Here is a 288358-nt window from a genome sequence, read left to right as displayed (position 1 = left end):
AGTTAATCAATGAATTTGGTAAGGTATCAGGATACAATATTAATGCACAGAAATCCCTTTCATTCATATACACTAATGATGAAAGATCTAAAAGAGAAATTAAGGAAACAGTCCCATTTACCATTGCAACAAAAATAATAAAATACGTAAGAATAAACCCACCTAAGGAGACAAAAGACCTGTATGCAGAAAACTATAAGACACTGATGAAAGAAATTAAAGATGATACAAACAGATGGAGAGATATACCATGTTCTTGGATTGGAAGAATCAACAGTGTGAAAAAGACTATACTACCCAAAACAATCTACAGATTCAATGCATTCCCTATCAAAGTACCAATGGCATTTTTCACAGAACTAGAAATTTTTTTTTCACAATTTGTATTGAAACACAAAAGACCCCGAATAGCCAAATCAATCTTGAGAATGAAAAATGGAGCTGAAGGAATCAGGCTCCCTGACTTAAGACTATACTACAAAGCTACAGTAATCAAGACAGTATGGTACTGGCACAAAAACAGAAATATACATCAATGGAACAGGATAGAAAGCCCAGAGATAAACCCATGCACATATGGTGACCTTATCTTTGTTTAAGGATGCAAGAATATACAATGGAAAAAAGACAGCCTTTTCAATAAGTGCTGCTGGGAAAACTGGCAGCTACATGTAAAAGAATGGAACTGGAACACTCCCTAGCACCATACACAAGAATAAACTCAAAATGGATTAAAGACCTAAATGTAAGGCCATGCACTATAAAACTCTTAGAGGAAAACATAGGCAGAACACTCTTACATAAATCACAGTAAGATCCTTTCTGACCCACCTCCTAGAGACATGGAAATAAAAACAAAAATAAACAAATGGGACCTAATGAAACTTAAAAGCGTTTGCACACCAAAGGGAACCATAAACAAGACAAAAAGAAAATCCTCAGAATGGGAGAAAATATTTGCAAAGGAAGCAACTGACAAAGGATTAATCTCCAAAGTTTACAAGCAGCTCATGCAGCTCAATATCACAAAAACAAACAACCCAATCCAAAAATAGGCAGAAGACCTAAACAGACATTTCTCCAGAGAAGATATACAGATTGCCAACAAACACATGAAAGGATGCTCAACATCATTAATCATTAGAGAAATGCAAATCAAAACTACAATGAAGTATCATCTCACACCGGTCAGAATGGCCATCATGAAAAAATCTACAAACAATAAATACTGGAGAGGGTGTGGAGAAAAGTGAACCCTCTTGCACTGTTGTTGGGAATGTAAATTGATACAGCCACTATGGAGAACAGTATGGAGTTTCCTTAGAAAATTAAAAATAGAACTACTATATGACCCTGCAATCCCACTACTAGGTATATACCCTGAGAAAACCATAATTCAAAAAGAGTCCTGTACCACAATGTTCATTGCAGCACTATTTACAATAGCCAGGACGTAGAAGCAACCTAAGTGTCCATCGACAGATGAATGGATAAAGAAGATGTGGCACATATATACAATGGAATATTACTCAGCCATAAAAAACAAAATTGAGTTATTTGTAGTGAGGTGGATGTACATAGAGTCTGTCATACAGACTGAAGTAAGTCAGAAAGAGAAAAATAAATTCCATATGCTAACATATATATATATGGAATCTAAAAGAAAAATGGTTCTGAAGAACCTAGGGTTAGGGCCGGAATAAAGATGCAGACATAGAGAATGGACTTATGGACATGGGGAGGGGGAAGGATAAGCTGGGACGAAGTTAGAGAGTGGCATTGGCATATATACACTACCAAATGTAAAATAGATAGCTAGTGGGAAGCAGTCGCATAGCACAGGGAGATCAGCTCGGTGCTTTGTGACTACCTAAAGGGGTGGGATAGGGAGGGTGGAAGGAGACGTAAGAGGAAGGGGATATGGGGATATAAGTATATGTATAGCTGATTCACTTTGCTATACAGCAGAAAGTAACACAACAATGTAAAGCAATTATACTCCAATAAAAATGTTTTTTAAAAAATTAACCCAACCCCCCCCCAAAAAATTCAGTGGTGCATATGCCAGGATAAAAATGGACTGGTAATTGATAATGGAATAGAGCCCAAGATTAAAGCTTTATGTATATGGACCTTTGATGTAAGTGCACTGGCATGAGAAATCAACACTGAGAGGAGGAGCTTTTCAATAAAAGGTATTTGGAAAATTGATTATCCACAAGAAGAAAAATAAAATAAGAACTCTACTTCACACTTCATACAAAAATAAATATAAATGACAGAGAAAAGATTTAAAACTTTTAGTTTAAGTATGGATACGTTTCCAATAATGGCAAACAATGTAATATGATCTTCTCAATGAAGACAATTAAAAATTCATGACAAAACATAATACCTGTCTCCAAGATCTAGAGGTAAGTTAGGCATTCAAGGCTATTTCTGCCTCAGAAATGGCAGCTAAATGATTTTGTCACTTTTTTTTTTTTTTTTGCGGTACGTGGGCCTCTCACTGTTGTGGCCTCTCCCGTTGCGGAGCACAGGCTCCGGACACACAGGCTCAGCAGCCATGGCTCACGGGCCTAGCCACTCTGTGGCATGTGGGATCTTCCCAGACCGGGGCACGAACCTGTGTCCCCTGCATCGGCAGGCGGACTCTCAACCACTGCACCACCAGGGAAGACCCTTGTGTCACTTTTGACAGTCTTTTGGGATTACGGAAACAAAAGTAGGAGTCCAGCATTCACCAAGGGTGTGGACCATGATGAACTACACCTGCTTTGGTTTGAAACAAGTAAGGATTCACCCTAGGAATGAGTCAGCAGAGGGCCAGCAGCCTAGCCTTGAATCACACTGATGGCTTAGAAAATCTCAAAACTGAACTTGGTGTAAGGTAACTCCAGATTGCAAGTGCACCCTATGCCTAGCAAATATCCTCTTAGAAAAATGGTAATATCATCCTTAGCTTTAAATTATTCCCAAAAGTAACATTTAAATTCCTTTCCAGAACACAAATGGAGATGACCAGAAACTTGAGACAATATACCATGACTGAGAAACAGAAGAAAAACAGCCCTAAGGAGGAATCAGGATGGCAGAGTAAGAGGACATGGAACTCACCTCTCCCCATGAACACATCAAAAATACACCTACATGTGGAACAATTCTTACCGAAAACTAACTGGAGATAAACAGAAAGACTCCCATACAACCAAGGCTATAGGAAAGATCCACATAGAATTGTGGGAAGAGAAGAGGAAGGGAAGAAAAGCAATCAGGCCAGGACCTGTGACCCTGGGAGAGGACACAAGGAAAGGTGGAAGACCCTCCTTGGGGAGAGAGGAGTTCAAGCCACATATTGGGCACCTGAGCCCTGGGGTCCAACAAAGGGAAGATGAACCCCAGCAGTGGTTGGAGGGCTGGTAGGACTAACAGGAGGGCTGTAGGAAGCCTAGAATCCACTTGTGAGGAGTGTGGAGACACTTACTTGCTCCCAAGGCAAGGTGGAGGGAGCAGATTGAAATTAAAATTGCATGGGTAGCTGACTTGTTTCCTGTGACCAGCCCAGCACATGCCCCAGAATGAGCCAAGGGAATGCTCTAGCACCACTTGCCTCATGTCACAGCTCCACACTTGAGTGAGAGCTACTATGACTGAGGAAAGAGCTCAGCCAGTGGTGAGATGTTGAGGGGACTCTGAACAGGGAGAGGACAGCCATTACTGGCGATTGCACAGGTGGTGCATCAGAGGCTGTCTGGATTTCTGAGGGTGGCCAGACCACAACAGCCTGTGCCCTGACCCTTGTCAAATACCCACACTTGCTCCAGCACTGCTCCCCTCTGGGGCAAGGGTGTTGGGGTTGGTAGGGAGAAGAACACACACTTAAAGGAAACTGAGTCAGCTAGGACTTGACCCTCAGGCCTTCTGCTCCAGCAACATAAGACCCCACCCCCAATAGGGTGTTGACAGCCACTGAGCAGGGGAGGAGCCCCACCTCACACCTAGCTCTTGCCCTAACCCCTCCATCTCCAGTCCAACCTCCTACCAAGGTGATAGCTGCCAGCACACCTTGAGGAAAGACATGACTTGTGTTCGTGTCAAATCCAGCTCTCCCACCAAAGCCAGTGGACACACACAGACTGTATAGGGATCCTTCAAGACTACCATAGGTAAATGTGTCATCTAATTCATAGAGACAGAGGAAGATAAGCAAAATGAGAAGACTGAGGAATGAATTTGTCTCACTTGACAGAGAGAGGAAAAAAACCCTGAAAAAACAACTAATGAAACAGAAAAAAACAATTTACTAGATAAAGATTCAAAGCGTTAGTAATAAGAATTCTAACTGAATTAGGGAAAAGAATAGATGAACACAGTGAGAATTTTAACAAGGAACAAGAAAACTTAAAAAAGAAACAGGCAGAACTGAAGAATACAATAACTGAAATAAAAAAGCACATTGCAAGGAATGAACAGCAGACTAGGTGATAGAGAAGAATGCATAAGTGATCTGGAAAATAGAATAATGAAAATCACCTCAAAAGAAAAACAAATAAAAAATGAATGCAATTTAAGGGATCTTTGGGTTAACATGAGGTGTAACAATATTTGCATTATAGGGATCCCAGAAAGAGAAGAGAGAAATAAGGGGTTTGAAAATGTATTTAATGAAATTGTGGCTGAAAAATCCCCAAGGCTGCAGATGGAAACAAATATCCAGGTACAGGAAACACAGAGGGTCCTAAAGAAGATGAACCCAAAGAGAGCTACACCAAGACATATCATAACGGCAAGAGTTAGAGAATCTAAGGCAGAAAGAGAAAAACAGAGTTATATACAAAGGAACTCCCATAAGGGTAACAGGTGATCTTTCTGCAGAAACTTTGGAGGCCAGAAGGCATACACATAATACGCATATTTAAAGTGCTAAAAGGGAAAAACTTGCAACCTAGGATACTCTACCCAGCAAGCCTATCATTTCAATTGAAGGAGAGATAAAGAACTTCCCAGACAAGCAAATACTAAGAGTTCATTAATACTAAATAAACTCTAAAAGAAATGTTACATGTTTTTCTCTAATTGGAAAAGAAAAGGCTATAATAAGAAGTAAGTATATATAGGAAAGGAAAAATCCCACTAGTAAAGACAAATTTAGGTGGCATCAAGATGGTGGAGGAGTAGGAAGATGTGGAGTTCATCTCTCCCCACAAATACATCAAGAATACACCTACAGGGCTTCCCTGGTGGCGCAGTGGTTAAGAGTCCGCCTGCCGATGCAGGGGACACGGGTTCGTGCCCCGGTCCGGGAAGATCCCACATACCGCAGAGCGGCTGGGCCTGTGAGCCACGGCCGCTGAGCCTACGTGGCCGGAGCCTGTGCTCCGCAAGGGGAGAGGCCACAACAGTGAGAGGCCCGCGTACCACAAAAAAAAAAAAAAAAAAGAATACATCTACAAATGGAAAACTCTCATGGAGCATTGGCTGAACACTAGCAGAGGACCTCAGACACCTAAAAGGACAAGAAATATACCCATGTAAATGGGTAGGATGAAAGAAAAAAGAAAATAAAAAGAAGAGGAGAGGAAATGGGATAGGAACGGCACCCCTGGGAGAGAAGCTGTAGGTGAGGAGAGGTTCCCGCATCCAGGGAAGACCCCCTCACCTGTGGAGAGGACAGTTGGGATAAGAAGGGGAGCTTTGGGTGCTATCAGAAGAGAGTATAGCAACTGGTTTGTGGCAGGCAGGATAGAGTAAGACTTACACACATGGTCTGTGCCACAGCCCTGCTGCATGCCCCAGGCTGAGACGTGTGTCTCCGGTGCAGATGAGGGCTGGGTGTTGGAACATGGGGTTTCGAGAACAAACTAGGAAGAGGACTGCTGTTGGCTGTGAGGAGACAGCCTGAGGGGATGGGAGTGAGGAAATCTTCAACTGGGAATGCTTGTGGAGGAAACCCAGACTGCCATAGAATCAAAGCTCCATTGTTAAGTGACACATACGGGGCAGAACTGCCATTGCAGCCTCTCTCCCCATGCACCTGTCCCTGCCTCCCCTGGTATTAGGAAAGGCCCCCACCAGGGCTGGCTCTCTCACCCCACAGCTGCTGGCTTTCCCACATGCCTCATCACCACCAGGGCCGTCTCTCTTGAACCCACAGCCAGGCAATAGGAAGGGTCTCTGCTGGGGTTGGCTCTATCATGCCCACGACTTCTGGCTCCCCCATGTGCCTAGTCACTGCTGGGGCCGGCTCTCTCACATGTGTGGGAAGACAGTAGGAAGGGTCCCTGCCAGGGCCGACTCTTGTGCCCATGGCCTCTGGCTTCCCTACGCACCTGTTCCCACTGGGCCTCCTGCATCCCTGGCCACTGTGCCACCTCTGCACCTCCTCCACACTGGGGCAGACTTGTGTGCTCCAGGGAAGCCTCAGGAGCAGACCTGTGTGGGTGGTCCACATGCAGAGGTGGGGCCGAAACTACAGCTGAGCCCCTGGGGACATGCAACTAAGGGAGTAAAGCTGAAATCTCTCCTTGCAGCTGTGCAAACCATGAATTGATACCCCTACAACTGGCCTTGTCAACTTAGCACCTACAGAACATTTGAACGGACAACAAGTGCTCCCACAGCTAAGACAGGCCTAGCTTTAGCAGCTGTAGACTTTGTGGTCACATACACAGGAGGGTTGGGCCAGGCTAGAGTCAGAACTGCCCCCATAGCACCCACAGTGGGTCCAGATCCATGATTACTGCAATCCTGGAACCTAACTTCTGTGGATCTACACTGGTGGCCTGGTGAAAACAACATCTGAGAGACACCAGGGCCAATTGCCGGCATATCCATAGTTAAGGTGGGGCCATAGGCAGTGCCAACAACAGTGTAATCTGAGAGCTCACACAATGGATGAAAGGTGACACAACAGAGCACACCCACAGGTGAACAACTCCAGAGGAGGAATACTCAGTGGCTTCCCTCCCAGTGGGAGTGCTCCAATCCCACCTACCTCACACCGCAGATCAGAAACACAGCTAAGAAACAGAACTGGGGGCCTATACTTCAACATCTAAGGAGCAGATCCCTCCTCTGACAGGGCAGTGACAACCACAGAGCAAAGGGGAGGCCCTACTCAATATCCAGTGCAGGCTCTGGTCCTCACAACATCAGTCACACTTCCTATAAAGGGGATAATGGCCAGCATACACTGAGGAAAGAGGTGGCAGACATCTATAATAAAAACAACACTTGCACCAAAAAGTATTAAACCCACACAGGCTACACAAGGATGTTCTTACATAAAATAGTCCTCCAAGACAGTCTGAGGGGCTGGCATCAGGCAGAAGAACCACCAGAGCATTTAGGATTGAAGGCCAGCAAGGCTTAAGTTCAGGAGCTCCACAGGGCTGGATGAAAAGAGACTCCACTCTTGGAGGGCTCACACAAGGTCTCACTTGCACTGGGACCCAGCACAAAGCAGTACCTCCATAGAACCCTGGGCTACACCTACCTAGGGGTCTTAGAGTGTCTTCTGGGAAGGTGGAAGTTGACTATTTCTCACTGTGAGGTCAAGGACACTGGTAGTGAAAGCCCCAGGGAATAGTGATTGGAGTGAGATCTCCCAGAGGTCCACATTTTGGCATCAAGGCCCAGCCCCACCCAACAGCCTGCAGGATCCAGAGCTGGAAAGACTCAGGCCAAACAACCACCAAGATAGAAACACAGCCCCATCCACCAGAAGACAGGCTGCCTAAAGTTGTACTGAGCTCAAAGTCACGTCAAAACACACCCTTTGACACGGCACTGTCCATCAGAGGGACAAGACCCAACTCCACCCACAAGAGGGCAGGCACCAGTTCCTCACACCAGGAAGCGTACACAAGACCCTGGATCAACCTCACCCACCAGGGAGCAGACACCAGAAATAAGAGCAGTTATATCCTGCAGCCTGTGGAAAGGAGAACACAAACACAGAAAGTTAGACAAAATGAGATGACAGAGAAATATGTTGCAAAAGAAGGAGCAAGATAAAAACACACAAGAACAACTAAATGAAGAGGAGATAGGCAACCTACCTAAAAAAGAATTCAGAGTACTGATAGGAAAGATGATCCAAAATCTTGGAAAATGAGTGGAGGCACAGATCAAGAAGATATAAGAAATATTTAACAAGGGGCTAGAATATTTAAAGAACAAAAAAACAGAGGTGAATGCTACAATAACTGAACTGAAAAATACACTAGAAGGAATCAGTATCAGAAAAACAGAGGCAGAAGAACGAATAAGTGAGCTGGAAGACAGAGTGGCGGAAATCAATGCCACAGAGCAGAATAAATAAAAAAGAGTGAAAAGAAGTGAGGACAGTCTCAGAGACCTCTGGGACAATATTAAACACACCAACATTTGCATAATAGGGGTCACAGAAGAAGAAGAGAAAGAAACAGGGCCTGAGAAAACTTTTGAACATATTATAGCTGAAAACTTCCTTAACGTGAGAAAGGAAACACTTAATCAAGTCCAGGAAGTGCAGAGAATCCCATACAGAATGAACCAAAGGAGGAACATGTCAAGACACATTTTAATCAAACTGGCAAAAAATTTTGAGACAGAAAAAATATTAAAAGCACAAGGGAAAAGCAACAAATAACAAGCAAGGGAATGCCCATAAGGTATCAGCTGACTGTTCAGCAGAAACACAGCAGGCCAGAATGGAGTGGCAGGATATATTTCAAGTGATGAAAGAGAAAAATCTACAATGAAGAATACTCTACCCAGCAAGGCTCTCATTCAGATTTGATGGAAAATCAAAGGCTTTACCGATGAGAAACTCTAAGAGAATTCAGCACCACCAAATCAGCTTTACAACAAATGCTAAAGGAAATTCTTTAGATGGGAAAGAGAGCAGCAGCTTACAACAATCTTGTATATATAGAGACAGATGAATCAAAACCTCATGTGAACAGCAAACCCAAAAACTACAATAGATACACACACACACACACAAAAAGAAAAAGCAACCCAAACACAACACTGAAAGTGGTCATCAAACCAAAGAGAAGAGAACAAAAGAGGAAGGGAAGAAAAAAGACCTACAAAAACGAACCCAAAACAATTAAGAAAATGGTAATAGGAACATACATATTGATAATTACCTTAAATGTAAATGGATTAAATGTGCCAACCAAAAGACATAGACTGGCTGAATGGATACAAAAACAAGACCCGTATATATGCTGTCTACAACAGACCCACTTCAGATCTAGAGACACATACAGACTGAAAGTGAGGAGATGGAAAAAGATACTCCATGCGAATGGAAATCAAAAGAAAGCTGGAGTAGCAATACTTATATCAGACAAAATGGACTTTAAAATAAAGACTGTTACAAGACACAAGGAAGGACACTACATAATAAGCAATAGATTAATCCAAAAAGAAGATATAACAATTGTAAATATATATGCACCCAACATAGGAGCACCTCAATATATAAGGCAAATGCTAACAGCCATCAAAGGGGAAATTGAAAGTAACATAGTAAGAGTGGGGAACTTTAATGCCCCACTTACACCAATGGACAGATCATCCAGACAGAAAATTAATAAGGAAACACAAGCCTTAAATGACACATTAGATCAGATGGACTTAATTGATATCTACAGAACATTCTATCTGAAAGCAGCAGAGTAAACTTTCTTCTCAAGTACACATGGAACATTCTCCAGGATAGATCACATCTTGAACCACAAATCAAGCCTTGGTAAATTTAAGAAAACTGAAATCATATCAAACATCTTTTCCAACCACAAGGCTATAAGATCAGAAATCAATTACAGGGGGAAAAAAACTGTAAAAAAAAAAAAAACCCACAAACATATGGAGACTAAACAATATGTTACTAAACAAGCAATGGATCACTGAAGAAATAAAAAAGGAAATAAAAAAATCCCTAGAGACAAATGACAAAGAAAACAAAACCATCCAAAACCTATGGGATGCAGCAAAAGCAGTTCTAAGAGGGAAGTTTATAGCTTCAATCCTCTGTAATGACCTATATGAGAATAGAATCTAAAAAAAGAGTGGATATATGTGTATGTATAACTGAGTCACTTTGCCGTACAGAGAAACAAATGCAACATTTTAAATCAACAATACTCCAATAAATTTTTTTTAAAAAACAAATACATAGTAATGGCTGAGTATCAACCACTTAAATATGCTAGTACAAAGATTAATAGCCAAGAAATTGTAAAATCAAAAATAAATGAGGCCACCATTACCCTGATACCAAAACCAGACAAAGACAATGCAAAAAAAATTACCAGTATCTTTGATAAATGAAGAGGCAAAATCCTCAACAAAATATTAGCAAACCTTCACAGGTAAATGCTATCAAATATTTAGAGAAGAGTTAACACCTATCCTTTTGAAACTCTTCCTAAAAATTGCAGACAAAGAAACACTCCCAAAGTCATTCTATGAGGCCACCATCACCCTATACCAAAACCAAACAAAGATATCATAAAAAAAGAAATTTATGGGCCAATATCGCTGTTGAACATAGACAAAAAACCCTGAACAAAATACTAGCAAAGGGAACCCAACAACACATTAAAAGGATCATACACCATGATCAAGTTGGATTTATCCCAGGAATGCAAGGATTTTTCAATATCCAGAAATCAATCAGTTGCTACACCACATTAACAAATTGAAGAATAGAAACCATATGATCATCTCAATAGATGCAGAAAAAGATTTTGACAAAATTCAACACCGATTTATGATAAAAACTCTCAAGAAAGTGGCCATAGAGGGAACATACCTCAACATAACAAAGGTCATATATGGCAAACCCACAGCTAACACTGGTATCAGTGGGGGGAAAGCTGACAGCATTTCATCTAAGATCAGGAACAAGACAAGGATGTCTACTCTCACCACTTTTATTCAACATAGATTTGGAAGTCCTAGCCATGGCAATCAAAGAAGAAAAATAAATAAAAGGATACAATTTGGAAAGAAGTAAAACTGTCACTGTTTACAGATGACATGATACTATACATAGAAAATCCTAAAGATGCTACCAGAAAACTACTAGAGCTCATCAATGAATTTGGTAAAGTTGCAGGATACAAAATTAGCACACAGAAATCTCTTGCATTCCTATACACTAACAACAAAAGATCACAAAGGGAAATTAAGGAAACAATCCCATTTACCATCTCAACAAAAAGAATAAAATATCTAGATATAAATCTACCTAAGGATGTAAAAGACCTGTACTCTGAAAACTATATGATGCTGATGAAAGAAATCAAAGATGATACAAACAGATGGAGAGATATCATGTTCTGGGATTGGAATAATCAATATTGTCAAAATGACTATACTACCCAAAGCAATCAACAGATTCAATGCAATCCTTGTCAAAATACCAATGGAATGTTTTGCAGAACTAGAACAAACATTTTTTTAAATTTTTATGAAAACACAAAAGACCCTGAATAGCCAAGGCAATCTTGAGAAAGAAAAATGAAAATGGAGGAATCAGGCTCCCTGACTTCAGACTATACTACAAAGCTACAGTCATCAAAACAGTATGGTACTGGCACAAAAACAGAAATATACATTAATAGAATAGGATAGAAAGCCCAAAAATACACCCATGCACCTACTGTCTGTTAACCTATGACAAAGGGGGCAAGACTATATGATGGAGAGAAGACAGGTTCTTCGGTAAGTGGTGCTGGGAAAACTGGACAACTACATGTAAAGAATGAAATTAGAACATTCTCTAACACCATACACAAAAATAAACTCAAAATGGATTAAAGATCTAAATGTAAGACTGCAAACTGTAAAACACTTAAAGGAAAACATAGGCAGAACACGCTTTGACATAAATCTCAGCATATCTTTCTGGACCCACCTCCTAGAGTAATGAAAATAAAAACAAAAATAAACAAATGGGACCTAATTAAACTTAAAAGCTTTTGCACAGCAAAGGAAACTATAATCAAAGACAACCAACAGAATGGGAGAAAATAAATACAAACAAAGCAGTCAACAAGGGATTAATCTCCAAAATATACCAACAGCTCATGCAGCTCAATTAAAAAAAAAAAAGGCAACCCAATCAAAAAGTGGGCAGAAGATCTAAATATACATTTCTCCAAAAAAGGCAAATGCCCAAAAAGCACTTGAAAAGAAGTTCAACAACCCTAATTATTAGAGAAATGCAAATCAGAACTACAATGGGGTATCACCTCACACCAAACAGAATGGCCATCATGAAAAAGTCTGCGAACAATAAATGGTGGTGAGGGTGCAGAGAAAAGGGTACCCTCCTACACTGTTGGTGGGAATGTAAATTGATGTAGCCACTATGGAGAACAGTATGGAGGTTCATTAGAAAAACTAAACATAGAGTTACCATATGATCCAGCATTCCCACTTCTGGGCATATATCTGGAGAAAACCATAATTTGAAAAGATACATGCACCCCAGTGTTCACTGCAGCACTATTTACAATAGCCAGGACATAGAAGCAACCTAAATGTCCATCAACAGAGAAATGGATAAAGAAGATGTGGTACATATATACAATGGAATATTAGCCATAAAAAGAATGAAAAATACCATTTGCAACAACATGAATGGACATAGAGATTATCATACTAAGTGAAGTATGATAGACAGAGAAAGACAAATATCATATGATATCACTTATATGTGGAATCGAAAAAAATGATACAGATGAATTTATTTACAAAACAGAAACAGACACACAGAATTCGAAAACAAACTTATGGTTACCAAAGGGGAAACATCATTAGGGGGAGGGATAAATTAGGAGTTTGGGATTAACATATACACACTACTATATATAAAATAGATAACAAACAAGGACCTACTGTATGGCACAGGGAACACTACTTAATATTCTGTAATAACCTATATGGGGAAAAATATGAAAAATAATGGATATATGTATATGTGTAACAATCACTTTGCTGTACACCTGAAACTAACACAACATTGTAAATCAATTATACTGCAATATAAAATAAAAATCAAATTAAAAAATAATTTTCTTAAAGAAAATAAGAGATAAAGAGATAAATTATTTTCTTAAATATCTGGAAATTGAAGAAATGTTATAAATTTTTAAAATCCAAATTGAAATGTGAAATAAATCATTAACAACTGGATAATCTGTTATATATTGTTAACAGAAATAATAGTAAAAGCTATTTCATGTGCCTATAAATGTAAAAAAAAAATATTGAAACCAAATCCAACAATGTATAAAAAGGATTATATGTCATGATCAAGTGGGATTTATTCCAGGGATGCAAGGATGATTCAATATTCACAAGGTAAATTCAATCAATGTGATACATCACATTAACAAACAGAAGGATAAAAATCACATGATCATCTCAATAGATGCAGAAAATGCATTTGACAAAATGCAACATCAATTCATCATAAAAACTCTCATCAAAGTTGGTATAGAGGAAACATATCTGAATATAATAAAGGGCATTTATGACCAAATCTTACCTAACATCATTCTCGACTGTGAAAAACTGAAAGTCTTTCCTCTAAATTCAGAAACAAGACAAAGATGACCACTCTTGCCACTTCAGTTTAACATAGTATTGGAAGTCCTAGCCACAGCAATCATACAAGAAAAAGAAAAAGTCTCCACCAAAAAACGATTAGAACTAATAAGTGAATTCAATAAAATTGCAAGATACAAGATTAATATACAAAAACCTGTTGCTTTTCAACATAATAATAATGACTATCAGAAAGAGAAAGTAAAAAAACAATCCCGTTTAAAATAGCATCAAAAAAATACCTAGGGTAAACTTAACCAAGAAGGTGAAAAACCTATACTTTGAAAACTATAAAATATTGATGAAGGAAATTTAAAATGATCCAAAGAAATGGAAAGATATCCCATGTTCTTGGGTTGGAAGAATTAATATTGTTAAAATATCCATACTACCAAAGCAATCTACATATGTAATGCAATCCCTATCAAAATATTCATGACAGTTTTACAGAACTAGAACAAATAATCTTAAAATTTATATTGAACCACAGAAAGACCCTGAATTGCCAAAGCATTCTTGAGAAAAAAGAACACAGTTCGAAGTATCACACTCCCTGGCTTGAGACTATACTACAAAGCAACAGTAATCAAAACAGCATGGCACAGAAACAGACACATAGATGAATGGAACTGAATAGAGAGCTCAGATATAAACCCACACTTATGGTCAATTAATCGATGAAAAAGGAGGAAAGAATATACAATGGAGAAAAGACTGTCTCTTCAACACGTGGTGCTGTGAAAACTGGACAGCTACATGTAAAAGAATGAGATTAGAACATTTCCTTATCTCATAAACAAAAATAAATTCAAAGTGGATTAAGGACCTAAATGTAAGACCTGAAATTATAAAACTCCTAGAAGAGAACACAGGCAGAACCCTCTTTGGCATAAATAGTAGCAATATTTCTTGAAATCTGTCTCCTAAGGCAAAAGAAATAAAAGCAAAAATAAACAAATAGGACCTAATTAAACTTAAAATCTTTTGCACAGCAAAGGAAACCATCAGCAAAACAAAAAGACAACATACTGAATGGGAGAAAATATTTGCAAATGATATGACCAATGAGGGTTAATATCCAAAATATATAAAGAACTCATACAACTCAATATCAAGAAAACAAAGAATCTAATTTAAAAATTGGCAGAAGACTGAATAGAAATTTTTCCAAAGAAAATATACAGATGAACAGCAGGTACATGAAAAAAATGCTCAACATTACTGATGATCAGAGAAATGCAAAGCAAAACCTCCATGAGATATCACCTCACACCTATCAAAATGGCTATCACCAAAAGTCTACAAATAATAAATATTGTCAAGGCTGTGGAGAAATAGGAACTTTAGTACACTTGGTGGAATTGTAAATTGGTGCATCCACTATGGAAAACAGTATGGAGGTTTCTCAAAAAAACTAATTATAGAACTACCATATGATCCAGTAATTCCACTGCTGACTATATATGCAAAGAAAATAAAAACACTAATTTGAAAAGATACATGCACACCAATGGTCATAGCAGCATTATTTACAATATCCTAGATATGTAACCACACTAAGTATCCATCAACAGATGAATGGATAAAGAAGATGTGGACTATTGCTCAGCCATAAAAAAGAATGAAATTCTGCCACTTGCAACAACATGGATGGACCTAGAGTATATTATGCTTAGTGAAATAAGTCAGACAGACAAAGACAAATACTCCATGTTATCACTTGTATATGGAATCTAAAAAAATAAAAGTAATGAATATAACAAAACAGACTCACAGATATAGAGAACAAAATAGTTGTTATTAGTAGAGAGAGGGAAGGGGGGAGGGGTGAGATAGTTGTATAAGATTAAGCAACACAAACTACAATGTATAGAATAAATAAGCAACAAAGATATATTGTAAAGCTCGGGAAATTTAGTCATTAACCTGTAATAACCTTAAATGGAGTGTAATCTATAAAAATATTAAATTACTATGTTGTACACCAGAAACTAATATAATATTGTAATTCATCTATACTTCTATACAAAAAAGAAAAATCTGGGAAAGGAAGTAATCAGACTTCCACAATTAGTAAGATTTAGTGGACAGCAATCCTTTAAAGCAGGGGTCTCCAAACTTTTTCTGTGGAGGGCCAGATAAAAAAATATTTTACAATTTGTGTGTCACACTGTCTCTGTCACAACTGCTCAATTCTGCCATTATAGGGCAACAGCCTTAGGCAATATATAAAGAAATGAGCGCAGCTGTGTTTCAATAAAACTTTATTTATAAGTAAAAGGTGAAGGGCTAGATAAGACCCACAGGCCATACTGTCAAAATATTTTCCTCTGTTCTAAAGGAATCAAATAGGAATAATTAGGCAAATTTTTTTTGAATTGTAAGTTTTCCAAGTTTATAAATAGGTTGCACTCAACTAGATATAAACTATTTAGACAGATGAAGGCGAATAACATAGGAATAGAATAAACAGTATTCTTTAGTAGGTAATGAAGAAGATATTAATGCCCTCAAAGGGTGTAGATGCTTTGAAATAGAAGATAATAAATGTTATTTTCATTATATATAAACATTATTTCCCTTCTAAATGTCTGGATTGTAAAACAATGCTGATAAAACAGCATAGGTTTCATGCAGAAAACTCCAAAACACAAAAAGTATATTTGAAACAAACAAACAAAAGAAAAATTATTGAATATTCCATTCTAAAGGTTTCTTTTCCTTTTTTCCTTCCCTCCCTCCCTCCCTCCCTTGCTCCCTCCCTTCCATCCTCCTTCCTATCTTTCTCTCTTTTTCTTTGTTTTAATTTAGTCTGTCAGTCCTTCTAAAAAGAACTCATTTGGTATAGATAAACTAATTCTGAATCTCATTCCAGACTTTCAAAATACCTTCAAAATATAAAAAGTTATACCAGGGAAAGGTATAGAATTCCAGGTAGAATAGCAACTGAAAGCTAGTGTTCCCTCCAAAGGATTTTAAGCACTAAATGTTTTTTAAAAAAGAAAAACAGACCTGAAGAAATCCAAATACTTGGATTATCAGTAACACAAATGTAAACTATAAAACAAATGTCCTTATTATGTTCAAGGGGATAAAACCAAGCTTGTAAATTTCTGTAACAACTGGAAACTATAAATTTGACATAGAAGATTCAAAAAAGAACCAAAAATGAAAAACACAAAAATCAAAGTTCAGAATTCATTGAATGTCTTTAACAACAGTTTAGACCCAGTCTTAAAAATGAATGAAATTTTGATACATTCTAAAATATTGATGAGCCTTGAAAACATTATGCTGAGTGAAATAAGCAAGACACAAAAGAACAAATGGTGTATGATTCCACTTATATGAGATCCCTAGAACAGGCAAATTCATAGGGACAGTAAGTAGAGTGGTGGTAACCAAGGGCAGGGGGAGGTGGGAAATGGGGAGTTAGTTTAATGTGGACGGAGTTTCAGTTTGGGAAAATAGAAAATTCTGGAGATGGATGGTAGTGATGGCTGCACAATGCTATGAGTGTACTTAATGCCACTGAACTGTACACTATAAATGTTTTAAAAGAGATTTTATACTATGTATATTTCGTCACAATAAAAATTTTAATCTAATCTTTATGAAGGGAATAAAACTATATTTTCACCAAATGTTTATATGTCTAATATAAAAATCTATTTTCTTTCAAAATTAAATAATTGTCTTCCCTTCTACCCTCAGAGTATGGAAAATTGTCTGAACTTGAGGGGCAGGTGACAGAGGGGAAGCAAGAGAGATACATCTCAAAACAGCTCTCAAAAGGGCCCTGTGCCTTGTTGTTCTGGGAAGCCAGACCCCCACAAAAGTGTTGGACAGGAGAGCTGTAGTGGAAATACACTCCCTTTTCCTGAATAAGTAGGCATAAAGCAACAAAACCAGAGTTTCCCTATGGGTATAGGGAGCTTATTGGTGTTGAGCATATCAATGGTGGGCTTGAGAGCAGCTCAAATTTCCCAGGAGGATATATCTCTGAGGGGCTGAATGGAGCCCAGAGACCAGTGAAAGTGGGAGCCATGTGTTTTGGATCAGGAGGTCAATCCAGGAAGGGACAGGAGCCAATGACCAGAGTCCCATTAAAATCCATGCACATCTGCAAGATGAATGATGACCAAAGATGAGATATCCCCATGTCAATGCCTTGGCATAAACAAAGTCATCATCCTTCCCAGGATGGGGATAACTCCTGAACTAAGTGAGATCTAGTTTTACGTAACAAGCAGTTTGGGCTTGCAAAGTGGAATGTTCATTTACAGATAGATGAAGAAAAATACTATTCTTATTGTAATGTTGGATTAAGATTTATAACTGTGAACTCTGGAGAGAGAATACACATTCTTTTAAAACATAGGTAGAATGTCTTTCAAATAAAAGCCTATAATAGACTACAAGCAATATCTCAACAAGTCCCAAATTTTTATAATACAGGTCATGTCCACTGACTACAATGGCTTAAAGCTCAAAATCAGTAGTAAAATGTGGGGCTTTTCCAAAACATCTCTAAATCTAGAAAAAAAAAAACCCACAACTTCTAGAGGATTCTTGGGTGAAAGAGAAAGCCACCTACCACTCACATCACAGTTAAGGCTTTCCTCTTAAGATCAGAAAGAAGATAGGGATGTCCACTCTTACCACTCCTATTCAACATTGTCCTGGATTTCCTGGCCAGTGTAACAAAAGAAGAAAAAGAAATAAAAAGAGGTTTATAAAAAGAGAAAGTAAGGAGTGAATCCATTTCTATTCACATGATTGCCCATGTAGAAAATTCCAAATAATTTATCAAAAAGCTACTAGAGGCTGAGGGCGGGAACGCTGAGGTGGGACAGTTGCAAAGGCCGAGGACGCGGAAGCGTCAGAATGATGGAATTCTCGGAGAGAGGGGAGAGCGGTCCCTCTCTACACTCAGATAAGAGTGAGCTCTGTTCAAGAAATCTCTTAGTGAGCTTCGACATTCGAAGGCCAGATGCGGCCCTCAGTACCCCACCTCACAGTGTGGCATGGAGGTCGAACAAACACCTAGACTCCAGCATGCGGTTTTGCTCAGAGACAGTTTGAACAAACATCCCAACTCTGTGAACTTCGGCTTGGGCATAAATTTCAGGTTGGTCATATGTGCCATTGTCTTAGCAAATGGCACCACCAAGTCCAGTCAACAGTACCCCTAAGAGCAGCAGTGGGAGTACCTGTAAATGACCAGCTGAGTGAAATCAACTTCTATATCAGGGCATTGCAGCCAAGCACTACTGACCAGGACCTAGTGAAGTTGTGTCAGCCATACGGCAAGTTTGTCTCCACTAAGGCCATACTAGGCAAGACCACAAACAAGTGCAAAGCCTATGGCTTTGTGGACTTTGACAGCCCTTTAGCAGCACAGAAAGCTGTAAAAGCACTGAAAACCCGTGGTGTACAAGCACAGATGGCAAAGCAACCGGAGCAGAACCCCACAAATTTATACATCTCAAACCTCCCATTGTCAACGGATGAGCAAAAACTGGAAGGAATGCTAAAGTCCTTTGGTCAGGTTATCTCCACTCGAATCCTTCGAGATACCAGTGGAACCAGCAGAGGGGTTGGCTTTGCAAGGATGGAGCCCCCACAGAGAAGTGTAAAACTATCATCACTTTGGAAAATATATTAAGGCACCTCCTGGTGTACCAGCCCCATCTGATCCCTTGCTTTGCAAATTTGCTGATGGGGGTCCAAAGAAATGACAGAACCAAGGAAATTTTATGCAAAATGGAAAGCCTGGCCAAGGAATGCAGACATGCGTGGTATGGCCTTGACCTATGACCCCACCACAACTCTTCAGAATGGGTTTTACTCAGCTCCTTATAACATCACCCCCAACAAGATGCTTGCTCAGTCTGCACTGTCCCCATATCTTCCATCTCCTGTGTCTCCATATCAGAGAGTAACTCAGAAATCTCCTTTTATAAGTATCTAACCCATCTTGGATGCACTACCAGTCATATCTCATGTAGCCTTCAGGTTCAGTTCTGACACCAGGAATGTATCATCCCATTTCTCTCCAGCCTGCCTCCATGATGGGGTCTCTTACCCAGCAACTGGGCCACCTTTCCCTGAGCAGCAAGGGCATATATATGCCAACAGCTGCAGCTATGCAAGGAGCTTACATCTCCCAATACACCCCTGTGCCTTCCTCTTTTTCAGTTGAGGAGAGCAGCGGCCAGCAAAATCAAGTGACTGTGGATGCTCCCTCAGACCATGGGGTCTATTCTTTCCAGTTCAACAAGTAACAGTGGATTTCCCTCCCCATATTTTTTGAATATAAATGAATTCTTGGAGATGCTGATGCTCCAGACTCAAGAGGGCTGACTAGGAATACAGCCCCTCTGTGGGCCCTGCTGAGGACTAACTCTTGGCCATCGTTCTTCACAAGCCTAGGCCTGGAAAAAGAAATCTCTGCACTCTTGTCCTCTGTTCTTCCTCTATTCCTGGTGGAGCCTGGGAGAACTGTCACTTTTTGTGTGTGCTACAGTCAAGGAGATCGGAAAAACTTTTAAGAAAAAAAAAGCCACTAGAAATAATGAGTTTGCAAGGTTGCAGGATACAAGGTCAGTACACAAGTATCAGCTGTATTTCTACATAATAGCAATGAGCAATTGGAAACTGAACGTTTTAAAAATGCTACTTGTAATAATAACTAAAAATCATAAGGTACAGAGGCATAAATATAGAAAAGTGTGTAATATCTAAATGCTGAATGATGTGTATAATAAAGGAAGTCAAAGAAGACCTAAATAAATGTAGAGATATACCACATTCATGGACTAGAAGATTCAATATTGCTTAAGAATAGCTGCTTCCCCTAAATTGACCTATAGATTCAACACAATCTTCATAAAAATCCCAGTAAGCTTTTTTTTTCATAGAAATTGGCAAAATGATGAAAAGATGATCCATGAGGGTAGGGGTAATTGCAAAACACATGTTGGATAGGTGACATATCCAGAATATATAAAAATCTCAAAACTTAATATAAGAAAATAACAAAAATATTGGCAAAATATTTCAAGAAACTTCATCAAATATATGTATAGCAATTAAGCATGTGAAAAGATACTCAACATCATTAGTTATTAGGAAAATGCATATTAAAACAACAATGTGATACTGCTATACATACAACACCATTGATATTACCAAGTGCTGGCAAGGATGTGGAGCAACTGGAACTCTGAACCATTGCTGGTGGGAATGCAAAATGGTACTGCCACTTTGAAATCAGTTGATAATCTTCTGTAAAATTAGATGTGCATTTGCCATATGACCCAGCAACCCCACATCTAGTTATCTATGCAAAGGAAATGGAAGCTTGTGTTTGTTCAAAACCTGTACATAAATGTTTATAGCTTTATTTATAATTGCCAAAAGAGTAAACAATCCAAATGTCCTATAACTGACAGATGCATGAACAAATTGTGGTACACTGATAGGACAGAATATGACTGTGCAATGTAAAGGGAAAACTGCTGATAAAAGCAACAGCATGGATGAGAATTTTCAAAATCATCAAGCCCTGGTGTCTTTTTGTTTAACAGATCTTCCCTCAATTTATCTCTCCTTTTGCATTTTTCCTGTAGCAATAAGTAGAAACCAGGCCTCCTCTTGAAGTTTGGAAACAATTTTTGCTAAGCATTCTTCCACTGCATAACAAGGATCCTCCTTCTTCCAGTCACCTGCAGCATTCTCAACATCCACTTTGCTACTATCATTTTCTTCTATACAATCTAGTCTTTTCCCATTATACTTTACAAAATATTTCCAGCCACCACCCACTGCCAGATTTCAAACCCACCCCACATTTAGGTACTTATTAAGGCACCAGCTCATGCTTGGTACCAAAATCTGTATTTGTTTTCTATTGCTGCATAACAAATTATCACAAACCTATCAGCTTAAATAAAAGCATATATATATTATCTCAGTTTCATTAGGTCAGAAGTGCAGAATGCTGTGGCTGAATTCTCTGCACAAAGCCAAAATCAACTTGTCAGCCAGACTGAGTTCTCATGTGGAGGCTCTGGGCAAAAACTCACTTTCAAGCTTATTCTTGTTAGCAGTATTCAATTTCTTGAATCTGTATAACTGAGGTCCTTGTTTACCTGCTGGCTGTCAACCAAGGGCTACTTCCAGCTCCTAGAGGTCACCGACATTCCTCATCATATGGCTCCTCCATCTTCAAGTCAGCTGCAGTGCATCAAATCCTTCTTGTGTTTTGCATCTCTCTGACTTTTCCTTCTGCTATCAGCTGGGAAAAGCTCTCTGCTTTTCAAGGGTTCATGTGATTAGGTCAGACTCAGGATAATCTTCCTATCTTAAGGTCAACGGTGCCATATAACATAAATAATCATGGGAGTAAAATCCATAAAACCTAAGCCCCAGGGATTATTTTGGACATGATTTATAGATTTAACACCATTCTTATCAAAATACCAGAAAAAAAAATTTTTGTAGATCTAAATAAGCTTCTTCTAAAATTTATATGGAAAGGCAATGGTTCTTTTGTATACCAAAAAAAAATTTTAAAGAAGAATAAAGTGAGAGGAATTACTCTATCTGATGTTAAGGCCTGCTACAATATCTGCAATAATCAAGACAGTGTGATATTAGTGGAGGGAAGACACATAGATTACTAGAATAAAATAGACAAACAGAAATATACCAATGAAATAAGCCCAACTAATTTCTGACAAAGGCAGAAAAGCATTTAAATATGGGTAAATATAGTCTTTCAACAAATGATGCTGGAGCAATTAGACATACATAAGGTAAAAAAGTGTAAACCAAACTCTATACTTCATAAAAAATTATTTCAAAATTGACCATGGGTTTATGAATAAATTTTAAAAGCTAAAAAAAAATTAGGAGAAAAATCTCCAGGGCCTAAAGCTAGGTGAACAGTTCGTAGATGAGACACCAAAAGTATGATCCATAAAAGAAAAAATTAATAAATTATACATAATCAAAATTAAAAGCTTTTGCTCTATGACATACCATGCCAAGAGGATAAAGAGACAAGATAAAGAGTTGGAGAAAACATTTACAAATTATATATCTGACACAAGACTCACACCTAGACTATATGAAGAACACTCAAAACTCAACAGTAAACAAACAATCTGATTATAAATGGGCAGAAGACATGAACAGACATTTTATCAAAGGGATGGTAAAGTTGATGGTAAATAGCAAATGAAAAGATGTTCAACATCATTAGCTATTAGGGGAATAAGATATCACTACACACTTAATATAACAGGTAAAATTTTTAAAAATAGTGACAATACCAAATGTTGGTGAGGATATTGAGAATCTAGGCCTCTCAAAGATTGCTGGTGAGAATGTAAAATGGCACAGGCTCTCTGGCAAATAGTTTGGCAGTTTCTTCCCAAATTAAACAAGCACTTACCATACAAGCCAGCAATTGCACTCTTGCACATGTATTTCAGAGAAATGAGCATTTTTGTTCACACAAAAATCTATATGTGAATGTCTATAGCAGCTTTACTCATAATAGCAAAAAACTGGAAATAATCTAAATGTCCTTCAATGGGTGAATGATTATACAAATTCTAGTACATCCATACAAAAGAATACTACTCAGCCATAAAAAGAATGTGGTAAGATTTCCAGAATGGTGGTGTGAAGAGCTTAAGGAAACCTCTCCCCTGGAGAGACATCTATTAGCCTGGCCAAAATTTGCAGATATAAACATTTAAAGACTAGATATTGATCAAAGGGCTTACAACAAATTGAGAAATATTTATTTTAAAAAATCTATGGGGGCTTCCCTGGTGGTGCAGTGGTTGAGAATCCGCCTGCCGATGCCCCGGTCTGGGAAGATCCCACATGCCACAGAGCGGCTAGGCCTGTAAGCCATGGCCACTGAGCCTGCGCATCCGGAGCCTGTACTCCACAACAGGAGAGGCCACAACAGTGAGAGGCCCGCGTACTGAAAAAAAAAAAAATCTATAGAAACTCAATAAATGGGAGACTGTGGCATTCAAGCTAGGGACTGCATCCATTCCCTCACATCTCTGTCTTGCTCTTTCAGTTCAGTAGGCAGCCAGGTTGCATTTCCCATCTCTTCAATTTCCATGGTATAGAAGAGCTATTCAGGATGGGTCTGGCAGCCAGTGAACATCAGCAGATGTTATCTTCCATTGCTCAATGCTACAGAAGGCCTATCTTGAGTGGGTGGTGGCAGCCAGGCAACATCCATCTTCCCACCCTCACCTTCCACCATGTAGGGAGGATCTGGGTGGGTGCCTGGTGAAGAGTGCAGAAACTCTTTCCAAAACAGCTTTGTGTACTGGGGAAGCTACTTTGGTGTTCTTAGCAGCAGAGTTGCAACTCTCATCTCCACCAGCTTCTTGGGGCAGAAGAACTATTGTGGGTAGATTCAACAGCCAGTGAACATATGCAGATCCCCTCCTTCCTGGTTCTGAGCTGTGGAAGCTCCATAGTGGGTAGTGTCAGGAACTGGAAAGCAATACCTGCTCCTGCGCACTGCCCCTACACACAACTCCTATTCCATAGCACAAAAGTACTTCCTAGGGGATGGGTGGAGCAAGCCTCAAAGACTGACAACACCCTTGCCCCTACCAAGGAGTTTGACTTTAACTGGATCAGACTGTGAGGCAATTTATGTCACAGGGTTGTTATAAACATTGGAGGAGTCAGCTAGCAGTTAGTGGAGGCTAACAGCTGGGTGTGATACCAGTAGAGGCAGACCAGCCAAAAACTTGATGGGGAGACTGGACACAGAGACAAAGAGAGCCAGCTAAAACCACAGTCATCCTGGTGGACAGGGAGACTGCACACATTCCCAAGACTGTTAACTCTGTGGAGCAACACCAGAGGCTACATTGCAGGGGAAATGGATTTCACTGAACTAGACCAGCCAGGGCTCTAAACAACTGAACAAGGAAACAGTACAACAAGCCCCATTTCTGGGGGAGGGGGCAGTATTCAAAGTTACTACAATATATTATCTGAAATGTCCTGTTTTAACAAAATCTATATAAATAAACAGTAAAGTGTGACTGATACACAAGAAAAAAAAAACAGGTGATAGAAACTGCCTGTGAAAGAGCCTGTATATTTAAGCCACTAACATTCTGGTAAACAAAGATGTCAAAGAAGCTATTATAATATGTTCAAAGAACTGATGACAATGTCTGGCCAAACAGATAATATCAATAGAGATAAAAATCATGAAAAAGAATCAAATAAAGTTATGGACCTAAAAGGAACAATAACCAAAAAGAAACATTTACTAGAGAAGTCAACAGTAGATTTGAAGTAGAAGAATAATCATCAATCTTGAAGAGAGTTGTGCAATCTGAAGGAATAAAGAAAAAAGAGTGAAGAAAAACTGACAGAGCCTCCAAGAAATGTTAGACACCATTAAGGGCAACATATGCATAACATGAATACCAGAAGGTAAGGAGGAAGGAACAGAACAAATGTTAGAAGAAATCATTGTTGAACATTTTCCACATTAGGTGAAAAATAGTAATTGACATACCTGTTGTAAGCTGAAGAATGGCCTCCCCAACTATGTCCTCACCCTAATTCTCAGAGAACATTATCTTGTATGGCAAAGAGACTTTGCAGAAATGATTAAATTAAAGATCTTGAGAAAGGGAGACTTATCCTGGATAATTTGGGTGGGCCCAATGTAATGACAAGGGTTTTTATAAGAGGGAGACAGGAGGGTCAGAGTGAGTAGTAGGAGATATGACAGTAGCAAGAGATTGGATTACTGTGGCCATAAACCAGGGAATATCAGCAGCCCCCAGAAGTTAGAGGAGACAGGGAACAGATTCTTCCCAGGAGCATCCAGAAGGAACTAGCCCTGATGGTATCTTAATTTTAGCCCTGTAAGACTCATTTCAGACTTCTGACATCCAGAACAATAAGAGAATAAATTTGTATTGTTTTAAGCCCTAAATCTGTGGTAATTTGTTACAGCAGCAATAGGAAGCTAACACAACATCCAAGAAGCTCAAGAACTTCAAGTAGAAGAAATTCAAAGAGATACACACCCAGACACATTATAGTCGAAATATTGAAAGACAAAGACAAAGAGAAAAATCTTGAAACCAGAAAAAGAAAAATGAATCATCAAAAGGGAACTCCAAAATATTAACAACAGACTTCTCATCAGAAACAATGGTAACCAGACGGCAGTGGATAACATATTCAAAATGCTGAAAGCAAAAACCATCAACTAAGAATCTTATATAGTAAAACTATCTTTAAAAAATGAAGGCATATGGGGTTTCCCTGGTGGCGCAGTGGTTGAGAGTTCGCCTGCCGATGCAGGGGACATGGGTTCGTGCCCCGGTCCGGGAGGATCCCACATGCGGCGGAGCGGTTGGGCCCGTGAGCCATGGCCCCTGAGCCTGCACATCTGGAGCCTGTGCTCTGCAACGGGAAAGGTCACAACAGTGAGAGGCCTGCGTACCGAAAAAAAAAAAAAAAAATGAAGGCATAGTAAAAACATTCCCAGATAAGAGAATTTTCTGCTTGTAGACTTTCTTCACAAGATTTATTAAAGAAATTCTTTGGGCTGGAAGCAAGTGACCACAGATGGCAATTTGAATCCATATGAAAAAATGAAGAGTTCTGGTAAAGGTAATTATATAGGTAATTACAAAAGACAGTATAATGTATACACCCCCTCTTTTCTTCCTTTAACTTATTTTAAGAGCAATTTCATAAAGCTATATGTATATAATTGTATTTGGGGGTCATTAACATATAAATGTAATACATTTGATAATGATAATAAGAGCACAAAGGTGGTGGTTGGGTAAGGAAGTCACATTAGATGGCAACACAAATTCACAGGAAGACATGAAGATAGACAGAGATGACAAATGAGAAAGTTAACATAAACTCTATAACTGTATGCTTGCTCTTCTTTCTTCCCTCGGATTACTTAAAGAGACATAAAATTAGGTAAATTAATAATTATAGCAATGTATTATTGTGTTTGTAACACACACACACATACATGTAAAATATGTATAGTAATACAACAAAAGGGGGGAAAAGTAAAACTATAAAGGAGTAAAGTTTCTACATATCCTTGATTTAAGTTAATATAAATCTGGAGTCAACTTTGATAAGTTAAGATTTATACAGGCACATCTCATTTTACTGTGCTTCACTTTATTATGTTTTGCAAATACTGCACTTTTTTACAAATTGAAGGTTTGCAGCAACCCTGTATCAAGCAAATCTATTGGTGCCATTTTTCCAGCAGCATTTGCTCATTTCACCTCTCTGTGTCATGGTAATTTTTGCAATATTTCAACCCCTTCACCAGCAAAAAGATTATGACTTGCTGAAGGCTCAGATGATGCTTAGCATGTTTTAGCAATAAAATATTTTTAAATTAAGGTCTGTACATTGTATTTTTAGACATAATGCTATTGCACACTTAACAGACTACAATATAGTGTAAACATACCTTTCATACACACTAGGAAACAAAAAAAATTTATGTGACTTGCTTTATTGCAATATTTGTTTTATGGCAATGGTGTGGAACCAAATCTGCAATATCTTCAAGGTATGGCTGTATTGTAAGCGTTAGCAATCACTAAGAAAATCACACAAAACATACAGTTAAATATTATTAAATTAATTAAAATGTTACACCAGAAAATGTTAAAAATAATGCAAAAGAAAGCAGTAAGGGGGAACAAAATAAGTATGAGACATATAGAAAACAAAAAGCAGAACAAAATAGGTATGAGACATATAGAAAACAAAAATCAAAAGGTAGACATGTATGCAACAATAGCAACAATAACATTAACTATGAATGGATTAAAATATCCAATCAAAATGTAGAAAATATGAGACTGGATAAAACAAAATAAAACAAAGATCCTACTATTTGTTGTCCACAAATGACACAAAGATACAAATAGGCCAAAAGAAAAGGTTGTAAAAAAATATACCATGAACACCACAGAAGAACTGAAGTAGCTATACCAATACCAGACAAAATGGATGTTAAAATAAAAATATTACTAGAGATAAAGAAGGACATTTAAAAATTATAAAAGTACAAACAGATGGAAAGATATGCCATGTTCTTGGATTGGAAGAATCAACACTGTGAAAATGACTATACTACCCAAAGCATTCTACAGATTCAATGCAATCCCTATCAAATTTACCAATGGCATTTTTCACAGAACTAAAACAAACAATTTTAAAATTTGTATGGAAACACAAAAGACCTCGAATAACCAAAGCAATCTTGAGAAAGAAAAAGGGAGCTGGAGGAATCAGGTTCCCTGACTTCAGACTATACTACAAAGCTATGGTAATCAAGACAGTATGGAACTGGCACAAAAATAGAAATACAGATCAATGGAACAGGATAGAAAGCCCATAGATAAACCCAAACACATATGGTCACCTTATTTTTGACAAAGGAGGCAAGAATATACAATGGAGAAAAGATAGCCTCTTAAATAAGTGGTGCTGGGAAAACTGGACAGCCTCATGTAAAAGAATGAAATTAGAATACTTCCTAACACCATACACAAAAATAAACTCCAAATGGATCAAAGACCTAAATGTAAGGCCAGACACTATAAAACTCTTACAGGAAAATATAGGCAGAACACTCTATGACATAAATCACAGCAAGATCCTATTTGAACCACCTCCTAGAATAATGGAAATAAAATAAAAAATAAACAAATGGGACCTTATGAAACTTAAAAGCTTTTGCACAGCAAAGGAAACTCTAAATAAGACAAAAAAAACAATCCTCAGAATGGGAGAAAATATTTGCCAACAAAGCAACTGACAAAGGATTAATCTCCAAAATATACAAACAGATCATGCAGCTCAATATCAAAAAAACAAAGATCCCATTCCAAGAATGGGTGGAAGACCTAAATAGACATTTCTCCAAAGTAAACATACAGATTGCCAACAAACACATGAAAAGATGCTCAACATCACTAATCATCATAGAAATGCAAATCAAAACTACAATGAGGTATTACCTCACACCAGTCAGAATGGCCATCATCAAAAAAAAATCTACAAACAATAAATGCTGGAGAGGGTGTGGAGAAAAGGGAACCCTCTTGTACTGTTGTTGGGAATGTAAATTGATACAGCCACTATGGAGAACAGTATGGAGATTCCTTAAAAAACTAAAAATAGAACTACCAGATGACTCAGCAATTCCACTGCTGGATATATACCCTGAGAAAACCATAATTCAAAAAGTCATGTCCCACAATATTCATTGCAGTTCTATTTACAATAGCCAGGACATAGAAGCAACCTAAGTGTCCATTGACAGATGAATGCATAAAGAAGATGTGGCACATATATACAATGGAATATTACTCAGCCATAAAAAGAAACGAAATTGAGCTATTTGTAATGAGGTGGATAGACCTACAGTCTGTCATACAGAGTGAAGTAAGTCAGAAAGAGAAAGACAAATACCGTATGCTAACACATATGTATGGAATTTAAGAAAAAAAATGTCATGAAGAACGTAGGGGTAAGACAGGAATAAAGACACAGACCTACTAGAGAATGGACTTGAGGATATGGGGAGGGGGAAGGGTAAGCTGTGACAAAGCGAGAGAGAGGCATGGACATATATACACTACCAAATGTAAGGTAGATAGCTAGTAGGAAGCAGCCGCATAGCACAGGGAGATCAGCTCGGTGCTTTGTGACCGCCTGGAGGGGTGGGATAGGGAGAGTGGGAGGGAGGGAGATGCAAGAGGGAAGAGATATGGGAACATATGTATATGTATAACTGAATCACTTTGTTATAAAGCAAAAACTAACACACCATTGTAAAGCAATTATACTCCAATAAAGATGTAAAAAAAAAGAAAAGATGTGGCACATATATACAATGGAATATTACTCAGCCATAAAAAGAAATGAAATTGAGTTATTTGTAGTGAGGTGGATGGACCTAGAGTCTGTCATACAGAGTGAAGTAAGTCAGAAAGAGAAAAACAAATACTGTATGCTAACACATATATATGGAATCTAAAAAAAAAAGAAAATTGTCTGAAGAGCCTAGGGGCAGGACAGAAATAAAGATGCAGATGTAGATAATGGACTTGAGGACACAGGGAGGGGGAAGGGTAAGCTAGGACGAAATCAGGGAGTGGCATGGACATATATACACTACCAAATGTAAAATAGATAACTAGTGGGAAGCAGCCGCATAGCACAGGGAGATCAGCTCACTGCTTTGTGACCACCTTAAGGGGTGGGATAGGGAGGGTGGGAGGGAGATGCAAGAGGGAGGAGATATGGGGATATATGTATAGCTGACTCACTTTGTTATAAAGCAGAAACTAACACACCATTGTAAAGCAATTATACTCCAATAAAGATGTTAAAAAAACAAAAAGATACATGTACCACAGTGTTCATTGCAGGTCTACTTACAATAGCCAGGACATGGAAGCAACCTAAGTGTCCATCAACAGATGAGTGGATAAAGAAGATATGGCACATATATACAATGGAATATTACTCAGCCATAAAAAGGAATGAAATTGAGTTATTTGTAATGAGGTGGATGGACCTAGAGTCTGTCATACAGAGTGAAGTAAGTCAGAAAGAGAAAAACAAATACTGGGTGCTAATACACATATATGGAATCTAAAATAATGGTACTGATGAACCTAGTGGCAGGGCAGGAATAAAGTCGCAGATATAGAGAACAGACTTGAGGACACAGTGGGGGAAGGGGAAGCTGGGACTAAGTGAGAGAGTAGCACTGACATATATACACTACCAAATGTAAAATGGATGGCTAGTGGGAAGCTGCTAGAGATCAGCTCGATGCTTTGTGACGACCTAGAGGGGTGGGATAGGGAGGGTGGGGGGGAGACTCAAGAGCGAGGATATATGTGTACATATAGCTGATCCACTTTGTTATACAGCAGAAACTAACACAACATTGCAAAGCAATTATCCTTCAATAAAGATATAAAAAATTATAAAAGGGTCAATTCATCATGAAGATACCATAATTATAAACATATATGCATCTAAAACAGAGTCCAAAATTCATGTAGCAAGAATTGACAGAATTGAAGGGAGAAATAGACAATTAATGTCAAGATGAATACTTTAATAACACATTTCAATAATAGATAAAACAAAAGTTGAAGATAAACAATGATGAACAGTACTGGAACAATACCATAAACCAACTAGACCTAAGATCTATAGAATGCTTCACCCAACAACAGCAAGATACGAATTCTTCTCTGGAACACATGGGATGTTCTCTAGAATAGACTGCATGCGAGGTCAAAAAAAATAACCTCAATAAATTTAAAGGATTAAAATCATACCACTTATGTCCTTTAGCCAAAATGGAATTGTCTGAAATGAATAATAGAATAAAATCTGAGAAATTCACGAATATATGGGAAGTAAATAACACACCTCTAAATAACCAATGGGTCAAAGAAAATATGACAAGGTAAGTTAGAAAATACTATTAGATAAATGAAAATAAAGCACAGCATCATAACACATCAAAACATCAGATGTAGCTAAACCAAGTCTTAAGAGTAACTTTATAGCTTCAAATGCCTACATGAAGAAAAGAAAGTTCTCAAATCAATAACGACCTTAAGTAATAAGAAGGAGCAGAAACTAAACCCAAAGCAAACAAAAGGAAGGAGTTGATAAAGATTAGAGTGAATCAATGAAATAAAAAAATAGAATACAAAATAGAGAAAATCAACAAAACCAAAAATTTGTTCTTTGTAAAGAGCAACAAAATTGATCAACATCTTAATTAGACTGACAACGAAAAAAAGGACTCAAATTACTATAATCAGGAATGATTTACCAAAAAAAAAAGTTTTATGAGGGAATACTATGAACAACTGTATGCCAACAAATGAGATAATTTAGATGAAATGGAGAGGTTCCTAAAAAAGCACAAACAACCTAGACTCAAGTAGAAAGAGAGTATCTGAATAGAGCTATTACAAAGATCGGATTAGTAATTTTTAAGACTTTCCACAAAGAAAAGCCTTGGACTAGATGACTTCAATGGTGAATTCTACCAATAATTTAAAGAATTAATGTCATTCATTCACAAACTCCTCTGAAAATAGAAGAGGGAACACTTCTCAACTCATTCTCTGAAGCCAGTGTTTCCCTGATCCAAAGACAAACAACACCATCACAAGAAAACTACAGACTATTATCTCATATAATGTAGACATAAATATTCTCAGTAAAATACTATCAAACCGAATCTAGCAACAAATGAAAGGAATTATACACCATGACTAAGTGGGATTCATGCCAGAAATGCAAGGTTGGATTAACACCCCAAAATCAATTAATGTAATAAACTACATTAATAGATTAAGAACAAAGTCTACATATCTACATTATCTATTGATAATCTCAATAGATGCAGTAAAAGCATTTGAAAAAATTCAACACCCTTTCACAATAAAACACTCAACAAACTGGGAATATAAAGGACTTCCTTAATGTGATCAAGAGTGTCTGCAAAACCTCCACGGCTAACATCATACTTAATAGTGAATGACTGGATGCTTTCTCCATAAGATGAGGAACAAGACAAAGATGTCTGTTCTCACCACTTCTATTCAGCATTTTGCTGGAGCCAAGGAAATCAGACAAGAAAAGAAATAAAAAGTATCCAGATTGGAAAATAAGAAGTACTGAACAATTGAAATGAAATTAATAAAGCAATTCCATTTACAATAGCATCAAAAAGAATAAAATACTTAAATAGAAGTGGAAGCTATGTACACTGAAAACCATAAAGCCTTCTAGAAAGAGTTTAAAGAATATCTAAATAAACAGAAAGACATTCAATGTTCATGGATCAGAAGACTTAATATTGTTAAGATGGCAATATTCCCCAGATTGATCTACAGAGTCAATAAAACTCCTATCAAAATTCCAGGTGCCTAGTTTTTTCATAATTCAACAAACTGATCCTAAAATTTATATGAAAATTCAAGGATTCAGAATTGCCAAAACAATTTTGAAAAAAAAAAACAACCCAAAACCCAAAGTTGGAAGACTCATACTTCCTGATTTTAAAGCTGCAAAATTACACAAAGACAGTGTGGTGTTGGCATAAGGATATTACACATAAAAATTAGCTCAAAATGATCATAAAAACCTGAATGTAAGAGCTAAAACTTTTAGATGAGAACATAAAGTAAATCTTCATGACTTTGGGTTAGCCAATGTTTTCTTAAATGTGATATAAATCACACCTCGTCATGGTATATAATCCTTTTTATATATTTTTCTTTATTAAATGCTCCTCGGGTTGTGGCAAATTTTTGATTAGTTTCCAGAGTACTGAGAAAGTTGGTTTTGACAACTTTTGATGTTGCTTTATGGAGAAGTGGGTTTTCGGGGCAGTGTAAGTCTAAAGGGGCAGTATTAGAGCTCCTCTGTGGTGACAGAGCAGTTCTGTACCTTGATGGTGGTTATTAATGAGATCCAATTGCAAGGAACTAGACACATGCACACATGCATGCACACACACATGAACGTAGGTTTTTAAAAAGGTGAAAATTGACTAAGGTCTGTAGTCTAGTTCCCTGTATTGTATCAATGTCAATTTTCTGGTTTTGACATTATGCTACACTTGTAAAAGATGTCAGTCTTGGATGAAAGTTACCTGGGTCACTTTGTACTATAACTGCAGCTTCCTATAAATCTATAATCATTTCACAATAAAAAGTTAAGAAAAGAAACAAATATCTTTCCCAAAAGAAGCACTTTTAAAATGCCTGTATTATCAGAAAGCAAGAAAGTAAAAAAGTAAGTAAAAAGGGTAATTTTAAAATTTCCAAAATATTTAAAGCTCATAAAGTGGCGTAAATTAAAGCTCATACTATTCATGGGATTATAATAGGATTTGGATGGACTTCAGAGTAAAAAATAATCTGGGGCTTCCCTGGGGGCGCAGTGGTTGAGTCCGCCTGCCGGTGCAGTGGACACGGGTTCGTGACCCGGTCCGGGAGGGTCCCACGTGCCACGGAGCGGCTGGGCCCGTGAGCCATGGCTGCTGAGCCTGCACGTCCGGAGCCTGTGCTCCGCAACGGGAGAGGCCACAACAGTGAGTGGCCCGCGTACTGCAAAAAATAAAAATAAAAAACTAATTTGTCGTGCCATTACTCAAACCTGCATGTTACCTACATATGTGCAAGCAGTACATAAAATGAGCAGTTTTGACTTTGGTTCATAAACACATAGGGGGAAAAGATTAACCTGAAGTGTGTGTAAAAACTTGTGCTTAATTTCAAGAACTAAATTAATCCATAAAGTTGGAAAAAATGATTAGGACTGAAGTGCCAATAATAACAGAAATCGTGACATGTTGGGGTATAAAGAATGTTGAGCCATAAATGTCATCAGAGATGGCAAATGTTTTTAGCTTTCCTTCCTCTTTAATGTTCAATGTCCCACTGCATGTTTTTCCATAGTTTATTGATTGATATTTAGTTTACTATTTCGCTACTACAAATAATGTTTTAGTGAATTTTCTTATCATATGTCTTCTTATTATAGTAAAATATACATAACATAATATTTATCATTTTAACAATTTATGAGCGTACAATTCAGTGGCATTAAGTTGCACATTCGCAATGCTGTGCAACTATCACCATCATTTATTTCCAAAACTTTTTCATCACACCAAATAGAAACTGTGTACACATTAAATCATTTCCTGTTACCCTCCTCCTCCCAATCCCTGGTAACCTCTCTTCTCCTTTCATGTCTATGAATTTGCCTCTTCTAGAAACTTCATGTAAGTGGGATAATACAATATTTGTCCTTTTTGTCTGGCTTATTTCATTTAGCTTAATGTTTTCAAGGACTTTCCACGCTGTAGCATGTATCAGAATTTTATCTCTATTTAAGGCTGAATAATATTCCATCGTATGGATATACCACATTTTGTTTATCCATTCATCCATTGATGGGCACTTAGGTTGTTTCCACCTTTTGGCCTGATTGAGGCCGAGAGTTCTAGGATAGCTTGGGAGAGGCAGGGAGTCCTAGCACAGGCCTGGGGGTGGCAGGGAGCTCTGAACTTGCCTGGGAGGCAGCAAGGGCTTTTATTAGGCTCAAACTCAGAGCTAAGGTAAGAGGTGGGAGAAGTGCAGACCACCCAAGCTCACAGACTGGTAGGTCCTCCTTGTACCTGCCATGTGGGGACACCTCGTAAATATCCTTTTACTGGTGAGGGGACCATGTGTGAGCAGGACTGTGGAGGCCTGCACTCTGAACTTTAGGTTAGCACAGAGGTTATGGGAGAATCTGCTGAGAAGCTCTGAGAGCTCAGAGGCCCTAAATGTGGGTCAGCCAGGAGCTGAGTCAGTACAGAGCACCATGTACTGGCGACCAGCTGAGCCAGTGCTGCTCCAACCAGCCCAGCACCTAAATCAAGTCTGCTGCTGGGGCCCCAGTCAGAGGGCTCCTGCAGCACTTCTGTGGGTCAGAGGCCTTCAATCAGAGCAGAGCCCCTGCCTCCCCGGCTAATGCGACAAGACCTGGGAGCTGGAAGCAGCAGGGACAGACACACCCAGATCAGCCATCTGCCTTTGAACTTGGGAAAATGGGAGGCAGATTCCTACAGTCAGAAAAGCATCTGATGGTGGGATAGTGAGGGCTGGTGGCTGGCCACGCTGACCTCTTCCTGGCACTTTCACCACCAGTGTTTGGAGCTTCCATGAGCCCTGGGGGTTGGGACTGAGCTGCAGTGATGAAAAAAAACCATGACCACAGTGTGATTGCAAGGGCATCTCCTACTTTGGGGGCTGGCAGAGGGAGCCGAGAGGCTGTTGCACTTGCTAGGGCCTTAAGGTTGGGTTCTGCGCGCTGTGCTGGCCTGTGCCCTCACCCAGGACACCCGACAGCTGTTCAGGGAGCTGTCAGTGACCACTGTCCCCAGGGGCCGCACAGATATATGCTATCCAGCCGCCCGTGACCCGAAGAGGTTCCTCCCCCTCCCCTCTCTGACCCCTCACCTGGCAGGGTTCCCTCACCTGGCAGGGTTCCTCCCCGAAGGCGTTCAGAGATGAGCATCGCATCATGAGGAGGGGCCTGGCCAGGTGCACGTTGACAGGAACTTCAGGCTGCCTTCCGAGGAGGAGCCAGGAGCCGGGTCAGCCAGAGGCCTCAAAAGGCTGCCGCCAGGCAGGCGAGGAAGGCCCGGCAGCGGCATCTGCGGAATGTTCTCTAATCCGCCTCCCGCCCCAGCTAGGGCAGCCACGGGTGAGGCCCCCTCCCCTCTGCTGCTCCAGCTCCACCGCCTCTCAACGAAGACTGTCCCAGCTCCTCCGCGACCAGGGAGAGGCCCCAATCCTCACGACCATCACTAGGGGATAATGTGTAGACACAGGTGGAAATGGATGTGAACCCACTTAACATACAGAAGTATGTTCCATGTAACCAACACATCCTTTCACAGATGTTAACTATCTCAATAACCCCCTAGTAAAAATCACAGTTTTCCAGTCTTACAGATAATGCCACATTCTTGCACTCTCAACATGTATTCCTGTGGGATGGATTTTCTTTTCAATGCAATTGCTGGTTGGAAGGTCAGCATATTTAAAAGTTGGTGGGCACTGTCAAATTCCCCTGAAAAGACTGTACTAGCTTAAACTCCCACCAATACCCTGCCAAGGAGTTTCCTAGGAGAATCTGGGCTGCTTGACAGCATTTACCAGCAGTACACACAGTTGCCCATCTCCACGGCCAGCTGAGTATTGCATATTATTGTATTTTCATGTTATAATTCTTAAAAGCTTTGCCATTCTAGCTCAACTTAACACTCTGGTTTATACCTGCTTTGGGATTGCCTGCCATCTAAGAGTGATTTTATGTTTTTAAATGAATGGAAAAAAGAAGTAAAATATATCATAACGTGAAAATTATATGAAATTCAAATTTCAGTGTGCATGAATAAGGTCTTATTGAAACCTAGTCATGCTCAATCATTTATGGGTCATCCTGGCTGCTTTTCTGAGACAGCCACAGAGGTAAGGGATGTGACTGTAGGGCCCAGGCCTCTGGCCCTTCAGAGAAAAAGTTTGCTGACCCCTGACACAGCTCATGAAAACCATGGGAATTCACTGTTGTTTGTGAGTGTGGGTCGCCGTGTAAAGGCTGCTCCTGCCATCCCCCATGTCCCCTACTGCAGCTCCTGACTGTCCTTACCACAGGCCTGCTTTCCCACCCCTCATGTCTTCTCTTTCCCTTCCCACTAACTGTTCCCCACAGGCCTATTCCTCCCCACCATCCCAAGTCCCCTCCTGCATCCTTCATGTCTCCTTCTGTCCTCCTGGGCCTGTCCTCCCACAGACCTGCTCCTTCTACGCTCATGCCCCCCTCTATACCTCCGACTGTCCCCCACAGTCCTGCTCCTTCCATCCTCCATGTTCCCTCCTGCCCCACCCATGTGTCCCCCATAGACCTGCTCCCTCCACCCCAGGCTGTCCGCTACTAGTACTTCCCACCCCTGCGATATGGCTCTTCCTCTGTTCATCTTGACCCAGGAGTCCACTGTGGCCCCACAGACCCTCCTGACTGCGCTTTCCACTTCATGGGCCTGTTTCTGCAGAGCCATGCTGCCCTCCAGCTGGCATGGATGATGCCCCTGGGTGGGAGGACTCAGGCTATCCCTGGGAACCTGCCCTTGTGGGGGCTTTCTGCGGGGCAACCTCTCCCAGGATCGATTCTGAGGATTCCCCACCCCACATGTTGGGCCTCATGGGCCTTAGTCAGGGTCAGTGGGGTGGATGAGCTGCAAGATGGGCTCAGACCAGGCTGCCTCTGATTCCCTGGAGTCGCTATCTGAGGCCAGCATAGCAGGAAAATATCAGGAACAATACTGGGCTCCTGCCCGGGGACCAGCCCACCCACACCTTGGTTCATGCCCTCAGTGTTCTCTACCCACTCTTCACCCCCATGAACTCCATGCCAGACAGACCCAGGACATACCTAGGAGGCCAGGAAGGAGAGGCCTGGCCCTGCAATAGGTCCTGAGTGACTGCAAGTGGCATGGGGTCCTGGGTCCAGGCATCAACCCCAGGTGTGGTCATCATTTATCCTCAGGCCTGACATAGGTCTGATCCATGTCCCTCTGCTTAGAGCCTAGACCCAGGGGCTGGGCCAAGTAGCTCCCACCTGCCTCCTGCCTGGGAGCCTCTGCCAGGCCTAAACCAGGCCATGGGCATCCTCACTCTACCTCTCACCCCACTGCAGTTCCCCACCCCTGTCCCTAGCCCTTTCCAGGAGGGCTCAACCAAACTGGAAGCCCCAATGAGCTGTAACTCCAGTGCCATCCAGCCTCTGAACCCTGTGGCCCTCCAGACACCTGTGTGAAGACATCATAACACTCAGCTCCAGCCAGCCACTTGGGAAGCCCATAGAGTCATGAGAAATGAGACATATCTGTCGTCCTAAGCCATCAAGTTTGGGAATGGTCTGTTATGCAGCAAAAACTAACTGATACATAGTAAGAGGTAGTAAGAGCTGAATTTGAGGATGTCTAGGGCTGAAGATCATGTGGTGGGGTAAGATCAGGCAGCTGGGATAAGCCTGGATTCTCCTACTGCCAGTGGCAGGCTGCTGGGGTTACACTCCCCACACCATGGCTATTACCCTTCCCAGAAACAACCGTAAGCTGACGGATCTGTGAATTATTCCCAATGTACAAAGCCTGTGTGCCCCCAAGACCTGCTGTGGGAAGAAACGCTCCTCACTCCTGAGTGCCCTAACCTGAGGGGAAGCTGTGAGGGTACTAAAGGGAAGCAAAGCAAACAAGAGCAAGCCAGAACATGCAAGTCTCACCCTGGGGAGCATGGAAACCAGACAGGCAGGTTCTGGTCAAGGAGGGCTGGGTGGGAGGCACACAGACCAGGAGCTGGGCCAACCCTGTTGGGGAGCTTTGCCTGGGCCTGAGGACAGTCCCCCTGGGCAGTGACCTCAAGGAGAAGCCATATGGAGGCCTGGCTCGAGGATCGCCAGCTGCAGTCTGTGTGGAGGAGCCCTGGACATGGGTCTATTGTGGCCCACCTCCCTGGGCCTCAGTTTCCCCAGCTGCAAAAGAAGTGTTATACCAAGTCTTCCCTGGGAGATGACTTGAGCAGGGAGTACGTGGCCTGTGCTCCTTCCAGACACAGCTTCCCCCTCCCACAGCTGGTTCCCATTAGAACAGGGCTCAGATCCCACTGGTTAAGTGAACTTGTCAAGCAAATGAGGAAACCTGATCCTTCTCTCATTCCACATTCCAGCCTTGGGAGCAGGCGGAGCAGCATGCTCCTGTCTCCTCAACCCTGCCCTCCTGGACCTTTATTCTCAACTGGCTACAGAGGGCAGGCAGGGACTCCCAGGAAGAGGAGCCCTGGATGTGGCCCATTCCAACAAGAGAGCTATTTGGAGAGCCGCCTTCTTGTGGCCTAGCTTCCGGGGCCACTGGCTTTTGGCTTGAGTCCTGTTGACCTAAAACAAATAGACTGCCAGCTATTTCTCCAGCGAATATGGGTTTATTCGGGATCAGCAGAGAATTGAAATTCAGGGTCAGCCACCATGGCAAGCCATGTGCAAGCTCTTGCACAGCAAGGAAAGGAGAACTCTTTTATAGAGGGGAAAAGAAAGTTGGGAGGGCTACAGTAAACAAGGAGTCTATGGCTTTTCATTGGCTGAGTCCTTGCCAGAAAAAAAGAGGAGTCTTTCTTCTTCCTATTGGGCTATGTTATTGACACAGGGAGTGAGAGCTCCCCTTTCTAGTGTCCCAACTCTATTTAATTGAGGTTTCTGTTTATTAGTTTTTTACATTTCTCTCTTTTTGATCTCTGAAAGCATTGCAGATCAAGAGTCAGGTTTTCCGGTTTCAGCAGCTTTTTTTCTCTCAGAGCCAAGAAGGACCTTTCCTGGGTGTAGTGTCCTATGTTGGAGGGTAAGTACACAGATTGGAAACCTATTGAAGTTACATTTCAGTAACAAGGAGGGGTAGGAGGGAGAACTCTCAGGCACTTTTTATCTAAAGTCCATATGTTATCAAGATCATACCAAGGCTTGGTCTGGATATCTTAGGAAAGTTGTCTCATCAGATGTCATCTGCTTTAATTCTAGGAAATCTTTACTTTCAGGTCACCAGATGATGTGCAGGTCCTGTCAGAGTTTGGTGCTTTCTTTAGGTGTGTCATGTGAATTCAAAGGTTTATTCCCTGGAGATTGGTGGCACAACAGTTGGTTAGAAGTGTTTGATGGACACTTTTTAGTGAGGTTGAAGAGAGTCTTTCTGGAGGTACCTTTTCCAATAGACAAAGTATCCAGGTTTCAAGGTATGATGCTTAAGGTCTTCATCTCTTGAGAGTGCACTGTGAAAAGATTGTTCAACCAAAACATGGTAATTTTAAATAGAAGCAATTAGATCTTTGCAATATTGGAGTCTCTCTCCTTTTATCAGTAGTGGGTAAAAAGAGACAGGAGGTAAGTATGTTGGGCATCCTCTGACTATCTCAGTGGGTGAGAGTTTATGAGTTCTGAAATGCTTTTGGTCAAGGTATTTGGAGAGTCTCTATGAATTTTGCCAATTGAGTGTTAATAGTGCCATTAGTGCCTTCGACTAACCAGAGTATTGAGGGTGGTAAGTGCAATAAAAGAGTCGTAAAATCAGCCAACCTGTAGAGACGTGTTGAAGTACCTGACCAATAAAATGGGTTCCTTGATCACTATGAATTCAAGAGGAATTCTGCAGATAGGGATAATTTTTTCCAAAAGGGCTTTAGCCGCAAAAGAGGCAGTAGCCTGTCTGCAAGGGAAAGCTTCAGTCCAGTGTGAAAACATGCATACCATGACTAAAACATATTTATATCCACTAGACAGAGAAAGTTGTATGAAATCCATTTGCCAGAACTCAAATGGTCCATTAGGCAGTTTAAAATGTCCAGGAGCAGTACAAGTAGGCCTCCTTGGGCTGTGATTTGGACCAGCAGGGCAAGTGAGGTAGGAACTTTTTGTAGCCTTGTTAATGTTTCCCCATCAATATTGATTCATGAAGGCTATCTTTTTTCAGTGGACCACTGGATTGAGGCATGTACCGTGGTGAGGAGTGGGAATTTTAGAGTCTCCAGTAGGACTGGGCTGTTATTTGGTCTGAACCAAATTATTTGGTCTGAACCAGAGCTTTCTCTTTTTATGGAACCAACAATTCTTGGATTTCCGATCTTATTTTTCCTTTTCTGAGGCCAGTTGTTGGGCTTCTCTAGCCAGTTTTTCTAAGTTATCCTTTGGGGGAAATATTCCTTTGGACCACAACAGAGGTTTGGCTGCTGTTGGTTCCTTTAAAGGCAGCATTCCTTGCAGAAATTTCAGCAAGGTGATTTCCCTTAGCTTCCAGAAAGTCAAGTATAGGATACCCCAGAATCTTACTAATAGCTAAAGCATCAGGTAAAATATCGTATCCAATAATTCCTGAACATAGGGGTCATTTTAAACTTTATTTCTGCTGGAAGTAAGGAAGACACATTGCTTCCACCATATCCCAAAATCGTGGGCTATCTGAAAGAATATTTACTATCAACATAAATATTGTCCGTTTTGTCCTTGGCTAAAGGGTAAGCCTATGTAAGAATGTATCGGGCTGAGGTAGCCACAGGTAAAGATGCTGCCTCAACAGCATCAAAAGGGGTTGCAACATCATTCCCAGCACAATATTTACCATTGTTACCTTTTATTTATTTTCTTATAAATGGCTGCTACATTTTAATCCTGAATTATGTGATTATCCCTAGAAAGGTAAAAGAAAAATACATAAACATGATGACTATCTGGATTATAATATGGTGATATTACTTCTAAGATGATATTAAACCTCATTTTTTAATTTCTTTTTTTATTAATTTTTATTGGTGTATAGTTGCTTTACAATGTTGTGTTAGTTTCTGCTGTACAGCAAAGTGAATCAGCTATACATAAACATATATCCCCTCTTTTCTGAATTTCCTTCAATCTCACTCCTGGACATATACCAGGAGAAAACCATAATTCAGAAAGATACATGTACCCCAATGTTCATTGCAGCACTATTTACAATAGCCAGGACATGGAAGCAACCTAAGTGTCCAGAGGAATGGATAAAGAAGATGTGGTACATATATACAATGGTATATTACTCAGCCATATAAAGGAAAGAAATTGTGCCATTTGCAGAGATGCGGATGGACCTAGAGACTGTCATACAGAGTGAAGTAAATCAGAAAGAGAAAAGCAAATATTGTATAATATTGCTTATATGTGGAATCTAGAAAAATGGTACAGGTGAACTTATTTGCAAAGCAGAAATAGAGACACAGATGTAGAAAACAAACATATGTATACCAAGGGGAGAAGGGGGTGGTGGAATGAATTGGGCGATTGGGATTGGCATATATACACTACTATGTATAAAATAGATAACTAATGAGAACCTACTCTATAGCACAGGGAACTCTACTCAATGCTCTGTGGTGACCATTGTTACCTTTTAAATAAGAACCATCAGTGAACCATGAGACTCAGCATTACGCAGAGGAGCTTCATCACAAGGAGTCAGGAGGTGGTCCATCAGCATTAAGCAGTTGAAGAAGAGTAACAGAGTTAAAGTTACCACAATGCAAAAGCATTACATGAGGAACAGTTAACAAAAGGACTTCACAGGAGGTGAGGCAGCTGGCTGAGAAATATTGGGTGGGATGAAAATTCAGGAGAGCTTCTACTGTACAAGGTACAAAAATAGTTAAAGAAGATCCCACAGTGATTTTCTCGGTGACCTTCACCAAAAAGACAGTGGCAGTAATGGCCCTAAGGCAAAGTGAGTCATCCACATGCCACAGGGCCCAGCTTCTGGTTATAATACTCTGTGGGTTGATGTCGGTTCCCTTGTTTTTGGGTGAGTACCCCAAGGGCATTCCCTTTCTTTTCACATACAAAAAAGAAAAATGGAATCTGATAATTATGATGCCCAAGGGCAGGTGGGTTCCTCACACTCTCCTTTAAGGCCTTAAAAGTTATATTATTCGGTTCTGCCCATAAAATTGGGTTGGGGTTGTTATTCTTTAGTTAAAAAAAATAAATAAATACAGAGATTTGGCCATAAGAGATAAATTTGGAATCCAATTTCACCAATAACTGACTAACCTAAGAAAACCTTGCAGTTGGCACTTATTCTTGGGTTTGGGGAAACTTAGGTCACAATGAAGCATATCTGGATCTAGATATAGCCCTTGTTCTGATATCAGATGCCCTAAATATCAAACCTGGGTCTGGTCAAACTGCAGTTTTTCTTTAGTGACCTTATATTCCTTTAAGGCTAAAAGTTTTAGCAAGTGGAAGGTGCCTTTCCGTGAGGAGGCTTGAGAAGGAGAGCAAAGAAGCAAATTATCCACATACTGCAACAGAGTAGACCCTCTAGGGAACCTAATGTCATCCGTATCAGCCTTCAGGATTTGTGAGACTCCCAGTAAAACCCTGAGGCAATACTGTCCAGGTGAATTGTTTTTCTTCCCAAGTGAGGGCAAAAGGTATCAGCTAGCTCTATCAACTGGAGTATGAAGAATGCACTGCACAAAGCAATTCTGGTAGGAATGGATGTTAGTACAAGGGTTAGGAACAACAGGGTGTCGAGGGATAACAATGTTGTTTATTGCTTGGGGGTCCTGGACAAACCTCCACCCTTGGCCCTTAGGTTTTATCATTGATAAAATGGGAGTGCTACAGGGGCTAGTCCGAGGGATAATAAGATCTTGAACTTTGTAATCTTCTATTATGGGCCTTGTGCCTTAAAGGGCTTCTTTACTTATATTACTATATATATACATTCTGGGAAGAGGCTTTGAAGGATATATTTGAATCTTGATGAGAGGTACATGTGAATTTTGCCAAAATCAGTTGGAGATTTTGCCCAAAGGAGGATGGTAGCTAATTCAATATGGACAAATTATCAGTGTTTCCAGAATCAGCTCTGCTATCAGAGACAGAGCAAATAAAAGGTGTCAAAAGGTCATTTAATTCACCTGATTGGTTACTTTGATGACTACTGTCAAATTCTAGAATTATTTACTCTTTTTGGAGAAAATTCCAGCATAATACTTCTTTAAGAAATCTTGGCCTAATAAATGGATAGGGGCAGAGGAACTAAAGAGAAAAGGGTGTGGATCTCTCAGAGAGCCTAAGAAAAACAGAATAGGTTCAGAAACAGGAATCTGTTGAGATTCATTAGAGATCCCCACTATTTAAACATTCTGGTACTAGAGTATGGCTCTCTTGTCAGTTAGTACTGGAAGAGACCCAACCCTAATCTGGAGAAGTGTTTCTCCAAGATGATTAAGAGGGAATATTGGGAAGAGCCTCTGTTGTTCCTTTGAGCCTCATCATTGAGAACTGGATGGACATTGGAAAAGTTGGTCAAAGGGCTGCAAGTGCCTAAAGCACTTAAATTTGTAACAATCTCTTTTCCAATATCATTGTTTTGCAGTAACAGCAGAAACAAGAAGAGTTTTGGTTTCCCTTAGGGGTCCTCATTTGCTGGAGTTGAAGATTAAGCATTTTAGCAGTCTTCCTTTTAGGTGACTCATTTAGAAAGTTTGTTTGCCAGATTAACTAAATGTGGAGTAGACACAGTTTCCCATTCCATCCTGGTCCTTTTTACTAGAAAGGTAAGGCCCTGATTCAGTCCATTAATAAACATAGAGTTAAAAGTTACCTTGGTGGAATCAATATCTGAAGGAAGACAAGAATTTTCTTTAAAAATAATCCGAAGTCAATTATAATAGTGATGAACATGTTCTTCAGATTTTTGTGTGCAAGTCTGACTTTTGTCCCAATCAACAACCTTTGGAAAAGCCCTAGGAATTGTCCAATGAAGTTGTGTAGTGATTGCCTGAACCTAATCATATAATAAGTTAGCAGGCTGATCTCCTGGTTGTAATACTAGAGACCTTTCAAAGTTTTCCCAGTTATCGGTTTTCATCCAATGCTGGGCCTGGCCTTCAGTGACAAGCATATGAACTAGCTGATGTAAGTCAGAGAAACCAGGTTGATAAGTTTGAATGACTGTATTAAATTCCTCAGAAAATATCTGAGGATCTTTGGTTATTTTGGGAAATTCCTTGACTATGACTCACAGTTCAGCTTTAGTGTAGGACATATAAGAAATTAAAGATTTAGCCTCTGGATCCTTAGAAGACTTAATTTTAAAGGAACAGATTCTAACAAATTCAGAGGAAAGGGGAGTGGAGAGAGTTTCAGAGAAAAGGGAAATTTGGTGACAGAAATAAGATAGGGGAATTGAGAGTATAGCCTCAAAATACCAATCAAAATAGGCATTCCATTCAGTTTGGGAAATTTTAGAGCTATGGTAGTCTAATTTGGTTTTAAGAAAATTAAATTTGGGGATTTCAAACTTTCCCATAATGGTCATTAACTTTCTAAATTGCCTTTGGTTAGGTTGGTCCATTTAGTTAGAATTATGCATGAGGAAGGGCTGTGGTTTTTAAACATAAAGTCAGCGCAAAGTCCCTGTGTCGGGGGGTAACCTCAAAATATTTAGGTAACTAGGATCCCGTTTATCAGGGTTTCTTCTCTAGAGTGGAAGAATAATTTTCAAATGGCCTAAACAGCTTACAGCTCAAACAGTTTACAGTTTCAAACAGTTTAAAGAGCTCAGATAGCTCTGGAGGCTTGAAACTCAAACAGCCTGCAGGCCTAATACCAGCCAGTTCTAAGGAAACAGCTTGGTCCTGGAGGAGCCAGGCCGAAGGCTCAGCCCAGTTCCCATAGGACAACCCCTATTTCAAAGGAATGGGCCAAAGGCTGAACTGGCACAGCTCCAATAAACCAGCCTCCCCCTCACCCCCTACCCCATTTCCAAAGGAATGGGTTGAAGACTAGCCACTTCCAGGAGAAACAGCTCCTGTTCCAAAGGGAATTTGCTGAAGGTTAACACAGAATGCCAAATGAGTACTCACATACAAAACAAGGCCTTAACCAGAAAGGATGAAACTTTAAATTGATCCCAAGTAAAACCTGGAGAGTTTCAAAATGCAAAGAGAACATGAGCTCAGATCCAGGAGAAAGATGTACCTTCAAATCCCAGGGTCAGCAAGAAAAGCAGTGAGTGACAGTGGGGTCTCACACCTGTTTGATTACCAGCTCTGGAACCTTCTCTGACCCCCCATATGGGCCACCAAAATGTTGACCTAAAACAGACTGCCAGTTATTACTCCAGCAGAGAATTGTATTTTGGGGTCTGCAACCATGGTGAGCCACAGGCAAGTCCTTGTGTGGCTAGGGTAGGAGAACACTTTTATAGAGGGGAAAAGGAAGTTGGGAGGGCTACAGTAAACAAAGAGTCTATGACCTTTCATTGGCTGAGTCCTTGCCAGGAAAGAAGAGGAGTTGCAGGGTGTGAGAGCTCCCCCTTCTGGTCTCCTGACTCCATTTAATTGGGGTTTCTGTTCATTAATTTTTTTTTTACATCCCTGAGGGAGGCTGGGCTGCTTGCCCCACTTCCAGGACCAAACACCACCCTTGTCCTCTGATGTGAGAGAGATCCCCTTACCCTGCGAGGGCCTACCCAGTGAGAAGGAAGGAAAGAAGCTGCCCCAGGACCCCCAGAAGCCCACCCTGCTTGTGCCTGTGGAGTCAAAACTCTGAGCACTGCATAAGTTGTGCTGTGGGCCCACATCTCCACCTGCCCCAGCCTGTCTTCTTTCCCCATTCTGTCCGCCTGGCCTGTGTCTGCCCCCAGACAGGCCAAGCCATAGGGTATCGTCCCTTGTCCAGGAGACCCAAGCTGGAATGACCAGGGTCCAGTGTCCTTGCTTGCTGCTGAGCTCCCTGCCCCACCTGCCTGGAGGTTGCTACGTCCTCCCCACACCACTGTGGGGGCTCCTTGGCATTGTACAGATGAAGGTTAAAGGGATGGGGAAGGCCTGACCCCAGGGAAGCTGATCCTTAGGACATGCCATGCATGCATAGCAGGGATTGTGGCCTGGCTGTGCACATGTGTGGAGCTGTGTGTGGGTGCCATGTGTGGGTACAGGGGTTGTGTCCTGTGCACTTTTCTTGGGGGCATCATGACCCTGGTGACAGGGGAGATTCACACTGGCATGTCCCTCCGGAGAGCAGAGGCCTCAGCCACTGTCCCTGAGGCCCACGAGGGAAGCTGCCATGAGTCTTCATTCTCTAGAACAGGAAATGAGGCTTGCCCCTGGCCAAACATGCTGCCCTTCTTCTCAGACCTGGTCTTATTCCTGACCCTGTGGCCTCTTGGTGGGGCCTGCTGGGAGAAGGGCAGGTGGGGCAGGGGGCACTGAGCTCCTGTTCTAGGCTGGGTCTCATGCCCAGTGTCCACTTCTCCTTATACTTCTCTCTTCTCCACCTGCCCTGGGGCATGTTCCCCTAGGGCTTCTTGACCCCAGGGGCCTCCTGGGGTTTCACTGTGTCTCACTGAGGAGAAAGCTAGAGACTGTTCTAGGTCCTGGGACCCTTTGCCTTCAGGTACCAGGGCTCTCGCAGCTGTAGGGGAGGCCCTGGGGCAGCACAGGTTGGGTAGCTGGTGGCCCTGGGAGAACCTGGTCATGGGGCTCAGGACCCTGGGGACAAGTGCCAGCCAGGCTGTGCTGGAGGAGTGGTCCAAACTTTAGCTGAGACCAACAGGGACTCAGGAGGTGGAGCTGACCCTGCTCCACAGTCTGGGAGCCAGCCAGACCCGTCCTTGAGTGCGACCCTTCAGGCCCATGTCCAACCCGGCTATGGGGGTCTGTGATTCCAGATTACCTGGAATCTGGCAGGACAGGGTCTCTTGCTCCCAAGTCCTGAGACCTCTTTACTCTCAACTGAGGATCACCACTTCCCTTGGGTACCCACCTATCTGTCCATTTCACTTGTGCTCTGGGCTTGTCCCTCTTACTGTTTGGACCATAGCTCTCAGCCTCCATCTGACCCTGGTCCTCACCACCTGGGTTCTAGGAGCCTGTCTGCACCAATCTATAGCAATTCTGCTCCACACCCTAGGAGACCTCACTGATGCTGCAGGATGTCCACCTGGAGGGTGTTGCTGGAGCCCCTGCCCTTTATCAACCATCTAGGGCATTGGTCCATACTGGACACACAAACAGGTACTCTGGAATGCACACGTGCACACACATACTCGTACATATGCACTGTGCACACACACACACATTTGTACTCACATGGGCAAACATACAAATGAACACTTGCATATGCACACACATGCACTTGTAGGTGCACTTGCATAACACACTCACACACTTGTATTCACACATGCATACACTCACACTAGTATACTTGCATGCACGAGCACACTGGCATACATGCAGTCACATGAACACAATATACACGTACACACATGAGCAATTTCACACATGCATTCACATACATGAACACATTGCACACACTCTGGCATGCTTGCACACATGCAATCACATGTATACATTACACCCACACCCATGCAGTTACACACACAAACACTTGCATGTATGCACACTTGTACGTATATGCACACATTTGCACATGCACAGGTACACTTGCACACATGTGATGACACTCATAAGAACTCATAAGAATTCAGGTTCACATGTGCTCTGGTCACACCAGCTGTGCCCACCTTCACCCATACAAGCCATCCTCTTTTCTTCTCTGGACTTTGAGTTTCAGTTGCCCCCCACACCCTCCCTGTTCCCTCTATCTGGTCAGCTTGTGGTCCGCCCTCAGGGTCCAGTTCCTACAGGCTTCCACTCTGCAATGCCAAGCCTCTCAGATGGTTATCTATAATCCTATACCTGAGCAGTGGTAATCTGTTCCCACATGCTTCTTGAGGGCAGGACTGTTCCAGGAACATAACCCCACCCAGGAAATTCCTGCCTGGTTTAATCAGCAGTGACTCACCCTGGCTGCAGTCTTCCCAGGGGCTCTGAAGGCTCAGGCCCAAGCAGAGGTAGAAAAGATGGGCTCAGCCCCTCACGGCACTAGGTCACTGTCTACTACAGGGTGGGCAGCCAGTCCAGGTTCAGACCATGGACGTGGTCGAGCTGGGAGCTGAGCCCATGGGCGTGGGTGTCAGAACTGGGCCTTTACATGTACATACACAGGATCACCAACAAGTCCTGAATTCCCAGATCTGGGGCTTCCCCATAGCCCTAGGGTTTTGATGGGGCCACACTCCCGACCAGGATGGCTCATGGATGAGGGGTGCTGGACCTCTGCTCTGAGACTTGAACATGGAGCAGGGACCCAGGTCCAGCCCCGCTCAGGAAAGGGCCAACTGCATGGAGGTGGAAGGAGGGGAGGAGGGTGAGAATTGGGTGAGAAGGACCCACTGCCCTCCTCATTAGTGGGGCACTACCCAGGATGGACACAGGTAACAGTGGTGGAGAAGGGCCAGCACAGGTACCCACAGGCCACAGCTGGAGTAGACTTAGTGTGAAGCATGTCTAACCCCCCTTCAGGCAGGGACAGTAAATCAGAGGTAAAGCTGGGAAGAGGCTCAGGACCCAGGTACCCAGGAAGAATGTGAGTCCTGGTGAAGCTGAGGGAACAGTGATGGTTCAAATGCAAGGCAGGTTGTTGCGCAGGGATAGACATAGGACCAATGGGATGGAGCTGGGAGTACAGGGACACATCAAGCATCTATGGCCAGTGGATTTCACCAGGAGTACAAAGACCATTTGGGGAAAGAAGAATCTCATCAACAAATGATGCTGGGACAATTGGATAGCCACACACAAAAGATGGAGTTGGACCCCTAGCTCAAATTAACCCCCCACGTCAATTAATCAAAATGGGTCCTAAATGTAAAACTATAAAACTCATAGAAGAAAACACAGGGACAAATCATGATCTGGGATTTGGCAATGAATTCTTAGATATGACACTACAAGCAATAAAAGAAAAACGGACTTCATCAAAATTAAAAACTTTTGTGTATCAGAGGACATTATTAATAAAGTGAAAGACAATGTACAGGAGAAAAATTTTGCAAATCATATATCTGAAAAGAGTTTAGTATACAGAATATATAAGGAATTCTTTCAACTCACCAACAAAAGGACAAACAACCCAGTTAAAATGGGCAAAGGACTAATAGACATTTTAAAGACAATATACAAACGGTCAGCAAGCACATGATAAGATGTTCATTATTATCAGTCATTAGGGTCATGCAAATTAAAACCACAACAAAATACTACTTTACACATGCTGAGATACAAGAAAAAGGGTGTGTGTGGGGGGGATAACAACTGTCAGCAAGGATGTGTAGAAATTGGAATCTGTGTACACTGCTGGTGAGAATGTAAAGTGGTACATCCACTGTGGAAAACAGAATGATGGTTAATCAAATATAGAATTACCATATGACCCAGCAACTTCACTCCTAGGTAATGGAGTCCCTAGGACCGAAAACAGGGAGTCGAGCAAATACATGTACACCCATATTCACAGCAGCACTATTCACAATAGTCAAAAAAATGAAAACAGCCCAATATTCACCAATGGATCATTCAGCCATAAAAAGGAATGAAGTACTGACACATGCCACAACATGGATGAATCTCAAGAATATTGTGCTAAGTTAAAGAAGCCAGACACAAAAGGCCACATTTTATTTGATTCCATTTATATGAAATGTCCAGAGTAGGCAAATTCACAGAGACAGAAAGCAAGTTGGCGGTTGCTAGGGGTCAGGGGGAAAGGAATGGGGAGAAACTGTTTATTGGCATTTTATTTGGGGGTAACAAAATGTTCTGGAACTAGACAAAGATGGTGGCTTCACAACATTGTGAATGCACCAAATACCACTGAACTTAAAATGGTTACTTAGAGGGCTTCCCTGGTGGCGCACTGGTTGGGAGTCCGCCTGCCGATGCAGGGGACACGGGTTCGTGCCCCGGTCCGGGAAGATCCCACATGCTGTGGAGCGGCTGGGCCCGTGAGCCATGGCCGCTGAGCCTGTGCGACCGGAGCCTGTGCTCCTCAGCGGGAGAGGCCGCAGCAGTGAAAGGCCCGTGTATCACAAAAAAAAAAAAAAAAGGTTACTTAAAAATGGTTACTTGCATGTTATGCAAATTTCACCTCAATAAAAAGTATAAGGGTAGGTGGGGTAGTTGGGGGTGACCAGGACATGGTGCACAGAGAGAGAGTGCAGTAGGACAGGAGCAGAGACTCTGTCCTGTAGGGATGAGGGGACCACCAGTGGTGTCTTCTCAGAGACTGTTGATAGCCCGCTCAGTGTGGACTGGGGAGTCCCAGGAAAGGTGGGACCTCTCCCATAGCACCTTAGCCTCATCAACACCTCTGCACCCCAGGCCCCTGTGCTGACTCAAGACAGGCAAGGAAAAGGAGAGTCAGACAGGGCCAAGCCACACCTGCCTAGGGTAGATGGCCATGGGGGGTCAGCAAACATGCCTGTAGTGTTGGCTTCCCCCAGTGGACACCAGACTGCTGCCTGAGGGTGGGGCCCAGGACTTGGAAGCCGCTGGCCCATGTACCTAGCATCATAGCCCACCCTGGGCCTGCAGGGAGCCATCTCCCACCACAGGCAGGCCAGCTGGTCCATACAAGTTCAGTGATACCTGTCTTAGTGCCTCTGGGCCACCCCTCAGGGAAAGCTCAGAGGTGTCCACACTGAGGCTCCCTCCCCTCCCAGGGCCCTGGCCACCCTGCGGCCTTCTCAGCAGTCTCCCTTGGCCCCTCTACTGCACCCCCAGGCCCTGGGCCACACCCTCCAGACCCTACCACAGGTGAGTCCTCTAGCCTACTCTACCCTAACCCCAGTCATGGAGCCCACGGCCAGGGCACACTGCCATGATGGGTGACCACTCCCTGGCTGTGTGGGTCATGTGGAACAAGGAGTACTTCCGTCAGACTTTTTTCAGGGGAGGGGTCTTACTAACTGGGTACTATCGCTTCTGGAGAAAGGGGTTCACACGCCACAGGCTTCAGAGTCATTAGGCTACAAATGCAGATCTCTGGGCTCCCTAGGGTTCTGGTCCTGGCCTGTTGTGGGGCTCAGGAATTTGTATTTGTACCTTGAAACCCAGGTGAGGCAGGGAGGGGTCAGAGCCCTACAGACCCTGAAGGAGTGAGCCTCAGGTGCTGGAGGGTGTCACCCCTTCCCCTGCCCAACTCAGCTGCATCCGTGAAGCCCCTTCCCTCGGTGACCCAGCAACTCCACTGATGTGCTGGGTGCTACAGCTGAGGCTCCTCCTTCAACTGGCTCTCTGAGGGGAGGACACCCAGAAAACCAACACGGCCCTCAAGAAGCCCACACTCCGGATGTTAAGACAGGCTAACTCCAGAGAAGGAAGCAGAGATCCCAGCCACTCCTTTTTTTTTTTAAGGAATTCCTTCATTTTTATTGTTTATTTATTTATTTATTTATGGCTGTGTTGGGTCTTCGTTTCTGTGCGAGGGCTTTCTCTAGTTGCAGCGAGCGGGGGCCACTCTTCATCGCGGTGCGCGGGCCCCTCACTATCGCGGCCCCTCTTGTTGCAGAGCACAGGCTCCAGATGCGCAGGCTCAGTAGTTGTGGTTCACGGGCCTAGTTTCTCCGCGGCATGTGGGATCTTCCCAGACCAGGGCTTGAACCCATGTCCCCTGCATTGGCAGGCAGATTCTCAACCACTGCGCCACCAGGGAAGCCCCACTCCTGTTCTTGAAGTCTGTCGAGTATGTGTGAAATCAGATATTCTGAGTATTTCACCATTCAGGACTTTCCAAAACTTTCAGGAGACAATGCAGGGCCAGAGGCAGCAGCAGTGGGTGAGACCCTGGGCAGCAGCCCACCTCTTTTAGCCCTTCTGAGGGATGACGCTCTGGGGTCCAGCGGGCCAGGGTGCTATGTGGAGGAACAGCCTGTGCTGAGCTCTGAGAGAAGGAACTATACTATCCCGGTAAGCTGGGGTCTTGGCCAAGCTTGTGCAGCAGGAGAGAGCAGGAGCAGGGTGCCGGGAACTGCTGGCAGAGAGAGGTAAAGCCCCTGCCTGGAAGGGGTCTCTGGGGAGTTGGGGCAGGGCCAGGAGGGGACTGATGAGCTTAGCGTCCTTGGGGTGGGGAGCCCAGGCAAGAGCAGGGCGGGGCCTGGGTGGGACATGGTGGCCAAGCTGGGGCTGCAAGACCCGCTTGGCCTGAGGACCAGATGCTGGGGGTACCTGGGAGATCCCAGCTCTTAGCCACCCAGGGCAAGTTCGGGCCTCTCTCCTGCCTGTACAGCTCTCTTTCATGCATCACCCTCTCGTTCATTCAGGAGGTCCATCCCTACTCAGAGAGTGCAGCCAGCCTGGGATATAGGGACCCCTCCAAGGGCAATAGGGGGCAGGTTAAAGGAGGTGATGTGTACGTCAGTCCCAGCCAACCCAGGGGTTGCCTAAGCACAAGGAAAACCCTGACTGCAGAGCCCAGGCCTGATTGCCCAGGAGAGAGCATATACCTGTGGGCCTAAGACACCAGAAACTCAAGGCTGGGATTGGCTGTGGGCCTTTGGCCCTCCTGTGAGTCATCTTGGTGGCCCCACTGGTCCTGGCCCACCCCAGGGAACAAGAGGGCGGTTCCACCCTTCCTGGAAGCAGCAGGCCAGTCTAGTTCCGGTGATGCCATGAGGATTTTCTAAATTACGTTTCCGGTCCATCACATGGGTCAGAGGCAGCCTTGAGGGACAGGCCAGGAGCTGGTCCCTTCCCTCTCTCCTCCAGACTGCAGCCCAGACATCCCACCCCTACTGCTTTGCCCCACAGAGCCCACCGAGTGTCTCTCCAGCATCTGGGGACCTGAGTCTAGATTCTGCCAAGAGGAACTGGGATTCAGAGCGGCTTCCTGGACCCTGGGCCTGGCCTCCCCTGCTGTCTCTGACTAGGGAAGTTCCAGCATGTCCTCCTGAGCCAAGGCCCCTCTGCCACCCCCTGCAAACCCCGTTACATCTCAACAGTTCGTCAACAATCCATGGGCATCCAGGGCTGCATGGTTTGTGAATCAGACCATCCCTTGGTCAGCACCCAGAGTCCCACTCTGGTCAGGAGACTCCAGGTCTCCCTTTCCTCACTCCAAAAAACCTGACTGTGAGTGTGCATGGAGCTCCCACTCACTGTGGGCCTCTCTACAGTGGTGAGGCCACCCTGTATCCCATTGCTCAGTCCCCTCCCAGGACATCACAGATAGAATTCATAGGTGGTACCCTCCAAGCACCTCACAGGTAGATGTTAAGTATCAATGAGTGGCGGAGACAGGAGCCTGTCTGGAGGGGGAGATTCCCAGCTGGTGGCTGGGGGCAAGCACAGGGAAGCATTTGGAGTCTCTTGGAGGAGCAGTAAGTGGAGAGGACTGCAGGGATGTGGGGAGGGTGTCTGTTTTAAGATGGTCTTAGAGCGTGAGTGTAAACTGATGAGATGATCTAGGACGGGTTGGTAAACTATGGCCCTTGGGCCAAGTCTGACTGCCACCTGTTTCATAAATGAAGTTTTATTGGAACAGCCACACCCCTTTGTTTCTATATTGTCGCTGGCTGCTTCTACTCTACAATGGCAGAGTTAAGTACCTAGTTGTAACAGAGACCATAATCAGCTAGATTAAAGCCACCGGGGACCACTGGGGAGGATGGGAAAGATGTACACGATGTGCTCCTGTCCTCATTAAAGGAAACTGCATGGTTGATGAGGCTTGGACAGAAACAACCAAGTATGACAGCTGAGCACCCTTCAAACTGTCCCCTGGGGGGCTATAGCTGTGACTCAACTCCAGCATGCTGTTGCTCAGAGAGTGAAGTACACATGTGCAGGCCTTGGACCTTCTCCTCTCTTGAGGCCTCTGTCTCAATACCTGCTCTACTTCGCCTGGGCTGCTCCACCTCACTCAGGCTGCCAATGAGGCCCGATGTGCACCTGAGATGGAACCTCCAACTCATCACTAATTTTGGATAAAGTCCCAGGTCTTATGGGTCTTACACCACAGTTGTTGTGTGGGGACACATAAGGATTTAAACACACAGGAGAGCTTCAGACAGTATGAGTGCTACAAAGACTCTGGCAGGATCCTGACCATGCACCTGCCCCATGAGGCTCCTGTTCACTTGGTGGGGTTTTACCTGAGTTTTTGCTTCTCTTCCACTCTAGCTTTTCCAGGCTGCCAGATGGTATCTATCAGTTGAGAATTTGCACCTGTTCTGTTCTGAGGTCCCGCCTGTGGTTTCTATTCCCATCATGTGAGTGCAGAGTCTAGTCTTACCAGAAAAACAAGCTCATTTAAAGGGCCCGAAGATGGTTTTTCAGAGACACTAGTCTGCCATTTCTTGATCTACCAGCTTTCCGAATAAAGTCGTATTCCTTGCCTCAAAAAATAAATAAATAAAGGGCCCAAGAAGCAGCAGGCCCTTACTGACCAGGTGGCCAAGCTGGAAGGGCCTGGAGAGGGAAGGAAATGCCTGGGACCACATGGCCGTACAGCTGGGACAGGTCTCTTGGCTGCCAATCATTCCTCTGAACAAAAAGGACAGAGATGATGACACAGGGGTTGTCCAAACAGGAGCCCCCCCACTCCTCCTTAAAATATCTTCTCTGACTCCAAACCATATTTGGGCCCAAGAGAACAGCCCACAAGGCTCCAGCAATGGCCTTTGTAAATGCCAAAGCCACAGCCTTCATCTGGGGCATGAGAGAGGCCAGACACAGGCTGCGGGAGCAGAGCACACACACAGAGATCTCAGGAGGGACTCCCGTTCTGTCACCAAGAGGCACCGACCTGTGCGAGGCATTGCCTGGCGCTGGTCACAAACGTGGCTCAGAGGGGCTCCTGCTGGATGGTTCTGTGCTTCACATGACGACACCATCAAAGGATGCCAGAAGAGGTGGCTGGACATGCAGCTTCTCACCTGGGAGATGCAGGATAATCCCACATGCCTCAGCCCAGGTGCATGGTGAGTGATGTAGGAGAGCTAGCTGTCACTGCATCAGCATTGTTATGCTTTCTGTTAGCTTTTATTCCTACCTCCATCTGAAGTCACTATCCTTTTTCCAAATTTCCTTTCTTGTAACTAATCTATTTTCTGAGATATTTTATGCATCCTTTAGAAGCTGCTCTAAAAACTTTTGGAACAAGGTACATTGAGTATATGCTGTGTGTGTGCCTGTCTGCATGTGCCTGCACGTTTCCATGTGTCTGTGTGTCTGCATGTTTCTGTGTGGGACTGCAGGTCTCCTCATGCCTGTGTGTCTCCATGAGCATCATGTGCCTGAGTCTGTCTGCACATATGTGTCTGTGTGTGTGTATGCCTCTGTGTGCGCACACACAGGGACATATGAATAAATAACTGCATAATTACCTCTGAGTTGGTGGGGGATGAAGTCCCAGAACAGCTCCCCCACATTGGTTTTAGTGGATTAGCACATGGCTCCAGGAGCCCATGTGATGGAAGGCTTGCTTCCATGGAGTGGCCGCCAAAGGTGATGGAGATACAACCTCCTCCTTCTGGGCCCAGTTCCATGGGAAAGAAGTTTGTGTGACAAAATCTTGAATGTATAGAAACATTGCATAACATTACAAATGTACCTGACATCATAGGAAGACATGAAACTTGACAGCAGCTCATGGTTGGCATTGCTCCTCAGGGCATGCGTGGCCAGAGAGTTCTTCTGATGGCCCTTGGAGCCTGGGCTTCCAGAGTCAAACACTCTAGCTGTGTCTGCAAGTCAGAGTTTTACCTGAAAACAACCTCCTTTTCCTTATGTAGATTAAAAAGTAACTAGGGAAGACAACTATTTTTCCAGCATAAATTTCCCCTCTTCTTTCCTCTCACAAAGAATATCTGCTAAAATAGTTTTGAGAATATCACCACAAGGTGTACTAAAAAGCAACCATCAGTCTGGAGGGGAGGTGCACAGGCTCCCACCCTGCAGGGCACCTGGTGAAAATGTGTCTGCACAGTTACTACTGCAAACAGTTCTTCAGGACCAGTTATTATCATAGGAATTAATGTTTAATGGTCAATCCATAAATAAGATGAGAATTGCAATTGAAGAACAATCCCAGAGAGAAGATCATGGATTTAAAGCTTGATTTCAAATCAGTCTAATGATACACTTACTACTATGTGTTTAAACTGTGACTTTTACCACGGTAGTCAAGGAAGAGGCTGTTTTATGGTCAGTCTCAGCTACAATTTATTTTGTTGGTTTTACAGGAAATGTAATGTTTTGTTTTTAAGTTTGCCTTGCAATGTCAAGACACTGATCCAGAAGCTCAGGGAAGGCAAACTTGTGTTGCAAAGCTCCACACAGATGCTTGCATTTTTAATCATAAATTAGAAAAGTCAGTAAGACGCACCCAACACTTGCAAGGACGCTGGAGCCATCCCTAATCTATGCAGACATTTAGTTCCAATGTCTGTGGGTCACGGAAGAACCAGGAGGGTTCCAGAACTGCAGCATGCAGTTAGTACCTTAAAGAAGGACCCCAGACGGCTCTGCATGGAAGGTGGCATGTGGGAAAAACCTATTTCTGCCGTGAACTCTTCAGCTTGCCCACATTCATCCAGAGATATGACAAAAGTAGGTATTTACATGCCCGTTTGGCCTTGGCCTAGCCTCCCGAGGTGACTCCACCCAGTATCCTGGTTTGTTTCCTCCTCCACAAGCCAGAGTTTCCTAAGTTTTTTTCCAGTTTTAAGCATTCCATATACATGTTTTTATTTTAAGCCAGCATGATCCTTTCTGAGAGAAAGTAAACACAAACCATTAATTAGTTGACCCTCATTATTTGCAGATTCTGTATTTGTGAATTTTTCTACTTTTTAATTTTGATTTCCTTAAAATTTTTGAAACTCATTTGGCCTCTTTCAGTGAAGACCTGAAAATACAGGACTAGAACTGGGGAGAAACACCTGACCTCCCGGGCAGGACGGTTTGGCCCAGAGGGTGGACTCAGAGGTTGTCTGCCCTATGCTCCTTCTCAGGGTAATACTGTTTTTGGCTCTCACCACAGCGGGGCCCTGAGCTGCCTAGGGGATGGTCCACTCTCCTTCTGCAGAGCCTCAGCTTCCCTTCCCTTTGTCAGGGGGTGGAGATTAAACCAGGAGCCTCTCTTCCTCCTAAACCCTCCTCAGCTGCCTCTCCTTGAGCTCTGTGCAGTATCGTCCGTCACTCAAGGAGAAGATGAGCCAGGCTTAGGAAGGGAGGTTGGACAGCAGCCTCCCTTTCCTCAGTGGAAAGTTGGCCCAAAGGCTTCCTTTGGCTGTAACAAGGCACTGCGTACACTGCAGTGGGGAGTGGGACCAACAGCAACTGGGGAGGAACTGACAGCACTCAGGGAGGATGGGGTCCAAGAGATGAGGCCATGAGGGTCCTACTTCCCCTTGGAGTGAGGAGCTGGGTGTGGGCCCACCCGCGGGGGTCACCATCCCTGTCTGGAGCCTGGGCCTAGGTGAGCTGGCGTAGCTGTCTCATGCACATTTCCTTCTCCCATCCTTGGCTCTCAGCTGGCCAGGAGCCAAAGCCTGGCCAGCTAGGAGTGGCACCCCGCCCAGGGGGGAAGGAGGGTGGGGTGATACCAGGGAAGATGGTGATACCATTCTCTGCTGGTCTGCAGAGAACTTGGGGTGCCACAACTCCTGTCCTTCCAAGAGAAATTCTATGTCTGACCCAGCTTCCTCAGCCTTCCCAGAGTCCAGAGCTCGACCCAAGTTTCCCTGGGTGGTGCATTAAGAACAGGGACCTTGGTGTCCGGTGGGGCGTTGGGCCACTCAATGCCAGCAGCAGATGGGCCGAAGGGAGCCCCGTGGCTGTGCACATCCTGTGCCCTTCCCAGCTAGTCCTTGGAGTGCTCTGATGAACATGGGGTCCCTCTCACATGGAGGGAGGAAGCAGTGGAGGTGGAGATGGGAGAGCACAGGAAACTAGTGTAGTATGCCCCCACAAAGGATGTGTGTGCCTTGCTTATTTGAGAAACACAGGTGGGAGGTTTTAGCGCTGTGAAGCCACTTTGGCTAATGAATTTCTTTACCGCTGTGCCTTTTCAGAGGGACCATGTGGACCCTGCATTCACTAGGGTTCCTCAGGTCCCAGGACAGGGAAGTGACATCCTAGTGTTCATGCCAAAGTCCCACATCCTGGGAAACTCCTCCCTGGGGTGTGAAAGGTCCAGGGTCTGTGACTGAAGCAGAAGACTGGGAGAAGAGTAAAAAGTTCGTATGGTGGCCCCAAAACTTGATGAAAGCAGTACTGTTTGGTGTCCACTGGATAGGGCACAGATTGCTGGTCTTCCATAGTTACTGGGTCCTGTGACCTGTGACTCACTCTGGTGGGCCACTCAGATGGAGTGATGTAGTCCAAGGACTGCTATGCTCTGTGCTGAGGTGGTACTAGTTAACTGTTGCATGGGGAGTGCACAGAGTATGAAAAACTAGTGCCAGTACAACCTGGCTGTCACCAATAGGAAGGCTTCAACATCAGCTGGAAGGACCACACACCTGGATGGGAAGCCAGAGCCCACACAGAGCACAGGTATCACACGCTGGATCTGGAGTGGGCAAGGAGCAAGGGTTGACCACACACGTGGAGACCAAACTCAAGTCCCTCTGAGACGACAACACTTCTGCCCCAGACACAGGTTTCCATCTCCCTAAGGGACACCAATGTGCAGCTGACAGTAGTGGCTGCTAAGTATCTTTGGCACACCACCCAAACGAGCGCCATTCCCTCAACCGCCGTGGCTGAGAATACTCACATTTCCTACTTCAGATGTTGCAACTAACGTACTGTGGGTGGTAGAGGGGAAAGTCTGGAGCAGACAGCCTCAGATCCACCCTTGCCCAGGGCTGCACAGCTTCTTTGGCAGCTACTGCCCGACGACAGAACAGAACATGGCTGACCTCGGCTATTAGGAAGCAGAATTCCTTGTCCTGCCACAGGGCACCCTGGTCCAGGCTCCCAACCCACCCAGATCCTCTCACACACCCATGCACACACACTCACACCCCAACCCCTTCACGTGCACATAGGTCCCACACCCAAATCCATATACATACTCATGCACACGTTCATTCACATCCACACACTCACACAAATCCTAAAATCACATGCGCACACACATATACACACACCCATGCACATACACACTCATGCACACTGAAACCTACACACATACCCATACACACACACCTCTAAATCCACCCACATACCCTCCATCACACACACCTGACCCCACACCCAATACACACACACACACACACACACACACACACTCACGTACACACACCATTGTCCCGTGATGTGTCTTCACCCAGGCTCAGGAACACTGACAGCAACAGCACCAAGGAAGCCTGGTGGGCTACAAGGCAGAATACTCTCTCCCACTGGCTCCTCTGCCCTAGAGCCAGGCTAGCCCTCTCTCTTCCACCCCACAAGGCTGTTCCTGCTGCACCCTTGGACACCCCAGGCATGCATCCCCTGACCAAACCCAGCTCTGGAATCGGGAGGGAGAGAGGCCGGCCCTGGGCAGGGCTCCTGGTTAGTATCCTGTGCAAACCCTGGTGACCAAGGCCTGAGGAGCTGAAGGTTAGGGATTGAGGAGGCCAGGGGTCTGGTCAGAAAGTGAGATCCTAAGGATCTATCGTACAGCACAGGAAACTCTGCTCAATGTTATGTAGCAGCCTGGATGGGAGGGGAGTTTGGGGGAGAATGGATACATGTATACATATGGCTGAGCTGCCTGGCTGTGCACCTGAAACTATCACAACGCTGTTAATCGGCGATACTCCAATGTAAAATTAAAAGTTTTAAAAAAAACAGGTGGGACGCTCATCAAGGAGCAGGGAGCCTCCCGTGGTCTGCTGATGTCTGCCCAAGCTGAGGGCAGCCTACGTGCAGAAACACTTGCACGGAAGGCTCCACGGTGTGTGCAGGTACCACTGTATCAGCTCAGTTACTGTTTTCAGAACACCCATCAGGGTTTCACCGTCTCCCTCTCTAGGCTTGGTGCCTGGAGGGTGTGGGTCCTTTGCTCCCCCCACCCTGACGCTTTACCAAAGACAAGCAGCTCATCACAGTCCACCCCTTCCCACCTTCCATACACCCCAGATTCCAGCTGCTGGGAGATGCCACCTGAGCTCTGCACCAGCTGCACCCTGCCCCTTCCATCGCCTGTCCCCTCCACTTGGATGCCCTCCCCCTGCCCGTGTCCAAATTCCCTGCCATCTGACCATTGCCCAGCCCACTTCTGCCTCGCTGTGGCTATAAGCTCACTCTCACATCTTCCCAGGGGTCCTGAAGCAGGGGTCCAGGCAAGCCCACACTCAGAGGTGAGTGTGCTCAACAAATGAATGAGCAAAATACTTCCTGCACAAAATTTTATCTTGATCCTTTAGCACTGTACAGATAGCAGGACTGTATTAAAATAGGCCTCAATCTGTATCTCATTTTTATCAGACTCTGAACATAAGGAAAGAATTAAGCTTTGAAGGAGGTATCATTTCCAAATCCAAGCAGACTTTTGTTTTGGAACTTTCTCCCTTGAAAATTACTGAAAGCCAATACTGACAGGCATGCTTTACTTCTGAAATTGCAGAGTAATTTATTTATTTATTCAGGCCATGTGCTCGCTGGGATGGCATCTGGAGATAAACATCTGCTTTTGGTGAGAGTCTGCGATTTAGTCATGCCAAGCACACAGCAACTTCAGTCATACAAATGCACAAAATGTCCGGCCCTCTTTCTAAAATAAGAGACTGGTCAGAGGCGGATGCCAAGTGTGGAGTCCTTCCACAGGGACCGCCGACACCCTCCTGCAGGACTGTGCTTGTCCCAAGCAATGGGGCCTTCTTCTTTACAGGAAGGGGCCTTAGGAACGCCCACCCCTCCCTCTCCCCAGGACGCTGCCCAGGCCCTCTGCTTTCTGCTTCCTCACTCCCACCACCCATGCTCACCACTCCCCTGCTCAGAGACACACCCAAGCTGGAGGCTGAGGTTTAGGGCAATAAAAATAGCTTTTCCCAGCGGCATACACATCAGGAGCCCTCCCCTATGCCATCCAACTGGACTTCATGTAGCCATGACCCTAAATGGGGTTTGATGCCAACTGTGTGCCAGGAATGCCCTTATGGGTATAAATGTGCCCACTTGACCCCTGGCAGGCCCCACTGGAAGGGTGGAGGAACCCAGCTGCACGTGGGTATAGGTGATGCACCTAGACCCTAATGGGGGCTCCAGTATCACCTCTGGGCCTGCTTAGGGCTCACCCTGAATGCCAGCATGCTGCAGCCACCTGCCCTATCTCCCCAGGGGGAGTGGGGGCCAAAGCCAGAGAGCACAGACTGGGGCCTTGTCTCTGCTTCCTCTGCCAAGCACCCTCCTACAGGTGGGTCCCTCCCCACGGGGTTCCTGCAGCCCTGGTGCAAAGAGGAGAGCGAAGACGGTAGTCCCAAGGGGCTGCCATCTGGAGAATCTGCATCTCTGTCTCCCAGAGAATCACTCCATGGCAATTTCCAGAAAGGTTCCCAGGCACTGGACAGGTGAGCTCTGTTCCGTGCAGTCAGTCAATTCATCACAAGATCTGTCAACAGCACTGAGAACTTCACCCAGAACTTCAGACGCCCTGGCTAGTTCTCCCCATTCTGTTTCAATCAGAGGGAGCCTCCTAGTGCCCTGGGTGCTATCAGAAGATCCCTGCCCCACTTTGGGCCTCGGCCCCTCTCTCCATGGATGCTGAGCCCTTCCAAGGCAGGGACTGCCTCTCTTCCCTCCCAGAAGCTGAGGGGTGTTTGTTGAGGGTGTTGAACAAAGTGCTGATCTCAGTGCTGACCAGGAGGGCCAGACTTGTCTCAGGCCCAAACACGAGCAATTTGAGTTAGTGACCCTCTTGTAACAAGCAGGTAGGAAGGCGGGTTTTTGAACCACAGCATTACATGATGTTACATGATGGACAGGTCCCTGTGGCAGTTTCTCCAAAAGAAGTACAGTCACTGTTCGAGAGTGCCCTGGTTCCTGGAACACCTCCAGTGATAGGAGCTCACCACCTGTGCTCGATGACTGTCAGAAATGCTTGATGTCTACTGCACTGAAATGCTGTGGGAAGGAACTAAATTCAAGGGGATCCCGCTTTCAAACAGACAAGGTTCAAGCCCCAGAGGGCAGGGGGCTCTGGACTTGCTCTCCAATCAGGCAGAGCCAGTTTCCCATCAGAAACACTGTCTCGCCAATCCATCCACAGCACGCAGAGCGCTGAGGGACCCCACATGGAGCAGAGTGAGCTCCGTAGAGGCCTCACCCCTCAGGCCTGCATCTCTTCCTGCTCTCCCTTTGCACTGCCCTTCTCTTGGTGTGAGCTGTACCCACAAACAGCAGCAAACCACGATGTCCCCTCTCAGACCCTTACTCACACCCCTGGTCACTGGCAACTGGGCAGTGCCCTACTCGCTATATGGGGATCCTGGGCCCACAGTTACCTCCTGTCTGTCCTGACTTTATTGCTGGAAACACTGTGCACCACAATAGAAACCATTAAACTAAAAACATGCCGAACATGTGGAACAAATAGGAACATTTCTGTGGATGGGGCTGGTGTCCAGCTGGCCATTTTCATTGGAAGTCCCCAGCTGTACCTCCCTGGCCCGCTGCAGGTTCTGGTCTGGCTGTCACCCTGAAAACAGCCTGCTAGAACCATAGCAAGAGGTTCCTTTTGAGACGACAAAGGCACCTGGTCACGTCGCCCTCCAGGCCAAGAGGGTGAGGGGGTTTCTTCCCCACAGCTGCAGCCCTCATGATTGGCTTCATTGTGCTCCTTCCGTCTCCTCAAACGCGTGAAGGAGAGGAAGGGGACTTCTCCCAGGCCCACGGCACTAACAGCCTCCTGGAACAGGAGTGGCTTCATAAAGCCCTTTCTTCACTCTCTCCTAGCTCCTGAAGCCAGTGTGAGGACATCTCACAGCCGTCAGGGGTGGGGGCGTCTCACAGAGAAGCAGAGAGGAAGTAAGCCTGGGCCAGGGGCTCTGCCTGGTTGTGACAGTGGATCTTCAGAATACACCTGTTATAGGTGCAGAAATGAATCTTCAAAGGTGGGAGGTAACTTAGTGAAGTCCTACAGTCAGCAAGGAGAGCCAGCACTGTGGGTCGATGCGTCTACTCCTTGTGGGTGAGGAATGAGGGCCGGGCCACAGCTTTCCTGGATACTGGAAACAGAGAGGGGCAGATCCTAAGATACCCTCAAAATTCCTGCCCTGGTGTACACACAGCCTCTCCCAGTTATTTGATCAAACACTAATAAGGTGCTGTTGCAAAGGGATTTTGCAGATATATAGAATCAAAGTCCCAGATCAGTGGACCTTAAGATAGGAAGGTATCCAGGTGGGCCTGACCTAATCACATGACTTCCTTTAAAAGTAGTTTTCTCCAGCTGGTTGCAAAGGGAGAGTCCTAGGCTCACAGCATGAGAAGGATTTGGCCTCTGCTGCTAGTGTGAAGATGGAGGGGCCATGTGGCAAGGAACATGGGTGACCTCCAAGGGCTCAGAGTGGCCCAGCTGACAGCCAGAAAGGAAATGAGGACCTCAGTCTCACTGCTGCAAGGAGCTGAATTCTGCCAACAACCTGGATGAGCTTGGAGCCCCAGATGAGCCCAGATGAGGACGCAGCCCAGCCAACACCCTGATTTCAGAATTCTGGCCTCCGAAACTATGAGAGTAACTTTCTGTTGTTTCAAGCCACCCAGTTCGTAACACTTTGTTATGGTCCCGGGAAACAAATACAGATTCTATTACCCAGGAGTGGGGTGCCACTGCAACAAATACCTAAAAATAAGGAAGTGGCTTTAGAATTAGGTAATGCCTTGAAAAGTTTTGAGACACGTGATAGAAAAAGCCTAAACTGCCTTGAATAGACTATTAGTAGAAATATGGATGTTAAAAACTCTGCCAGTGAGTGCTCAGAAGGAAATGAGTAACATGTTATTGGAAACTGGAGGAAACTTATTATAAAGTGGCAGAGAACTCAGCTGAACTGTATTCTACTGTTGGGTGGAAAGCACAACTTGTAAATGAACATGAAGAGATAGATTTCTAAGCAAAGTTTTGAAGGTGTAGCCTGGTACCTCCTGGCTGTTTATAGTAACATTTTAGAGGGAAGAGATAAATTGAGGAAGGAACTAACAGAAATGATGAGCACCTGATGGTTTGGGAAATTCTCAGCCTGTTCAGATAGCAAAAGAGGCTAAAATTAGGAGATTCATGGTTGGGAAAGTGTGCACTGGTGAGAAAGCCAACAGTGTGGCTGAAGAGATTAAGGGTGTGACCTCATGGATGCACTCAACCATCTCAGCAGAAGCCAGGAATAGAGATGGTGTTACCCAGGAAGGATCTATGGAGGATCTTCTTGTCTGTGGTGTGGATCCCCATGACAAACACAGGCAACCCACAAGTTTTTTGAGAATGTTAATCAGCAGAAACACTGACAGCTTAAACTGAAAGGGATGGAGCGAAAAAAGGGCTGTTGGACTTCTGAAATTCTACAGGCAGCAAACAGGCTGATAGAAATACTGAGCTGTTGACATGTTCTATCCTTCAAGAAAAAGGAAGAATGACTCCAAGAATGGAGTTGGGCCCAGAGGGCAAAGCCTTGAATCACAGAGGATTATTCTCAGGTCTTGAAACTGAAAGGACTTTGCTGGATTTTAGTATTGCTTGGGACTGGAGACTGCTTTCATTCCTTCCTTTACCTCCCCCTCTCCTTCCCTCCTTTCCCTGTTTTTTTTTTTTTAAGTAGTCTTTCTTTCTTAGAGCAGATTTATGCAGCAAAATTGAGTGCAAGGTATAGAGATGGTACTCCCTGTCCCTACATACACAGAGTGTCTCCCACTACCAAAATCCCACAACAGAAGGGTACATATGTTATAATCGATAAGCTTACACTGACACATCATTATCACCCAAAGACCATAGTTTACATTAGGGTTCACTCTTGGTGTTATATTCTATGGGTTTTGACAAATATAACCATTATTATGTTTGTATCATACAGAGTAGTTTCACTGCCCTAAAAACCCTCTGTGCTCTGCCTATCCATCCCTTTCTCCCTGAAATCCCTGGAAACCATTGGTCTTCTTACTGTCTCCACAGTCTTGACTTTTCCAGAACATCATATTGTTGGAATCGTATAGTATGTAGCCTTCTCATATTGTTTTCTTTCACTTAGTAATACACATTTAAGGGTCTTCCATGTCTTTTCATGACTCAATAGCTCATTTCTTTTTAGTGCTAACATTCCATTGTCTAGATGCTCCACAGTTTGTTCATTCAGTCCTTTGGATATCAGGTATGTCTTTTGCAAATATTTTCTCCCATTCTGTGGCTTGACTTGTCATTCTCTTGACAGTTATCTTTCACAGAGCAGACAATTTAAATTTTAATGAAGTCCAACTTATCAGTTATTTCTTCCATGGATCATGACTTTGGTGTTGTATCTAAAAGGCAACACTATACCCAAGGTCATCTAGGTTTTCTCCTGTTATCTTCTAGGTATAGTTTCATGTTTTACATTTAGGCCTATGATCCATTTTGAGTTAATTTTTGTGAAGGATGTAAGGTATGTGCCTAGATTCATATTTTTTATTTTTTGCATGTGGATGTCCAGTTGTTCCAGCACCATTTGTTGAAAAGACTATATTTGCTCCATTGTATTGCCTTTGCCCTTTCATCAAAGATCCATTGACTATATTCATGTGAGTCTACTTCTGGGCTCTCTATTCTGTTTCACTTGTCTATTTTTTCACCAATACCACACTGTCTTGATTACTATAGCATTATAGTAGTCTTGAAGTCAGGTTATGCTCTGACTCTGTTCTTCTCATTCAATATTAAGTCACCTATTCTGAGTCTTTTGCCTCTCCAGATAAACTTTAGAATCAGTTTGTTGACATCCACACAATGATTTACTGGGATTTTGATTGGAATTGCATTGAATTTATAGATCTAGTTGGGAAATACTGACATCTTGACAATATTGAGTCTTCCTATCCATGAACATAGAATATCTATTTAGCTCTTCTTTGATTTCTTTCATTAGTATTTTGTAGTTTTTCTCATAGAGATCTTGTACATATTTTGTTAGATTTCTACCTAAGTATTTCATTTGGAGGGGTGCTAATGCAAATGACATTGTTTTTAATTTCAAATTACACATGTTCATCAACAGTATATAGGAAAGTGACTTTTGTATATTAACATTGTATCCTGCAAATTTGCTATAACGGTTTATTAGTTCCAGCAGGTTGTTTGGGTTTTTTTTGGTCAACTCTATCAGATTTTCTACATAGACAATCATATTCCCTGCAAGCATAAAGTTTTATTTTTTCCTTCCCAATCAGTATACTTTTCTTTTTTTTTTATTTTATTGCATTAGCTTTCAGTACAATGTTGAAAAGGAAGGGTGAGAAGGAACACCTTTGTCTTGTTCCTGATTCTAGCAGGAAAACATCTAGTTTTTCACCATTATGATATTTGCTGTAGATTTTTTTGTAGACGTTCCTTATGAAGTTGAGCAATCTCCCCTCTGTTCCTAGTTTGCTGTTTTTATCATGAATGAGTATTGGATTTTATCATATGCTTTTTCTATATCTATTGATATGATCATGTGATTTTCCTTCTTTAGTCTGTTGATGTGATGGACTATATTGATTGTTTTTTGAATGTTAAACTAGCCTTGCAAACATGGGATAAATCCCACTTGGTCATTGTGTGTAATCATTTTATGCATTGTTGATTTGGTTTGCTAATATTTTGTTGAGGGTTTTTGCATCTATGGTCATGAGAAATATTGGTCTGTAGTTTTCTTGTAATGCCTTTGTCTGATTTTGTATTAAGGAAATGCTGGCCTCCTAGAATGAGTTAGGAGGTTTGCCCTGTGAACTCACTTCTTTAATGGATCCAAGAAGGGTTGTTCATTTTCAGTCTGTTCAGTTTTTAAATTGTTGTTAAGATGGAGTGGCGAGTTCCCAGCTCCTCACATGCCAGACAGGAAACAAGCAACTCTGGTGACCCTTCCTAACTTCTACTCCCCCTCTCCTCCCCCAACCTTTTGGAGTAGGAACAGTCTGTCATGTATCACATGCTTGTCCCACCACTGTATTTTGGAAGCAGATAATTTGTTTTCTGGTTTCACAGATCAGAGATGGAGAGGAATTTTGCCCCAGATGGACCATACCAAGAGTCTCACCAATACTGGATTTAGATGATTCAGATGATGAGATCAGAGCTGATGATATTTAGATGAGATTTTGGATGAAGAGCTGTTATATAATGGGTTGAGACTTTTGGAGATGTTGGGATGGAGTGAATGTATTTTGTATGTGGGATGAATGTGAATTTAGGAGGAACAGCAGGCAGACTATAATAGGCTGAACTGTTGCCCTCAAAAGATATGTCCAATCCTAATTCCAGGAACCTGTAAATATGACCTACTTGGAAAATGTGTCTCTACATATGCAGTTAGGTTAAGAATCTTAAGATGAGCAGATCATGCGGGATTGCCTGGTGGATGCTAAATCCACTGACAAGTGTCCTTATAGGAAAGAGGCAGTGGGAATTTTGAGACAGACACACAGAAGAGGAAGAGGTAATGCGAAGATGCAGTGGAAATGGAGAGACGTAGCCTCAGAAAGTGGAAAGGTGAAAGAATTCTCCCCTAGAGCCTCTGAGGAGAGCAGGGCCCTGCCGACACCTTGATTTCAGAATTCTGACCTCCAGAATTGTGAGAGCTTAAATTCTGGTGTTTCAAGACACCCAGTTCATGGTATTTTGTTATAGCAGCCCCAGGAAGATCATACACCTCCATCTGCTCTTTTGTACAGTTTGCAGCCAGGCCAGGTGAGGGGTAGACCCTACTCCATGCTGTAAGGTCTGGTAAGAGTGAAGGGCTGGGTGATGGGGAGAACCCACCCATGCTGAAGTCTGTGGACCCTGAGGGCAGAGTAACACGGAGACCCCACCCATGATGATGTTCCTGTGCTGGGCAGTGTGACAAGGGAGAGCTAAGCAAGCAAGAGTGGGTGGAGCTGTGAGCAGCCTCAGGCTAGCTTATGATGCCAAGAGGGCAGAGTGCTTACTTCATAGGACCCAGAGGTCAGAGTGGGCTTGAACAAGATGCAATGGTGTCTTTCCTCATGACTGCACACTCCAGCAAGCACACAGAGCGAGTGAGGCTCCAGGTTCAGGCACCTCCTGATTTGGGGTTAAGCTGGAGGGATCAGGACAGTGAGTGTCCCAGAGGGCATCTCACCGCCTCCCCAGCTACTGCTTCAACCCCTCTCTGTGACCCTCCTGCACCAAGGCAATGTCCTACATGAACAAGCCAATTGGTAAGAAAGGTGGTCTGAAAGTTTAGCAGGCAGCTACTGCTTCCGAAAAGAAACCAGTTTTCTATGAGATGGGGCATAAATGGGTGGGTTTGGATCTGTAAGTAACCCTGGCTCATCCAGACCACACCCACGACCTGGGACACTTTCCCTTCTCCCCACAGTCCTTCCTGTGGGTTTGCTCCTGTTGGGCAGTCAGGATCTCAGCAGCCCCCAGAGGCTTGAGTGCCGACCCTGGGTGGGAGTTAGGTGTTTGTTTCCTTGCCCATAAGAAAGGTAAACAGAGCTCCCCTCTGGGGAGCTTCTGTAAGCACTCAGAGCAAGGTAAGCACTCAGAGCAAGGCAAGCACACATGAGCAGACTTGAGTGTTTGATTCACAGATGACCCACTTACTGGGCACTTGGGAATGGGATCCCTGGCCTTGCCCTCTGACCCATCCCTATCATCTTCATTCCCATGCTGCGCATCTCAGTGCTGCCATCACATTAGGAAACAGACTGCCCTCTAGAGCGTCATTTCCATTGGAAAATGCAGCGCAAGGTCCAAACAACTACACCCAAGGGACTTCACAAGGCTGTGCATTCTCTGTTTTTCCTCACCCTCCATGGTGTGGGAGCCCAATGGCTGCACCTCACCTCCCACCCCTTTCCAAGGCATCTGCCCTGAGCCTCTAAAAAACGGCCAGCCTCATTAATCTCTCAGCACCAGCTCCATGGGCCAGGCGTGGGAACAGAACAGCCACTGCTGATGGGTGGAAGCAGCCTAAGAGTGTGGAGGAAGAGGCATCCTGGGACACCTGTGAGGCCCTGACCCTCCTTCATGTACAGCTGGGTTTCTGCACCCTGCCCTTTACTCATTCTAGGAAACATGCCCTAGATCTCCCTAACCCTCCGACCTCCAGAAGGGATAGATGGGGGAAGTGAGTTGCCCATTCCCTAGCTCACACTTGCCTCCCCAGGGTGAGACAAAGGGGCAGAGGTTGTGATAGGTGATAAGAGTAAAATCCAGAGGGCTCTGAGGAACAAGTGCTGCTTCAGACCTGGTGGGAGAACATGTTGGACAGTTAGTGCGGCACCAGTGCCCCCCAGGACAGTAGCCACTCATGATGGGATGGCCTGGACTTCGTTGCCTAACCAGCGAGAGCGCAGGACATGAGTCAGGCCCACAGAACACAGCCTTGACCATGGTCCTGCTCATAGCTCCCCACCCCTGTAGCCTGGGTCTCCTCACCTGGACACTGCATGTGGCCCCTGAATGGCTCTCCTGGGCTGGCGAGCAGCTCCTGCTGTCTCTGAATCTATGCCTTCCCCACTCTGCCCATGCCAGTCTACTTCTCACTGAGGAAGCTGAGGGATGAGACTGAGCAGTCCTTTTGGGAAGCAGGACCACCCTAGCTGAAGGACCAACCCTGTGACTTTTCACTTTCAAAATGAATCAGGGAAAATTACCTCCTGAGCAAACCCACTGCTGTTCTTAGTTTCCAGATGGGTGCCAAAAGCTTGAGATATTATGTGGCTGTGGAAATCAGTTGCAAATGTGAAAACTGATTACAATTTGCAAGTGTTTCAAGTTTTATTCAAACCCATAGCTAATAATTAAACTGGGAGCAGTGAAAGGGGAGAGGGCTCCTCACAGGTGAGGCCAGTGGGGCCTTGGAGGCACCTGCTTGTCGTGTGGTCTCATGCCAGGGTTGAGGCGCCAATCAATACAAGTGTCTCCAAGAGGCCATTTCATCAAACCCAAAACCAAAGCCCCCACCCCAACTGACTGCATATAGTTGAGTTTCCTGTGTTATTTGAAAATGTCTCAAGGATTTTTTTTTTTTTTTTTTGCGGTACGCGGGCCTCTCACTGTTGTGGCCTCTCCCGTTGCAGAGCACAGGCTCCGGACGCGCAGGCTCAGCGGCCATGGCTCACAGGCCCAGCCGCTCCGCGGCATGTGGGATCTTCCCAGACCGCGCACGAACCCGTGTCCCCTGCATCGGCAGGCGGACTCTCAACCACTGCGCCACCAGGGAAGCCCTCAAGGATTGACTTTTGTTTTTTCCTCTCTCCTAAAATTTGTGTGTGTGCTAATTTGGGGCCTCCAGAGAAGATCACTTGTGGAAACCAGTACCTGCCATTTCCCATCTCACTCCCCTCTCTCTACAGTTTCCTGTTTCTGCCTTTAAAAGGAACAGGACTGACTTTGTGCCATCAGTGCAGGCTTTGAGGCTCTGAACAGCTGAGCACAGTAAGAAACAAGGTGGTAGGGGTCTCCCAGCCTATGACCGGTATGTTTGCTGTAAGCATCTTTGCTGCAAGCATTTCAGTCACACAACTAATTGGCTGTATGGCAATTGTGCCATAAAAGATAAAGTAACTAATTCACAGCAGTCTTTGAGAGCATTATCGCTTCTTTAGCTAATTTAGATATGGCAGCTTGTTCTCTAATGCTTTCTTTACCAAACTTATGCAATATTAGAAGTCGGAGGGAAAAGAAGAATCTAGGACCTCCTATCCCTCACAAAAATAAATGGTTATGTGATTCCTGATGAGCATAAGTTTCTTGAAAATGGTGAAACGTTCTTGCTGTTTGATAGCGGAGTACATGATGTAACCAGAATTTTGGCATTTGGCACAGATCTTGCTTAGATGATCTGGTTAAATATAAGAACTGGACATGTGATGGAACATTTAAATGTAGTCCAGATATGTACTACCAGTTATACACAAGAAATATATTGCTAAGAAATAGCATCCTTCATCTGTTATTTTACTTCCAGAAAAACCTTAAGAGACAACAGATTATTTTATATCATAAAGAACTTACAACTGACATTAGATCCTGAATCCCTAATGACTGACTTTGAGAAAGGAAGTATCATCACTTCCTCTAAGTTATACCCAAATACAACTATAACCATGAATCTACACACATTTTAATTGTATTAAAATATTTTTAGTATTTTCATTTTTCCACAATAAAATCTTTTAAAGATTTTGTCATTAATTTTTCATGTTTCATTATGCCATTTTTGTCTTTTTCATTATGCCCTTTTTATTTTTTATGGCAAAAATACCCAGAACCCTCCCAGCCGCAACCCTAGGCTCAGCTTTGGCCACCAGCAGCAGTGGCATGTGAAGAGCTCAGGCCATGCTTGAGTTTGGGGCTGAGGAGGGAAGTAAGTTGCCCTCCAGGACAGACAATGCTGGACAACTTTATGTGAAACCTCAAAGGGAACACACCCACCTGGGCAGGTGACTACAAAGCCCTGCAGTCTGTTCTCCTATGGTCTGCAAGCTAAGGACATGTCTGAATTTTCAAATGGTTGAACGAAGAAAATCAAAACAAGAATAACATTTCAGGACACATGACATATATGAAATTCTAATCTCACAGGTAGTTTTACTGGAACACAGCATGGCCATTTGTTCACAACAGACACCATATGGCTTGAAAGATGAAGTATTTTCTACCTGACCCTTATATAGAAACAAAACAAACAAAAGGATCAGCCATTTTTGATGAAATGTCAAAGCAGTTTCATTTCAGCTCAATATTGGTCTCACAGCTGCATCAGACGTGGGTCTTGTATTCTGCCCACCTCTACAGAGTGTAAAACTGAGCTCGAAGTGTTACATGTTTTAGGAAGTACAAACACCTTAGGGGGTGACAACAAACTAACATAATCCCCTCATAATTCCCTCAGTCACAGGCTAAACAGCGGCAAATAGAGTTTGGTACTCATGTGGGTGAGCCTGACCCCACACATAAACCCAATGTCAATGTTAGAGGACATACTCCACATCAGGAAAGTAAAAAACACAACAGGAGACACAATGGGTCCTGATCCAAACACCAGCGATGATGATGCCAACAGGCTCAGTGTGCCCTTTCTGCCACTCTCCAGAGGGTCTACTCACCTGATGGGATCCACTTGGTTCTAACCATCATGGCACTTACCACCTGGGCTGCCTGAAGATGGCAGGAGAGATCACCAGCCTACCTGCTCATCTCCTTCCCCTGGTACTGCTTCTAGGAGCATCATGATATCTGTTCCCCCTCGTGTCCTTCCCACGTCTGAAGTGTGGAGACAGAGTCAGTGCACCATAAGTTGAGGGAGCAATGGGAGGTGGAATTAGTGCACGTGGGGTGGGGAATCAGTGCCTGGTGTTATACGGTTCCTGGCAATTTTGTTTCAGCCTTGGTGACTAACAGTTTGGCACATGGATTTTCTGCTACTGGAAGGGGTTAAGGTTAAAAAAGTTAACTCTAGGGCCAAGGTTAAAAAAAATAGCATAAAATGGCCCTTGATGGCCTTTTTTTTTTTTTTACACTGTAAGTCTCCACATAAACAGACCATAGTCTCTATCAATTTAACTATTCATGGGAGAGAAAAGGCCTGGAGAATAATCCTCTAACAGTACAATGTCTTCTGTACCACACACCTTCATGCCCAGAGTGTCTGGGCTTTATGCATCCCTAGGTGATGGATTAGGAGAGCATGAGGCCCAGAGAGCCCAGGGCTTGCTCCTGGCGAGGGATCACCAAGAGTCCTGGCCCCCTGCTTTCCAGAGGCCTGTTAGCAGCCGAGGTGTGTATAGCCCTGATGCCACATGAGTGCTGGGTGGTATCTGTTTTCAGGACAAGCAGAGGCTGGCTGGCTGCTGGAGGCTGCACTGGGAACTCTTGAGCAGTGCCCACCTGGATTCAGAAGAGCATCATGAGTGGGACAGATTCGTTTTCATTTCAGCTGTTCAGGGCTCTCTAGAGCTAGATGTAGAGAGAGAGCAGGTCTAGTGGCAGTAAGTCACCTGGCCTGTGGATCTTCCCCTTCTGCTCATTAGAAACATCTGGGTAATGTATATACCCTCAGAGATTCTGACTGAGGGGTCTGGGGTCAGTGCACGCGTGTGTGCGTGTGTTTGTATCTTCTGAGTTCCTGGCATGAACCCAGTGTGTGGCCACGGTGAGAACCACATACTCTACCTCAGGGGAACTCACTCTTCATGGGCTGCTGTGAGAAGCTACAGTATTTGGGCGCAGCCTGCCCACCTGCACTTGCCCTGTGCCCAGGGCACGAGCTGCCTTTCCTCCAGCATTCCTCCAAGTTCCCTAGGGATGTGATCCAGCTGCCGCTGCCTCTAGGCATGAGCTCTCAATAACTGTCCTTGTTGACACATCTTCACACCTGCCGTGTCCTCCCCGACCTCCCTGTCATCAAGCACTAGAAGGGGCTGCATGGGGCTCAGACCCCCTGGAATGACCATGAGCTCCAAGAGCTCCATCACTTGATGTGCCAGGAAAGGTCAAGAGCAAACTGCTCACATGCTGCATTAGAGTGAGAAACCTTGACAGAACAGATCCACCTGTCATTTTGGAGGTTAGTAAGTACGAACCAAGTAAGACAAACAGAGACTAGGAATATAATATACCAAACTGCAAAACAGGAAAGAACTGAAAGACCCCTATGAACATTACTTTCTAAAAGTGCTACTTTCCATGTCTTTTTGGAATGGGTCAGCTATGACAAGGCTGGGCATCCCTAGGTGACCCAAAATTCATACTCACTGGGAACCTCTGAATGTGACCTTATCTGGAAATGGGGTCTCTGTAGATGTCATCAAGGTAAGGATCTCAAGATAAGATGACCTTGGATTAGGATGGATCCTTATAAGAGAGAGGAGAGGGAGATTTGAGACACAGAAACACAGGAAGATGGCCACATGACGATGGAGGCAGAGATTGGGGTGATGTGGCCATAAGCTCAGGGATACATAGAGGTACCAGCAACTAGAAGTGGCAGGAATGATCCTCTCCTAGAATCTCCAGAAGGAGCACAGCCTGCCTACACCTCGATCCTGGACTTCTGGCCTCCGGAAGTGCATTCCTATTGTTGTAAGCCTCTTGTTCGTGGTACTTTGTTGGGGCAGCCCCAGGAAACTTACACTGCATCTGTGAATTAATTCTTAAAACGATCCAGGACTTAGTATGCAAGTGGAGTGGTGCAGCAAGGCAGCACAGGGCTTGCGAGCGCCATCCCAGGAGGGCTGTAGGAAAGGTGCTTCAAAGTAACATCTCTACAAGGTCTAAATGAGCCTCTCTGTGCAAGGTTCTTTGGGATGCTATTTCAAAGCAGTCTGGAGGTGGCTTGTTGTGAGAATCGGGGGAGGTCACCCACTTCTCTACTTTCCTCTTGTCTCCCCATGAGGGGCTCTCCCAGGGACACACTAAGATACCCAAAACCAAGCAAAAAGCAGCATCAATGCATAGCTTCAAAAAATATTCTAAAGCTAGCATTTCTCTTTTGTTTCCGGGTAGAAATGGGGCAAAAAAGCAAAAATTAACACTTTTTAAAATAGGTGCAGTATGTACTATTTTCATGTTTGACTAAAAACTGAGCAGTGAAAATATTTCAGGTGCTTATAGGATGACCTTGAGGTATACTAGACTCAGCTTTGGTTCGAAATTATAATACAACCAAAAAGAAACTGACCTGTTCACCAAAGAAAATAGGAACAAAGTGAAGGCAGTGGGGTCTGTGCTGAGCAGCCCATGTAGGAGAGGCAGGCTCAGACCTGAATGTGATCCTGGAGAAGAGATTTTGCTGACATAGGATATGCCTAGAGTGTTCAGATAGGCAGAGGGTTAGAAATAAGTAGATTTCTTTCACAGAGACTTAAACCAACCTTTTTATGCTTATCAAGAATGGAAAAAGGATGAAAATGCAGCTAATTGTGCCACTGGAGACCTGGGATTGTGGCCAAGCAAAGTGGTCCCTGAGTGCTGGGTGCAGCCCACCCTCAGAATGAAGAGCCACCTTGCTGTCGTGGCCACCTCAATAGGGCTCAGCCCATGTTTGAATGCGTGTGTGCTCCTGACTCCACAAGCAGCCCGAGAGGGCCTTGGGAGGAAGTGGCTCGCTGTATTTGCAGGCAGAACTCCTCTCCTTCAGCTGCACTTTCAGCTCCCTGCAAGGGAATCCCTTGGTGGAAGCCACAATCACCCCAAGCTAAGCTGCTCACAGCTGTCAACACCAGCCCTTCACCCTGAGGCAGCTGTGCACCTCCTGGGGCAGGGCGCTTGGAATGACTTCCTGGGGTCTTCATCTCAAAGGAAGCATGCAGGAGTTGAGAACAACGTACTCAGAGAAGTGATTCTCAACAAAAGCAGTCACCTCTATGCTTTCTTGTCCTTCTAGGTCAGTTTTTTCACTCGTCGATTATGCTTGTCAATGGTTAAGGTTGTCCGGTCCACAGCTGCAGTGATGCCATCCAAGGCCTCATCCTGTCTCTCCAGCTCTGATTCGGCATCCAACGCGAGATCTTTTAGTTTCCTCAGGATCTGCAAGGGAAGCACAAATGATAAGAGGGGTGCCTTTTCTTATACTCTCAAAAACAGACAATATTTCTTTCCGTTATTTTTACAGTACTTAAGAAAATTTGTAAGTCAATGGGAATGATGAACACTCTGAGCAGAGCCAGAGCTTGCAGCTCTGACCCTGGGTTTGGGTCTCAGCTCTGCCACTTTCTGGCACTGACCTTCAGCGAGGTAGAGCTGTTGGAAGATGATGTATTTGCTCTCTGGCCCTGCTCCAAGCCATAAGCAAGGAGACTGACCACACAGCCCCAGGAGATGCACCCCTGCGGCACTGCTGTTTCCAACCCACGGTTTGCTGTTTCACCAACCCTGACAGCCTTGCTGGGAATGTTACCACATCCACGTGGAATTCCTGCAAACAGTAGCAGCACAGGGCAGAACCAGGGATCTGGATCCTACAACTCAGATCTGAGTTCCAGCTCTCACCCAATCATTGTTTTCATTACCTTTCTGCACCCAAGTGCCTAACTGCAGACTGAAGCTGGAAAAACAAAATTTAAGAAGGCAAAACACTTTTTTGTCTGTATGTTTGAAATATTTCACATACAAATACAAAAGGCAGAACAAAACACAGCACAAATAACCCAAGGTGATGAAGCAGTTACACAACATAACCCCGTGGGCCTACTGAGAAAAACTGGGAGACGGCAGGGTTCTGTGGAGAGGCAAAAAGGATATCTGTGGGCACAGACACGTGGAGGACACTCAGAAATGCCATAAACACACAGTGATGCCACAGGGGAGGATGGCGCCCACAGCGTGGAGGGCTGCTCCAGCATGGCTAGACCAAGGGAGCCGACCAGGCTGGATGGCAGCTCCTCGTCCCCATTTCTGTGACTCATGTCATACTTCATACAGTTTCATAAACTAGTTAAGAGCAGCACTGTATTACAATTCTATTGGGACTAGTTGCATTGTGAAATGTACTTTAATTACATACTTACTGAACCTTGGTTTAAAAATTTAATATCCCCAAGCCGAAACAAAAAGTAATGATTTTTAAGAGAAATCTTAATGACCAACTACTTGCAATAAATGTTAATACCTCTTTTCTTTTAGGGAAAGTTTCAGATCATTGGTTAGGTCAAGAAAAAGGAACTGCAGAATCTGAATTATTAAGATGAGCCCTTGGTGCCCTGCTTACTAACTCCCAGTGGATGAACCTGCCTACAGATCCATTCAAAGTCCTTTATCACACAGGGATGGATGTTACTAGTGAACAGCCTGGGTGACCACCTCAGAGGACCCCAAGTGCAATCTACTGATAATATATCATACTCCACACTGAAATCCTGCCCCCTGCTCCCAGAGGTCCCACCAGGTGACACAGGCAAGAAAGCTCTAGGTTCCACAGGAGGCCTGGGACAATCCTGAGCAGTGCTACTGCCGGGAAAGGAGGCCACACCTCAAGGAGAGTAAACTGTACCCGTGTGGTGTCTCAGAAGGTATAATAGTACCCGTGAGGTCAAATGGAAGCAGCTCTGTGCTTAGAATCAAAAGGAATGCCTGACCACCTGGCCCAGCACCCACTGCCCGGGAGAACTGCTTCATCTGATTAACAAGAAACAGTAAAGGCAGGGAGATGGCCAGGAGGATAATAAGATCAACTCCTGCCCTAAGAATGGTGAGGCTCAAATGAGATCACAAATGTGAACAAGCTGTGAAAACCATAAAGTGCTATGTAAGGTGCCGCCGCCAAGTCTTAGAACACTCAGACTGAAGGAGCCCAGCAAAGCACCCCCACTTTTGGAGGGGGATGTGGAGATGAGGTGAGCTGGGGTCATCCGCAGTCATCCGCAAGTTAGTGACAGAGGTGGGATTCACCCCCACATCTCTCTTTGAACAAAGCATCATCGCTGGGATCTTCGTCATGAGAAAGAACAAATCCAGATCCAAGTTAGCTGTCTCAGACACCACCTTTCTGCACCTTCTGGGAGCTGGTGGAAACTCCATCAGTTGAGTCACTTGAAAAACTGGACGGAGCTCTGGAAAGTACACTGTGGGGTCAGTCAGCTCTGGAGGGGATGGGCTGGATGACCTAATACAGGAGGTCTTTTCCATCTCTCATTTCTATGATCTCATATGGCTGAGGCCCAGAGAGCATAATAAAAAAGTCACCACTCATCACTATGTTAGGCAGGTCCTTCCATGCTGTTCTCTCTGGTCAACTATTCCTTCCTCATTACCTCCATTTTAGTGTGATAATAAGGCCGTTCTACCAGGAACTTGCATAAAATGTCCCCTTTGTCACACACCTGCATCCGATTTGACACCCTCGAGGAGGGTGTCAAATCTCTCTCCTATGTTGAGTGATCAGCCCGCACAGACCTTGCGGCTCTCTTTGCTACCTCTACATCCTTGTCAATCATATCAAAATGTGGTCAAGTTTATTTTCAATTGAACTGTCTTTCAGGACCACCAGATTCTGAACTGTAAACAATCAGTGTTTGCACGTGCACTGATGGCAGGAGATGGGCTTTCAGCAAGGCAGCCATGTATTCCCTTTAGTGCACACAGATAGTCAACTGTCCTGTTCTGTTCCGATAATTACAGTGCACATAGAAAACCAGGAAACAGAACTTAGAGGAGAAAATAAAATTCCTCCAAAATTCAAATGCAAATTACTGCCTATCAGATAAGCACTGCTGATGATATTGTGTGGCCTTTTCATCTTGCTTTCTCATCCCAACATCTGTACACTTTCAGAGAAAAGAAAAACTGCGGATTAAAGTATATATATATATATATATATACATACATATACATGGTTTTGTTTTCTGTTTCCTCATCCTCCAGTTATCCTAAATAAGGATAGGAGTTATGAGACCCCTGCAATGTGCCCTAACTATTCCCTGTTGATCGTCGATCTAACTCTGTTTCACAGATGAGGTTGAGAAGGGTGGGTGACTTGCTCAAGCTCTTGGGGTCCAGCTCCCAGAGCAGCCCTGACATGACCGTTGCGTGGACAATAGATGTCATGGCCATGACTCAGAGGTCACATCACTGAGACACTGAAAGAAATTGCCTAAGACCCTTAAAAAATGGCAGAAGGGCTCCCACCAGGAATAGGCAGTCCATTCACACACCCCAGAACCTGTGCCAGCTTTTAGAGCCCTGAGCAACTGTGGCAAGATGTCCAGTTAGGGGAGAGCCACCTGTAATTTCAAATTTTCTAATAAAAAGTAAATAGTATAATTAATTTTAATAATATATTTTATTTAAACCCATCAACCCAAAACATTAGCATTTCAACATGAAGTCAATAGAAACAATTATTAATGAGATATTTTATATTCTTTTTTTATATGAAGTCCTAGCAAGCTAGTATGAACTTGGACCAACTGCTTTTTTTTAATAAATTTATTTTTTTTATTTATTTATTTTTGGCTGTGTTGGGTCTTCATTGCTGCACACAGGCTTTCTCTAGTTGTGGCAAGCGGGGACTACTCTTCATTGTGGTGTGCGGGCTTCTCACTGCGGTCGCTTCTCTCGTTGCAGAGCACAGGTTCTAGGTGTGCGGGCTTCAGTAGTTGTGGCAGGCAGGCTCAGTAGTTGTGGCTCACGGGCTCTAGAGTACAGGCTCAGTAGTTGTGGTGCACGGGCTTAGTTGCTCTGCAGCATGTGGGATCCTCCCAGACCAGGGCTCGAACCTGTGTCCCCTGCATTAGCAGGCAGATTCTTAACCACTGTGCCACCAGGGAAGTCACAGACCAACTGCTTTTTAAGTGCTCAGTAGCCAGTGGCTACTGTGCCAGGTAGCACAGGACCACATCACCACATGATAGCACTTCCACCAAGGGCCACTTTGTGTGACTGACCTTATGTGTCCTACGTTTCCATGGCCATCTTTCTCTAGAGAATGAATCAACTGCCTCTTTCCAAAATGAAACAGTGGCAAAAGCAAGAACACCAACATTCCTGAGTCTACACTTAATAAGCACAGTAATAAAAGGCACATACAACTTATTTTGTAAGAACTGCTGACATGCCTACAAAAGTTGAGCATTTTACTGAGTGTACAGTCCAAATAAAGGCTGGTTCCTGTTGAATTTCATTTGGAAAAAGCTTCACTGAGATGATGGCCTTAAAAATAGCACCCATTCTATGCAGCCTGTTGAGACCCTTGGTTGGTCTGCCAAAACTGCACTTGAAATTAATTAATACCACAAAAATATAAACGAGATCTTTACAGCTACTAAGTCTGCAAAGAAAATTACTGAGTAAACTTTCAAACTACTAGTACCACTGGAATATTGGTCCAGTGTCTTTTTCCTTTAAGAAAGGGACTGAAGTAATTAAATGGCATCGTGTGCATTCCATATAACATGGGATGGAAAGAATGGAGAATATGAAGTCTGGCCAAACCTTAAAAACAGTTGTTACTTCTGTGGCCCAGGATGACAAGCTGTCTAGTCATCAATGTATGATGTTGCCAGCCTCTGGAATATCAACTGGCCTCTCAGATGAGACTTCACTGGGCTCTGAGTCAAAGACCAGGGTCAAAATGGACTTTTCCCCAAGTTTCTGCTCCACTAATAAATAAACCCAGCAGCCAGCCATCTTTCCAGCCACATTTGTACCTACACAGAAATTACCTGATTAACAGTACATTGAGTTGTAGGAGAAACTAACTCCAAAGAAATATATAATGCACATAACCACAAGTTAAGACATAGAAACATACATGCCAATACCTCTGGGAGCAGTATCTTGGAAATAAAACCCACAGAAACACTCAGTTCTCTTCAGCTCAGGGGTCACAGGCGCTCAACAAAGCCAGAGCAGGAGGCTTGGTTCCCCACAGGCAGGATGCTGGGCTCACTCACAGCGTCAGTAACCGGCAAGGGGGATAGCCGAGATGACTCAGGCAGGAAGTGGGAGGCACCACGTGGTCCCCAGGGCAGAGAAGAAGTTATTGTCCTCTCTGGAAGAGGAAGACCTTCTGCTTTGGTCACATGCTACAGTGACCTCCATCTCTGCAATACCACAGACCTCAGAAAGGTGGCACAGACACCGTCTGGGTTGATATAAGAGCTGATATGGAGACATTTTAGCCTTCCAACCATTTCCATTTTGTTTATAAAAACAGAAAATAAATTATGGAAAAATAGCTCATCCAGTAGAGGAGGTTCACTTATCAAAACAGATGTATTTAACTGTATGCCTCATGCCAGCTATCAAGGTGTGCAAGTCTGGGAATCAGAGGCCCCAAGCTCTGCTGTAAGCTGTGCCCCCAAGGGGGTCCTGAAACAACCAAGCTTGTGCTTTCACTGTGTAAGGACATGGTACATACAAGTACGGGCCTTAATATTTCTAAAATGTCTATAATATGCTAGTTGTTGCCTCAACTTATAGTCTGAAAAAAATGTTTTGCTCTACCTCATGACAGAACTCCAGGATTTAGAGTATTAGTATATTAATATTAAGCACCTAAAGTGAGTTAGTATTGGCTAGACTGTTTGCCTTGATCTTGTTATTAAACTGACCACTGAAAAACTGAATTTTCTTGCAGTGAGAAACTAGCAACCATTTAAGAATAGAGCTGGGATAGATCAAGTTGTCTGCAATTCTACCAGTTGGGGTAGAACATGCTGTAAAGAAGGTAAAGAGGGAAAAATTGGCTCCCTCTCAGCCAAAGCTCTGGAGGCTGTAAAGAATATCCTAAGCTGCAACCTGTCACATTCAGCACTCACAGACCACCCCCCACATCCCACCCTGTCCTCTGCGCTGCATTCCTTGAGGACCTGAGGATGCTCTGTGGGTGAACAGGGGCAGCACAGGGTTCTCTTTTAAGGAGTTCCCCCACCACGGTGCTCCCTTCCTCACGACCCCCTCTCAGGGCAGAGGGTGGATGAGCACAAACCTGCCTTAGGCACCATGGCTGTGTCTGTATAGCAAGACTCACAGCTGAGTCTTCAGGGATCTATTAGCCCTCACTTGAAGTCTGCTGACTGGCCTCCAGTTACAAATGGCCCCAATGGCCCACAGCAAAGATGGCCCCTGTAACTCAAGGTCTGGGCAGGGAAAGCACCTCCCAGGACTAGAGAGGGGTCCTGAGAGCCAAGCTGCTATCAGAGCTTCCCATGATGAGAACCACGTTTTTAAGAGAGCAATGGAATCCCTACCAAGTGAAATGCTCAATAAACTGAAGATTCATCTTACATGCGGAAGTAAATGCCTCAGCAGGGACATTCTCAGAATATGAAACAGACAGAAAATGCATTAAGTTTGGGGCTCTTCAGAGTTGACTAGGTCAAAGACAGTTGGGGTCCCACTGATACATTTATTTAGAACTCAATGTGTGCTAGAATTCTGCTCCATATAGTACAGGCCTCATCCTCACTTCAAACCCATGCAAGCCTTAAGGCAGGACCCTGTTGTGTAAAAAGTGATAATAGTACTTTTTCAGGGAAATGTGAAGCCTGCTGAAGGCCACATGGCTAACATGGCAAAGGTACTTATTGGCTACGAGAAACCATGTTTCCAACAATCAGTCCCCAGCCCTATGCCACAGATGGGATGGACAGACATATGCTGCCCAAGGCCACACAGCCTACTCAACACTGTGTTCATGCATACAGTCCAATTTCACATTTAAAAACTGCACAAAACCAACTTCCCAGCCTGAACCCAAAAACCATCTAATACTTGTTAACTATTTTTAAAAGTTAATAAAAAGATGTTGGTAATGTATAAGGCACCCAGATAGTAGATCAATAAGGAAACAGAAGACTTGAACAACACTATAGACCATCTGGACCCAACAGACATAAACGAAATACTCCATCCGAATCAGCAGAACCCACATTCTTCTCAAGTGCACACAGAACATCCTCCAGGACAGACCACATGGTAGGCCTCAAAATAAACCTCAAACTTAAGATTGAAGTAATAGAAAGTACCTTCACAGTGAAATGAAACTGGAAATCTGGACAACTAAAAAAGTCACAAGTATGTAGAAATCAAACAACACACTTAAACAACCAGTGGGTCAAAGAGGGAAATTAGTAAATTCTTTGAGACAAATGAAAACAAAACCACAACATACTAAAATACTAGCAAACTGAATTCAAGTAGGATTTATCTCAGAATACAAGGGTGGTTCACCCTTAGAAAATCAATTAATGCAATATACCACATTATTAGAATAGAGAGGAAAAAAACACAATCAACTCAATTGATGAAGAAATGGCCACGACAAACCCACCACACTTTCACGATAAAAATTCAGAAAACTGGGACTAGAAGAGAACTTCAACATGATAAAAGGCACCTAACCTATCCTTCTGAAACTATTCCAAAAAACTGCAGAGGAAGGAATATCCCCAAACTAATTCTATGAGGCCACCATCACCCTGATACCAAAACCAGACAAAGATACCACAAAAGAAAATTACAGACCAATATCACTGATGAACATAGACGCAAAAATCCTCAACAAAATACTAGCAAACTGAATCCAACAATACATTAAAGGGATCATGCACCATGATCAAGTGGAATTTATCCCAGGGATGCAAGGATTTTTCACTGCCTCAAATCAATCAGTGTGATACACCAAATCAACAAATTGAAGAATAAAAACCATATGATCATCTCAATAGATGCAGAAAAAGTTTTTGACAAAATTCAACACGCATTCATGATAAAACTCTCCAGGAAGTGGGCATAGAGGGAACAAACCTCAACATAATAGAGGCTATATATGACAAACCTACAGCTAACATCATACACACAGTGAAAAGCTGAAAGCATTTTCTCTAAGATCAGGAAAAAGACAAAGATGTCCACTCTTGCCACTCTTACTGAACATAGTTTTGGAAGTCCTAGCCATAGCAATCAAAGAAGAAAAAGAAATAGAAGGAATCGGGCTTCCCTGGTGGCGCAGTGGTTGAGAGTCCGCCTGCCAATGCAGGGGATGTGGGTTCATGCCCCGGTCCAGGAGGATCCCGTGTGCCGCGGAGCGGCTGGGCCCGTGAGCCATGGCCGCTGGGCCTGCGTGTCCGGAGCCTGTGCTCCGCAAGAGGAGAGGTCACATCAGTGAGAGGCCTGCGTACCGCAAAGAAAAAAAAAAAGAAATAGAAGGAATCCAAATTAGAAAAGAATAAGTAAAACTGTCACTGTTTGCAGATCAGATAATACTATACATAACAAATCCTAAACAGCTACCAGAAAATTACTAGTGCTCATCAATGAATTTGGTAAAGTTTCAGGTTACAAAATACACAAAAATCTCTTGCATTCCTATACACTAACAACGAAAGATCAGAAAGAGAAATTAAGGAAACAATCCCATTTATCATCATATCAAAAAGAATAAAATACCTAGGAATAAACCTACCTAAGAAGACAAAAGACCTGTACTCTGAAAACTATATGACACTGATGAAAGAAATCAAAGATGATACAAACAGAAAGATATACCATGTTCTTGGATTGGAAGAATCAATATTGTCAAAATGACTATACTACCCTAGGCAACCTGCAGATTCAATGCAATCCCTATCAAATTACCAACGGCATTTTTCACAGAACTAGAACAAAATATTTTACAATTTGTATGTTAACACAAAAGACCCCAAATAGCCAAAGCAATCCTGAGAAAGAAAAATGGAGCTGGAGGAATCAGGCTCCCTGACTTCAGACTATACTACAAAGCTACAGTCATCAAAACAGTATGGTACTGGCACAAAAAGAGAAATATAGACCGATGCGTGAACAGGATAGAAAACCCAGAACTAAACCCACACACCTATGGTCAATTAATCTATGACAAAGGAAACAAGACTCTACAATGCAGAGAAGAGAGTCTCTTCAGTAAATGGTGCTGGGAAAACTGGTCAGCTACATGTGAAATCAGAACATTATTTAACACCATACACAAAAGTAACTCAGAAAACATAGGCAGAACACTGTTTGACATAAATTGCAGCAATATCTTTTTTGAGCCGTCTCCTAGAATAATGGGAAAAAAACCAAAAATAAACAAATGGGACCTAATGAAACTCAAAAGTTTTTGCACAACAAAGGAAACCATAGACAAAACAAAAAAACCCACAGAATGGGAGAAAATATTTGCAAACAATGTGACTGACAAGGAATTAGTCTCCAAAATTTACAAACAACAGCTCATGTGGCTCAATATCAAAAAAAAAATCAAAAACCCAATCCAAAAATGGACGGAAGACCTAAATAGACATTTCCCAAAGAAGACATACAGATGGCCAAGAGGCACATGAAAAGATGCTCAACATCACTAATTATTAGAGAAATGTAAATCAAAACTACAGTGAGGTATCACTCACACTGGTCAGAATGGCCATCATTAAAAAATCTACAAACAATAATGCTGGAGAGTGTGTGGAGAAAAGGGAACCCTCCTACACTGTTAGTGGGAACGTAAATTGCTACAACCACTATGGAGAACAGTATGGAGGTTCCTTAAAAAACTAAAAATAGAGCTACCATATGATCCAGCAATCTCACTCCTGGGCATATATCTGGAGAAAACCATAATTTAAAAGATACATGCACACCATTCATTGCAGAACTATTTACAATAGTCAGGATGTGGAAGCAACCTAAATGTCCATTGACAGAGGAATGGATAAAGAAGATGTGGTACAATGAAATGAAATATTACTATGAAATAATACAATGAAATATTACTCAGCCATTGCAAAGAATGAAATAATGCCATTTGCAGCAACATGGATGAACCTGGAGATTATCATACTAAGTGAAGTAAGTCAGACAGAGAAAGACAAATATCATTCGATATCGCTTATATGCAGAACCCCCCCCCCCAAAATGATAAAAGGAACTTATTTACAAAACAGAAACAGACTCACACACTTAGAGAATGAACTTATAGTTACCAGAGGGGAAGGGTGGGAGGGAGGGATAGACTGGGAGTTTGGGATTGACATGTACACACTACTATATTTAAAATAGATAACCAACAAACCCCTACTATATAGCACAGGGAACTCTGCTCAAAATTCTCTAATAACCTAAATGGGAAAAGAATTTATAAAAGAATAGATATACATGTATATGTATAACTGAATCACTTTGCTGTACACCTGAGACTAATACAATATTATTAATCAACTATACTCCAGTATAAAAATTAAAAAAAGAAAATAGTAGACATAACTTGAATATATGATAGACAGATGGGAATCATAATGAAATATAAATGGAATACAATGGAGCAGATAAATGAAATGTTGCAAACATTTGTAATGATTAGAAATAGAAAAGCCTGTAATAAAGTAAAAACTTAAAACACTTTTAAAATAAAGGGGGGGCTTATGAAAAATTCAGCTAATAGGATACTCAATGGGGAAAGACTGAAAGCCCTAAGATCAGAAAAAGACAAGAATGCCTACTTTCACCACTGCTACACAGTACCACTATGCACTGGAAGTCCTAGACAGAGCAAGTAGGCAAGAAAAAGAAATAAAAGGTATCCAAACTGGAAAAGAAGAAGTAAAACTATCTCTATTTTCATATGACATGACCCTATATATATAGAATATCCCAAAGAATCCACAAGAAAACTAGAAGAACTAATTAACAAATTTAGCAAAGTTACGGTATACAAGAGCAACACACAAAAATCAGTTGTGTTTCTATACAGCAGCAATGAAGAATCAGAAAAAGAAATTAAGAAAATAATCCCATTTATAATAGCACCCAAAAGAATAAAATACCTAGGAAAAAAGAACCATGCAGGTGAAAGACTAAAAATTATAAAATCATGCTGGAATAAAGACTACCTAAATAAATAAAAGACATCTTGTGTTCCTAGACTGGAAGACAATATTGGCAAGAGGGCAATACTCCTCAAAGTGATATACAGATTCAATGTAATCCTTATCAAATTTCCAACAGCCCCCCTACTCGGAAATGGAAAGCTAATCCTCAAATTCATACAGAATTGCAAGGGACCCTGAATAGTAAAAACAAGTTGAAAAAGAAGAATGAAATTAAATTCATACTTCCCAATTTTAAACCTTACCCAAAGTTATAGTAATAAAAACAGCTTGGTACTGGCATAAGAATAGACTAATGGAATAAAGAGTCCTCAGATCAACAGATTTTTGACAAGGGTGCCAAGTCTACTCAATGGAGAAAGGATAGTCTGTTCAACAAGTGGTGCTGGGACAACTAGACAGCCACATGCAAAAGAATGAAGTTGGACCCTTACCTCCAACACTTACCTCCTTATCTATTCTATTTGATAGAATAATTTTAAAATTTTCAAAAAAGAAAATAAGTGTTGGCAGGGATGTGGAAAAACTGGAATCCTCATACATTGCTGGTGAGAGTGTAAAATGGTGTAGCTGCTAAGGAGATAATTTGGCAGCTCATCAAAAAGTTAAACACAGAATTATCCTATAACCAAGCAATTCTACTCTTAGGTATATGTCCAAAAGAACTGAAAGCTGGAAATAATCCAAGTGTCCATCGGTGATGAATGGATAAACCAAGTATGTTTTAACCATACAACAGAATATTATTCACCTATAAAAAGGAAAGAAGTACCAATTCATGCTACAAGATGGATCAGCCTTGAAAACATTATGCTAAGTGAAAAAAGCCAGATGCAAAAGGATTACACTTATAGGAGGTTCCCAGAATAGGCAAATTCATAGAGACAGAGAGAAGATTAGAGGTTACCAGGGACTGGGGGGAGGCAAAATGTGGAGTTACTGCTTCATGGTAACAGAGTTTCTGTTGTAAACGAGCTTTGAAAATAAAATAGATAGCAGTGATGGTTGCACAATATTTTGAATGTAATTAATGATATTAAATTATACACTTAAAATAGTTAAAATGGCAAGATTTTATTCTATATATTTTACCACAATAAAAAACATGGTTATAATATATGAAACCTTCCATAGCCAAGCACTCAATAACAATATAATCAAACACTTGATTTTAAGACTTGAGGTTCATTTGAAAGCTGACCAAGAACACAGGAAAATGTTCCAAAGGGGGAACAAGTCATCCTCCCAGTCTAAATGCCTGAGCATCTGTTTCTTGCTCCTTGGCATTCTACCTTCTGCACAGCCAAGCAGCTGCTCTAGAATTTGTTCGCTGAGATGCTGGTACATTCTGGAATCCTGCCCTTGGCACAATATCTTAGAGTTCCTTATTTGGCAGCTTCCTCCCTGTCCACAGTTCCCAGGGGCAGTGGAAGGGACAGAATACACCCCCAAGATTCATCTGCATGGATATTTGGACCTGAAGGGCAGATGCCACCTCCATGCAGCTCACGTTTACACCATGGCCTCTATGTGAGGGAGGTCCGGTGTGCCCACATAGCCTTCTCTGTCAACTGCAGAGGACACACAGCCACACGCTTTGACAGGTCCTCCCACTCCGAACAACCACTGCCACAGACAACATGGGCCTCTGCTAGAGTGGTGACCACATTCAACATAATGGGAGTTCTGAAGGCTGCTGTGGAGAAGAGCTGGTTGTCCCAGGCAATTACAGAAGGCAGCAGTGGGAGGCACATGAAACCACAGCAGGCAGGGCTGGGCTAGCGGTGGGGGCACCGCGTGTCTGTCTCCTGTCTGTCAAAGTAATGCTCATCGTTACCAGTGACCTAGTTAACCAACAGAGCAGACAGGAAAACCATGAACGAATATTTAAAAGTAAGGCGTGACATTTTTCTGTAACTCAGCTTTCATTTCATTGCGGTGGATTCTACATTAGACGGTAGATACTGGAATACGCTACAAGTCAGTGCCCTTTTCAGAGCTGGAGACTGAGGACAGGGAAGCAAACCAGCCTTCCCAGGACTACAGAGCTGACAGGGAGGGGCTGGGACCAGCGCCAGGATGCCAGGTTCCTAGGCCAGGGCTCATCCTAAGACATATGACCTCTTATTGAAATGTCCACTGTGTGTGGACATCAAAACATACTAGATAAGTTTTCCTGGTTACCAAGGCTCTTCTTATGGTTTAACGTTTAGAAGTGACATAGGATATGATGTCAGAAACATTTATTAATAATTCACAATTAGAGTAACACATATTTAAATAAACGGCCTAGCTCATTGCTAATATCCAGGCTGGTATCAAAGCCACAAATAAAAACACTAACCATCTAACTGTGCCCCATAATTAACGAGTGAAATGATACAGTCTGAAAGATTCAGAAGGCAGCAGAGGACAATGGGAGAACCTGAGGAGAATGGGTAAAAATCTGAAATCATCTCATGACTCCTTGCTTAAAAATCTTCAATGATTCCAAACTGCTTACAGGACAAAACCCAGACTAAATGAAGGTATTGATAAGTGGACATGTCCAGCTCTATGTCCCCAGACCCCTCCACAGAGCTCACTCCAACAAAGGTGTCTGCACACCGTCCCAGCACTGTTCGGTGGTCCTATAGCTGGAGTGCATTGCCCTTGCCTTTCTACTTTTGAGGGCCCACCAGTTTAGCCATCCCCTCCTTCCTAAGCAGTATCAGTTCTGGAATCTGCATTCCAGAAGTGTGGTCTAGTCCATTGCCACAACTGATGAGAAGCATCATGGATATCACCCCTTGCTCATTATCTCATGACTTTGTCCTGACAATTATCCAAGGAAACCCAGATCTGTTGTCTTCTCCAAATAACTCACTGAAGCCACAGCTAAATAATTCACTGATTCAGACATTTAATTTAGGCTGAAGAACACTTGCTAAACACAATTCTTTTACATAGATTAGGTATGCAAGAAATGACAGATTTTTTTTTTTTTCCCTGACTAGTAAGAGAGGAGACAGATGAATTGGGACAAATTTAAATAACTGGGAACAAAGTACAGAGGAAAAGACCAGAATGGTGGAGTTACTGAAGATGAAATGTATTCTATAATTTCTAAAAAACGAAAATAAGATTATTTTATAATAAACCATAATGGAAAAGAATGTGAAAATGAATATATGTATCTGTTAAAAAAAAAAAGAAAGAAAAGAAGGACATTAATTTCTTAAGATAGTTTCACAGCAAGTAGAGAACCACAGCATCCTTTCCGGCCTAGAATTATTTCAGGAAAGATCCAGTGAATTGCCAGTGCAGATACACGTGGAACTTGGCTCTGCTAAGCAACACAGAGACAAAAGCCCTGGGCCTCACTCATCTCCCCAGCACAGGCATCCGCAGGGCTGCCTTTTCAATAAACTCTTCTCCTCACGCTAGCTGACTAGCTAGGTTTTCCAGTAAACGAACTTTCTGACTGAACTGAATTAATCACCTCAGTTTTTAATTTTTGTGTTTTGCATTTACTGTTTATAAAGATACCACATACAGTAGGCAGACTAAATGCCGAATATAATCAAACAGAAAGTTCAAAACTATGACCTAAAAACTTGCCATGAATCCACACTCTGTGCATCCCTCTTTATTGGAAATGATGAGAACATCCAGTGCAAGTCTTCCTTCATTGCTGTTCCCAGTGCCAGGGCTGTTGCAGAGCCTGATAAACCATGAGACCAGACCTGGGTCAGCTTTTCATTCTGATTCCTTCTTGGTGAAAGAGGGAGGCGGGATGAAAAAACACCAAACGCAGGACAAGACAGAGAAGTGCAGATTAAGAAGTTATGAAGAAACTTTATGTAAAACTGCAATGTCCTCAGGACAGAGCCATACTGCTTTTTGTTTTATCACTTCCAAATGTTGTATCAAATATATGGTAGCCACAGACTTAGTAACGAAAGAGCAGGAGTTCTGAGGCAGGAAAGGTTAGCACATCAGACACTGGAAATGATTTGAGGGACTCTGCCAAACCCATCTGAGGGACTCTGATTCCTCTCCCAGCCTCCTCCACCACGTGCCCTCCCACAGCGGATGGTGGACGGCCACAGCTACGCAGCAGATGGGGCCTAACCGCAGCCCACATGCCCGCTCCAGGGGCCCAGCACAGAGGGAGCTGGCACACTGCACTAAGCACGGCTGCTCCCTGAGGAAATCACGGCAAATCCTCTCTCTAGCACCCCAACTGCAGTTTAAGTCACCAAAACCCATTTCCACGTAATGACTTTAATAGCATCTGCAACAGAAACCACAGATGAATGGAGGGAGATTTTCTTGCATTTTCGTTTTCCCCAGAAATTTAACTCATTCCTACCTATGCTTGAGCTTCAACTACACAGCTCAGAATTCTTCTCTAAATATGAAACATGTGTTTTACCTCAAAAGGACAATCTCTTATGAAATTAGGTTCTCCCTGCAGGGAAGGAGAATGAGGCAGCTAACTAGCACAAAGCCCTGCCCCTCCTGTGGGTGGGTCTTCCCAGCCTAACTGCTCAGGGATCACCGTGTCCTCTGCCCCCAAGCCAGCCTCCTGATTCATGACCATGGCATCTGCTGTTCCCAGCATGGACGCCACAGGGCTCACTAAGACTTGTTGATGACAGTCAGGACCAACCACATAAGAAACACACTTTCATGGGAAAGAATGGTGACCTCAGTGGTCACTGAGGAATTTTATTCTACTCACAGCTGTTGGTGCATTCATCCTGACCTCTCCCATTCTATCACAGCTTTTAGGGGAAGGGCACGTTGTATATACATGGTAGTAGCGATTGGTTATTTGAAATTGCAAGGGCCCTCTCAAACTACATGGCCACCACTAGAATTAACAGATAAAATTCCTACATTTCCCATGTCCTACAAAACCCATGTTCTTGCTTCAGCCTCAGCACAACTGTGGGACATAGAAGAGCTCATCTCAGCCACAGACACCTTCATTGGAGGATGGGAGAGGAGGGTCTCAAATCCTACTGATCCTGAGGCCTATATGCAATCTTACCCACTTTCATGAGAACAGGTTAAGTTTGCCTTTATAGTATGAGGGTTTCTCAAGCCCCAAGGCAGACAAGATCTGCAGTGTTCTGGAGTCACTAAGCCTATCAAAAGAAGTGATTAGTAACCTGCAGAATTTCCTAGTTGCAGCTAGAAAGTGGCATGTCTCTGTGTCATTACTTAAAGTGATTAAAAGTTAGACCAGAAGGAAAAAGTGACAAATCATGTATATTTAAAATATCCCATAGCAAAAGATGAACACTTTTTTCCCAAAATGGAAAAGGCTGAGCTTAAAGGAGTCTATGCCTATGTAGACACACAGAACAAAATTATTTAAAAACAGGTTTAAAAGACATACAGTCTCTTGTATGCCTTGATGTTAAGTGTGGGATGCCACCAATGAAACAGTCTCTCCAAAATGGAGCCTGAATCTGATGGAGCCTCTAGAGGTACAAACTGACCTACAAGAGTACCAGGGCAGAGAGCAGGCAGTTCACCACCTGCTGGGAGCTGGGGAAACCAAGTCAGGAAGATACAAGCTGCAAAATCTTGACAGAGGAACAATTTAGGTTTTTCATCAAATAAACTTCAAAGGAAAAAGATGACAGAGGAAAGAAAGCTATGCATTAAAGGCACTTCACTAAATGCAACACACGGGCCTCATGAGGATCCTGATCTGAATAAACATGTAACACATTTTCCTAAATGAGGTAACTAGGGAAATGTGAGCACTGGCTTGATGTCTGATGATACCAAGGAATTTACTTTTTACTTTTTTAAGGTGAGTATGGTATTGTGCTGATTTTTTAAAACAGTTCTTATCTTTTAAAGCTACATACTGAAATATTTATGAATGAAATGATATAACGTCTAGGTATTTGCTACATAATTATTAAAAAAGGAAAAAGAAAAGGCCACTGTGTTGTCCAGCATTAACACAGGAAGATAAGTTGCAAGTATTTCTATCAAACATTGTTTAAATTTCAACTTCCTGGACAAAAAGTGGCAAGCCTCCGCAAGAACCTGTGTTGAGCACTTGAGAGCAAGTGCCCTCAACTGTACATGCCCAGGTAGTGCACACACAGATGGCACACACATACAGGTGCTGCACACGTGTGCACACAGTACACACGCCACACATGCATACATGTACGTGTACAGAGCCCACCTGGACACACACATCGTGCACATACACAGCCTACATGTGCATCTGAGCCCATATATACAGACATACACACACATACAACAGACATAGGCAGCTGCCAAGACCACTGTGTGTGCACAGGAATGCTATGTGTGTCTGCATGCCACAAAACGCAAGGACTCAGAATGGGCACCGCCCTTCCTCAAGCTATAGGGAGCCGAGCAAATCAGGCGGATGTCCCAGCATTTCCGTGCAGGTGACAGACAAGCATAAATCAGTGGAGAGTTGTTTTTAGACAAGAAAGAGAAGTGAGTTGCCTGCAGGGGAGGACATTACACTACGAATGCATGTTACCTGTCTCAGTTCCTGGCTGTCCCCCTCGGAAATTAACGGTTCGCTCATCTGTAGCTGAAGTGGCCTCCCTTCCTGGTTCCCTGAGGAGGGCTCACAGTGCATGGCTCGGTCCAAAAGCCCAGATGCTGAAATGGAAAGTCAAACAGAGTGGCATCTTCTAGAAGGTGTGAACAACGCAAGGGCATTCAGAACTTTACAAAAAGTGTTTAAGACCGTCAGAGCTCTTTGGGTTGACGAAGTGTTTTCCCAGGCATTTACTGGTTTAGAGCTTCTGTGTTTGCGGGAGCGGTGAGTCCACCTCTCTGAACCTCTGCTGAGCTGACTGCATGTGGGACCCACCTGAGCCTTGCCTTCTACCCCAGTCCAGGGCTGCTTCCTTACCCCACACTGATCAGAGTGTGCAACACTGTAAATACTCAGGATCTAGTTCTATAACTGGCTTTTAGAAGAAAGATGCTTTATCCAGGAGTGATTTTTTTCTTTTTGAGAGGACAATAGATTGGAGTATGAAACATAATACTTGTTGAGCCCTGGTGAAATGTACATGAAATACACTACTAGGAACTGCATTACCATCTGATTACCCCACAAAACACTGTGGTTCTAGAGAGCACATGAAATGGTCAGCTAGTCAGGTCAAGCAAAGTTGAATGTGGAGCTGTACTGAGGTAGGGGTGAGCCAGACTGCTGCACGTGGCAAGGCATTGCTCAGGGGTGTTTCCATTCACACATCTATGCCTGGGTAGTCTTGCTAAGAAGCAGAAGAGCAGCTTGGCAAGGAACAGTGTAAATCCTTTATTTAAAGAGCTGCCTCCATCTGCAACCCTGGCACTGTAAGGCCCAGATAAGAGCATAGCTTAGAGTCTGTCACCTGCTTTTCTCCATGATACAGACCACCTCAGATGTGTCAATATAGCCATGTTTATTTATTAGGATGCTGGAAAGCATTCTGGGGTGAGAACCAGCAGTGTGGATTCCAGCACCAACTCCTTTGAGCAGATTTCTCTGTTTCAGCAAAATGGGAGGGCAAAAGCAGGACACCCCACTTCCTTCCTAGGACCCTAGTGGCAGTCAGCAGAGCTGCCTTTCATCCGAGCAGCCTGAAGCAACTGATAAATGCATTGTTAGGAAAGGAAATCCATCTTGGGGTAAAGGTCTTGCTGGGCCTGAACAGCAGGAACCCAGGTGGTGAATCCAGGACACACCAACTGCACAAGCCCCTCCTCCCCAGGGAGAGACCAGCCACCTCCAACAGGTACACAAACATCCCCTTATTCTTATTTCTCAAAAAATTTCTTACAAATTAACACTCCCTGAGATTACCTAGCTGAGCAAAGAAGACGTGATGACAAGAAAGCATGTTTCTTGGGATCCTAGAGAGGAAAAGGGTCTTGGCCACATGGAGTGAGTTCAGGAACCAGTTGATGCGAAGCAAAACCTGCATGAAGGCAAGACCCGAGGGTTCCACACTGTGGGCCTGAGCCCTCCCCAGGCCCATCTCCACTGGGAAGGAGGCCCTTTGTGAGAGGCTTCGTGCCCTTTAACTGTGCACCACTGTGCGAAGTGCTTCCTACACAGAACTGCTACACCCGTACAAGCACCTTGGAGGTCTGAAAAAGTTTCACAAGACAAAAACCTTAGTACACACCATGTACTCAGATGTGCTTTTCTATTCTATTCTTTGTATAAAAGCTGGTTGCAACCAACCAAACTGATTTTACAACCTGTGTCCTGGAATCTCCAAAGTGCCACTACTTCAACATCCTAAGGGCTTATTAATTAGCACAGAACTTTCCATAGCATACAACTCACTGTCGGTTGGTCTTACATGATCTAAATGTCACTAACATGTTACATAATGAAAAGCACTTTTCTGAAACAGCAATAGAACACCATCAGAGCTAAACTAGACAACAGAGGACATGTTTTACTAGATATTATTAGCCTAAAGGAAAGGCCAACTAACACACCTGACGTTAAAACATTATCAGTGATAACATGATGGCAAAGCGCACTTCACTTGTCTATGTTAACAGTGGTTCTATGGCCTAATGGGTGGAAGCAAACTCCCCATTCAGCCTACACCCTCCTCCTTCCTAGTCTGCTCCTGATCCTGCAGACTCCTGTTCCAGCCACCCCGGCACCCCGGCCCCAGCATGCTATTCCTGCCCACCTTGCCCCCGCTCTGCACATGTCATGCAGACAGATGTCCCCTAGCCCAAGTTTGGAGACATGTTCTCCACTCAGCCCTTCCATTAGCAGCAATCTTCCCTCATCTGTCCTGGTACCATTCAGTTTACACACCTTTGACAGTCACTTGCTTGGTACTGCACTGCTATTTATCTTTTTCAGCATCTTTTCAAACTGGGATCTCCCCAGCTAGCTTCTCTGAGAGCACGGCCCATGTCTAATTCACACTTGTGCCCAGCACTGTGCTCCTGCACTGTCACTCTGGTTTCCATTTCAATACCTACAGCTATATTACAGTTAGAGACATACTATTTTTGAATGTTTAACAAATGGGATTACTTAAACAACCAGAAAACCAAAACTGAGGATTTTTCTGCCTGGAACATACTAATAAGAGATGTTTTTCACAACGAGCTGTGGGATCAGCAGGATCCTGCCTAATACAAAACTCGGCCACCCCCGTGAACTTTGTGTTGAGACTTGGGTTTCTGACTCAGCTACTTCAATGCTTTGAAATATCTTCTGAAAAAATTAATTTAGTTCAGTATAAGATGGTTTTTGTCTCAAAAGTCATTAGTTATCTCAGTTAAACAAAATAATCACAAATCGTTCAAGCTACATGCTACCTTACAGATGATTCCACTTTCCAAGAACAAGGAGGCATCGAGGGAAACCCTGAGTAAGGACTGCGCTGGCAGGGGCAACACTGGGACGCCAGTCTCCTTTGTGCATCAGACATAGACTCCTGACCTCATTGCAAGTTCAGACCAAAGACTACCAGGGCCTGACCTGGGAGCAGAAAAACCGCTCCAAGCCTGTCCAGCCTTGAGCAAATCTTTCTCCCTGTCTCTGGGCCCCGTACGCCTCACTGATGACACAGGAAAATGCCTACTCTACCCAGGGATGGATACAGCAGCTTATATAACTGGGGTGGGAAGCCCTTTCAGGAAAAAAACACAAAACGCCCCATGTCCTCAATACAACAGGAAGTGTAACAGAGAGAAAACTGAAATGGAGAGAGACAGCAGTCTCAACTGACTCATGGGTCCTTGGAAGGGATCAAGTGGGTGAGGGCCAAGCAGCTCTCCGGGGGTCTGTCGATAGTCAAGGGGTCACCATGTCCTAATAAACTAATAACATGGGGCTTGTCTGAAGTCAGTGCAGTGCTTGTGTCCTAGTGACCACATGGAGGGGTCTGTTGGTGGTCAACCTGATACCCATATCTAGTGACCACATGAAGTCTGTTGGTGGTCAGCATGGTGCTGTGTCCCAGGGTCAGAACTTCACTATTTCAAAAGATGATCTTAAATTAATGACCCTATGCAGAGACTTCAATGCCTCAGAAGTTTATTTATCATTACACAGAGATGCGCGTGCCTTCTGGTTACCTGGGCCTGTCCTGGGTGCTGGAGATGGGGTGAGAAAAGACAGACTTGTGTCTGATTCTGGAGCACACATCCCAGTGTGGGAAGTTGAACAGCAAACTAGAGGGTACCAGCACCAGAGGGCAAATGCTAGGCAAGATTTCTATAGGATCAGTGAATGGGAAACTAGTCCTCTTAAATTAGGTGGTCAGAGAAGGCCCCTCTCAGAAGGCGACAATTCGCAAACAGTGAAAACAAAAATCAGTACCAAAAAAACTCTTTAAAAATGCTATGCACGGACCTTGCTCTTATATGATAAGAGCTTTGTGGGCTTCCTCCCAAAACCCATCACCCCAGTGGATCATGAGACAACATGACACAAAGTCCAACTAGGGGAGTCTACAAAAACCTGACCACTACTCCTGAAGACCATCAAGATCATCAAAGCAAAGAGAGTCTGAGAAACTGTAACAGTCAAGAAGAGTCCAAGGAGATGAAATGCCGAAATATCATGTGGGATCCTGGATGGGATTCTGGAACAGTAAAACATAAGGAAATCTGAATAAAATATGGACTTTAGTGAATAAAGGTGTATCAGTACAGGCTCATTAGTTGTGACAATGAACGATACTAATGTAAGATGACAAGAATAGGGAAAACTGGGTGTGGGAGACATGGGAACTCTCTGTACTATCCTCACAACTTTTTCTCAAGTCTGAAACTATTCTAAAATTTAAAAGATTATTTTAAAGATACTATGCAGAAAAACAGCAATTTGCAACTGCTCTTCCTTAAGGTGGGATCTGCCCACCTGTATCATTTCCAGCCCTTGAAGCCCAGGAGACTCTCTTCCTCCCCCAGTCCTGGCCTGGCCACCCCAGGCCCTCAACCTGTCTACTCTATACATTACTACAGAGGTCTCTGGAAAGTTCTTCTAGGACACTGGTCCCCTGTTACTAGACCGCCACCTTCTGGCCACACACAATTTACCAAAATAGCTCATCGAGGAGAGAAATTGTTTCTGAGAGGTCAAAGTCATGGTTTCTACCTCCACTGTTTCTGTAGTTTCCAGTGCAGAATAGTAAAAACAGAGGTGCTGACAGATGCAACAACAAGAGAGGTAACAATGAGAAGTAAGTTCTCATTGCTGGGCTTGTGCAGGATTACTGTGAAGTTCCAAGCAAATGAGATACCATCTTGCTTACTGAACTCAGTATGCCGGCTTCTTCCAAACATAACTCCTTGTCACCTGTACCTCTCCAAATCCACAGCTGTAAGGTACACCTGCCTCGCCTACGCAGGGAGGCTTCACCAGGGGAAGATGGCACTTCATGCTCAGTCCAGACTCAGACACACTGTAGGGATCCTACCCACAGGCTAAAATTAGCACTGAGATGAAAACCCATCTGTCACCGTGGATGCGGCTCAGCTCATTCCATACATATACAATCCGTTACTGTGATGGGTGAGGCCATAGTCCCCAGTTATTCAATCCAACCCTAATCTAGGTGTTACTGGGAAGGTATTTGTAGACGTGGTGAAGGCTCTCAGTCAGTTGACTTTAGTGAAGGGAGCCTGTCCTAGACAATCTGGTGGGCCTGGTTCAATCAGCTGAAAAACCTTAAAAGTATATCTGCAGCTTCCTTGAGGAGAAAGATGGTCAGCCTCTGGTCAGCAGCCTCAGCTTGTGTACAAGAGGTTCATTTTCCCCTTCCTGATGGGTGGCCCTGCAGAATTTGCACTCACTCAGCTTCCTGCAGTCTGATTATGGCTGCAGAGGCCCTGGCACTCACTCCCTCCTCTCTAGGCCCATCTGCCACCTGTATGCTTGGAGTCAGAGCTTACCATCCCATCTTCCTCGGGACCCACCCTCCATGACAGCAAGGCACAGCAAGCTTGCACCCTTCTCACTTGTACAGTGTGACTTTCTGTGACACACGTGACATGCTCGCATCTGCCATCTCATTTGTAACATTCTATGTCGTGTTCTCTCTCTGAAACCACCATGCCTAACATAAAACCCACGAATATGGTAGAGCTCCATAAGAAGAAGGATTGTTTTCAGGACAGTAGGTACCTGGCACCATGCCTGGCACAGAGGGATTCTCCAACAGCACTGTCAGAACCAACAGCCCACGGTGCTCTGCCTCTGGTCCCACCAGCCAGGGTCTCCTCCCTCCTCTCACTGCTGAGGCTCCTCCCAGAGGAAAACAGCAGTGAGGGGGACTCAGAGATTTGGGGTATCAGAGAGGCTACCCAGCTGAGCTTGCAAATGGCCTTTCCTGAAGGGCCCTTCTGGTCAGGATCTTATGTTGGCTGGTACAGTGTACCCTTCTTGGCCCTTTTATGGGCCAGCTTCTGAGCCCTGCCTTGAATGAGGGGCCAAAGAAAAATCTGGAAATGTAAGTTTCTAAATTAAGAAAGTAAGTTTCTAAATTAAGTTTTTACATTAACATTTCCAACATTTTGATACTTATGGGACCAGATCTATTATCAAGCAATTTCTTTTTGAAACTTGAAGTCATCTAGAATAACATCAAAATATTCATATGTTAGGGAAACAGATTACATATTGGAATTGAAATCAATCACTTAAGAGGAAAAAAGAAAAGGAACTGGAATAGTAACAAACATATCTCTTACTTTATTTTTTGTTTTTTGTTTTGGTTTTTCTTTGCGGTACGCGGGCCTCTCACTGTTGTGGCCTCTCCCGCTGCAGAGCACAGGCTCTGGACACACGGGCCCAGGCGCTCCGCGGCATGTGGGATCTTCCCGGACTGGGGCACAAACCCATGTCCCCTGCATTGGCAGGCGGACTCTCAACCACTGCGCCACCAGGGAAGCCCATATCTCTTACTTTAAACAAACTCTAGCAATCGAAGTTAATAAGAAAAGACTTACTTGTTAGAAAAATCACTATAACATAGAAGTAATGTCACCTATAATGCTAGTATTAGAATATTTTATGACTTTGGGATTCCTTAAGCAGGGCTCAAAAATAAACTTAAGGGGAAAAATGGTAAATCTGACCATAGCAAAATTAAAGATTTCTGTAATGGAAGCTGACAATCTAGGAGAAGTATTGGTAGCTTCTAAAGTCAACAAGGGATGAATATCTAGAATGAATAATGAACTACTGCAAATCAGAGAGGAAAAAAAAAAAGCCCAGTAGGGGGAAAAAAAAACACAAAAAACCCAGAACAAGCAACCCACAGAGCAAAATCTGTGGGACCAAAAAGCAACTAAAAGGCATCAGATGCTCCACCTCACAATCAATCAAAAAAATAAAAATACCTTTAAGATACCACTTGACATCAGTCAGAATGGCAAAACCGAGAAGTCAGATACCACCAAGTTATTCTATGCTAGGGAGGAGGCTGGGACCTGGGGACATATCCACATGTCCTGCCACCCACACTAGAACCTCAGGCCAAACTCAGCTATACCGTCTATGCCCCACAGAGACCTAAAAGAGGATACTGCAGCCATAATGCCAAGAAAAGCAAGGGTTTCACAATACTTCTGGGATGCTAAAAAAAAAAAAACACACAGAAACTATGCTGCGTAATTTTCAAAAAATTCTGATATCCAAATGCCCATCTGGACGGTGGGCTGGGAATACCTCAATTAAGTGCCAAGAAAACCGAGTGTGATGCTGGGTCAGGGGAAGGGACTGGAGACACACCAGAGCAGGTGGGGATGATGCTAGTTAAGACCCTAAAGTGTTGGTTCTCAAATCAAACAGAGGAAAGAGGTGAAAACATCTAACTTGGAGCTTTCCTTTGTTCTGAAAGCATCACCAAAACCATTTCTGACCTATTTGAAAAGGCACAGCTCTCAAGTACATGATAAACCTGAGTGATTTGAGATTCAGGTGGCAAGTACTAAGGAAAATGGTCTGAAATTATTTTTATTTACAAACAAATAGGTAGTCACTAGTGAGCTGAAACTGGCAGTTGCTCTATGTGATGCATCAAGGCAACGCACCATGGGTGTGTTGAGTTTGACTGTGACTTTAGAGGTCTTGCGCACGGATTGTTTTGATGATCACTCACCTGCATGCCAGACTGAGTAGCCCTTCTCTGCTAGGGGAGAGGTTCTAGTGCTTCTGAGCATCAAGGCATCTTCTAAAAACTCGATCTTCTTGCTGAACTGCACTTCCAAAATGGGGATAACCTCTGGCATCTTGGCAGATATCAAACGATAAGCTATATCTGGCTTCCCAATGAACCGCTGGCGGATGCTAATTTCATAAGGTGTATGAACCTTGATGTCATCTACTTCTTCTCTTTCAAATCTGTGCATGAGCAAAGAATCTGAGTTGTGGATTTCCAACCCAGAAACAAAGACGGTGAGCCTTCCTGGTTTAACATGAGATTCTGTTTTTTGGGAAATAACAGCAGGAATTTTGATCACTATCCCTTCTTTTCCAAAAGCTTTGGAACTAGCCATTGAGGCGTCCCACTTGGGCTTTGTTTCTGATGGCATCTTCCAAAGCTTGAAGCTAAAGGGCCACCAAGAAGGAGACTCCAGTTCTGTCAGCAGCCTAAAAAAGCAAACACAACACAGAAAGTAGTCAATGAGTTAATTTTTTTTTTTGAAAACTGTTTTGACTTTTATAAAGAATGTTACCATTTTATAGTTTTCTTTTCCACAAGCACTCCATAAAGCAGGCATTATTATCCCCACATTTTAGAAAAGAAAACTGAGGCTAAGAGCAGTGGGACATTTGCCTACAGATACAAAACTAACCAGAAGTAGACACACAACAAAAACACACATCTTGTGACTAGAATATTGCTCTTTTCACACTTGACCTGGTGTAATTTTGACCAAAATAAATCCTGATCATAATCTCTAGAGAGCTGTCTAATAGAACTTTCTTCAGTAATCTGTATTGCCTAATCCAGTAATGGGGACATGTGGCTACTGGGCATCTGAAATGCAGCTAATGCAATGATGAATTGAATTTTAAACTTTTATTTATTTATTTATTTTTGTGGTACGCGGGCCTCTCACTGTTGTGGCCTCTCCCGTTGCGGAGCACAGGGTCCGGACGCGCAGACTCAGCAGCCATGGCTTACGGGCCCAGCCGCTCCGCGGCATGTGGGATCTTCCCAGACCGGGGCATGAACCTGTGTCCCTGCATCGGCAGGTGGACTCTCAACCACTGAGCCACCAGGGAAGCCCTAAACTTAATTTTAATGTGGCTAGTGGCTACCATATTGGACAACTCTAAATTAACCACTAATAATATCCAGAGATATATCTAAAAAGACAATAAGAGAGGAAAACGGTGGAAGCAGGAAAGGAAAAGCAAAGGAACAAAGATCAAATGGAATAAATAGAAAACAAGTAACAAGATGGTGGAATTATCACAACCATATTAGTAATCATACTAAATGTAAGTGGACTAAATTCTCTAATTAAAAGGCAGATTGTCAGCCTTTAAAGGCAGATGGTCAGTCTATAACAAGACACAGTTATATCTTGTTGACAAGAAGCAATGTGAAATATAAAGATACAGATACACTGAAAGTAAAGGGATTGGAAAAGTAAAGTAAAAAGAATCATGCCAAAAGTAAACTTTAAGACAAGGAGTGTTACTGGGGAAAAAGAGGGACAATGCATAATAATAAGAGGATCAATCCAAAAGAGAGACTTAATGATAGTAAATATGCGTGCATCTAATAACAGAACTTCAAAATTCATTAAGCAAAAACTGGCAAAACTAAAAGAAGAAATAGACAATCATACCTGTAGTTGTAGATTTTAACAAACTGCTCTCCACAACTGATACAGCAAGAAGACAAAAGTAATTAATAAGAATATAGACATTTTGAACAACACTATTCAACCATCTCAAACCTGACTGATATTTACAGAAACATCATCCAAATGCTGAATGCACTCTGTTAAGTATATTCAGAATATAAACAATAACAACAAAAAGATTATATATAACAGAGTGGTCAACATGGCAGAGAAGAAACACCTGGAGCTCACCTCCTCCCACAGGTATACCAAACTTACAACTTACAGAGGAACTAACGATGAGAAGGACCTGAAGACTAGAAAGGAAAAATTTTCCACAACTAAAGTTATCAAGAAGGAACTACAATGAGATGGGTAGAAGGGGCAGAGACACAGTATAGTTAAGACTCACATCCCCAGGTAGGTGACATACAAAAGGGAGGACAATCACAATTGCAGAGGTTCTCCCCAAGGAGTGATGGGTCCAAGCCTCACACTGGGCTCCCCAGCCCAGTATTACACAGAAGATAAGCCCCCATAACATCTGACTTTGAAGGCCAGTGGGACTTACATAAGACAGAGCTAGAGGGCTGTAGAAAACAGAAACTCTGCTCTTAAACAACACAAGCAGGCTTCCCTGGTGGCGCAGTGGTTGAGTGTCCGCCTGCCGATGCAGGGGACGCGGGTTCGTGCCCCAGTCCAGGAAGATCCCACATGCCGTGGAGCACCTGGGCCCGTGAGCCATGGCCGCTGAGCCTGCGTGTCCAGAGCCTGTGCTCCACAACGGGAGAGGCCACAACAGTGAGGGGTCCGCGTACCGCAAAAAAAAAAAAAAAAAAAAAAAAAAAAAACCACAAGCAAAATCTCACATGCTCTTAGACCCACCACAGAGGGAGTAATCTGAAAGAAGCCTAGGTCAGTCCCACTTGTTGAACTTGGAGAAGGCTGCCAGAGAGGGAGAAGGCCACCAGAACTCCCCCTGGGGACATAGATGCTGGTGGCAGCCATTTATGGGGGCCATTTAGGTTCTACCACGAGGACACTGGTGCTGGCAAGGGCCATTTTCGTGTCTAGACTATCTGCACCAGGACATGGTCCCACCCACCAGCAGGTTGGCCACAGTCCTGGGACCTCCCACACTGACAAGCCAGTTACATGAGGAAATGACCCTGACTACCAGCAGGCTGAGACCAGTCCTGGACCCACGGCCCTGTAGTCAGCCACACAAGGACCTGGCACCACCCACCAATGGACTGGAGCCAGCCCCAGGACCTCAGGCCCTATAGCCGACCATACTGGGACACAGCTCTGCCCACAAGCAGGCTGGCACCAGCCCCAGGAGTTTCAAGGCCCTTGCTCCACATACTAGCAAGCTGGTACCAGTACCGGGACTTGTCAGCACCTGCAGACAGCAGTCCAAGGCCCCCCAGGCCCCAAAGTCAACTGCACTGGGACCAGGCACCACCCATCAGCAGGCTGAGATATGCCTCAGGAAACCCCAGGGCCACTCAGTTGGCCGCTCTGGGACCTAGCCTTGCCCACCAGTGGCCAACAGCCTCTGCACGAGGCAAGGCCTGGTAGCCAACTGGGACAGGGACAGCCCTGCCTACCAACATGCCCACAGGGGCATCCCTAGATCATATAACTCTGGTGCTGCTGGGCACCATAGGATGTCTCCTACACAAGCCTACTTCTCCAAGATCAAAAACATAACCAACCTACCTAATTCATAGAAATAAACACAGAAAATTAGGTAAACAAAAGGAGGTGACAAAGGAGCATGTTCCAAATGAAGGAAAAGATAAAATCCCAGGAGAACTAAGTGAAGTGGAGATAAGCAACGTACCCAGTAGAGTTCAAGGTAATGATCATAAAGAAGCTCAACAAACTCAGGGAAAGAATGAATGGCCACAGTGAGAAGTTTAAGAAGAGATAGAAAATATAAAGAAGAACCAAATAGTAACTGAAACTAAAAAATACACTAGAAGGAATCAATAGATTAGATGATACAGAGGAACAGACAGGTGATCTGGAAGACAGAGTAGTTGAAATCACCCAAGTTGAACAGAAAAAAGAAAGAGAAATTTTTCAAAATGAGGACAGTTTAAGATAACTCTAGTCTCATATCACAGTACTATGAGACAAGAAATCAACTATAAGAAAAAAAACTGCAAAAAACACAAACACATGGAGGCTAAACAATATGCTAGTAAAACCCAATGGGGTCATAGAAGAAATCAAAGAGGAAATAAAGAAATACTTGGAGACAAAAGAAAATGGAAACATACAATCCAAAATCTGTAAGACACAGCAAAAGCAGTGCTAAGAAGGAAATTTATAGTGATATATGCCTACCTCAGGAAACAAGAAAAATCTCAAATAAACAACCTAACCTTACACCTGAAGGAAGCAGGAAATGAAAAACAAACAAAACCCAAAGTTAGAAGGAAAGAAGTCATAAAGATCAGAGTGGAAATTAATGAAATAGAGACTAAAAAAACAATAGAAAAGATCAATGAAACTTAGAGCTGGTTCTTTGAAAAGATAAATCTTTAGCCAGACTCATCAAGGAAAAAAAGAGAGAGGACCCAAATACACAAAATCAGAAATGAAAAGGAAGTTACAAATGAAACCTCAGAAATACAGAGGACTGTAATAGATTACTACAAACAATTACATGCCAATAAGACGGACAATCTAGAAGAAATGGATAAATTCCTAGAAATGTACAATCTTCCAAGATTGAGTCAGGAAGAAATACGAACAGACTAATTATAATTATTAATTTAAAAACTCCCAACAAACAAAATTCCAGGACCAGTGGGCTTCACAGGTGAATTCCACAGAACATTTAAAAAGGAACTAATGCCTATCCTTCTCAAAGTATTCCAAAAAATTAAACAGGAAAGAATGCTTCCCAACTCATTCTACAAGGCCAGCATCACCTTGATACCAAACCAGACAGACACTACAAAAAAAGAAAATTACAGGCAAACATCACTGATGAACATAGAAGCAAAAATCCTCCACAAAATATCTGCAAAGCAAATTCAACAATACATTAAAAGGACCACACACCATGATCAGGTGGGATCTATCCCAGGGATGCAAGAATGGCTCAATATCTGCATAGCAATCAATGTGATACACCACATTAACAAACTGAAGAATAAGAATTATATGATCTCAAAAGATGCAGAAAAAGCTTCTGATAAAATTCAACATCGATTTATGATAAAAATGTTCAACATTGGGTCTAGAGGGAACATACCTCAACATAATAAACACCACATATGACAAACCTACAGCCAACATCATACTCAACAGTGAAAAGCTGAAAGCATTTTCTTAAAATCAGGAATAAGACAAAAATGCCCACTCTTACCACTTTTATGCAACATAGTATTGGAAGTCCAACTCATAGCAATTAGACAAGAAAGAGAAATAAGAGGAATCCAGATTGGAAAGGAAAAATTAAAACTGCCACTGTTTGTAAATGTCACGATACTATATGTAGAAAATCCAAAAGATGCCACCAAAAAACTACTAGAACTCATCAACGAATTCAGTAAAATTTCAGTAAAATACAGTAAAATTCAGTAAAATACATTGCATTAATTGTTAATGGGATTATTTTTTAATTTCTCTGATAGTTTGTTATTAGTGTATAGAAATGTTGCATTTCTATACACTAATAACAAACTATCAGAGAAATTAAAAAATAATCCCATTAACAGTTACATCAAAAAGAATGAAATACCTAGGAATAAATCTAACTAAGGCAGTTAAAGACCTATATTTGGAAAACTATAAGACACTGATGAAAGAAATCAAAGGTGACAAAAACAAATGGAAAGATACCATGCTTATGGATTGGAAGAATTAATATTATTAAAATGACCATACTATCCAAGGCAATCTACAGATTCAAAGCAATTCTTATCAAAATACCAATGGCATTTTTCACAAAACTAGAAAAAAAATCCTAAAATTTGTATGGAAACACAAAAGATGCAGAAATAGCTAAAGTAATCCTGAGAAAGAAGAACAAAGTGGGAGGTATCATGCTCTGATTTCAAACTATACTACAAAGCTACAGTAATCAAAAAAGTAAGGTACTGGCACAAAAACAGACACAAAGATCAATGGAACAGAACAGATAGCCCAGAAATGAAGTCACACTTATATGGTCCATTAATCTACAATAAAGAAGGCAAGAATATACAACCCGGAAAAGACAGCCTCTTCAATAAATAGTGTTGGGAAAACTGGACAGCTACATGCAAAAGAATCAAACTGGACTACTTTCTCACACCATACACAAAAATAGACACAAAATGGATTAAAGAGTTAAATTTAAGATCTGAAAACATAAAACTCCTATAAGAAAACATAGGCAGTACGCCCTTTGACATCAGTCTTAGCAATATTTTTTGGATATGTCTCCGCAGGCAAGGGAAACATAAGAAAAATAAGACACTTGCAAACAATATACATGTACGGGGTTACTATCTAAAATATACAAAGACCTCATACAACTCAACATCAAAAAAAACTAAACAACCCAATTAAAAAAATGGGCAGAGGACCTGAACAGGCATTTTTTCCAAAGAAGACATACAGATGGCCAACGTACACATGAAAAGATGCTCAATATCACTAATTATCAGGGAAATGCAAATCAAAATTACAATGAGATATCACTTCACATCTGTCAGTTGGCTGTTATCAAAAAGACAACAAATAAGAAATGCTGGCAAAGAAATGGATAAAGGGGAACTCTGGAACACTGTTGGCGGGAATGTAAATTGGTACAGCTACAGAAAACTATGGAAAACATTATGGAAGTTCCTCAAAAAATTAAAACTAGAACTACCATGCGTTCCAGCAATTCCACTCCTGGGTATTTTTCTGAGGAAAACAAAACCACTAATTCAAAAATATATATGCACCTCTATTTTCAATGAAGCATTAATCACAATAGCCAAATTACAGAAGCAACCTAAGTGCCCATTGACAGACGAATGCATAAATATGTGGTATATATATAGAATGGAAACCATAAAAAAAGATTGAAATCTTGCCATTTGCAACAACATGGATGGACTTGAAGGGTACTATGCAATGTGAAATAAGTCAGAGAAAGACAAATACTGTATGATTTCACTTATATGTGGAATCTAAAACAAAACAAATGAACAAACATAACAAATCAGAAACAGAGTCAAAGATACAGAGAACAAGCAGGTGGTTGCCAGAAGGGAGAGGAGGATGAGTAAACAGGTGAGGAAGATTAAGAGGTACAAAGTTCCAGGCACAAAATAAATGAGTCAAAGGGATGAATTCAGCATGGGGAATATAGTCAATAATAATGTAATATCTTTGAATGGTGACAGACAGTAACTAGACTTATCATGGTGATTGTTTTGTAATGTACAGAAATTTCAAAACACTTATGTTGTGCACCTGGAACTAATATAGTGCTGTAGGTAAATTACACTTCAAAAAATGATACAGATGAACTTATTTACAAAACAGAAACAGCATCACAGACAAAAGAGAACAAATTTATGGTTACCTAAGGGGAAGGTGGAGCGGAAAGATTAGGAATTTGGGATTAAAAGATACACACTACCATATATAAAACAGATAACCAACAAGGACCTACTGTATAGCACAGGGAACTATATTCAGTATCTTGTAATAATCTGTAATGGAAAAGAATCTGAAAAAGAATATACATACACATATATATGTATAACTGAATCACTTTGCTATACACCTGAAACATTGTAAATCAATTATACTTCAATTAAAATAAATAAAAATCTTTAAAAAGAAAAAAAACAAAGAAACAAACTAATAAAAAAGGAGATCAGTTTTGTGGTTACTGGAGGTGGAGACTGGGGGAAGGGGAAATTGGATGAAGGTAGTCAAAAGGTACAAACTTCCAATAATAAGATTAAGTACTAGGGATGTAATGTATACAACATGATTAATTTAATTAACACTGATGTATGTTATACATGAAAGTTGATAAGAGAGTAAATCCTGTAAGTTCTTATCCCAAGGGAAAAAAAAAATTTCTGTTCTATTTTGTATCTATCAGAGACAATGGATGTTCACTAAACTTACTGTGGTAATCATTTCATAATGTATGTAAGTCAAATCATTATACTGGACATCAAACTTACACAGTATGGTAGGGCAGTTATATCTCAATAACACTGAAAGAAAAAAAAAGAGTATAACAAGTCTCAATAAATTTCAAGTATTGAAATTATATAGAGCACATCCTTTGTCCTCAAAGAAATGAAACTAGAAATCAATAACAAAAAGTTAACTAGAAAATCCTCAAATATTTGGAAACTAAACACAATTCTAAAATAAAGGAAATTAGAAAATATTTGAAGTGAACGAAACTAAAAACATGATACACAAAAAAACGGGGATGCAAATAGAGCAGTCATAAGAGGGAAATTCATATCTCTCAATGCATATATTTGAAAACGTCTTAGGAAGGTTTAAAATCAGCGATCTAAGTCTCTACCTCAAAAAGTTACAGATTATACCCAGAGTAAGTAGAAGAAAGGAAAAGTAGGAATCAATGAAATGGGGGCTTCCCTGGTGGCACAGTGGTTAAGAATCTGCCTGCCAAGGCAGGGGACACGGGTTTGAACCCTGGTCTGGGAAGATCCTACATGCCGCGGAGCAACTATGCCTGCGTGCGCCACAACTACTGAGCCTGCGCTCTGGAGCCCATGAGCCACAACTACTGAGCCCATGTGCCACAACTACTGAAGCCCATGCACCTAGAGCCCATGCTCCACAACAAGACAAGCCACCACAATGAGAAGCCCACACACCGCAATGAAGAGTAGCTCCCATTCGCTGCAACTAGAGAAAGCCCGTGTGCAGCAACAAAGACCCAATGCAGCCAAAAATAAATAAATAAATAAATTTATTTTTAAAAAACTCAATGAAATGGAAAACAGAAAAAATACAAAATATTAACAAAGCCAGAAGTTGCTTCTTTGAAGTAATTTTAAAAATTAAACACCTAGCAAGAAATAATAAAGAAAAAAATAAAGAAAATGCAAATTACCAATATCAGGAATAAAAAAAGGGGCATCACCACAGATCATTTAGCCTTTGAAAGGTTTATGGGGAATTTTATACTCAACTCTATACCTATAAATGGGACAACTTACATGAAATACACAAAACACCTGAAAAACCCAAAATTTCAAAACTGAGGCAAGAAATAGTTTAATAATAAGAATAGCCTCACAAGGAAATTGAATCTGCAATTTAAAATCTTGCCACAGAGAAAACTGTGGTCCAAGTGGCTTCACTGATGAATTCTGCCAAATATATAGAGAGGAAATCATCATAACTGTATACCAACTCTTTCAAAGAACAGAACAAGAGTGAATGTTTTGCCCATTTAGTTCACAAGACCAATATAACTCCTATACGTAAACCTGATGAGGACATTACAAGGAAATACGTACGTAACAATATCCTTCAGTAACACAGATAGAGTTCCGTGAAAATATTAAGTCAAATCTAATAATATATAAAAAAAGAACATAATATCATGATTAAGTGATATTAATCCCAGGAAACTGAAGTTGGTTTAACATTTGAAAATTAATCACCGCAACTTATTTCATTGGTAGAAAAACAAAAGGAAAACTGTATGATCATCACAAAAGATGCAAAAACAGATTCTGATGAAATTCAGTACTCATTCATGTTAAAACCCCAGCAAGCTAGAAGGAAATTTCTTCAATCTGATAAAGGACATCTATAAAAGCATACATGTATGTATCTATAAAAAAACGTACATGTAACTGTATGCCTCATGTTGAAAAAGTCAATGTCTTCTGTTTAAGATCAGAAACAAATTTTAAAAAATGGGCAGACTTCTAAAGTATCTGAATTTTGAAAGTATTCCCCAAATCTACACAGAGATCCAATGGCAAAGGGTAGAGCCTTGTCAGCACAAGGCACTTAAACATAACCTCTGACTAATCAATGGCTGACCACTAAGCTACGCTGATGCAGGGACAACCACCAAGAACCAAGCCTTAAAACCATGCTTAAAAATTAAAACATAAAAAAAAAACAAAAATAAAAAAGCTGCACATGACAGTGGAAACACACTCCACAGAGTTAGTTCAGGCAAATTACTAAAATGAGTAAACAAATAAAAACAACCACAAACACCACCATCCTGTGGCAAGGAGGGAGATCAGAATCCAGAGTTGCAACAATGTATTATTTAAAATGCCAAGTTTTCTACAAAGAAGTATTAGATATGCAAGGAAACAGAAAAATGTGACTCATACACAGGAGTAGGGAAAAAAGTCAACAGAATCCATTTCTGAGAGCACTCATATACCGGACTTAAGAGGTGAAGATGTCAAAGAAGTAATTATAAATGTTCAAGAGTTAAAGAAAACCATGTTAAGAAGAGTAAAGAAAAGTATAGTGACAATGATTCATCAGAGACTATCAAATCAGAGAAATTATATAAAAAAGAACCAAATGGAATTTCTTAAATTAAAACAATAGTAAGATACATCCTAGTTAAACCACTGAAAGCCAAAGAGAGAGAAAACTGTGAAAGCAGCAACAGAAAAATGATTTATCATGAATAAGGGAATCATAATAATATTAACGGTTGACCTCTATCATAAACAATGAGCACCAGAAGGTAATGGGATGACAAAAGCCAAGTTCTGAGAGAAATAAAACTGCCAGTAGAGAATTCTACACCAGCAAAACTATCAGGGAAAATACATTACCAAACACATAAATGCTGAGAAACTTCACTGCTAGCAAGCCTGTTTCCTGAAAAAAAGACTAAAGGATGTTCCTTGGGCTGAAAATAAAAGACACCCCCAGAAGGAAACTCAAATCCACACAAAGAAACAAAAAGCACTGGTAATGAGATCATGCAGGTAATTAGAGAATATAAGTATTTTGTTTACTTTTCCTAACTGATTTAAAAGATAATTGCATAAAATAATAATTTTAAATTATACTGAGGCTTATAACATATAAAGATATAATATATATGAAAAATAATGGCATAAAAGGGGGTTAGGAGTGTGACAACAGATTGTAACTCAGGTCCGCAGGTAGAAATGATGTGTACTGAAAGCAGTTTTTGGATTAGAATAAAATATTCTATATTTTTCTTTCTTCTCTTAATTTCTTTAAAATATACAAGACTGTACAAAGTAATAATTATAGTACTGTTTTATTGCGTTTAAAATATATATAGATGTACTATATATGACAATGGCACAAAGGTAGGGGAGGGAATGAAGCTATAATGGAGTACATTAAATTGGCATTAATCTGAAATAGATCATAATATGTACATTGTAATATCTAACATAACAATTAAGAAAATAATTTTTAAAATACTAATGAAATAATTTAAACAGTACACTAGAAAAAAATCTAATGCACACACAGAGGTGGTAAAGGAGAAACAGAAAGAAAAAAGCTACAGACATATAGAAAACACATAGCAAAGTCACAGAAGTAAATCCAACCATACCAATAATTAGAATAAATGTAAATGAATAACACTGTAATCAAAAGGCAGAAGTTGTCACTCTGGATTAAAAAAAAAGATCAGACTATATGTTGTTCATAAGTGACACATTTTAAATTCAAAGATATAGACTGCAAGTAAAAAGAGAAAAGATACACCACACAAACAGTGATCCTAAGGGAGGTATAGAGTTATACTATTGTTATTAGACAAAATAAAAATTTTTTTAAAATTAACACAGATGAAGAGAGTCATTTTATAATGATAAAAGGGTCAATTCATTATGAAGAAACAATAATTATGAATATATACACACCTAACAATAGAATCACAAAATACATTATGAAAACATTGACAGAATTGAAGGAGAAATAGACAATTCAACAATAATAGTTGGAGACTTCAATGCCCTGCTCTCAAAATGGACTGAAAAAACCATCAAAGATACAGAACACTTGAACATTATCAACCAATTCCATCTAACTGGTATCTAAATAACGCTTCATTCAACAACACTGGGATGTACACTCTTCTCAAGTATAAATGGAACATTCTCCCACATAGATGCTATGCTAGACCATGGGTCAGAAAACTTTTTATACAAAGGGCCAAACAATAAATATTTTAGGCTTTGAGGACCAACTGTCTCTGTTACAAATATTCAACTCTTCCATTAGACCAGGAAAACAACCACAAATGAATGGGCATGGCTGTGTCCCAATAAAAATTCATTTGTAAAAATAGGAGGTGGGATGAATTTAGTCCGCTGTCATTTGCCAGCTCCTTGCTAAGTCATAAAACAGGTGTCAATAAATTCAAAAAGATTTAGATAATGCAAAGTATCTTTGTTCCCTGACCATGATGGAATGAAATAGAAATCAACAGAACGCAATTTCAGAAGACCACAAATATTTGGAAATTAACCCACTTCCAAATAACCAATAGGTTAAAGAAAGAATCCTGAGGACAATTAGAAAATGGTCTGAGCTACATAAAAATAAAAATACTGCATACCAAAGTTTATGGGATGCAGCTAAAGCAGTAATTAGAGGGAAATTTATAACCATAAAACCTGTATTACAAAAGAAGATCTCAAATCAAAAACATAAGCTTTCACATTAAGAAACAAGAAAATAGAAGAGCAAATTAAAGAGGGGAGGAAATCAATGAAATGGAAAAGAGAAATATAAAAGAAAAATCATTTTAAACAAAAATTAATTATTAGAAAATATCAACAAAATTGACAAACTGTTCAGTTGGACCAACCAAGAAGAAAGAACACAAAAATTACTAAAATCAGGACTTCCCTGGTGGTCCTGTAGGTAAGACTCCACGCTCCCAATGCAGAGGCCCCAGGTTTGACCCCTGGTTGGGGGACTAGATCCCACATGCATGCCACAACTAAGAGTTCACATGTGGCAACAAGAAGCCCTCATGCCGCAACTAAAAGATCCCACACGCCACAATTAAGATCCTGTGTGCCACAACTAAGACCCAGCACAGCCAAATTAAATAAATAATCTTTTAAAAAATTATTAAAATTGGGAATGAAAGCAGAACATTAATACAGACCTTACATAAATGAAAAGGATTATAAAGGAAGCCACAAGGAACTTCACGCTACAACATTAGACAATTTAGATAACATTTTAAAATTCCTAGAACAACACAAACTACTAAACTGACTCAAGAAGAAAAAGAAAATTTGAATATACCTATTCAAGTAAAGAAATGAATTGGTAATTATACTCCACACACGTAAAAAACTCAGGCCCAGTTGGCATCAGTGGTAAATTCTATTAAGATTTAAAGAAGAAATAATACCAATCCTTCACAAATTTCTCCAGAAACTACAGATGAGGGACAGTATTACCCAAACCAAATTTAGATAAACACATCACAAGAAAGAGAACTACAGACCAATAAACCTCATGACTACAGACACAAAATCCCCAACAAAGTTACCAAACCAAACCCAAAAGGACTATGTACCATGACCAAGTGGGACTTATCAAAAGAACAAAAATATCTGAAATGTTTAGTATCTGAAAATCAATTAAGATACTACACTGTATTAACAGAATCAAGGACAAAAACCACATGACCATCTCAATAGATGGTGAAAATGCTTTTGATAAAACCCAATATTCATTCTTAATAAAAACACTAAATGAACCAGATATAGAAGTGAACTTCCTCAATCTGATATCAGAAACCTACAGGCAACATCAAACTTAACAGTGAAAGACTGAATGCTTTCTCCCCTAATACTGGGAACAAGTAAAGGATGTCTGCACTCACCACTTCCAGCCAACACTGTATTACAAATTCTAGATAGTACAATTAGGTAAGGAATAGAAATAAAAGGCATCAAGATTAGAAGCAAAAAAGTAAAACAATCTTTATTCACAGAAGACATGATTCTGCAGGTGGAAAATCCTACAGATCCACACAGAAGCCACTAGGACTAATAAACGAATTCAGAAAGTTGGCTGGATACAAGACAAGATCTATTGAAGGCCTTCCAATTCGAGGACTAGATAGAGCAGATACGCTTCTCCCTGTTCTCCCCACTAAATACAGCTTAAAACCCTGGATATTATATATGAAACACACATAAGATTATGGAGAGTGGAGAGAAAAAGTCAGGCTGGTAGGTCTCAGGACTTCAGAAACTCTGAGGAAGCGAGTTCTCTTTTTATTTACTATATTCTGAACTGAGTCCTGAAGAAGCCAGAAACCTGGATAAACAGACAATAAATAAATAAATAAAAGAAAGCCTACTCTCCCTACCCTATAGAAAAGGGGAAGCTGACAAGACAGAGAACTTTTAGTCAATAACAGCTCTACTCCAGCCAAACTCCCTAGAAAGAAGTGCAGCCCACTCCCACCCTCATTAGCAAACACCACATGAGGAGCCTAGACATGGACCCTCTCCTACCTGCACTGAGGGGTACTTCTTCCTAACTGGGGTAGTGTCAGAGAAGGCCATGTGAGGAGCCAGCAGTAATGAGGGAAACCTTACAGGTCAACATAGGCCAGGAGGGGGTAACAAGACAGCCCTCATTCTCCCAATCAGGGTGGTATTAGCAGAGGCCTATGGGGAAACCTGAAATTCCACTCCCAGTCAGTAGCAACAGGTGTCCTTTTCCATCCCAAGGCATAAACTAGGGCCAAGAGAAGAATCTGGACTCTCATCCCCACATGGCAGTAAGAAGAATCAGCTTCTTGCTCCCCGGGGCAATGTGTCAAAGAAAGATCTGCTAAAACAGAATATAATGTCCAGAGTCCCATAAGATAATACCCTATACAATAGAGAAAAGAGAATAGATAGATTAGTGGTGACCTGGGCTAGGGTGAGAACAGAGAGTGACAGCAAATGGGCTTGAGGCAACTTTTGGGGGTGATGGAAATGTCCTAAAATTGAACTATAGTGATGTTTGTCCAACTCTGTAAATTTATTAAAAATCATTGTTCATATAAAATGAGTGAATTTTGTGGTATGTAAATTAGAAAGCTGTTCTAAAATATCTACACAGACACAATGGAGTAAAAAAACATCTAAAATAGGGGAAAAAAAACATTAGCCACAAAGAAACAGTAAATTCTCTTTAGCAATAACATACGCAAAGAGGACAATGGAAAAACATCTTCAAAACGTTGAGCTAAATTTGGCTCAACTGTGAAGAGCCAAATTATCGTTCAGAGTGTCAGTAAAATAAAGGCATTTTCCAACATATAAAGACTGGGACAATACTACTTACTCACAAACCCCAGTGAAAACAGAATCAGACCAATTATTTCACCAAGTAGATTCCAGCAAACTGCGATCAAGTCTGCGTTACTAACACGTCCTCGTTTCACTTAAAGAGACATGTGTGAACCTGTGTGCTTAACTGAACAGAACAGACTGCATTTTGGATTTGACCTCCACCTTATGCTGATATAGCATGAACCAAATTTTACTCTTGTACTGGGCAAAGGCAGATGGCTGACCACATGACTGCTATGGCCACATTTCCAAGATAAAATCTGGACACTCCAACAATAGATTTCCTAGTATCCTATGCAAAGTGCTTAGAAACCCAATGAAACGTAAATTGTAATTATATCTTCCAATCACAATTCTTGACAAACAACTGAGGTGATGGTTCTAAGACACCAAATAAATTCTTTTATTTTAGCTGTGCCTCTTTTCTCGGTTGACATACATAATACCAAAAAGTAGGAAGTGTCTAATCCAGAATTTTAATATATGTAAATAAACTTTGTTTTCTAAAAATTCACTATGTAGTCCTTATTTTACCACAGAATGTGAGGAAGTGGTGAAGATCTGATTAAAGAATGGCATGGCTGTTGAATGAGCATTAGGGAACCAGAGCTCTTAACTCCCTCCCAAGAGGCAGCTGCAAATAAAGCCTCTGGATGCCAACCTCACTGACAAGACTTGCTCCAGTCACTCTGACGTTCTGCGCCACCCCTTGCTTCTGCTCTGTAATGTGGACTTTACCTGGTATTTGTCTGCCCATTCACCCAACACAGTTATATTTAAAGTGTAAAAAATGGTCACAGGAACTGTCCAGGAACCCATGATATTATATAATTTAAGGTTTACAATCCTAGACATTACTCCTTGCTAAATTATTGGATTAAAAATGTCACAACATGCTCAAAGATGGAAGTTTAAAGATCAATAAGATACTAATTGCAACGGATTGAAACTCAAATATTTTTAAATCCAGGGATTCAAAAGGATTTTAAAAATAATAACTGAACATCTTTTGAGGATAAAGAACAAAGTCATTACCTTGAAAACTGCTAAATACAGAAAAACAGCAAACCTCCATGAAATCTGCCCCAGAATGAAATGGTACATGAAGGGCAGCATCTATTCATGAAAGCCATACAGTTAGTGGCAGCAGGGAAGATGGTGGAATAGGAAGCTGCAGGAATCTGTCCCTCCAGCAAAATGAAGGAACTGGCAGAACTGTCTGAAGCAACTATTTTGGAACTCTAGGTCAAGTAGAACATCTGCAGCATCCAGCAGTGAGTTTGATGGAGAGACCAATAAATTTCAATCAACTTCTGCTTTCAAGCAGTAGCAGCTACCAACCCCCATCCCACAAATCCATAACTGGCAGCTGTGGGACAGCCGCAAGTATTCTTAGTATGGCCTGTTGAAGCCAGGGTGGGCAATAAAGACCTTTCCTCCAAAAACTGGGACTGTGAGTCTGATTGGGGCTTCTGATTGCTGAGAGGTTGGCATAGAGTTTTCTACCACCATGAGCTGAAGTGGCTTCCCAGCCAGGAGGGAATTGAGAGAAACAAGACCTATTTACTTTTTCCTTCTTCGGAAATTCAGTGACCACACTTAACAAGGAATACACACTTTGAAAAAATAATTTGGAAAAGTCACAAAAAGTCAGTTCCAACCCTCAGCAAGCAAAACCCAGCAACCCCTGAGGCATAGGAGAATTAGATTTCCAGAGTATTATCAGTCAGCTTGGGCTGCCACAGACTGGGTAGCTTAAGCAACAAATATTTCTTACAGTTCTGGAAGCTGAAAAGTCCAAAGTGTTCAGTCTCAACTAAGGCCTAGTAGCAGGCCAAGAACTGTTTCTCAAAAGGAAAGTAGTTATCTGCAGAGGATAGCAGGGCTTTGCTCCAAAATCCTAAGGGTGAGCACTGTGATTCCCTACAGAGGACTGCAAAAGGCTCCAAAGAGCACCCCTATCTGCCACTGACCCATCATATACCACTGGATCATATGGACCAAGTGACAGAGCAGCTCTGTGGCAATCTGGACCTGTTTCAGAGCCTTCTCTTGCTCTAGGCCCTACTCAAAACTAGCAGCTTTCGAGTCACTTGGTAAATGTGCCAGAGTAACAAACCCAAATGAGGAATATGTTGCTTCCAAAACACTAAGAAGCATTGTGCCTCCTTTCTGGTTGTAGGAAGAGCCAGATGCAACAACTTAACCTTCACCATAGAAGAGATACTCCAATGAGCCATACACCATTGGACTTCTAAAAATTTCACTGAAGTAGAAGGCCCTTGAATTTGTCAGATTTCCCATCCTCTGACATGCAAATGTCTTATGAGTCTAGAGTAGTTGCTACTTCTTACTCAGTCCAATCAGCATTAATAGCATGCTATCTTGTGGAAGAGAAAGGCATCAAGATCTTTGTGAACTATATTATGACATAGGGCTGAAAAGTTGGTATACCCCTGAAGTAGGACAGTGAAGGTGTATTGCTGGCCTTGTGAGCTGATAGAAACTGCTTCTGGTGGTCTTTACTAACAGGGATGGAAAAAAAGCATTTACCAGAGCAGGTGCTGCATACCAGGTACCAGAGGATGTGTTAATTTGCTCAAGCAGTAAAACTACATCTGGAATAGCAACTGCAATTATAGTCACCACCTGGTTAAGTTTAAGATAATCCACTGTCCTGAAAGATCCATCTTTTTTCTGCACAAATAGGTGAGCTGAATGGAGATGGGGTAGGACTCACTATCCATGCATCCTTCAAGTCCTTGAAGGTGGTACTAATCTCTATAATCCCTCCAGGAATGCAAAATTGCTTTTGGTATACTATTTTTCTAGGTAGAAGCAGTTCTAGTGACTTTTACTTGGTCTTTCCCACCAGAATCTCTCTCATTCCAGAGGTCAGGGAACCAGTGTGGGGATTCTGCCAGTTACTGAGTATGTCTATTCCAATTATATACTCCAGAACTAGGAAAAATTACCATAGGATGGGTTCAGGGGCCATCTCACTGTGAGATGAACCTGAGCTAAAACTCTACTGATCACGACCTCCATAAGCCCCTAGGTGAGCCACAGTGATGTTCTGGGTCTCCTAGAATCAGTGTCAGTTTGGAGCCAGTGTCCAGTAGTCCCTGAAAAATCTGATTTCCTTTTCCCCAATGCACAGTCACCCTGGTAAAATGCCGTATGTCTCTCTGGGAAAGGCTGGGAGAAAGATTAACAGTACAAAATTTGGTAGCATACTGAGGTCCTTCCACAAGGGGACCCACCTTCCCCGTCATTCAAGGTGTTCTGGGTGTGTAAACCGGGTCAAATCTAGAAATCAATTAAGGAGCCGTGACTTTTTTTTTTAAATTCAGGTTAGATGCTTGTTCACATGACCTAGAACTCTTCTGCTTAACAGATCAAGTAAGAATTGAGCAGACTGCCCAACTATTTCTCTTCTAGGGGCACATGAACAACTAGCTAATGCCATAGGTCTCTGGGAGTCAGACTATTCTGATTGCTGCTTTGACTCTGCTGTCCATTATGGTAACCAACCCCAATTGTCTTTGGTGATTAAGTGCTTACCACTTAGCCCTGCCACCCCAGGATCCAATTATCCCTGCTGCATTTAAGGATCCCAGCTCAGTGGCTTCCCAGCTCAGATCCCAGCCACTTCCCACTGTAATTTCTGGCCTACAGAGAAGAGCAACCATACAGCTCAAGGATGCTGGGGCTCCCCTTAAAAATTTATTTCTCACAGTCATGGTAAAAAGTGTGTCTTCTTGGACCCTGCCAGGATGGGTGAGGAGATCTCACATAATAAATCTATTCTACCATTCCAATCTTCCTCAGTCTTGGATCCTTCCTCTGGAGTATACCAAGGCAGTTCTGACATTTCAGACTCCATTTAGAGTAAGCCACCTTTTAGTCCACATCTCAGCCAACCAACCAAACTGTTAGAGCCTTTCTAACTCCTCGAGCCATGGTACCAAATCCAGGATCTCTGCTTAGTGGGTCCATTTCAGTAAAGTCAGCCCCATCCAACTTCATATTCCTCTCAACATCACCCCACACCCAAGATATCCATTCCCACAGGATTTCTGTCTGTATAAATTGGAAAAATCATGTAGTTCTTTCAGAGTGCAGTGCACCTCTTCATGGGCCACACTTTATGCCTCATCTTCTGGGCTGTGCTGAGACTTAACTCTAACAATATACCTGGAAGCAAAGGGGGGTGGTGGGGGTGGGTCTTGAAAGAAATCTGCACCGTCTTGCAAAGCAATTATCTCGGGGGAGGCCATTACAGCTTCCTCAGGCAAAGTGTGGTTAATCACCTCAGATAGGGGAGGAAGGGCTGCTTCTACTGGCAAAGAAGACTCATCAGAATTTAGGGGTTCTATTTTCTCAGTTTCATCAGGATCTTCCCATATGTCTACATTCCAATTTTCAGGATCCCATTTCTCCCCTATCAATACCCTCAGTTTAACAGCAGACACCATGCAAATTTGAGATTTCAATTTACATTGTAATTTAGTCACTTACAGGATGACACTCCGGATCTGAATTTCAGAAATCTCAGTGCTGCAGCTACGGGACCTAAGGTTTTCTTTCAAGGCAGATATAGAAATGTTCAGGTCATTATTGGGCACTCTGAACTCATCCTTTCCTTTCCACACTTTGTCCAGTAGAGTTAGAGCAGCCAGCCAATCTCATTACTCATTAGCTTGACAAAAATGTTATTAGGTATCAAATACATGGTCACTCAGAGCCTTTTTAAAATATTTGATTACGAGTATCCCATGATGATTATTTTACATATCACCATTGCCACATCATCAGTGCCTTCTATACCACTTGAAATAAGAGTTATTAGTCGCTTTAAATCTAATCAGATTAGAGATTCCAAAAACCTTAGAATTCATAAAACTCACCCTTCAGTACAGAAAGAGAAAGAGGGAGGGGGCCAGGGAGATAGAAAGGGAGACAGAGAGGGGAGGAGGGACATAGGGACAGAGAAACAGAGAGAGAGAGAGAGAGAGAGAGAGAGAAAGAGAAGAGACCACATTTTGTGAAGACTACTGAAAACACTGTAACTGCATAAATCTAGGACTGTCATGGGAAGAGAGACCAGATAGTCTCAGACCACAGAGCACTGCTCTCAAACACTGTGACCACAGCCCTTTTCAGCAGAACCAAAAATTTCACAGTCCACCCAGGCCTTCCCATACAAGACATAACATACTAAGACAAGGCTATCCATAACAACCCAAGAGATAAGAGAATAGGGCGTCCATGAACAATAATAGGCTGCTATTCAAAAGGAACATTGGAAAACAAAAAATAAGTCTTAGAAATTACAAACATGATAACAGAAATAGAAGCTAGGAAGATAAAATTCAAGAAATAAAAGCAGAACAAAAGGATGAGGAGAATGAAAAATGAGAACAATATTAGAAGATCAGTTCAGGAAGTCAGATAACAAAAAAAGGAGAAGTTCCAAAAGGAACACATTTTAAAAACTGAGGGGGAAAAATTATCAAAGAAATAATACAGGAAATTTCCCCAGCTCTGATGGACAAATTAGAGAGCTCACTGAGGGCCTACCACAATCGGCTTGAAAGGACCCACGCCAAAGAGCATCATGAACCCCAAGACCACTCCAGGAACACCAGTCAGCTGCTCTCTGGATAACTAACCACAGAGCTACACAGTATGGTGCCCTGCATGCACCCTTCCTGTTCAGGTTTTCATATTTTAACTCAATGTTTTTCCTATAGTATTATTTGGCATATTAAAAAAAAAAACCTTATAGGGCTTCCCTGGTGGCGCAGTGGTTGAGAGTCCACCTGCCAATGCAGGGGACACGGGTTCGTGCCCCAGTCCGGGAAGATCCCACATGCCGCGGAGCGGCTGGGCCCGTGAGCCATGGCTGCTGAGCCTGCGTGTCTGGAGCCTGTGCTCCGCAACGGGAGAGGCCACAAAAGTGAGAGGCCCGCGTACCACAAAAAAAAAAAAAAAAAAAAAAAAAAAGCCTTATAAATGGTATCCTGCTGTACACATCTCTCTGCAACTTGCTTTGTTTTTTTAATACTGCTTTGGGATTTATTCAAGCTGATATGTATAGATCTAACATATAACAGTTACCATGAAAGAATTAGTCTATTTTGTGACTAAAACATAGCTTATATACCCAATCCCCCTTGAGAAGCAACTGACTGCAATCGCTCGCTTCCATCCACAATCCTTTAATGAAAGTTCATGTCCACACATGCTGTGCACAAGTGCCAATGTTTCCCTAAGATACACATCTGAAAGAGCAAGGTCACAGTCATGGGGTCTGTGCACCTCTGGCTTCACTAGGTATTGACAACTGCTCTCCTAAGTGGCTGAACCATTTCATGTTATTGACAAAAACATTAGAGTTCTTATCACCCCACATCTTAACCAACAGCTGGTGCTACCCAACTAATACATGTGTTGGTTTAATTTACCTTTCCCTAATCACTAGGGATGCTAAACTCCCTTTTCATTGGTCTTTTGGGATTTCTCATTTGTGAGACACTGTGGCAGAGACAACTAATGATGCCTTGTGTCCATTTTCCTGTTCTTCCTTCCATAATGGAATGCCTGAGTAATCTCTCACAACTACCCCGCTTCTTTGTTCCTAGGTGTAACTATGAGATTAAGTCCTACCAGTAGGATATGAGCAGAAGTAATATGTGCAACTTTGGGGTCACCTTCTTAAAGACAAGGCTGTGTTCCCTGGCCTCCCTCTTTGTTCCCCTTTCCCATTGGCTGTGAATGAGTGATACCAGCAACTTTTGATGTAGTGATGGTGCCATGTGATAAGACAGGAGACCTTCTAGCCAACATGCAGCCAGAGGTGAAGGCCTAAAGCAGAGCTTTCTATCTGCCTGGGATAACTACCTTCTCTGGATCATTATATGGAGGTCTAACTTATTTCAACCACAATATTTTTGGATCTCTGTTATAGGAGGTTCTTAGCCTAAACTCCAGTCAACGGCCTTTACTAACTTTTCTGCTGAATTGCCTTTTTCTCATTTTGCCTTTAACTAGCTGGGTATTAATCCTTTGTTGGGATATGGGTAGGTATCACAAATACTTTCTCCCAGCCTCAGGTTCATCCTTTCACTTTGTTGTTTGTCAAAAGAAGATTTACAAACCACCCAATTGTTCTCCAAAAGGATTATACCAATTGTCATTCCTAATAAGCAGTGTATGAAAATGCTTATTCACTATCCTCAGTTGGTATTGTGTATTCTTACTTTTAATTGTTACTAATTTGATCATTAAAACCTAGATTTCCATTATTTTAGTGTGCATTTCTTTGATTTCCAGTGCAAATGAACATTCTTCTAAATCTCTGGTCTCTATGTCCTGTTACGTATTGAAGATATTTAATAGGTGTCTCAATTTCCTACAGGAATGTTGTGTTATTCTGCGAGGGCTGACTGCTATAACAACTCCCGAAATCTTAAGGGCCTAGCCCCAATAGAGGATTATTTCCTGTTCACACTGTAGCCCAATTGAGGGTTGGGGTCAGCGTTCTGCTCTGGGAAGCCATTTGAGGCCCTAAACTCTGTCTAACTAATGTTTCTGTCCTAGGGCCTTCGAGTCCTGGAGGATTCCAGCAGGTAAAGGGGAAGACAGTACTAGAGATTGGGTAGCAGGGCTTTTAGAGACTAGGCCTGCAAGTGACCTACATCACTTCTGCCACAATTCAGTCATATAAACCCCAAACTGCAAGGGAGGGTGGAAAAATGTCTAGCCATGTTCCCATGAGGAAAACTCACAAAGGTCTGGTGATCTTACATCTCAACCACCATAAGCACCCCCTCTAAGAATAAGATGCAGGGCCCTGTTCCCTGTAGCTCTAGCACGATGCCCTTTACCGCATAGTGCTTAGAAATAGCAACAGGTGGTAACTGCAGAGTGGGGTCACTCAGAGGCAAGGGGTCTCACGAACAGCAGCCATGCAGCCCTGGTCTGAGACAGGGGGCCCACATTCAGGGCCCATCACTGAGAGGCTGCCACCTCATCCTGAGCTCTCAAGCAACCATTCCAGACATGGGGGAGAGGTTATTCCTACTAGACTCTAAGATCCCTGACTTACCTTATATGTCTTATAGTCAGTGCAGCGCTTCTCAAAGTGTGGTCTTTGAGACCCTCCAAAGGAGTCTGGGAGGTCAAAGTCACCTCATACAATACCACAACACTATTTGGCTATTTGGCTTTTTACTCTCATTCTCTCATGAGTGTAGAGTGGAGTTTCCAGAGACCATGTGACCTGTGATAATCACAGCAGACTGACTGCAGAAGCAGGCATGAGAATCCAGCTGTTTTCTGCTAAGCTTTATTTTAAAGAGAGGTACAAAAATCTGAAACAGTGCCACTCTTCTCACTACACGTTTTGCTTTATAAAAGTTATTTTTCATTAAAAAAATGTTATTTATGTTACTAGGTCATGGATTTATCATTGTACTTTTTAAATAAATAATTATTTAATTTCTTAGTTTTAAAAAAATATGGTACATATCGGTATATATAACCCACATCAACAAAAGTTCTTTGGGTCCTCAGTTTTTAAGGTGGATGGAGTGGCCCCCAAGACTGAAGGTTTGAGAGTGGCTAGTGCAGTGGCTAAGATGGTAGCTTCTGAAGCCAAAATGCTTTGGCTCAAACCTTGCTGCTCTACAGCTATGGTAAAGAAATTAAGATAAACTACACTAACGAACTTAGTGTGTGTGATCTTGAACAAATTACCCGGCCTCTCAGCCTCAGTTTCCCCATGGGTAAAATGAAGAACAACACACTCTTCTTGACTTGTCTGCTGATTCAGTGAGGTAATCCCCCTTCAACACTTAAAACTGTCCTTGGCACATACTGCACACTTAGCGAACGCTGGCCCTCATTACTTGCACGCCCACAGCAGTCAGCCCAGTGTAACTGTCCACAACAGGGGCACAGCATGTGTTTTCAGAAGGCTGAATGTGTAATAGATATGGGATGATGGAAAAGATACCATACCTCAGCCATCCAAAGGTCAGGTTATGATTACAGTGTTTGTTTACCTGTCAGCCACATCCAGGTCAGATTCCATCTTGTCCAGGCCTCTCGAGATACTGTCAAGCTGCTCGCCCTGATGGTGAAGGACTCTGGCTGTGTCTTCCAGACGCTTCTGGGTACAGGCCATCAGACCAGTCAACTCCTTCCCCTTGGTCATGGGGGTGGATGATTCCTCAACAGCAGCTCCTGACTGGGACAACAGCATCTCTCTCCAGAAATGCTCGATGATGCTGAAAACGACATTTCGACTAGGCTGCAAGGAACTGAACCAGTGCTTGTTGTGGTCCTTTTCCAGGATGGTAATAGAACTGAAGATAAAATAAGAAGCTTCTTTCTTGATCTCAATTATACTAGAAAGAGGAAAGTTGACAAGAATTTCTCTAGTTTTATCAGTCATAAATTTTAGTGAGAGAGAAGTTAATGAAAGTTTTCCAGGGACCCATTGCTTCTCAAGTTCTAAATAATAGGAGCATGGCCAGGTGTGGACGCAGATGTCTCTGCTCATCTGGTTCCTAGGTCGGTTTGTACTACGGCCAAGGTCACTCTGCCTCTGAAGGAGAGGGGGACAAATTAGTGGATAGATGAGCCTAAAATAGGACATCACACTTGGACTAGAGATACTAGGACACTGACAGCAAGGATATGGTCTGGATTCCAAGCACACTGGAGACTCCAGCACATGGCCAAGTCCTCACCTAGCAAGGACTCTCACACCACCTGTGATAGGCAGGATGAAGACCTTGCCCTACTCAGCAGAGAGGTAAGGGCTGGGGCCAGACTTGTGCTTGACCCAAAGCATCAAGGTCCCCAGGGTCTCTTCACTCACCAGAGCACCCACATTGGGACCAGGGTCCACAGCTGATGTGACCAAAAGAAGAAAATCAATGGAAAAGACCACCCAAGGATTCTTCATAGGAACACCATCAGCTGTGATGACCCCTATCAACTACACACTCTACAAGTTTCCAAACTAACATTCTCCTTTTGAAATTTTTATAAATTTACTTAGTTTTATAAATTTACTTAGAAAATAATCTTACAGACAACCTTCTCCATTCTTGTAATCCCAACTAATTTTATAGGGTTCTACATAATTATATAATTATATGTATATATTTTATATATAGTTATACATAACAAAGGTGTACTATTCACCATTTGCACTTATCAATGCATTTTTTTTTTTGACACGCTGCACGGCTTGTGTGATCTTAGTTCTCCGACCAGGGACTGAACCCAGGCCCTCGGCAGTGAGAGTGTGGAGTCCTAACCACTGGACTGCCATGGAATTCCCTGTGGATGCATTTTAAAGTTATGAATGACAGATTTGAAACAACCCTTGTAGAACACTTAGTCCAACCTTCTCATTGTACAGATAAAGAATATAAGGCCAAGAAAAGATGAGGACTTTGTACAAGGTCAAACCACAAGTTCATGATATTAACATGGCTAGAACTAGGCAGGGTAATGCCTAGTCCAATGCTCTTCCAATTAGAGGTCCACCTGTAATATGGCGTTTCTTCTTTCCTTTCTCCTCCTTCTTTCCTTCTTTCTTTCCTTCCTTCCCTCCTTCCTCAAATCCTCGTTCTCTCTCTCTTGCATGCACACACGCACGCGCACGTGCACGCACACACACACACACGAGTTTAATTATTACATGATTTCACTTATAAAAACAGGAGAAGACATAATATTATCCCTAAAAATGTTGAAACGTGTGGACTTTTACAGAATGGTACAGGGATTCTCTGCATTTGGTTAACAAGTTTTAAGCCCCCACCATGCCATGCTGGGCTGCAAGTACAAAAGAAACAACAATGACATAGTCCTTGGTTCATGGAGCTTAGAGTCCACTGGAATTCTATAAATTTCCTCATTGAGTTATATTCTAAAGACTCAGACTCTTCAATGTAATTACTGTATAGACGCCACATCAAGCAGCACAAGCCTGGACAGCAAAAGAAAAAGGCAGTACCTGCACCTGAAGAACATGAATTGAGATTCCTAGTTATGAAGAAACAAAGTGATCTGAGATTAGGCAATGTATCATCAAATATGAAATATGTTAATGTAAACAAAACCCCAAAGCTCATAGGGTTGTAGCCATGATACGGAATGTAAGGAAGTCTTAAGTGGACTACAGTGGCAGTCTAATTGGTCTCCTGCCTCTGGTACTCCAAAATACCCCCCCACTGCCACTGCAATTTTCTTTCCACAGTAAGAGAGGCCCCATCCAGCCCTCGGCCGCTCCCACCCTCTCTCTCCCTTGTGGGGCTGTATAGAACTTACGCACACTTACTGTACCTGTTAAATGGTAGGATGACCACTTGTTATTTGACTGCAAGCTCTCAAAGGGCAATGACCATATTTTATTCATAATCCTAACTCAGGAAACACTCTGTGACTGAATAAATGGAACAGACACTCGTGGTTTATGGTATCTGTCCATCTGTGACTCTCAGCATAGCTGAGGTCAATGCTCAGGCTGGTCTCATCCTACTGCTTAATTAAATACTGCACATACAAGGTATGGACATTATGGAGGCAATTCTTCACGGTACTTCTCCACATTTTATGTCAAAAACTGACATAAAATTTTATGTACCAAAAACTGTCCCAGGCTATCTTCCTTGTAACTGTGGACAGTGTCTCCCTCCTGGTTGAAAGAAGATCTGTTTCCTGACCAGGATAATAGGTCAGTGTCCCCTTGGAGGCAAGTGTTGGACAGATTTGCTAGCAGCCCCCTCATAAGCTGTGACACAAACCCATGGTATATGCAGCATCCACCTGTGCCCTCAGAATGTAGGGGGCAAGGGGAACAGATGCACACATGAATCCTGCTGTGCCATGCATAACAGGCCCTTTCTGACAGAGGGCCTCCTCTCTTCTGCCACATCTACAAAACTATGGCAGGCTCACTCTTCAACCCGCAATAAAGTCTCAGACCCTTCACAATCCCCAACAGTGATGTGCAACACAAAGATCATTCTACTTTGGGTATGGGTTCTTCATACGAGAATCTCTATTAAGCTAAATATTTAGGAAGCAAACTCTACAAATCAACTCTATTGATTCATAACACCCTAGGATGTTTTTATTTGACTTACGGGAATTAAAACTTTCCCCAAACTTTAATTCATTTTAAAAATAAGTACATGAAAAGTTCAGAAACAGGAGTCAGAATGGTGGTTATAACTGGGGAGAAAGGAGGCCTTGACTCTGTGGTGCTGGTAATGTTCTATTTCTTGCCCTGGGTGTATTAATTTTCTGATAATTCAAGATTTGTGCATTTTCGGTTCTTATGATTTGTTCACTTTTCTTCATTAATACTTCAATGAAGGATTTACTAAATATTTAGTAATAATATAAGATTTTATTAAAAATTAATAATAAATGTACATATGAAAGATATACCAAAACTAAATTTCAGCTGGGCATTACAATTTCAAAAACATCTGAAATCACTGCCTTAGGTAGCAGCACAGCTGGAAGACTACAGCACAAACCTTTCATATGGACAACGGCAGGTATTCCCACTCATCTGTGTGTGACCCCTGGCTACTCAGCCCCGCTGCCTCCACTTCCTGATCTGTCAATGGGATAACAATTGTACCTATCCCACACTGCAGCTGTAAGGCTTAACTGAACTGATAATGTGAAAGGTGCTTAGAAGAGTACTTGGCACCTAATATATGCTATAGGTGTTATTACAATCATTGTGAATACTACAAAGTATCTACAGAACTAACTCAGCTCATCTATTAGGAATGTGAAGAGTCTACTCTTGATTCCATTTCTTTAACGACTGCTAAAACATCACCATACCCAGAATCTGTTATTTGGTCTCATTAGTTTTCACCACCTGATCAGAGTTGGCTATAGACAGCACCTGGCCACAAAAACAAACATGACAGTGAAAAAGAGGAGAAAGAAAGAAGGAAGAATGTGCCTAGTGTACACAAAATTAAAGTGCCAAACAACTTGATTCCATTATAAGAGAAATAAATTTAACTCCTATGTTAATCAGATTGAAGTACTTCCCAAGTACACTCTAGAACTTCTCTTAATCACAGTAGCAAGGGCTGACCCAAACTTCCCAGATATGCGTATGTGCCAATCAACCCCTGTTACTCAGTACTACAAATCAGTCCAGTCTACCAGCTCTGCTAATTACTAATACCTGAAATTAGGACAAACCTAAAAGAAAGCTGCCATATTAAGCATGAGAATTTTGTCATCACGACAAAATGATGTCAGGGCTGGAGGGACCACAGAGATCATCTCCAACTCACTTCATTCAACAAATGAATGAGCACAACTCTATCATGGCAGAAGCTCTAAAAGTCCACTGATAGCTTGGCTAATACTCTTTCAGGAGTATTACCATCTTCAAGTGTTTTCTCTGAGTGTCAATTCTGAAAAAGCAATAGCCTTAGGACCTACATATTTAAGGAGATACAATACAGTGCAGGGACCAGAGGGTACAGGGGTAAGGAGACAGAACATATACAGTTAAAGATAAGCAACAATTAGACTGCAGATACTTGCACTGAACTGCAAAAACAGTAAGTGGTAAAGAACATTCTAGAAGAGACTACTGCAGATTAAGATTATAAGGAAGGCAAGCCTCCTACTTGAAGAATGTAGCAGGGCTGGAGCAGGAAGAAGCAGAGACTTTCCACTCTCAGGTCTGGTGCCACCTTCTTGTGCGTCAGTAGGAATGACCATTCTGAGTCACAGAGGAGCCTGAGGCTTATGGGGTCAGAAACTTCCCCAAGGAGACACAAACCCAAGAATCCATCTTCTTAGGCAACATGATGATGAATGCCAGACCAAGGGGAATCTCAACACTACAAACAAACAATCTCATACTCCCAACTCAGCAGGGCTCTGTAAAGGATCCAGGAAACCCATGCTCTTATGTCGCTGGAACGCTAACGAAGATCTCAGGTGTTTAAAACTCCTGACCTCCTGTACAGAAGACTGGTGTCTTCTTTAGGGGCTTTATGTGTGAGCTCCCTGCACACAGTGGGACTGTGTGGAAGCTCCCTGCGTGGGGCAGAGCAGCTGGGAGGGTGCCTTTCCTCTTTAACAGTGGTTCACTCTGGACAAAAGGAACTGTAAAGCCAAAGTGTCTTCATCAGACCTTTCTCCCTAGTAAGAAGGACACTCACCTGAGCACTCTGAAACAGACATAAAACAGACTACAGAGTGTCGCTGGACTAGGGCTTCTCACAGGACAGGGAAGCAAGGGTGTGCAGACCTTCAGCTTTTATGACTGACACACCTACAGTCCCCCATGAGCTGTGAGGTCCCCGGCGAGCCACCGGCACAACCTGCTAGCACTGTCCTGCCATGAGGCCACTCGGCAGTTATTCAGATGTGAATAATAGAAAAGTTTTTACTCTCAGCATTAGGGACTACTAACCCCATCAACCATGGTTTTCAGTGTTTCCACGTTCAAAACAAATGTCAGAGGCAAGGTACCTCTGGCCTCAGTCACTGCAATGTGCTCACAGCTCGGGTCAGCCCCTGAAACCAGCTAGACTCTGGTTCTCCTGGCTGAAAAGAGCCTCCTGCCACTTGGCCACCCCCTGTCTGCCATGAACCACCCCCAAGAGAGTCGTGGAGGGGCCATATCTTGTTTACCGCTATTCCCCATACTTTGAGACTTTGATTTAGCATGAAAATTGAATTTATATTAACAATTGCCTGACCCAAGCTGTCATTCCTGAGTGTGTACTGAGAGGTATTCCCTAAGCACTGAGTGAGATTATGCACAAATTCCCCAAAGAATTACTGAGTCTGGCATTGCAGCATCCAAGGAACCATGCTGTAGTTCCAACTCCAGCTCTGCCACAAACTTTATGACTGTGGAAAAGCTATTTCATCTTCTGGGCCTCTGTTTAACCATGAAAATAACTAAAAGACCTAAGGGCAATATCAGCTCTAAATTATTCTAAAATTCAAAAAGAGAGAAAAGTTAGAGGAAAGAAAATTTAAGAGAAGAACAGAAACACTTCTCATGATTGTACTAATACAAGAAATATGAGAAAAGTACTCAGGTTTGACAAATACCAAGGAAAAAGCAAAAGGAAAAACCTGTGGCCACAACTTTTCCTACCACAGATTTCCATGGCAGCTTTCCCAACAGACCAAAATAAATGAGGATTAAGTGGAAGGGCCAAAGTGAGAACAACATTCCCGTGTGCATTAGAATGACCCCACCCACACCCTCCCTCTCCCTCAGCTGAGGACTCTGATACCACACCTGTTCCTGGGTGTCCTGCCTTTCCTCTGGTCTCCATGCACAGTTTGCGGGAAGCAGTGTCCCCGCTCCCTCCCTCAAAGACCAGATTCTAGTCTGGTCTCCATCCCTTCGACACTAGGAAAGGGCATGCTTTTTTTCCCCTAAAGGCCAGGTAGTAAATATTTTAGGCTTTGTGAGCACATGGTCTCCCTTAAACTATTCTGCCATTGTAGAGTAGAAGCAGCCAGCGACAATACAGAAACAAAGGGGTGTGGCTGTTCCAATAAAACTTCACTTATAAAACAGGTGGCAGCCAGACTTGGCCCATGGGCCATAGTTTACCAACCCGTCCTAGATCATCTCATCAGTTTACACTCACGCTCTAAGACCATCTTAAAACAGACACCCTCCCCACATCCCCGCAGTCCTCTCCACTTACTGCTCCTCCAAGAGACTCCAAATGCTTCCCTGTGCTTGCCCCCCAACCACCAGCCAGGAATCTCCCCCTCCAGACAGGCTCCTGTCCCCGCCACTCGCTGACACTTCTCTGTCCAGGCCTCCAGGTGGCCAAATCCAATGCCCACATCTGTTCTAACCTCTGTCCAACACACCTGCCCATCTCCTGAGACACATCACGTCTTGGTTTCCCGGATACCATGCTCCCCTGGTCTCCCACTCCCTGGGGCCTGTCTTCAGTCTCCTCTGCTGATTCTTCCTCTTCCACCTGACTGCTAAATGCTGGAATGACCAGGTCACAACCTTGGTCCTCTTAATCAATACTCTCTAAGTGAGTCAACACAGTTTCACAGCATTAAATATCACCTTCCAGCTGTTGCCTGGCCTGCCAAACTTTCCTCTCCAGCCCAGACTCTCTGAGACTTGAGTATTGCCTGGGCGTCTCCACATGACCATCTAACAGGCATCTGCAATTTAGCAAGCCCCTCCTTCTGCTCCTGCATTTCAGTGAAGGCACTGCCAGGTGAGTTCTCCTGGATCCCCTCTTCCTCATCCCTCTCAATCTGTCAGCAAGTTTTGGCAGTTGTATCTCACATCTGCCGTCTGCACCGCCCCCCATCCCCACGACTATGCAACACTGTCATTACTCTCCTGGACAACTTCCCACCTGACCTCCTTGTTTCACTCTGCCTCCCACTACCCGTTCTCTAGCCAGCAGCCAATGTGACAGTCATAAAACAAAATTAGAAAATATCATTCTTCTGCTGAAACCCTTCCCCATGTACCTCGAGTAAAGTCCAAAGTCGCCACCCAAGTCATGTAGGCTTTACTAACTACAGCCTCACCGACCAGCCCGTACCCTCTCTCTGCTCTGCTCTGTTCCTGTCTCAGGCTCCCCACCTGCTGCTCCTGGGACTCTGAACAGCCAACTCTACCTCACTCTCCAGGCCTCTGCTCCAGTGGCATCCTTGCCCCTTCACCAACCACAGCACTCACCAACCACAGTACTCACCATAATTCCAAAAAGCCTGTGAATGTGCTTACACGTTGACCAACTCAGTCAAAACAATAGAGAAGGCAAACATTACAAGGAGGGTGCCTTGTGCACAATGCTGGTGCATCATAGGAACCCATTAAATACGTGTTGAGTGAACCACAAATCATATGATGTGAAAACATTAACTGTGTCCACTGTGGACAGTTTTCTTCCATCTATCTGCTGAACTAGGTCTTCACTCTATGCTAAGTTCACAGAGTCCTCATTTGGTCCTCACCTGCTGTAAACTGGAACCCACATCTTCCAGTGAAAACACAACATGCCTGCTGAATTAGGGAGAAGAGGTCATGGCAAGGTACCTCAAGAGTCTTTGAGACTAATCCACACAGTGATGCTCCTGGGGAAGAAATGAATGGTCACAGGGACTGAACTAATTAACACACTGCAATTAGTATAATGGATCTCTCTTAGCACTTCCATCAGACCTGTGTTCTGGAGTAGACTCAGTATCAAGTAAACATCCTATTTTTAGTTAATTTCCAAAGTAACAGACTAAGCAACATTTTATACACCTTCCAATAACTCCTGACCACAAGAAGGCTTAGAGTCAGAACACTGGGAGCAGTGTCTCCAGGCACCAGTGGCCAGTCTTTTCCATTACCTTCACCTCCTGCTCCTCAGAGGCTCTCACTTTCAACCGGGGAGGTTTGCAGGTGTTCATTTCATTACAATAACATAGCCTATTCACATGGTACGTGCTATCTTTCTAACCTCTCAGAGCAGACAACTAGGATTTTATGTTATTCCCACTGCATCTCCTACAAAATGCTAACTTTTAAACTCCACTCCTGCCATTTTTCTTTCTGGCCCTCTGTGGGGTGTGTCACTGAGATGTGACAAGGCTTAGAGCAGTACCCTGCTCCCAGATTCTGAGTCAGGTCTGGGTGGGGCCCAAGAATGTGCATTTCCCACCAGTTCCCAGGTGATGCCAGGGCTGCCGTCTAGTGGCCTTGGAGGGACACAGACCTGTGTTCCAGTCCCCTGTTCTCACTAGTTATGTCAGGGCCTCATGCGTATAGTTGTGATAATACTGTCAACACCAGCGAGCCATCATGTGAACTAGGGGAAATACAGGACAAAATGCCTGGCCCAGGGCAAATGCTCAAGAAAGGAGACCTTCTTTCCTACCCTGAGTTACTGGTTCAGTTGCCCCAACAATCCTGGGGAGCATGTGGACCTGCTGGCCTAAAGCGTCCCCTTTCTTATGAAACTTAGTCTCAACCACAGAGCTTCAGAAGCTAGAATCCTGGGATTCTTCCCAGGCAATGTCTATCTGAATTTCATATTTCCCCTGTGAGGCAAACTTTGAGCCATATTTCTCAGTTCTTTAGACAATTATGAACATTCTGCTTCCCACACTTTTTCTATTTGCCTTCCATGATCTGCACTCACCACAACTAAAACCAAATAATTAAGGAACATCTGGTCAATATGTGGCAAGAAATTGACATCTGTTAATCTTTTTAAAAAAGTTAAAAGCAGCAAAAGCTTATATATATAAACTTACATACATATAAAATAGAAAGAGAGACTGTGTCTTTGTGTATGTGCGCGCGCGTGTGTGTGCGTGTGTGTGTGTGTGTGTACAGGGAGGGACAAAGAGAAAAAAAAATGAATGAATGAGTGCATGCCTGGAAGGATAACTCTATATCAAGAAACAAAAGCTGCTCATCTCTGGATGGAATTAAGGGTGACTCTTTTTCTCCATTTTAACTTCCCAGTGCATTCTAACTTTCTGCCCAACACTGGCCCAATGAAGAATTCCACAGCTTGACCATGTGAGGTACAATGAGACAGACTGGGAAGGGAGCACAGTGCACACAGAATCACACAACCCCTCACACTGCTCTGGTTGCAACGAACTCTCCACTCCAACATCTTGCCCATGTTCTCAGCTCCCACTTTAGACCCCTCCTATACCTGGACTTCAGACTCTCCCTAACTCACTTTTTCCTAGTCCTCCCCTTCTCTGCCTTTCCCCACTTCTGGTCCTCACTGTTCACCTTCTGCATAAGCTTCATACCCCTTGGAAAGAGTCCCCCCTCAAGCCCCGCTCCAAAGCTCAGAGCCCTCATATCCCCAGAATCTCACTTATGCCATCTATAAGGGTAAATAAACAAGATTACATCTTCACTGTTTAACAAAGGGGAAGAAGTTGCCCCTTCCCTGCCCTTTGAGTGTTTCCTTTAGTCAAGAATGAAACAAACTCAGTGTTCAGATTTTACAGGGCACAGTCACCACCTGCTGACTCAGAGCAGTAAACACGGACCTCCAGAACTGAGGCAGGAGTCACTCATCAGCTGCAGACTACACTGGTGCATCTATTTTTCCCTCAAGGAGATGAGAGAGGTCTTAACAGTTCATTCTTCTACTTCCTTGTGTATAAAATGTGTGACGTTCTGCCCAGCTCTGTACTCTCTTGAAGATGCCTTACATGCATGTAATCTGCTCATACAGTAATGAAACTGTTTTCTTCCTTTCCATATTGATATGGGTAGGAAAGACATCTATTTCTCCAACATGCTGAGACCCTGACGTGTCACCCCCACCCAAGTTCCTCTTTGATGTCCCCCATTTCAGGTCTGCTGGTGTGCACAGCCTCATATCCCCACCCTTGATGCCCCCACACCTTCACTTCAGACCCACTCTATTCCCCCAGCAACCCCTCCGGGTCCCCACCATTGCCCTAGTCCCCCAGCATGCCTCCAGGTCCCCACCATGCCCTTCAGGTCCCACCATCCTCTCCTAGTCCACAGCATTTCTTCCGGGTCCACAGCATTTCCTCCGGGTCCCCAGCATCGCCCTAGGCCCTCAGAACCTCCCTAGTCTCCCAGCATCCCCACCAGGTCCCACCATCACCGGCAAGTTACAGCATTCCTTCCAAGTCCCCATCAGCCCCCTAGGCCTCCATCATCGCCCTAGTCCCCCAGCATCCCCTCCAGGTCCCCAGCATCCCCTTAGACACCCAGCATCCCTCAGGACACTACCTTTGGCCCTTGTGCCTCTCTGGTAGCCCAGCCCACATCCCACCACCTTCCGTAGTCCTTGGAGCATTGAAAAGAGGAGGAGTCCTCACTTCGGCGGTAGCGTTAGGAGGGACCCTGACGGAAGAGCACAGGCCCAGCTGCAGACTGGAGACACGTCTTACCTGAGTCGCGGGGGAGGCGCGAAGTCGACAAGACTGGGGGCCGACACCGTTCAACAATCTCTGAAGCCGCGGGGGCGGGGGAACCTGGAGCTGGGAGGATCGTGCTGTGGGCCGCTCCTGTGCCTGCGCCGGGTGAGGGCCGTAGAATGCAGCGAGCATGCGCCCAAGAACTGGCTCGCCGTGTTTCAGGCTCGGCCAGGAACTTAGACCGCGGGCTCTAGGTTCCGCTCGAGTGCTCCGGGACGACCGTGGCCTATGAGTGTCTGTACCTCGCCGCTTTCGCTCTGGCCGGCGCGGGGCTGTGAGGCGCGGGTGCTCAGAGCGTGTACTGCGGAAGCAGGTTTAACAAATACTTCCTTTTTCACCTCCCTGTTTAAAGAGCAGAGAAGTGGGAAGCCGGAAGCCGGATTCTGGGCCTCCAGGAGCACTCCGTCCCCAGCAGCTCCTCCGACTCCGCGCAGCCTCTGTGACCGCCCCGCAGCCCTCCTTGTGCCCTGCAGCTCCTCCGACACCCCCCCGAGCCCCGCCCTGTTCCCGGCAGCCCTCCAGATCCCCCCGGCAGACTCCCACCCCACTCATCCCGCAGGCCAGGGACGGCGAACCTGGCCCGGGATGGACAGGGAGGCGCGCGTGTTCGCCGAGAGCCACTTCCGAGGCCTTGAGGGGTGTCTCCCCCGCAGGGTCTGCCCGAAACTGGACCGCGTGGACTTCATCGAGAAGCCGGACTCCTTTTCCTACGCCGACTTTTTCAAGGGTTACCTGCTCCCTAACTTACCCTGTGTTTTCTCCAGCGCCTTCACCGAGGGCTGGGGCAGCAGGAGGCTCTGGGTGACACCCAGTGGAAAGCCCAACTTCGATTATCTGCTTCAGAACTATGGTAAGGACTGAGCGCGAGTGCCCCGGGCAAGAACAGCATGGAGTGCAAACACAGGACTAGACTCTTAGGTCGGACTGTGAGGGAGGGCGCAAATGAGGACAGCCACAGAGGGCTTGAGGGAGGCAAGGCATGAGTCACTCCCCAGAAGAATTCACCTGGAGACGGTGTAGCAATGAGTTGGAGGGCAGACAGGGTCAGGGAGGATTGACAGGCTGGAGGACTCAGAAAAGTCTTGTCCCTGACCCTTTCCTTTCAGGAGACGTGGTTGTACCTGTTGCAAATTGTGGGGTCCGGGAATACAACTCCAACCCCAAAGAACACATGACCCTCAGGGACTACATCAGCTACTGGAAAGAGTACATTCAGGGAAACTACTCCTCTTCACGGGGCTGTCTCTATCTCAAAGACTGGCATCTGTGCAGGTAAAGGAGCCTGGAGCACTGGCCACAGCACTGCTTTTCAGTTCTGAGAGAGCCCTGGCTGCACACGGAGGAACTCATCTTTTCCCCAGTTCGGAATTTAACCCACTTTCCTCGGCCTGGTTGGAAGTGTCATTCTCTCCAATCATGGCCATCTCACCATGCCTGCACAGGCTTGGTTGCTATGAGGAATGTGGGCCTGGCAGAGGCACAGATGGGCTATGGTTACTCACCTCTTCTTTGTCACATTTGCCCAGAACCATGCTTGTCATCTTCACCTCCATCTAACTGGCAGCATCCAGCCTTTGCCTGTTCTCTCAGATGCCCCTGGGACCAGCCTCCCCTGTCCAGACCTACTTCTCCAAGTCAGGCCTGTTATCATCCACCTTGGCTGTTGCCAGTCTCCAGACTAGCTGCCCCGCCTCAAGTCCTGCACCCCACTGCTAAAGTCCAAGTGAGCTTTCAAGCAGGACTGTGCCCCAACCATTTAAAATCTCCATCACTAACAAGCAATGCCAACTCTTTAACAAGGCCTTCCGAGATCTGTTGCCACTACCATATGCTTCTTCCACCTGGGGAGCTCAAAGGATGTGCTCTGAGAAACGCCTCGCTCTTGAAGGCAGCCCCACCCCTTCTGCTGGCCTTCCCACTCTCTGAGGTGGTCCTTAGGTTTTGTAGCCATTTCCCCTGCCAGGGGTATGCTTTTCACAAGCAGAGAGGGGGTCCTAGTCAGACCCCCGCCATCTAGCACAGGGCCCTGGCACCGATCAGGTGCTCATTTAATGAATGAGTGAACAGTGGAATTCTTGTTTTGCTGATGCAGGAACTAAGACTCAAAAAAAAAAAAAAAAATTCAGGCCCTTGTGATTCCCAAGAGCAATCCAAGAGTACATGAAGGGCACGAGCATCCTGCTCAAAGTTTGCCCTTGGTACTGTCTGCCACACAGCTTCTTACTTGTCAGAGAGACCTGGCCCGGCAGACAGTCACTAAGATGCAACCAGACTCTGGTCCTAGACTTCACGGACTCATATTCCAACAGCACAGATGGACTCATAGATTCAGACACTCGTGCACTGTGAATTTGTGCTTCAGATAAGCAACGAGTAGTTTTTTGGGTATAAGTATGTCCCAGGTATTACAAGGGGCATACTTATCCTAGAAACTTGTTCACTGTTTATTTGAAATTCAGTCTTGAGGAAGTGTCTTGCGTTTTCCTTGGCAACCCAAAAATAAAAAGAACAAAGGAAGGCCTGGATCAGGCACGCAGGGGTAGCCACATGGGAGGTGATATCTGAGCAGGGTTTTGAACGATAAGCAGGAGACTGTCACTGTACAAAGGTATGGCAGCGGAGGGACCTGCATGGTGTTCTGGGGAACTACTGGTGGTTTGGTACTACTAAGGCTCTCCCCTGTCATGGGCTCTGACCGAGAGTGTTGTGTGACCATGTTGTTGGTAGAACTGCACTCTCCCTTGGGCTGGTTTAGAATGCTCCTCTGTTTGGGACCCCATTGGTTGGGTTGTGGGGATGGATCCAGGGAAGTGAGGGGTTGAAAAGGACCTCCGTGTACCTGGACTGTCCTCACGCCTGGGCCTGTGGCTTTGAATCTTCTCGGCAGAATCAAGGTCACTGGTGTGGTTAAAAAAGTGGAGGAGGCCCCCAAATTCTGGAAACCAGCATGATGCAGATGATGCATTTAAACCCCAGCTCAGCCTGAAGCTGAAATCCTGGAATGGGTGTGGGAGTGGCCAGGAACATCTAGGTCACTGCCTGTACAAGTTGTCTAGGCTGTGTCACAGCACCCCCAAAACCATTTCATCTGCTTACAACTCTGGTTCAGTCATTTGGGCAGGGATCAGCTAGGGCTACTTGGGGCTGTGGTCATCTGGTGGCGGGTCTATGGCTGGGTGGTCTGAGGTGGCCCCACTTCTGGTGGTTGGTGCTGACTCCAGAAGGCAGGTCAGGGGTCATTCACATAATTTCAAAGCTCTCATGATATTTCATGCACTCAGGACGTGGGTGCCGGGAGGTTGGCTTGTAGCCACTTCTGTAGCTTCATGCCACTTTCTAAAGGGACTCCTCGGCGGAGGGCGTGTTCACCCTGCCCATATACTTCTCATCTGACTGGCTCAACGAGTACTGGGATGCCCTGGACGTGGATGACTACCGCTTCATCTACATGGGGCCCACCGGCACCTGGTAACCGCCTGTCTGCTCCCACCCACCATCCTACACCCCGTCCCTGGTCACTCTCCTGAACCTTCCTGCTGGTGTGTCAGCTCTTGCCCAGAGCCTCTCAGAGATTCCTGTTAGCCACGTAATGGAGTCGGCTGCCAGGTCTGGCATTTCTAAGCCCACTTACCTCTTTCCTCTGTGGAAAGAGCTCGTGCACCTCCTGTGTGATGTTCTGGGGTGGGGGAGGCTTGGCCCTCCCACCTGGCTCACAGGCCAGGTGTGAGAGCTGGGGACCACTGAGCCTGGCCAGTCTACTCAGAAGAAGCAAAGCCCACATCCAAGCCACACAGCACCAACAGAAGCTCTCGCACAGGTCGCCGTTCCATGCTGACATTTTCCGCTCCTTCAGCTGGTCCGTCAACATCTGCGGGAGGAAAAAGTGGTTCTTCTTCCCACCGGGGCAAGAAGAAGCCCTGCGGGATTGCCACGGTAGCCTGCCCTACGACGTGACCTCCCCCACACTCCTGGATAGCCGCCTACACCCCATGCGAGATCACTGTAGCCCCCCACTGGAGGTCACACAGGAGGCAGGCGAGATGGTGTTTGTGCCCAGTGGGTGGCACCATCAAGTCCACAACCTGGTATGCTGGGCACTCCCTACCCCATGTGCTGTGGCCCAGATGGGTCAGGGAGACAGGCCACAGGGCTCCACTGAGCTGACTCTTACCCCCGTTCACCTGTGCCCCTTGGCCTGCTCAGCAGCTCTTCTTGCCCTCGGCACCTTCCTAAATGCGTTCCTGCAGAGAGAGGGCTGAGCCCACCCGCCCTGATCCCATAGAGTGGGCAGGCTGTCCCTCTGGGAGAGCCTGGGTATGGGATGGGGCAGGCCATGGGCAAGGCTGGTACTGCATGTGGCTATATTGGTTCCCTGCATGCAGCACTGCTGAGGGCCCCCAGCCTCTTTCCCTCCCTCCCATGTTGCTTTCCTGGGCAACAGTGGGCAAGGGATCCACACACTGTGGTGTCCCAGCCCTTACGGAGCCCCATTCTGGGCTAATTGTGGATTCAAATGATCCCAGCTCCCTCTTCTCTGCTGGCTCCCATTGGGAGATGGAAGCAGCTCCTCCCAGCGGAGGAAAGCTGAGAGGACCTCAGGACGGGGAGGGGATGGTGCCCCCTGTGGGCTCACGGGGACAGCCTGTGCCCTACCCCTTCCAGGAGGACACCATCTCCATCAACCACAACTGGGTCAACGGCTGTAACCTGGCCAACATGTGGCACTTTCTGCAGCAGGAGCTCTGTGCTGTGCAGCAGGAGATCATTGAGTGGAGGGACAGCATGCCCGACTGGCACCACCACTGCCAGGTGGGACAACTGGTCTGAGCAGGAGGGGGGCACAGGATGAGGCTCACCAGGGCTATCTATAGTGGGAGGATTGGTAGGGGGCTCACCTGAACCAGGACCACAGTCAAGGGCAAGAGGGTGCTCACCTGGCCCAGGGCGTCAGTGTGGGGAGGGTATGGAAAAGCCCCAGGACAGCCTGCAATCTTAAGGGAGGGTGTGGTCTCTAAGGTCAGATCTGTAGTCTTGGGGGCCTGGTGGCAACCAGGCCTACCTATTTGAGTGAGGGTTCTGGGGCTTTCAGGCTGCAGGACTCAGACCCATTTGATCACTGGCTGGCCCCCAAGTGTCTCCATCCTCGAGGACTGGACTGTGTCTCAGGGCCCTTTGTAGCCTAGACTCGATGCAGGGTCAGCAGAACTTGCCTAGAGCTGTGAGTGAGCAGCAGCTCACTGGTTGTTCTTTCTGGCCCAGGTCATCATGAAGTCCTGCTCCGGGATTAATTTCGAGGAATTTTATCACTTCCTCAAGGTCGTTGCTGAAAGGAGGCTTCTCCTCCTGGCGAAGGGGATGGGTCCTGGCAAGGTGGAGGGCGGCAAGGGCACCAGGCTGGGCCCCCAGCAGGCCGCTTTTGACATTTGCCGCATAGCTGAGGTACTGGAGTCCGTCGTGGCCCACCCTGACTTCCAGAGAGTGGACACCAGTGCATTCTCACCACGGCCAGAGGAGCTCCTACAGCAGCTGGAGGAGGCTGTGGCCACCACCACATCCCTTTAGTGCATGCTGCAAGGATCGGGTGCAGCACATCCTTGGGGGACCCTGGAGGCACCAGTGTGGAAGGCAGTCACCCTGTGCAAGGGTCCCTTCTGGAAATAAAGCTCTGTCCTCCTTTGTGGCCTGGGATGTGTCACCTCCCTGTTGAACTGTCACCTCGGCGTCCCAGGCACAATTCCTGCTCTTTGGGGTCTGATATGTCCTGGCTGTCTCTTGGCATCCCTGGGGCCCCGATGCCTGTCCAGAGGGTCCAGGCTCCTTGTCCTCGTGAGGCCCAGCCAGGACTGGGAACTGGATCCGGTGAGGGGGGGTGCATGGGGAGGTGTTGGTCATTTGGACCCACAGCAAGGAGGCTGGAAATGTGCTGGGGACTCAGGAGTGGGGGTGGCATGTGGCTAGGTTTTCTTCTCCCCCACCCCCCAGCCTTCCCTCAGCAAAGGCCAGCATCCAAGCTGACAGGCCTCCCATCCTCAGCAGTGCAGGGCAGCTGGCTCGTCTGGCAGGGCCCCCTCTGCAGTAGCACCACATCCCTGCATGAGTCCACACATCTCCCACTGGAGCAAGACCATCAGTGGGAGGGTCTGGGCCCCAAGGCAGCCCCAAGACCAAAGGCCTGTGTCTCTATCCCACACTAGAACCACCTGTGCCCACCTCCTCCCCAGCAGGATCCTAAGCCAAGGATGTCTGTTGGTCAGGGCTCTAGGCCTCGTGTGCTGTCCTTCATGCAAGCCCCGCAAGTGTCATAGGTACATCATTGACGTGCCGCTTGGGCCGTGCTGCCAGTAGGGCAAGGCAAAGCACCAGTGAGTTCATCCCCCTCCTGCTTGCTACAGCACCACCTTTCCCCTTCAGAGACTAAGCCAACCCTAGCAGCTGCATACCCAGTGAGGGAGAGGGCCTTGCCCAAGGTCTCCCTGCAGGCCAGGTAGGGCCCAAAAGGCCAGCTGGAACCTGGGCCTCTTCCACACTTCATACACCTGTTCTGCACCATACTACTTCAACTCATTGAACACCCACTATCCGCCATCTAAAGTCACTTTGCAAACAGTGTTTGATTCAACAACGACTCTTTGTGCACTCATTCTGCCCCGTCCAGAATTTTTTGTCATTGCAGACTCTTTACACTTGTATGTACTATCCAGTTTCCACTTCTTGCACACCTATATTACACCCAATAGTCAGAGTTTCAGGATTCTCCAGAGAAATGGAACCAATAGAGTATGTGTAGAAAGAGAGGTGTTAAGGGCTGTTGATTGTTAAATCTGCAGGATAGGCTGGAGACCCAGGGAAGAGGTGACCTTGCGGTCTTGAGTCTGGAGGCTGGAAACTCAGGCATGGTTTCTGTGTTGCAGTCTAGAGGCAGAAATGCTTCTTTGGGAAACCTAGGTCCTTTGCTCTTAAGATCTTCAACTGATTCGATGAGGCCCACCCACATTATGGAAGGTAATCTGCTTAAAGTCTGTTGAGTTCACAGCAACATCCAGACACTGGCATTTAGCCAAACAACTGTGCACCATGACCTGACCACACTGGCACATAAAATGCACCATTGTAATCACTCCCCGCGTATTCACTGGTCACTCTGCTTCATCCAGTGCCCACTTCTTATGATATTGACCAGTGTCTCCTTGCTCACTCACTGTGCAATTCAAAAGCCAATGACTGTCATTTCCATTTGACTTCACACTTTGCACACCTCTGCCATTCAGTGTGTACACACTCGCCATGTGCAGTTCAACAGCCAATCTATGCATGTGCATCCCACTTTCACTCCAGCACACTCTTGCAGCATTTAACAATTGCTCCTCCCATGCTCACCATCAAATTTTCTATTCTCACACACCCACTGTGTGCTATTCAACAAAGTCTTGTTGCACCCACTGCAAGAGTCACTGAATACTCCCTGGGGCCATGTTATCAACTACTCTTCACTATTCTTCCAGCTTCCCCTCCTATACAGCCACTGTGTGCCATTTAAGTCAGTGCTTGCGCACTCACTGCAAAACAACTACTCTTTTGCACGTTTCTGTCAACTTATCAATCTTTCCTTGCACATTCTGCGCCATCCTAATTCCACTAAGCCATCAATAATCAACTTTGCAATTGCTATCTGTAGTTCAACAACCATTTGCTCCATTTTGCTCTATTCTGTGTCCGCTTCTTGCACTCCCACTTGCATTCAACAGTCACTTGCACAAATCACTTAGGGCCTGGCAGAGGTGAGCCCTGCTCTGTGTCTGAGTGACAGAGCCGTCACGGAGGAAAAGGTAACTCAGAATTGCCCTGCATTTCATCTGTCTCTTGCCTTTATAGGCTGTATATTTAGGGGATGTTACTGAAAATAGGTGACAGGGTGCAGGCTGAAGGCTGTATAGGGTCTCAGGGGCTCCCTCCCTGTGCCTGGCATTAGCCCTTTAGCTTCCAATCCTGGGAGAAGCCCCAGGAGGGCACTCAGGTGAGTGCAGGGCAGTGTGTGTTTCCCACCCAGATTGGAAGCACTCTAGTGTTTAATTGGTAGAGCTGTGTCTGTGCTGCCTATGGATTGTTGGTCCTGGTGGTACACCTCCTCCCCTGCTTATCAGGCTGCATCTTTTAGCCCTTCCGACATGAAAGGTTGACATCCCCTTGACATAACCAAAGTACATTCATCAGGCCCCAGCCAGAGAGGAGTGACCTGATGTACCTGATCAGTGTACCTGATGGTGGACTGGGGGCCATCTAGGGCATTTCTGGGTTAAAACAATTATACAGGGCATTGCAGGGATGCTTATAGAATGACACCCAGCTATAGGCCTAAATTCTGCATCACAAATCTTTCCCCTGGATAAGAAATAAGCAGGAAAAGGAATTCTGAAGTCAGAGGAGTATTCAAATTTAGGTAAAGTGCTGACCTTGGTGGGGAGGGATGATGAAAAATCCTGCCTGCCCTCAGTCTGTTTGCAAATAATCTCCCTCTGGCTTTTTCCTTTCCATGTTGTTTTTTTTTTTTTTTTTTTTTTTTTTTTTTTTTTACCATTTTCCCCACTTAGGGCTTATAGAATTCCAGAGTTTGACCTACAGTTTCCTAATTGGTGGTCAAAAGATACCTCAGCGAGAGAAGCAAAAAGCTCTCGCCAGAGTGTAGAAAAGCAGCCATTGTCCTGGGACAGGAAATGGTCCTGGCAAGAGTTACTTTTAAAGATGCCCAGTTTTCAGTGGTTGTTGCTATGCCTGTGAAAGTACCTTCAACCTCCCTCCAAGCCCCCTGAGTTCTGAGGGGCTTTCTCAGCTCCTTGCCCAGTTTAATGATACTGAAACAAACATCTCTGTGAAAGATGGACTTGGGCATGTCCTTCAGAGAAGGGTAGCTGGCCCTTCCTACTTCTCCCACATACAATAAACTGATGGCCCTAAAGACTTATTGAATGAAGAGTGAGAGTATCTATCTCTTTTGAAACACAAGAAATGAAAGAACAAAACCACAACTCCCAGGCTATAGTAGAAATGGGATTTTAATATAATATTCCAGTACAGCTTTTGCTATTTACAACTATAGTAAACCTTTTTTTTACCTTTTATACAAAAAAATCAATCACCCTCTCACCTCCTCTGAACTATTCCCTTCCCACTGACCCCATCTCCTGTGGTCTCATAAAGTCCTTGGTGTCTGGCACTTGCAGTGGCACCAGACAACATCAGTGGGACTCAGCTGCCCCTCACCTGGTGAACAGCAAGGTATGTGAAGTGGGGTCTCTCCTCTACTGGGGGAGGGGGGTAGGTAAGTCCATCACTCTCAGTTGGCCTTGATGGAATCTAGCCTGAGAACGCGGTGGGAGGCAGGGCCAGGACCCCTGGGAGGGTAACAGGCAGGTGCTGTAAGTCATGAAGATAGAACTGAAGTTGTCAGACCCATTGGGTGGGTGAGTGCTCTGGGATGCCTGTGGGCACAGATGACAACGACTGGTACCTGTGAAGCAATGAGAGAAGTGTACAGAGGGCAATATCTGGCAGCAGGCAGGGCACTGTGCCCATTGGTAGTGCTCCTCAGCTAAACTTAACTAGCCTTCTGGTTCCCAGAGAGCAGAAGGCAACTAAGGCAGTAAGAAGGTCCACAGGAGTCCAGGTCAGCCTGTCAACTGTTAGGTGTCATACCCAGCCAGAAGAGGTTCAGTGGTGAAACAAGCCTGGAGGTGGCCTGGGCTGTCACGTTGGGAGCACGGTGCCTGTCTGGCCTGGGCCACTCCAGTCTGTAAGTTTTTAGCTCACCCTGGAGAGGGTGATCCTGAGGCTAGCTAGTGCCAGGAGTCAGTTAGAAGATGCCCTTTGTGAACCAGAAAAAGAGCAAAGTAAACCTAAAAAATAAATATTAGAGCCGAGATGAATAGAATAGGGAACAACACAGCAATAGAGAAAATCAACAAACTAAAAGTTTTTTCTCTGAAAAAATGAAAAAATTGATGAACCTTTAGCTAGATTGATTAAGAAAAAAGTAGAGAAGACTCAAGTAACTAAAGTCAGAAACAAAGTTGGGACAACACTACCAACCCCACAGGAATAAAAGGGTTTATAAGAAACTGTGAACAATTATACACCTACAAATTGCATACTCTAGATGAAATGGGAAAATTCTAACAAGCACACAAATTACAAAACCGGTGAATCCTACCAAACATTTAAAAACTAACACCAATTCTTAAACTCTTCCAATAAGTAAAAGAGGAGGGAACACTTAGGATTTCTGTGAGAGCAACATTACACTAATACAAAAGCTAGACAAAGATCTCACAAGAAAAATCTAGAGACCAATATCCCCCTTGAGTATAGATGCAAAAATCCTTGATAAATACTAGCAAACAGAATCCAGCAGCATATTAAAGGATTATGCATCATGGTCAAGTGGGATTTATCCCAGGGGTTAAAGTACTGCTCGATATATGAAATGCAATCTATACCACATTAGTAAAATGAAGGGGGGAAAAATCCACACAATCATCTCAACTGATGAAGAAAAGGCATTTGACAAAAGCCAACACGCTTTCAGAATAAGAGAACTCAATAAGTAGAAATAAAAGGGAACATCCTCAACATGATAGAGGACATGTATAAAACCCCACAACTAGCATCATGTTCAGTTTTGGAAGACTGAAAGCTTTCTTCCTAAAATCAGAAACAAGACAAAGACATCCACCTTTACCACTTCTATTCAACATTCATTTCATTGGAGGCTCTGGCCAGAGCAATTAGGCAAGCAAAGCAAAAAGCATCCAAATTGGAAAGTAGGAGGTAAAATTATTTACAGATGACAAAAGTTTATATGTAGAAAATCCTAAAAAATTCACACACATACACACAACTGTTAGAGCTAGCAAATGAATTCAGTCAAGCTGCAGGATCAATGGAATAGAAATTGAGACTTAAAAATTAAACCCATGCCAGTGGATTTTTCAACAAAGGCATTAAGACCATCCAATGAAGGAAAAACAGTCTTTCTACAAATAGCATTGGGAAAACTGGATATCCCAGTTTTCAACATGCAAACAAGTGGAGTTGGAACCTTATCTCACACCATATGCAAAAATTAACTCAAAATGGATCCAAGAGCTAAAATTCCAAAACCCTTAGGGGAAAGAAAACAAACAAACAAACATAGAGGCCAATCTTTATGCCCTTTGATTTAGCAATGGTTTCTTAAACATGACACCAAAGGTACAAGCAACAAAATATAAAACAAATGGACTTCATCAGAATTGGAAGGCAATTGGACTGATATACAGCTAGTCAACCCAGCAGACCAGTGCCCAAGGCCAAGTCCAGGATGTCCAAGACAAACAGCTGATTGACCTGGCAGCCCAGTGCCTGAGGCCAAGTCTTGGATGCTCAGGAGCCCACGTCAGACTGCTGGTCACTTGGAACCTGGCACCCAGGGCCGAGTTCAGGATGGATAACTCGCCAACCCAGCAGCCTAGTGCCCAAGACCAAGTCTGGGAAAACTGGTACAAACAACTGATTGACCCAGCAGCCCAGCACCCTAGGTGGGATCCTCTGGGTGGACAGCTGGCTGACCCAGGACTCTGAAGTCTAAGGCCAAGTCTTGGACACCCAGGAGGCTCAGAATGAATAGCCCAGTCTATTCAGCAGCCTGGAAACTCTGGCCAAGTCCAGGATACCCAGAACAAACAGCTGGTAGACCTGGCAGCCTGGCATTTGACATAAAGTTCAGAAGGCCCAGGATGGACAGCTGGTTGACTTGGTTACCCAGAGCCCCAGGCCAAGTATGGAATGTCTAAAGCAAACTACTAGTTGACATGGCAACCTGAATCCAGAGGCTAAGTTTGGGATGCCCAAGATTGATGGTTAGACAGGCCGGTATCCTGGTGCCCAAGGCCAAGTCCAGGATGCCCAAATGGACAGGTGTTCAACCCGGCAGTCCAGCACCTGAGGTCAATTTTAGGATGCCCAGGATGAGCAGCTGGTTAAACCAGCAACCTGTCTTGTGAGGCCAATTCCAGGATGACTGTTGGCCCCCCAGTCTGGTGCCAGTGCCAAGACAGGGACACTCAGAACAGGCAACTGGCCAACCCAGTGCCCGAGGCCAAGTCCAAGATCAGAATGAATGGCTGGTCCATCTGGTATCTCAGTGCCTGAGGCCAGTTCGTGACTCCTGGGACCAGAAAGGTGGTCTACCCAGCAGACAGTCACCCAAGGAAAGTTTTGAATGACCAGGATACATATCTGTTTGACTGGGCAGCCCCATGCCTGAGGCTAAGTCCAAGACATCCAGAATGCCTGGGACAGACAGCTGTTTGATTCAGCAGCCTGTTACCTAAGGCAAGTTCAGGGTGCCAGGCAGCTGGTTGACCTGGATGCTCATCACCTGATGCCAGATATGGGATGCCTGGGACAAACTACTGGTCAAAACAGCAGCTTGATTCCAGAGGGCAAGTCTGGGACAAAAAGTTGGTTGAGCAGGCAGCCCAGGGCCAAGGCCAAGGCTGGGACACCTTGGAAAGATGGGTGATTGACCTGGCAGCCAGGTGCTAGAGGCCAAATCTAGGATGATTGGGTCAGACAAGTCAACACGACAGCTTAAAGCCTGAGGCCAACTCCAGGATTCCCAGAAAGGACAGTGGTCTCCTCACACATTGGCACTAGAGGTCAAGTCCAGGATGCCTGGGACAGACAGCTGGTTGACATGGCAGCCTGGCACAAAAGGCCAAGTCTGGGACACCCTGGAAAGACAGCTGGCCGACCCAGCAATGTGGTGACCAAGGCCAAGTCTGGGATGCCCAGGACAAACAGCTCTTCAACCCAGAAGACCAACGCCCAAGTCCAAGTCTGGGAGGCCTAGGGAAAACAGCTGGTAGACACAGCAGCTCAGTGCCCAAGGCCAAGTCTAGGACATATGGGACAAAGAGCTGGATGATTCAGTATCCCAGCACCCAAGATTAAGTCTGGGAGGCCCAGGACATACAGGTGGTCAACTAAAGTCAGGCACTAGAGGCCAAGTCCAGGACACTTGGGATGGACGGCTGGTTGACCCAGTAGTACAGTATCCAAGGCCAAGTTCAGGAAGCCTGAGATGCCAGTGATAACTCGATCTGGCAGCTCAGTGCCCAAGGCCAAGTCTGGGACCCTCCAAGACACACAGGACACCCAAGTCAACCCAGCAGCCCAGTGCCTGATGCCAAGTCTAGGACTCCTAGGATTGTCAGCTGGTTTACCTGACAGTCTAGCACCCAACGCCAAGTCAGGGATACAAGGGATGCCCAGGATTGACATGTGGTTGATCCAGAAACTTGACACTTAAAGCCAAATCCAGTATGCCCAAACAGGACAGCTAGTCACCTGGCAGACCAGCACCTGAGGCCAAGTTTGGGATGCCCAGGTCAAAGAGCTGGTGAAACTGCCAACCAAATCCAGGACACTAGGGTGCTCAGGAAGGACAGCTTGTCGACCTGGCAGCCTAACACTGGAGGCCAAGTCTGGGATACTTCAAATTGACAGCTGGTCAACTCTTCACAACATCTGAGGCCACGTCTGAGACACCCCAGATAGATACCGGGTTGACCCAGCAGCCCAACACTGTACCACGTGTGTGATGCTTGGGACAAACAACGGGTTTCACCTGGTAGCTGGGTGTCTGAGACCAAGTTCCCTATGCCACAGAATTCACAGTTCATCAACCCCACAGAACAGCACCAGAGGCCCAGTCCGGGGCACCTCAGACTACTGGTCAATGCAGCTCGATACAGGAGTCCAAGACTGTGATGCTTCTGAGGGACAGCTGGTCAACTTGGCAGCCCAGGGTCTGAGGCCAAGTCTGGAATGCCATGGGATGCACAGATGATCAACCTGGCAGCTCAGCATTCAAGGCCAAATCTGGGACTCTCAAACAGTCCAGGACATCCTGAAAGGACAGCTGGTCAATCCAGTAGCCTGACCTGATGCCAAGTCTCAGACGTACAGGATACCCAGTATTGTGTGCTTGCTGACCCAGTAGCTCAGTGCCAGAGGCCACGTCTGGGAGGCCCAGGAAAGATATCTGGTCATGCTGGCACTCTGGCACCTAAGGCCCACTCAGAGTTGTCCAGGATGCCCAGGATAGACAGCTGTCCAACCCAGCAGCCTGAAGGCAGAGGCCAAGTGTAGGACCACCAGAATGGACAGCTCATTGGCCTGGCAGCCTGGTGCCTGAGGCAAAGTTTGGGATTTCCAAAATGCATGAGACAAACTGCTGGTCAACCCAAGCTTGTCACCAAAGGCCAAGCCGGGGATGTTTGAGACACAGAGCTGGAGAGCTTAGCTGCCTGGCACTATAGACCAAGTCCAAGACTTCCAGGAAGGCTGGGACAGACAGTTGGTTTACCTGGTAACCTGGTGGTGAGGTCAACTATGGAATGCCCAAGCTGGGCAACCTCAGACCTGCCGCCTGAGGCCAAGTTCAGGATGCCTGAAAAAAAGCTGAACTACCCAGCAGCTTGGTGCCCAAAGTTGTCCCAGTATCCTGGCACCCAAGGCCAAGTCTGGGATGCCCAGGACACCTGAGATTGACACCAGGTCAACCCAGCATCCCAACACTGAGACCAGATGTGAGATGAACAAAAAGCTGGTTGACTTGGAAGCATGATGTCTGAGGCCAGGATTTTGACAGCTGGGACAAACAGCTTGTTAACCCAGAAGCATGGTTCCTGAGGCCAAGACCAGGAAACAGGATGGATAGCTGGTCAACCCAGCAGCTTGGCACTTAAGGAAGGCCAATTCTGGGGCAGAGAGGAAGGACAGCTCATTAACCCAGAAAGCCAGTGCACAAGGCCAAATTAGAATGCATCAGACAAAGAGTTGGTTGACCTGGAAGCTTGGCTTACATGGCCAAAACCAGGACACTTGGGATAGACAGTTGGTTGACTTACCAGCCCAACACCTGAAACCAAGTTTGGGACATCCAAGATGGACAATCCAGCAGCCTAGCACATTAGGCCAAGTCTAGGATGTACCAGAATGACAGCTGGTCAACCTGGAAACAGGCACCTAAGACCAAGTCCAGGATTCCAGGATGGACAGCTGGTTGATCCAAAAGTCCAGAGCTCAAGACCAAGTGTTGGATGCCTGGGAAGCCTGGGAAAGACAGCTATTTGACATTGCAGCCTGACACTGGAGGCCAATTCCAGGACACCTAAGATGGACAGCTGGTTGGCCTGACTTCCTGGCTTCTGAGGCCAAGTTCAGGATGCCTCAGATAGACAGTTGGTCAACTCATTAGCCTGAATCTGGAGGCCAAGTCTAGGACACCCTGTTGACCTGGCAGCCCAACACTGGAGGTCAAGTCCAAGATGGACAAGTGGTCTACTCGGCAGCGTGGTGCCACAGCTCAAGTCCAGGATGCTAGGGATGGACACTTGGTCAATCCAGCAGCACTCTCTGAGGCCAAATGAAGGACACCCCAAATGGTAGGCTCGTCAACACAGCAGCCTGGCAACTGAGGCCAACTCAGGGATGCCCAAGATTGACATCTGGTTGAATTGGTGATCCTACATTGAAGGCCAAGACTGGGATGGACAATTGGTTGACTCAAAAGCATAGCATCTGAGGCCAAGTACATGACACCAGGGACAGACAGCTGGTCAACTCTAAGTCTGGGATGCTTGGGAAGAACTGCTGGTCATCTGGCACCCTGGAGTCCATGGTCAACTTTGGGATGGCTTGGAAGAAAAGCTGGTCACCCAGGCAGCTTGGCACTCAAGGCAAATAATTTGGTGATCTGGAAGCTTCAGATGGACAACTGGTTTACCAGTCCAGTGCTGAGGGAAAGTCCAAATGCCTAGGGCAAAGAGCTGGTTAACCAAACAGCCCATGCCTGTAAAGTTAAAAACTTTACTACATGTATTACAGAATGGTTATCAGTCTTATTCACTGAAAGAACAATGTGCAGTATGCAGCTTGTAAGTGGTGTTTTAGAAAATAATTTCTTACAAGTCTCTTATACATATTACAACATGCATTACACATGGGGTATCACTTTCATTCACTGAAGAACACTACTGAAAATATCTTGCTGTTAGAAAAATGCCTTTATACAAGACTTTAAACATTTCATTACATGCATTACAGAATGGGTATCACATCAATTCACTGAATAATGTGCTAAATATAGCTTGCATGAAGCTTGTTAGAAACCACAAATTTCTTAAACACTTTGCTACATGCATTACAGAATAGTATCACTTGCTGAATGCAGTTTTCAAGTGGCTTATTAGAAACACTGTTATTAGTCTCTTAAACACTTTACAATATGCAGTAAAGAATGGGATTCCCTTCCATTCACTGAAAGAAAACTAAACTGAACACATCTTGCAAGTAGTTTGCTAGAAACACGTTTATTACGGTTTATTAAACACTTTAGTACATGCATTACAGAAAGGACATCATTTCCATTCATTGAGAGAACATTATGCAGAACACATACTGCAAGTGGCTTTTAAGAAACACTGTTGTTACAAGTCCTTGTTAGAAACAATTTTATTACAAGTCACATAAATACTTCACTACATGCACTACAGGATCTATTTCCATCCCTGAAAGAATACCATGCTGAAAGCAGCTTGCAAACAGTTTGTTAGAAAAACTTTCATTACTAGTCGCTTAAACACCTCACTAAATGCATCACAGAATAAATATCACTCCTATCCAATGAATAAACTCTGTGATAAACATGGTTTGCAAGTGTCTTGTTAGAAACACCTTTCTTACAAGAACTTAAAACACACACAGCATGCCTTAGTGAATGGGTATCACTTCCATTCACTGAAAGAAACTGCTGAACAAAGCTTGCTAGTAGGCTGAAAGGAACATCTTTATTACTTTTAAAAATAAACACATTACTACATGCATTACAGAATAAGTATCACGTCCATTCAGTGAAAGAAACTGCACTGAACACAGCTTGCAAGTGTTTTCAGAAACAGTTTTATTATACGTCCTCTAAACAGTTCTCAAATGCAATACACAACAGGTATCAGTTTCATTCACTGAAAAAACACCGTAGCAAATGCATTTTGCAAGCAGCTTGTTAGAAACTCCTTGACTACAAGTTTCTTAAACACTTCACTCCATGCATTATGGAAGAATATCAATTTATTCAATGAATGAATACTGTGCTGAATATCGCATGCAAATACCTTTTTAGGAACACTTTTATTATGTCTCTTAAATAATCATGATATGCATTACAGAATGAGTATCACTTCCATGAACTGAAAAACAAATTGTGCTTGTGGTGCAACTTGCAAGTGGCTTGTTATAACCATCTTTACTTCAAGTATTGTAAACAATTCAGTATATGCGTTACAGAATGACTATCACTTCCAATCACGGAAAGAACACTGTATCAAACACATCTTGCAATTAACTTGTTAGAAACTATGACAAGTCTTGGTAACACTATACTACATGAATTAAAGAATGGATTTCACTTGCATATACTGAAACACCTGTGAACACCTCTATAGAAAAATCTTTAGTTCAATTTTTGACACAATTCTTTACAGTCATTATATAGTGGGTTTCACTTTCTTTCACTGAAAGAACTCTGTACTTAATGCATAATGCAAAGTAGCTTGTTAGAAATACCTTTATTACAAGATTCTAACCATATCACTACATGCCTTAGTGAACAGGAATCATTTCCATTCACTGAAAGAATACTCTACTGAATGCATCTGGCAAGCAGGTTGTTAGAAACACCTTTTATTACAAGTATCTTACCATTTCACTTAATTTTTTAAAATTGAAGTGTAGTTCACGAAAATATTATATTAGTTTCAGGTGTACAACACAGTGATTCAATATTTTTATAGATTATGAACCATACAAAATTATTATAAAATATTGACTATAGTCCCTGTGCTGTACATTACATTCCACTGACTTATTTACTTTATAACTTGTAGTTTGTACTTCTTAATTCCCTTCACCTACTTTACCTCTTCCCCCACTCCTCCTCTCTGGCAACCAGTAGTTTATTATCTGTATCTGAGTAATTTTCTCTCTTGTTATATTTGTTCATTTGCTTTGGTTTTTTAAAATTCCACATATAAGTGAAAATATACAGTATTTGTCTTTGATTTATTTCGCTAAGACTTATACCCTCCAGGTTCATCCATGTTGTCACAAACGGCAAGATTTCATTCTTTTTTAAGGCTGAGTAATATTCCATTGTGTATACATACCACATTTTCTTTATCCATTTATCTGTTGATGAACACTTAGGATGCTTCCACATCTTGAGTATTGTACTGCTGTAAACATTCAGGTGCATATATCTTTTTGAAATAGTGTTTTCATTTTCTTCAAATAAATACCCAGGAGTGTAATTGCTGGATTGTATGGTAGTTCTATTTTTAATTTTTTGAGGAACTGCCATGAAGTTTTCCATATTGGCTGTACCAATTTACATTCCCATCGCAGTGTACTAGGGTGCCTTTTCTCCACATCCACTTCAACACTTGTTATTTGTAGTTTTTGTTTTGTTTTGTTTTTGTTGTTGTTGTTGTTGTTTTGCAGTACGTGGGCCTCTCACTGTTGTGGCCTCTCCCATTGTGGAGCACAGGCTCCGGATACACAGGCTCAGCGGCCATGACTCACGGGTCCAGCCACTCTGCAGCATGTGGGATCCTCCCGGACTGGGGCACGAACCCATGTCCCCTGCATCGGCAGGCGGACTCTCAACCACTGCGCCACCAGAGAAGCCCTTGTAGTTTTTTTGACAATAACATTCTACCAGGTATGAGGTGCTATCCCGTGGTTTTGATTTGCATTTCCCTAATGAGTAGTGATATTTGTTACTGAACCTGGACTTGGGTCCACTCACCTGACACTCAGCAAAGTCAGTCTTATGACACTGGGTTGTGGTTAAGGAAAGTAAAGCATTTATTGCAGGGAACCAAGCAAGGAGAATCAGCAGCTCATGCTCAAAAAAGACCTGAACTCCTTGCTTGGCACCTTACAATAAAAGCTGTACCTTCCTTTAATACAACTCAGTGTCAGCAGACTGGCTTTGCTGTGCATTTGGTGAGCAGACCCAATCTAAGTTCAGTAAAATGTTGATCATCTTTTCATGTGCCTGTTGGCCATCTGTAGGTCTTCTTTGAAAATATGCCTATTCAGGTCATCTTCCCAATTTTTTAATCAGATTTTTTTATATTGAGTTGTATGAGTTCTTTATATATTTTGGGATATTAATTCCTCATCTGACATATCATTTGCAAATATCTTCTCCCATTCAATAGGTTGACTTTTCAAATTGTTGATGGTTTTCTTCACTGTGCAAAACATTTTTAGTTAGATTTGGTCCCACCTGTTTTTTTGCTTTTGTTGTCCTAGCCTGAGGAGACATATCCAAAAAATGTTGCTAAGACCAGTGTCAAAGAGATTATTGCCCATGTTTTTTTCTTGGAGCTTCAGGTCATACATTTAAGTCTTCAATTCATTTTGAGTTTATTTTTGTGTATGATGTGAGAAAGTAGTCCAGTTTGATTCTTTTACATGTAGCTGTCTGGTTTTCCCAACAACATTTATTGAAGAGGCTGTCTCTTCCTCACTATATATTTTTGCCTCCTTTGTCATAGATTAACTGACAATATATGCATGGGTTTATTTCTAGGTTGTTTATTTTGTTTCACTGATCTGTGTGTGTGTTGTGTGTGTGTGTGTGTGTGTGTGTGTGTGTGCCAGTACCATACTATTTTGATTACTTAGCTTTGTAGTATAGTTTGAAGCCAGGGAGCATTCTTTTTTCAAGATTGCTTTGGTTATCTGGGGTCTTTTGTATTTAGGTACAAATTTTTGGATTGTTCGTTCTAGTTCTGAGAAAAATGTCATGGGTATTTTGATAGGAAATGCATTAAATTTGTAGATTGCTTTGGATAGTATGGACATTTTAACTATGTTAATTCCTACAATCCATGAACACAGATATCTTTCCATTTATTTGTATCATCTTCAATTTGCTTCAGTGTCTTATATTTTTCAGAGAACAGTACTTTCACCTCCTTGGTTAAATTTATTCCTATGCATTTTATTCTTTTCCTATGCATCTGCAAACAGTAACATTTTTACTTCTTCCCTTCCTACTTGGATGCCTTTTATTTCTTTTTCTTGTCTAATTGCTGTGGCTAGGTCTTCCAATACTATGTTAAATAGGAGTGGACATCCTTGTCTTGTTCCTGACATTACAGGATATTTTTCAGATTTTCACTATTGAGTATAATGTTGGCTCTGGGTTTGCCACAAATGGTCCTTATTATGTTCCCTCTATACCCATTTTGTTGATAGGTTTTACCATAAATGGATATTGAACTTTATCAAATAGTTTTCTGCTTCTATTTAGATGATGATATGATTTTCATGCTTCAGGGTGCTAATGTGGTGTATCACATTGATTGATTTGAGGATACTGCACCTTCCTTGCATCCTGAAATAAATCCCACTTAATCATGATGTAAGATCCATTTAATATATTGTTGAATTCAGATCGTTAATATTTTGTCGAGGATTTTTATATTTATGTTTGACCTGTAATTTTCTTTTTTTGAAGTGTTTTGGGTTTTGATATCAGCGTAATGTTGGCCTCATAGAATGAGTTTGGAAATGTTCTTTCCAATTTTTTAAGAATAGTTTGAGAAGGACAGGTATTGACTCTTTATTAATCCTTTTATATTTTTTTAGTTTTTGTTATTAGCTTAATAGTTATTGAAATATAGTTGATTTACAATATTGTGTTAGTTTCAGGTGTACAGCAAAGTGATTCAGTTACACACACACATATTTTTTTACATTCTCTTCCACTGTAGGTTATCACACCTATTGACGTATACACATAGAGCTGAGCAAAACTTTAAAGTACATCTCAAAAGAGCAGTATTATAGATCTCTTAAACAATATAATTCATACGTCACACTTCAAAAACATCTTCCACTCAATAAAAGAATGCAATGCACAGAAGTTCCTTCCTATGGTAAGAAACATTGGCTACATTCCTTCTGTGAGAATCACGTTTAATTCTGCCCTCTGAAAGCCTTTACCTTCCAATCATATTGAGCACACTTAGTTGAGGTCAACAGGACTTAGCAAATAAAGTTGCTAGATTTACAAGTTTAGGGAACACATCTCTGCCTGTATCACATACAAGGTATAACGTTCCTTCATGAAAAGAACACTGTCAGAGAAACTTTATACTGGTAGCCAGGTACAAAGTTCTTCTGGTTGTGATGGGAGGCTCTTCCTTGTATGCATGTTGACAAGGCCATTGATTATATTCTCAGTTAGTAACCTGTATTGAGAAAAGGCTCAAATTACCTGTAAAACAATAGTGTTAGACAGCTATGAAATAAAACACTACCTACTTCAGTCACTTGGGGTCAGTTCCCAACACTGAAAGAACACTGTGCCTAAGAGTTCTTTCCTCTATCTTGTGAAAAACACATACTTTTACTATGGGGGAAAGAGGCCTTGGTATACAGTCTCACTCTCATTTGGCCTCTGAACATGGAGCATCTCGCAGCTTTTGATGCCAATTTTCAAAGGGTTGGTTTACAGGTCTCTCAAACATTTAACTAGCTACTCCAAATCCTGAGAACAATTTCCAAACACTGAAAGAACAATCTGTATAAAACCTTGTCCTTCTACTCTGTATGATACATATATTTTCTATATAGAAACCAGGCCTGTTCCACAGTGTGAAAGACCTTCACACCAATTGCCACAGCTTTAAAGTACCTCTCCAAAGACCAGTATTACAGATCTCTTAAACAATATACTTCATGCATGACAATTCATATATATCTTCCACACAATGAAAGAACGGAGTGCATAGGATTTCTTTCTTATGGTAAAAAACCGGTTGGCTACATTCCTTCCATGAGAATCATGTTTAACTATGGCTTCTGAAGAAAGGCTTTACCTTCCAATCGCATTGAGCACACTTAGTTGAGCTCAACCTCACTTAGCAACTACATTTGCTAGATTTACAGGTTTAGGGAACACATCTCTGCCTCTATCACATACAAGGTATAATTTTACTTTAGAGAAAGAACACTGTTGGAGAAACTCTGTATTGGTAGCCTGGCACAAAATGCTTCTGGTCGCAACTGGAGACTCTTCATTGTATTAGGGTTGACGAGGCCCTTGATCACATTCTCATTTAGTAGCCTGTTGTGAGGAAAGACTCAAGGTAGCCTGTAAAACCATAGTGTTAAAGACAGCTGTGAAATAAAACACTACCTGATTCGGGCACTTGAGGTAAGGTGCAAACGCTGAAAGGGCACTGTGCCTAAAAGTTCTTTCACCTATCTTGTGAAAAACACATATTTTACAATGAGAGAAACAAGGCTTGGCATGCAGTCTGCAAGGATTTCACTCTCATTTTGCCTCTGAACCCTGAGCTTCTTGCAGTTTTTGATGCCACTTTTCATAGGGGTGGTTTGAGGTCTCTCAAACATTTCACTCCAAATCCTGGGTACATGTTCCATACACTGAAAGATCAATGTGTATAAAACTTCATCCTTCTACACTGTAGGACACGTATATTTTCTCTATGGGAAACAGTCCTTTTCCTTACGTGGGAAAGGCCTTCATAGCTACTGGCATAAAAACAAAGCTGAATGCAGCTTTAAATGACCCCTCGAAAGACCTGTATTACATCTCTTAAACAATACAATTCATGCATCACACTTCAAATACATCTTCTACTCTCTTAAAAAAAAAAACCCACAGCGCATAGAAGTTTAACAGAAACAACTGGCTACATTCCTTCTGTGAGAATCATGTTTATGCCATCTGAAAGGCCTGACCTTCCAATTGCATTGAGCACACTTAGTTGAGCTCAACCTCACTTAGCAATTACAGTTGCCAATTTACACATTCAGGGAACACACCTCTGCCCGTATCACATACAAGGCATAATTTTCCTTCATGGAAACAACACTGTTGGAGAAACTTTGTACTGGTATGGTAGCCTGGTGCAAAGCAGTTCTGGTTGTGATGGGAGACTCTTCATTGCATGTGGGTTGACAAGGCCAGTGATTATATTCTCAGTTAGTAACCTGTTTTGAGGAAAGACTCAAAGTGCCCTGGAAAACACTTGTTATATATGTCTGAGAATTAAATTACCACCGTCTTCAGTCACTTGCAGTAAGTTCCATACAGTGTAAGAACAGTGTGCCAAAAATTCCTTAGTCCACCTTGTGAAAATCACACAGTTTTTTTGAAGGGGGAAGAAGCCTTGACATGTAATCTGCAAGAATTTCACTCTCATTTCGCCTCTGAACACAGAGCTTCTCTCAGCTTTCCATGCAACTATACAAAGGATTGGTTTGTCAGTCTCTGAAACATTTCACTAGCTACTCCAAATCATGGGTAAAAATTCCATACACTGGAAGAAAAATATGTATAAAACTTAGTCCTCATACGTGTATGACAAGTACATTTTCTTATGGAAATCTGGACAATTCCACAGTGTGAAAGGACTTCACACCTATTGGGGTTTACACAGAGAGCTGAGAGCAGCTTTAAAGTACCTCTCCAAAGAGAAGTATTACAGATCTCTTAACAACATACTTCATGCATCATAAACAAATATAACTTCCACTCAATAAAAAAAACACAGTGCATTCTTATCTGTGAAATAAAACACTACCTGCTTCAGTCACTCGAGGTCAGTTATGAACAATGAAAGAACACTGTGCCTAAAAATTCTTTCGTCTAACTTGTGAAAAACACATACTTTTACTATGGAGGAAACAAGCCCTCATATGAAGTCTGGAAGAATTTCACTCTCATTTTGCCTCTGAACACAGAGCCTCTAGCAGCTCCTTTTACTCTGTATGATATGTACATTATCTCTGTGGGAAACAGGACTTTCCTTACTTCACACTTACGTGCTTTACACTCAGAGCTGAGCACAGTTTTAAAGGATATCTCAAAAAGAAGTATTATAGTTACCATGGGAAACTCTTCATCGGATGCAGGTTGAGGATGCCATTGCTTATATTCTCAGGTAGTAAACCTGTTTTGAGGAAGACTCAAAGTGGTCTGTAAAAAACACTCATCTTGTAAGTCTGTGAAATAAATCACTACCTTCTTCAGTGACTTCGGTTACCTTCCATACACCAAAAGACCACTGTCCCTAAAAATTCTTGCATCTATCTTGTGAAAACAAATGCTTTTACTACAGGTGAAACAAGCCTAGGCACGCAGTCTGCAAGGATTTCACTCTCATTCCGCCTAGGACCACTGAGCATCTTGCAGCTTTAGAAGCCACCTTCTAAACTGAGCGCAACCTCACTTAGCAATTACAGTTGCTAGATTTACAAGTTCCAGGGACACACGTCTGCCTCTATCACATACAAGGTAGAACTCTCCTTGATGGGAAAACACTGCTGGAAAAACTCTGTGCTGGTAGCCTGATCCAAAAGGCTTCCGGTTGCTCAGGAGCCTCTTCTTGGTTTGCAGCTTGACAAGGCCATTGATTACATTCTCACACCTGTTTTGCAGAGACTCAAAGTAGCCTGGGAACAGTGGTGATAGACAACTGTGAAATAAATCACTTCCCACTTCACTCACTTGATGTACATTCCACATCCTGAAAAAGCACTGTGCCCTAAAAATTTTTGCATCCGTCTTTTAAAACAAATACTCTTACTAAGGGTTAAGCAGGCCTTGGCATGGAATCGGCAAAGATTTCACTCTTATCTTGCCTACAATCTCAGACCCTCTCACCACTTTTGATGCCATGTTTCAAAATGTTGGTTTTCAGGTGTCTCAAACATGGCCCTAGCTACTCCAAATCCTATGGACGTGTTCCGTACCATGAAAGTACAAACTGTATAAACTTTTGTCTTACCACTCTGTAAGACAAATACATTTTCTCTATGGGAAACAGTCTTTACCCTTCTGTGGGAAGAAGCTTTCACATCAACCAGCTTTTACAAATAGAGCTGAGCCCCTGCAACTTTTATGGTGAAAAAACACCTTACCTAGAGGAACAAAGAATACATACAGCATATTTTCAGAAACCATGCAGGCAAAAAGAGAGAAGAGCGAATTATTTAGAGTGTTGAGGAAAAAACCCACCAAACTAGAATTCTGTGCCCTGCAAACTATCCTTAAGAAGTGAAAGAGAAATAAAGACTTTATCAGACAAACAAAACTAAGAGAATTTGCTGTCAGGACACCTGTCTTTCAAGAAATGTTAAAAGAACTTCTTTAGAGAGAAGGAAAATAATATAAGTCAAAACCTCAGATCTACATAAAGAAAGGAAAAGCATTGAAGAAGGATTAAGCAAAGATAAAACTAAAACTTTTGTTTTTTTAATTCTTAATTGATCTAATAGATAACAGCTTTTTCAAAACAATAATATTAACAATGTATTTGATTTTGTATGCTTGTGTACATAATATAGATAGGTAGATAAAAAGACAGATAGATGCTTCTGTATGCTTATATATAAGTGAAATGAATGACAGCAATGATACATGGAACAGGAGGGAGGAATTAGAATTATTTTGCTATTGTTATAAGGTACTCACACAACATATGAAGTGGTACAGTGTTATTTGAAAGTGGACATGTATTAGTTGTAAATGTATATTGCAAACTCCAGGGCAACCACTAAAGAAAATAATAAAAGAAGTATTACGGGGCTTCCCTGGTGGCGCAGTGGTTGAGAGTCCGCCTGCCGATGCAGGGAACACAGGTTCGTGCCCCAGTCTGGGAAGATCCCACATGCCGCAGAGCGGCTGGGCCCATGAGCCATGGCTGCTGAGCCTGCGCATCTGGAGCCTGTGCTCCGCAATGGGAGAGGCCGCAACAGTGAGAGGCCCGCATACGGCACAAAAAAAAAAAAAAAAAAAAAAGAAGTATTACTGAAATGCTATGAAACGAGAAAATGAAACCATATATAATGCTCAATTACCCACACACCTATGGTCAATTAATCTTTGACAAAGGAGGCAAAAATATAAAAGGAGAAAAGTCTCTTCAGCAAGTGGTGCTGGGAAAGCTGGAGAGCCACATGTAAATCAATGAAGGTAGAACACTCCCTAACACCATATACAAAAATAAATTCAAAATGGCTTAAAGACTTAAATATAAGACATGACACCATAAAACTCCTAGATGAGAACACAGGCAAAACATTCTCTGACATAAATAGTACAAATAGTTTCTTGGGTCAGTCTCCCAAGGCAATAGAAATAAAATAAAAAATAAACAAATGGGACCTAATCAAACTTACAAGCTTTTACACAGCAAAGGAAATCATAAACAAAATGAAAAGACAACCTACGGAATGGGAGAAAATATTAGCAAACAATGCAACCAACAAGGGCTTAATTTCCAAAATATGCAAACAGCTCATACATCTCAATAACAACAACAGCAAAAACAAACAACCCAATCAAAAAATGGGCAAAAGACCTAAACAGATATTTCTCCAAACAAGATATACAGATGACCAATAGGCTCATGAAAAGATGCTCAACATCACTAATTATTAGAGAAATGCAAATCAAAAGTACAATGAGGCATCACCTCACACCAGTCAGAATGGCCATCATTAAAAAGTCTACAAATAACAAATGCTGGAGAGGGTGTGGAGAAAATGGACTGAAAATAGAGTTGCCATATGATCTAGCAATCCCACTCCTGGGCACATATCTGGAGAAAACTATAATTCCAAAAGATACATGTACCCCAATGTTCATATCAGCACTATTTCCAATAGCCAAGACAAGGAAACAACCTAAACATTCATTAACAGATGAATGGATAAAGAAGATGTGGTATATATACACAATGGAATACTAGTTAACCATAAAAAAGAATGAAATAATGCCATTTACCACAACATGGATGGACCTAGAGATTATAATACTAAGTCAAGTAAGTCATAAAGAGAAAGACAAATACCATATGATTATCATTTACACATGGAACCTAAAATATGACACAAATGAGCTGATTTATGAAACAGAAACAGACTCACAGACATAGAAAAAAAACTTATGGTTACCAAAGGGGAAATGGGGTGGGGGAAGTATAAATTAGGAGTTTGGGATTAGCAGATACAAACTACTATATATAAAATAGATAAACAACAAGGTCCTACTGTATAGACCAGGGAACTATATTCAATATCCAGTAATAGACCATAATAGAAAAGAATATGAAAAGAATATATATATATAAATAACCAAATCACTTTGCTGCACACCAGAAACTAACACAACATTGTAAATCCACTATACTTCAATTGAAAAAATTAAAACTTTAAAAAAAAACAGTAAACAGTATGTAAAATTAAAAGAAAAACTTTTAAATAAATAAAACACTCAATTAAAATCTCAAAGGCAGAAAGAGGGTGGAAGACAAAAACAGGAACAAAGAACATGAGCAACAAATAGAAAACAGTAACAAATATGATAATATTAATCTACATCAATTTGAATGTTAGTGGTCTAAATGCACCAAGACAGAGATTGTCAGATGGATCAAACATGATCAAAAACATGATTCAACTGTATGTTGTCTGTAAGACATGTTGTTTTCATTTTAAATATAAAGACACACAAAGTAAAAGTAAATAAATGGAGAAAAACATAATATGTTAACACTAATCAAAAGAAAGTTGGAGTAACTATTAATTTCAGACAGAGGAAATGTCAAAGTGAGGAACATTATCAGGGATAAAGAAAGGGAATTACATAATGATAAAGGGGTTAATTCTCCAAGAAGACATAACAATCCTTAACATGAATGCACATAACAATGTATCATCAAACTACATGAAGTAAAAATTGATCAAACTTCAAGAAGTAGATGAATCAACTATCATAATTGGAGACTTCCACACTCCTCTATCAGAAATGGACAGATACAGCAGGCAGAAAATCAGTAAGGATATATCTGAACTCAGTAACACCATGGATCAACTGGATATAATGGACATCTACAGAACACTTCATCCAACAACAGCAGAATATACTTTTTTCTCAAACTAACCTGGAACATTCACCAAGATAGACCACATTCTGGGCGATAAAACACACTTAATAAATTTAAAATAACACCAATGTCTGCTCTCAGATCACAATGGAATTAAACTAGAAATGAGTAACAGAAGATAGCTGAAAAAATCTCCCAAGTTCTTGGAGATTAAATGATACACTTTTATATATCACATGGGTCAAAGAAGAAATCTCAAGAGAAATTCTTAAATATTTTGAATGAAATGAAAATGAAAACACAACTTATCAAAATCTGTGGGGTATAAGGAAGGCAGTGCTTAGAGAGAAATTTATAGCACTGAATACATCTATGAGGAGATGAAAGATCTAAAATTAATAATCCAAGCTTCCACCTTAGGAAACTAGAAAAAGAAGAGCAAATTAAATCCAAAGTAAGCAAAAGAAAAGAAATCATAAAAAAGCAGAATGAAGTTGAAAACAGGAAATCAATAGTTAAAATCAATGAAACCAATAGCTGGTTCTTTGAGAAGATCAATATCAAAAAGTCTCCAGCTGTGCCAACTAAGAAAAAAAGAGCTAGGACATGAATTACTAATATGAGATATGAAATAGGGGACATCACTACAGAACACATTGAAAGTATAATAAAGGAATACTATGAACAACTATATGCCAACTAATTTGATAATCTAGATAAAATGGACTAACTCTTTTTGAAAGTCACAATCTGCCAAAACCCATGCAAGAAGAAATAGACAATCTGAATATGCCTATATTAAAGAAATTGAGTCAATAATTAATAACCCTTTAGAATGAAAAGCACCAGGCCCAGATGGGTTCTACCATATTTAAGGAGAAGCTATACCAATTCTCTACAATATCTTTCACAATATAGAATTAGAAGGGTATACTTCTAATTCTCATAAAATGGTAACTCATTTTATGAGGCTACCATTACCCCAATACCAAAACTTGACAAAGAAAATACAGGATAAAAAGAAAACAAGACCAATGTCTCTCACGAATATCCTCATACCAGGCAAAATCCTCAACAAAATATTAGCAAATCAAATACAACAATGTATGAAAAGAATTACACACCAGTACCAAGTGGGATTTATCCCAGGTATACAAGGTTGGTTGGCTCAACACTTGAAAATCAATTAACGTAATACATCATATTAACAAGCTAAAGAAGAAAATCACATGAGCATATCAATAGATGCAGAAAAACCATTTGACAAAAAACAATATCCACTCATGATCAAAACTATCATAAAAACCCTATAGCTAACTCACTTAATGGTCAGAAACTCAGAGCTTTCCATTAAGATCAGGAACAAGACAAGGATGTCTCCTCTCACCATTGCTTTTCAACATCATACTGGAAGTTCTACCTAATACAATAAGACATGAAAAGGAAATAAAAGGCATGCAGATTAGGAAGGGAAAAAAACTATGTTTGTTCACAGATGACTGTTCATTTGCAAAGTCAGGACTTCACTGGTTGAAATTTTAAACTGGCCCCCATACACAGAGGGCAAGGAGAGACTGAAGAAAGAGGCAGACCACTCCAGGCTAGTAGGTGGCAGTTTTAATAAACAACGGAACTTACATATGAGGCCTATCTTCGTCAGTTGCAAGACAAGTAGATCTTTGCATCCTCCCGCCAGAATCTTAAAAGTTTATAAAGAGGCTTTAACAGGATTCGTCACACATCCAGTCCAGATGGTCTCAACAACACATTACTCTCTCAGGGCTGCATCCTCAAAATGGCTACTGGTATGGAAATAGTAGGTGGAACATAAATTCCAAGGACGGGGGAGAGGTTAAGGAGCCTCTGATTGCCTGGGTCAACTAGCAGTCACATCTTCTTGATGACCTCCTCCAACAATGACATGATCATCTATGTAGAAAATGCAAAAAACTCCTAGAATAAGCAACTATAGCAAGGTTGCAGAATGCATGGTTAATATACAAAAATCAATTGCCTTCCTCTATACCACCAATGAACATGTAGAATTTGAGATCAAAAATATAATACCATTATACTGACACCCCCCAACATGAAATACTAAGGTATAAATCTAACAAAATATGTGTAAGATCTATGTGAAGAAAACTATTAAACTCTGATGAACAAAATCAGGGAAGAACTAAATAAATGGAGAAATATTTCTTTTTCATGGATAGGAAGGATCAGTACTGTCAAGATGTCAGCTCTTCCCAAATCGATCTATAGATTCAGTGCAATCCCAATCAAAATGCCTGCAAATTATTTTGTGCATATTGACAAGCTGAGTATGAAGTTTAATGGAAAGGCGTAAGATCCAGAATAGCTAACACAATACTGAAGGAGAAGAACAAAGTTGCAAGACTAATGCTACCTGACGTCAAGACTTACTACAGGCATATCTCAGAGATATTGCAGGTTTGGTTTCAGACCACAGCAATAAACTGAATATCAAAATAAAGTCACATGAATTTTTTTGTTTCCCAGTGCATATAAAAGTTATGTTTACACTATACTGTAGTCTATTAAGTGTGCAACAGCATTATGTCTAAAAGAACAATGTACATACCTTAACTAAAAAATAGTTTTTAATATCCTTATTGGAGTATAATTGCTTTACAATATTGTGTTAGTTTCTGCTGTACAACAAAGTGAATCAGCTATAAGTATACATATATCCCCATATCCCCTCCCTCTTGAGCCTCCCTCCCACCCTCCCTATCCCATCCCTCTAGGTCGTCACAAAGCATCGAGCTGATCTCCTTGTGCTATGCAGCAGCTTCCCACTAGCCATCCATTTTACATTTGGTAGTGTATTATGTCAATGCTACTCTCTCACTTCGTCCCAGCTTCCCCTTCCCCCACTGTGTCCTCAAGTCCATTCTCTACGTCTGTGTCTTTATTTCTGCCCTGCCACTAGGTTCATCAGTACCGGTTTTTTAGATTCCATATATATGCGTTAGCAACTGGTGTTTGTTTTTCTCTTTCTGACTTACTTCACTCTGTATGACAGACTCTACGTCCATCCACATCATTACAAATAATTCAGTTTTGTTTCTTTTTATGGCTGAGTAATATTCCATTGTATATATGTGCCACATCTTCTTTATCCATTCATCTGTCGATGGACACTTAGGATGCTTCCATGTCCTGGCTATTGTAAATAGTGCTGCAATGAACATTGTGGTACATGACTCTTTTTGAATTATGGTTTTCTCAGGGTATATGCCCAGTAGTGGGATTGCTGGGTCATATGGTAGTTCTATTTTTAGGTTTAAAAAATACTTTAGGGCTTCCCTGGTGGCGCAGTGGTTGAGCGTCCGCCTGCCGATGCAGGGGACACGGGTTCGTGCCCCGGTCCGGGAAGATCCCACATGCCGCGGAGCGGCTGGGCCCGTGAGCCATGGCCGCTGAGCCTGCGCGTCCGGAGCCTGTGCTCCGCAACGGGAGAGGCCACAACAGTGAGAGGCCCACATACCGCAAAAAAAAAAAAAAAATATTGCTAAAAAATGCTAACCCATCTGGGCCTCCAATAAGTCAATCTTTTTGCAATAGTAACATTAAATATCACTGATTGGAGATCTCCATAACAAATATAATCGTAATGAATATGACTGTGAATTCATAATGAATTGAAATATTGTGGGAATTACCAAAATGTGACACAGAGACACAAAGTGAGCAAATGCTGTTGGAAAAATGCCGCCGACAGACTTGCTCCAGGCACAATGCCACAAACCTTCAATTTGTAAAAAATGTAATATCTGCAAAGTGCCATAAAGCAAAGCACAATAAAACAAGATATGCCTGTATAGAGCTACAGTAATCAAGATAGCACGATCTTGGTGAAAGAATAGATCAGTGAAACACAATAGAAATCCCACATAACTATAGCCAATAGATATTTGACAAGGTGCAAGGGCAATACAATGGAGCAATGATAGTCTCTTCAACAAACAGTGCTGGAACAACTGGACATCCACATGCAAAAAACATGACTCTAGACACCGACCTTACACCCTTCACAAAAATCAACTCAAAATGGACCAAAGAACTAAATGTAAAGCACAAAATGTAAAACTTTAAAAGATAACATAGGAGAAAATCTAGATGACCTTTGGTATGGTAATGACTTTAGATACAATACCAAAAACATGATTGATGAAAGAAATAATTGTTAAGTTGGACTTCATTAAAATTAAAAATGTCTTCTCTGTGAAAGGTACTGTCAACATAATGAGAAGATAAGCCATAGACTGGGAGAAAATATCTGCAAAAGAATATATCTGATAAAGGACCTGTCAGATGTTATCCAAAATATACAAAGAACACTTAAAACTCAATAAGAAAATAAACAACCAGATTAAAAAATGGGCCAAAGACCTTTATGGACACCTCACTAAAGAAGATATATGGCAAATAAGCATATGAAAAGATCGTCATATACCCTACATTGTATGTCATTAGGGAAATGCAAATTAAAACAACAATGAGATACCTCTACATGCCTATTAGAATGGCCAAAATCCAGAACACTGACAAATGCTGTGGAGGATGTGGAGCAACAGGAAGTCTCATACTTTGCTGAAGGGAATGCAAAATGGTACAGCCGCTTTGGAAAAGAGTTTGGCAGTTTCTTACAAAACTAAACATATTCTTATCATATGATTCAGAAGTCATGCTCAAAAGAGTTGAAAGCTATGTCCACACAAAAACTTGCACATGGCTGTTTATAGCAGCTTTATTCATAATTGCCCAAATTTGGAAGCAACCTAGATGTCCTTCAGTAGGTGAACAGATAAATAAAATGTGGTACATTCAGACAATGGAATATTATTCCGCTCTAAAAAGAAACGAGCTATCAAGCCATGAAAAGACGCAGAGGAAACTTAAATGCATATTACAGAGTGAAAGAAGCCAATCTGAAAAGGCTGCATACTTTATGATACCAACTATATGACATTCTGAAAAAGGCAAAACTATGGAGACAGTAAAAATATCAGTGGTTGCCAGTTAGGGAACAGGGAGGGATGAATAGGCAGAGCACAGAGGATTTAAGGCAGTGAAACTACCCTGTAATGGCAGACATGTCATTCATTATACATTTTTTCAAACCTATAGAATGTACAACACCAAGGGTGAGCTCTAAACTATGGATTTTGGGTAACTGGGATATGTCAGTGTAGGTTCATCAATTGTAACAAATGTGCCACTGTGGTGAGTGATGTTGATAATGGGGGAGGCTATGATGTGCTGGGGTAGAGAATAAATGAGAAATCGCTATACCTTCCTCTCAATTTTGCTGTGAACCTAAAACTGCTCTTTAGTACTTTTTTGTCTTTTCTTAAAAAACAGAACAAAACGAGAAACTAGTCACCTCTCCCAGTCTTTGCAGACTGGTTCTCTGCTAGAGCTGTCCTTTACTAATTAGCTGGCTTGTTCTCAGCCTAGGGATCAGATGGAGGTGAAAACTTAAGAGCTCCTTACGTCTTTTGTGGTTGGGCCTTATGTTGGTTTTTCAGCTGCTTTTAAGTCTTGATTTCCCAAAGCTTAACCATAGCCTCTCCTCAGGGTTTTAGATGGTCTATCTTATGTTTCTACCCTCACTGTCTTGCCCCAGGTGTCTGTGGGACTGTAGTCCACCCACAACTTTTAGGAGCAGTGCCTACTGCTTCTCCCCATCTGAGTTCCGAGATAGACAAGATAGAGCCCAGTACTTCTGGCAGCCCTCAGACAGGGTAGAACTTTACAAATAAAAGCTCCTCTGTTCCCTCTCTGTTGGAGCAAGGAATTGGGAACTTAGCTTTGGCCACTCCAGACCAAGATTTTGCTACACTGAGGAAGGGATGGCGCAAGGGCAAGTAAAAACATCACAGTATTACCATGATTTCAAATGTGGTTTTTTCCTTGATTGAGTTTTCGGGGTTTTTTTGCTGTAGATATTTTACTGTTTTCCAGAGCTTTCATATGGTTATTTTAGCCAGTTTCTAGTTGCTGTTTATGTTTCCAAGGGGGGCTGTGGGCTTGGAGTTCCCTGCTAAGCCATTTTTCTGATGTGCCTCTACTTTGACTTTATATTAACATTGTACTAGAAATCACAGCCCACTCAATATGGCGATTAAAAGAAATAAAATATAAAAGAAGCAAAAGTTTTGCAAAAGAAACAAAACTGTCATTCACATAGTATATTACATAGAAAATCGAAAACACAATAAATTCATTATTGGAATTTATAAGACTTCAGGCACTAAGCTATACACAAAACCGGTACTTTACAAATGAAATTCAAAAAGAGATACCACTTACAATAGCTTCAAAAAGTATGAAACATACTCAAATAAAACTCAAAAAATATGTAATACTGCTATGGAGAAAATATATGGAGACTTAAATAAAAAGATTGCTGTACCATGTTAATGGATTGTTAAAGTCCATATTGTTAGATATTAATTTTCCTCAGGTTGATTTATGGATTCAAAGAATCCAGTCAAAGCCTCAGCATTTTTATTTACAAGTTGACACGATGATGATTATTCATATGAGTTGATTATAGCTAAGACAGTTGAACAAAAACTTATGGAAGGATACTCATTCTACCTTACCGAGATTGTTTCCTAATATGTTAACAAAGAGCAGTATTCGTGACCCTAATCCGTGCTGCAACTTGCCTCCGTACCTACCCCAGACACTTCCAACCCTGCTTTCCTTTCGCTTTTTCTGTTAATGCGTTAATGCTTATTTTCTAAAATGCTATATAATTATGTTCATGGCTTACTGTCTGCTCCCTCCCTCCTTCCCCACCCCCACCCCCCAAAAAAGTTCTCCAGAGCAATGATCTCTGTTTTGCTCACTGAGGTATTTCAAATCCTTTACAATAGGGCTTGGCGCGTAGCAGGTGCTCAATATACTTTTTGAAAGACTGAAGAGGAAATAGGTTTGTTTTTTGAAGGTTGTCTACTTGCCTTACTATCATTTACGCAGATGCAGAGCTACAATACACTGTCCTCGGCGAAACTCCGTTTCCTCTCGGAAGAACCGGGAACCCAGGAGCCGGCAACTCACGGAGCGCGGCCACTAGCCCAGAATGAGTACCCGGGCACATGACAGGCTCAGCCGGGCCTCTCCAAGCAGCAAGCGCGGAGAACTACACTTCCCAGAATCCTTGGGTTCTCGCGTGGACTACATTTCTCAGGGGGTTAGCGACCGTTCCCCCGCCTCCACCTCACTACCCGGCTCCGGACCGGCACAGGGAGTTGGGCGTTTGTCGCTGGCGTGAGCGGCGTTCTGGGCTGGGGTCGGCCCAGACAACACCCCGGGGAGTCCGGACCCGAAGTTGCTGTTAGGCCGTGGCAGTTCCGGAGCTTCCTGCCTGCGGCCCGCGGAACACCCGAGGCCTGGGTGAGGTGAGCGGCGGAGGCTCGGCAGGATGCGGGAGGGAGGACCGGGCTTCGGGAGGATGCGGCGCCGGGGTATGGGACAAAGGCCCAGGAGGCGCGAGCCGGGCCTTTGTGGGCGCCGGCGGGCCGAGGGCCGGGCACCCCGGCTCTGTCCGCCTGCCGCCACCAGCCATCCCACAGTACCCCTGAACGAGACAGGTCGGGCACTTCGTCCCCATTGGCTGGACCCAGCCACCCTTCTGCTTCCTCCCGACCCATTCCCAGTGCGCTACCTGCCCAGCGCCTTACGGCATTTGAATTTGTTTCGGGCTGGCAGTGAACGTGAGAAATTTCCTCCCCTTACCATCACTCCTGCACTTCCGAGTGACAGGCTTGTTTTGCGCGAGAAGTGAGTCGCCGGCTTCCCCCAGTGGCAGAGCCAGGACTGGAACCCAGGTCTTTGGTTTTCTGTGCCCTTTCCTCAAGACAGCAGCCCTCTCCCCGCCATAGGAGAGCTGATGTTTTCCCTTTCCGAAGCAGCTTTCTCTAGAAATCTGGAAATTGTTTCCTTGATAGGAGGGGGAGGAATTGGGTGGGAAGGCTTGAGGTGGAGAAAAGTTGTCACATGCACGCAGGGAGGTTAGAGCAGGTGCTCTGGAGCCCGCGGTGCTTGGAATCCTGGTGCCACCCTCCCTGGCTGTGTGGACTGGGGCAAGTTGCTCCCACTCTGCCCTCAGTGTCCTGATCTATAAAATGGGGTGCTGACAGTGCCAACTGTGCTGTGGGACTCGATGATGTATTGATAGGTAGTGCCTGGCACGCGGTGAGGCTCAGGGAGTTGCTGCTACTGCTGATGGAGTCCTAGGACCTTTTCCTCTGAGCCAGGGAAAGAGCTGGGCCTGGACCAGGACCCAGCCCTTCTCTCTGGTCCTCTCTACTCCTAGCTCCTGACTTCCTTCCTGAGGGCACATGGCATCATTCTCAGGTGGTGTAAAGGTTTCAGAGCTGCTGATTCTGAGGGGTGCAAAGCAGAAGGGCCTTCCTCCTGGCTCCCATTTTCTTCTCTCAGATTTGGCTTCTGGAGACTTCTCCCATCCTAAGGGGAAACTGCCCAGAAAGAGGACATGGCTACTGAACAGAGGGAAACAAGGTCTCAGGTGAGTGCATTACCATCTCAAGTCTTACAGACAAATAGGTTTGTTTTTTAACCCTCAAACTGAAGTTCTGTCCCCAGTACAGTCTTCGCCAGGTTTTGGAGCCCATGTCCTTCTCCCTTTGAAGAGTTGGTCCATCCTGGTAGATGGTGGATTGCATAGGGATTGCTTGCCTCCAACCCCCCAATCCATGTGTTGTGTCTCTTTTTTTTTTTTTTCTGATAGACACTCTTTTATTCATTAATCTCAATTCACTGTATGATTACTGAATTGACAGGTAAGATGCCACATATCTTATACCACTTGGGGTCAGAACAATAAACATGCGTACTTGGCAGAGTTCCTTTCTGGCCTGCCTCCTTTGCTCAGTCATGTCCCCCTCCCTACCCTTGGCCAGGATGCTTTTCTTTTTCTTTCCACCCCGAGAATCTTCATGATACCTTACCCAGGCTTTTCCCAGTCCAGAGTTTTTAGTTTTTTCTCCCTCTTAACTTTCTGGATCATGTGCCTTGCTTCTATCACTCTCTTGAAAACTGATCTTGACCTGCCATTGTCATCTTTATTCTGTGGGAATGAGGGTGGGACCCCATCCAGGTGAGGCGGTGTGTGAACAAAGGATAGCCATTTTGGTGGGGACACAGATGGAGAGGTCTCTTGACTTTAAGAGCTGACTCCTCAGGAAGTGGCAGGGAGGGTGCTGTGGGATATCAGTAGTGGAGAAGCAAGGTATACAGGGTGTACAGTTAGAAGTGGGGCTCTCAAGCCAGACAGCCAAGTTTGAACCCATATCTTCTGTTACCATTTATGGGCCTTAGGCAATTGCATCTCTCTGTGCCTCAGTTTCCTCACCTGTAGAATGGGAATAACAACCATGCGTACCTCATAGGGTAGATGAGAGGAATTGCAGCATGGCAAGTGTTTCAGTAAGGGCCGGGCACATAGTTGATGTTGAATATGTGGTGGTTGTGGTAGCTGAACAATATTATTCTAGTACATGATACTATTACTCTTGATAGATAAAAATTAACTGTACAGTGTTTTTAGGACCCAGAAAATACTGTTCATTCTGTACTCATTTTCATCTAACAATAATAGTTAATGTTGCTGGGGGAATATCCCGAGGGCTTTACCTTTGTTCTCACTCTCATAACAGCGCAGCAGTTATTACCCCCATTTTACACATGAGGAAACTGAGGCTTAAAGAAGTCAAGTGACCTGAAATCAAACCCAGGTATGTTTGGCCTCTGAGTTCATGCTGGTTATTGTCCAGCCATTCCTCTGGTGCATCTCTCAAAACACATGGCAGGCCCAGCCCCTGTGTTACCAGAGCTCTCTGCAGTGCGATGTTGTATATCATTTGGACCCACGAAATGTCATGGTGGTTGATCTTCTGAGGCTACGGCTAGGACCTGCCTTTGCATATTTGGACTGCTTTTTTCTAAGGCTTTCACATTCCATTCCAACAGAGCCAAGCTGCTCTCTTGCCCAGAATTTTCTCTGTCCCTGTGTGTGAGTCCTATGTGACATTTCTCCCTAACCTCACCTGCTGTGTGGAATTGTGTGTAAAACTCAGTAATAGGATGTTTAAGATAAGAGAGAGAGTATACCGAGTGCTGTGTTGGAAGAAAACTTTAGTTATCATCCTGTCTCTGCCATTAATAAAGTATGTGACCTGGAATCTTGACTGTCCTGGATCTTGTGTTCCTCGTCTCTAAAATGAGGATTAGCAGATATGGTGTATGGTCCTATCCAGCTACACATTTTCCTTTTAGTGTTCAAATTCATGCACTTTTCTTGTCTGCCAGTTAGATTGTAAGTTCTTTGAGAGCAGAGATCATTGCTTGTATTCCTCCCAATGTGCCAATAATTTAATGCCTTTTCTTACTATAAAAATATTGCATGATCATGGCAAAAAACTTTATAGAGAATAAAACATGCACGCATATATATATATGGGTATATGTATATATGCTTGTAAATGTACATATGTGCATAGATGTGTGTATGTACATGTATTTGTCTATATATTTTTTCCGTATATGCAAAAAAAAAGTAAAATCACCCTTAATCCCACCATCTGGAGATGATCGCTGTCAGCCATTTGTTATGCATCTCTCAGCATCACTTGCTATGTACATATATAATTTTTTATCAAAAATGGGCCCAAACTATACATACTGATATGTAACTTGCTTTTTATACTTAACATTATTATGAATGCCTTTTTAAGTCAAAAATACTGACTTACACCATCAATTTTAATGATTCATAGTACTTCATATTGACATGATAATAGGTAAGATCTGAACCTTTAATATGAGCCATGTATGGTTTTAAGTACATTGTATGGATTATTTCATTTATTTATTAACTATTTGGTAGGTTTTGAGAGGCAGTTTTACAGAGCGGTTAAGAATGGAGCCTTAGACATCCACCTGGAATTGGAATCCCAGCACTACCACTGACCAATTGTGTGACTTTAGACAAATTTCTTATCCTCTCTGTGACTTCTCTTGTGTAAAATGAGGACAATAATAGTACCTTCTTCCTAGCGTTGTTGTGAAGGTAAAATAAAGATTTACACTAAAGATTAATATAAAGCTCTAAGAATAGTACTTGTCCTGAAGAAAGCATTCAGTTAATGATAGCTGTTTTAATTTCCATTATTACTGTCCTCAGGCTGCAGAGAGCACACAGATAGTGCCTTAAATTATTTAACCAAGCCTCTGTCAGTGATTATTTAGGTTGTAGGAGTTTCTGTTTCTCTGCTGTTAACTAACACCATAATAAATGTCCTTTTGTGTGCATTTTTTTGCACTGTTCATTATCAAACAAATATAGTAATTGGAGAGTTAAAAAGTATGCACATTTTAAAGCTCTTAATATGTATTACCAAATTGCTATTAGAAAGATTATTCTAATTAACACTCCCACTAATGGTCTTAATACCTCCACACATCTCTGTGTGGTTAACACAGGGCCTGGTTCATACTTCATGGTACTCAGTATGTATTTGTCACAGGTCAAGTGTTCATTAAACCAGTGACTTGAAACCTTAAGAACCTAGAATAATATAGAAGCATTTCATGGTAGCCTGTCTACTTCCCACTGCCGCCCTCTTCACCCTGTGTGATGGGTGGTCTTGGGTGAGCTGGGATGCCTGTCTCTACAGCTGTCAGTGACGTTTGAAGATGTGGCTGTGCTCTTTACGCGGGATGAGTGGAGAAAGCTGGCTCCTTCACAGAGAAACTTGTACCAAGATGTGATGCTGGAGAACTATAGCAACTTGGTGTCATTGGGTAAGGAAATTTCCTCTGTTTAGAAATTGGGATAACTCAGCATCTGATTCCCTGGGTAAAAGCCATGGATCATCAAAACTTTAGCTGAGTTTTGCCTTAGCACTGTATAAATTGGATCTCCACAAATAAATCTGAAAAACTTTTTCCTGCTAATAGGCATGGATGCCTCATGCCCCACGGATGGGACAGTCTACAGAGCTGCACATTAGAAATTCCCTCATAGTTCAGGCATTTCCCACTATGATTGTTCTATGATGTGTCTGCTCATCTCTAAGCAGAGAGCATCTTTCATCCCTCTTCTTTGACCCACCACTTGCCTTTCCCGTTCACTTTTCCAGCTAGATGAACACTGTATAATCCATATTTGAAAGGGAACCAGATAGTGTTTTCTCATTTTAAACAGTCTACCTGGTATCTTCTCCATAGATACCTGTTTATAAATATGAATTTAGTCTGTACATCTCATATATTTCCTCTTTTATAGAAAGCTAATGGTACCCTATTTCAAGGGTACATGTTTATGTATTTTCCTAACATGCAACTAATTATTACATTGTTATGTTTTACAAGTCCCTTGCTTTTTCCCTAACACACCCCTCACATCATGGGGGCAGAACTTGAGCACCCTAAGGAGCTCTTTATATCATCCTGTAAGTTTCCACTCAGATCTCAGATACCTCTTCGTGTCAAAACCAAGTTTGTTGTTGTTTTTATTTTTTTGTTTTTTTTTCTATGAGCAGGACTCCTATTTTCCAAACCTGAGGTGATCTCCCTGTTGCAGCAAGGAGAAGATCCCTGGAAGGTAGAGAAAGAAAGCCCTGGAGGCTCCTCTGTAGGTGAGTGGGTGGGGAATCTCTGCAGGCAGCAGTCTGGTAAATGAGTGCATGTGCAACTTGGAGATGTTGGTCAGGGAAATTTCTCCAAGTTCTCAGTCCTCAAGAAGTTTTGGAGAAGGGTCACAAACTTCTGCGTCATGTCTGATAATCACTTCACAGGTAAATCTCTCAGGATCTTTATTCTTTCCTCTTGTTTCGGAGGAGGGCTGCATTTTCATGTATTCACTGAGCAAACTTAGTCCATTTAAGGAACTGCAGATAATTCGTTCTGACTGAAGCCCAGGGTTGTGGGAAAAGAAAGAGATGAGGAAGGAAATGAGATCAGAAAGCCAGATAGGGGCCACACTCTGAAGTGCTTTGGTACAGTTCTTAGAGAGGGGAACTGTCCGTGGGTGACTGGAAATAATTCAAGGATTTTAAGCAGAAGAATTACATGGTCCTTGATATTTTAGAAAAAATGGTCAGAGTCTGAAACACTTTAAATGTCCTTCAGTAAAGGCATAGCTAAAGAAGCTGAGGTGGGTCCCTACACTGGCACACAGCACCACAGTCAGAAACAAGAAGCACTGGTGTGGGTGGAGCTCCAAGGCACGTGAAGGACTAAAGCTAGTTACAGTGCATGATTATGACATGTCGCCATTTATGTGTAAAGAAAATTACGTGGGTGTTTGTCTGTATGCATAATATGCATGTAAGTGCTGAGAGAAAGGTCGCGGGACACCTAAGGTGGTAACTAGTTACATTTGGATTAGGATCGAGAATGAGTATTGATGAAAGGGGACTTTATTTACATGTAATGTTATTAAAATTTTCACAGAGAATATATTCATAAAGTCCTTATTATGCAATTTCAATTTAATAAGAATGGTCACTTTGGAAACACTGTTGGTCTTAGATTTGAAGTGAGGAAAAACTAGAGGTGGGAACCTTCTGGAGATTATTGTGTAATGCAGGCAAGACGTTACCTGCAGGAAGGCACTTGCAGTGGGTTCAGGAAAGAGGAGAGAGAGACTTCCCTGGTGGCGCACTGGTTAAGAATCTGCCTGCCAATGCAGGGGACATGGGTTTGATCCCTGGTCTGGGAAGATCCCACATCCCACAGAACAGCTAAGCCTGTGCGCCACAACTACTGAGCCTACGCGTCACAGTTACTGAAGCCGGCGTGCCTAGAGCCCAAGCTTCACAACAAGAGAAGCCACCACAATGAGAAGCCTGCGCACTGCAACAAAGAGTAGCCCCGACTTGACACAGCTAGAGAAAGCCCATGCGCAGCAACAAAGACCCAATGCAGCCAAAAATAAATAAATAAATAAATATAACATTTTTTTAAAAAAAAGGAAAAAGGAGAGGTCCCTTTGTTAAGGGTTCAGGACGAGTTCGGTGTGGCATGGGTTTCATTTGAGATGTGAGTGAAATATGGGTAGAGGTCGCCAGTGGACAGCTATAGAAGGTATACAGGGTTGGAACTCAACAGGGAGGTCAGGGAGCCGTCAGTGAGAAGGTAGCATTTGAAACCTTGAGCTGAGCAGACGAGGGAACGGAGGAGAGGACAGAGTCCCAGGAAACCTCAGTGTTTATAAGGTGAGTTAAGAAGGAAGAATCTGTGGCTGAGCCTGAGAAGAAGTCACCAGAGGAGAAAACTGGCAGATTTGGCTGTCATGGAAGTTGAGGACTGAGAGCTGTTGAATTGGGGAGGCCAGGGCTCTGGGGGAGCCAGGTTCTAACCCTCGCCCACTGCTTTCCTGTCCCGTGATAAACAGCAGTGCAACCTTGGACAGAAGGACGCAGGTCCTGCCCTGGCGGAGCTCAGTGGAGGGGGAGGCTAAGTGCACACAGGGCTGTGGAATGACAGACTCCGGTGAGGACCTCGGGAGAAGAGCCACAGGTGCTGCGAGAACGTGGAACAGGAGGGGTGCTGTGGGCAAGGCTTCCCGAGGAAGGGCCGGATCCCACGTTGTGAGAAGCGTTCAGGCACAGGAAGAGCATGTCCGAGAGTCCAGACAAAGGAAGCCGGCGTGTAGAGACGGGAGCGGGGAGAGGGGGCCGGGACCTGAGAGCCAGGCACAGCCTCTGAGGAGTTGAAGTACCCTGGCCACGGGCCCAGGTTTATATTCTGCAAGGATCAGCCTGCAACCAATGTGGAGCCACCTGGCATAGACGTGGTGGGACTTGTCTGAGGTTGCTGTTGGGTCCAGACGAGTCAGTGATGACCCCTCACAGTGGGGGCCCAGCAGAAGGGCTGTGGGACAGGCTGTCTCGATCCCTAAAGCGCCCACACCTTTAGTAGAGCTCATTCTTCCCCGTATAAGGTGAGATCTTTTGAGGTGGGAACCACACTTATCTCTCCTTATATCTTTTAACTGTCATTTGGGAGAAATATTCTAATTTTGTGGGAACTGCTGGAGACCACCACAAAGTAAACAGAGAACGCAGGCAGCAGGGAACCAGTGGAGAGTTTAGGAGGAGCGCCAGGTGTGGACTGAGTATGGCTTGGAAGATCAAAGGAAGAGAAGGAAGAATTGTTCACTTTCCATTCGCCTCGGGAGCCTCTGATCCATGAGGAGTCCCCCTTCCTGAGTGAAGTGTTAGTTGGATTAAACTGAATAGAAAGTATGACTGGAGTCGAAAGCTGTCCAGAGAGACCCTGAAGACACCTAGTGGTGATGTCAAGTCCTTCTCAGGTTTGGGAAGCTGTCCCTGAAGGAAAACTCTGGGTGTCTGGAGGAAGTAAGGACATCAGAGCCAACCAGTGTGTGCGTTTCTCTTGATGGGATGAACCTCCTCTCTTTGGTCAAAGGTGACAGTCAGATGGAGCGTCCTGAGAGTGCTGGCCTGTGGTTGTGTCTCTCCTGCAACCCTGGCGAGTCTCCCATCTGCCTGGACCAAAGTGCCCTCAGAACAGTTTCCCTTCCAAGGGGAGCTCAGTTCTCTGAGCTCAGGTGAAGGATCTGGATGTTCTTGGAAGCACCTTGATCATTAACTCTAGACTAGAACCAAAAACCGACCCTTTGAACAGCCGGTGACGGAAAAGCTTATGCTTCCAGGATAGGACTCCTAGAACCTCTAATTGCCTCCAAATGTGCTTTTAAAATATTATTTTCACATCAAAACTATTTACAACTAGGAAAAATAAAACGAACAGAAAAAACAAACTGTGTCACCCCTGGCTCTGTATGTTTTATATTGAGAAATGGGAGGAAATGGCTCAAAGAGACTCATCTGAGTCTCTTCCTTAAGAAATGAACCCAGGGCTTCCCTGGTGGCGCAGTGGTTGAGAGTCTGCCTGCCGATGCAGGGGACACGGGTTCATGCCCCTGTCCGGAAAGATCCCACATGCCGCGGAGCGGCTGGGCCCGTGAGCCATGGCCGCTGAGCCTGCGCGTCGGGAGCCTGTGCTCTGCAACGGGAGAGGCCACAACAGTGAGAGGCCTGCATACCACAAAAAAAAAAAAAAAAAATGAGAAAAGAAATGAACCCAAAGTCTAATCATTTTTCTGGAATATTTTATATGTATATATATATATATGTATACATATATACATATATATATAATATGGATAATGTGATTAAATCAACTTGAACGTCTCATGAGTTTGGTTGACACCCAATGTGAAAATATTCTTAAAATCAAAAATTTAAAAATTCAGGGATGATTAAGTAAATTACCTCCAATGAAAAAGTGTTTGTCTTTTTCTCTTTCTTTGTTATATTTATGCTAGAATTCAGGGCAGACTGAACCTGGCAGGGTGGTTGGCTGAGGGGTCCCTTGTGGGCTGCCTTCCACCCACCAAGATTTGATGAGGCTGCATCTGCAAATTTTTTTAATTTGCAGAAAGGTGCTGTAGGGGTTAGAGCAGCAGTGGTTTTAACATAACATGCAGTGGTTTTAAAGAGTTAATTTACAAGGTGAAAGTTGAGCCCAAATGCTCTGTAGTCCTGTTTAATATGTTTGATTTAGTCTTGTTCTCATCCCCTGCCACCAACATCTGTTGTCCTTGTAGCTGCCAGAATGGTCTATTTAAAAGGTAGATCAGGTTATCTCACTCCCATGCTCAAAACCTTTAGTAGCTTCTATCACATAGAACACAATCCAAAGCCCCTAGTGTGGCCTTCGTGGTCTGGTCTTGGCTACCTTTTCACCTTCACCTCCTTCCTCTCTGCCCTTCATTCAAGAACTCTAATCCCCTGGTCTCCTTGTAGTTCTTCAGACAGGCCACCTCAGGGCCTCTGCACTTGTTTTTTCCTCTCCTGGACCATTCTTCCTGAGCCACAAGCCCACATGACTGACTTCCTTGAGTTGCACAGGTTTCTGTTCAGATGGCACTTTGTCTATTAGACACAGCACATCTGAACATGGCCCTCTGTCCTCCACATTCTTTTTTTTTAAAATTTTATTGAAGTATAGTTGATTTACAATGTTATGTTAATTTCTGCTGTACAGCAAAGTGATTCAGTTATACATATATGTATTCTTTTTCATATTATTTTCCATTATGGTTTATCACAGGATATTGATTATAGTCCCCTGTACTATATACAGTAGGACCTTGTTGTTTATCCATTCTATATATAATAGTTTGCATCTGCTAATCCCAAACTCCTAATTTAACCCTCCCCCACCCCCTTCCCCCTTGACAACCACAAGTCTGTTCTCTATATCTGCAAATCTGTTTCTGTTTCATAGATAAGTTCATTTGCGTCATATTTCAGATTCCACATGTAAGTGATATCATATGGTATTTGTCTTTCTCTTTCTGGCTTACTTTACTTAGTATAATCTCTAGATCCATTCGTGTTGCTGCAAATGGCATTATTTCATTCATTTTTATGGCTGAGTAGTATTCCATTCTGTATATATACCACATCTTCTTTATCCATTCATCTGTTGATGGACATTTAGGTTGTTTCCTTGTCTTGGCTATTGTAAATAGTGCTGCTGTGAACATAGGGGTGCATGTATCGCCTCTTGCTTTCTTTTTTTTTTTTTGACAAAGGAAACACAACATTTTTATACTTAATGCATTCTTTAAAACATGCATGCAAGTTAAATGTGTAAAATCCAAGCAACAGACTTAAATGTTATAAGAAGGTCTCCATTCTCAGAGAGCTAAAAAATAAATGTGGACATGAATTTTAGTGATGTAATCTCCATTTCACTTATAGTTTTAATTTTGTTCATTTCCTTTACAGTTCAGTGGCTTGACTCCTTTTTTTGTGGAGGGGAGGGCTAGCTGTCTACTTTTTTTTAAAATTTTTATTGGAGTATAGTTGCTTTACAATGTTCTGTTAGTTTCTACTGTGTAACAGAGTGAATCAGCTGTACGTATACATATATCCCCTCTCTTTTGGATTTCTTCCAATTTAGGTCACCACAGAGCATTGAGTAGAGTTCCCTGTGCTATACAGTAGGTTCTCATTAGTTATCTATTTTATACATAGTCTCAATAGTGTATATATGTCAATCCCAATCTCCCAATTCATCCCACTCCCCCTTCCCCCTCAGTATGCATATGTTTCTTCTCTATGTCTGTGTCTCTATTTTTGCTTTGCAAATAAGATCATCTATACCATCTTTCTAGATTCCATATATATGTGTTAATATACGATATTTGTTTTTCTCTTTCTGGCTTATTTCACTCTGTATGACAGTCCCTACATCCATCTAAGTCTCTATAAATGACCCAATTTCACTCCTGTTTATGGCTGAGTAATATTCCATTGTATATATGTACCATATCTTCTATATCCATTCCTCTGTTGATGGACATTTATGTTGCTTCCATGTGCTGGCTATTGTAAATAGTGCTGCAGTGAACATTGGAGTGCCTGTGTCTTTTTGAATTATGGTTTTCTCTGGGTATATGCACAGCAGTGGGATTGCTGGGTCATATAGTAGTTCTATTTTTAGTTTTTTAAGGAACCTCCATACTGTTCTCCATAGTGGCTGCATCAATTTACATTCCCACCAACAGTGCAAGAGGGTTCCCTGTTGTCCACACCCTCTCCAGCATTTATTGTTTCTAGATTTTTTTGATGATGGGCCATTCTGACCAGTATGAGGTGATACCTCATTGTAGTTTTTTTTTTTTTTGCGGTACGCGGCCCTCTCACTGTTGTGGCCTCTCCCGTTGCGGAGCACAGGCTCTGGACGCGCAGACTCAGCGGCCATGGCTCACGGGCCTAGCCGCTCCGCAGCATGTGGGATCTTCCCAGACTGGGGCACAAACCCGTGTCCCCTGCATCGGAAGGCGGACTCTCAACCACTGCGCCACCAGGGAAGCCCCTCATTGTAGTTTTGATGTGCATTTCTCTAATAATTAGTGATGTTGAGCATCTTATCATGTGTTTTTTGGCCATCTATATGTCTTTGGAGAAATGTCTATTTAGGTTTTCCGCCCATTTTTTAATTTTTAATTTTTTTTTTTGATATTGAGCTGCATGAGCTGTTTGTATATTTTGGAGATTAATCCTTTGTCAGTTGCTTCATTTGCAAATATTTTCTCCCATTCTGAGGGTTTTCGTTTTGTTATGGTTTCCTTTGCTGTCAAAAGCTTTTAAGTTTAATTAGGTCCCATTTTTTACTTTTGTTTTTCTTTTCATAACTCTAGGAGGTGGGTTAAAAAAGATCTTGTTATGACTTATATCAAAGAGTGTTCTGCCTATGTTTTCCTTAAGGAATTTTATAGTGTCTGGCCTTACATTTAGGTCTTTAATCCATTTTGAGTTTATTTTTGTGTATGGTGTTAGGGAGTATTCTAATTTTCTTCTTTTACGTGTAGCTGTCCAGTTTTCCTAGCACCAATTATTGAAGAGGCTGTCTTTTCTCCATTGTATATTGTTGCTTCCTTTGTCATAGATTAGGTGACCGTATGTGTGGGGGTTTATCTCTGGGTTTTCTATCCTGTTCCATTGATGTATATTTCTTTTTTTGTGCCAGTACCATACTGTCTTGATTACTGTAGCTTTGTAGTATAGTCTGAAATCAGGGAGCCTGATTCCTCCAGCTCCCTTTTTCTTTCTCAAGATCACTTTAGCTATTCGGGGTCTTTCGTGTTTCCATACAAATTGTAAAATTTTTGGTTCTAATTCTGTGAAAAATGCCATTGGTAATTTGATAGGGATTGCACTGAATCTGTAGATTGCTTTGGGTAGTATAGTCATTTTCACAATGTTGATTCTTCCAATCCAAGAACATGGTATATCTCTCCATCTGTTTGTGTAGTCTTTGATTTCTTTCATCAGTATCTTATAGTTTTCTGCATATAGGTCTTATGTCTCCTTAGGTAGGTTTATTTCTCGGTATTTTATTCTTTCTGTTGCAATGCTAAATGTAATTGTTTCCTTAATTTCTATTTCTGATCTTTCATTGTTAGTGTATAGGAATGCAAGAGATTTGTGTATTAATTTTGTATACTGCAGCTTTACTAAATCTATTGATTAGCTCTAGCTGTTTTCTGGTGGCATCTTTAGGATTTTCTATGTATAGTATCATGTCATCTGCAAATAGTGACAGTTTTACTTTTTCTTTTCCAATTTGGATTCCTTTTATTTCTTTTTCTTCTATAATTGCCATGTCTAGGAGTTCCAAAACTATGTTGAATATTAATGGCAAGAGTGGGCACTAGGGGTGCATGTATGTTTTCAAATTATAGTTTTTTCTGGATATATGCCCAGGAGTGGGATTACTGGATCATATGGCAACTCTATTTTTAGTTTTTGAGGAACCTCCATACTGTTTTCCATTGTGACTGCACCAATTTACATTCCCACCAACAGTGTAAGAGGGTTCCCTTTTCTCCACACCCTCTCCAGCATTCTTCCACAGTCTTTATGCCCTCACCATGTGTTATTTTCGCTCAGAGTACTTATCACTGCAAAATAGTACATATTGATTTATAATCTGCTCTTCCTCAGAATTATAAACTCTCTTGTGCTGGGTTGTCTGTTTCATTTGTACCCATTTCTCCAGTACCTAAAATAGTGCTCGGTCAGAGTTGGCTTCCAGTTAATGAATGCATGAATGACTTGGCTAGGTTAGTGGTGATGGACACAGAAAGAAGAGAACCAGTTTCAGAGACATTCAGGAGATAAATGCAGCAGGACTTAAAGATGAATTGGATATGGAAGATAAAGGAGATTGAGTTGTCAAGGATGGTTGCTTGGTTTGTGACTTGTTCAGGGATGGATAATGATATAATTCCTGAGATAGTGGTAGTAGGAGATCAGATTTGGAGGAATGATACCAATTTGATTTTTTACTTTGGAGGGAATTTTACTTCTAAAAAATTTTTTTTGATTTTAAGATAATTTTAGATTCACATAAGAAGTAGTACAGAGAGATCCCATTGGTCCTTTACCCAGTTCCAAAACTATAGTTCAAGACTGCAAACAAGATATTGATGTTGATACAGCAAAGATATGGAAGAATTCCTTCTGTCACCATAAGGATCCTTCCTGTTACTCATTTTTAGACACCCACTTTCATCTTGTTCCTTGTCCCTGTTCCTCACCTCCTCTTATTCTTAACCCTTTGTAACCACTAGTCCATTTCTATAATTTTGTCATTTCAGGAATGTTATTTAAATGGAGTCATACAGTATGCAACCTTTTAGGACTGTTTTTTTTTTCACTTAGCATAATTCTCTGGAAATTTATTCAAGTAGTTCCTTGTCAGTATTTCCTTGTTACTTATCAATATTTCATTCCTTTTGATTGCTGAATAGTTTTTTGTAAAACACATATACCACAGTTACATAACCATTCACTGTTGAAGGACATATGGGTTGTCTCCAGTTTCTGACAATTACAAGTAACATTGCTATAAACATTTGTGTACAGGTTTTTGTGCAAAAGTAAGTTTTTATTTCTCTGTGATAAATGTGGAGGAGTGCAATTACTGGGTCATGTTGTAGTTGCATGTTTAGTTTGAAAGACAGCTAAATTGTGTTCCAGAGTGGCTGTACCAATTTACATTCCACCAGCAACGCAGCAGCATATGAGTGATTCAGTTTCTGTGCATCCTTGCCAACATTTTGTGTTGTCAATACTTTTATTTTAGCCATTCTGATAGGTATATGGTGATATACACTGTGATTTTAATTTGCATCTTCCTAAGTTCTAATGATGTTATTTCCATGTGCTTTTTTGCCATCTGTATATCTTCTTTGATGAAATGTCTGTTCGTGTCTTTTGTCCATTTTCTAATTGTTTGGTTTTTTGCTGTTGAGATTTGAGAGTTTTTTATATATTCTAGATGGTAGTCATTTGATGGATATGTGGTTTGCAAATATTTTTTCCTAGTCTTTAGTTTCCTTTCATCCTCTTAATTGTGTCTCTGAGGAACAAAAGTTTTAATTTTGAGAGGTCTGGTTCATCAGTGTTTCCTTTTATGGATTGTCCTTTCGTTGTCAAGTCTAAGAACTCTTTGCCTATCCTCAGATCTTATAGATTTTCTTCTGTGTTTTTTCTAAAAATGCTGTAGTTTTACACTGTACATTTATTTCTGTGATTCTTTTGCATCTAATTTTTGTATTAGATGTAGGATTCGGTCAAGATTCTTTTTTTTTGCTTATGGACAGTCAGTTGTCCCAGCATTATTTGTTGAATAAGCTATCTTCCTCCACTCAGTTCTTTTACACGTTTGTCAAAAAGCTGTTGAGCCCATTTGTGAGTCTGTTTCTAGGTGTTCTGTTTCACTGATCTGTGTGTTTATCCCTCCACCCACATCACACAGTGTTGATTACTGTAGCTATATATAGGCTTTAATATTGGATGGGTTGATTATTTCTTTATTCTTTTTCAAAGTTGCTTTAACTATTCTAGTTTCTTTGCTTTTCCATATAAATTTTAGAATAATCTTATTTATATCTACGAAAAAATCTTGCTCAGATATTGCAGTAAACCAAACTTGGAGACAGTTGAGATCTTTACTATGCTGAATCTTCCAATCCATCAATATGGTGTATCTTACCATGTATTTAGCTCTTTTTTGTTTTTGTTTTTGGCCACAATGTGCAGCTTATGGGATCTTAGTTCCCCGACCAGGGATTGAACCTGGGCCCTCAGGCCCTCAGCAGTGAAAGCGCTGAGTCCTAACCACTGGACCACCAGGGAATTCCCTATTTAGCTCTTACTTAATTTCTTTCATCAGTGTTTTGTAGTTCGCAGAATACAAGTCCTGTACATATTTTGTTACATTTACACCTAAGTATTTTTTGAGTAATTATAAATGGTATTATAAATATAATTTCAGTGTCCACATGTCCATAGTATATGGAAATAATATTGATTTTTATATGTTTATCCTTATATCCTGTGACCTTCCTAAACTCCTAATAGTTCTAGGAAATGTTTTGTAGATTCCTAGGGATTTTTTTAATGTACTATCATCTCAAGATAGGGATAGTTTCATTTCTTCCTTTCTGATTTGTATGATTTTTATTTCCTTTTCTTACCATATTGTACTAAGTAGACTTTCAGTACTATACTGATTAAGAGTGGTGAGAACAGACATTCTTGCCTTGTTCCCAATCTTAAGTATAAAGCATTTAGCCTTTCACCATCAAGTATACTGTTAGCTCTAGGTTGCTGCAGATGCTCTTTATCAGGTTAAGATATTTTTCTGGGAGGCCAAATGACCTTCACTTCAGCAGATTACATTTATAACATAGTGACTAAGAGATTTAAGAGTCATACCAACCAAATACAGTGGGTGAACCTTGAGTGTTTCCTAATTGAAAAAATTTATGAAGCAATTAGGGAAGTTCAAACACTTCCATGTATATAAGATGCTACTAGTGAGTAGTGTTAAGTTCATTGGCTGTGAGATGTTTTGCTTTTTTTGTTTTTTTTTTAAGACCTTATCCTTGAGAAATGCATTTGGAAACATTATTAGATGAAATGATATGATGTTTAGGATTTGCTTTAGCCAGTCTGATGGAGGAGGAGTAAGAGCTTATATATGAAGTGTTGGTGGTTGTTGTTGCATTGTACAATTCTCTCTGTTTTTGTATATATTGAAATTTTTCCATAATAAAAAGTTTTAAAAATTGGAGTTACAAAAAACAAATTGTCTAGACCAGCATTCCTTTTTTCAGTAAGACACAGGATGTTCACAAAATGTGCACCCATCTATAATTATACTGTTATGTGTAATTCCCAGCATACCAATTTTAAGTCTTTCAATCCTCTGGTTCTCAAGAAAGCCCCGTGAGAGTACCAATTAAAGTCACATTTTTATTGAGATATGACATTGAATCTGACTGATTATTGGATAAATCAGGGAAATACTTCAGGAAATAAGGCCAAAAAGCCATTTGGGGTAAAAAAAATATTCTGCCTTCAACCCTCACCCGTATTCCTTCATGTAGTATTGGGGAAAGTTTTTTTTTATCTCCTGCCAACTCAGAAAAACCTCTCCAAAAGACAGAAAACAGTTACTATTGAATAAACATTAAACCAAATTTCCGCATGCATCATAGGTAACCTGCTGATGAGATTAAAAGAGGGTGGGGTTTCTTTCTGGTTTTTTTTGCAGTACTCGGCCCTCTCACTGTTGTGGCCTCTCCCATTGCGGAGCACAGGCTCCGGACGCACAGGCTCAGCGGCCATGGCTCATGGGCCCAGCCGCTCCGCGGCACGTGGGAACTTCCCGGACCGGGGCACGAACCCGTGCCCCCCGCATCGGCAGGCAGACTCTCAACCACTGCGCCACCAGGGAAGCCTTCTTTCTGTTTTTGTAATGTAGCTGAGCAATTATATACATGTTCTCGAGGTTAATTGTAATTTGTCCTCATTTAAGGGGACTGACAACACAGTTAGCTATACATTCTTTCATATTTATCCTAAATTCACCTGGCAGTTGGGCTATCTGTGCTAGTGAAAAGAAAACTGGTATAGTATGATGAGCAGGTGGTAACAGTTTGGAGTTCGGCACTAGGTAAACTTCCACAATGACAGGGAGATAGAATCACTATCTTTCTTGATGTTTACATTTCAAAGAGATGGCTCCCAGGCTCTCAAGAAAAACATTCCTGGTTTGTAATGCTGACAAAGGCTTTACAAGTTTACATACATATCAAAGGCATAGAGGAAGTATTTACAAATACAAATTTTCTCAAAGAATATTCTAAGAAAAAGGGCAGGGGTGGCGGCACATATCTTTCCCTTTTGGCAAAAGGGAACATTCAATTTTTAAGTTTTCACTAGCAAACTGCCAATCCCCTAAAATCCTAGAAAACTGTAACCACTGCCTGTACCTCTTTCCTGCCTACATCCTCCACTATCTAAGGATAGTTTGGATACTATTCAAAGCTCACATTTTGCTTCTGTTTCTATCTTTTGTTTTTGTTGTAGAAATGATCACATTGTGTTGTGACTGCATGTTGAATTATTCGTTTCTAATGTTAAATTAGGCTCCTGGAGGAAAGGAATTATTTCTTTTCATTACTAGATCTCTGGTGTCTTACAGAGCACCAGTGCCTAGAATAGAGTCTGGCACATTGTAGCAACACAGTAAATATTTGTTGAATGAATAAAATAAAGAGTAATCAGTGTCTTTTAAATAACAGAATGTGATAGGCTGAATAATGGCCCCTAAAGATACCTGGGACCCTGTGATGTTACCTTTTGTTTTGTTTTGTTTTTTTAATTTATTTATTTTTGGCTGTGTTGGGTCTTCTTTGCTGCACGAAGGCTTTCTCTAGTTGTGGTGAGCAGGGGCTACTCTTCGATGGGGTGCATGGGTTTCTCATTGCGGTGGTTTCTCTTGTTGCGGAGCATGGGCTCCAGGAGCGTGGGCCTCAGTAGTTGAGGCTCACGGGCTCCAGAGCACAGGCTCACTAGTTGTGGTGCACGGGCTTAGTTGCTCCGCGGCATTTGGGATCTTCCCGGACCAGGGCTCGAACCCGTGTCCCCTGCATTGGCAGGTGGATTCTTAATGACTGCGCCACCAGGGAAGTCCCTGTGATGTTACCTTAATATCGCCTTAAGTTACCTTAATGTGATTGAATTAGGGATTTTGAGATGGTGAAGTTATCCTGGATTATCTAGGGGTGCCCAAGTGTAATCACAGTTGACTTTTTATGAGAGAGGCAGAAGGAAATTTGACAAGAAAGCAGAGGTAGTATAATGATGGAAGCAAAGAGAAATAAGATGCTATGCTGTTGGCTTTCAAGGTGGAGGAAGAGACCATGAGCCAAAGAACGCAGCTCTAGTGGTTGGAAAAAGAAAGGGAGTGGATTCTCTCCTTGAGCTCTACTAACACCTTGGTTTCAGCCCAGTGAAACTGATTTCAGACTTTTGACCTCTAGACAGTAAGAGAATAAAATGCGTTGTTTTAAGCCACCAAGTTTGTGATACTCTGTTACAGCAGCCATAGGAAACTAATACACAAGATGAGTTCTCTAAGGATAAAAACAGTGGAAAATAATACTGGATGGGTAGGAACTGGGATCAAAGGAACATAGTGAGAGTCAGTAGCAGTAACCATTATAGGGTAATGAGACCCTCAACCTAGGCATACTTTAGGGATGGCTGTTAGAGACATTTCAGTGATGGAATTTAATTAAGAGCATTTGGTGACTAGGCTTGGAATGGGGGGGGCAGAAAGTTTTGAGATGGGATTAAGAACTTATGGCAGAGCAACTGTAAGGTTATGATGTCATTCTGAACGAGGGAAAATAGTAAAAAGGTTTGAAAAAGCATGTGCCAGGTTCAGATTTGGACAGACTGAATTTGAAGTATAAGAAAAATACTAAAATGGAAATGCTGGTAGGCAGTTAGAAATACCACTTAAAGTATTTTGAGGAAAGTTGGGATAGTCATTCATGCAGCGGGATTTAGAGTGGATAAAATCAACTAGGGAAAGAAGAAGGTTGAAGATAGAATCTCAGAGCCTTAAGAGCCAAGGAGAGAGAATCTAGACCTAATGACAGAAACTAGTCAGGGTGGTAACCATGCACAGATGACAACTGTTTGTCATTTGTTAGACTTTCTGCCCCCTGGCAGAGGAGAGATAAGCAAGATCATTTTGGTATCTATAAATTTCTGACTTGTTCATGAGGTAGCTCAGGCTTGGTCTAAGATAGACCAATGTTTGATCTGCATTTCAGGAGATAGATTTGTAGGCCTTGCTAAAACCAAAATAAAAGGAAGAAAACCCTAAGCTGGTCATAAAGAACACTTAGGAGGTCCATGGTCCAAGGCTCTTCTTTGCTTCAGGGGCATGGTCCAAGGCTCTTCTTTGCATGAATTTAGGACTCTGGTGTTAGCACTTGATGGTGTAGTTGGGATGAGTAGAACTGATACAGCACCTTGTAGCTAGGCTTACAAGATTGTCATCCTATCTTGCAGATCATGACCTTTTTTCATCCAAGCCGACTGATAGGGCCTCTTATCTGAATGGAACGTCTTGATATGGTTTTTTAATGCTTTGTAATAGTCTACACCTTTATAATTTGGCATATAAAGTGAGCGTCCTTGACACTATTCCTTTTAGATTTTTGAAGCTTTTTTTTTCCTTCAAACTTTTTATTAATGATGAATATACAAGTCTTTATGTGTGGGTAGTCATCTGTCAATCTTGATAACATATTTAAAACTGAATAATAATTTTCTCAAAAATATTAATCTAGTTATAGTTCTTTTTTTAAATTAAGAATTATATTTTTTTCTTTCTATTATCATTATGAACTCATGGCTTTTTATGATGTAGTATTTTTGATACAGCTTGTCGACTTAGTCATCAGGAACTCTTTTAAAGCAGGTCCTATGTCCCTTGACACAGCCCTTAGACACACACACTCACACACGTATATGTTTGTGTATATATGTTTTTGAATCTCAAGGGCAGAGGATTGAGTTAGCCATACTCTGTTTAGTAGCACATTTTTTACACTCATGTCTACAAGGCCCATTTTTTCATTCTTATATTTCTACTCCATTCTCTTCCCTATTCCCTATCTCACCCCACACCACGATAGGCAAACATGCTAATGAATTTAATGCGTATCTTACTAACCTTATAAATTTTGTTAGCATCCTTGCTTTCTACTAATATCAGTATGTCCCACACTCACTGTGTACCACCTTCCAGAGCCCATACAAAGAAATCTCAGACATATTTTGTACCTCTCATAGGCCATAAAGGAAATAGCCATCCTTCTAAGGAGTCCTCACTCATTTTAGTGTTAGAGATCAAAATCTTGAAGACTGTAACACACATGTACTGGTGGGATGATATTGTTTAGAGCTCCTTTAGAAAACAGAGCCAGAGATTTATTTACAGGATATTTTATTTTCCATTTTAGTTCCAACATTACTTTAAAACTTACCTATTGAAATTTGACTTTTTGTAAACTATAACTGTGCTATCTTTTTTTTTTTTTTTTTTGCGGTACACGGGCCTCTCACTGTTGTGGCCTCTCCCGTTGTGGAGCACAGGCTCCGGACATGCAGGCTCAACGGCCATGGCTTACGGGCCCAGCCACTCCGCAGCATGCGGGATCTTCCTGGACCGGGGCACGAACCCGTGTCCGCTGCATCGGCAGGCGGACTCTCAACCACTGCACCACCAGGGAAACCCTGTGCTATCTTTTATAGTTCAGTGAACCATATAAATATTCTAGCTGAAATCATTGAATTATGGCCTTAATAAAATTTTAGTTGAATTCAGTTTTTTACTATTACCATGTTAGCCCTCCTTTACCTCCTTCTGTCCTTGGCTGTCCATATTACTGACTCTTGACTTTTCAGTATTGCATGCAATTCATTATTGCCTCTTGCTTGAGGCACATACTGGCTTTTCCTAGCTCACAACTTTTGGCTTCATCTTATATTTTGACACTTCCATACACTACCTCAATAATGCCTACCTGTTTCCCTGCTTGGATTGGTCCTGAAACCTCCCCACAACCCAACTATTCTATAATACAATTTCTAATATGAGTTTAAAAAATGTGTGTATATCAACTAAGAGTATTTGACATTGTTCAAAAAGATTAAAAAACTGTGTTTAAAGAAGATTAGTAAAACAAAAATTGTAATTTGAGTGTCATATTGAGGAATTTATAGTGAGTAGGAGATGATTTCTGGTCATAACCCACAAGGTAGAAGAGGAAACTATATGATATTAATGGATATACTAATATTGAAGCAACTTTGCTTGCATTCCTGGAATAATGCAGTGTTGGAATCTGTTTGCTAAAGATAATTTTCTTAGAATGTTTGCACTGATATTGATAACTGATACTGTTATGTAGTTTTCTTCCTTTGTATTATTATCTGGTTTGTTTTCATATTATATTTCCTTCATAAAAGGAACTAGGAACTTTTCCTTTCTTTTAAATGCACTGGCATAATTTATAGAGCCTTGGGACTATCTGGTCCTTCAAGATTTGGTAGAATTCTCCAGTGCTTTTTTATAGGATTGCTCTTTAATAACTTAATTTTTTCAATGATAATTGGTCTGTCCCAGCTTTCTAATTGTAATGGGGTCAGTTTTGGTAACCTGCATTTCTCTAGAGAATTATCTGTTTCGTATAGGTTTTCATAGATTTGAATAGAGATATCTGTTCTCTTCATCATTAATTCCTGTTTTTATCCTTACTTTTTTCTTCCATGGCTTTCTTTCCATTTACTTAGTTTTTCTAGTGTTGTGAGCTGGGAATTTAAATTAAGCTGTACTTTATGTTTCCTGTGCTCCTGTTCCGATCTTCTTGGTTATTTTTTTCATATTTTTCAATTCAAAGTGGGATTAATCTTTCTGGTGGTCACTTCAGCTCTTCTTCAGGCTCTTTGCTAGAGTTCTTCCTTTCTCTGGCATTTTTTTTCAGTCTACCATTGCTCATCACAGAGCCTTTTACCTGGGGAAGTGAGGATCAGGAGCATACAGGGCTATGATGCTGGGAATTGTTGCTTTTTCTCTCTCTCTCTTTTAAACAACTGTGTTGAGGTATAATTCACATACTATAAAATTCATGCTTTTAAAGTGTACAATTTAATGGTTTTAAGTATGTTCACAAAGATCTTCAACTATTGCCACTAATTTTAGAACATTTTCATTACCCCAGAAAGAAATCCTGTACCAATTAGCAATCACTCCACATTCCTGCATCCTCCTAACCCCTGGGAACTCCTAATCTACTTTCTGTCTTTGTGGATTTGACTATTCTGGACATTTCATGTAAGTGGAATCATATAATATGTAGCTCTTTCTATCTGGCTTCTTTTACTTAGCATATTTTCAAGATTCATTCATGTTGTAATATGTATCAGTACCTCATTCCTCTTTATGGATGACTAATATTCCATTGTATGGATATATCACCTTTTGTTTATCCATTCATCTGTTGATGGACATTTGAGTTTCCATTTTTGGTTATTACAAATAATGCTGCTATGACCATTTGTGTAAAAGTTTTTATTTTGACATATGTTTCATTTCTCATGGGTGTATACTTAGGATGAAATTACTGAGTCATATGTTTAGGCTATGTTTAACTTTTTAAGTAACTACCAAACTGTTTCCCAGAGCAGTTGTATTTACTATTTTACATCCCCACCAGCTATGTATGTAGGTTCCAGTTTACCCAAATTCTCAACAAAACATTTTATTGTCCCCTAATTATTTTTTTTATTGTGGTAAAATAAAAATAATGTAAAATTTACCATTTTAACTATTTGTAAGTATACACTTTGATGCCATTAAGTACATTCACAGTGTTGTAACCATTATCATTATCCATCTGGAGAAGTTTTTTATAATCCCTTACTGAAACTCTCTACCCATTAAATAATAATTCTCCATCTGCTTTTCTCCCCAGCCTCTGGTAATCACTATTCTACTTTCTGTCTCTGTATTTGACTGTTCTAGAATCCTCAGAATTGGAATCATATAACACTTGTCATTTTGTGTCTGGCTTATATCATGCTGCATGATGTCTTCAAGGTTCATCCATGTTGTAGCATCTATCACAATTTCATTTCTCTGTAAAGCTGAATAATAATCCATTATATGTATATACTACTTCTTGTTTATCCATTCATCTGTCAATGGACATTTGGGTTGTTTCCACCTTTTGGCTACCGTGAATAATGCTATTATGAGCATGGGTATACAAATATCTCTTTGAGTCTTTGCTTTCAATTCTTTTGGGTATATCTGTAGGAATGGAATTACTGAATCCCATGGTAATTCTCTGCTTAACTTTTTGAAGAACTGCCATACTGTTGTCCACTGTGGCTATATTATTTTACATTCCCAACAGCAGTGCACAAGGGTTCCAGTTTCTCCACATCCTTGCCAACATTTGTTATTTTCTGTGTGTATACACTCACACATACACACATGTATATAAAATATACACACACACATATATATTAGCCATATTAACAGACGTGGAGTGGAATATTGTGGTTTGAATTTTTATTTCCTGACATGTTGAACATCTTTTCATGTGCTTATTGGCCATTGGTATGTCTTCTATAGAGATATGTCTATTCAAGTTCTTTGCTTATTTTTGAATTGGATTGTTTGTTTTCTTATTGTTGAGTTGTAGGTATTCTTTATATATTCTGGATATTAACCCTTTATCAGATACATAATTAGAAAATATTTTTTCCTGTTCTGTAGGTTGCCTTTTTATTCTGCTGATAGTGTTCTTTGATGTACCAAAGCTTTTATTTATTTTTAATTTTTCTTTTTTTTTTGGCCACACTGCTTGGCTTGCAGGATCTTAGTTCCCTGACCAGGGATAAAACCCTGGCCCTGGCAGTGAGAGTGCTGAGTCCTAACCACTGGACTGCCAGGGAATTCCCCCAGAAGCTTTTAATTTTGATGAAATCCAATTATTTGTCTATTTTTTTCTTTTGTTTCCTGTGCTTTTGGTATCCTATCCCAGAAATCATTGCTAAATCCTAGGTCATGAAGCTTTTACCCTATGTTTTTGTCTAAGAATTTTATAGTTTTAGATCTTACATTTAAGTCATGTATTCATTTTGAGTTAATTTTTGTGTATGGTGTTAGGTAAAGGGTCCAGCTTCATTTTTTTTGCAAGTGGATATCCAGCTTTCCCAGCACTATTTGTTGAAAAGACTGTCTTTTCCCCATTGAATAGCCTTGGCACCTTTTTATGGGCAAAATTCATTTGCCCATATATGTGAAGGTTTATTTCTAGACTTCCTGTTCTATTGATCTATATGTTCATCTTTATGCCAGTACCACAATGCTTCGATTATTGTAACTTTGTATAAGTTTTGAAATCAGGAAGTATGAGTACTCCAAATTTGTTCTTCTTTTTCAAGATTATTTTGGCTTTTCAGGGTCCCTTGAGATTCCATATAAATTTTAAGATGAGTTTTACTATTTCTGCAAAAAAAACGACATTGGAATTTTGAAGGGCTTGCATTTAATCTCTAGATCACTTTAGGTAGTATTGCCATCTTATGAGTATTAAATCTTACAGTCTGTAAATACCTGATGTTTTTCCATTTACCTATGTCTTCTTTACTTTCTGCAGTGTTTGTAGTTTTCAGTGTACAAATCTTTTACCTCCTTTGAGTTAATTCCTAAGTAGTTTATTCTTTTTGATGCTATTGTAAATGAAATCCTTTTCTGTATTTCTGTTTTGGCTTGTTCATTGTTAGAGGATAAAAACACAACTGTTTTTGTGTTGATTTTTTATCCTGTTACTTTGCTGAATTTGTGTATTCTAACAATTTTTTTGTGGAACCTTTACATTTTCTACATATAAGATCATCTGTTGTCATCTGTTGCAGACTATCATATATATAATGGATAAACAAGATCCTACCATATAGCACAGGGAACTATATTCAATATCCTGTGATAAACCATAAATAATGGAAAAGAATATGAAAAGAATGTATGTATGTGTAACTCAAATCACTTTGCTGTACAACAGAAATTAACCCAACATTGTAAATCAACTATACTTCAAAAAAATAATTTTTTAAGAAAGATCATGTCATCTGTGACTGAGATCATTTTACTTTTTCCTTTCCAATTTAGATATCTTTTATTTATTTTTCTTGCCTGATTGCTCTGGCTAGAAATTCCAATACTGTGTTGGGTTGAAGTGATAAAAGTGGGCATCCTTATCTTGTTCCTGATCTCAGAGGAAAAGATTATAGTCTTTAACCATTGAGTATGATGTTAACTATGGGTTCTTTAAGGATGGTCTTTATTGTGTTGGGATATTTTCCTTCCAGTCCCAGTTTATTAAGTGTTTTGGGGTTTTTTTAATCATGAAAAGGTGTTGAATTTTGAATTTTGTCAGATGCTTTTTTCTACATCACTTGAGATGATCATGTGATTTTGTGTCTTCTTTCTGTTAATGTGATGTGTTGCTTTAATTGGTTTTCATATGTTGAACCATTCTTGCGTTCCAAGGATAAATCTCACGATGTATAATCATTCTAATATTCTGAATTCTCTTTGCCTAGTACTTTATTGAGGATTTTAAAATCAATATTCACAAGGAATATTGGTCTTTAGTTTTCTATTCTTATAGGGTTTTTGTCTGGCTTTATTATCAGGGCAATGCTGGCCCCATAGAATAAGTTAGGAAATATTGCCTCCTCTTTAGTTTTTTGGAAGAGTTTCAGAAGGAGTGGTGTTAGTTCATCTTTAATATTTGATAGACAATAAAACTATCTGGTACAGAGCATTTTTACTATTGGGAGGCTTTGATTACTGGTTCAATTGTTTTACTAGTTATATGTCTGTTCAGATTTTCTACTTCATAATTCAGTTTGGGTAAGTTTTGTGTTTCTAGGAATTTGTCCATATCATCTAGGCTATACAATTTTTTGTCATACAGTTATCCATGGTTTTTCCTTATAATCCTTTTTATTTCTTTTGACTCCGTGGTAATGTTGCCAACTTGCATTTCTGATTTTAGTACTTTGTGTCTTCTCTTTTATTTTTAGTCAGTCTCACTAAAGGTTTGTCAATTTTATAGATCTTTTCAAATAACTGATTTTGCATTTGTTGATTTTTTTCTCTACTGTTTTTCTATTTTCTGTTTTATGTTTCTAAGTTCTTGTCTTTATTATTTCTTCCTTTTGCTAGCTTTGGGTTTAGTTTGGTTTTTTTTCTAGTTCCTTAAGTTGTAAAGTTATGTTGTTAATTACAGCAGGATTTAAAATATCTTTATATATATATTTCTTAATCCTTATATTTTTATAACATTGAAGTGTTTTATCCAAGAATAGGAGAGGTTTTTCAGGTGACTTTAATGTTATTCAAGACTGTTCTAGGGACTTCCCTGGCAGTCCAGTGGTTAAGACTTCACCTTCCAATGCAGGGGGTGCATGTTTGATCCCTGGTCAGGGAGCTAAGATCCCACATACCTCGGGGCCAAAAGACCAAAACATAAAACAGAAGCAATATTGTAACAAACTCAATAAAGACTTTAAAAATGGTCCACAACAATAAAAAAAAAATCTTAAAAAAAATTTTTAAAGACTTTAAAATTTTTTCCCATATAAGTTTTTCATATTTCTTGTGAATTCATTTCCCTAAATCTTTGTATAAATGAAGATTATTGATTTTAGTGTGTTAATTTTATATCTTGGTATGTCACTGATCAAGGTTTATCATTGATTCTCTGAGGTTTAATTTCAGCTATAGTATTATATCATCAGCAAATAGAGATAGTTTTATTTCCTCTTTACTCATGCTTATGCCTCTAATTGATTTTGCTTGTGTACTTGTATTGGTTGATACATCTAGTACAATGTTGAACAGAAGTGAAAGTAATGGGCATCCTTGCCTTGTTCTTGATCATAGTGGAAATGTCTCTAGAGTTTCTTCATTAAATAAGATACTGGCTTTAGGACTGAAGTATATGTATTTATCTTGTTGAGGAAGCATCCCTCAATTCCTGTTTTTCTTGAATATTTTTATTATCAGTGGTGCTGAATTTTTTTAAGGCTTTCTCATTATCTCTATACTCATAATTTTTTCCCTTAGGTACATATTATAATATACTGTGGTTAAGTGGTATAATAAGGGGAATAGATTTTTGGAGCTCAGAGTCAGGAAAGGGTGCAAAGAGGAGCTTAACACTGGAACTGAATCTGAAGGCTACAGAGAAGTTTGACATGTAGGAAAAGTAGGGAAGACATTCAAGATTAGAAATAATTACAGAAATGAGAGTGATGTCATGGAGATAATGTATGAGTCTGTCATAGGCTTTGGATACTAGACTGCATTTCCCAATTCATACTCCTCCTCTGATGCCTTCTCTCCATTCTCCTGGTAATGTGTATACTCTCACCTTCTTTAAATGAGCATCTTTGTTTTATTCACCCTAGTACTCCAGCTCTCATCCATTATTATTTTATATGGTAACACTGTTACTTTCCTATTTTTTCCTCTTGCTAGTTTCTTTTAGCCAGAAAGCAATGCCTTATTTAGATATCATTAATATTTAGTCCTTCTACACATTTAGTCTCAGCTAATCATGTGGATCATTGGCAATTTCTTTCTTTTTTTTTCTTCAGGATGTAAGAGCAGTCCTAAAACCACAAAGTCAACTCAAACTCAAGACTCATCATTTTGGGGGCCAGTAAGGAAAAGACTCAAAAAAAATGAACCCTGGAACTTCATATCAGAAAAATCCTGCTTATATGAAGACAGAATAAAGAAACAGAAGGACAAAAATGAAAGTTTACAAATAATTTCAGTCACCCATACAAAGATCCTCACTGTAGAAAGAAGCCATAAAAATAATGACTTTGGCCAGAATTTCAGCCTGAAATCAGTGTTTGTTAAGCAACAAAAGACTGCTAGAGAAAAAACACCCTCAAAATATGAAATACAAAGAAATAGCTTCAGGCAGGATTCAAATTTACTTAACCAACCAAAAATCAAGACAGCAGAAAAACGCTATAAATGTAACATTTGTGAAAAAGCCTTCATTCACAATTCATCCCTTCGTAAACATCAGAAAAACCATACTGGAGAGAAATTATTTAAATGTAAAGAATGTTTGAAAGCCTTCAGCCAAAGTTCAGCTCTTATTCAACATCAAAGAACTCATACTGGAGAGAAACCCTATATATGTAAAGAATGTGGAAAAGCCTTCAGCCATAGTGCATCCCTTTGTAAACACCTAAGAACCCATACTGTGGAAAAATCCTATAGATGTAAAGAATGTGGTAAATCCTTCAGCAAAAGGTCTACCCTTTTTATACATCAAAAAATCCACGCTCAAGAAAATCCCCACAAATATAACCCAGGAAGGAAGGCATCCAGTTGTAGCACATCCCCTTCTGGATGTCAGAGAATTCATCTCAGAAAGAAGTCCTATTTATGTAATGAATGTGGCAATACCTTTAAGTCTAGTTCATCTCTTCGTTATCATCAGAGAATTCACACAGGAGAGAAACCTTTTAAATGTAGTGAATGTGGGAGAGCATTCAGTCAGAGTGCATCTCTTATTCAACATGAAAGAATTCACACTGGAGAAAAGCCTTATAGATGTAATGAATGTGGAAAAGGTTTCACTTCTATTTCACGACTTAATAGACACCGAATAATTCATACGGGAGAGAAACTGTATAATTGTAATGAATGTGGTAAAGCCTTAAGTTCCCACTCGACACTCATTATTCATGAGCGAATTCATACTGGAGAGAAACCATGTAAGTGTAAAGTGTGTGGGAAAGCCTTCAGACAAAGTTCAGCTCTCATTCAACATCAGAGAATGCATACTGGAGAAAGACCCTATAAATGTAATGAGTGTGGGAAAACATTCAGGTGTAACTCATCCCTTAGTAATCACCAGAGAATTCATACAGGAGAGAAACCGTATCAATGTCTAGAATGTGGGATATCCTTTGGCCAAAGTGCAGCTCTTATTCAACATCAAAGAATTCATACAGGAGAAAAACCCTTTGCATGTAGTACCTGTGGGAAAACTTTTAGGCAGAGCTCATCACTTATTGCGCATCAAAGAATTCATACTGGAGAGAAACCCTATGAATGTAATGCATGTGGGAAACTCTTCAGCCAGAGGTCGTCCCTTACTAACCATTATAAAATTCACATTGAAGAGAACTCCTTCAAAGTGGATTTGCATGTGTGAAATCCTTAAACCAAAGCTTATTAGAATACAGTTGGCCTTGCTTATCTCTGGGCTCCACATCCACTGATTCAAATAACTGCAAATTTTAAATATTCAGAAAAAAAATTCCAGTAAGTTCCAAAAATTTAAATTTACCACACACTGGCAACTATTTTCATAGCATTTGCATTGTATTAGGTATTACAAGTAATTTAGAGATGATTTAGAGAGGATGTGCATAGGTTATATGTAAATTCTACACCATTTTATATAAGCGAATTGATCATCAGATTTTGGTATCTGTTGGGGGGGGTCCTGGAAACAGTCCCCCATAGATACTGAGGGACAACTGTATACATACTAGAGAATGATTTAGTAAATGTAATGAATATGATAAAATTTCTATTTTAATTTAGTCCTCACAGTTATTAAAGTCTAAGGATAAACCTTAACTGTGTAATAAATACGTGGGACACTTTCATACCTGTCAGTCACTTTTTTAAATATCCTGAGACAAATCACCAAATATTGATTTTGGCCATTTGTAAGATAAAAGGTAAGGTTTTTCTCTTATACAGCGTTATACACTTTATGCAACATATAAACAGAAAAATTTGGGTGCAGGGGTGCTGGATTTCTCATTAGAAACCAACTGTATAAGCTAATAGCATATTTATTACAACTAACATTTTAATAGCAAACAAAATCTTAAAATATATGCATTTATAGAGCCAAGGACCAAATAATAGATAAAAATAAACTGCAAACTACCTCAGTCTGGAACTTGCCTTTTCTTAAACTGTTGTCAAACTTTGTACATGGTTTTCATCAAAAAAGAGGCAAAACAAAAACAAAACCCTCTGTTCTCTTCCTCCTTTATTTTTCTAGTTACTTCCAAACTACACCTGTTTCCCAAATTTTTATGCAATTTCTAATTTTGTTTTTAGAATTATTTTTCTTTGTTGTACTGAAGTCATATTTATTCTATAACTGTACTTGCTATGTTCTATACAGCATGCTAATTTAAGTAGGAAAAATATACTTTGATTAGGTAATCACTTTAAAGTTAAAACTATTTTTTTAGTTCACTGCAGAAGAATTCCTAAGAACCTATCACCTGTAGCAAAGTCTTAAAAAGGGATCAACTTCATGAAATAAAAGCATGTTTTCCCCACTTGAGGTTTTCTAATTTTTAAAAATCTCAGACTCCAAAGGAAAATAAAAGAAGGGAAAGAATTCTAAACCATTTAAAAGCCAGTTTACTCAGTAAATGTTTCTTTAACTCCTGAGCCAGGTATTATCCCAGGCACTGGAAATTGTTCAGGAGAAAAGAACAGGCCTTCAAGAAGTCATGAATTGAGGGGCGAAAGGAGGGGGTTGAAGAGGTAACAAAGTAAGTAAATTACTATGTGTTAGAGTAGTTTTCACAGAGAAATAGATGATACAATGATACTATGTTACAGAACACAAATACTGTAGAGATTTGTGCAGGATGCGGAAAGAAGGAATGGACCTAACGAAGGGAGCCCCAAAGGAGCAGGGACAGTCATTCCTGAGCCCAATTTTGGAAGAATAATGGGAATTCTCCAGAGAGTGAGATGAGTGCTTCAAGGGGAGGGAGCCACATAAGCAAAGGTAAAGGTGGGTGACAGCATGACATGTTTGTAGAACATCTGTTAAGTTGTGAGAATGACAGGTTGAAGCTTGAGAAGAAGGCAGAACTGAAGGTCTTACTGCCATCCCAAAGAACTTGAATTTGATTCTGAAATTTCTAGAACCAATGAAAGATTTTATATAAGGGAAATTGTTCTGGCAGTAAGGTGTAGAGACTGAATTTAGGAGGTTGAAGACAGCTGAACAGACAAACCTAGAAGACTAGAGCCAGAAGACTAGAATTCAGAGTAATTAAAATACACAGTTGGTAGTCAAAACCACACTATGTGAACTTGGCCAGCAGAGTGTACAGATTAGAATGAGAAGCAGGGATCATGGATAAACCCCACAAAAAATATCAGTAAATAAGGAGTTGGTAGAGGAAAAGGAATTTAACTAAGATGAAATGTAATGGCCCTAGAGGTAGGAGAAAAGCCAGAAGAGTGATGTTACTGAGCCCAAAGGAGAACTGAATCTCTGTAGTGTCAGGTGCCACAGATCACATAACAGAGTAAATTGGAATTGGTAGCTAGAATGTTGGAGACCTTGGCAAGAGCAATTTCTGTTAATTAGGGTGAACAGAAGCCACATTATTCTAGGTTAGAAGATGAGAACTAGTGGGCTGTTTTACACTATGTTTCAAGAAGTTTAAATGAAGGGAAGAAAAGAGGGTTGCATTTAGAAGGGACAAAATTACTTAGGGAGCATTTCTGTGTTAATAATTGAGGCAATGTATACACATGTTGAAGATGAACTAATGAGATCATTGTGTGGAACATATTTTCTGAGAGATTCTGAAAGAATTAGAGCATAGGTGGAAGAATTTACCTTAGGCTGGAGAGAAAGGTAGCCTACAGAAAGATAGGAATGCAGATAAGTTTCTGTTTAATTTGAAGGTGAAGGAATTTCTATCGACCTTATTTTCTGTAAAGCCAGAGAAGGATTTCACTTTTTTAAGATGTTGACTATAGTAGCAATTTTTGGATCTTTGGGTGCTTAAAAATGTTAATGAGTTTCAATCTGTGTTCTGGAGACTTTTTAGGAAGTCATGGCTCTGAGTTCACTCTATACTCATGTTTCAGTAAGAAAGCTCCACTTTTATTCTATATGTTTGATATTTGTGTTACTTTTTGTGTTTTTTTTTTAAGAAAAGAATTTGCTGGTAAATTAAAGTTTAAAAAGTACTTAGGATAAGAAAGAATGCTTTAAAAGAGTGATAAGTCTGAACAGAGACTGGAAAGGATTATAGGAGTTCAACAAGTGTGTGGAGATAGATGGAAAGACATTCACATAGGGGAAAGGTTTGTGCAATGGAAAGGAAGCATAAGAGGACATGATGTCCTCACTGTACTCTTGTAAGTAGTATTTTTTAAACTTCATTTTCCAATTATTTGTTACTAGTACATAGAAACAAATTGATTTTTATATATTGACCGTATAGCCAATAACCTTGCTAAATTGACTTTTTCTAATAGCTTGTAGATTCTTTGGAATTTTCTGCAAACACAATGATCATCTGTAAATAATGACCATTTTATTTTTCTCTTCTAGTTGTAATACATTTAAAATTTTCTTCTTACATTATAGTACTATATACAAGCCAGTACAATGTTGAATATGAATGATGGCATTCATTTTTCACCATTTAATGATGCTACCTTTAATTTGTCTGTGGATATCTGTTATCAAAATAGAAACATACCCCTGTATTCCCAGTGTGCTGTGAGTTTTTATCATAAATGGGAGTAGTATTTTGTCATATTTATTTTCTACATTTAGTGAAATAATCATAATTTCTCTCTTCACACTTTTAATAGGTGATTATATGGACTGAATTTTTATGCTAACCGATGTGTTCCTGAAATAAATTCTACCTGGTCATGATACATCATCATCTACGTTGTATGTGTTTATAAGATCAGGTTTCTTCCTTAATAAGTAGAAGCTTGATGAAGTGACCAATATGTGTTTAAGAACTCAGAGCAAATTTTTTTATCATCCAAATCTGAAGGATGAATGGAATCATAATACCTAGAGAGAGGAAGGGGATGGCAAGGACAAGAGTACCACAGGAGCAAAAGGCTCAGAAGGAGAGTGTATGTAGCATCTGTAGAGACCAGCAGGTAAACAAGCCTTGCTGATGTGGAGGATTCCTGGTAGGATAAAAGAAAAAATAATATTGGAAATGAAAACTAGAGTTAGGTTATTAGAAACTTTAAATGCTATCTGAGAGTACCGGAATTTGGATATGATCCTCAGATATTAAATCAGTATATTTCTGAGGAGCAAATGGCCAATTTGAAACCTGTTTTAGGAAGACTGATGGGACAGAAGGTTCAAAGTTTCTGGCTTGAGAAACTGGCTGAAGGATGGATTCTTGAGAATAGTAGTTTGGGACAGTCTGTGAGAAATGTTTAGTGAGAAGATAAAAAAACAAAAACAAAACCAGAGGTTAGCTCTGCTCTTAGTGCTTGACAATTGTCCTGCACAAACTGACATACAACAGATGCTAAAATTCTTCAAGCTGACAGTGTTATTTTCTTTTTAATTAAGGTGCAGTTATGCTTTCAAAATGAGAACATATAATTTCAGTTAGTATTGTAAGTCAGTATGCTTCAGGTTATAAAAACAGTTGTTTAAGGAATACAACTTTCAAGAACTATTTTTAAGTTTTTTTTTGTTGTTTTCTTTGAGAGAGAGAACTTTCAATGAGAGCATTGGACAAAAAGTCAAGAGACGTGTGTTTTCCTGCCCCCATTCTGGTTCAAGTTACATAGTCCCTGGCCTTTTCAACCCTAGAAATTCCACTGTGTTTTTCCATGGTTCCTAATGGTATAGATTAACACAAATTTTTAAATGTTCATCTTATGTATTTTGGGGGTAGAAACATCATTAGTAACAATATTAACATATATTGTTGGATAAAATAATCAAGTTATAGATTACAAACTAAAATTTTCAATCTAAAAATCAAATTGTTCTAGGAAGATGGAGTAGGCAGATATATACTTTTTGCTATTTGCCCACTAAGTACATTTTAAACCCCTGTATATTATATTTAAAACAATCATAAGAAGATTCTGAAGAATGGAGAGAAGCATATAGGCCAGCTAGGAACCTCAGGACCGGTGATAACGGTAGTTCTTTTTGCCTCATATATCCCAAGTGTAGAGCTGAAGAAGCAGGAACCCAGAAACAGCAAGAGACATAGACACAAAAAAATTTACAAAACCCCAACAAAGCCTACTTTCATTAGCCAAAGGACCAGGAACAGGGTGCCCTAGCAAGACAGAAAACTCTTAGGTAATAACACTCTACTCCAGCCAAACAACACGGAAAAAACTGGTCCCATCACTACACACACCAGCAAAGGCTGAATGGAGAGCCTAGACTTCCACCCTTATAAGGCTGTAAAGAGGGGCCATAAAACTTTGCTGGTGTGTGTAGTGCCAAGAGCTAGGACATTCATTCATGCCCGGTGGTAATAAACAACCTCTCTTCCCAGCAATAATAGTGGACACTACATGGGGAACTGGGACACCACCCTCCCTTCCACTCAGTACTAAGAGCATCACATCCTCTCCCTGCTGGGGTGGTATCAGAGGGGGCCTAGTGTAGGGACAGAATTTTTACCACTGCCCAACAGTGATGAGGCCACACTCCCACCCCATAGTGCCATAGGAGGCCAACTAGGGAGCAAACAAGGCACTCTTATCTGTCTCAGCCAGAGTGATATCAGTGAAGGCTTAGTGAGGAACTAGAAATCCCACCCTCATCAAGGAATAAAAAGGAATCCCTTAACTCCTTGGGTGTCTAGGGAGGCCAAATAGGAAAGCTGAGCTTCTACCCCACATGGCCATTATGAGGTGGAATTTCATAATGCCATATTTGCTGTAGCAGTATCAAAGCAAGTCAGCTGAAGCAAAAGATTCAAATAAGATCTGGAGTTTCATAACATAATACCCAAGTTTTCCAGGATTCAACAAAAGACTTTCATCATACCAAGAACCAGGAAGATCACTTGAATGAAAAAGACAATTAGTAAACATCAAGAATTAGGTGACAGAGATGTTAAAATAATATAACAAAGATTTTTATAGCAGCCATCATAAAAATACTTTGATGAGCAATTTCAAAAATGTTTGAAACAGGGCTTCCCTGGTGACACAGTGGTTGAGAGTCCAGCTGCCGATGCAGGGGACATGGGTTCGTGCCCCGGTCCGGGAAAATCCCACATGCCGCAGAGCAGCTGGGCCTGTGAGCCATGGCCGCTCATGGTAGTTCTATTTTTATACCATAGAGAATGCACCATCAGAACTACCATAGTATTATGGTAGTTCTATTTTTAGTTTTTTAAGGAACCTCCATACTGTTCTCCATATTGGCTCTATCAATTTATATTCCCACCAACAGTGCAGGAGGGTTCCCATTTCTCCACACCTTCTCCAGCATTTATTGTTTGTAGATATTTTGATGATGGCAACTCTTGTGTGAGGTGATAACTCATTGTGGCTTTGATATGCATTTCTCTAATGATTAGTGATGTTGAGCATCTTTTCCTGTGTTTGTTGGGAATCTGTATGTCTTCTTTGGAGAAATGTCTCTTTAGGTCTTCTGCCGATTTTTGGACTGGGTTGTTTGTGTTTTTTATATTGAGCTGCATGAGCTCCTTGTATATTTTGGAGATTAATCCTTTGTCAGTTTCTTGGTTTGCCAATATTTGCTCCCATTTCTGAGGGTTGCCTTTTCGTCTCCTTTATGGTTTCCTTTGCTGTGCAAAAGCTTTTAAGTTTCATAAGGTTCCATTTGTTTATTTTTGATTTTACTTCCATCACTCTAGGAGGTGGGTCAAAAAAGATCTTGCTGTGATTTATGTCATATAGTGTTGTGCCTATGTTTTCCTCTAAGAATTTTGTAATGTCTAGCCTTACATTTAGGTCTTTAATCCATTTTAAGTTTATTTTTGTGTATGGTGTTAGGAACTGTTCTAATTTCATTCTTTTACATGTAGCTATCCAGTTTTCCCAGCACCACTTATTGAAGAGGCTGTCTTTTCTCCATTGTGTATTCTTGCTTCCTTTGTCAAAGATAAGGTGACCATATGTGCGTGGGTTTATCTCTGGGTTTTCTATCCTGTTCCATTGATGTATGTTTCTGTTTTTGTGCCAGCACCATACTGTCTTGATTACTGTAGCTTTGTAGTATAGTCTGAAGTCAGGGAGCATGATTCCTCAAGCTCCGTTTTACTTTCTCAAGATTGCTTTGGCTATTCGGGGTCTTTTGTGTTTCCATACAAATTGTAAAATTCTTTGTTCTAGTTCTTTAGTTCTTTGAAAAATGCCATTGGTAATTTGATAGGGATTGCACTGAATCTGTAGCTTGCTTTGGGTAGCATAGTCATTTTCACAATGTTGATTATTCCAATGCAAGAACATGGTATATCTTTCCATCTGTTTATATCGTCTTTGATTTCTTTCATCAGTGCCTTATAGTTTTCTGCATACAGTTCTTTTGCCTCCTTAAGTTGTTTTATTCCTAGGTATTTTATTCTTTTTATTGCAGTGGTAAATGAGAGTGTTTCCTTAATTTCTCTTTCTGATTTTTGTTGTTAGTGTATAGGAATGCAAGAGATTTCTGTACATTAATTTTGTATCCTGCTACTTTACCAAATTCATTGATTAGCTCTAGCAGTTTCCAGGTGGCATCTTTAGGCTGTTCAGTGTATAGTATCATGTTATCTGCAAACAGTGAAAGGTTTACTTCTTCTTTTCCAGTTTGGATTCCCTTTATTTCTTTTCCTTCTCTGATTGCTGTGGCTAAAACTTACAAAATTATGTTGAATAATACTGGTGAGAGTGGACAACCTTGTCTTGTTCATGATCTTAGAGGAAATCGTTTCAGTTTTTCACCATTGAGAATGATGTTGGCTGTGGGTTTGTCATATATGGCCTTTATTATGTTGAGGAAAGTTCCCTCTGTGCCTACTTTCTGCAGGGTTTTTATCATAAATGGGTGTTGAATTTTGTCGAAAGCTTTTTTTGCATCTATTGAGATGATCATATGGTTTTTCTCCTTCAATTTGTTAATATGGTTTATCACATTGATTGATTTGCACATATTGAAGAATCCTTGCATTTCTTGGATTAACCCACTTGATCATGGTGTATGATCCTTTTAATGTGCTGTTGGATTCTGTTTGCTAGTGTTTTGTTGAGGATATTTGCATCTATGTTCATCAGTGATATTGGCCTGTAGTTTTCTTTTTCTGTGACATCTTTTTCTCCTTTTGATATCAGGGTGATGGTGGCCTTGTAGAATGAGTTTGGGAGTGTTCCTCCCTCTGCTATATTTTGGAAGAGTTTGAGAAAGATAGGTGTTAGCTCTTCTCTAAATGTTTGATAGAATTTCGCCCATGAAGCCATCTGGTTCTAGGCTTTTTTTTGCTGGAAGATTTTTAATCACAGTTTCAATTTCAGTGCTTGTGATTAGTCTGTTTATATTTTCTATTTCTTCCTGGTCCAGTCTCAGAAGATTGTGCTTTTCTAAGAATTTGTCCATTTCTTCGAGGTTGTATGTTTTATTGGCATATAGTTGCTTGTAGTAATCTCTCATGATCCTTTGTATTTCTGCAGTGTCAGTTGTTACTTCTTTTTCATTTCTAATTCTATTGATTTGAGTCTTCTCCCTTTTTTTCTTGATGAATCTGGCTAATAGTTTATCAATTTTGTTTATCTTCTCAAAGAATCAGCTTTTAGTTTTTTTGATCTTTACAATTGTTTCCTTCATTTCTTTTTCATTTATTTCTGATCTGATCTTTATGATTTCTTTCCTTCTGCTAACTTTGGGGGTTTTTTTGTTCCTCTTTCTGTAATTGCTTTAGATGTAAGGTTAGGTTGTTTATTTGAAATTTTTCTTGTGTCTTGAGGCAGGATTGTATTGCTATAAACTTCCCTCTTAAAACTGCTTTTGCTGCATCCCATAGGTTTTGGGTCGTCGTGTTTTCATTGTCATTTGTTTCTAGGTATGTTTTGATTTCCTCTTTGATTTCTTCTATGGTTTCTTGGTTGTTTAGTAGCATATTGTTTAGCCTCCGTGTGTTTGTATTTTTTATAGTTTTTTTCCTGTAATCAATATCTAGTCTCATAGAGTTGTTGTCAGGAAAGATGCTTGATACGATTTTAATTGTCTTAAATTTACCAAGGTTTGATTTGTGACAGAAGATTTGATCTGTCCTGGAAAATGTTCCGTGTGCACTTGAGAAGAAAGTGTATTCAGTTGTTTTTGGATGGACTGTCTTATAAATATCAATTAAGTCCATCTGGCCTAATGTGTCATTTAAAGCTTGTGTTTCCTTATTTATTTTTTGTTTGGATGATCTTTCCATTGGTGTAAGTGGGATGTTAACGTCACCTACTATTATTGTGTTACTGTTGATTTTCCCTTTCATGGCTGTTAGCATTTGCCTTATGTATTGAAGTGCTCCTGTGTTGGGTGCATAGATATTTACAATTGTTATATCTTCTTCTTGGATTGAAGAAGAAGATATAACTACTCCAGCTTTCTTTTGATCTCCATTTTCATGGAATATCTTTTTCCATCCCCTCACTTTCAGTTGGTATGTGTACCTAGGTCTGAAGTGAGTCTCTTGTAGACAGCATATATATGGGTCTTGTTTTGGTATCCATTCAGCCAGTCTGTGTCTTTTGGTTGGGGCATTCAATCCATTTACATTTCAGGTAGTTATTGATATATATGCTCCTATTACCATTTTCTTAATTGTTTTGGGTTTGTTTTTGTAAGTCTTTTCCTTCTCTTATGTTTCTTGCCTAGAGAAATTCCTTTAACCTTCATTGTAAAGCTGGTTTGGTGTTACTGAATTCTCTTAACTTTTGCTTGTCTGCAAACCTTTTGATTTCTGCATTGAATCTGAATGAGATCCTGCTGGGTAGAGTAGTCTTGGTTGTAGGTTTTCCCCTTCATCATTTAAATATATCTTGCCACTCCCTTCTGGCATGTAGAGTTTCTGCTGAAAGATCAGCTGTTAATTTTATGTGGATTCCTTTTCATGTTATTTGTTGCTTTTCCCTTGCTGCTTTTAATATCTTTTTCTTTGATTTTAATTTTTGTTAGTTTGATTAATTTATGTCTTGGCATGTTTCTCCTTGGGTTTATCCTGTATGGGACTCTGCACTTCTTGGACTTGGTTGACACTTTCCTTTCCCATGTTGGGGAAATTTTCAACTGTAATCTCTTCACATATTTTCTGAGACCATTTCTTTTTTCTTCTCCCTCTGGATGCCTATAATTCGGATGTTGGTGTGCTTAATGTTGTCCCTGAGGTCTCTGAGCCTCGTGCTCTGTTATTAGGTTCATATATGTTTTGAATTATTATATTTTCTTTTTCTCTGATTAAGGGCTTTAACACAGAATATATAAAGAACATTCACAGTTAAATAAGAAGGCAAATAACCCCTAAAAAACTATTTGAACCCTTTACCAAAGAAGATACATAAATGTCAATTAAGTACATGAAAAGCTATTCAAAAATAGTTATTGGAGAAATGAAAATTATGAGACTGATACAGTGCCTACTTTGCTAAGGAGGCAAGTTTTGAGAAATGCAAATTAAAACCACAATGAGACACCACCACACACACACCAGAATGCCTTAAATGTTAAAAACTGATAATACCAAGTGCAGACAAGGATATAGTACAATAGAACACTCACACAGCTGAGGGGTTAAAAATGATTCACGCACCTTGAATTATTTTATCTTCTCAGTGGATTGGCTCTTTTATCACTATAAATGTCCTCTTCATCTCTACTAACTTTATTGTTTTGAAGTTTACCTTGTCTGGTTTTAGTATAGCCACTCCAGCAATTATCTTTATTCTTTGCATGAAATATATTTTTCATCCTTTTACTTTTAATCTTTTTGTATCTTTGAATCTAACATTTGTCTCCTATGGGTAGTATATAGATAGATCTTGTTTTTTTATCTAGACTGATGATCTCTGCCTTTTTATTATGTTTTGTGTAATCTACTCATATGTAAAATATTTTATTTACAAACTACATTTTACTTTTGGATTTCTATGTCTCAGGTATTTTTTGTTCCTCTATTCCTCTTACACTGCTGTCTTTTACATTAAAGTGGATATTTTCCATAATAGCATTTTAATTTCTATGATTTTTTCATTATAATTTTTAAAGTTGTTTCCTTCATGCTTCCTCTAGGGCTTACCTTACACATCTTAACTTATCAAAATAAGCTTCAAATTTATTTTAACTTAATTCCAGTGATGTATAGAAACACTACTTCTATATAATTATATTCTCTTCCCCCCCTTTTGCAGTATTATTGTTATACATATTACATCTATAAATATAACAAACCCAACAGTACATTGTTATAATGATTATCTTATGTAATGTTTTGACTTTTAAGAAGCTGAGAAAAGAAAGGAGTACAAGTAAATGTTTGTAGCTTTTGTTATATTAACCTCATTATTTATCATTTCTGGTTCTCATCATTTGTTCCTGTGGATTACCATCTGGAATTATCTTCTTATCCCAATACAGCTTTGTTTCCACCCACCTTTTTTGTACTATAATTGACAAATATAATACCTTTCTAAATGTTAGGCTTGACAATACATTACATGATTACTGTTTTATTCAACTACTTTTTAAAATCAGTTGAGACAAATAAGAAATATGTATATATATTATCTATTAGAATTACATAATTACCTTTTCCAGTGCTTTGTTTTTTTCATTTGGATTTGAACTACAATCTGAAGAATTTCCTTTTAAGTTTTGTTTTAAGTTTTAAGTTTCTTGCTAGGTGGGTCTGGTAGAAACAAATTTTTGTTTTTGTTTATCTGGGGATGTCTTTATTTTGTCATCATTTTTTAAAAGACAGCTTTGCTGAATATATGATTCTTGGTTGACAGGTTGTTTTTTTTTTTTCCTTTAGCTTTTTGAATATCCCACTGCTTTCTAGACTCCATTGTTTCTGATAAGAAGTTAACTGTTATTCTTATTAGGTTTCCCTTATAAGTGACAAGGGGTTATTCTCTTGCTGTCTTCAAGATTATGTTTTTGTTTTGGCTTTCAGTATTTTTAGTGTGATGTATATAATTGTGGCTCTCTTTGCATTTATTTTACTTGGAGTTTGTTGAGTTTCCTGAATGTGTAGGTTATTGTGTTTTTTAAATAAATTTGTGTTATTTTTCAGTTATTGTTTCCTCAAAATAATTTTCTGCTCCCTTCTCTCCTATCCTTCTGATACTCCCATTATGCATTCATTGGTGTACTTAACCATGGCCAACATTTATGTGAGTCTCCTTGCATTTTTCTTCATTCTCTCTTCTCTCTCTTTCTCAGATTACATAATTTTTATTATCTACATTCAAGTTTGCTAATTCTTTCTTCTACTAGTTCAAATCTATTGAGACACTCTAGCAAGTTTTTCATCTCAATTGTACTTTTTCAGCTATTTTGAAGTATTTTTCTGTTTCATCTGACATCTATTCACAGGCAATTTCTGGTACCTGCTTATTTTCCAGCGTATGGGCCATGCTTTTCTATTTTTTTGTGTGTCTCATATCTTTTGTTGTATTTTGGAATATCTTTTGTTGTATTTTTGGAGTATTTCTAATACCTGTAGATCATTACTTTTATGTTCATATTTATACTGTTAATGACTGGCTGGATTATTTTAGCAAACTCTACCCCCCACACACACACACATACACACACACACACACCCCACTCACAGTGTTAACCTTCTGATATTATACAATTCAATGGATGCAACACTTGTCTCTCAAACAGAATTGGGATCCAGATTTACGTGACTTTAAGTCCTGTCTTTAAGACCAGGATCTGGTTCAGAATCAGATGGAGTCTACCACTGCTGCTGGGCCTGAGGTCTGTCAACAGAAGACCAGGAAATGGGTGTCGAGATTACCAGACAGGACCCAAGGTTCACAGAACCCATAACAGTACTCGAGTGTCTCAATATAGTTCACTTTTGAGGGGGCAGATCCAGAGCTCTGACCCTCAGAAATGTGGATGGACCAAGCCTGGAGCTGGTCCTGGGAAGTGGGAGGTGGCCATGTGCACAGGAAAGAGCTGGCTGGAACAAACACCATCAGGGCTGGGTTAGGTGGCCCAGACCTACTCCTTGGCTCTCTGCCTCTGAACCTGCCTTTCTCAGGGGCCATGAACATTCTACACAATATCCCCAGATGATTCCCTCAGCATTGTTGCTTTGGGCCTCAGTTGTTGAGGAGCAGCTAGGAGAGAGAGGCAGGGCAAGCTCAGTGTGTGAAGTCCTTTCCAGTCTTGTGAAGGCAGGACCATGGGCAGAGGCTGGTCTCATAATTCTCTACTCTGCTCCAGGCAGTGTGATGAGCTAGGCCAGCCCATGTTGGTCACCTAAGGATCATGAAGTGGAATATAGAAGAGACATACACCTGAGGGGATATGTTCCTCCCAATCTGGCCCAGGTTCTGCTGTAAGTCTTCTCCATAATGACGGGCCAGTGTTCACTTGGCCTCTTGAATATTCAAGTCTTACAAACTAATCTGGGGACATTGTTTCCAGTTCTTCTTTGTGGCCCTGGGCTTGAGACTCTGGGCAGTTGTCTTTGCTGTACATGATTCTTCTTCCTTGACTCAAGATGAAACTTCCAAAGGATTCCCCATTCTTACAGCAAGGACTGGCCAGGAAGGGACAGAGAAATGTGGATGCACCTTGGCATGACTCACTCTGTATATTCGAGTGGTTTTCAGAGACCCTCCCCCTACACTGACAAGGCCCACACATGCCTTTGTGTCTGTCAGTGGGAGAGGATAAAACATTAACAAGAAGGTCAGAACCCAGCATCATTGGGAAAAGTAATGTCCAATCCCTGTACTCAAGGGCTTGTCAGGAAGCATCTGTGTGCCTGGGTATTGTTCAAGTTCACTAATGAATAACGAAATCTGAAAACTCACAGAACACAAGGACTTTGACTAAGTATTTCACTGCCTGAAAGGGCTCATCCTTTGTTTCAGGAATGTAATCTATCCTCAGAAGGGGCCTTGATTACCCTCTGCTTACCACTCTGTAGACAAAGACGGAGCTGTAGGTACAGGAAGCCACAGGCCCTGTCAGCCTCAGAGATGCCCCTGTGGGCCTGGGAGGGGAATTTAGAGCTGGTGCAGGCCCTGAGGCTGAGACAGAAAGTTTAGAGAGAAAGAAAAGTGACTGATAGAATGTTGTAACCAGAAAGCTTCTCTTGTCCCTGAGTTTCCTTTCTTTCTTAATGACTTAAAATTTTTAATATTTCAGTCATCACCTAATTTTTAAAAATGAAGATATTTTAACATGAGGTAATCACTATTAATTCACAATCCTTGCTTGTGAATCTGTTAAAATATGGAAAATCACACTATTGAAAATAAAAATCTAACATTCTTAACACTAAGAAGTAAGCTAGAATTACATTATATAAAAGTAACAGGACTTCCCTGGTGGCACAGTGTTTAAGAATCCACCTGCCAGTGCAGGGGACACGGGTTCGAGCCCTGGTCCGGGAAGATCCCACATGCCATGAAGCAACTGAGCCCATGTACCACAACTACTGAGCCTGTGCTCTAGAGCCCTCGAACCACAACTACTGAGCCCATGCTCAGAGCCCATGCTCTGCAACAAGAGAAGCCACAGCAATGAGAAGCCCACGCACCCCAACAAAGAGTAGCCCCCACTTGCCACAACTAAAGAAATCCTGCATGCAGCAACAAAGACCCAGTGCAGCCAAAAATAAATAAATAAATTTATTTTTTTAAAAAAAGTAACAAAGATTCTCAGTCCCAAGTTAATAACCAAGAATTTATTTCAAAATCCTTTCAGAGCCTCCCCTTCTGCCTTTAATGAAATAATAAGATCCAGACTTCCTTCCAACATCAAATGAGTAAAAAGCCAGATGAACTATGTAAAGGAAATATTTCAGACACTGGATGAGAAGAGCGCAGGACAGTGGTCTAGAGGCAGGTAGCAAGTGAGGGGAGGCCCAAAGCTGCCCCAGCTCAGAGCCTGCAGAGCTTCCAGGATACAGTGATGAGGAGATCCAGGCAGAGAGTGAATTAAGTTAAGGAAACAGGGATAAAATTTTGAGGAGGGAAAGGCAGCTATAAATCTAGGGCCACAGTATAAAGAGAAGGTTCCTGCACACAGAGAGAACTCTGGAGATCTTCATGGGTGTTTGCTGAACTCTTTGCACAGGCACTAATGAGTATATGCACATGAGGAAACTATCCAGGCTGGATAAGAACCATGGATAGGGGAGCAAGCTGAACAATCCCCGGGGTCACTCAAGTGGGTCATTCTGTGTCCGCAGAAGTCAGAATGTAAAACCTCCTACCTGGTGGGTCATGCTATAGAGTCCTTAGAAATGTATTGCCCCACTAGCAAAGCCACATTAGCCTATCCTGGTCCTGCCTTACAAAGCTTTTATAGTATCCTCAAAAGACCAAGCTCTTTAAAGCAACTGCATCATTTTAAAAAGTCTAAAAATATTTAAAATAATTCTGTGATGGTTAATTTTATGTGTCAACTTGTTTGGATGAAGTGATGCGCAGATAGCTGGTCAAACATTATTTCTGGGTGTCTCTGTGACGATGCTTCCAGAAGAGATTAGCATTTGTATGGTAGACTCAGTGAAGAAGATCCACCCTCACCAATGTGGGCGAGCATCATTCAATCTGTTGAGGGCCGAAATAGCACCAAAAAATGTGGAGGAAGTGTGAATTTTCTTTCTCCCTCCTTGACCTGGGACATTCATCTTCTCCTGCCCTTGAACATCCAAGCTCCTGCTTCCCAGGCCTTTGGACTTGGACTGCATTATACCACCAGCTTTTCTGGTTCTCCAGCTTGCAGACAGTAGATCATGAGACTTCTTGGCCTCCAAAACTGTGTGAGCCAATTCCTATAACAAATCTCCTTTTATATATAATATAATATTGGTTACAGAAACAATGGGATATATGTATATTACATATAATAGGTCCTCTGGAAAACCCTGACTAATACAAATACACACACACACACACACACACACACACACACACACACATATATACAGTCTACCAACCACCAACATAAAATTAATGATGTCTAGCCTCCAGGCCCAAATTACAAGGTATGCAAGAAGTCCAATTCATGACAAGGAGAGATACCAGTCAATAGAAACAAACCCATAAGTGATACTTATAAAAGAATTAGTAGACAAGGACTTGAAAATAACTATTACATAAATAACTGAGATGTGAAAGACATAAACTGAGCTGAAAAATCAAAGCACCTTCACATTCTCATTAAAATTAGAATGGTAGCATAGCACAGTGGTTAAGGTCATGCACTCCAGGGCCAAGTGGCAAGTTCTAGTCCCAGCTCTGAAAATTACAACTGTGGAGTCCTGCTCCAGTGAGGAAAACATGCTGGACCTTAGTTTTCTATTTTGGAAAATAGGGATTGTAATAATACCTTCCTTGTAAGTTTCTATGAAAACAAGTGACTTAATATTTGTTATAAACATAGAAGATATTTCAGGGCTGTATAAATACATATGAAATAACTGAAAGACACATAAGCCAGTGACCTGCCATAAGCAGAGTAAGTAGATAGCTCTATTTTACCTCCTTTATTGCTGAGATTTCAGCTGCACTTAACACTGAAATTCTGGAGAGCAGTCTGTATTTCTTTTCTCTGCATCTTCAAGGCCTATTCTATTGCCCAGAGAACAGGCAATGTTCTCTTAGTGGAAATTTTTGTTATTGATACTGTTTGTTGTTTAAAGGTTTTATTTTTTATAATCACAAATAATTGCAGCTGATGAGCATCAAAGCCATCACCTATAGAGACTGTGCTCCAACTCGGGCATAGGTCCCCACTGTGTAGAGAAGAGTGGCTGCTAGGAGAGCTGGTGGCAAATGCAAGAGCATATGACAGAAATCTTAAAAGTTCAAAGTCCACACTGGTGTCAGAGTCAGGGCCAGAGTGGTCTTAGGCACAGCAACCCCTGCAGCCACAGGGCACACATCCAATGTTCCTGCTGTCTTCCTGCTGGCTTTGGGGAACCCAGCAAAGGCAGCTGGTTCCAGAATTGGTATTCCGAGTCTATTCATTTAGATACACAAGCTTTATGTGTTGTTGTTAATGTTTCAGTCAAATCTCTTTTCTTTTTTAAAAAATTAATTTATTTATTTTTGACTGCATTGGGTTTTTGTTGCTGCATGTGGGCTTTCTCTAGTTGTGATGAACGGTGGCTATTCTTTGTTGCAGCATGCGGGCTTCTCACTGCAGTGGCTTCTCTTGTTGTGGAGCATGAGCTCTAGGCATGTGGGCTTCAGTAGTTGTGGCACACGGGCTCAGTAGTTGTGGCTTGCGGGCTTAGTTGCTCCGTGGGATGTGAGATCTTCCCAGACCAGGGCTCAAACCCGTGTCCCCTGCATTGGCAGGCGGATACTTAACTGCTGTGCCACCAGAGAAGTCCCTCAAATCTCTTTTCAACTTCAACTTTTATTTCTTGTTTTAGATGTTTTGCTTATAAAATGCATATAATTAAATATTGTTTACTTTTTCCACTCTAATAAGTCATTTAACTGGAAGATTTGGTCCACTTACACACTTACATTGAACATAAGTACTGATACGTTTATATTTAAATAGGCCATATTACTTTGTGCTTTCCATTTGTTCCATCTGTTCTGTGTCCCCTCTCTTTTCTCCATCCTTGAATTCTTTTTTTTTTTTTTTTTGCGGTACACGGGCCCCTCACTGTTGTGGCGTCTCCCATTGCAGAGCACAGGCTCCAGACGCGCAGACTCAGCGGCCATGGCTCACGGGCCCAGGCACTCCGCGGCATGTGGGATCTTCCCGGACCGGGGCACGAACCCGTGTCCCCTGCATTGGCAGGCAGACTCTCAATCACTGCGCCACCAGGCAAGCCCCATCCTTGAATTCTTTTGGATTAATAACTTTTAATCATTCTATCTTTTTTCTCTCTTCCAAGCAGAAGTTACTCACTCTGTCATTTTTATTCTAGTGATTAGCCTAGAAATGCACCACATGCATTAGTATTTATCAAAGCCCAATATCAATTGATGTTAACTGAGGATTAATTACTATCCTCCTAGAAAATAAAAGGACTAGATCTACAAAACACTTTTCTGCATGTGTTTTGGAGAGTATAGGTATCCATATCTGTTGGAAATAGGAGTGAAATTGCTGAATAGTAGGGTAGACATGTGTCAGCTTTAATATTTAATAAATACTGCCAAACAATTTTATAATGTGACTGTACCAATTTATATTTCCCTTATCATTGCAAACAAGGTGTTGCCTATCTATTATTGTAATGGATCTGGTGGGTGTGTATTGGTACCTCATTGTGATTTTATTTTATGATTTCCTGGTGTCTAATCAAGTTGAGCATCTTTCCCTATGTTTATTGGTTATTTGGATATCCTACTTTTTTTTTCCATTTTGATATCCTTCTTGTGTATTCATGTTTCATGCCCATCTTTCTATTGGGTTGTCTGTTTTTTACTGATTTCTAGGAGTCCTTTATATTTCATGAATTCAAGTCTTTGTAGATATTTAAGTATTACAAATATCTTCTCCACTCAACTGCCTGCCTCTCATTATCTTAGTTGTCTGCCCACTTCCTCAAGTACTAATTAGGTTACCTTTTGGAGGACTTCTGGTGAAGGGATGCTAGTTGTTGTTGAAGGCCCTTCTTAGAGGCAGCTTCTAACTGCATTTCCAGATTTGAGTCCAGTTCTCTTTCAGATTCACAAACTGACTTTCTGAGGGCAAACAAAAATGAGCATACCCTTGGTGACAGACTCAAACTATTAAAAATCAAAGAATCTTATGGACATCTTAATGGAATTGCTGGCTCATAAGGATGTAAATGTTCAATTTGAGTAGTTACAGCTAAAGAGTTTTCCAAAGAAGTTGTACAATACACATTTTGTATCCAGCCAGCTACTGCACATCCTCATGAACACTAGATATTGTCAGTCTTAATGTTTCCCATTCTGCTGGGGATGTAGTAATATTGTGTTGTGATTTAAATTTGCATTTCCCTGATAATTAAAAAAGTTTATTGGCCATTTTGATATCTTTCTGTTCAAATTACTTGTTCTTTTTAAATTGGATTTTCTGCTTTTTTTCTCATTTATTTTTAGGAGCTTTTCATATATTCTGGATGTGTCCTTTGTCAGTTAAGTGTGCTACAAATATCTCTTCCCATTGTGTGTCTTGCATTTGAATTACCTTAACTATCTTTTGATAAACAAAAAATTCTAATTTGAACGCATGGTGGTGCCAACTAAAAATTGTCACTTGCCATCTGCCTCTACAAGAATTAGGTCATTAGCCACTGCAGTCACTGACCTTCAATACACTCTGAAAAGAGTTCAGGGTGGAGATCAGGAATAAGTCACTCTGTGCTCTGGGAAAAAACCGGCAGAACAAGCCTTCAGATAGTTAGATATTTTCAGGAGAAGATTTTATGAGCCCAATTTCTTGCATCTTCTCATATCTAGAAAAACACTAAAATCAATGGACATAGATTTTAGTAACTATTACTTGCCTCTTGGTTGTCACTAGAAATCAAGGTTTTTAAGAGTAGGGGATTCTAATTTAAATACATAATTAAAGCTACTGAAAATAATAAAATATTTCAGTATGGTAGAATGTTTGTTTTCCATTAAGATGGTATGAGAAATGGAATTACATTTTGCTGAGAAAGTTTTGTACCTGGTCAGGATTAACTAAATTTAGATTGAAGTTAACTAAGTAAGTGGATTTTTTTTTAAGTAAGCTAATACAAGACTGGAATTTGATTTCTCTCTGTTAGACGTGCTCTTTTTGATAACAGATTATGTAAGTTTCTGTGCCCTTAGGTGATGCGTATTTGTTTTCTTTTAATCGTTTTGTGACTTTAGTTAAATGAATAAGTATTGTTTCACAGTGACCTGTTGTGTTTTAAAACTGTTTTGATATTTTTAACAAACTTCCCAAATATCAAATCTAAGCTTTTTAGCCTCCAGCTGACTATGGGATACTTCGAAAGAACATCTCTGAGACATCTCAGAGAGAAATGTCAAACTAGGTTTATTTGGTATGTTAAACTACTTCAAAAACATTGTCAAGTGATTGGAGATGAATCTTAGGTTATAGTGTATGGATAAATGTCATTTATATAGATATTCCAAAATTTATATGGAATCCCTAACATCTGATATATCCTGATATGTTATCAACCATAATACTAGTTATTCTAAAATGGTATACCCAAGTTTCCTGCTAATTGCATTGTACTCCAATCTTTAACTATGCTATTTTAAGTTTTGTCCTGATGCTTTTACAAAATGAAGATTTTCAAGAAGGCTGATAAAAAATGAACTTTTAAACAAATATAAGTTTCTGTTAGCCTTTAGATAATATCACTGGACTGGGTAACAAATGACAAGACTAATGGGAAACCTGATTATTTCATCCAGATCAATGGGAATTAATTACATGGCACTGAATGAACTGGTAAATATGATTTATAACTTTATGACTTTGGGAAATATACTGGCTTTAATCTTTGTTTTTCGGAAAAACCTTTTCTCTTATGCTATGACCTACAAGTTGATAAAGTATGCCTTTGTAAACAAAGATGAAACCTTTTTTTTCTCTCTACTTGATCCTGCCAGAATTTGTTGTCTCTAGCTGGCTCTCCTATGGACTTAATATTATGCTAATTATTGTTTTAATTTGTTCTTTGTTTCCAAATTGTTTGTGCTTTGTGTCTCCCTGCTGCACTATGTCTTTGTCAATATTACTAGCTACATTACTTATATCCTGTCTATTTTATAAGATTGTTGCCTCTTGTAGTACCTAGTGTGTAACCAGGCCTCCAACAAAACTTCTTCTATGGCTAAACATCTTAAGGAAATAGATCACATTTATAACATAAAATAATTGTAATAATGTGATTCTAGGTATGGGAAGAAGCAACAAGGGAAAATGTCTTCTGGATCATAATTAGACAGAGGATCCAGAGACTCTTTAATTATCAATAGGGCCTAATCCGAAAATTAGCACCTGGAGTAGCATATCAAGAATTTTCACCTGACCTCGGATAAGCCTCCCAGCACTGTGGGACAAAATTTGGTCATAAAATGTCTCCCAAATATTGGTCAAATTCCTGACCAAGAGGAGAAGATCAATTATCAGGGATTGCAGCCCTCCAACGTGAGCCAGTGAAGCCTGAGAAAACTCAGGAAGGAGAAGAATACCTGCCATCTAGCAGCCATCAGACTGCAACCACTCCCTATGGTGAGTCCTGAGGAAATTCAGGATATGAAAATACAGGATACAGGTCCCAGATAGCTGTGGTATATATCAAAGGAATGATTTCATTGAGCCCAGACTCTTGCATCTTCCCATACATAGAAAAATGCTAAATTCCTTAACTTGAGATGTGGCCTCCTAAGCTAGAAGCCCTCAAAATTGCTGTTAACTCTCAACTTTTAGGCTGTAAATATTTTTAAGTCTACAGGTGTAAAGTAGACTCTTCCAAAGCGGAACAAAAGACAAATCTCAACATTTGGAACTCTGACACCGATGGCAAACACTCCCAGGAAGATCCATCTTACTGAGCAGTTAAAGCGTTGTCACCCCTTTTTCCACAAGATTGTGGATTGGACATTGACTGTGGGGAATTGTAACAAGGAAGAGCTAAATTGGACTCTATGTGATCTGTTTCTTTCACTTTAACCTTTGCTTTTCGTTGCTTTTGTTATTATAATCATACATAATGGCCGGCCTCAGGGAACCCTGCCCCTCTGCCTGAATGTTAAACTAAAGTGCCTCTGTTCAGATCACCGGAAGACAATCTGACCCCGCCCACCTGTGGATGGCTGCAAGAAAGAAGAAATTTACACATTCCCTCACCGAGGCTGGCCATCCAGGAGATATTTGCAAAACTTATGGCCTTTTTACTTTACTTCCTCATCTCCTCCCCTTCTCTGTGCTATAAAAGAAACTGGCATCCAAACCCTGAGAAGACGGTTTTTCAGAGACAGTAATCTGCTATCTTCTCGGTCTGCCGGCATTCCGCATAAAGTCGTATTCCTTGCCTCATCACCTCCTCTCCGATTCATTGGCCTGTCGTGCAGCGAGCAGAGCGAGCTCGGACAGGGTAACATGGGGATCTGCTCACGGGCAGGTTGCCCCACAGGGCCGCTGGGCTTGATCGGAAGCTCGGGGATCTCTGTCTACGCCAGCCTCCTTCAGGAGAGCAGAGGGTCGGAGAATATCTCTGAGTCCAGATTGCCAGGGACTCCCTGCCACAGGGCTGTGCCCGGGTCACACCCCGCCCGCCGACTCGGCTGTGGAACTCCGAGGCTGCGGCGTAGAATGGGGGAGAGGCTAACCTAGCAGCTGCCGAGGCTCCTTTTGCCTTGAGGACACCTTCTCTTCTCATGCCCGCGTCGGCCTGGACTTCCACTCCAAGAACACACTAAATATTGGAGGATCAGAAAGAGGGCGTTTGGAAGTCGAGACGCACCTGTCAGCACCTACGGTGAGTCTCCCGGAGTGCACTCCATGACCTTTGACTGTCCCCGTACGGGAACTTCGGTTCCAATTTGGGAATTTCCCTGCAAGGGGAAATCCTTATGTGGAATTCTCCCTGCAAAGGGAAAATTCTGATGTGGAATTCTCCCTGCAAAGGGAAAATTCTGATGTGGAATTCTCCCTGCAAAGGGAAAATTCTGATGTGGAATTCTCCTTGCAAAGGGAGATTCTGATGTAAGGCGCCGCTTTGGGGCAACGCTCCAGGTTGAGTGGGACTCGGAAGTCACGTTTGGGTGCGTCTCCGGCATATGTTTCTCCTTTTTGTTTTTGAGCATCCCTTTGCTGTTTCCTTTTACGGTTTATGTTTTATGTGCGACTTCCAGCTGACGAGGTGAAGGTTTATGTTTTGATTTGAGCGCGCTAACATCTAACGTCTGTTACCAACTGCTCGAGCCAAAACAGGAAGCACTTCCCCTAAGGTTCCACCCCAACATGGGAACGCTTGGGGAAAATTTTAAATGACTGGTCGACCTATAGCTATGATCCAATGACAAAGAAAAATGACCTGAAAATGGGTCTCCTACAATTAAATCTCTATTGCCACAGGATGGGAAAATGGACTGAGTTTCCCTTATGTTCAGGAATTTATGTCCCTTTTATTATAATCCTGCTCTGGGTGGCTGCATAATCAAAAGCCTGAGGGGAAAAAACCCAACTCTCCTGACATTCTAAATGATCCCCTTCTAACTTCTCCCAACTCTCAGGATGGGGGAACCAAGCTTCCCCCACTCCTACAAGTTCCCTTACTCCTTCAGATTCTTCTGATCAAACTAAGACCCCACCTCCCCAGAGGGAAAATCCCTGCTGGGACAACATTTTATCAACCAGTCTGCCCCTGTTATCAGAGCCAATTTGAGCACTATCTGGTTTAACTTTTAGCTATGAAACCATGACCACAGAAAGAGAAAGATGATTTTCGACAGTATGGCCACAATATTGTTTAGACTCCAGAGAAAATTGGTTAAAATAAATTTTTTCTTAAAATTGCAAAAACCAGTCCTTTTGGCATGTGCAATTAGAAAAAGCTACCTTGTTAAACTACTTCTCTTCAAAATTCTGACCCTGAGAGAACAAAAATATACCTAGGACAAAGCTTGAAGTTAACTCTTATCATGTCCTTGAGCTACAAACACAGCCCACTTACCTGAGACTTCAGCCTTGGGTTAATTAGTAGAACTTCAAGCCAAGAAGAAAAAAAAAAAAGAGGCAAAGAGACATTTTAAATCTCAAGTGAAAACTATGAGAGCTCTCTCTGTCTGGATATATGTGTATGTCTCAGTATGTGTTTTTGTCTTTGGATAATATTGCTGAGGTTAATTTGTAAATGAGCTCTATTTAATTGGCTTAAAAGAAAAGTAAACAATTCTAAATACAAGAAAAATTAGGCTAAGTAAATTTCAGGTTCATGTGACCTGGGAAATATTCAATATTAAATTAATACCTGGTATTAATGTTTAAGTTTGTTGATCTAATCAATATAGACATGTCTTTAGAGCCAGCAACATTAAGTATAATACTTTTATTGTGCCTAGGTTTAATATAAACTAAATAAGATCTTATTATATCTGTTACAAATTTGTCAACAATGAAAATAACTCGATATGAAGAAACTTCCAAGACAAAAAAATGCAAATAAGATAAGAGCCTTGGGTGAACTTTTTAGGAATAATTATGCTTTAGGAACGTCTACTTAAGAATAATCTCTCTAGATATAAGACAACTTAAAACATTTAGAGTTGTGCTAAATTAAGTTGAAGGATGGAAGTTTATTAAATAACTAGTCCATTTCCAAATAAAATAAGATACTGAAACTGTAATTACTGAACATTGGCTTCCTTTTACAGAGAAACAAAAGGTTTAGAACTATTAAAAAATGTGTTTGGTGCCACACTGAGATGTTTTCTATAAGAAAGCACATTCTTCAAAAATTATTATTTGGATGTATATTTACCAACCTACAGAGTGGTGATATAAAGGATAGTTCATGGTTGCTTAAGGAAAGTAGGATGTATGTTTTTAGTAAAAAAGGTATGAGGGGGCTTCCCTGGTGGCACAGTGGTTAAGAATCCGCTACCAATGAAGGTGACACGGGTTCGAGCCCTGGTTCGGGAAGATCCCACATGCCGCGGAGCAACTAAGTCCGTGCGCCACAAGTACTGAGCCTGCGCTCTAGAGCCCGCGATCCACAACTCCTGAAGCCCGTGAGCTACAACTACTGAAGCCAGCGAGCTACAACTACTGAAGCCCGCGCACCTAGAGCCCGTGCTCTGCAACAAGAGAAGCCACCGCAATGAGAAGCCTGCTTACTGCAACCCTCCAGTTCGCCACAACTAGAGAAAGCCCAAGTGCAGCAGCGAAGACCCAATGTAGCCAAAAATAAATAAATTTATTTTTAAAAAAGGTATGAGGAATGGAATTGCATTTTATTAAGGAAAAAGGAAGTAGGACTAACTTACAGGTGGCTGTTTCTGAATGGGAAAATAAAGTGATGGATACAGAAAGTGATTAAAAAAGTTTGTGGAAAGTGGACCCCAAGAAAAGAGTTTTGTGCATGGTACAAGTTTTCTTAAGATGTTGAACTGCCTTGGATGACAGATTTTAATTCTTTACCTTTTAAGTGATCAGGTCTATATTTACCTTTAAAATCTTTTACTGTTACTTTGGCTAAGTGAATAACTGTTGTTTCACAGTGACATATGATCTTATCTGACTGAGTGTTCTAAACCCTTTTGTTTTTTTGATAAAACTTCCCAAACCAAACTGTAGTGGAGTTTCTTTGACCTCTAGCTAACTTTGGGATGCTTCAAAGGGCCCCTGAAACATCCCAAAGAGAGATATTACACTAATTAGGTTCATTTGGTATTTTAAAAGTACATGGGAAGTATTGTCAAATGTGTAATAAATCTTCTTAGGTTCTATTGTATGGTAATTGTTACTAATACAGATATTCTAGAAATTATATATGGAATTTCAAAAAATTCTGATATGTCGTGGTAAAATGTTATCAGTTATAATTCTAGTTATTATCGTTAAGTGTCATATGTCTCAACAGTAACCAAGTTACCTTGTTAATTACATTGTAATCAGATTTTAAACGTGCCTTAAGTCTTTTGTCATTATAGACACTTACACGGTTTTACTCTGATGCCTTTGCAAAAATGCTTCCTCTTCAAGAAGATTTATAAAAAGGACTTTTGCATAAACACAAGTTTCTGACTTTCAGACCATAATGATAAACTGGATATAAAGAAGCTCTTCTCCTCAAGCTACTTATGATTTACAATAATTTGGTAATTTACATCTGTGTGTAAAATTAAAGCATTTATCTTTTCTCTCTATCTGCTCCCTCCAGAGATTGGAAACTCTTAGGTCCCCAGCAGCTTTATCAGATAAATTAGGAAAGCTATCTCACAGGTACAGAAACCTCAAGGTATTTCGGAGAACTTGAAAAGGGAGGAATTCACCTAGATCTGGTAAGCAAAATCTGTGACAAGCCCTTGGTGTGACTTTCCTGAGAGGTCTTTTAAAAGTTCACTCTGAGACCCCTTATAAAAATTTCAGCAAGTAAAAAAGCCTATATGATCAATTACAGTTATATAAATCATCAGGCCAAGTTTGTTGAGACCAGACTGAAATTTGGTTCTCTCTCTCTGTTAAGAGAACAAAGTTTTCTTGGAGTGTTGCTTTTAATAACAGACTATGTAAATTTCTTTGCCTTCAAGTGATTTGTATGTGCTTTTAAAATCTCTCGTTATTTTGGTTAATAAGTATTATTTCACAATGATCTATGAAGATTTTGACACACGTAAAGTTCATTTGGCTTCTACACAAATTAACCCCTCATTGTCAGACTTTTGCTATCCTGATGTCTTTGTAGCATGGCAACGGTCTATCCTAAGTCAGAAAGTTTAAAATGGGTAAACAATAGCTGTAAATTAAACAGTCAGGGCTATGGAAAATCCAAGATGGCCACTTGGCTTTTTCTGTCTCCCTGATAAATCTCATTTTACTTGATAGAATAAAGCCTTCCCTGGCTACAAGATTAATGCCCTCACAATGGAAAAAAAATTATGTTTCACTAAATATTAAATTCTAGTTTTGTTAATTAACGTCTGTGTTTACCAAGACTCACTTCCCAGATAGTTCCTTGCTGTTATGTTATATTGCTAAAAGTTTAATTAGATTATTAAAGGAAACTCTTAAGTTTGTTTGTAAAGCTTATCTCAGTAGTCTTTAGATGAAGATCGGATGCCCTATGACTTACAACCAGGGGATTATACATACTGGAAAAGACATACTGGAAAAGACACAATTTAAAGGACTATCTCCAACCTGGATGAAAGGACCCTTATCAGAGAGAATGACTGACCTCAAAATCACCTTAAAACAACGCTCAAGGGCTTCCCTGGTGGCGCAGTGGTTGAGAGTCCGCCTGCCAATGCAGGGGACACGGGTTCGTGCCCCGGTCCGGGAAGATCCCACATGCCGTGGAGCGGCTGGGCCCGTGAGCCATGGCCGCTGAGCCTGTGCGTCTGGAGCCTGTGCCAAAATAACAGCAGAAGTCACCGTGGGGCCCCTTTATAAAACAGGGCAAGAGCTCCATGACCCCGACTAGGTGGGGTCTATGAGCCCCTTGCCAGCCTGATGAAGCTACAGAAGACAGACCGTAGTCCCTCATCCTCCCAATAAAGATTTCTTGGGGTTCATGTCTCAGGGGGGATTTGAAATGGAAGATAGATTGGCCTCTGGGCTGGACAGCTGGTGTTTGTCAAATGGAGCAAAACTGAAGTTTTGTCCTCAGTCAGACAAGAAGGGCGCCCGTTTCCCTTCCTCCATTGATATGGAGGGAATGAACTAGCAGTGGGGAATTTGTTGCAGCAAAAATAGAAATGAGACTTTTCTGATAAACAAGGAAAACAAGCAACAGTGAACAGGCTGGGAAAACCGCATAAACAGGCCTGAAAGAGTTAAGCAATCTTGGTTATTCTTTAGCTGTTACTACTAATGAACACTTGTAACTAGACTTGTACTTCACAAAGCTAAACAAAGCTAATTACTCTGATTCCATATGAATTGTTCCCTGCCTCTAGCATTTACCCTAGCTGCATTCTCTTAGCAAATCACCCCTTGTAACTGTTTACTCAGGCCATAACCCAGAGATAAACGGACCCAATTACCAGGTTGCCTGATGCCAGCAGTGACTGTTTTAAAATACTGCAAGAAGAAGAAGAATGCAAGACCTTCACCTCTTTGATCCTTATCACTTATCCTGGACTGCGAGTTCCACCTATAAGACACCCTGTGATTCCCCAGGACAGGAGGGCACAGTTCTTGCGGCGCTAGCCTGCTGTGTCTTCCCTTCTGCCTGGCAGAAAAATAAAGCCACCTCTCTCTTCCTCCAAACTCTCTGCCTCCGTGTTTCTGTTCGGCATCGGTGCACAGGGAAGCCGATATTTCGGCAACATCAACACCTCCTCTCCGATTCATTGGCCTGTCTGCGGCGAGCAGAGCAAGCTTGGACTCGGTAACAAGTGCAGGTGTAAGATATGTCTATTACAGAAAGTTTTATTGAACAGCACTGATTTAGAATCTACATTTCTTTACCATTCACCTTTAGATCTATAATCCACATACTATTGAAACTGAGTCCTCCTAAAATCGAGTTCCGCTGACAAATTTATGATTAACCTCTCTATCCAAAATGTTATTCTTTTTCTTTTTCAACACCTGTTCCCCTCAAGATTGAAGAGTATCAAAGAAAAGGTGGGGGGTGGGGGTTGAAACTGAGCAGGCCCCTGTGGGGCCCTCTTGGGCCCAAAAGACTTTTTGTGTCCCCTGTTTCTGGTTTGTAGGAAAAAGGTTTTCAGCCTCCTAGACCTTACCTGAGTTCCAAAGAGCATTATCAAATAGTTACTAATTAGGGCAATGAAAGAATACAGAAAGAAACGGGAGTACAGCATGGGGCAGGGTCCTGGTTCCTCCTCAAGGAATATACATAACAATATGTCTCTGCGTTCTTCTACAGGAACTAGCCTCCCCACCACCAGGTGGAGGATGGTAACTTCAGGCTGAGCACAAGCACCTGGGCCCAGACTGGTAGGAACCAGGAGGCTGATGATTGAGATTCTTGGAACCCCACCCCGTTACCTCACCACCAACCAAATCAGGAAGGTTACACACCCTGCAGCCCTTCCCTCAACTTTTTCTTGTAAAAACTCTTCCTTGAAAACTATTGGGGAGTTTGATCTTTTTGAGCACAAGTCACTTGTTCTCCTTGCTTGGCCCTTACAGTAAACCTTTCTCTGCTCCAAACTCCGATGTTTTGGTTTGGGCTTATTGTGTTTTGAGCACACTAACTAGGGTTCAACAACACTATTAAGTTTGTGAATAAGATAAGGAAAGGATCAAGTTTTATTTTATATATATATACACAAAAAGGCAAGTGAAAGAATATTCATAGCGGCATTCTTCTTAATATCCAACAACTGGAAACAACCCAAATGTTTGAAGGGATAAATAAATTATGATGTATTCACATAACAGAGTAATGGGCTGCAATATACAACAATATGAGTTTATCTCCAAATATAATGTTGAATGAAAGAAGCCAGACACAAGAGAATATATACTGTATACTGTAGTTATTTAAAGTTTTTAAAATGCAAAAATAATCTACAGTGTTAGAAGTCAAGATAGTGGTCATGTTAGCTAGGCAGCAGTAGGGAAAGGATAGAGTTAAACCAGAGTGTGATTTGTTTTGCAGAAACTATCAGTTAAATGGCAGAAACACACCATGTTCCAAAAAGGTTACAGTGCATTCCAGTCAAGATACCACAGTGCTAACGAACAACCAAGAACCTGCTTGCTTGCAGTTTTTGGCAACCTAGCGTAACCTTTGCCTCATTATAATGATCATGCCTACCCTTTCATGAATATGTGTGATACCCCCAGGCTTAAAACTTCCCCTGTCCAGCTGTTCATGGAGAGTTATGTCCCTGTCTCCTTACTTGTCAAAAGTAATAAATGCCTCTGTTTTAATGGAAAGTACTTGGTGTGTTCATTGGCTATGCACCCCAAGGAGGGACCAATAGTGTCTAGTAACAGTTACCTTTGGGTAGAAGGGATGAGGTAGTTGTTGGGAGGGCATGGGGGGAGTATTTGGAGTACTGAAAACATTCTATTTCCCTGGATGGCAGTTATATAGCTGGGTGGTGGTTGTGTTATGGAATCAAACTTTGGTCTGCTAGCCTGCAGGCAGTAAACCAATCTGCTCTACTGGGTTGTGGTGAAGGAAAGTGCGGCGTCTACTGTAAGGCACCAGACAAGGAGTCTGGGACAGCTAGTGCTCAAAAAGCCCAAACTCCCGGATGGGTTTCAGCAAAACATTTTTAAAGGCAAGGTGAGGGAGGAGGAGTCCCAGGTCTGTGATCAGTTCATGCACAATTTTCTGATTGGTTGATGGTGAGGTAACAGGGTGGTATCACTGGGGTTAACGTTACCAATCCTCAGCCGCCAGTAGGCCTGGTGGCAACATGCTCATGGTCATCAGGTAGTTAATTTCTTCCATTTGGAGGGGTTTTAGCATTTGCAAAACAACTCAGGAAATGTGCATCAGATACTATTATAGAGGTACTTCAGAGAGGAGCTACAGCAGAGGATATAGGGGAGGGGTCTGTCCCAGGAAGGTCCCATAGGGTCCTGCTTGGTTACAGTTATATAGCAGTGTTAACTTGTGATGACCCATTAAGCAGTATGCTATTAAAGAATAGGGCCTCTTTTTTTAAGGTAAAATTATGACTGTCATATAGGTATAAAATGAACAGATTTTAAGTTAACTAGTGAGGGAACAAACAAAAAGTTACAAATGGTACAAAAGACGTGAAATGAATTTATAAACAGATACAGAACTGGTTTTTTTGTGTGTGTGGGGCGGGGGGCTGGAGGGAAATCAGTTGTCGCTCCACCAGACAATTTATTTGCCAGTGTACAGAAAAGAATAATTTGTATTGTTTTCAGCTGTCTACTGATATTTAAACTTACAAACTTTTAAAATAGCTCAAAGATAATGAAATGTTCATACCTTATAGAATCAGATAACCTGGAAGGGCATGCTCTAGACACATAGTTTTCTCCTGCAGACACCAAATAATCCTTTTGGTCCATTTCACAGTCTTTCACATAACTTAAGAGTTGTCAGTCTGTATATTATACTTCCATTTAAAAAAAGTTTATTAAAAAATAAAATTAAATAAAGGAAAATAGAGAGTTCTGTAAAACATGCATCAGCTTTCTCAGGTGTTCCCCAAGGCTACTTTAAATTCCTGAGACTTCCGCACTGACCAGCTTTCTTTAAAGCTTCAACCTCTTGCCACATGGCTGGCCTCTGTCTTACTTCCCTCTTCCCAATTCCCCCTCCAGAGACTAACTATCCAGATGTCTACTTGGTGGGGCAGGGGAAATTGACTGTAATGTTGATTGGGAAAGGAGATCTAAAGATTTGCCTCAAAGAGTTTTCTCCTTGCCCTCTTTATCTTTTTTTTGTTTTAGCCTCCACCTTCAGTCCCACTTCCAGAAGTATCTGGTATTACCACTCCTGTTTGAGGTTTCTGAGATATAAAGTCAAACTGGCTTTCAGCTTTTTTTATAGCTGTCTGGGGATTTGGCATTTTTCAGGTTTGCCAAGAAAATAACATCCGTCTACTTTTCAGGTCCAAAATGTTGCTGGTGTGTCCTTGCCTGATTTTTCCTGAACTTGTGAGTTAACTTTTCAAATAATACCTTAATTTTGGCTTTAGTAGGTTTTGGAAGGGAACAAAATTTGATGTATTGTTAGAGAAAAAAGTATTATCCTACCTGTTAAAAAAAATTGTTCATGATATTTGTTAAAGAACAGTAAGGCAGAGTTTATTCAAGGGGGGCCATTGTGATTGGGTATAGGGACCACTGCAATGGAATCTTGCAGTTGGGAAGAGGGACTGGGATCAATTCCAAATACAGCATAAGCAAGTAGGAATTTATAGCCAATGAGCCAGGTGGGGGTGGTCAGAGAATAGGTAATTACTAAGAGGAAACATCAGGGGTGAGCGGGGGACCAAACTAACAGAATACTTGCTGAAAACAGACATCACCTGAGGCATGGTGGAGGAGGAATTACCAGATATCAAGAGTGATAAGATATGGAGGATGGGGTATTCTGGCTAAACTGATTTAGTAGTATTCTTGCTAAAATTTGACAATGCAGAAACAAAAATGAGAACCCAACTCTTGAGGCCTAGTTGAAAAAGAGCTCAGAGGAGCCTGATTAGAGTGTGACCAGCGTAATCTCTAAATATTCCATTTACCTAAATTTTAAAAACTTTTCTGGTACTTTTAAAAATGTCTAATTGTATTGTTGTCAAAGAATGTGGTACTTATGATACCAGTTCTTTGAAATGTGTTGAGACTACTTTTATAACCTAGCATAAGGTCATTTTTTATAACCATATGATTAAAACTTATTTTCATTAATTTGGGGATGCAATATTCTATGTGTTTGTCCATTAAGTAAAACTTGTTAATTTTGCTCTTCAGATATTCTATATCTTCAGTGATTTTTTTCGTGAGATTTTCTGTCAATTTCTGAGAAAAATAGTTTAAAAATAACTCAGTAGATTTGTCAGTTCTCTTCTGTCAATTTTTGCTTTATATATTTTGAAACTCCATTATTAAATACATAAAAGTTTATGAATATTTTCTTTTCTTGGTGAATTAACTTTTATTGTTATGTAATTACCTTTTCCACCTGTAGCAATATTTTTTGCTTTAATGTGTGTGTGTGTGTGTGTGTGTGTGTGTGTGTGTTAGTAGCTACATTAACTTTCTGGGGTTAATATTTGCCAGGTATATCTTTTGCCAGTTTTCCACTTTCAAGGTTTGTGTATCCTTATGTTTTAGCATATAGCTTAGATTTATAAAAATGTAGTCTGCCAGTATTTTCCTTTCAGTTGGAAAGTTCGGTTCATGTGCATGTGTAGTGATTACGAATAGACTTGGCATTATTGCTATCATCTTCTTGCATATTTTTTATTTACCTGAGTTTTTATGTTTGTGGGTTGTTGCGTTGTGGTGGGGGGGGTGTTGGTTTCTTTTGGTCCTTCTCCCTCTCCCTATTCTACATTCTCTGCCTACTTGTTGGGAAATTGCACACTCTCATGTTGTGAATTTTATCAAGGGCCATTTCTCCACCAAACCATGATGAATATGTTCATGCAGTTTCTGATGTACGAATGACCTTGTAGTCCTGGAACAACTGTCTGATTCAAGGTATTTGAATCGAAAAATACAGTGGTAGATTTTTACTTTGTTTGTTTGTTGCTATCTGGGTTACCTTCACTTGATTAAATGAACTGTGAAGATTTTCATGTTTTTCAATATTTTGAAATAGTTCAAACATCTCTCAAAAAGAAACAGAGTTGGACACTAGTTTAACAGAGTAAAGACATATTTTATTCAGTACTATTACAATAGGGGCTTCAGTAAAACTGAACTCAACTCCCAGTAGAGCAAAGACAGCTGGGGATTTACAGCTCCAACAAGCAGGGTAAAGGGGGTCAGTGGGTGGAAAATTACTAAAAAGGAGACAGCAAATTTGGGGGGATCCTTGCCAAAGGCTGGCCAAGGACTTAGACATCAAGAGTAGGGGATGAGGAATTTGATCAGATATTAATAATCCGGGATTCTACCTAAACTGACTTAGCAGTATTCTTGCTAAAACTGGGCTCCACAAGCCAAGGACAGGGCTCAAGGAGGAGACCTAGTAGAAAAGAAGTCTCATAGGAACCTTCCTAAAGTTTAGTCAAAGGTGGAGTCTTTGTCACATCAATAGAAAGAGGCAGATGAAGCTACCGGTTATTTTTAGAAAAACAAATATTACAATCTAAGCTACCATATAGATCTGCCCCAAATGTCATGTACTTCTCCAAATTCCAGCGGCAGACCCAGCTGTAACTGACAGCTCTGGCCACACATTTAATTAGAGATTTTGTCTGCATTCCTTTTTTTAAAAAAATTAATTTATTTTTGGCTTCATTGGGCCTTCTTTGCTGCGTGCAGGCTTTCTCTAGTTTGCGGTGATCAGGGGGCTACTCTTTGTTGTGGTGCTCAGGCTTCTCATTGCAGTGGCTTCTCTTGCTGCAGAGCACAGGCTCTAGACGCATGGGCTTCAGTAGTTGCAGCACGCAGGCTCAGTAGTTATGGCACACGGGCTTAGTTGCTCTGCCGCATGTGGGATCTTCCCGGACCAGGGCTCGAACCTGTGTACCCTGCATTGGCAGGTGGATTCTTAACCACTGCTCCACCAGCGAAGCCCTTGTCTGCATTGTATACAGTGATAATTCTGAAGCAAATACGGCAGCACCTGACACTGAGCTAGGAAAGGAGGTACAGTAGCCACCATTCATGGAGTGCTCACTCTGCATCTGGTATGTTAACTACCACATCTATTCAGTCTTCTGACAACTTTGCAAGGGACTCCTCTAGGCTCCCTTTATTTCAGAGGAGGAAAGTGAGGCTTAGCCAAGGTTGTCTGCCCCTTCTTCCCTACCCATGGGTTAGGAACCCACAGGTTCTAATGAGAGGCTTCTTTAGGGTTGCCGGGGTAAGGTTACCGCGCAGTCAACTCCTGGCTTGGCAAGCCACAACCCCACCAAAATGAGGTAGCCATTCGGGAAGCCACCACCTTCCGTCCCGCTGGAACCGCCCCTCCCCCCACCATCCGAGGCCCGCGCCTGCGCACTCCTGACGCCCGCGCCGCGCCCCCGCAGCTTTGTGGGAAATGTAGTCCGGCTCCCCGGGGTGGAGATGCTGGGAGGGGCGGCATTGGTCCGCTGGTTGCTGTGGCTCCTGCTGGGAGAGGGTGAGTGCGGGGCCACGGCGGGAGGCACCGGGTCTGGAGGGCGCCGGAGGGCCTGGCGGGAGGAGTCCAGTACAGCCGGGCAGGCCCTTTAGGGGCGGGGCGGGCTGCAGATGGGCCGCGACCTCTCGGACCCTGCGCAGCGCCGGGCTTCTAGTTCCAGATGTTCCTCCTCTCGCCCCGGGGGCCCAGCCGGGTTGGGAACACCGAGAGCTGAGGCGCCGGACGCGGTCCTTCCACCACCTGTCCCCCGAGTGGCGAGGGCAGGGGACCCGACGCGGCGGCCCCGGGTCCCAGGGGCAAGTGAGGGACCGAAGGCTCTGGAAGTCTCACGGACCCTGGGTTCCTCCCCGTCGCGGGCTGTCCCCCGGACCAACCTCGAAAGTCTCGGGGGATGCTGGACCAGGATGCGGGTCTCCGGGCTCCAGCACCTGCCCTTTGTGTAAACCGCATCTCGGGGACCGCCCTCAGTGATTTCCGATTCCTAAGGGTGATGGCGTGGGCTCCCCTTAACTCATCTCTCTGTAAGAATGGGGAGGCCGACCCTGTGCAGATTTCTGCTTCAGGGAATCCTTTTCTTTCTTTTCTTCCTTTATTTATTTATTTATTTATTTAAAGCAGTTTTTCTCTTACCAAACAAAAAGTTCACTGTAGGACAACTAGAAGATTCAGAGGAGCAAAAAGGAAAAAATCATTTGAAAACTGTCAGAATCTGCATGTCAGCATGTATATACGTATAAACACAGAAGCGCTTTGTTTTTCAGCAAATATATGGATATTAGTATTCTTTTCTCCATTTACTTCAAAAGTGAGTGCACAAGTCTTAAGCTCCGTGATTTTTTAATAAATATTTTTATCTGTGTAGTACCACTTAAGATGCAGAATAAACTTTTGTAAGTTTTGAAACTATCTACTTATACCAATTTTTAAGAACAGCTAAGTCTGCTTGTTAATGAACATGAGGAAAAGTATGTCTGTGCCATATTTAATCCTCTCTTTAGGCCTTTGTTTTCTTTCTCAGGGCTGTTGTGGGGTTTTTTGTTTGTTTAGTATTATAAACAATATAGGCCATCTGGCTACATATATCTTTGCATTCTTGTCTCATTCTATAAATCTCTTCAAGTGAAATTTCTAGATCATACTGTAAGGCTTTTGATACCTCCTGTCCTATTCTCTCTAGAAAAGTAGTAGTTTATAAAGATTGCAAGGTAAGGGTGCCTGATTGACCCACAGCACGTCTGAGTGTTACTATTCTCTAACTTTCTGAGAGGTGCAAACAATAGGGTTGTTTAGATTTGCTTATTGAAAACTAGTGAATATTTTTATGCAGTTTGCATTGTGTTATTAAATTGTGTCTGATACACAAGTATATTTCCAATTTCTATGCAGAAATGTTACATTTTCCTATGTTCAGATGTGCAAACCTTCCCTTCATGTTTGGGTCTTTGACATCATTGTTAGAGGGTCTTCTATTCCATATGTTACAAAATGTTCATCTTCATTTTCTTGTAGTACTTTAGTTTCACTTTATACATAAATTTTTATTCTTTTCCAAATGGTAAGTCCTTGTTCCAAGTTACTGAATCATTCATCCTTTCTTCATTGATGTGAAATGTCACTTTTTTCATATCCTGAATTCTTACATATAAATTTTTTTTCTGAACTGATTGTGTTGGTAGGATTTTAATTTGTTCTATTCACCCTTTTCCCTGGTAGACTATAACATCCACGAGGGTAGAGAGTTTATCTATTTTGTTTACAGCTGTATTCATCCCTTCCCCTAAGAATGGTGCCTGGTACACAGTAGGTGGTCAATAAGATATCTGGTGAATGAGTGACACTATACAGTAACACTATGTTCTAATTATCATAGCTTTATAATATCTGGAGGGCAAGTTCTCACATCCATTGTTATACAACAAAATTAACTTTTTTTTAAAAATCATTTTTTCCATAATTAACTTTACAAGATTATTATTTAGCTGTAATTGGTTGGGAATATGTTAAGTTTATAAATTAATTTCAAAGAAGTGACAACTTAGGATACTGTGACATCCTATCCAGGAGTATGGTATGTCTCTATCTGTTCAGCTTACTTTATATATCTAAATAAGCTTAATAAATAAAAAGTATAGTTTTCTCTACATTAATACTATACACTTCTTATTTGGCTTATCTGTAGGTGTTATATTGTCGATGAGAAAAGATATTCACAACCTAAAAGTTGAGAGTTATGTTTTATTCGGCAGGAATTTTTAGGACTTCAAGCCCAGGAGGCAGCATCTCAAGTAACCCTGAGAGAACTGTCCCAAGGAGGCGAGGGGTGGGTGGGGGCTGGGGGGGGGGCAGGATATATAGGAGTTTTGCAACAAAGGGCAGGTAGTCTGAATGTCAGAAGATTATGGTTAATTAAAGAAAACCAGATACCTCAAGTTGAGGAATTTAGCACTTTTCTGTGTATGGGAAGATGTAAGAGTCTGGGTTCACTGAAATCATTCCTTTGATACGTACCTCAGCTATCTGGGGCCAGTATCCTGTGTTTTCACATCCTGAGTTTCCTCAGGGCTCACTGTGGGGAGTGGCTGCAGTCTGATGGCTGCTAGACGACAGGTATTCTCTTCCTTTCTAAGTTCCCTCAGGGCTCACCAGCTCACTGGTTGTGGCTGCAATCGCTGATGACTGTGACATCCTTTGTTTACTGATATGGCAGGCAGTATTCCATTTCTCAATAGTTTTTGTTGTTGCTGGAGTCTTGTTTCTCACATCTTTTCCTTCCCTCAGCTCTGCCTCCTCTGATCCTGCCCACCCCCTGGGAAGGACACCACAGGAAGGAAGGAGAAGGCAATGGCTGCTGGGCCTCTACTATTGGGAGTTCAGGTGAGCTCATTTTTCTCTCTTAAACCTCTCCCTTACTCCTTGTTCCTGTACTGTAGGTGGGCCTCACCACAGAAAACAGGGCCATTGAGATCTCTGAATGTTGGATGTTTTCCACAAAACTCCCCCTCAGCATCCCTCAGCTAGGTTCTCAGCTTCCAGTTCCTTATTCAGCAGGATGCCTTGGCCTGCTGAGCTGTTGGTATTGTCCAAGTGTCAGAAAAGGAACAAAAATCATGTGAGAGATGGTCCTGGTGCTTATAGGTCTATGGACTTTCAGGGAACATAAAAGAGGTCACATCTCTACAAGGAACAGTCATGATGATTGTACATGTATATGATAATAAGAACAAGCATGGTTAAGTACCCACATTGTCAGTGTTCCAAGACCTGGAAAGAGAGAAGATCAGTGTGGTGACCAGAAGTAGGGTTGGGTAGGGATACCTGGAGAGGATTCGCTGTAATGGAGTCAGAGTGTCTCAAGTTTAAATTCCGACTACCATTTAATAGCTGCACTGTCTTGGGCGAGTGACTTGACTTCCCTTGAAGCATCTGTTCCTCATGTGATGATAGAAATAACAGCATTAACTGTTTGCCACATACTTGACATTGATAAGAATTTCACTGGACTTATTTCATTTGAACTTTCAACAAACTTATGAAGTAGGTATTATTAAATGAAATAAGTAATGTAAGTAAAAGGAGCCCAGCTTTGGTTCCTGAAATGTTGAAGGTACTAGCTCAGCGGTAGGCATTCTTAGCGTTATTCCAGCCACTAACTTGGTGTTTTAGAGTTTGTCGACTGAAAAAAAAATGCACAACATGAGGGTTGTGAGTTAAGTTTTATTTGGGGCAAATTGAGGACTATAGCCTGGGAGACAGCATTTCAGATAGCTCTGAGAAACTGCTCCAAAGAAGCAGGGGGGAAGGTCAGTATATATGTGATTTTGGTGAGGTGGGGGAGGTGCATGCAATCAAGCACATATTTTTTTTTTGTAGAAGGTTTCTGCTAGTCTCGTGAAGGTTACTGCTAGTCACGAGGAGCAGACATCACCATGAAGGATTTTAGTGCTTTTCTAGATGTGAGGAGATATAAGAATTGGGCTCATAAAATTGTCTCTTGAAAATATCTGACTATCTGAAGACCTATACTAACAGTTTTTCCCAGAGCAGAGTGCTGATCTCCACCCTGAACTCCTTTCAGGGGATGTTGAAAGTCAGCAGCTGTAGTGGCTCACAATTTAATCCTTGTAGGGGTAGATGGCAAGTGCCAATTTGTAGGTGACAAGTTTTAGAGGTGGAGCGAAGGTAGAAGGGACTGGAAGGGAGAGGGAATCAGATACAGTTTGGGGTCAAGTACCAGGAAGGAGGAGTTTGTGTGTTTGGTGGGGTGGTAGGCATGGGAGTAGAGGAGGAGTCAGAGGAATTTAAATAAGGGAGTTGGCATGATAAGAGCTTTTCTAAGAAGAAGTGTTGGACCTCCCTGGTGGCGCAGTGGTTGAGAATCTGCCTGCCAATGCGGGGGACACGGGTTCAATCCCTTGTCCAGGAAGATCCCACATGCTGCGGAGCAGCTAAGCCTGTGCACCACAACTACTGAGCCTACCCTCTAGAGCCCATGAGCCACAACTACCGAACCCGAGCACCACAACTTCTGAGCCTGCCTGCTGCAACTACTGAAGACCACGTGCCTAGAGCCCGTGCTCCGCAACAAGAGAAGCCACTGTGATGAGAAACCCGCACCCCACTCACTGCAACTAGAGAAAGCCCGCATGCTGCAGCAAAGACCCCGCATAACCAAAAAAAAAAAAAAAAAAAGAAGCAGCAGTGTCTGTCAGCTAGAGGAAATCATAGAGGGAAAAAAGTGAGTAAGGAGCCTAGGCTTTTTTTTGCCCTGTGAGATTGCTTGAAAATGGAACCTGCTAGTTTTTGCTAGAACCTGGAGTTGTTCCTTCTCTGGAAAAGGAAATAAGACATCGGGGCACTTTACCCAGGAAACCTTAAGTTCTTGGGTTGTTTTTGTTTTTGTTTTTAGGGTTAGGTTTACTTAACTTTGTCTGCCATCCCAAAGGACTTGTGGTTTTTCTTTATTCATAAGATCATATGTTAGGATTCTCTTAAATATGTCACTTGGTTATTTACAAGAGGAACCAGTTTAAAGGCTTCATGAAGACAAGCACTAACTGTTGTGATTTTTTTTAAATTAATTAATTTATTTATTTTTGGCTGCATTGGGTCTTCGTTGCTGCGCGCGGGCTTTTCTCTAGTTGTGAGCCGGGGATACTCTTCGTTGTGGTGTGTGGGCTTCTCATTACAGTGGCTTCTCTTGTTGAGGAGCACAGGCTTTAGGCGCACAGGCTCAGTAGTTGTGGCACACGGGCTTAGTTGCTCCGTGACATGTGGAATCTTCCCAGACCAGGGCTTGAACCTGTGTCGCCTGCATTGGCAGGTGGATTCTTAACCATTGTACCACCAGGGAAGTCCAACTGTTGTGATTTCTATTTGTACTACTTTCTCTTCTCAGTGTTATCAAGCTCAGTTTTAAAAGGCAACATAACTCACAAAAATAGGTATCAGAGAGAGGGAGTTTCTGGAAGAGGGGAAGCTTTAAGGAGGGAGCACCCAGAAGATTTTGGTTGATGTAGGTTGTGGTATGGTTGTCAATAGCCTTGATTTTATTTTATTTAGTTAAAATAGCACTAACTAAATTTTTAAATCAGCTTTATTTTTCAGGTATAATTTACATAAAATAACCCACTTAAAGCATATAATTCATTGAGTTTTGACAAATTTATGCACCAACATCATCACCACCCCAGTCAAGCTATAGAACATTTTTATCACCCCAGAAAGTATCCATACCCTTCCTGTCCACAGTCCCCATCCCAGGCAACCACTGGTTTGATTTCTGAATACTTCAGTATGTGTTTCCTAAAAATAAGGACCCTGGTTTTTTTTTTGTAGAAAAAGGTACATGTTTATTTTTCACTCAGGCATAAGCAAAGCAAGGTCATTCCTGGGAGAGGGGCATGACCCACCAGCAAAAGGGCTGTCATAGTGTCAGAGGGTGGGAATGGTGATAGATTGAGGCCTGCAGTAAAAATATATATAGTGTAAGGGCTGTGCTGAGCCCCACCCAGGGAATGCAGTGGAGAATATATTGGCTATTATTAACTTGACAAATATTTAATAGTTTAGCCAAAAGGCATTTGCTGAGCAAAGGACCCTGTTTTACATAGCCAAAATATAATTATCAAAATGAGGAAACTTACTCTGATACACTACTGTTAACTAATCTACAGACCTTACTCTTAATTTGCCACAAATGTCCTTTATCTGGTCCAGGAACTAATCCAGATCACATCTGGCATTTAGCTGTCCTGTCTCCTTAGTCTCCCTTAACCTGGAGCAGTTCTCAGTCTTTGTCTTTGACGACTTTTGACACTTTCGAAGAGTATAGTGATTGATTTAGGAGGTATCAGTGCAGCATTAGAGCTGTATTCCTTTTGTCATCTTTACTAATATTTTCATCTTTCCTACATTGGCCAGTGATGTGCCTGTGAATTGCCCGAGTATGACTTGTGTTTGCCTTTAAATTTTATCTTCCTTTTCTGAATATAAATATTAGGCATATAGTTCTAAAAAGAAATTAAGGCCATAAGATATATTTCTAGGTCTCAAATCCTCAAAAATAACTATGGATGTACATTCTTCTAGCCTTTAAGATAGCTTTTTATATCCTTTGCCCCTTTTTATATTGAGTTGTTTATATATAAAAGAAGCCTTTTATATAATGTGGATATTAGTCCTTTCCCATAAATTGTCATTCTTGTTCTCTGTCATTTTTCTTCTAAAATTTTTTATAATCTTCTACAAATAAGTTTTGAAGTCCTATGCAGTTCACTTTCCTTTTCCCTTGTTTGGCTTTGGGATCGTTGCTGTGAAAGGCTTTCTGTACCCTAAGGTTATAGAAATACTTTTCTACATTTTTTATTAGTTTTATCATTTTAAATTTAGATTCTTGAGCTATCTGGAATTTATTGTATATATGTGAGGTTGTATTCTAACTTCATTTAACATGGTGTGGTGAGGCATTTCATCATCCATCCTTTCATTTAACAGATTTTTAGCACCTCCCTACCACGTGCTAAGCAGCGTTCTGGGTTCTAGGAAGGTAGCAGTGAATGAAACAGGTAACACCCCTTCCTCCTGGATCTTCTCTTCTAGAAAGAGGAGGCAGCAGTGAAGAAGAAATACTGCTGAGGACGAGGTTACGTGCTGTGATGGCCACGCAGCAGGGTGGCCTGGCTGAGTGTGACGGGGCACCTTTGAGGAGATGGCATTCAAACTGTTGTAAATCTGTTGAAATAATCTATTGAATAATCTGCTTATTATCCATTGATTTGAAATGCTACCTTTAAAATATACTAAATTTATATATGTATATAAGATGTGCACATATAATATATTCACACACATACATACGTGCATGAGTTTATTTTTCTGGATTCTGTTCTATTGCTCTATTTCTACTATAGTAACACACTATTTGTTTTAGAATTTATTTTGTTATTTTATAAAGAAAATCCACCCCCCCCCCTTGTTTTTCTTTTCAAAATTTTGGTTACTGTACTGTTCTTATACATTTATCTTTAGGGTCAAATTTTGTTAACTATAATCAAGTTCTAACAGAAACAGTTAAAAAGAAAAAATATGCAATTTGGATTTGGATTCATTAAATCTGTATGAATTTGAGGAAGATTACCATATTTACAATGTTTATTCTTCCTACTGAGTAAAAAAATTACCCTTCATTTTATTTGGATCTTTCATTATGGATTTTGTTAACTTTGATCATGAGGCTCTTGCTTATTCCTAGTAAGTATATTCTGAGGTGTTTCATTTTTGTTGCACTGTGATTGGGATTTATCCATGATTGTGACTTTGTTAAAAAAAAAAAGAAGAAATTGGGTTGCTAAGAATTATATTTGAAGACACTTTGCTGTTGTGGTGCCTAAAACTTCATCACTATTGTATCTTCTTTATAAAGTATACTTTCATTATTAAAATATCCCTATTTATTCCATTTGATAATTCGTCTTTTTAAAGAATAACAATATCAAAAAAGCCTGTGTTTCAGGTTTAAGAAAACCTCTGCATAAAGGAGATAAACCCACGAAGCTGCTTGTTTCAAACACCCTGAGTTACCCCGTGCTTCATGTAGTGCTGGGGAGAAAAAACGCATAATAAGTGGAAAGGAGAAAGGCAGAAAACATTTTAAGGGATTAACAACAAATACATTTTATGAACGATACAGTTAAGTTTCACTTCAGCCTTTTAAAATGCCTTTCTGTACTAATCTACCCAGGGCTCCATAGTACGTTACATAGTAGGGACAAGCTCTGCAGCACGAGGGCTGGAGGTTTGGGGTGGGTAGGTTCTGCACGTAAGGGAATCTAGGGAATAGAAGAATCTAGGGAAGTGGGGAAGATCAGCATATAGCCCATAGGAGTCTGAGTTTGGGCTTTTTGTTTGTTTGCTTTTGCCTGCTATATCTTATCTCTATCACCACCCCTTTTTAACAATTTTTTGGTTTGTGTTTTAGGTGTATCTCTTGTATGTGCCATATAATTGTGTTTTAAACCAATTTTACAGTTTTTGTCTATTAATAGACAAAGTCAACCCATTTACATTTGTTGTTATGCATGTATCAAGTCTTTTTCTGGTTATTTAATGATTTGTCCTTATTATGCTTTCTTGTTTCCTTTCTTCTCCTTGCTTTAAATTTTTGAACTGATGATTTTTCTTGTTTCCTTTTCTTCCTTTCATAAAATGAAAATTCTGCCATGTATTTATATCCTGCTAGTAGCTACTTTTACTTTTCTTGACACTATTTGTCAGTGATTTTTAACATATTTTTTGTTATTTTGATATATTGATTTAAAAGTATTAGGAGAAAACAATGAGGTAGAAAGATATATGATAAATTCTGTGCCTCAGGGTTGACACTTTTTTCTGGAGTTCATAGCCAGTAGGATGTAAAATACACAACTTGCTTGGAAATTGGTTTCATTCCATCTCTGGTCTCTCCAGTCCTTTTCTTTCCACTAACTTTCTCCCCTTTGCCTATTCACATATTACAGTGCTCTCTGTCCTTAAAGGAAAACCTTTTCCATTGCTTTATTTACACGACTTATTCCTTACTTCTTTTCATACAGTGTTATCTCTCATCTTCACAAAAAGTTTGAAGTAATTTCATCTGGCTGCTTCTGATTCCTGATCCTATCTTCCTTATCTTCTCCACTGTAAGCTGACTTCTTCCTTCATGACTCTTCTGAAATTAGCTAATTTTCGAATCAGCAGATTCTTTTCAATCATCATTCTGTTTGACCCACCCAGCTTCTGATAGTGTTGACTAGTCCCTCCTCTTTGAAACCCTCTTTCTCCTGAGCTTCAATCCTGAGTCTCCTTCCATCTCCCTTTCTGTCTTTCTCTCGCTCTTCCTCTTGCTGAGGATTGCTAGGGTCTTTTCTTGGCCTTCTCCTCACAACATGAGGAGTTGAATGGCCTTGGGTTCAAGCTGTATGATCTTGGAGAGGTTATTTAACCTTTTTGTTCCTCAGATTCCTCATCTGTAAAATGATGACTTTAATTCTGTCACTTTAGCAGGTTGTCCTTTGGATTAAATGAGCTGAGGCATACGAACCTCCTATTAGTACAGAACTGAGTACAATGTGAGTTATCATTTATGGTAACTGCCACTCAGTTAGTGTTCCCTCCTTGTATTAGTTAGGGTTCTCCAGAGAAACAGAACCAATAGGATATATGTAGATATACAGAAAGAGATTATGAGGAATTGGCTCACACAATTATGCAGGACAAAGAGTCCCCATGATCTGCCATCTATACTCGTAGGACTCAGGAAAGCCAGTGCTGCAGTCCCACTCCAAACGCGGAGGCCTGAGATCCAGGGACCAATGGTGTTAAGTCCTGGTCTGAGTCTGAAGGCTCAAGAGGTAGGAGCATTTATGTCTAAGGGCAGGAGAAAATGGCTATCTCAACTCAAGCAGAGAGAGCAAATTCACCTTTCCTCAGCCTTTTTGTTCTATTTGGGCCCTCAGCAGATTGGATGATGCCCTCCCACCTCTTTGCTCAGTCTACTGATTCAAATGGGAGAACTCTCACAGAAATACCCAGAAATAATGCTTTACCAACTCTCCGGGCATACCTTAGCCCAGTCAAGTTGACACATGAAATTAACCATCATACGCATCAAACAGATAGTGAATGCTTACAGAGTTTTATTTCCTAGTCTAAGGGCTAGAAAACAAAGCTCAAATGGTCTTATAAATTTGAAATGCCATTTTCAAGTCCAGCTGGGTGTTTTGTTGGTTGTCTCATAGACCAACCACAGTCTAGATTTATCCTGTTTGCACATGCTTTCCCCGCATTAACTGGAATTCCCACCCAGTGATTGTAAAGCCTAAAACTCCATGTGCTGCTTCTACAACTCTCAGCTTTAGGGAGCTCCAAAGACCTCGTTGTGAGTTCCCCTGCTCTCCCTGGATAGGCCTCCACCCACTGGGAAAGGCTCCACACCCAACTAGCTCCCCTGTCAGCCTGGCCAGGTACACCCCTCCTAATCCTCAACCTAATGGTTTTCACCTCCCTAGCAGCCCACGAAAGTGTTCAAACAAGCCAGTCGCATCTTCCCGTGGGAACCAAGGGTCACCTCAGCCTCCTGTCAGCACCAAGTCTGCCTCCCACAGCCCCTGCGGTTCACTGTGCCTGAGTACAGGCCCCGAGTGGTCTTGCATGGCATGGGGTTTTGAGACCAACTTGTGACTAATGAACTCCTGTCAGGCTCATCTGTCCAGTGCTGGGTGTCATATATTCGGTCACCGTGTGCTATTTAGGGTGGGGAATACCTCCTTCATCAATGGAGTGAATAGGATACAATCAGAACACCACCTACTCTTCTCCAGTGCTAATCTAGAGCAGCCTTCACTATCCTTCCCTATGACTCCTTATACCTCCTCTTCCTGTCCTTAAATGTGAGAGCACTTTGTATATTTGTCTCTGATTATTTCATGATAATGTCGGTTTTTGTTGCAGGTGTTTAGTTTCTTTTGGAGGATAATATTTTTCTCTCACAGATCTCTTCTGTCCCTTCTAATGCTGCTTGTTTTTTTGTTTTTTAATTTCCATAGAGGGTGTTATTGGCATAATCCTTTGTTCAGTAGAAATTTATAGTTTCAGGAATCAGTGACATTCAAGGATGTGTCTGTAGATCTTACCTGGGAGGAGTGGGTCCAATCTAAATTCTGCTCAGAGGAACTTGTATGGAAAGTGATACAGTAACCTGGTTTCACTGGGTAAGGACTTCTCCTTGTAACTCAAAACCTACCTATTGCCATCTTTCCCACTATTGACATCTTGTACAGCCTCTGAAATTTGTGAATTTGGACTTGAAATCCTGATACTACAGGACATGGTTTTAGGGTAGTTCCTTAGTGTCCTGTCTTTCAAGGTGAAAGGCCTTCTCTATAGAGAATGGAAAACTGGGAAATCTCAGAAGCCGCACCTTCCTTTGTTACAGAAGCCCTGAAGATGAAGGGATAAGACATATGCTGGGAGTGGTTTTTATACTCAGTTCAGAAGTCAAATTTAGTGTTTTTCCTCCCGAGCAGGGCATCAGCTTTCCAAACCAAATGTGATATCTCAGCTGGATTGAGAACTGAGCCTGATGACAAAAGAACATCCAGGGTGCATTTCCCCAGGTAAGGATCTGGCTGCAAGAACTTGTTCCATGAGTGTCACCTTGGGGAGAAACCACTACAGAGGTCCCTGGGTCTCTTGAGACCTGTACCATTTGCTGTGTGTTTCTCAAATGCCTCTGCATTGTTGATGTCACTCATCCTACTGAGGTCTTGCATGTGTCCTTACCTCAGTGGGAGGTAATATCTTATGAGGATTAAATGAGTTACTACATTTGTGACTCTTTTAAATTGCCTGGAACATACTGAACATTCAGTAAATATCAGCAGTTATTATTTCCTCTTCTGTCATCTGTGCTTTCTGTTCTTTTTCTTTCTTTCTTTTTTTTTTTGGCCATGCTGCGCAGCTTATGGGATCTTAGTTCCCTGACCAGGTATCCAACCCGGGCCCTTGGCGGTGAGAGCGTGGAGTCCTAACCACTGGACCACCAGGGATTTCCCTCATTTGTACTTTCAATCCCTGTCTTTCTATCCCGCTCTACTTTATTCTCTTTATTTTTTTTCGTGAATCTTCTTGGCCATTACCTATATCCATAGCTTCCTTTCCATTATTCATTTAAACATTTGTCAGCTTTTTAAAAGGAGACTAACGTTTCTCTTCCTGTGAATTATATAGGTGTTTTATACAGTCTTCATTTAAAAACAAATGACGAGTGAGTTTAGCCCTGTTCTTTTTACTAGTAACCTTACATTTTATGTATTTCCTTTCTCATTCCTAAATTTTTAATCTGAATCTACTACTTATTTAATCCCATTCTCCTCTAGGCATTTAATGCTTCATAATCTTTGTTATCTGCCTACTAATCCCCCTCACAACTGAAATTTCTTTATTAGATGTTATCATGACTTTTCTCTGAAAAAATGCATTTTATACCTTTATCTTTTCTACTCATGTGAGTGTTGATCACTTCTTTTCATACACTGTTTAAAGAGTTAGGCAGATACTTTTTGATGTCTGGATAGTGTATGGCTATCTAAGTACAGAGCAATAAAAGAAATCAGTAAAAAAACATTGATAGGAAAAAAATCATCTTGTGACCATCGCTGCTTGTTTCCATTAAGCTTTCTAAAGAACAGGATTCTGGAAGAGTCACTGTGTCAAAGGATATATACATTTTTCTGGCTCTTGCTACATATTGTATTTGGATATTATCTTATGCTTTTCATGCTAATTTTTTGGTATAGAATGATTGCTTAAGGTAGCTTTAATTAACTTTATTACAGATTTCTGTGGATTCAATTACTATTGCTATTTGTATTCTTACATAAATAACAAACAAATGTTTTTTGAGCACTGGGCCCTGTTCCTAACATTGGGTGTAGAGCAATGAGCAAAACAGGCAGAGTTTCCACGGGGAGTTTATAGTCTAGTCGGGGAAACAATAAATTAATCAAGAAAGAAGGCAGGGAAGGAGAAGGGAGAAGAAAGGAAGGAAGAAGGGAGGGACTGACTATTCATAGAGTCAGGTGCTGCGTAGAAAAACAAAGCATCGTAAGGGAAGTAATCAGTTAACAGGAGTGCTGTTTTATAGGGGTGATCAGGGAAGGCCTCTTCTTTAAGGTGACTACTGAACAGATACTCAAAGTGATGGTCATGTGGGAGCAGATTCTGGACACAGGGAGCAGCAGGTGCAAAGACCTTGTGGTAAATTGCATGGCATTGTTTGAAGGGAAAATATGAGATGTGAAGATTTCTTTAAACTTTGTCTTTCAGTCCTTCTGTGAAAAAATTTATTTCTACTATCATATTTTTTATTTCTACGAGCCTTCTCTTCTCTAAGTGCTCCTTCTTTTTTAATAGCAATCTTTTAAAATGCATGTATTAAATTCTCTTGTCTGTATGAGGATATATAAATTATATTTTTGGTAGGGGTTTTTTGTTTTTGTTTTGGTTTTCTTTTGCAGCATTTTGCTCCCTAGATTATTTTAGTGCATTTATTTATGACTTTGTCATTCTTTCACTGTCATGTTGGTGGGTTTTCTAGAAGCATCAAAGGCAAACAAAGGTATTGCTCATACTGGATTTTCCTCTCCCAGTTTTTTACCCACCTTCCAACTTCTCTATTGGGCTGAATCCTAAAGATTTATCACTTGCATATGATTACATTTCACACTGTATTTCTCTTGTCTCTTTGAATATCTATCTAGCCACTAGTATGTAGGCTCACTGAATTGTCATGATTGAGCTTACTTTTATTTATATGCCCTGCCTAGCATGTTGTCTGTGAGAGTAGGTATTTAATATCTTTGTTGAGTGAATATTAGATGACATCAAGTAGAATTTTTAGTAATCAGGTAAAACTATAGCTTTGAAAATTATATTTATTACACTCATATCAATGAATATTTTAATTATCAGGAAGAGCGAATAAGAAGGGCAAAGCAGCAAGGATGGAATCTTGAGGAATAACATTTGACTGGGGGCCAAAGATGCTCTAGCAAAAGTGACAGAAAAAGTGGTCAGAGGGAGAGGAGAGAGTTATGGAGAGCTGGGCCAAGGGAAGAGAGAAAAACAGAGAAGAGTGCAACAGTGCCAAGTAAGAAATGAGAAACGCTATTGGTCTTAGTGTAGAGGAAGTGGCCTGTAACCCAGGGAGGAGCACTCTGGTGCTGCAGGACATGTGCCTGGGGAGAAGAGTGAAGAAGTAAACGAGGACTTTTATGGGGAATTCCCTGGCGAATTCCTTTTATGGGGAATTCCTTTTATGGGGAATTCTAGTGGTTAGGACTCTGCACTCTCACTGCCAAGGGCCTAGGTTCAATCCCTGGTCAGGGAACTAAGATCCCACAAGCCGTATGGCAAGTCCCACCACCACCACCCCGCCCCCCACCTCCCCTAAAAGGAGAGACTTTTAAGTACAGACTATCCTTTCAACAAAGTTAACTTTGAAGGAAAAGGAAGAAAGGGCAGGACCTGAAAGAAGTCAGATGTAGAATGCCTCCGATTTGTTTTTTACTGAGATAGAGACTTGAATGTATTTACAAGAGTAGAGAGGTACCTGTTGGAGAGAAGGAAATAAAGACACAGAAAAGTGGAGGAAGAGAACGGAGCTCAGAAAACATGATGTGCAAATTCCAGATCTTGTTCTTTCTAGATTTTCTTTGATGTTACTGCCAGTTAGTCTCATTATGCTGTCCAAAACCAAGAGGGGAAAGCGGCAACCAAGTGCTGTGCTCAGCTCTTCCCCAGGTATCATCTGATTTACCTCTCTGTGTGAGTAAATGTATATGTGTGTATACATGCACACACAAAGGGAGAGAATTTATGTGCTCTTACCGAGTCCCCATGTACCTTCATGCCACCTTCATAATGAGCCTCATTAATGGTTAGTACAGGCACATATCTTTGCTTTCAGTAGGAAAACTAATCTAAAAGGCTGTAATCAATGTAGGTGAATCCAAAAAGTTTGTTCATCCTTGCACAGGCTCTCAGCACTGGTGGTTCCTTCTGCCTGGGATGCTCTCCCTTTGATAGTCCTGTGACACCCTCCTTGGCCCCTAAAGTCTTGTCTTCAATGTCACCTGTCAGTGAGGCCTTTCCTGAAGATTGTATCTAAAATTACAAACTTTTCCTCTTACCCATCATGTTCCCTATTTCCATTTTATTGCTTTTATTTTTTCCATAAGGTATACCACTTAAATACTAAGTATTTTACTTATTTATTATGTTGATTACCCTTCTTCCTCTCACTAAAATATAAGTTCCTCCAGGGCACTTTTGTTCATTGCTGTATCCCTAGCACCTTGAACAGTGCCTCACTCAATAAATAGTTATTGAATGAATGATTTATCATGTTCAGAAGATCGATCTGGCTGCTTTGTGGAGAATGCACTGTAGGGTAGCAAGAGTGTTACGTAGGAAGTCCAGTCAGGTGAGTACTGAAATAGTCTGGTTGAATGGAAGGAGTAACTTAACTGTTAGGCTGGAAGAAATATAAAAGGAGAAAAGAAAGAAATCAGCTTGCTCTAGGAAGAGCAGGGCCTGCTGCCCAAGTCTCTCACCCAGGCCCCCGACCCCTGGTCAAATACTCTGCAGGCTCTTGGCCTCTACTGTGGCCAGTCCCAGCCATAAATACTGAAAGAGCTGTGCTTTCCCATACCCCTTGGTCCTGGGGACTCTTATGTCCTGATGAGTACCAAAGTTAATATAAATCCTAAAGTTAACTAGGCATTCTAAGACTATAAGGGAGTATGGGCCATCACTTGAAAGAACTGCTTAGGAATAAAGGAACGGAAGAGAGAGCTGTATATTGACATAAAATAATAATGATAACCTCTAACAATCATTGACCTCTTATTGTGGCCAAGCATAAAGCTGTGCATGTTACAGGTTCTTATTTAATGAAAGCAAAATGGCAAGGATTGGAAATGTCGTCCAATCCTGAAAGAGCTATGGTTTTGATATTTAGTGCTCAGTTCCAGGCTTCAATACTTCACTAATATGAGTAAAGCCACCTTAACAATTCTATGTTTTCCACAGAGACAGTTATGTAATCTGGGAAAAATGAAATTTCCTCCCCTCTCATTTGTCTACAAGTGGTCACACTTTTGGAACAATATTAAATAGTTGCAGTAATAGTAAGCATCCTTTCCTTGATTCTGTTTTTTATTTATTTTTATTTTTAAAAAATTTTTTTTATTTATTTATTTTTTTGCAGTACGCGGGCCTCTCACTGTTGTGGCCTCTCCCGTTGCAGAGCACAGGCTCCAGACGCGCAGGCTCAGCGGCCATGGCTCACGGGCCCAGCCGCTCCGCGGCATGTGGGATCTTCCCGGACCGGGGCATGAACCCACGTCCCCTGCATCAGCAGGCGGACTCTCACCCACTGCGCCACCAGGGAAGCCCTTGATTCTGTTTTTTAGTGTGCATTCTTCTAGTGTTTTCTTTTTATGCTTGGTACAATGCTAATATTTTTGTTTTTGAATCAGGATTGGATGTTGGATATTATCAAATACTTTGAAGCATCCATCAGGTTGATCATATGCCCCTTTTCCCATGACCTATTAATATATTACTAGATTCCTAATAGTGAGCATTCTGGAATTCCTGGATAAATCCTTTGTTCAAACATTTAAACATTTAAGTAACATTTCAGGAATGCTTTAGGAGTATTGCAATTTCTGAATCTTTCATATTTAAGAACATGTATTGTTTTTTTCCTATGCATGTATAGAGTACTGGCTATGTGGAATTCTTGAGTCACATCAGTTTTTCCTCAATCCTTTGTAGACATGACTCCACTGTCCTTCGCCATCCCATGTTCTTGGAGAGATCACTTAGGCCAGTTTTAAAAAAATTTGTAGGGCAGTCTATTTTTTTTCTTTTTCTTAAGCAACAAATCTTCAGAGGTAACTTTTTAAGTTAGGTCTCTAAATTCCATGAAGATATACTGAACCCTTACTATTAAGTTTTCTGCAGTATATGTTTCAACTTAAAATGATCAGTATTTTCCAAACTAGAAAATATTTTGTTGTTCTTCTCATTTGTTTTTTGAAATGTCATATATACAGAAGAATGTGTAAAATATGGGTACTACTTAGCAAAAACCTGCCTAGTCTTCTAAGCCCTTTATAAATATCAACTAATTATTGTTCACATATCAACACTAGATAGGTACCATTTAACAGATGAGGAAACTGGAGCACAGGACAGGTTAAGTAATCTGCCCAGGGTCACACAGCTAACAGTGATGGAGCCAGGCGGTCCGGCTCCAAAGTTGTTGTCTTAATTGTACTGCTTTTTTTATAGTTCATGATGATAAAAATGAATGAATAATAACAAAAGAAAACACCCAGGCACCAGAACCCAGATTCAGATTCAGAAACGGAACACTGCTAGTACCCTAGTAGCTTTATATGCACCTCCTCATTCCCATCCTCTTCCTCTACCCAAGACATAACCACTGTTCTCACTTCTGTGATAACTCCCTTCCCTTGCTTTTCTTTATAGTATTGCTATCCACAGATGAACAATATATTTAGTTATAGTCTGTTTTTAAACTTTATCTAAATGGACTCTTACTGTATTTATTTTTCTGTGACTTTGCTTAAATTATTCATTTATATTGATATGTGTGGCTCTAGTTTATTAATGTTTACTGTCTTAAGCAGTTCAGGCTGCTATAACATAATACCAAAGACCAGGTGACTGAATTTATCAGACATTTATTTCTCATAGTTCCAGACGCTGGAAGTCTGAGATCAGGGTGCTAGCATGGATGGGTTTTTGGTGAGGGCCCTCCTCCTGGTTCACAGGATAGAGCAAGTTCCCTCATGTGTGCCACTTCTTATCAGGGCACTAATCTTATCAGGGCTTTACCCTCATGACCCAAAGACTCCCACTTCTTAATATTGTCTCACTGGGGATTAGGCTTCAACATATGAATTTTGGGGAGAAGCAGACATGAAATCCGTAACATTCACTGTTTTCATTTCTCTTGTTATAAGTATTTGACAATTTAGTTATCCTTTCTCTTGTTGGTAGACATTTGGGTTGTTTCCAGTTTTTTGCTATTGTACACAATGCTACTTTAAAAATTATGAATCATGGTGAACCTTTACAATATAGATTTACCTAAGTGTATGGACCTACTAGTGGATTTGCTAAATCTTATAGTCTGTGTGCCTGTTCTGCATTCTAGGTAGTGCTAAACTGTTTTTCAAATACTTGAACAAAATTACACTCCTACCAGCAGTATGTGAAGTTCCCCATACTGCACATCTTTCTAAATTCTGAGGCTGTCAGTTTGAATTTTTGAATTTTGTTTCTCAGGTGGATGTGGTAATAGTATCTCACTGAGGCTTTACTCAACCTTCTCCTGGTTACTGTTGGATTGGCATCTTTGCTTATGTTTACTCCCTATTCAGGTTTCCTTTTCTTTTTCTTTTTTTAAAATAAATTTATTTATTTATTTTTATTTTTGGCTGCATTGGGTCTTCGTTGCTGTGCATGGGCTTTCTCTAGTTGCGGCGAGCAGGGGCTCCTCTTCGTTGCGGTGCGTGGGCTTCTCATTGTGGTGGCTTCTCGTTTCAGAGCACGGGCTCTAGGCGCACAGGCTTCAATAGTTGTGGCATGTGGGCTCAGTAGTTGTGGCTCACAGGCTCTAGAGTGCAGGCTCAGTAGTTGTGGTGCACGGGCTTAGTTGCTCCACAGCATGTGGGATCTTCCCAGACCAGGGCTCAAACCCATGTGCCCTGTGTTGGCAGGCGGATTCTTAACCACTGCGCCACCAGGGAAGTCCCCAGGTTTCCTTTTCTTAAGTGTCTATTCAAGTCTTCTGTCCATTTTTCTAGTGGGCTTAGTGTTAAACAGATATTGTTTTCCAAGTCTAAGTTCTAGAGCTCTTTTTGGGTCATGTGTTGCAAATCCCTTCTCCCAGTATATAACTTTTTTTTTTTTTTTACATCTTTTTGTTTTTTTCACATCTTTTGATGACTGGAAGCATTTATTCTTCCAATGTTTATTCTCCCATTTGGTTTTAATGCTTTCTCCCCAACCCCTTGTTCTCCTGCTTTTATTATTTTAAAATTTTCTTGAACCTCTACCTAGTTTGCAAATTTGATATTTTCTGTGTGTCATTCATCTTTGAATAGTTTTGTCTGTCTGGACATTGTATTTGTCTAACAATGTGAATAGATGTCCCATGTCCTTTATGTTGTTTACTGGGTAGCACTTGGAATGATCTCAAAGAACTTCAGTTGGATAGCTGGATATGATAGAGTGAAGTGGGGCAGGAGGGGTTATTTGGTGGTGTGTGTGTTTTACAGGTGGAGCCTGCTTGGCTTTCCACTTTTTCTGTTTTATGTAACCAGGTCAGATTGGAAGGAGGAAGTCCAGTTCATGTGTATCTTTTGCTTCATAGTAAACCTCCTGCCCACAGACCTTTGGTCTGTTGATTCAGTGTTGATCATTTTGATCAAGCTGACAAGGTGATTCTTGGATTGTAGTCCCTGTCCTCTGCCTCTCTGCCTCCAGGATGTTTTGTCTGGGATAAGAAATGGGATCTGAGAAAATAAAGTCTGAGTGGCTACAAGGCCTTTCCTCCAGCCCATCTCAAACAGTTCAACAGATTCTCCCCTACCTGCCTCTGCCACTAGTTCATATCTGTAAGGAATGGATATTTAGGAAAGGGTAGGGCCCTTTAGGACTCTCTTACCTAAAGAGAGTGAGAAAATCACATGCTCCTTGTGGAGCAGAGGAGCTTTTAGATTTTGCCATCCTCCCTTGAGAGTTTAAGTTTCAAGTATGTTCTGGTATTTTATGTTCCAGACAAGTATGTTCCCTAAGCATAGTTTATATACATTAATTTACTTAATCCTTATCAGATTATTTTATCCTCATTTTATATCTCTGAAAACTCAGACTCAGAGAAACAACTACTTAAGATGATAAGTGATTAACAGCCAGTGTTTAAACCCACGTTTGTCTGACTCTAGGGTAAACAATCTTTTCAGTGTGTTACACTGTGATATTTTATGAAGATTTAGTATCAGAATTATAGGCAGCCTTCGGGAGGGAAGAAACTGCTGGTAGGAGTACCAGATAAATGTTCCAGGGCTTTGTGATCTGCCTCTCCCAATCCCAGCTCATCTGTATATCTTCCCTTAGTTCGATCTTCATTATTTAGTCTTGTCCAGTGGTCAGTGATTTCAGTATCTGCATAGGCTCCTATGCAGATACTGCATATGCAGCCTCCTGCATACTCCTATGCAGCCTCCTGCATAGGCTCACTCTTTCCTCTGCTTACCCTGCTTCTAGTTTCCCTGTTATTTATGGATGGCTCACTGTTTTTCCCTCCCTTCCAATTCTCTTCCTAATTATAGGGACATCTTTGAAAGCTCTCAGATGTGCCCTATAGTTATTCTCAGTTTCATTCTCTTCTTCCTGCCTTATACAGTTTTCAGCACAGAAACCAATATATATTTGAATTTTTATTTTTTTCAGACTGGGAGATAAGACTTGAAACCAAAGAGTCAACTACAAAGCCCTAATTACTGAAGATTTATCTTATGGGGTAATAATGGAAAGAGAAGGTCTCTGGCATTCTTCTTTAGGGGAAACCTGGGAACCTGATAATTGGTTAGAGGGGCAACAGAAAAACCAGGATAGACATCTGGGCCAAGTGCACATTACCCATAAGGAAACCCTCACTGTGAGAAGGACATGTGGAGGTAATGAATTTGAAAGATGTTTCAGTCAGGGTTCAATCATTGATACACAACAAACTATTCCTGTGGGGAAAAGTCCTCACAGTTGGAATTCACATGGAAAAGACACTAAACAAAATGCTGAATTAGTTAAAACTCAAAGAATGTTTGCAGGAAAGAAAATCTATGGATGTAATGAGTGTGGGAAAACCTTCAGCCAGAGTTCATCCCTCCTTAAGCACCAGAGGACTCATACAGGGGAGAAACCCTATAACTGTAATGTATGTGGGAAGCACTTCATTGAACGCTCCTCGCTTACCGTACATCAAAGAATTCATACTGGAGAGAAACCTTACAAATGTAACGAATGTGGGAAAACCTTCAGTCAGAGCATGAATCTTACTGTTCATCAAAGAACTCATACTGGAGAGAAACCATATCAATGTAAAGAGTGTGGAAAAGCTTTCCGCAAGAATTCATCCCTTATTCAGCATGAAAGGATTCATACTGGAGAGAAACCGTACAAATGTAATGAATGTGGTAAAGCTTTTACCCAAAGTATGAATCTCACAGTGCATCAAAGAACTCATACAGGAGAAAAACCCTATGAATGTAATGAATGTGGAAAAGCCTTCAGTCAAAGTATGCATCTTACTGTACATCAGAGAAGCCATACTGGAGAAAAACCCTATGAGTGTAGTGAATGTGGAAAAGCCTTTAGTAAGAGCTCAGCTCTTACCCTGCATCAGCGAAATCATACTGGAGAAAAACCCTACAAATGTAACAAATGTGGGAAATCCTTTAGCCAAAGTACATACCTTATAGAGCATCAGAGACTTCATTCTGGAGTAAAACCTTTTGAATGTAATCAGTGTGGGAAAGCTTTCAGTAAGAATTCATCTCTTACTCAGCATCGGAGAATTCATACTGGAGAGAAACCTTATGAGTGTATGATATGTGGGAAACATTTCACTGGGCGATCATCCCTTACTGTACATCAGGTTACTCATACTGGAGAGAAGCCTTATGAATGCAGTGAATGTGGAAAGGCCTTCAGCCAGAGTGCATACCTTATTGAGCATCAAAGAATTCATACTGGTGAGAAGCCCTATGAATGCAATCAGTGTGGAAAAGCCTTCATTAAGAATTCATCCCTTATAGTGCATCAGAGAACTCATACAGGAGAGAAACCCTATCAGTGTAATGAATGTGGAAAAGCCTTCAGTCGGAGTACAAATCTTACACGGCATCAGAGAACTCATACGTGAGGGAAGCTTCCATGGGATCCTTCACCGTGATGAACTCTTCAGTGATAATCAGATCAGTCATGTGATGTAGAAACCTAATAAACGTAACGATTGTAGTAATCTTTTAGTTGAAGTATAATATACCATATCAGAAAATACAGAGCACTGCAGAGAAACCATATAAAAGTGGAGAAATCTTGATTCAGAAAGTAAAACTTTATACCAGAAGGTTTAAGTAGCTAATGTTCTAAGCAATGAAGATTCATGCTGAAGATAAGTTCTATTGTATTATACTGCAGATTCTCCTTTGGACATCAGAGACTTCACACTGGAGAGGAAATGTGAGAGTGCTTAACTGGATAGCCCAAAGACCTGGTATGTAGTCCTGATCTGCCACTAACTTGGACAAGTCACCTACTTTCACCAGGTCCCAGTGTCCTTATTTGGTAAATGAGGGATTTTAGATTTAGAAGGCTCCAAGATCCCTATAAGATCTAAAATGCTACAAACATAAATATGCTTGATTTTTCACCATGTTATATATGTTATCTAGATGCTCCTATTCCATAATCCGGTTTTCCTGAATGTTTTGAGTCAAAATTCTCTACCTCTGCCAACTTCTATTATCCCTCCATGTCCTTCCCCCTCTCCCTGTTATTTTCTCCTCTGAAATATTGGCTGCTTGCTACCAGATGGTAGAATAATTGTGCAAATCTTAATGCAATAGCATGCTGTTTTAAGTTCTCAATTAACAGTCATTAAACTATTGTTAAATAAGCTAATTACTTAGAAAACAATATAACAAATATAGTCTTTGAGTACACAGGATTCAAATACATCTTTGTGTTGTACTCTATCAAAGTGGAAAGCAGAAGAGGCTGAACACTAACAGACATGAAAATTTGACATATTAACAAAATCTTTGCTACTCACAACATATTCAAAACAATCATAGAGAAAGATTTTATAGATCTATAGTTATGAGAATAGTTAAGGCAATTTATTTTATACACATTTAATAAGTGCTAAATAGGTGATAAATATGATTAGGAAATCAAACTGCATAAGATTGTTTTGTTTTCCAAGGGCTGAACCGAGAAACTGGCAGTGGGATGGGAGAGGAAGGGAAGAATTCAAGCAATAATAAGGCAGAATCTAGGTAATGTAATCAATTAAATGTGAGCACTTGAATTTATTTGGGTGGATGGGTGCCATAATTAACATAGAACGTTGACTGACTTTGTGGGGCAATGATGAGTTTGGTCTGGGGGTATTTTATGAGTCTGTGGGTATCCAAGTGAAGATTCCTGATAGGCAGTAGAATAAGTAGAAGGGGCAGTGATAAAGGGTTTTCTGGGAGTACTGTCTTTGAATGCAGTAAGTGGAAGGCGTCATCAGTAGAAGCTGAGGGGAAACAACAGGCAAAAGAAAAATGAAAAACAAAAATCAGGAGAAGGTGGTGGCATAGAAAAAAGAATTTTAGCATAGGGATAGGAATATTTCATATTTTCAAATGCCACAGAGGATTAAAGTAAGATAAAAATAGAAAATGGCCTTTGGTTTTGGTTATTGATAACCTCTGTAAATTTCAGTGGGTTGAAGAGTGACTTAAAGGTTGAAAGGACTTAGTAGTTTGAGAAAGGAGAGATTTAGGAAGATAACTAGAGAGAGATTGTGGTTGAGAGAGGGTGTATATATCAGAAGAGCTTTTGGCTACAAATAATAGAAAGCCCAGATAACAATGGCTTACAAGCAAATAGGGATTTGTTTTTCTCCCATAACAAATCTGGAGGTGGTTGGCATTGGTTCACACAAAATAATTCAATGCTTTGAGTTTCATGACTTTTTCATCATGTCACATGACAGCTCCTATAGCTTCAGGTAAAATATCTGCATTCAGAGCAGGAAGAAAGGGGGTGTGTAGCACCAGCAACATCTCTGCCTTTTATCAGAAAAGGTTTTCCCAGAAGCCCCTCAGCAGACTTCTGCCTAAACCTCACTGACCACAGCTGTGTTGCATGGAGGCTAGGAGCAAAGGAGGCTGAAAAAAATAAGTACTTAGCTCTTCCAGCCTCTATAGAGGAGGTAGGCAAGGAAAAGGGGGGATTGAGAAAGGTGTTGATTTAGCCAACGAATAATCTGCCAAGAGCATTTGTATGATTTAAGGTAGAAGAACTGAGCATGTTTATCACTGCATGGGAGAGTCTGAAGGTGCAGAAAGGAGGGGATGTGCAGCTCAAAGTGGGAAAATAAGATTTGGGGCACAGGTGGAGGCTGCAGGGATCTTTTTTCAACAGGAGGAAGGAAACTTTCCACTGGGAGAGGTGGGAATCAAGAAACGATGGGTACAGAAGATATCTGTGGGTGGCAATGGAGGAGGTTCCCCATGGACTCTGAGTGTTTGGAATTTGAGCAGTTTGGTTTCTTTGGGCTACAGGACCTCTATGGGTTTAGAAAAGGCAAGGACTAAGGAGGAATGAAACACTGAATTAATTGTAACCTCAGAAACTTAAGATTTTAAATAATGTCTCTCCCTTGCATCCAGCTTCTTCCTTTCTCTTCATGTATATTCTTGTTCCCCACCTGATCTCGAGACAGAAATGGAGGGGAAGAAGGAGGCAGAGAGATGGGTAGAAAACAGATGGAAGATTATAAAGACAGTAGCAAAATTAAAGGCTCAAAAGAAGGCAGAAGACAAGGGGGATAGGAAGAATAAAATGTATTGAAGCCTAAGATGGATGCAATAACCCCAAACTGGTAAAATATTAACACTTAGAGGGAGCAGCAGGAGAAATGGGTCAGATAAATGGGTCAGTAGAAGGTTTCACTACTTTTTCAGGAGTTTTGGAAGCTTTGGGCCCTTGTATGTCAGTGCTCAGCCATTCTGGGCAACAAGTCAGGAGGAAACTTCTGCACCTTTCCTCTATCAGCAGGAGCAGGACTCCTGGTCCCACTTACTAGACATGAGACCTTGGGCAAGGCACTTAATATATCACTGTCTCAGTTTTCTTATTTGTTAACAGTGCAAACCTCATAGCTTTGGATTACATTCAATACTAATGTAAAGTGCTTATGAAAGTGCCCAACACATATTTAGTGCTCAATAAATATTTTATTATTATTATCCTTATATATCTGAAAACAGAACAATATCCAAACTCCTTAGCATGGCATCCACAACCCTTAATTATCTTAGGCTCTCAAAGCAAATGCCTTGTAGGAAGGTGATATAATTGTAGGAGGCTCTCTCTTCCCCCCACCCCACCCCCACTGGTGTAACAGCCTCCTAACTGGTTTCCCTGTATTCCCTCTAGCCGCACCACAGCCTGTTCGCCCCACAGCGGACCAGTGATTCTGTCAAAATGTGTTCAGCCAAGCCACTCTTTTGCTCAAACCCCTTCAGTGGTTTTCTGTCACAAGAGAATACATGCAAACTTTTTACGATGTCCTTCAAGCCCTCTAATTACCCTTCCAACCTCCTCTCCCACTCTCCCTTGTTCACTATGCCCTCTCCTGTCACACTGGCCTTGCTAAACCACAGGCTCACCAAGCACACTTCTATCTCTGGTCAGCATTTCTGTTCTCTTCCCAGATATGCACATGGTTTCCTTCCTCACTACATTCAAATCTCTGCTCAAATGTTACCTCCTCAAAGAGAACTTCTCAAAACGCTGCTGAAAATAATTCCCACCTCCCCACCCCCGTCACACTCTAAACCGTAACACAGCCTCAGTGTGTCATCACTACCTCATCAATACTTTCTGTTTATTGAGTACCCCCTCTAGTAGAATTCCACCTGCATAAGTTCAGGGTTTCACTATTTCTCCAGCCCCTAGAACAATGCCTGACACATAAATGCTCCAAAATTGTCTATAGAATGAAATCTTAAGTAAAAGCCAAAACAGAATGCCATAGTGTTACGTAAGTAAAGTCACTGACACTGCTCAGAGGTCCATTCTTGGCTTTTTTTCCGCCACCGACAAAGTTAAAACTTTCTCATCTTTCCTTCCCGAGCTCCGTGAAAATTCAAAGGCAACTAAGTATCTCCAGTCGGATCTTTCTATATTTTACCTCATCCTTGCCCGCCTCCGCAAAATACTGTCCACAAAAATAAATACCACCCAGTTGTACAAGACAGACTCCTTGGCATCCAGCTCCTTCCTCCTGATAAGTCGTGGAGAACCAAGTTTATTCTACCTGTCGACGTTTCTCGCGCCGTGCCCTTGGTCCCGTGGCCACCACTCTAGTCCCAGCCACTATCCGCTGGGTCCTGAACTGCCGCAGCAGCCTCCTCACTGGTCCGCAGGCCTTCTGCCCGCATCTCCGTCCTCCCGGTCCCCGGGCCCCACTCATCGCCCGAACCACGCCCCAGCACGAACGCCAGACCACACTGTTAGCTTTTTTGCATCCCCGTGGCCGAGGCACAGTCCCGCTGCCTTCTCAAGTCATCTCCGCGCGGTCCTCCCTCAGGAACGCCCCTTTTCGACTTGTCGCCTGCTTCTGAGTCCTTGGGGGCCGTCCTGGATCAGCTCTACTCACCGGATCAGGTGCCACTTCCTCGGACTGACCTTCCTCATCCCTTTGTTAACTTTTCGTTGGTCTCTGCCTTCCCTAGTCTGACCCAAACGGAACCAAATCCTCACGTGCGGGTTAGCGCGCGGGTGGTTACCTGCCTACGGAACCGTGACGCCTCCGCCGAGGTCCCTGGGAAATGTAGTTTCTTCAAGGAAACCCCCTTGGCCTGGGTGGGGTGGGGGGTGGGGGTGCTGAGCGGCGGGGCCCTAATCTGCTCAGGCGCGCAGTAACAGTTTCTCCGCCCGGCGCTGGTGCGGGCGCTTGCCGCCGATTCGCCCTCTGGGAAGTGGAGTCTGCGAAGCAGAAGCGCTGCAGCTCTCTGACTTGAGGGAATCCGGCTCGGCGGGTCTCCCGGCAACGCGCAAGCGCAGTTCGGAATCGGACTGCAGACTCCACTTCATTGTGTTCTGCCTGCGATGTGGCGGTGGCGGTCTCTCGCCGCGGGCAGAGGCTCCTCGAAGGGCAACCCAGTGGTGACTAGACACGGTGGCCGAAGCCGCATCGGGAGAGCGGGAGCAGCCTTGGGGTGGTGGAGCCCGGTGGGAAGGGCGGATGAAAACCGAGTAGGTCTGGGTCGTGGTCCGTTCTGAAGGACGGTAATCTGATGCCCCAAACTTCCCGGGACGTATGGCTAAGGTTTGATTCCAAAGACAAAAAGGCCAGGTGTGAGCTCTCGGGTTTAGGGTCCGAATCTGCGGGTGCATGTGGAAAAGGATGCGGTCAGGGCCTCTGGCGTGTGTTTTGGAAACGACTCCGGGAAGCCCATTTACGCTCTGTGGTAGATGCTCCCGGTGTGGTCCGGATCACAGTATCCGGAACTCGCTGAGGCCGGGTCAGCAGCTGCGCAGCCCCTGAAGCAGCTTCCCAGGGGACCTGGCAGAGGGCGGGAGGGTGGGTTGTACGATTAACATTCGTGGCGCCCAACGCCCACTCCCACCCCCACCCCGCACAAATACATAGCTTCTCTCCCACCTTTGACTCCAGGTCTCCCAAACTGGGCGCCAGAGGAGGAGAGGCTTGAGGCCAGAGAACGGCATGGCCTTGAGAGACGTCTCGACAATGAAAATCCAGCCTTCTTAGCTTCTTTTCTAGGAGAAAGAAGACGACCCTCCTTCTCTACTTCTTTCACTCCCCGCCCAAGGATTAGGCAGCCGTCCAGGCAGGAGACACACTTTTCTTGAGATCTCTCAGCATAATTTAAGGGCAAAAGGCTGGAGAGTGTGTAGAAAGTGTGAAAACGGGCTGGAGGATGCTTTCTTCAAGAAAAGTCAAAGTATTTAAATACAGAAGGGAAGATATGGAGGATCTGACTCAGATTGCTAGGGGGAAAATTGGTGGGGGATGCTGGGAGTAGCTGCAAGGTGAGCTATTCCCTTTACAGGGGAGGCCATCAGAAAGACCCTCCAGGAGGAGAGAGGATTGGGAGCAAATAGGGACTAAGAATTCACTACCTGGAGTATTGGAGGATTCCCAGGGTGTGAATGCTCAAAGCCCCACTCTGGACTGCTGTGTGGTATCTTTTGACCCAGTCCTCTCCTCATAAACAGTAGAAGGTGTTACCAGCCTGAGGCTCATCAGAGAAGAAGGAATGGCAGTCAGGTGCCTGCCAACCGTGGTCCAGGTGAGTGAGGGATTGCTGTGGGCTTCCCCCTCTAAATTGCCTTAGGAGATTTGAATGTAGTAGTTGAGGAGGGTGGGCCTGTTTCTTTACCCTGACCAGGAGCTTTTCTCCCAGTCCAGTCTCACTCAGGAGCCTGACCCGCTCCTGCCCCCCCCCCCCATCTTGGGCACATCCTGGTGGGTGTCAGAGCTCAAGAACTTGCTAAAGCTCACCTAAGTGACACAACTGGAAGTGAAACCCAGGTTGGTCCAAAGTGGAAACCTGCACTCTTTCCACTAGCAAGTAAAATAAGAGTCTAAAGTGGTAAAGGCAGTACCTAACATAGGAGTGATAGAAGAGAGAAATTGGAATGCTTTCTTAGAAAGGTGGGATTTACTGGGCTTTAAAAAAAAATTATATTTGGCTTTTTACTTCAGAGGAATATTGGGTACAAATGAAATCATTCAAGCGGTATGTTTTCAATTTCAATAAATTACTGAAAAGCTTTGAGCAGTGCTAACTTCATTAGAATAAGGGTATGGACTCCACTTTGAAGGAGACAACGTTCATTTGAGTGTACAAATTCTGATGAATTTGGTAAATTTGTTCTAATTCATTCACACTTAAACCTGTCCAGGGCAGGAATCTGTGGCAGAAATCACTGGAAGGGCTGAGCAGCCGATTGAAAGTGCCATGTCAACCCAGTCCCAGCTCACTGGTTGCTCACCCTTCTCCTTGGTTTCTAGCTTGTCCTTTAGAACCCATCTCAGGCACCACTTTTGTTTTGAAACCTGTCTTCACGGTGCCAGTCCACTGTGATATTTCTCTTCCCTAGCCTTTTCCTCAAATTCATTGTTGGTGTCACACAATGATCTTGTGTTTACAGGCTGCCATAATTTTGGTTGCCATTCAGCAGACCTGTATTAGGGATGTAAAATGTGCCAGGTATTAGATCTATGCCCATGAAAGAAGGGTGAACAATGTTCCCTGACAGATTGATTCATGGGTTCAGTCCAACAAATGTTCCTTGGTTCAGCCTACTTTGTGCAAGGCTCTGGGTGCAGGTAACAGAAACCTAATTCAGACTACCTTAAGCAAAAGCAGGTCTTTATTGGAAGGATACTGGGATATTGCCCAAAATCCAAAGGCCAAAATGCACCTGTACTTCAGCTAGGCAAGTGGGGTCTAGAATAATCTAAAAGTCCTTTCTCTTGGACCCTTGCCTTTCTTCTCTGGGCTTCTACTTAACTCTTCCTTCTCAGTTCACACCAGCTCTCTTGGCCTCTCAGCCAAGTGTTTCCACAGAAGGTACTAGCTGTGATCAGAGGGAACAAGGTCACATTGTCCAGAAGGACTGTTTCCATGGGAACCGTGTATGTGTGTTGGGTTCAGCTGAAGAAAAGCAGGAGTTGCTGAGTAATACATTTGTAACAGGTGCTGGGTACATGGGCCATGTTCTAGAAGACATGATGGGAAGACAAGGGAGATGTGGAAATGGTCCATAGCTTCTTGGAGTTAACAGTCTAGTGGGGGAAACCAAAAGTAAACCAAAACTCAGCAAGTGGGACAGTGCTTGGATGGCCCTGCACAGGTGATATGGGAGCAGTTGAGGAGGGGTGCTGAAGAGGTAATGCTGAAGCCAAGACCTGGGTAGGATTGGTCATAGGAGTGGGGGTACAGGCAGGGCTGTGCAGATTGATGGAGATGGGAGAAAATGTTTTGGGCAAGATGAACAGCCAGTGTGAAGTCCCAGTGCTGAGGAGGCCTGTCCTCTCCACAAGGTATTTTTCTTCAGGGGAACGAAGTCTGATAAAACTTGACCCCTAGGAAACCCTGAGGAAGTGCTTCCCTTGTTACAGAACACCATCCCCTTTCTGTGCTAACAGCCCTGCAGACGGTCACAGCATTTCCCAGAGAGTCATGTGAGGGAGTAGCCACCAGTCAACGGGGATGGGTTTGCCCTTACAGGAATCAGTGACCTTCAAGGATGTGGCCGTGCTTTTCACCCAGGATGAATGGGCGCAGCTGAGCCCTGCTCAAAGAGCCCTGTACAGGGATGTAATGCTGGAGAACTACAGCAACCTGGTGTCCCTGGGTAAGTGGGAGCCTCTGAAGTCTCATCTTCATATTTGGAGATTTCTTTGGGACCCGTAAACTGGTTCCATACAGAAGTTTGGGTTGGGAGTGAGCTGTTCTGAGGATGTTATCTCAGTGCCTATCCTTTGTGTCCTGGGCACAGGGCTCTTTGGAGTCTAAGTGCAGATGTCTCAAAGGTGACTAGAGGTCGAATCCTCCCTCCCTTCCAGCAGAGAGGAAGACGGGAACAGATTCTCTGTGTCAGGCCCAAACCATCTTTTCCTCCTTCTGGGAACTGTTGTGTACCCTGGGCCCCTATCAGGTCACCTTTTCCAGGAAGTTCTATGGACCATACCTAATCCTTGCAATGATTTTATCTCTGGTATGAACAGATATGGCCCATTTTTTTTTCCCCTCAAAAACAGGACTCTTAGGACCCAAGCCAGATATGTTTTCCCAGCTGGGAAAGGGGGAAGAATGGATGCCGGAGGACTCCCTGGGAGGCTTCTGTCTTGGTAAGCATGCTGCATGTGGGAGGCATTGGGAGGAACACAGCACGTGCGCCAGGCCTGTGGACTGAGAAACGAGCATCTTTTCCCTTCATGTTCACCTCAATACCTTGTTGCCATATTTGTCCCCACGTGCATGTGGCACTCCTTTCTTGTGGCAGTTTGTGCCTCCCTGGATCCTCCTCCCCATGATTTTTCTTCTCTCTCTATTTGGCATAGATGGACAGCTCCCCACTGTGCTTGTGTGTCCTGTTGTTCCCTTCAGCATCTGACCGTGCAGTCTCTGCTCACACTTCTCCAGTGAGGAGGAACAGCATAGGTTACACACAGCTGAGCAGCTTCTGGTCCTCAGGGCCAGTCACCATGTGCCTACTGAGGCAGCTCTTCTAGCTAAACATTGCACATTTCTTCAACCACCTTCATATTTGTTCATCCACGTGTACCTACATTCAGCATTTAATTATTCTCCACCTTCTGCTGGTGCTGCACTGGGCTGTAAGCACCATACGAGCACAGCCAGATTTTTTGCCCGTTTTGCTGTACTGCTCATGCCCAGCACAGTGCTTGGCACCTAGTAAGTGGCAAAGACCTGTTGCCTGGGGATACAGAGAACACGACAGTTTAGTGGCTGTTACTTGTTTTGAGGAACTCATTGGATCTGGTAGCTTAAGAACGGGAGCAGGGGTGCCTTTCCCTAAACCCCCCAATATTTTAGAGAGCTATTGGCATGTTCAAGACATTACATTTCACTTTCTGCCAGCATTTGGCCAATTGTAAAATATTTTTAAAAACCTTTTGTTACTGATTTTTCACAGGAGCCCAATGAAGTAGGCAGGACTTTATATCCTACAGTAAGTAACTGTTTACTGGAATGTCTAGGATCTAATCTGTTATGGAATTTATATGTCTTAACTCCAAAACTCAGTTATCAAAAAAATCTTTTAACTTACCCCAATAGCATTCTGAATTTGTATGTTCTATTACACCCAAACTAAGGCATTTTTAATATTTCACTCAGTATTATATTATACAAGCAGTGTTTTAACAAAAAAAGACAAGGGATGGGAATTAAAAGAAATTAATCCACTGTCCCAGTACTCTGGCCTATTAACATCATTTATTCTTCCATTATTCATCATTGACACTAATTCTTTATTGCACTTTTGAGGGGGGATTGTGAAGATGAAGAGGACTTTTATGCCTAGAAGGGATTTTATAGTCAGGTATGAGTAATGACATGAAAAACCATGAGGTCATTGTTCAGTCCTTCCCAGATGCCTTTCACGATCCTCTGTTCCAGCACCTCTTGTTTCCTGGACACCCTAAGCTGTGAGCTGATTCACGAAGGATGATTAGTGGTCAGCCAGTCAGACATGGAAAGAAATCTTATATTTCCCAATAAACTTTTGGGGTTTTGTGTTGCTGTTGTTTGTTTGGTGGGGTTTTGTTTGTTTGTTTGTTTGTTTTTGTTTTTTGGCTGCACCATGCGGCTTGCGGGATCGAACCTTAGTTCCCCGACCAGGGATCGAACCCAGGCCCACAACAGTGGAAGCACAGAGTCCCAACCACTGTATCACCAGGGAATTCCCCCAGTAAAGTTTTATAGTTGTTCTTTCAATTTCCTATTAAAATTATAGTTCTGTTTTTTAATAGAACTACCTCCTTGTTTTTCAACTGGAAATTGCTGCTGTAAAGAAGTGGTAGTCATTTCCAAATATTTATTCCCCTTGTCACTCTCCAATTCTTATTCTTAAAGTGTTCACTGAATTATTTTTAGTATAGTTTTTTATTTCTGTTTCACTTCTTAATGACTGGTTAGGACTTCAAAAACCATGTAGAATAATGATAGTAGGTTTATCTCTGGTTTTTCAAAGGATCGGATCTAGAACTTTTCCATTGTTGCATCAATCACTCTTGGTTTAGAAAGACACTTAGTTTTAATAATAGTAAGAAAAAGTCCTTCTGATAGCTTTCTTTTAAAATTTTTCTCTTCCCTGGACCATGATCTAGTGTAGGCAGGGAGCTGACATTTGAGCCCCTGTGGATCAGCACTGTGCTGGGTGATCTCCGGGGATTTGTTAGCTGCCCCATTTCAACCTTACAGCCTGTGAGGCAAATATGATTAACCCCACTACAGAAAACCCAGAAAACTGAACTTCAGGATGGTTAACTAATATCAATGTATTTAATGTTGCCATTTTGTTGCAAGTCAGGATGAGGGTTAAACCAGTGTGACCCTCAAATGGTGTCATTCCCCCCCCCTTCTCCAAAATAGCTTTAATTCTTCAGAAATTGTTTACCCAGTAAACCTAAAGAAAATGACCTGATCCCTTAATTTGAGTAGATTGCTAATAACTTTTTACATTTCTTCCTTATTTATTAATCTGTTTAGTTTCTTTTTGTTATATCAATTGTACATTTGCCCTTTAGCTTTAAATTATCTTTTCTTGAGCCATAAAATGTATTCATTTACAACTGTGCATGGTATTCATCTATAATTTTTTTTTACATCTTTATTGGAGTATAATTGCTTTACAATGGTGTGCCAGTTTCTGCTTCACAACAAAGTGAATCAGTTATACATATACATATGTTCCCATATCTCTTCCCTCTTGCATCTCCCTTCCCCCCGACCCCCCCTCCCACCCCTCTAGGTGTTCACAAAGCACCGAGTTGATCTCCCTGTGCTATGCGGCTGCTTCCCACTAGCTATCCATTCCACGCTTGGTAGTGTATATATGTCCATGCCACAACTCCCGCCCTGTCACAGCTTACCCCTCCCCCTCCCCATATCCCCAATCCATTCCCCAGCAGGTCCGCGTCTCCATTCCCATCCTACCCCCAGGTTCTTCATGACATTTTTTTCTTTTTTTTCCCTTAGATTCCATATATATGTGTTAGCATACGGTATTTGTCTTTCTCTTTCTGACTTACTTCACTCTGTATGACAGACTCTAGGTCCATCCACCTCATTACAAATAGCTCAATTTCATTTCTTTTTATGGCTGAGTAATATTCCATTGTATATATGTGCAACATCTTCTTTATCCATTCATCTGATGATGGACACTTAGGTTGTTTCCATCTCTGGGCTATTGTAAATAGAGCAGCAATGAACATTTTGTCACATGACTCTTTTTGAATTATGGTTTTCTCAGGGTATATGCCCAGTAGAGGAATTGCTGGGTCATATGGTAGTTCTATTTGTAGTTTTTTAAGGAACCTCCATACTGTTCTCCATAGTGGCTGTACCAATTCACATTCCCACCAGCAGTGCAAGAGTGTTCCCTTTTCTCCACACCCTCTCCAGAATTTATTGTTTGTAGATTTTTTGATGATGGCCATTCTGACAGGTGTGAGATGATACCTCATTGTAGTTTTGATGTGCATTTCTCTAATGTTTAATGGTGTTGAGCATTCTTTCATATGTTTGTTGACAGTCTGTATATCTTCTTTGGAGAAATGTCTATTTAGGTCTTCTGCCCATTTTTGGATTGGGTTGTTTGTTTTTTTGTTATTGAGCTGCATGAGCTGCTTGTAAATTTTGGATATTAATCCTTTGTCAGTTGCTTCATTTGCAAATATTTTCTCCCATTCTGAGAGTTGTCTTTTGGTCTTGTTTATGGTTTCCTTTGCTGTGCAAAAGCTTTGAAGTTTCATAAGGTCCCATTTGTTTTTGTTTTTTTTTAACATTTCACTTCATTTGTTTTATTCTCTCCCCACCTCTTTCCCCACCTAAGTATTTAAAAGTTACATAATCATGCATCTTACCCCTAAATACTTCAGTGGCTATTCCTAAGAACAAGAACATTCTCTTCATAACTATGATTCAATTTGCAAATTAAGAAAATTTAACATTGATACAATACTATTTTCTAATAAAGTTTCCATATTCAAAGTTTGCCAATAGTGCCAGTTGTATCCTTTGTGGCAACAGTGAGTATAGTTCACAGACAGAACGTACAGTAATGAGTAACAGAGCAAGTGGGTTAAGTGGAGTCTGGTTTTTTTCTATTCTTTCCTTTTCTTTTTTTTGCGGTATGCCGGCCTCTCACTTCTGTGGCCTCTCCCGTTGCGGAACACAGGCTCCGTATGCGCAGGCTCAGCGGCCATGGCTCACGGACCCAGCCGCTCCGCGGCATGTGGGATCCTCCCAGACGGGGCACGAAACCGTGTCCCCTGCATCAGCAGGCGGACTCTCAACCACTGCGCCACCAGGGAAGCTCTGTTTCTAGATTTTTTGATGATGGCCATTCTGACTGGTGTGAGATGATATCTCATTGTAGTTTTGATTTGCTTTTCTCTAATGATTAGTGATGTTAAGCATTCTTTCATGTGTTTGTTGGCAATCGGTATATCTTCTTTGGAGAAATGTCTATTTAGGTCTTCTGCCCATTTTTGGATTGGATTGTTTGTTTTTTTGTTATTGAGCTGCATGAGCTGCTTATAAATTTTGGAGATTAATCCTTTGTCAGTTGCTTCATTTGCAAATATTTTCTCCCATTCTGAGGGTTGTCTTTTGGTCTTGTTTATGGTTTCCTTTGCTGTGTAAAAGCTTTGAAGTTTCATTAGGTCCCATTTGTTTATTTTTGTTTTTATTTCCATTTTTCTAGGAGTTGGGTCAAAAAGGATCTTGCTGTGATTTATGTCATAGAGTGTTCTGCCTATGTTTTCCTCTAAGAGTTTGATAGTTTCTGGCCTTACATTGAGGTCTTTAATCCATTTTGAGCTTATTTTTTTTTATGGTGTTAAGGAGTGTTCTAATCTCATACTTTTACATGTACCTGTCCAGTTTTCCCAGCATCACTTATTGAAGAGGCTGTCCTTTCTCCACTGTCCATTCCTGCCTCCTTTATCACAGATAAGGTGACCATAAGTGTGTGAGTTTATCTCTGGGCTTTCTATCCTGTTCCACTGATCTATCTTTCTGTTTTTGTGCCAGTACCATACTGTCTTGATTACTGTAGCTCCGTAGTATAGTCTGAAGTCAGGGAGCCTGGTTCCTCCAGCTCCGTTTTTCGTTCTCAAGGTTGCTTTGGCTATTCGGGGTCTTTTGTGTTTCCATACAAATTGTGAAATTTTTTGTTCTAGTTCTGTGAAAAATGCCAGTGGTAGTTTGATAGGGATTGCATTGAATCTGTAGATTGCTTTGGGTAGTAGAGTCATTTTCACAATGTTGATTCTTCCAGTCCAAGAACATGGTATATCTCTCCATCTATTTATATCATCTTTAATTTCTTTCATCAGTGTCTTATAATTTTCTGCATACAGGTCTTTTGTCTCCTTAGGTAGGTTTATTCCTAGATATTTTATTCTTTTAGTTTCAATGGTAAATGGGAGTGTTTTCTTGATTTCACTTTCAGATTTTTCATCATTAGTGTATAGGAATGCCAGAGATTTCTGTGCATTAATTTTGTATCCTGCTACTTTACCAAATTCATTTTTTAGCTCTAGTAGTTTTCTGGTAGCATCTTTAGGATTCTCTATGTATAGGATCATGTCATCTGCAAACAGTGACAGCTTTACTTCTTCTTTTCCGATTTGGATTCCTTTTATTTCCTTTTCTTCTCTGACTGCTGTGGCTAAAACTTCCAAAACTATGTTGCATAAGAGTGGTGAGAGTGGGAAACCTTGTCTTATTCCTGATCTTAGTGGAAATGCTTTCAGTTTTTCACCATTGAGGACGATGTTGGCTGTGGGTTTGTCATATATGGCCTTTATTATGTTGAAGTAAGTTCCCTCTATGCCTACTTTCTGCAGGGTTTTTATCATAAATTTTTTTTTCAAAAAGTGTTGAATTTTGTCGAAAGCTTTGTCTGCGTCTATTGAGATGATCATATGGTTTTTCTCCTTCAATTAGTTAATATGGTGTATCACGTTGATTGATTTGCGTATATTGAAGAATCCTTGTATTCCTGGAATAAACCCCACTTGATCATGGTGTATGATCCTTTTAATGTGCTGTTGGATTCTGTTTGCTAGTATTTTGTTGAGGATTTTTGCATCTGTGTTCATCAGTGATATTGGCCTGTAGTTTTCTTTCTTTGTGACATCCTTTTCTGGTTTTGGTATCAAGGTGATGGTGGCCTCGTAGAATGAGTTTGGGAGTGTTCCTCCCTCTGCTATATTTTGGAAGAGTTTGAGGAGAATAGGTGTTAGCTGTTCTCTAAATGTTTGATAGAATTCGCCTGTGAAGCCATCTGGTCCTGGGCTTTTGTTTGTTGGAAGATTTTTAATCACAGTGCTTGTGATTGGTCTGTTCATATTTTCTATTTCTTCCTGATTCAGTCTTGGCAGGTTGTGCATTTCTAAGAATTTGTCCATTTCTTCCAGGTTCATCTATAATTTTAACATTTTACATTATATCCTCTTTCTCATTTCCAACTTTATCTGTGTATTTTTCCTCTAAAATTTGTTGAGACTTTTTGTAGAGAACCAGCTCCTATTTCTCTTACATGCTATAATTTTATTTCAACACTTAGCATTATCATTTCCTTTTTTTACTTAAAGCAAGTATATTTTGATACTGTAATCCTATCTACAGAACAGAATATGTAACATTTTTGAACAGCCTGAAGAATGGGCAAACACCCTCCATACCCTGCTGTCCAGCTGAAGAAACAGAACAAACTGCATATGTGAAATTCGATGTGTCCCTCCTCATCAGATCTTCCTCCTTTCATACCAGAGAGCCACTAGCTTGAATTTTACATTAGCTCCTGTGCTGCTCTTCTTGCTCTTTACCACATTTATCCATAGCTCTGAGCAATATTGTTTAGCTTTGCACACTTTAAAGTTGATATATACATATATATATGTATTGTACTATAGATACCTTTCCACAGCTTGCATTTTTTTCAATCCTTGTTGAGATGTGTAGCTCTAGTCATTTTTAACTGCACTCTGATACTCCTTCAATGGCTATACCTTTATTTAACTATTTTCTTGCTGATAGACCTGTAGGTTGTTTCCAGACTTTTTGCTGCCTTTTGAATGATGCTGACCTGAATATTCTTTTTTTTTTTAATTTATTTATTTAATTTTGGCTGTGTTGGGTTTTCATTGCTGCACACGGGCTTTCTCTAGTGGTGGTGAGTGGGGGCTACTCTTTGTTGTGGTGCGTGGGCTTCTCATTGAGGTGGCTTCTCTTGTTGCAGAGCATGGGCTCTAGGCGTGCAGGCTTCAGTAGTTGTGGCACGAGGGCTCAGTAGTTGTGGCTCATGGGCTCTAGAGTGCAGGCTCAGTAGTTGTGGCACATGGCCTTAGTTTCTCCACAACATGTGGGATCTTCCTGGACCAGGGCTTGAACCTGTGTCCCTTGCATTGGCAGGCGGATTCTTAACCACTGCACCACCAAGGAAGTCCAGACCTGAATATTCTTGTACATACTTCCTTATACACATGGGCCTTGTTTGGGAATTTCTTTAGGTGTATTCATAGGTGTAGAAATAGTGGGTTTAAGAGTATATGCTTCTTCAGGTCTACTACGTGGTCCCAGATTGCTGATTAAATTAGTTGATACAAATTATACTAATAGTTGATTCAGGTCAGTTGATGTTACTTTGGCAAGTAACAGGAACTGAACCAAAATTCCTAAGAAATGGTATCTCATTGTGGTTTTAATTTGCACTTCCTTGTTTACTGGTGGACTTGAACATCTTCATATGTTGAGTATTTGTGTTCTGTGACATATTCTTCATCCATTTTTCTGTTATAGTTTATCTTTTTCTTATTCACTTGTAAGACTTCTATATATAATTAGGAATTGAATACTTTATCAGTTAATATGTGTGCCAGTCTATAGCTTATCTTTTCTCTTTCTTTACTAGCAGAAGTTCGTAATCAGTCTTTGTCTTAATGATCTTTATCTTAGTGCTTTCTGTGTCCTGTTTAAATAATGCTTTCTACCCTTAGCTCCATGAGGGAAGGACTTGGCCATGTTTGCTCTTGTATCTCAGCTCACCAGGTCCCAGTATGTATTTGTTGAATGAAATCATGAATTTTTTCTAATAATAATTTACTTTTGTCTTTTTTTTTGTATAAATCTTATCAGAGGTTTGCCTTTTTAATAAATTTAATAAATAATTTTTGACTTTACTGATCGTTTCTATTTTATCTTTATTTCATTACTTTTTGCTCCTCATTATTTCTTTCCTTTGAATTTTTTGGAGCTTATTCTGTCCTTTTTCTTTATTTTTAGTATTAAATGTCATAACAGTAATGCATTTAGTTCAACAAAACTACAATGTTTATTATGAAAACTGATGGCCTCTTATCCCCCCTTATCCCCATTCTCTCCTCTTTAGAAGTAACCATTTTCTCTTCTTTCAGTTGATTATTTGGTACATTTGTTTCCATGTCTTCAAGGAATGTGTTTATATTGCTACCTCTTGACTTTTCAGTTTTAGGCATTATTTACTGAATTCCTTCTATAAAAGTGAGGATTAAACTCACCTCCCCGACTATTCGTCTTACTACCTTTTCCATTCCCTATCCTTCCAGTAGGGTTATAGTGTACTTAATGGTCAGAGAAATAGTCATTGTTTACATTCTGAAGCACTATTCACAGCTGATCCATGAAGTAAGTCCTGGCAACTTTTGCTTTTGCTTTCCTAAGCAATCTTCCCAGGGTTCATTTAGTTTAATTTAATTTAATTTAATCTCAGACCTTCTCTAGTTGTCTGCATCTCGATTCTCAAGACTTTTAGATCAGAAGTCATTCTGACAATTTCATTTTCCTGGAAAAGTCTCTTCTGGAGCCATCTGACCTGCTCCTTTCTGGAAGAGCAGGTACCTAGCTGTCATCCTCCTGCAAATCCCGTCTTTCCCGGCCTGCACGTCCCACATCATCCTTTTTCTTGGCTTATCTCTTCATTTGCACATGTCTTCCAGTAGCTTCCTAAGAAAGGATGCACAGGAATAAGTTTTTGGTAACCTAGCAAGTCTATAAATGTCTTTTTCCTGCCGTAACACTTTCTGGATAGTTTGACTAGATAGAATTCAACACTGGAAATCTTTTTTCTTCAGAATTCTGAAGACATTGCTCTGTTGTTTTCTAGACCTAAGTCTGCTATTGAGAAATCCAAAATCTTCAGGTTCTTCATCACTTGTGACCTGTTTTTCCTCTCTGAAAGCTTGCATGATCTCCTCATTTACTCCAGTGTTTCTCAGTGGTGTACCCTGGTGTGCTCCTATACTTGGATCCACTGAGGATTGGTGAGCCTTTCCATCTAAATTTCTGCCCTGTGGATCTTGGACATTTTCTTCTAGCATTTTTTAATTTCCACCTTCAGTTTTCTCTATTTTCTCTTGATGGAATGCCTGATACCACCTGGACTGGTCTTCTAATTTTATCTTTTATATATATATATAAATCTTACTGTCCCCAGTAAGTTTTTTTTGTTTTTTTAAAATATTTATTTATTTATTTATTTATTTATGGCTGGGTTGGGTCTTCGTTTCTGTGCGAGGGCTTTCTCTAGTTGCGGTGAGCGGGGGCCACTCTTCATTGCGATGCATGGACCTCTCACTGTCGCGGCCTCTGTTGTTGCGGAGCACAAGCTCCAGACGCGCAGGCTCAGTAGTTGTGGCTCATGGGCCTAGTTGCTCTGCGGCATGTGGGATCTTCCCAGATCAGTGCTCGAACCCGTGTCCCCTGCATTGGCAGGCAGATTCTCAACCACTGAAAAACCAGGGAAGCCCTAATTTTATCTTTTTATTAAAATTTCCATCTTTATTTTTTTTTGTTCTACTTTTGACAGGTTTCTTCAGTTATGTCTTCCAGTTCATCTATTGAGATTTTTAAAATATTTTTAATGAGCTTCATTAAAATATAATTTACATGCAATAAAATTCACCATTTTAAGTGTAATATTTGATCAGTTTTGACAAATTTATCACCAAATCAAAGGAATAACATTTTTGTCATCTCTAACCAAAAATGCCTTCTTACCTCTTTGCAATTAATCCCATCCCCTGTCCCCAGCCCCTGGCAACCACAGGTCTGCTTCTGTCACTGTGAGTTTACTTTTCCAGGATTACTTTTCCATTGCCTAAAAATAGTTGTTTCACTTTTTCCCTGGTTTTCTAATTGTTTATGGTGGGAATTCTCTGTTGAGTTTTCAAATTCTGCCATCCTTTTTAATTTCCAAAAACTCTTGTTTTATTTGTAAGCTCTTATTCGTGTTTTACAATGGTAATATCTTACCTCTAAAGGTAATGATTTCCAAAAACACTTTCATCTCCCTTTATAGGCACTGTGTTCTCAAATTTTCTCTTTGATTGTTTTGATATCTCTTTGGTATCTCTTTCTTGTTAGAGGCTTTCCTCAGTTGGAAGAGGGAAACCTTCCAGCTCCTCTGAGTTGGGGAAGGGATCTGAGGGCATAAAGGCTTCATAAACTGACCTTAATCCAAAACTCCTTATTTTATCCACCCCCACTCTCAGATGTACTTGATAGTGCCAAGTCTTGAAACTTTTGATGATTTGGAGGAAATTGGGTCAGTTTCTGGTCCCTCCCTGGGGGTGACCTCTTGACTACATTGTATAGGGTTTGGATCATACTACTTGCATACCTTGTTTGATACCCTAGAGTTATCGATATATAGTTTAAACCCATACTTTTTTTTTAGTGCGGCCCAATGCAGCTACAGGTACTGCTCCTAATTCAGCCCCCATGAAGTAACCTGGGCCCCAGTGAGAACTGACTCTGAGGGTCCAGTCTTTCCCCATCTCAGTTTATCTTCAGCGTCGTGAAACTAGGGTGTGTTTGACCCCCTCTTGATAACACAATTAGATGAGTGTTTTCCTGTAACACAAAACGTTAAAAAGCCAGTTTTCTCTTATATATAGGTGATATGTTTTATGATCACAATCCAGAAAAGGCTTTAATAAATATAGCTATCTAATAGCTGCTAGAAAAGAAAGCTAGCAATTGGTTGTTTTTATTGAGCTAAATTATTATTTTTGAAAGCCACTCCCAGATTTTTTAAAGTAAACTTTTATTGAAGTAATACTAACACAGGAAAATACATAAATTATAAGTGTACAGCTCATCAGATTTTTACAGTATAAATACATCTGTATAACCAGCACCTATATCAGGAAATAAAATGTTCCTAGAACACCAGATATCCCCTCCCATCCCCTCTGTTTCTTTTGTCCTGAAGATAATTACTACCCTGACCATAGCTTTGTTTTGCCTATTTTAAAACTTTTTATAAATGGAATCATATGTGTCTACTCTTTTGTGTCTGGCTTCTTTGCTTTCACAGTGTATTTGAGATTCATCCATGTTGTCTTATGTAGCAATAGTTGATTCATTCTCATTGAGGTATGATATTTCACTCTGTAAACCTACCACTATTTATACATTCTACTGTTGCTAGACATTTGGTATATTTCTGACTTGGAGCTATTATCAGTAATACTGGAACTATTATGAACATTCTTGTACATCTTTTAGAGAATGTACGTTATACATTTCTCTTGAGCATATAGCTAGGAGTACTATGTTCATGAGTAGGCAAGCTTTTTTTTTTAATTTATTTTTTTTGGCTGCTTTGGGTCTTAGTTGCAGTGCACGGACTTCTCTCTAGTTGTGGTGTGACTGTTTTCTCTTCTCTAGTTGTGGCGCACAGGCTCCAGGGCACGTGGGCTCTGTAATTGTGGTGTGGGCTCCAGAGTATGTGGGCTCCATAGTTTGCGGCATGCAGGTTCTCTAGTTGAGGGATATGAGCTCAGTAATTGTGGCTTGCGGGCTTAGTTGCCCCGCAGCATGTAGGATCTTAGTTCCCTGACCAGGGATCGAACCTGCGTCCCGTGCATTGTAAGGTGGATTCCTTACCACTGGACCACCAGGGAAGTCCCTGCAAGCTTTAATAGACACCGCCAAATAGTTTTTTTAAGTGGTTATACCCGTTTATACTCCAGCCAGCAGGATACGAAGGTTCCATGTCCTCTTATATACTTAGTATTGTCATTAAAAGTTTGTTTTTCACCATTCTAGAGGATATATGGAGTATCTCATTGTATCTCAACTTATGACTAATGAAGTTGATCATCTTTTTATTTTTTTATTGATCATTTAAATATCCTCTTTTGTAAAGTATCTAAGTCTCTCCCCTATTTTCTATTTAGTTGTCTAATCTTACCTTATTGATATATTTTAGGGTTGTACATTTGGGATTTGATCCTCTGTCATATAGATACATAATGCATTATAAATATTATTTCACACTTCGAATAATGATGTTATTTGGTAAACAGAAGTTCTAAATATTTAGGATAGTCCAATTAATTGGGGTTTTTCTTAAAGTTAATGCTTTTTGTGTCCTACTTAAGACATTTAATGCCATGAAGATCTTCTGTGTTTTCCTTTATTCTTTTGTTTTTCATATTTAGGTCTACAGTCCACATGGAAGATTTATTTTCATTATTTTCCATAAAGGTATTCAGTTGACCCAGGATCATTTACTGAAAAGACTATCATTTCCCCCATTGTACTGCAGTGTACCTTTGTCATACATAAGGGGACTGCATGGGCATAGGTCTGATTCTGGGTCTATAATCTGTTCCGCTGGCCTGTTTGTATACAGACTGGACTTCCTTAAATGTTCAGAAGAATTCACTAGGGAAGCCATCTCTGCTTGAAAATTTCTTTGTGAGAAGGTATTAAATGGAAGATTCAATTTATTTATTAGATGTAGGACCATTCAGATTTTCTGTTTCTTCTTGCATCTGTTTTGATACACTATACCTTCCTAGAATTTAGTCTTTTAGTTTATTGGCATAAAGTTTCCTCATTATGCTATTATCTTATAAATCTCTTTAGAATTTGTCTTGATGTCACCTTTATCATTCTTGATAGTGGTAATATGTGCCTTCTCTCTTTCTCCATTAGTCTTGATAGAGGTCTATCAATTTTTTATTAAGTTATCGATTTCTGTTATTTTTATTATTTCTCCTTCTCCTTTGTATTTAATTTGCTATTTTTCTGATTTCTTGAGATTGATAATTGATACAGATAGATAGATGTACATTTCCTTCTAACCATGCTGTAGCTGCATTTTGTGAGTTTCATTTCATGGTTCTATTATCATTAAGTTTAAAATATTTTCTAATTTTTGTTTTGATTTCTTTATCAGTTATTTAGAAATGTATGGACTAGTTTTAAAATATCTGGATTTTCTAACCGTCTTTTTGGTATTTTGTTATTCACTTCTGGCATAATTCCACTGAGTTCAGAATACACATTCTGAATGATCTCTGTCCTGTGAAATGTGTTCATACTACTTCACCTCCCAGTATATGTTCAGTTTTTGTAAATGTTCTATATGCACTTAAATATGTATATTCTGTCATTGTTGGGTATAGTGTTATAAGTATATCATTTAGATCAAGTTTGTTTATCTTGTTATTCAGATCCCCTATTCTTAATGGTTTGATTTGTGAGTTATTGAGAATGGTATGTAAACATATCTCACTATCATTGTTAAGGTTTCTCTATTTTTCCTTTTTATTTTCTCAATTTTTACTTTATACATTTTGAAGTTATATTATGTGAAAATGTAGATTTGTTATATTTTCCTAGATAATTGAACCTTTTGTCAATATGAACTATCTTAAAGCCTGTTTTCTCTAATATTATGAGATTTGTCTGATATTAGTGTAGGTATACCAGCTTTCTTGTGGTTAGTGCTTGCTTGATAAATCCTTTTCCATTCTTTTCTTTCCTTTTAATTCTGGATCTATATTTTTGATATTTCTCTCCTGAGTGCCATATAGTTGGATTTTATTTTTTTAATCCAGCCTCACAACAGTTTTTTATTTGTTTGTTTTTGCAGTACATGGGCCTCTCACTGTTGTGGCCTCTCCCGTTGCGGAGCACAGGCTCCGGACGCGCAGGCTCAGCGGCCATGGCTCACGGGCCTAGCTGCTCCGCGGCATGTGGGATCTTCCCGGACCGGGGCATGAATCCGTGTCCCCTGCATCGGCAGGCAGACTCTCAACCATTGCACCACCAGGGAAGCCCAACCTTAGTTTTTTAATAGGAGAATTTAGACCAATTACTAATATGTATAGGATTGGACGTCTGCTATTTCATTATTTAATTTTAATTTTACTCACCTGCTTTAAGTCCATTTTTTTCTTGTCTTCTTTTGAATAAACTATTTTTACTGTTCCATATTCCAATGAGCTTGTACCTTCTTTAACTAGTCTTAAAGACTGTATGAGCTTGTATCTTCTTTAACCAGTCTTTTATTGGTAAGTCTAATAAGTAAAACCAGCTTATTACTATCCAAAATAAATAATTCCCAGGCAATGCTAATAGCTTAAAACAATACTATTTTCTTTCTTTCATGTCTTGTGGTGTTTTTGCTATGTATTTTAATTATGTATATATTTTCAACCTCTCAAGACATTATAATTATTGTTTTGTGCAATAATATTTTTATTTACTCTTTCCATTGCCTTTTCTTACTTTTACACCTGGGATTATCTTTCTTCTGCCTGGAACACTCCTTTTATTGTTTTTTTTTAATATGGGCCTGCTGGTGACACAATCTCTGTTTTTATTTGTGCAGAAATATCCATTTCATATTTACCTTTTTGGGACATTTTGTTTCTATTGAGTTCTAGTTTAGCAATTTTCAGCACTTCAGATGCTATTTCATTGTCGTCTTTTTTTTTTTTTAGACAATTACAGAGCTATTTTTTTAAATTTATTTAATTTATTTTTGTCTGCATTGGTTCTTCATTGCTGCACGCAGGCTTTCTCTAGTTGTGGTGAGCAGGGGCTACTCTTTGTTACAGTGCGTGGGCTTCTTGTTGCCGTGACTTCTCATTTTGCGGAGCACAGGTTCGAGGTGTGTGGGCTTCAGTAGGTGTGGCATGAGGGCTCAGTAGTTGTGGTTCATGGGCTGTATAGCGCAGGCTCAGTAGTCGTGGTACACAGGCTTAGTTGCTCCACAGCATGTGGGATCTTCCCAGACCAGGTCTTGAACCCATGTACCCTGCTTTGGCAGGCAGATTCTTAACCACTGTGCTATCAGGGAAGTTCCTATTTCGTTGTCTTCTGTTTTCCCTTGTTTTTGGTTGAAAAGAGAGCTATCAGTTTTATTTTTTTTCTCTTTTAAAGGTAATATATTTTTCCTCTCAAGGAAATTTCAAATTAATCTTATGTTTTCAGTAGTTTGACTATGGTGTACCTAGGTGGATTTTCTCTGAATTTATCCTGCTTGCAGTCTGTTGTGCTTCTCAAATTCATTTTTCAACCTTTTTTTTAAAAAATAGTGTTTTTTGCCCCATTCTTTTCCTCCTCCCATTCCAGAACTCCAGTCACACATGTGTTAATAAATGTTTTCACCATGTCTTATATGTCTTTTTAAATTTTTTCCTCCAGGTTTTACCATGGATATTTTCTGCCTATGTATTTTTTTTAGTTCACTATTCCTCTCTTCTGCTATGTCTGATATACTGTTTCTTAAAATATTTATTCATTTTATTTATTTATTCAAAAATTTTTTTTTTCTCTGTGTCAGGTTTTTGTTGTGGCATGCAGGATCTTCTTGTTGCAGTGCAGAGGCTCTTCGCTGTGGCACGTGGGCTTCTCTCTAGTTGTGGTGTGCGTGCTTTTTCTCTCTCTAGTTGTGACACTTGAGCTCCAGAGCACGTGGGCTCTGTAGTTTGTGACACACGGGCTTTCTAGTTGCGCACAGGCTCAGTAGTTGTGGCGCACAGGCTTAGTTGTTCCGTGGCATGTGGGATCTTAGTTCCCTGACCAGGGATCGAACCCCTGTCTCCTGCATTGGAAGGCAGATTCTTTACCACTGGACGATCAGGGAAGTCCCAATGTCCAATATACTGTTAAAGCTATCTATTGAGTTCTTAATTTCAGTTATATTTTTCAGTTCTAGAATTTTCATTGGATTCTTTGGTTCCAATTCTCTGTTAAAGTTCTCATTCTTATCTGTTTTATTGAACATGTTAGTCACACTTATTTCAAACCCCATGTCTGATAATTTTGGTATCTGAGTTCTGAGGGTCTTTCTCTATTGTCTGTTTTTTCTCTTGATTCAATAATTTCTTAGTACTCCTGGTACTTTTTGACTGAATCCTTGACATCATGTGTGAAGGAGTGAATATGCTCTGGATGATGTTATGTTCCTCCAGAGAAAATTTTCCTTCCCTCTGGTAGACAGCTGGAGCACAAGCAAACCACCCTAATCCATCCACCCAGGGACTCATTAGCTGGGAATTGGGTTGAATGTTTATGAAGCTTTACCTATCTCTTGTTTGCCCTTGCTGTTAGGTTGTAGACCTCCAGGAGTCCCAACTGAGAGCTTTACATGTTTACTCTGACCACTGTTCACCCCACAGCCCCCCAGAAGGTCCTGAACTCCAGTTTTTGGCTCAACAGTACTATAAGACTATAGAGAATTCTGAATTTCTGCTTAGCTTAGTCTCTTGCCCTGAGAAGTTTTAAGAATTCAGCAAATTCTCTGACGAAAAAAAAACACTGTTAGAATCACCTCTGTATTTCCCTTCTATCCCAAATATTAGACTATCAAGTTGGCTTCAAGTGATATCTGATGCCTTTAGACAGATTTTTTTTTTTCAATTCAGATTTTTTGGGTGTTTTTTGCAAGAACCTGGTCTTCCACAGGCTACTTTGTCAGGTCCAGAAGCGAAAGTCAGTTCTTAAGATTTTGAGATTTGGCAAAACTGGTGTTTAACTTTAAACATTCTTTGTTTTGAGCAAGGATATATTATTCTAAGCTCACAAGGATTTTAGCCTTAAAGTGCACCTGTTTAACTTTCTTTTCCAGGTAAGTACAAGGAGTTTTATTATTATTATTATTATTATTATTATTATTATTATTATAGCTCTTTATAGATTTTCTGGAGTGAGTAGGAGAAAAAAGCATTGAGGGAGGCTTGTTCTTGATAGGCTTTCCCAGGAATCTTTGCATCATCTGTGTTAGTATCAAGTCCTTATCATTGCATTTCTTAGTACAAAGTCTTAAATAGACTTAACACAAAAGACAGATATTCACAAATACGTACAGAAAACTAGTATGCATTCAGAACTCTACTTGTTAATATCAGGATACCCATGAGACCAAGTGAGACTGTTGTTGAGTAAGTGTGGAATTTGTTTTGGGGGAGAGGAATAATTTTGTCAGACAATTCATGGGACCTTGGCCCAGATCCCAGTAGCAGAGTCCCATTTCTAATGACTATTATACTCCTTTCCCCAAATTCAGGGCCTTGCCTCCAAGACATACTGGATATATCCTGGCAGATTTGCTGCTTTCTTCCTAATTTTTTATGCTCACATATACATCCTCATGGTACATTTTCCTTATATCAATGTCACATTATTCATATAGGTTTGAAGATGTTGCTTCCTCACTGGTAGCAGGAGGTTCTAACTTTATTAGTAGGTATCAGTGTTTCACAGGCTCTATAGTAGCCTAACTTTTTATTTTCCATCTGAATGCTAAAATGTGTCTATAAAACATAAATGCTGGTTTTAGTAGTTACTCCGAAGCTGAACTTTTTTTCTACCAAGTGTTGACCTCTAGTTTCAATGGTTTCTTAAGGTCACATCTAGGTTATTTTAAAGACCATATCACTAAAACAGATAAGGTACATTTTTTTCTTATCTGTTAGCATAGTGTGGTCTTACAGGTATTTTTGAGGCTTCAAAATTCAGGTAACTTCTCTGTAATCACAAAGAAAATAAATATGGTACTCAGGATCCCAGCTCAGGCCTGTGACTTCTGAATGCCAGCTCCAAGCTCTCCTGCTTCATACATTGTATAGTTGTCAACCCCTTCCTGCCATGTCCTCTGTTCACCTCTTCTCCCTTTTCCTGTTTTATCTTCACTTCAAGAAATCTTCAAAATTACAACCTCTCTGTTAGCATTATAAACAAGGTCACGTTCTTATCCCAACTAGATGTTTTACTAGGATAAAACAGACATTTGAATTTTTGATGTCTTTCAGATTGGATGACTACACCTGTGAGTAAGAAATCAACTCTCAAGGCAGATATTCCTGAAGGAGAATTGGGTCAGTGGATGATAAAGGAAAGATTCACTAAAGATACTCACTGGAAATATGATACACTGTTGGAATGGCAGCATGGAAGCCAAGAGATAAAGTTGCAGCAAGTGATGCTTGCTCATGAGAAAACTTCATCTGTGGTTGGTAACCAGAAATGTGATGAATCTGGGAAGCACTGCACCATGAGCTCATCCTTTGTTCAGAGTCAGGGATTTCAATCTAGCAAAAAAGCCTTTGAGTGTAGTGAGTGTGGAAAAGTCTTCACTAAGAGTTCAACCCTCAATAAACATCAGAAGATTCATACTGAAAAACTTAATGCAAATCGGAAAATTCTTATTAAAGAGAAGCGATATGAATGTAGAGAATGTGGGAAAGCCTTTCACCAGAGCACACACCTCATCCATCACCAAAGAATTCACACTGGTGAGAAGCCGTATGAATGTAAGGAATGTGGCAAGGCCTTCTCAGTGAGTTCCTCACTTACTTATCATCAGAAAATTCATACTGGAGAGAAGCCTTTTGAATGCAACTTATGTGGAAAAGCTTTTATCCGAAACATACACCTTGCCCACCATCATAGAATACATACTGGAGAGAAGCCTTTTAAATGTAACATATGTGACAAAGCCTTTGTGTGCAGGGCACATCTTACCAAACACCAGAATATTCATAGTGGAGAGAAACCCTATAAATGTAATGAATGTGGGAAGGCCTTCAATCAGAGTACAAGTTTTCTTCAGCATCAGAGAATTCACACTGGGGAGAAGCCTTTTGAATGTAATGAATGTGGGAAGGCTTTCAGGGTGAACTCTTCCCTTACTGAACATCAAAGAATTCATACTGGAGAGAAACCTTATAAGTGTAATGAATGTGGGAAAGCTTTCAGGGATAATTCATCCTTTGCTCGACATCGGAAAATTCATACTGGAGAGAAACCTTACAGATGTGGTTTGTGTGAGAAAGCCTTCAGGGACCAATCAGCCCTAGCCCAGCATCAGAGAATTCATACTGGGGAGAAACCTTATGCGTGTAATATATGTGAGAAAGCATTCAGTGACCATTCAGCCCTCACTCAACATAAGAGAATTCATACTAGAGAAAAACCTTATAAATGTAAAATCTGTGAGAAAGCCTTTATCCGAAGTACACATCTGACTCAACATCAGAGGATTCACACGGGAGAGAAACCCTATAAATGTAATAAATGTGGGAAAGCTTTCAACCAGACTGCAAACCTCATTCAGCATCAGAGACATCATATTGGAGAAAAGTGATATGGAAGAGCTTTGAGACTAAGTGTATTAATTATTGAATGCAAGAGAATTTCCATTCTACATAATAACCATGAAAGCTTACATGAAGATAGTCATTTTATTTACTGAGAGTCAAGGTTCACAGTAGTGTGGGTTTTGAGAACTTAAGAATGTCAAACACTCCTCATAATTCAGAACTGCCTCAGTTGAATAGTCTGAATTAGTCTGAATTACCAAGTATCAGAACCAACATGGACCTTCATTAACAATATAGAAATTAGTTGACCATTAAGATAAATTATAAAATTGTAAAAATTGAGAAGCACAGGAACAAAAAAGTAAGAAAATGGTCTATAAGCATTTTACTGTACTTGATTCTCTTATATAGGAGGGTTTCTACCTTTAATGGAATGCTTTGTTTTCCTCACCCCCACTATTTACACCCAGTGTAAAGAAAGTGCAGTCACCTGTGCACTGGCCCAGGAGTTACTTAAATTATGCTTCCCACCTTCTGCTTCAAACCAACTTTTGTCAGATTTCCCTGGTTCATGTGTCCACTGGCTTCTTACCTGTATTCTTCTCCTGGGACAATTCATTTGAACTGTGTGTCCCTTTTTGATTTAGCAACTCCTAACTGATAACATCACATCAGTTACTACCACCCAGTTTGCCCTTGAAGACTGTGGTTATCTGACCTCACACAGTCCATGATTCTGGATGTTGTTCCAAACCCAGCTTTCAGAACTCAGGACCCCTATCTGGAAGGCAGAGGTTGATAAAAATTCCTGAGTAACCCAGGTCCTCTGGGCTTCAGTTGGACTCTGACCCTCGGATAATCCCTAAAGTAGGGGCTTAATCTGTGCAGACATTCCCCCCGCCAGTTGTTCTGCACTGTAGTTACACTACACATGGCAGTCAGGGGCATGCTCAGCTTCGGGTGTGACGATCCCAGCCACCTACAGATGTTCTGGGCACTGCTACTTCTGTGACTTGCCATTTCCTGATGTGCATCTGACAAGGGAGGTTAGAGCCTCAAGGGAGTTGTCAAAAGGCTCTCACCCACTTTTTCCCTTGACTGGGCAATCCTCTGTGTCCACTGCATTAGTGTATATTTGTTACTCCCAGAATATTGAACTGCTGCATCCTGGTTCTTGCCCTGCTTTTGTCTACTTTTCTGAAGGTATCAACTCTGTTCACAGAAAACACAGAGAGCTTTGAATTTCTGATTTTGCATTTGGAAGTGGCCGTTTCGTGTCCTCCACCTGGGTATTCCACCACTTAAAGATTACTCCGTTCTGACAGTGGTGAGCAGCGTGTTGAGTAATTCCATGGAGTAGTCAACAGCACCATGACATTCTCTGGCAGGGGCAGTGTCCATGCCCAGAAGTCTGAGTAATACTCTAGTCCTGCAGGTACATTTCCTTCACTATCTTTAATTCTTCAGTGCTGTCTGTAGAAGTCACAGATAAAATAACATCTGTGTCCCTTCACACACAGCCTCTGGGGGCACCTCCCCTTCCCCACCACAAAGAATGTGGAGCCTGCACTACTGCAGACTGGAGCATACTACAGCATGAAGGTGGAAGAGCAAATCAACTGTTGTCTGGGAAGCAGTGTGACAGGTTCCTGGTCTGTGGAAGTGCTCTCTATCAATTTGGGCAACTGCCGGCCCCTACGAATGCTGCACCTCAGCTCCAAGTTACAGGAGAGGATAGTCTGTCATGGTGGAATCAGGACTTCAGGTTGAACATGGACTTGGAAGCTTCCAGCAGCTTTAAATACCCAAGTTCTCTAAATTCAGCTCCCACCTAATAAAGGCCAGTGGTGTGGGTAGGCATCTCCTGTTAGATCAGCAACTCATTCTTTCTTCCTTATTGTGCTTCAGGTGAAGCAGCATTTCAAGAGGTTGCTTGGAACTCTCCATGCCCTGGGCCCACACATGTTCATCTGCAGCCTTACATGGCTGGCAACCCCAGATTCCACAATAAACTTGGAAAGCTGCTCACTGCTACAGAGATCTGCCTTCAGTACTATCCCTATGGCCCGCCTTGTCCTCACTATTACCTCCTTGCCTTGAATCCCTCACAAGGAACATATTTCTCAGCTAACTTTGTTGTTCCTTTTTTTTTTTTTTTTCTGTATGCAGGCCTCTCACTGTTGTGGCTTCTCCCATTGTGGAGCACACGCTCCAGACGCACAGGCTCAGTGACCATGGCTCACAGGCCCAGCCACTCCGCGGCATGTGGGATCTTCCCGGACCGGGGCACGAACCCGTGTCCCCTGCATCAGCAGGCGGACTCTCAACCACTGCACCACCAGGGAAGCCCATTCCTTTTGTTTTTAATGAGAGCTGCTGCCCCTTGGAATGTGCTTGCATTTGGGCTAAGGCCAAGACCTTCTGCCACTCATCCCAGTGGCAGCTCCAGCAGCTGTGCTTCCACCAGCATTAGTGCAGTCTGAAGGCCCTCCATATGATTACAGTCCACTTTCCCTGAGCCCACCACTGTCAGGCTTGGGTCTTCATGAAATTAGACCTCTGAGATGCCTCTGAGATGCCCCCTGGCTGGGGAGACAAAAAGTAAATGGCCTATTAGAAATGCCTGAGTCAACTTGGATATATTTATGATAGTACTGTTCATCTGACCAGACCATTAGCATTGGCTTTATTACATTATGCCATATGATTAACACCTTATGGTATGACCACCTCAACTAAG

General features: G+C 41.6%; 4 protein-coding genes and 1 pseudogene across 13 annotated transcripts; 4 read left to right on the top strand and 1 right to left on the bottom strand.

The window, feature by feature from the left end:
• Positions 1 to 18774: 18774 nt before the first annotated feature.
• On the top strand, positions 18775 to 19901 carry LOC115846210 (RNA-binding motif, single-stranded-interacting protein 2 pseudogene; annotated as a pseudogene).
• Positions 19902 to 50819: 30918 nt separating this feature from the next.
• SNAP47 (synaptosome associated protein 47) lies at positions 50820 to 136891 on the bottom strand. Of its 4 annotated transcripts, XR_009563525.1 has the most exons (6): positions 136421 to 136886; positions 125515 to 126059; positions 101399 to 101889; positions 93790 to 93914; positions 56335 to 76443; positions 50820 to 55657 (listed from the first exon to the last, which is right to left on the bottom strand). XR_009563525.1 is itself a non-coding variant. In XM_030844817.2 (5 exons), exons 1-5 carry the CDS (start codon positions 136577 to 136579, stop codon positions 76297 to 76299), a joined length of 1467 nt encoding a protein of 488 aa, XP_030700677.1. In that variant the 5' UTR covers positions 136580 to 136886; the 3' UTR covers positions 50820 to 76296. The 4 variants fall into 4 exon arrangements, 3 of the variants coding, with proteins under 3 accessions (XP_030700677.1, XP_030700682.1, XP_030700679.1); XM_030844817.2 differs by having other exon boundaries at positions 50820 to 76443; XM_030844819.3 differs by lacking the exons at positions 50820 to 55657; positions 56335 to 76443 and adding an exon at positions 79744 to 84528 and having other exon boundaries at positions 136421 to 136889.
• On the top strand, positions 136582 to 143775 carry JMJD4 (jumonji domain containing 4). 4 transcript variants are annotated; one of them, XM_060296754.2, is made up of 6 exons: positions 136582 to 137297; positions 137554 to 137719; positions 139790 to 139915; positions 140265 to 140532; positions 141182 to 141256; positions 141707 to 143775. In XM_060296754.2, the coding sequence occupies exons 1-6, from the start codon at positions 136676 to 136678 to the stop codon at positions 142007 to 142009; spliced, it is 1560 nt and encodes a 519-aa protein (XP_060152737.1). In that variant the 5' UTR covers positions 136582 to 136675; the 3' UTR covers positions 142010 to 143775. The 4 variants fall into 4 exon arrangements, with proteins under 4 accessions (XP_060152737.1, XP_030700676.1, XP_030700674.1 ...); XM_030844814.3 differs by having other exon boundaries at positions 136618 to 137297; positions 140301 to 140532; positions 141110 to 141256; positions 141707 to 143773; XM_030844813.2 differs by having other exon boundaries at positions 136620 to 137297; positions 141110 to 141256; positions 141707 to 143771.
• Positions 143776 to 171717: 27942 nt separating this feature from the next.
• On the top strand, positions 171718 to 204801 carry LOC115846190 (zinc finger protein 354B). Of its 4 annotated transcripts, XM_070045292.1 has the most exons (6): positions 171718 to 171923; positions 172841 to 173053; positions 174204 to 174281; positions 176223 to 176349; positions 177090 to 177185; positions 199713 to 204801. In XM_070045292.1, the coding sequence occupies exons 4-6, from the start codon at positions 176316 to 176318 to the stop codon at positions 201296 to 201298; spliced, it is 1716 nt and encodes a 571-aa protein (XP_069901393.1). In that variant the 5' UTR covers positions 171718 to 171923; positions 172841 to 173053; positions 174204 to 174281; positions 176223 to 176315; the 3' UTR covers positions 201299 to 204801. The 4 variants fall into 4 exon arrangements, with proteins under 4 accessions (XP_069901393.1, XP_069901392.1, XP_069901390.1 ...); XM_070045291.1 differs by lacking the exon at positions 174204 to 174281 and having other exon boundaries at positions 172966 to 173053; XM_070045289.1 differs by lacking the exon at positions 174204 to 174281.
• A 30603-nt stretch (positions 204802 to 235404) lies between these two features.
• ZFP2 (ZFP2 zinc finger protein) lies at positions 235405 to 287777 on the top strand. Its single transcript, XM_070045293.1, is given in 5 exon segments — positions 235405 to 235514; positions 238293 to 238388; positions 247076 to 247165; positions 256107 to 257603; positions 284612 to 287777. Coding segments are annotated over 2 exon segments (2472 nt in total). The 5' UTR covers positions 235405 to 235514; positions 238293 to 238388; positions 247076 to 247165; positions 256107 to 256182; the 3' UTR covers positions 285663 to 287777.
• Positions 287778 to 288358: the final 581 nt, after the last annotated feature.

Source organism: Globicephala melas, chromosome 3 (assembly GCF_963455315.2).
Source record: "Globicephala melas chromosome 3, mGloMel1.2, whole genome shotgun sequence".
Taxonomy (NCBI): Eukaryota; Metazoa; Chordata; class Mammalia; order Artiodactyla; family Delphinidae; genus Globicephala; species Globicephala melas.
The sequence above is the reverse complement of the archived record's forward strand: the minus strand, read 5'-3'. Positions and strand labels throughout refer to the sequence as shown.

What these genes read in the sequence shown, in the direction of transcription:
- SNAP47 (XM_030844817.2), bottom strand. Translation starts at nt 136,579, where the DNA reads ATGCTCGCTGCATTCTACGGCCCTCACCCGGCGCAGGCACAGGAGCGG. An exon ending in GCGCCTCCCCCGCGACTCAG is followed by an intron (nt 126,060 to 136,420) that starts GTAAGACGTGTC and finishes CCTCTCCTTCAG; the next exon opens with AGGCAGAGTGACCTTGGCCG. An exon ending in ACAGCCAGGAACTGAGACAG is followed by an intron (nt 76,444 to 93,789) that starts GTAACATGCATT and finishes CTTCCCTTGCAG; the next exon opens with ATCCTGAGGAAACTAAAAGA.
- JMJD4 (XM_030844813.2), top strand. Translation starts at nt 136,676, where the DNA reads ATGAGTGTCTGTACCTCGCCGCTTTCGCTCTGGCCGGCGCGGGGCTGT. An exon ending in AAAGACTGGCATCTGTGCAG is followed by an intron (nt 137,720 to 139,789) that starts GTAAAGGAGCCT and finishes CACTTTCTAAAG; the next exon opens with GGACTCCTCGGCGGAGGGCG. An exon ending in ACCATCAAGTCCACAACCTG is followed by an intron (nt 140,533 to 141,109) that starts GTATGCTGGGCA and finishes TACCCCTTCCAG; the next exon opens with GAGGACACCATCTCCATCAA.
- LOC115846190 (XM_070045291.1), top strand. Translation starts at nt 173,021, where the DNA reads ATGGCTACTGAACAGAGGGAAACAAGGTCTCAG. An exon ending in AGAGGGAAACAAGGTCTCAG is followed by an intron (nt 173,054 to 176,222) that starts GTGAGTGCATTA and finishes CTGTCTCTACAG; the next exon opens with CTGTCAGTGACGTTTGAAGA. An exon ending in CCCTGGAGGCTCCTCTGTAG is followed by an intron (nt 177,186 to 199,712) that starts GTGAGTGGGTGG and finishes TTTTTTCTTCAG; the next exon opens with GATGTAAGAGCAGTCCTAAA.